The 223,495-nt window shown below is 39.3% G+C and overlaps 8 protein-coding genes across 11 annotated transcripts; 4 read left to right on the forward strand and 4 right to left on the reverse strand.

Moving 5' to 3' along the window:
* Positions 1-823: 823 nt before the first annotated feature.
* CBLIF (cobalamin binding intrinsic factor) lies at positions 824-14,907 on the reverse strand. Its single transcript, XM_001501415.3, has 9 exons — positions 14,676-14,907; positions 13,857-14,033; positions 12,784-12,897; positions 12,208-12,348; positions 10,379-10,560; positions 6,457-6,634; positions 4,839-5,040; positions 2,240-2,358; positions 824-1,050 (listed from the first exon to the last, which is right to left on the reverse strand). The coding sequence occupies exons 1-9, from the start codon at positions 14,752-14,754 to the stop codon at positions 989-991; spliced, it is 1,254 nt and encodes a 417-aa protein (XP_001501465.2). The 5' UTR covers positions 14,755-14,907; the 3' UTR covers positions 824-988.
* A 4,540-nt stretch (positions 14,908-19,447) lies between these two features.
* Positions 19,448-31,285, reverse strand: TCN1 (transcobalamin 1). Its single transcript, XM_005598191.4, has 9 exons — positions 31,123-31,285; positions 28,627-28,806; positions 27,628-27,768; positions 26,371-26,526; positions 24,962-25,143; positions 22,647-22,836; positions 21,161-21,341; positions 19,840-19,958; positions 19,448-19,675 (listed from the first exon to the last, which is right to left on the reverse strand). The coding sequence occupies exons 1-9, from the start codon at positions 31,199-31,201 to the stop codon at positions 19,614-19,616; spliced, it is 1,290 nt and encodes a 429-aa protein (XP_005598248.2). The 5' UTR covers positions 31,202-31,285; the 3' UTR covers positions 19,448-19,613.
* A 7,288-nt stretch (positions 31,286-38,573) lies between these two features.
* Positions 38,574-44,449, forward strand: OOSP3 (oocyte secreted protein family member 3). Its single transcript, XM_070228751.1, has 5 exons — positions 38,574-38,646; positions 39,910-40,088; positions 41,848-41,945; positions 43,441-43,594; positions 44,077-44,449. The coding sequence occupies exons 1-5, from the start codon at positions 38,574-38,576 to the stop codon at positions 44,155-44,157; spliced, it is 585 nt and encodes a 194-aa protein (XP_070084852.1). The 3' UTR covers positions 44,158-44,449.
* Positions 44,450-69,652: 25,203 nt separating this feature from the next.
* Positions 69,653-121,581, reverse strand: LOC138916422 (oocyte-secreted protein 3-like). Its single transcript, XM_070228752.1, has 9 exons — positions 121,479-121,581; positions 119,462-120,017; positions 85,294-85,472; positions 84,818-84,915; positions 84,154-84,295; positions 73,458-73,636; positions 71,713-71,813; positions 70,770-70,886; positions 69,653-69,944 (listed from the first exon to the last, which is right to left on the reverse strand). Exons 2-6 carry the CDS (start codon positions 119,574-119,576, stop codon positions 73,523-73,525), a joined length of 648 nt encoding a protein of 215 aa, XP_070084853.1. The 5' UTR covers positions 119,577-120,017; positions 121,479-121,581; the 3' UTR covers positions 69,653-69,944; positions 70,770-70,886; positions 71,713-71,813; positions 73,458-73,522.
* LOC138916925 (uncharacterized) lies at positions 95,459-110,520 on the forward strand. The gene is made up of 5 exons (XM_070230533.1): positions 95,459-95,587; positions 104,991-105,336; positions 105,838-106,019; positions 107,962-108,059; positions 110,199-110,520. The coding sequence occupies exons 1-5, from the start codon at positions 95,459-95,461 to the stop codon at positions 110,308-110,310; spliced, it is 867 nt and encodes a 288-aa protein (XP_070086634.1). The 3' UTR covers positions 110,311-110,520.
* Positions 121,582-139,782: 18,201 nt separating the features above from the next.
* Positions 139,783-152,488, forward strand: MS4A3 (membrane spanning 4-domains A3). Of its 2 annotated transcripts, XM_001916094.4 has the most exons (7): positions 139,783-140,022; positions 142,805-142,976; positions 143,606-143,740; positions 146,234-146,290; positions 149,662-149,820; positions 151,615-151,716; positions 152,225-152,488. In XM_001916094.4, the coding sequence occupies exons 2-7, from the start codon at positions 142,821-142,823 to the stop codon at positions 152,255-152,257; spliced, it is 642 nt and encodes a 213-aa protein (XP_001916129.1). In that variant the 5' UTR covers positions 139,783-140,022; positions 142,805-142,820; the 3' UTR covers positions 152,258-152,488. The 2 variants fall into 2 exon arrangements, with proteins under 2 accessions (XP_001916129.1, XP_023510730.1); XM_023654962.2 differs by lacking the exon at positions 151,615-151,716 and having other exon boundaries at positions 139,871-140,022.
* Positions 152,489-164,737: 12,249 nt separating this feature from the next.
* Positions 164,738-174,062, forward strand: MS4A2 (membrane spanning 4-domains A2). The gene is made up of 7 exons (XM_001501450.6): positions 164,738-164,927; positions 166,008-166,131; positions 166,673-166,807; positions 168,362-168,418; positions 168,956-169,111; positions 169,477-169,575; positions 170,461-174,062. The coding sequence occupies exons 1-7, from the start codon at positions 164,866-164,868 to the stop codon at positions 170,548-170,550; spliced, it is 723 nt and encodes a 240-aa protein (XP_001501500.1). The 5' UTR covers positions 164,738-164,865; the 3' UTR covers positions 170,551-174,062.
* Positions 174,063-201,504: 27,442 nt separating this feature from the next.
* Positions 201,505-213,250, reverse strand: LOC100061154 (membrane-spanning 4-domains subfamily A member 6A). Of its 3 annotated transcripts, none has more exons than XM_070228753.1 (8): positions 213,113-213,250; positions 212,184-212,236; positions 210,409-210,571; positions 208,435-208,569; positions 206,450-206,506; positions 203,888-204,094; positions 202,534-202,635; positions 201,505-201,745 (listed from the first exon to the last, which is right to left on the reverse strand). In XM_070228753.1, the coding sequence occupies exons 1-8, from the start codon at positions 213,203-213,205 to the stop codon at positions 201,650-201,652; spliced, it is 906 nt and encodes a 301-aa protein (XP_070084854.1). In that variant the 5' UTR covers positions 213,206-213,250; the 3' UTR covers positions 201,505-201,649. The 3 variants fall into 3 exon arrangements, with proteins under 3 accessions (XP_070084854.1, XP_070084855.1, XP_005598250.1); XM_070228754.1 differs by lacking the exon at positions 213,113-213,250 and adding an exon at positions 212,729-212,981; XM_005598193.4 differs by lacking the exons at positions 212,184-212,236; positions 213,113-213,250 and adding an exon at positions 211,863-212,063.
* Between the last annotated feature and the right edge of the window lie 10,245 nt (positions 213,251-223,495).

The following is a 223,495-nucleotide window of genomic DNA, read 5'->3' on the forward strand; positions in this document are numbered from 1 at the left end:
TTGTCTTTGAAAGCTTAAATTTTTCTTTCAAACTATATTTAATACATCATATATTATATATTATATATAGGGTGGGGTTATAGATGTATATCTACATTTAATATATAAAATATACTATATATTAAATTTTATATTACATATTAAACACAAAATGTATATTCAATATATATTTATATATATAAATTATGTAAAACTGTACATTTTAAACTTTATTTTGCCTGGAACAAATACAGTCATGCATCTCATAATGACGGGGACATGTTCTGAGAAATGCATCATTAGCCAATTTCATTGTCACGAGAACATCATAGAGTGTACTTGCAGAAACCTAGATGGCATAGCTTACTACACACCTAGGCTATATGGTATTAATCTTATGGGACCGCTGTCCTATATGTGGTCTGTAGTTGACCAAAGCATTGTTATGCGGTAAGTGACTGTATTGGAAATAGAAGGGGAGAGTTATGACGTAAAATCATTTACCTGGTTCTGCACTATCTGGGAGTCTCATATGAAATAATTTTGGCCATTTCATGTATGTATGTCTGTACGCGTGTATGTATGTATATATGTTTACACTAAGTGGTTTGAGAAGGAGTACTTGGTATAAGTAACAAAAATAAGAGTTTTTAAAAAATATATGGTTTCATTTGTAGAAATAAAAGACTGTGTTGGTTAATTAATCAAGAAGGTCAGAATAATCTCCAAAAATATCAACTGGGCTCTCCCTTCTCGCCTCACCCCAGGTTTAAACGATGACTGGCAGTCATTGCCTTAAGAAGCTGGACGTTTTTTTTTTTTTATGAGTCACAGATACTGAGACTCAGGGGAAGTTTGCCTCATTTATTCTACATCGTGGTTTCCATGTTTTTACAAGGAATATGGTAGCATCGTAGATATCCACTTTTTTGCAGAGATTTGAAATGAAGTGAAAAAAATCCCAGCCATCCTTTGGAGATGTTTCATAGAACCTGCACCCATCTCGTGGTTAGTACTGTGTGAAATTGGCTGTGATGTGCTCATGGTTGAAGGGTATGTAGTCAGCAACTCCTGGAAACAAGCAGAGAATAACATGAGGTGACCGTGGTGCGTTATACCCACCCCCAGCTCCCAAAAGATCAGCCCACTGTTAGAGGAGTGAAATGGGCAGCTCGAGTAGCACAGAAGGAGCATGAAATTGAGATTTAGTGAGTCCTTGGTTCCAGTCTCTAGGTTGCCACATGGAGCATGTCTTTGGGCAAGTCGCTTACATTGTGTAAGCCTCCTTTCCCTCATCCACAAAATTGCGCTAAACATATTTACCCTGAAGAATTCTTTTCAGGATTAGAAATGATGACTGCCAGGTGCCTAATACAGTACCTGACATTTAATAAGTGTGCGGTAAATGGCGGTTCTTATTAAGATGGCTTATTTAAGCCGGTTAGAGCATTCAAGGCAGGGGCTTATGTTCATTTCTGAGGATTTTGTAAGGAATAAGGTAGGGCAGTGGGTTGAGAATGCTTGTCTTTCAGGGCAGGAAAGATAGATGATGACAAGTAGCTTTCAAGTAGACGGGCATCAGAAAGATTGACAATTCCAGGCCCAAATCTTTTTGGATCTCAAGGCCTTTCCTCTGCAAGAAGAGGGACACTACTACCTACAGAGCCGATGTGAGTGTGGAATAAGAGAACATCACCACACAAAGAGCCGTTCCTCCTCTCCCTCATGCTTGTCTCCCACTGGCTATGAATTCACTGTGCTTTTGTTGTATGTATACACATTTAGTTTGAAATCCCAAAGTGGCCGTCTTCTTAGAGCACATACTACTTTTTCAGTCTTTTTCTTTTTTTCTTTTGTCTCTCTCACATTATCTGCTTTTTCCTTTTTCAGCTCTTATTGCTTTAAGTCGATCAATCCACTTTTCTTGTGCACTGGATATTTTCCCACTGGCTCAGAGTGGAGTTAGGATTGATTTTTTGAAAAGCTATTTTAGATAGCCACCCATCCATTCTATCTATCTAGTCTGTCTGTCTATCATCCATCCATCCATCTATCTATCTATCTATCTATCTAATCACTGTATATATATTCACAATATAGGCATATGTACGTATATGTAATCACTGTATATACAATTATTGTATATACACATGCAATCTCACAATTGTTGATTAAATGAGTGAATGAATTAAGTAAGGAAGTGAAAGAATGGAGCCTTCAAACTATGTAAGAAATGCCCAGATTCCTTTTCTTCTCTTACCTTCATTCAAAGGTGTTTTGCCACTGAGGAGCTGCCAGTATGTCTTGTGATGAACATTTTCAGCGATATTGTTGATAGAAGAGACGAGAGGGCCCCAAGATGTCATTGTGGTTTCAAATCTGTAAGAATAAAATCATGTATGATTAACATCTCCCTGGAGGTCAAGCAATAAAAGCTTAAGAGGAAGAGACAGAGACGTTCTGAATGCTTTAGAGATCAGATAAAATCATGCTCAAAAGAGAAAATGCAAATGATCAGTGAATAAAAAATTACTTCACTTGGAATGAAATGAAATGAAAATGAGTGGACTTTTTAGAAAACCTATCAATGAGTAAATTTAAAAAAATGTAAATGCTGAACAATGGGTAAATAATTATGTGAGTGATGGAATGAATATCCACGATTGAATATTTTGCAGTTATGAACACTGTATCTTTCAATAATTGTAAGTGACATGGGAAAATGATTGTGCAATCATGGTAAGTGAAAATGTGGGATACAAATTTTACATGAAATATGTCTGTCCTATGTTTATGATGGATCATAACTATATGTAATATGCACAGAAAAAGACACCAACAAAATTATAAAAAATATCAACAGTGATTAGGTTTTGGATGGACTGTAGATGCTTTTTTTTTCTTCTTTATGTTTTTTCCCTCAAAATGTCAACTATGTGCATTTATTACATTGACAACCAGAAGAAAAATCAGGCAAAATTAAAGCTAAGCTTGGTAAGCTTGGAGAAGAAGTAAAGTATGTTCAGAGGGTTGTTTGAAAATTATGTTTTTTAAATAACAGGGTGAATGACATTTTTTTTTTTTTTTTTTTTGCTAGGAAAGATTCGCTCTGAGCTAACATCTGTTGCCAGTCTTCTTCTCTTTTTTTTCCCCTCCCCAAACCCCAGTACATGGTTGTAGATTCTAGTTGTAAGTCCTTCTAGTTCTTCTATGTGAGCCACCAGCCCAGCATGGCTACTGACAGACGAGTGGTGTGACTCCACACTTGGGAACTGAAACTGGGCCACCGAAGCAGAGTGTGCTGGACTTTAACTGCTAGGCCATCAGGGCTGGCTGGAAAATTAAGTATTCTTAAAATGACTTTTATCCTGATCTGTCTATAGAGGTTAGGGAAGTTACGGAGCTGGACTGTGGGCAGCAGGCACAATGTATTTAACTGAATCCTTGGGAATAGATCCTGTGTATCACTCAATTGTCAATTCCTTGCCCTTTGTCAATCTTTCTCCTTGACATCTCTGCAGAATTTGGATCATGTCATCTTTCCTTTGAAAGGATTTCCTCTTTTCCTTTTCATGATCTGGCATTTTCCCTCTACACGTCCTGTAGTTTAGTCTTTTCCATATTTATCTACTGCTTGATCTTTTTGCAAACTAAAAACATCCCCAAAGTTTAATTTTCCCCTCTGTAATTTATTTCTGGACTTTTTCCTGTCAGGAAAGGGTAGTGAAAAGAACATGAGCTTCAGAGTGCGTCAAATCTGGGTTCAGATCTCAACTCTATTAGTTACACATTGTGTGATTTTAGGAATACTACTTAACCTCTTTGGGCCTAAGTGGTTCTGTCTATAAAATGGGAATAATTAGATCTGTCTCATGGTTTTGTTGGGAGCATTGTGTCTGCCACCTTCTGTGCATTTCCTTAACTTGGATCATCATCTCTATCAGGTGACTATCCAATCTCTTTTGCCTGTTTTGATCTTTTTTTCCTAAGATTTCCTCTGTACCTCCAAAAGCTTCCTAATGTTTCTGTTTTGAGCACCCACAATTAAACGTATCTAAAGGAATAAAGTCTTTTTCTGTGAAAGACATTCTGTCTTCCTGATACTTCTATCATTAGTTTTGAAGCTTCTTTCTCTTGACCCCCACATCCAGTACTCACAGAGCCTGTGGAGTCCTCCTTGATATGAGTCTGTTTATCCCAGATGAAGTCCTCACCACTTCACAGCTTCATTGCTATAGTCATGCCTTAGCTTTTCTCCTTGTCTCCCATTCTCAAGCCTAATTAACATTTTACAACATGATTTTTCTTACTCAAAAACTTGTAATGCTTGTCTGCAATATGAAGTCTGATCTCCTTAGCCCGGTATTTGAGACTTTTTACAATATCACCCAACCTATCCTTCCAGACATCACTCACTTAATTCAGTCCTGTATTTTCTTCTCTAGTCCAGCTGACCTACTTATTGATCATGAATCCCTTGCTCATTCCTGTCTTGAATGTTTTCTTCTATATACTCCCTCTTCCTGGAATACCATCCTCCCGTATCTTCCTATTTAGTATCTATTCTTTGAATGTGGTCCAAAGCTGTGAACCTTCCTTGACTGTTCTCACTTACAATGGACTCTCTCTCCTTTGAATTCCTGTTTTGAAAACTCTGTCATATATTGACCTGTATATTTAATTTTTCATGAGAGCCTTGCCTAGTTAGTACATTGTAGTCCCCTCAAGGGGCTATTAAATAAAGATCTGTTCAATTATAAGAAGGAAAAAAAGTAAGAAAATGAAGGAAGGAGAGAGAGAGAGGATGGGAATTCAGGTTAGGCCTGCAGAGAATGGCGGATGTTACTTGTCACACTCACTTGAACATGGGATTTTTGCGCTGTGCTTCCTCTAGGACGACAAGGAGCACTGATCCGCTTTTTACACTAACATTGATGGTCACGTTGAAGAGCAGGTCCACCCCCCTCAGCTGGTTATTTATCGTGTATATGACAGTGATGTTGGATGCTGAGGTGGGAACAGTGGTAGGCTGGTTGGGTAGAGTTGGCTGCACCTCATTATCTGTGAAGAGTAAAGAGGCCAAATTTGTTAAAAGTTGTGGGATTTGTATTACAGGTGGAAAATCTCTGTTACTGGCAACTCATCCCAGAAAACATTTCAAGAAATGGCAGTGAGTTTGGGGCTTTTGTGGATTGTTCTTAGGAACTGGTGTGATCTATGAAGCTCTCCTTTCCATTCTGGAGAATTGCTTGTAGCTGAAGAACTGACAGACAGTTTTACAATGAACATTTATTTTGTTAAAAGAATTTGTAATCTAAAGGGAGGATTGTGAGCCCTATGTCGTGGTATTTTACATGTATTCATTGTTCAGTTGTGGTTTTTGTTAATCCTAAAAATCTAGAAGCAAAAGTGGTAAGTTTCAGACCATTTAACAAAATACCTGGGCAGCTAGTGTAAAATCCTATGAAGGACTCCGTTGCCGCCTTGCTAAAGTTGCAAAATCCTTGGGAAGCAGCCCAAGGAGTTGGGTGAATGTGGCTGTGTTTGGTATGATGGGGATCAGCTTACTTGATTGTGGTCTCTATGGGTTCTGCACTGAGATAGACAAGGAGCTTATTAATCTCTGCTTGTCTTAGGAAGGCCATGCAACAGAAGATGAATAATGCTTTATATTAGCATTTAATTAGAAAGAAGAGTTGGAAGAATCTATACCAAAGATTAGCTATTTCCGGAGTGATAAAATTTTTATGTAGGACTCTCACTTTCTAAACGCATATTTCTGCAATATTTGAGTTTTAAGTATCTGTGTATTATATGTGTAATTAGATAAAATAAAGATATTTTACATAAAAAGATAGCATGCCAGGATTCCAGCCCATCCCTTTGGTGTGCTATAAGCACCAAGACTTCATATTTAGATCTCCAAGGCTTAGCTGAAATGTCAACTTTGTTCTTCTCCTAGGCTCACAAAATCAATGATTGGTCACACTTTCTTTGCTTTTGCACTGTATGTAGCTTCTATTTCTATTTAATACTTATTTTATTCTTCCAAATATTGTAGTTTTTGTCTACATATCTGTCTCCTGACTTTGTAAAGAGCAGATATGATAAGATGCTGCATAATGTTTGATACATTTGTCAAATGAGTGAATGAAGTTATGTCATTTGATGGTTAGGACCATGGGCCTTCCCTCTCCATCAGCATCCCACAAAATGCTTTACCTATGGTAGGTGCTCGATAAGTGCGTGATGAATGAAGTAGACATGGGGGCTGAATTCTGAGGGCAGGATGGCAAGGCTGTGTGTTAGCACACAATTCTTGGGGACTGGAAGTCACATGTGGTTCTGCCTACATCTGGACATAATGGAGTAATGGACGTAATAAGCTCCTACACCACTTAGAAATGATCCCCATATCATTCCTGCATAAGTTGCTACTTCATGACTTAAGGAGAGGCAGGTGTTAAGAGTTCTTACCAGGGCTGCAAGACACCTGGGGCACATCTAGGTATGTCTTGCCTTTAAGGGAAGGGAGGATTTGGGCAATGGACATGGGGTTGTGGAGTTTTCCCTGCTCAATCTCGTTAAGTATTGTATCCATGGTCTCCTTGCAGTTCCATTCCTTGTTAGGTTTCTCAGGTGTTACAGAGAGAGCCTGGGACAGAAAAAGAGAGAGATAGAGAGAAAGAGAGAGAGAATGGTTAAGCATAGCTGAGAGTTGGCTTTTATAAGCCTTATAATGGATAGACTTGTTCACTAATCTTTGTCATCACCCAGAGTCCAAAATCAAAGCTGCACGAAGTTTGGGATGACGTCTGTCTGGTTCATTGCTGCGTCTCCACCACCTAGCTCAGTGTCTGTCACATAGTAGTCACTCAACACATATCTGTGCAGCATTCAGATTCAGGGAACACTGTTAGGGCTTCTGTGTTTACTAAGAGTTCTTGGATGCAGAATGAGGGCGAGAGCTGGGCTAACTGAGCTCCAGGGAGAGGTTAGTCTAGGACAACCTGGCCATCTAAATGTGGTAGGCCTTTTGTTTTTGGTTGTCCTGCATGCCCTTTGGTGGATTCCTCACACACTTTGTGATCGTGGGAAGACTATCAGCCAGAGGCTCCACAACCCTGGCTACTGGAGTGGACTCATGGCCTGGGCTGGGCTAAACATAGAGTGCTATCCTCTTGGTGGCAGTGATTGGCAGGCACACGCACTAATCAGAGTTCTTCTCTGGTATACAGACATTGGGAGAGAGAGGTATTTTTTCTTCCTGCTGGGGTTATTCAGAGCTTACTTGTATGGTTATATGAGTAAGTAAGCTGCTAGTACTATCTTCCTCAGCCACTTTGAAGAAGCCATGAGAAAAACCAGGGCTGAGAGATGAAAAAAGAGTAGTCTCTAATATTATGATTTGAGCCCTTTATTCAGATTAATCCTGAAATCACCTACTCCAGCCCTGGACCCCCCAGTTTATGTGAAATAGTAAATCTCCATTTTTTTCTTAAGCAAAAGTTATTTGGGTTTCTGTTATTTGCAAAATCAGTCTTGATTAATACACCCCAAGCAATTCATTCTAATTTGCTGAGTTTTTTAAATCTCGTGGATAAAATAGAAATAATAATTCCTGCATACTTTTGGGGGGATCCTTTGAAGTTCAGATGGGATGATATGCGAAAGCGTTTAATAGTTTGTGATGGGTAAGCTGTCGTTACCACCTTCTTCCTTTAGGGTTGTGCTGATCACAGCCACCAGAGCACGTCAATGGGCTGGGATTGCTGATTCACCTGAAGCTTGGGATGGGAAATGGGAGAAGGGAGAGGGGAGTCAGAAATGGCTCTGTGACCTAGAGGCAGTACTTTGAGCAACTGAGCAGGTTTGACAGACATGACCATCACTGTTCAGCTTGGCAACCATGAACTGTGGCTCTTACCAGAGGCCCCTTTACAGGGCAGTTTGGTTTAAGGGGCATCAGGTAGGTACTCCCCAGCAACCATATCTTGTCCACATCCCACACTCACCTCCCGAATCCCAATATGGGAGATGTACCCCCTTGGGATAAAATATTACCACTGTCAACACTCTAGAGAGTAGTAACACATTCAGCCTTGAGAAGTCATTCATAACTTTGCGTGAAGAAGTTTATCAGATCCCTCTCCAAGTTAAGTTCCTATCAGAGGAAACTTGCAAGCATTGGCATATTGATGGAAGAAAGAGGAGAAATTCCAGAACAGAGGAAATGGCCCGCCAATGCCTTTGAGAACCTAGAAGACGGTGAGTGAAGGCAGAAAATGAAGATGAATGTCAACCCTCCTCTGCCGGGGGAGACCACAAACAATTATGGAACACCATGTTGTGCCTGTGATTTTTGTATACCTTTGCAACCTTGTTATGATGAGGAAAAGGAAATTCAGAGAAATTCAATATTTGCCTAAGATGGTAACAGATGCAGGATTCAAACCTAAGTTGTTACAGGTCCAGAGGCTTTCTTTTTCCACACCAGAACATTTTAGATTAGAAAAAGGTTATATGTTGGCCATCTGGTGTTTTCAGACTTCAAGCTGCCTGGGTAAACTCTGGATATGGGCCATAAGGAGGGCAGGGAGAGGTTATGCATCCTAACCGAAAAGAAATCCACGTGGCCTATGATATCTGGATATGGGTGAGGTCCTATCTCTTCATGGAAAAGCTTTAACTCCCAGGAACAGCTTATCAGAGTGTACCCTGCAGGTGATGAAATCCCAAACAGAATTCCCAAGTCAAATTAGCAAAAGCAAACACTCCTCTGTCTGGTGCTAAGGTGAACTGAGGTTATTTTCAAGGAGTCATAAATAAAACCCGTGACGTATTCCTTCCAGACTGCCTTTGTTCCTCCACAAAGCTGTCTAGATTTGAGCCCTGGGCATGCTCTTGTACGATTCAGCCACAGAAAAAACAGCGTTTGTTCTATGGCAGTATTTCATTGACCATGACATGACATGGAAACTTTGTTCTCATTCATTGCTCCAATGGCACATTGGAGTGGGGATTTTGTGTTTACTCTTAGGCTAAAATGAACTAATTTCTGGTCTGTTTATGCCTTTTGCCAATTTTTTTAATTTTAATTTTTTAAATTATTTTTTGTTGAGATACAATTGACATGTAACATTACATTAGTTTCAGGTGTACAACATAGTAATTCTATGTTTGTATATACTGTGAAATGATCACCACAGTAAGTCTAGTTAACATCCATCACCACACAGTTACATTTTTTCTTGTGATGAGAACTTTTAAGATTTACTCTCTTAGCAACTTTCAAATATACAGTACAGTATTATTAACGATAGTCACCATACTATACATTACATTGCTAATTTTTAAAGTGTGGAATATCACTGACAGTCTCCATATTCCCCCACCCCCAACCCAAGAAAGAATTTCTTTCTAACACTAGTCCAGAGCCATATTAGATTTAGGGCTGGCATTGCATAGGGCTGGCATTGTAACTCCATGGTTCTCCGTTTCCTGGGCTTTCTGAGTTGGAAAGGTCATGGTGTAGTTTTTCTCTTAATCTCATAGGGCATTTTGAGAATTTAGAGCACACGTTTCTTAGTTTGGACTAGAGGATTTGGCCACAGATGAATTTTTAATTTCTGATTCTAGTTGGTTATCTCTCCCCACTGTCATTGGTGCATCTTCCATGGAAAGATGCTGCCCTAATCAACCCTCATCAATGGGGAGGTTGTATTTGGAGCTATGTCAAGCAGCATCTTACAGAAGCCAAGCCTGAGAATCACTGCTAAGGAAGCACAGGACTGAGTATAGGCTTGGCGATCAGATACCCCTGGCTCTGCCGTTTATCAGGTCTCTTTGTGAAGCTGAAATGAGATTGAAATTGTAACAGAGCTTGCCCAGGATTAAATGTCCAGTCAGCTTTAGATTATTTTCACGAATCGCTTTGAATACAAGCCCACCTTCTTTGGACCAAGATGAAGGGCTGAAAAGAGGACACTTGATTGACAAGATGGAATCAGAAAATTCACTATTTTCTTGAGAACCTACTTTAATATCTTATTTTTTATACATCAAACTTTCAACAGGCTATAATTATTATGAACAAACTGATCATTATTAATAATAAACCAATCAATTTCTTGGATTTATTTATTCCTTTTTTTTTTCCCCAAAGAGGGGAAAGGAGTTCATGTATATTTGTTTTTATACTTTACCTATGAGGTAGGGAGACATTAACACTTACCTGCATTTTACCAGTAGAGAAACTGAGGCACAGGCACCACAAGGAACCCACCTCAAGTTCCACCAGCTGGTCTTTCCGAGAGATATTAGCAGAAGCCTAGGCTCTTGATCCTACAGTCTAGGCTTATTGGCATGGACCCAATGAAGAGCATCAATGATGTGTTACCTGCATGGCAAGGCCAGTGCTGTAGATGCTTCCAATGATGCCATTGTCTTGGATTCTTATGCTGATATTCTCCACAATATCCTTCAGTACCTGACCAAACAGGACTCTGTAACCTTCCTCTGAACCTACAGGGATCTTATTGTACATACAGGTCAGAGCTAGTGTCGCCATTGCTCCCGTGTCTGTGAATAAAAGTGGATGCGGGGGAGGATAAGACAACCACCACCACCACAATATGAACAACTAACATTTATTATGTGCTTACTGTGTTCCAGGTACACTAACCCCTTTTCTCTTTGGGACAATCTGTGAAATGGGACCTATAATTATCTCCATTTAAAGGATGATAAAATGGAGGCTCAGAGGGGTTAAGTAACTGCCCAAGGCCACACAGCTAGTAAGTAGCAGCACCAGGACCTGAATGCAGATCTGTATGACTCCACAGCTCATGCTTTTAATTAATGTAGACTGGCAGTATATTCAATCCCACTTCTCTTGTCCCAGTGTTTAACTTTCAAAATGTGACCAGTTCTTGAAGGCCCGGCCATTACCACCTCTCAGTGAAGCCTCCTCTGGTCATGCCAGCACAACAGCTGTAGTCTCTTTTCTGAACTCCTTTAGCATTTGTTTTTTGTACCTGTTTTGCTATCTCGATGCTTTCTTCTGTGTTTTGTGCTCTGTGAGCTCTTGGATGGTGGGAACTTTGCATCTCTCATAGCACCCAGCGCAGGAGCTTTTTCATTATTTGCATGTGAAAACATGTGAGGACTGAATGTGTAATCTCTGGCATGATAAGACCAGAACAAATAAAAGGCTTGCCAGATGGCATCTTTTCTTTCGTTGATCTTTCCCTCCCCACCTCAATCTCCATCTGAAAATAACCTCAGTAAGGCTGACAGTGTTGTTGGGACCAATGTTGGCAAAGAAGTACAAATTTCCTCAACTTGCAGAGATGCCCCAGCAATGCCTGAAGTCCCAGATGGGAAACAGAGGCCAGTATGTTGTTTACCTGCAGCGAGGGTACTTGGGTACATATCTACCTCGCTTGTTGGTCTAGTAGAGCCCGGAATGAGAGATTGCTGATAAGGCCCATATAAGTGGGGGAAAACCTGATAGAATGCTGTTATTGCTTAGAGAGTGGCAGAGGAGAAAAGACGACCATGAATGAGGGGCATAATAGTGGCTCTCACAAAGGGCATTATACAGAACAGTGACCATTATCCACAGAAGGGTAGACAGAAGAAGGACATGGTGTTGTAGAGGAAACAGTTTCCATCTACAAGCAGCCATATGCTTGCAGAATTAAGGAATAAGATGGTTCCAGTGTATCCTTGAAGGGGAGCATCGTGGGTTTAGGGTCCAGAGAGTAGCTGTTTAATAGAAACAGGATATTTGGATGTTATAAGGAGGAACATTGAGAAGAATAGAGTGTGGAAGCATCAATAGTGATGAAAGAGAAAGTTCAGAGGACGTCTGAGTCTAGACATTGATTTAATAATTTAAGAATTTGCCTGGGAATGACTCCAACTCCTGAATTGGGTGACATGTTTATTGCTGCCCATGGAGATTCTGGCACTACCAGACATTTCAAGTATCGTCCTGGTTTCCATGTTTTACTATCTTTCTTTCATTTATTCCTTACCTCACATGTCGAACAAATACTTGTTAAGTATGTCCCATCTGTAGACATTTTCGTGGTCCCCAGATCCTCCTCCATATAAAGCTCCCCCTTCTTTGTCCTCCCACTTTGTCCTCCACTTCTACCATTCGGTACCCTCGAATGCTCCCTACTCAGGACAGTGTTTGAAAGTGGTGAACTAACTACTCACCCATGTTGAAGGGAGAGGAATTGGCCAGCAGGGTCTTGGCAAAGCGGGCTGCTATTGGTAAGGTTGTCTCAGGGTTCTTCTGACACAGTGCCAAGATCGCCAGACTGGGTCCATAGAAGGTTGAAGCTTGGGTACTGGTGCCTTGGGAGGGGATAGAGGGCCCTCATAAGACTAACATTTACCATAATGAGGACATTTGTGAAAAAGGAAAAGCCCAACCTTTTTTCAATAGAAATTTCTAGAAAACTTATCCAAAAAAAGAAAGACATGATATTGGCGAAAGATATTGTCAACGTTTCTCAGAATAAGAATGGCATCTGGCATGAGAATAGAATAAAAGGGATGATGCTGTCTTCAGGTGATGGCATAAGTCTGTGTCCCCAGGATAGTTGTCTTTTCTAGTTCATTTGGATGGGAAGTGAATACCCATTTGTGGGATTATCACAGGGAACGTGAGTGGAGATGCATTGTGTCTTTTCTCTAACTGTCCACTCTCCCATCCTTTTCTTTCTAGCTTTGAAATTCTCAGGAAGGACTCTTTGCTTCACTCTCCCCTCCCTTTGGATGAGATCTTACTTGAAGGTACCCAGTTTTCCATTTGTCCCTGTAGAATTGATACTCTATTTCCAGGGTCTCGGCAGGAAGAGGTGAGGGCCATGATGGTGAGGGCAAGCTGACCAATGGTCAGGTCTGTTGAGTAAAGAAAAAAATCGTTAAACAAAGGCTTGCTCAGGGAGAGAGCACCAGGGGCCAGGGCTGAACTCTCTGCTTCTTTCCAGATCATTTTGATTTTTTTAATAATGTGATTTGATAGTTTTTTGATATTTCTTAAGGAAAGAAGTATGGAAAAATACTTAAGAAATGTTTAATCTAATGGCCTCTGTGTGACTTGATTATTCCATTAAGAGTTCCTGGGGGCTGACCTGGGGGGCGTAGCGGTTAAATTCGTATACTCAGCTTTGATGGCCCAGGGTTCACAGGTTCAGATCCCAGGTGTGGACCTACACACTGCTCATCAGGCCATGCTGTGGTGGCATTCCACATACAAAATAGAGGCAGATTGGCATAGATGTCAGCTCAGGGACAATCTCCCTCAAGCAAAAAGAGGAAGATTGGCAAGGGATATTAGCTCAGGGCCAATCTTCCTCACCAAAAAAAAAGAAAAGAAAAGAAAAGAAAAGAAAAAGAATCCCTGCTGTCTGTTTAGAAAAGCAGCAAGAATACCCATACAAATTCATATATGAAATAGTTCCAAAATAATTTTAACTTTATTGCTAACTTGAGCCTCAAGGCAACTCCTGCGAGATTTTATTATTATCATTGTGATTGTCACTATTAATGTTATTGTTATAAAATCGTCTGCATTTTGCAAATGAGGAAGTGAGGTTGAGTGGGATCAAGTGATCTGTTCAAGGTCACAGAGTTAATGAGTGGCAGAGCCAGAACTGGAAGCCCTCTCTTGTTACAGCTAGTGTAGAGAGCTCTTTCAGCTTTACTGCCCTCCTCTGTGAATGCCCTGGATAAACACATATTTCTTTCAATATGGATGATTTCGGTACAATCACAGGTAGCATTGGAGTGGGGGCATGTGGAGCTAGGGTCTGGGGGTGGAGATTCAGAGAGCATGTGGAGGGAGTCTGACTTCTTACCAGCTGCATCACTGGCCATGAGCTGGTAAGTCAGGAGCTTCTGCACCTCCAAGTTGTAGGCTCCAGCCAGGTTCATAGCAATCAGGACACTGGGGTTTGGGAAGGCTGAGCTGGTTACAGAATTCTCCATAAGCACTTGTAGACCATTAACCAAGGGCTGCTGTGCCGAGGGAACAGCTGAGAAGAGAAAAGCCATTCGCTAAACCCCTGTCCCCTCATTGCCTCTTTGCAGAAACATCTTTCCTGCATCTTCTAGGAGAAGATGGATTAGCATAAAGAGAAATGGAGAAAACATTGAGATTTTCTTTTGAGGCCAATTACTCCCTATATCTTCTCAAATAACCCTTATCTTTAAGAAAGTGATTTCTCACTTAATAACTTCAAGCAATATGCCTCACAGAGGTTTCATATTATTTCTAGCACATTCTTAGAAGTCATTGATTTCCTTGCGTCTATTTTTTTCTCACTCACGAAAAATATGAAAGTTTTGGGATAAGACCTATCCTCAGCAAGTACCCTACATTCCCACTAGTAGTGGTAACTTCAGAACAACCTCTGACTATCTCAACCGTCATTTCTGCAACAGCATGTCAATCTCTCAAGATGAAATGCATAGACTTGCCTCTCAAACAACTTATGCTGTTAAGTCAGGAATGATAAACCACACACACTCACACCCTGACTCGTCCATTTTGGAACTCCCCTGCAGTGATCGCTATTTTCAACCGCTTTCTCACCAGCAGACTTCCGTGTCTGAGGTTTTTGCCTATCTCCACGGGAGCTACTCCCTTGGCCTCCTTGGAAAAAACACATACTCACAGCATGAGCTTCGGCTCTGGGTGCTGGACCCAGCCATAGCCCAGAGAAAGTTCACGAGGTAGAGGGCAGACCAGGCCATCCCACCCTCTCCTGTCCCGTCCTCGTCTTCTGTCCACAAATCCCGGGGTGTACAAGTGGAATATTTCTCTACTTTCTCTTTACGTATGCTTCACTTTGTAAAGCAGTCTGCCCTGCTCCTCCTTCTGCCAGCCTCTCTTCACCACCTGTGCTGACCTTGCTCTCCCTGATAGAACTTACTTCCATCTGCTTATCTAAGTTTACCTACTACAGACGTTCCAAGGTGTCTGAAGGTCACTTCTAGGCAGCACAGTCATATGAGAAACCCAGCACAGGCTGGGTATGCAGTGAAGACAAGGATGACAATGAGCCCTTTATCAAAATCCTGGATTGTTACACTGGGAGGTTGGCGAACATATGAGTACAAACAAGACCTCCTCCTGGGCCTTTTTACATCCGCAGAGATGACCTCCTGGCTTTTGATCAGAGACCACTTCATTGAGGTTTGGGCGATTCCTAAGGCACCACCTCCCTTTATGGTCCAAGGCACTTGCTTTGCAATATGCTTTTAGGTTCTCAGGCGAGGGTCTGCCAGATGGAGTCAGGCTTTCTGCAGTTAATTTAATTGACGTCACTGGATTCCAGCCTAAGCTCTTTGAAGGTGTTTGGCTTTAGGCAAGCAATGGATCACAGTTTCCCAGAAATGGTTTTGTTTGATTTTTCTTTCCTGATCTGCAGGTGAAAGTGATTTCAAATGCCGGGGCTTTCAGATATTATCTTTTAAAGTATGTAATTAGAAAACGAAGGATCAATGACCTATATTAACTATTAAGCATATATATATTTTTCAGAAATGTAGCTATATTATAAAGCAAAATGTATCTCCCTATAACAGAGAACTGGAAATAATACCTTGAGATTATGAAGGAGGGGGCTAATCTAACTACTGGATGTTAAGCAGCTCCTTTTAGGGAGACATTCTTCAGTGGCTCCCATCTTTAGAATAAACTTCAAAGTCCTTTTAATGACCTACAAGGCCCTGTAAGATCTGACTTCTGGTTTCCTTTCCAACCTCACCTCCAACCAGTTTCTCCCTTGCTCACTCTGCTCCAGCCACAGAGAACTTCTTGGTCCTTGAACCCAACAGTCACCTTTGCACTTGCTGTCCCTTCTGCCCAGAACACTCTTCCTCCAAATTTTCTCAAGGTGGCTCCCTCACTTCCTTCATGTCTCTGCTCAAAGGTCAGGTGTCAGAGAGGCCTTCCCAGACCATTGTATATAAGACAGCCTCACCCTCACCGACACCCACTGTGCCCCTTACCTGCTACAACTCCTCACTGCTCTATCCCCAGCACTTGGGACACTATCTGGCTCACAGTAGCAATCAAATAAGTACTTTTTGGATGAGTGAATTAATAAACAAATATAAGACATGAGTTATAAAGCACTTTTTTCCTTTCTTGGGGAGTGTTGGTGGTCTTGTGAGGTGAGGGCACAGGGTGCGTATTGGGGTGTGCTAGACATCTTCTAACATCACCCCATGTTCCTACCTCCTGGTATTCATGCTCTTGTGTAATCTCCTTCTCTAGATTGTATGTTGACCTGGCTTCTAATGAATATAATACAGCAAGGGTGATGGGATGAGGTTACAGAAGACCAGCTTCTCTCTTGCTTGCACTTTTTCTCTGGCTCTTCTCGCTCCTTGCTCTGAGAAAGGCAGTGGCCGTGTTCTCAGCTGCCTTGTGGAGAAGCCCATGTGGGGAAGAACTGTAAGCAGCCTCCAGCCAACAGCCAGGGAGGGGGCGTCCTGCCAACAACCACGTGAAGGGGCAGCTCCATTCCCCAGTCGTGTTTTGAGATGAAGGCAGCCCCAACCAACATCTTGATTGATGCCTTGTGAGAGACGCTGAGCCAGAGGACCCAGCTAAGCCATCCCTGGATTCCTGACCCACAGAAACTGAGATAATAAAGGTTGTTGTTTTAAGCCATTAAGCTTTAGGGTGACTTGTTACACAGTATATAACTAATATATGGCGTATGGTGGCAGATGAGACCAGAAAGATAGTTTGGGTCTCCATGGTGGAGGTCCCTGCATGCTTTATAAAGGAGTAGTAGGCAGAATAATAGCTCCCCAAGATGTCCACCTAATTCTCGGACCTGTGAATATGTTAGGTTACATGGTAAAGGTAATAAAGTTGCACCATGGAATTAAGATTGCTAATAAATGGATTTTAAAATAGGAGGATTGTCCTGGATTAGCTCAGTGGGCCCAATGTAATCATAGAGGTCCTTATAAGTGGAAGAGGCGGGCGGTAGAGGTCGAGTCAGAGAAGGAGATGTGACAATGAAAGTAGAGGTCAGGATGATACAATTACTTGCTTTGAAGATGGAGGGGGCCACGAGCCTGGGAATGCAGGCATCTTCTAGAAGCTGGAAAAGATGAGGAAATGGATTCTCCCCCAGAACCTCTAGAAGGAACACAGTCCTTTCAACACCTTGATTTTAGCCCAGTGAGACCCATTTTGGACTTCTGACCTCCAGAACTGTATGATGAAAAATTTGTATTAAGCTAATAAATTTGTGATAATTTGTTACAGCAGCAATAAGGATCTAATACAGGATTAGGAACTCAGCATAGCACTGACCTTGGTCCAGAGCCTGCTCATGACCATCCTGAGATGATTCACACCTGGTGTGCCTGTTTTTTAAACATGCGCTTCCTTGTAAATTACCACTTACAGCCATGGTTGCTGCAAGACTGATTCTGACACAATTGTTTCAATTAGCAAATAACTTGCAGAACAGGAACCACATAAGCCATACATTACTTAATTCATATATTTTGACAATTCTTGGCTAACCATTGACTGGGCTTCTTTTTTTGTTTTTTTTCTTCCTGTGCCTAATTTTTCGCTTTCAAAGTGCCCAGACTCTCTCTGGACATTTGTGCTGATTATTCTTCGCTGTGGCAGCAGGTGGAAGTTTCTCCTCTCAAGTTCAGCCTTGGTTCTGGAATAGTCTCAAGCCTTAGGGGCTTCTCGTAAGGCAAGTGTGACCAGAGCTGTGTTTCACTGGCCAATGTTAGTGGAAAGCTGAGGGACTGTTCCGTTAGCCATCATGTCTATGTCTGAGATGAAAGGCGTTTCTATCAGACAGCAAGGTTGCTACATTCTACTTAAAGACCACTGGCTGGGAGAAACTCAGCTGTCTCTGTTAAAAATGGAGGCTTGTAGCGGTAGAGGGAGGTGTTAGAAAACATAGCGGCTTAAAGTGAGACCTGATATTTGATCCAATCAGAAGAATTTATTATAACTGCAAAGGAAATGACTTTTTAATTCTGTGACTGAGTGTTATTTGATGCCATGTCAGTACACCAGTTAGAATAATCTCCTAAATCACATTTGGGAAAATAGGTCTAATGCAAATTGAGTGCTTTACTGGTGTTAGCTGAATATTATTGAAGGTGAACTAGAATCATTAAGAGAGAGTCAGGGATCTCAAAGGGACCTATTCCAACTTTGTTAGATTGAGATTCCACTTCACTGCTGAATTTCAGGGTCAATGCTGTTCTGTTATTTTGATATATTTGTGTTCATGTTTTTTTGCTTGGGCTTCCTTATTTTTCCTTATGGACAAAACTGACCACGTGTACTGGTTTTCCCAGAACAGTCCTAGTTCTTAAGCTGTTTTTTTCAAATTTCATTATTAATAATGTTCACTTTCACTCTTGGTGTTGTGGTTGGACGCTAAACTTTACGGTCACACTCTTTATGATAAACAGTAGTGCCAATTCTAACAATCCATTGCGGTCTAGTTATGAGGGCATCAGTCACAGCCAGTTCATTAGGGCCAGGGGAGACTTGAACCTGAGAGTCAAGGATCGGTACCAGAAAGCAGCGTGGAGAAGGTGGTTCAAACTCTGACCATGAAGCAGGGCTGCTGGTGGAGGGGAGGAAGCTAAGATTATCATGAAGAAAACACAGGAGGAATGACGGAGACGCTTCTAAAATAACTAATTCTGCCTGAAGCCATCTTCCTTGTGGGGGTTGCTTTAAATGGCTTACTTTATGCTTTATCTGAAGCATCTTTTGCCCTTTGGCATCTTAAAGGCACTTCCGATTTCTGACTGTATGTGCATGTGGCTCAGGCACTCAGTATAAAGTGTACCCAGCTCATGCTGCTTAGACACGATTCAACTTTTTTTTTTTTTAAAACAATATGAATTCTGCCCAAATAAACATCAGATATGAATTTTTTGCATGTATTTTGATGGTATGAGTATCAGGGTTATTTTTATGGGGAAATAAAAGGAAAATAAATGTAGGAGAAGAAAAATGGGACTCAAGCAAGATGGCTGGAGGAGATGATACCACTCCTGAAACTTTATGGACTGACTTTTTATGTATAAGCCTCACATTTCTCTCTCTTTCCAGAGCAATATTTTTCTTTCTACTCACTGTCTGCGTGAGGCCAACATGTCCACTTAGTTCCTCCCTTGCCTCTGGGTCTCAGAGAGCTCAGTCTCCCTAGAAACTTTCTACGTGGTCTCATTGGTTGCTGCTGCAACGTTAGACCTAGAACCTTGTCTCCATTTTCCCCAGTTGCCCAAGGTCACCCACGTGGTTATTGGGGGAACCTTGAGTAGAACTCAGCTTAGTAGACATGAGGTTTATGTCTTTCACTTCACTTCTTCCTGAGGTGGTCTTCTCGCTAATAATAATTCCCTTTTGTAATGAAATGATTAGAACATGCTCTTTTTGTATAGTTGTTGATATTTTATTGAACATGTAAAGAGAGAAGGGGAGGTTATTGATTCTCCTATTAGGATTGAGATAAACGAAAAGGAAGGCACGAGGCCAATTTTCAGATGGAATTTCCACTGCAAAAGGATTAGATACAGCTGAGGAAGCTTCGATTTTATTAGTATGTGCTCCAACGAACTTCCAGATTTTCTCCATCATGAACAACATAACTACCAACTCCTGGAAAGGAAGAACGAGAGGTGGGTCAAAGATCACCGAATCACCAAATCCTAGATATCACTCTCCCAACTCCTTGGCACGTTCCCCACAAAAGCTCATACGCTCACATCTGAAAGCTTTGGGCATCTTCACTCTGTGGGGCTTTTTGGTGTACTCTCCCTTACCTTGGCTCAATGGTTTGCCCTCACTCAGAAGTTGCCAGTAGGTTCTGTCATTGTTGTTGGCCTTTAGGCCCTGAACAGAGGTGATGTAGGGGCCCCATGAGCTCTCCTCCACTGTGAAACTGTGGGGACAGTGAACAGGTTACAGAAACTTAGAATTTTCAAAGGCAATCCTCTATGGGCATTTCTCAAACTTCAATGTACCTAAGAATCACTTGAACATATTACCAAAAAAATGCAGATTTCCTGGTCCTATCCTAGATACTTTGATTCCATAGGTCTGGGCTGGGACCAGGAATCTGCACATTTTATTAACACTCTGGGTGGTTCTGATGAGGCAGTCCACCGTCCACGCTAAATTAGAGAAACGATGCCCATGGTTTCTGCCCCCGCCTCCCTCCATAGCAGACACTTCTCAGTCAACAACTTCTAATCTTCTATCCCAAGATGGTTGAAGACTCTAAAGCAGTAGAAGAAAATGTTCACTTCGTGTCCTAGAGGCATCATAAGTTAGTAGCTTTCTCTTAGGAAAAAGGAATAGGAAAGAATAATTAATATTTCATGTGTTTATTAAAAGGTGACGTGGTCAATGTCTCTTTCACATTCTTTAGTAACATTACCTTCCTGGGAGCACTTGAGAGCAGTCTTTATAGTACATTTATATCACACACACACATACACACACACACACATTTTCACATATATGATTTTTTCTAACATCTTACATCGTAGGATTAGACACAATAAACAATTATCAATTAGGTTTAAGGAGCTAAATAAACCATATTTTTCGGAGGCAAAGTCAATTTTAATATTTGACTGCTCTAGGCCAGAGAACCTTAATCTAGGGTTCCATGGATCTCCTGAAAGGGTGTGGGGGGGATGCATGGAGAGGCTTCCAGGTATTTTTGAAACCTCTGATTTAAATGCCAAGTTTGTGTATATGTTCATTTTTCTGGGCTGAGCATCCCACTCATCTGATTTTCAAAGGGGTCAGTGATTCAAAAATAGTTAAGAACCACTGTTCTAGACACAAACTGTCAATACAAGAGAATCTATTTATTGAAATAGCTTTACTGACAGAAGAGAGATTCCTGGGACTTATTCACCCATTGAGTGAATATTAATTTAGTACCTACTATGTGCTAGAAGATGAACAGTCTCACCTCCTTTATTTAACCCCTGCCACGAGAAGTAGATGGATAGCAAAAGTCCTGATTAAGAAGTGTTTTAAATGTCCTTCGTATTCAGGTGCAGATATAGTCTTACTGAGTCATTCAGAGTCACACCAAATACCTTAACCTTAGGTTATACCCTGACATACCGAAATATAGTTTCATTTTTTTCCCGAGCTGCTTCCATCACATTTAGGAAGACAGAACCATTTAGCACGGCGACGTTGGTGGAATATGTTCTATTGATTTTCACAGAGTAATGGACTAAGATATTTGAGGGTGAGTTAGTATATCTCTCAGATGTAGGCTTAGGAGTGGGACTGTTGAAATCTGGCAGAGACAGAAAAGCAAAGAAGAATTATTATTCAGAATAATACAAATGATGTTACAGTTTGCACACCTATACACCCCCTATCCGAGGACTCCTTTCCTTTATGCAGAGGAGGATTTGCTACAAGGAGAAAGTATCATCCATCAAAGGGCAGATCTCTTATATGACTAAAGCAGAAATTAAAACCAGAGACTTACCGGCTTGTGAATGCTCCTGTCCAGCTCAACTCCCAGCCGTTTAAGCAATTCTGTTGCCCCATTTCCCATTTCTCACAGAGGCTCCTTTTTGGCTTTGGCACAGCATACAATAATGATTCCCTTTTTTTTTTTTTGCCTTTTTATTTCTTAACATTTATTGAAAACATATTAAGTGCTAGGCACTGTACTAATCATTATCTGTGGATTATCTCATCTGGTCCTTACAAGAATCTAAGTTAGATACTGTAATCATTCACATTTCTTACATTAGGGAACTGATGTTTAGAGGCTAAACATTTTGTCCAAGGTCTGTAAACCTGTAAGTGGCTGAACCAGGAAATGAAGGAGATAGAAGGAATAGCTCCTTTCCTTATACCTTCTTGCAAAATCAGTTGTTGGAATAAATGAGTTGTGCTGCAATTTTCTTATAATACTGCCATATTCCTTCCACACTGATGTCTTATATCCCTGAGGGATCACTCATTGAGCATAATGGAAAGTCAAAGACACTATGCTTTGTTTAGGGTGGGAATTATGCTCAGAACATCTGTGTCCAGCAATCAGAAAACCTCCCATTGGAGATAGACATCATTTACTCAAGCCTACCTTGTTTATCAATGTTTGAACCAAGAACACCATCTACTACCCTGTTAAGAACAAATCCTCAGGGGGCCGGCTCCGTGGCCAAGTGGTTAAGTTCGCACGCTCAGCTGCAGTGGCCCAGGGTTCGGATCCTGGGTGCGGACATGGCACTGCTCGTCAGGCCATGTTGAGGCGGCGTCCCATATCCCACAACTAGAAGGACCTGCAACTAAGATATACAACTATGTACTGGGGGGGGGGGGGGGCGGTTGGGAAATAAAGCAGAAAAAAAAAAAAAAAAAGGTTGGCAACAATTGTTAGCCCAGGTGACAATCCTTAAAAAAAAAAAAGAACAAATCCTCAGGTAGTTATAGTCTTTGATGACCTACGGAGGGCTGAGTTCTGTCTGGGAACTGATATGCTTTAGAGGTTTATATGGTCACTTTTGGTCCCTAAGACACCTAAATCTCACACGCTTTGGGCATTATGCTGAAAGGCAGAACAGTTTGCTCTTTAGTGTTATACCTGGATCACTGACACAGGGAGAATCTTTGTTAATATCCAAGTAGGTCTTTCCCACCAGGGCAGGTAAGATCTGGGCTGCAGCAATTGGAATACTGAATGCTCCTTGAGAAATTTCTTTGAACACTGTGTCCAGAGTTTGTTGGCAATTCCATTCATTTTTGTTGTAATATTCTGATGAGACAAAGAGAGCCTAATGAGAGAGAGAGAATGAATGAGAGAAACTTCAAATAAGGGGAAAGCCTACATCTAAGTAATTCAGTAAATACTTATTGAGCATTGACTACATATAAGGCACCTTAGACCACTAAGATACCTTTCCTTTCATCAAGAAATGTATAAACTAGTTTGGGTGGGCAAATTTCTTAATAACACAAACTATAACAGCTCCAATGAGAATAGACTTTCTCTACTGTATTCACTCGTGTCTACAATACTGGAACAACACTGTCATATGGAAGGTACTCAAGAAATATCATTAACAGACAAACTATTATAAAAGGAGCCCCTAAGATGAATGCTATAAGAGAAGCATCTAGTGGCATGGACTTTCAAAAGAAGAAAAGCTCTAAACACTATGTGAGGCTGAGGAAAGGCTTGGTGGAGAAGGTGCACTTGATAATATGATGGCATTTCAGGAGGTGATATAAGGAGAGGAGCACTATACCTAGAGGGAACAGCATGACCAAAGGTGCTAAAGTAGGAATGGCCAGGGTATGGCCTGGCCATGATGAGAGTATCTGTATTTTAGCAAAATGCCCAGAGGATTTCTCCTGGCCTGGGAGGACTGGTGTCCAGGGAGCACTCAGGACAACGTGGAAGAGCAGGCTGGAAAAGAGGTTGGTTGACGGTTGAATTTCAGTGAGGTGTCTGACATTGTTTGCTTGACAATGGGGAGTCTAATGGGTTCTTGAACAGAAACTATCCAGGCAGCAGATGTAAACTGGATTGAAAGGGCAGAATTATGGGGTAGGAAAAGTTAGGAAGGTACTAGAGTGAGCCAGGCAAGGACTAAAATAGGCTGGACTTGAACATATTGCTCTGTAGTTTCCCAGGAAAGAACAATCTCCACTTTTCATCTTTTCTCAAAGATTCTTAAAGTTACCCAAGTAGTTAACAAGCATTTGCAGTATACTTAAAAAAATTAAACTTATTACATCTCTTAGAAACTGTCTTTCGGGTGAGAAGCTCCCAAGCCTGCTGTGAATTAATATCACCTGTAGGCTTTTAAACAAGACCAAGGCCTATGCTCCACCCGTAAATTTCTGTATTAACTGGCTAGTGTGGGGCCTAAACATTAGTGTTTTCTAAAATCTTCTCCGGATGATTAAATGTGCAGCCAGAATGGCAAATGACTGTTTTATAGTAGGTTCAAACTTAGCAAAGCTGACAACATGAACAGTTACAACAAGACAAACAACATTATGCTTGACCCCTGCTTGCATCACCAGCTTCATCTTGTAATTTTTCCCAAGGAGCCTATGCTGATGATGCCAAACACCTTGACTTTCCTAAAATATATAGTGTTCTTTTGTGCCTTTGCTCTGTGTCCTTGCTGTCCTTTCTCCCTTTGAAGGTCCTCTCACCCGGAGTCAGCCTGGCAAACCCCTGTTCCTACTAAAAAATCAGTAAAAATTTTTTTCTGTAGACCTTGACCTCTTCTTGTGTCTATTAGAGTTGAGTAAATCAGAGAGTAAATGCGTGAATAAAGTCCCAGGCTTCAAGGAACATACGCACGACAGTGCAGGTCCTGAGTGTGAGTTTTGAAACCACCTGTTTAGGTCTCATCTCCGTCTGCATCAATTTCTGGCTTTGTAATATTAGGCAAGTTACCAATACTCCATGACTTATGTTCTTATTCTAGGAAATGCAGGTAGCGACTCTTTCCTCATTGAGTAGTTGTGTGCATTAATGAGTTAATGTCAATACATACTAGCTGCTGTTATTGCCACTACCACTTATTACTTCCACAACAGTAATCTAATTTGGGAGGTAAGATGAAAGCACAAAACAGTGCTATATGGTAAAGTGTGAAATTGCATGTGATAGAACAACAAGGTAGGTTGAAGCAGGCTCTAGAATTTCCTGAAGAAATTGTACTCAGGAAAAACTTCATAGAAGCATTGGATATGGCAAGGTAAAGATTGAAGGTGAGGAGAATACATTTCATGCAGGGGAGGGGAATCACATGAGTAAAATCACAGTTAGTCCAGGAAACAGAATGGACAATAAGATCTTAGGAGGCCAATAAGAAAGGATAAAGATACTGCTTTCTTCCGTGACTCCCTTCTCTGTCTCCTGTTTATCCTCTGACTTACCTGCATAGCTTCTCCTGTACTAAATTTGTTTCCAATGAGACCATTTTCTTTTTTCTCAGACAGAATCTTTTTTACTAGTGACTTTTTATGCTTTTTGATATGATTTAAATACTCTCCATCTGTTTCAATCTGCCCTTTCCTCTCCACACAGGTCAGAGCCAGGACAGCCATTGCACCAATATCTGTCGAGAAAAAACATTAGTCATAGGGTGACCAATCATTCCAATTTGTCCTAGACTGAGTGGTTTCCTGGTATGTGGGAATTTCTGTGCTAAAAGAGGAACAGATCTGGGCAAGCTGGGATGGTTGGTCATCAGATATAGCAATCATCTCTCCAGCACTAACTGCTCAAATATTTCAAGATTCCTTTTTTAGGTTGAGTAGCCATGTACCTTGTACTCAATAACTCACATCGTGGTTGTAGAAACATATGGACTTGTAGGTGCACATACATGGACAATCTTCTACTTTTACTTCTTGGTTGTTTGATTTTCTCATTTTTTTCATCTTTCAGCCATGTTGTCAAAGGAATTGAGAAAACTCAGGATGATACACCAAACAAAATATGTCTTTGTTAGGTTTTAAGGTTTCTATTAGACTGATTAGAAAATAGCACTTAAGAGAATTTCCCTTAAGAACTTCCCTTGGAAGAAGGAAGGATAAGATCTATTTTTTTTCTGGCTCATTACTTGGTTCCCCTCGTGTTCCTAGGCATGGTGCTTCCCATCTCTCACAGAAAAAGGAGTATGATAAACTTCACATTTTCCTTACTATCCAGAGATACTGAATGGTGATTTTCTTTGAGCTTCTTGAAGAAAGATGAGCTTGCGTATCTGGATTAATACTAGCTGTCTAGAAGGGACTTCTTTTTTGGATGTGTAAGCTGGCACACTGGAATATTTCTACTCCTTCTCCATTGTGAATACACACTTTGTTGATCAAAATATTGGGCCTTGTCACTGCAGAGGTTGTGTCGTTCAAGTAAAACCACACATACAAATGGTCTCAATAAATTAGAGAAAGAGGAAGGGTTAAGATAAGTGAATTCCACTGAATTTCCTTTCTCTAATATTTATATTTCCTAAAATGTCTTATATGAAGATTTCCATGATCCATCCTCATTTTAAGATGGGAAAATTAAAATCAAGTGTTAATATCCATTGAATATATAACTCAAAGAAGAGGTGAGGTAGGAACCAGGTCTTTCTACCATACTACACATCTAGGAAAAGGCTTAAATGCCACCCAATATCCATTCTTTTCAAAAAGAAAATTCTCTTCTGAGGAGACTAGGGTAAAGAGGATATAAAAAAAAGAAATCTAAGTATTTGTTGGTAGAAAAACTGAAGGGGCAAGACCAACTGGTAACCGTGGCTTCTATACCAAAGGAATTGGGTTTAATGACTCACCTACTGAGAACTGACCACTAAAATAATAGTTTTTATTTTCAGGATTGAAGAGTTCAGCAACTTGGCGGATTGAGTAGTTTCCATTGAACAGACACAAGGCCAAAACATCCAGGCTCAGCTGGTAGTAGTTGGTCAGTGGAGTGCAATTGTGTGCTCCTGGCAGAGAGAAAATGAATACCTTACATATGGAAGTGGTACTGGAGTAATACATTTTCAACCTCTTCCTACTTACTTTATTCCTATTTCTTAACATTGAAAGAGAGGTAAGTAATAGAGGGAGATTACTCATAGAATCAGCAAACCTGAGAAATTTAAAGACTCTTAAGGGCCACCAAATTCAACTCAACTCCTTTCATTTTATAACTGAGGAAACCCAGCACCAAAGAGGTTAAAATACTAGACCAATATTCAGATGGTTACAGAGTTAGCACTAGAACACAGACTTCCTACCTCCAAGCCTCTTGCACTTTCAATAGTAGTATGTTGAAACTATAAGTAGAAGCCTGGGTTGGAGGCCATCTCAAAGGAAGATAGTATTGGAGAGACTTAGTGAATAATAGGGCAAATACTGGATGGGAGTTGAAATAACAACAATGTTACCTCACTAGAAGCCATCATGGTCAATCTATTTTTCTCAGTGATAAAGTACTTTGGCCATCTTAGTTCTTATACAGTCATGCATCACTTAATCACAGGGATGCTTTCGGAGAAATGTGTTGTTAGGTGATCTTGTCATTGTGAAAACATTATAGAGTGTACTTACACAAACCTAGATGGCGTAGCCTACTACACACCTAGGCTTTATGGTACTAATTTTATGGGACTGTCGTCGTATATGTGGTTCGTCATTGACTGAAACTTTGTAATGCAGTGCCTAACTGCATTATTATTGCATGCTTTAGTACTTATGACATGGTGTCTTGCATTGTTCAGCTATTTCTGGTGTTATTCATTATTTGTCTAATACACAAGCTCCTGGAAGAATAGAGAACTGTGTCCTACATGTTTTTGTGTGTTTGTGTGTGTCCATTATCATTTGTAAAATAGTGCTTGACATAGGGTCAATGCTCAGTTGAACATATTTGAAAAGAATTTAAGATGCATGTTGAAAGAAGGAAGAAGGGAAAGTGATCTGCAAAGACATAGCAGGATGAATGGAATGAAGAGGAGAAGGAAAGAGTGGAGGGAAACTTCATACAGTTTTGAATCAGTTGAGAAGACATGATTGGCCAGGGTCTCTGAACAGTTGGTTCTCACCCATATTTTCAACTTCTGCTTGGAATTTTGTTTCCAGCTGGCTGACCAGATTGTTATCATATATAAATCTTTCATCAGGGTTTTGACATTCTCCCAAAGCCAATATAATCAAGGCAACTTGTCCTGAGGTTAAATCTGAGCCTGAAAAGAAAAGTATTCGAGTTTAATAACGTACATGCTTATGACTCTTTTGGTCTCTGTCGTCTTTGTGACTTATATTGCCTGCCACTTCTTTCTTCTGTTCCACTCTATACTAATATTTTATTGTTCCCTTCTTTATCTCCAAAGCAGAGCCTTTTCTAGCAGTACTGTATAAATGCAAGCTAGATCTTAGTCTCTTTCCCATGAAATCATGGATCTTTTTGGAATCATGCAATCCTTATAAAAATGAAAAAAGAAGAAAATAAATAATAAAGCCTTGTGATTTTCTCTCTTTGTGGGTGCCATCTCGTCAGGTTAGTAATAACTGACTTGTATGTTCTATGTCATAGAATATAAAAATTCTTGGGCTTCTCACAATTCTTCCAATAGTATTGTTAGTTAGGTAGGGGTGGCTGTATTTACCCCGTATATTAATTAGAAGTTGAGAGTCGGTATTGCCATGAAAGACTCAAGGTGGAGCCTGGACTCAAACCCATATCTCTATTGCCCTGTGGTTGCCTCTTTATTGTCAGCTTTCTTAGTTGTGGTCCACATCCCTGTCAGCTAGCTTATATAATATTAACAAATTAATAAATAAGACTCTATAATTTCTTTTGATTTTCTTTGGGACCTCTTGAAGGAAAACAGTTTTTAGGACCCAAAGAAGTAAGGCCTAGCTCTAGAGTAAGGGGCAGTGGATGGATGTTTTGAGGCACCTTTCTGTCACCCCAAGTTTTATGCAGCTGGAATAGATGTAACAAGGATACTTTGAACCCACAATTTTTAGGACTCACTGGAGATAATCTTTATAGATAGGAAAGTCTTTTCCTAAATCTTTCAGAGAACATGGGCACTCACTTCTGCTTTTCACATTCTCTTCGATTTGTTGGATCAGCCGTTGTTCTGTATCTTGTTTCTGGATCCCAACAAGTCTGAGGGACAACAGGACATTGGAAGCTTGGATTCCTCTGGTATATTTTGAACTGATCATTGTGCTTATCAGAGGTTGCAGACGGAAGTAGTTTTCTTTGCTTACCTCTGTTGCAGGGGAGGGAAGAGATAAGAAACACACACTCAGAAAATGTTAAGGTGAGGAACAGGGGTAATAGTAAAATATTTAGTAACAGACATGGCACAGAGATAGACCAATCCAGGTGTCACTGGCTATGTTTCAGGAACAACACAAAGGTGAGTCTGGAGCCCCTGCTATAACAGGTATGACTCCTTTACCACCCAGCATGGAAGTATTTCAATATTTTCACGACTGGTTCAACCTTACCATTGTGTACTGGCAGAATTTCAGTCCTGCCTAGAAGATCTAGTGTCATTCCCTAATTTTGAATATGAAGCCTAGAGAGAGTGTCCTTAAAGAAATTTCAGTAATCCCAGACTTAACTGAGACTAGAATACACGTTTTCTGACTCCCAGTCCGTAGCCCTTTCTACTTCCTGGATCCAGTTCTTTCCTTCTTCATCTTCTTCTAACTCAATTGGGCTAATACTGAAGGAGAGAAGGCAAAATTCTATGTTACGTTGGTGATTGACCCCAAAGCTGAATTGTATGATTGCCCAACTGGCCAGACATCAAGATCATTATTCAGCAGTATGCACCCTATGGAAAAGCCTCCAGTTTTAGTCTATAACATGTCCAAATCCCAGGGGAAAGGATAGAGGGAGTCACATTATTCTGTGGAAGTAAAAAGAGAATCCAGAGACCCCCCAAGAACTGGAAGAGAATAAGAGTAGTTAGTTACCACTTAAAACATACTTTGTCCATAATCCCACGAAAGTCCTACCCATCTCCAGATTATCTTATGGGTTAGTGGAATAGTCAGAAGAACATGAGCCCTGGGTTCAGCTTGACCTTGGCTGGATTCTGTGCTCCGTAACATATGACTGTGGGTAAGTTATGTAACTTTCCTGATCTTTGGTTTCCTCATTTGAAAATTGTGGATATTAGTACCTATTTCATAAATATTGCACAAGAAATCACTTACTAAAGTGTAAAATGCTGTACATATGATTACTTCTAGCTCAACTGGTGTTTCTATCACTATACTTAGAGAATCTAGGAAATGTGATTTACCTTGCCCACCTTTATTCACTTTAAGAGAGAAAGTCAAGAAAATCTGAATTGAGTGATTTTAGAAAGGTCATGGTTTTTTACAGGCACAATTGGACAATTGTGAGTTGTCCCTGAGATTTTTTGGAAGCATCCAGTTCAGCAGATTTTTTTGGCACCGAAACAGACATTTTAGTTCCTGGTCAACAACTCAAATTAGCTTCCTTGACCACTAACAACAAAGTTAATTATTTTGTACAATGAACTGGACTTCAAATACTCCATAGAGACCCCCTCTTATTAGGATCCAACAGAGGAAATGACATGCAGGAATAAAAATTAGAGTTGGCAGATTCTGTGTTTTAGCTTTATGAATACAAGTCTTTCTGCTGTGGTGTTGATCTCTTCTTGTAGGCTATGGAGTTCTAGGAAGATGTAGTCACAGATGGTACCACATAGTCATCTTTAGACTGGTTTGAAGCTTCATTCCAGGATAAAGACTTACAAAAGAGAAATCATGCACATGACAGCCACATCAGACTTCGAGAAATCACCTGCTTCAATACCCTTCCCCAATTATCTTCCACTTATGGATGAAGCTAAAAATATTCAGAAACATTGGATCATTCAGCTACTAAGGAATCAGACTAGACCTGAACTCAGTTTTTCTTTTCCATATTTAGTATTTTTCATAGAATCACACAATCTCTGGAGCCTACACCCAGAAGAGAGATGATGAAGCTTGTACCCATGTCCTGTGGGGAAAGTGGAAGGGAGGGAGATGTGTAGCTTGGAACATCTAAATGCGATAGTCACAAGACAGCAGTCTTCATTATTTGAAAGAGATTATCAGTGTAATTTTTTTCTGTGTAGTTACAAGTGGTAACCCAGAATATTCTGGGTTGTTCTGGGTTGAACTTCAGAATAATGGATTGCATCTCAAAATCAAAAGATAACTTTCCATGATCTTGAAAAATTCCTGGGATCATGAATTCTCTATCACTGAAAAGGAACAAGAATAGACATTTACTTGGTAAGGTTGCTGTAGTAGAGAGGATTTGAGCATAGGAAGAACAGTTAGTCAAGTTAACATTGAATCTATGATCCCTCTTAAAACAACACATTGTGGAACTTTCCTCACCATCTCCTGCCATCCTTTACATTACTAATAGAGTCTGACCACATATGGAACTGGAATAGGGTCTTTCCTTAGTTAACTCTACACAAAGTCCTCTGTCAGTAGCCTTCAGGAGACTATCACAGTACAGTAATTTTAGCTCAAAGCATACTCACCACAGATCTCACATAGTTGGCTTGGAATAAGAGAAAACAACAGAAGCCCCACTAGGCGCAGCTGGTGTGATTGTCTCATCTCTCCAACAATGTACTGGAATGGTGAGGGCTTGGCTGGCTTATGTATTAGGTGATGGACAGAGGGTAATAAGAGCTCCTCCTTTAACTGGCCTCAGCCTCTTTCACTCAAGCAAATATTGAGCAATATCAGGAGGTGTGGTCAAGTGTATTTGTCCAAGTAATGTAATAAGCCCGGAAGAAGACTTGAAAAGTATGGTCAGGGAGAATGAGGAAATAATTTTTCTTAGCAGCGTTATTCACAATAGCCAGGATATGAATTCAACCTAAGTGTCTGTCAACTGATGAATGGATAAACAAAATGTGGTATATACAACACGCTATTATTCAGCCACGAGAAAGAAGGAAATCCTGCCATTTGCAGTTACGTGGATGGACCTTGAGGGCATTATGCTAAATGAAATAAATCAGACAGAGAAAGACAAATACGGTATGATATTACTTATATATGGCATCTAAAAAAGTCAAACTGACAGAAGGAGATGGTAGAATGTTGGTTTCTAAGGGCTAGGGGAAATGGGGAAATGTTGGTCACAGGGTATAAACTTTTAGCTATAAGATCAATAAATTCTGGGGATCTACTGTACACCATAATGCCTATAGTTAATAATAATATACTATATACTTGACATTTGCTAAGAATAGATCCTAAGTGTTCTCTTCCCTGACACACAAAACAGTAATTATGTTGGGAGATGGATGTGTTAATTAGCTTGATTGTAGTAATCATTTCATAATATATACATATATAAAATCACATTGTTCACCTCAGATATACACAATTTTTATTTGTCAATCATATCTCAATAAAGTTGAGAAAAAAGAATTTATCAGCTTAGCTATGGACTTAATCATGACTTAATGACATACTATTTGCACTGTATCTCCCTACCTAGCACATTTTCTAGTCCACAGAAGGCATTCAGGAAATAACATTTTCAAAGTCTTTACAGAAAATCTTCTCTGTATAAGGTATCACAATAGAAGCTGGGGAATAACAAGATAAATAAAACAAAGACTCTAGGCCCAGGTTTCTTAAAAGTGACGCTCTTCTATCAACATTTTGCGTCAGCTAATTCTTTGTTCTGAGGGGCTATCCTGTGCATTGTAGGGAGTAAACATGCGTCCTTGGTCAGTAGCACTTCTCTCCCCAGTGATGACAATAAAATATCTCCAGACATTCCTACATGCTCCCTTGGGGGACAAAATTGCCATCCCTCAGTTGAGAACTGTTCTTCTAGTCTTCAGATAGTTTTAAGTTTTGTGTTGGGATAATGTCATACATATCTTACTTTTTCAACATGGTTTGGTCCCTGTGAGGTGTAGGAACCATGGTACTAGCCCTTTTTGACTGATCCTTACCCCACTCGTGTCCTCACTTCCATCCACAGTTACCTGACTTTGCAGGATTCATCTTTATAATCATTTTCTTGCATGTCCCCTCAATTCCTTAGTCTCTCTCTCTCCGATGCTTTATTGGCACAATGCTGGTTAAATCTCTCTCTCTGCCTGTTCTATGTCTGAACCCAGATAGCTTAATGAGGCTGAACAAAAACAACAAATTGTGCTGATTTGGCCTATCTTTAATTCATGCTCACTAACCTCTAGTGGACCCATAATGGTGTTGGGCAATTGTTGGTTCCCCAGGTGAAACTTGAAACTGGCTGTCATACACAGAGGGCGAGGAGAGACCAAGTCAGAGGATAAATTCCCCTTAAACACTATTATTGCTATCACAGCCAACTGCAGAAGCTAACTGACCTTCAAAAATCTCGCCTTCAACTGGCACATCTTCCTAAGAAACAGTGAGTCACAAATTAAGTAGTGTGACACCACCACATGCCACAGATGACTAATATCTCATTTTCTGCTAACGATGAGGTAATACTAAAATAGCTGAGCATCCAATTCCAGAATTCTAACTTAACGCTCTATTTTCTAAGACCACTTTTACTTTGAACTGTGTCAGTCAGGGTCCCGTTAGGAAGGCGGAAAATGCACCACGTAGTTCAACATAGGGATTTAACATGGGGGCTTAGTTTCTAAGGTTTTAGAAGAGGTGGAAGAGTAAATGGGAGAAGATGAGGCAGCCCAGAGTTTAGCAACTGTGGGTAGCCACTACCCTCTGCCTGGTGGGGCGAATGGAGGTGATGGAAGCATGGAAGATAGGGATGTCTGACAGGATGTAGACACACCAGAGGTGTCTTAAAGAGATTAAGGGGAAGAAATACCTTAGATCCTCCTCTTCTCCCATCTTCCAATCTCCTGCCAGTAGCACAGCAACGTCCAGTCTGCTCCACCAGCGGCAGTTTCACAATCAAACACATGAGGCAAAATAGGCTTCACCCAGGATCAAGTTCACTTACCATGAGAAAGGATACAGGATGCGAAACTACTCAGCGTGCACAATATCAACATAGAGGAGGTGTTATGAGTCCCAGGCTCAGCTTCTGATGTTCCAGTCATTCTGCACTTGAGATGGCCACGACCATGAAAGATGAGGCCTGAATATACGTGGACATTCTTAGCTCAAGGGAACCATCAGTGCTGGGGCCTCCTCACCTTTTATAGCTGCCCAGTTACACAGACCCTCAGGTGTATGCGATTAGCCCTCATTCTCCAGGACAACAGCAACTAAGCAATACGTAGTCTTTATCTGGACTGTCATTTATGTTATCCCTGGTATATGTAATTTCAAAACAATTCCTTAAGTTAATATTGTTAGGACAGTTAACCAAGGATCAAATCCCCAGGCATCCCTGAAAGCAAGGTGATAGGCCATAGAAGCAGCTATAAATTCTTCCCACTCAGCCTCCCACTGATTACTCCTAACTGGAAGCCAGTTAGTAGAGGGGCCTGGGAAAAGAAGTTTCCAGCGTCAGCCCTCTGGTTCAAAGCTGAGCAGAGGAAGGGCAGGAAATAGCTCTTACAGTAGTGAAATGGCTGGAAGACTCTCTTAAACTTTCCAGTTTTCTTCTCCCTCCGTCATTGTATCAAACTCCTCAGCTGACGTTACCGACAAGTTGGTTACAAATATAATGGACAGCTTTCAATTTGCACCCAACCTGACCACTTTCTAAAAACCAGTTTTTTTGAGATATAATTCACATCCTATACAATTCAGCCATATAAAGTAGTTTCACTGGTTTTTGGTTCAATGGTCTTTCATATATTCACAGAGATGAACATTCACAGATATGTGCAACCATCACCACAATTGATTATAGAACATTTTCACCACTCCAAAAAAATCCTTTGCCCATTCTTTTCTTTTTGAGGAAGATTTGCCCTAAGCTAACATCTGTGCCAATCTTCTTCCTCTACTTTGCATGTGGGATGCTTCCACAGCATGGCTGTTGAGTGGAGTAGGTCCATACTTGGAATCCAAACCTGCAAACCCAGGCCACAGAAGTGGAGCATGCAGAACTTTCATCACTTGGCCATGGGGCTGGGGACACCCCTTTGCCCATTTTTAAATTGGGTCATTTGTCTTTTTTATTATTGAGTTGTAAGAGTTCTTTATATATTCTAGATATGAGTCCCTTATCACAAATATAATTTGCATATATCTTCTTCCATTCTGTGAGTTGTCTTTTCTACCTGACCTCTTAAAAGCACTGAATATGGTTGATTTTCCCCTCTACTTTGTCACATTTTTTCCTTGACTTCTGTGACAATAGCATCAACCTCCACCCCCTGATTGTCCTCCCAGTATTTTTGACTGCTCCTTCTTTGTACTCACTACCAATATTTTTTTAAACTTTATATGTTGTATGCCCTCAGAGCTTTGCATTAAACTATTATTGTTTCTCGTGCTACATACTCTAGGTGTTCTCACATCCAGGTTGAAGCCTTCAAATATACTAATATTTCCCACGTTTTCATTTCTATCTTAGAGTCCCTTCTGAGTCCCAACTTATAGCCAAATGTTTTCTCTACATTTCTACTTGGGTGTCTCATAGGGGTCTCATAATGAACATATCCAAAATTGAAATAATTTTCTTCTATTGCTAACTTACTTCTTCCTTAGTGCTGCCATCTTTGCTATTTAATAACTGTGTGACTTTAGGCAAGTCCCTTAACTTCTCTGAGTCTCAGTTTCCTTATCAGTAAAATGTAGATAATAATACTTCCTATCTCCTAAGTTTTTGTGAGAATTTTATGAGTTACCATAAGGTGCTTAGAATAGTACCTAGTACATACTAAGCAGTACCTAATTGTTAACTCTTGTATCTCACCAATAACAATCAACTTAGTTTTATGTACCTGAAGTCTAGTTGTCAAGCCTGATACTTCCGTCTCCCTCAGTCACTGATCTAATCAATCATCGGGGTCAAACATTCTACCTTTTGGTAGACGCCATTCGGCTTCTCTCTGCCTTTACTGCCACTACTCTGGTCTAAATTACCACAATTTCTACACCCCCACAATAACTTCCAAATGTTTGTTTTAGTCACTTGTACCTCCTCCAAGTCCTTCTCCATCCAACTCCAAGGGCAGCGTTTCTAAAACTTGGTTAATCCATAGACCTCATTTAAAGAAAAGGAATTCTCAAGGAACAGAGTTTGACATATACTACCCTAAGACTTTTAATCTATAAAAATGTCATTTTTGAATTTTCCTTACAGAAGAGATATTTTATCATTGTGCTGTTAATATTTTTAAAAAGGTATTAAAATCCTCATAGAATGAAAATATGTGTGTGACTCTTGGGGCTCTGAATATTCAGTTTCACACCTACATTGATCTTCAGAACCATAATTCTGATTATTTGCTTCCTGGTTAAAATCTTGAAGGCTGCCATTACACTTTGAATAAAATTCCATATTTCAAATAAATCTCTAAGAACCTGTACCTTCTGATCTTTGCTCAGCTCTCCAGCATTATGTCGCTATCTTGCACGTTATGCTCTAGCCTCACTCTTTTCAGTTCTTCTACTGTGCCAACTTCCTTTCTGTCTCACGCTCATTTGCCCGTGTGGATTTCCTCTCTTGAATGCTTGTTTTCCCTGTCCCCTCAAATGGCCTGCTCACCCTTCAGCTGGAACACTACTTCCTCACTGTACTCTCGCTGTACCTCCAGACCTGGTTGTGTCCCCCTGTTGTCTACTCCCTTGACTGTCTCTACTTCCCTTTGTAGCACTTATGAGAGTTGCAATTGGTGACTTGCAGCATTCTTTCTTAACAGTGTTTGTTTAATCTGAGTCTCCCTGCCAGACTGTGAGTTCCTCAAAGGCAAGGGTGAGTCTTTCTTGTTCACTGTTGTATCTCCTACTGCACCATGCAGAATGCAGTAAGAGGTTTGAAATATTTGCTGAAAGGAACAGCCTGAGATCCCTAAGCCGAATGATAAATTAATAACACATGTTGGTAGATAATCTCATTGGAATAAATATTAGAAGTTTATACAGAGCAAACTAGGGCCATGTGGGCAGGCAATTCTGAGGGTTTGAGCTCTTGGTGGCCTGTCCTCTTGGTCCAACACATCTCTTTCCTCCAGCGAAGGGCACAGTGGAGAAGGTCAGAGTGAGGCCCTAAAGCATGGGTCTCTGAGCACAGGTCCCTCCTTCCCAGATTTGAAGGTGATGCCACATGGCGTGGTGGCAGACTGGTTTATCCCATCTCCCTTTTCCTGTTATGAAATGTGGATGTCTAGAAGAAGCTAAAACTGGGAGAGAGGAGTGAAATGCTACATTGGGTGAAGGTCTTTTTTCCTCTTATGGAAAGGCTTTGTTCAGACTGCTGATTCTGGAACTTGGCCTGATGTCATGCTAGTCAGACTGCTCTCTCTATTTTCTCGTTGGTCATTCCAGATCCTCAAAAGACCACGACTACCAGCACAAATAACATCAATGTTTTACAGTGTTTATATTACATAGATGCTGGAAATACTGGGAGACTGTATGAAGAGAAGGAGGATTTGGATTCATTTTTTTATTCCTCATTGAGTTATCAAAGATGATATTTATTGAGTAGTCCCTAGTAACATCTGATTTCTCATTTGAAATTATGATCTTATGCTTAAAATCAAAGGATGCAGAGGATTTATAATGTTGGTGGTTAATAAAGGTTCTAGGGGCGGCCCACTGGTGCAGCAGTTAAGTTTGCATGTTCTGCTTTGGTGGCCCAGGGTTTGCTGGTTCAGATCCTGGGTGCAGACATGGCACCGCTTGTGAAGCCACGCTGTGGTAGGTGTCCCACATATAAAGTAGAGGAAGATGGGCATGGATGTTAGCTCAGGGCCAGTTTTCCTCAGCAAAAAAAAAAAAAAAAAAAAAAAAAAAAACCACAGTAAACAAGGAGGCTTGGCAGCAGATGTTAGCTCAGGGCTAATCTTCCTCAAAAAAAAAAAAAAAGATAAAAGCTTCTAATGTAAAACAGATGAAAGTGAAATAAAAATAATTGAAGGAGAGTTGGAGGTTTGCCTTCCTCCCTACCTCATCAGCAGTCCTGAGGACATCTGCCCAAAGTTTCTCAAAATGTGAACCTCCACAAACCACCTGGGGCAATTGTTTAAAATGCAGATTCCTGGGCCCTGTCTCTCTGGGTTAGACTCTGGGAATTTGCATTTTTGACAAGACCCTGCAGTGATTCATTTGTACTCTAAAGCTTCCAGCCACAAGAGACCCCATTGGAATGGAGTGGGGTTAAGACATCAGTATTTTTGAATAGCACTCCAGATAATTTTGATAATTAATCTAAAGTTTGGGAGCCATTGAACTAGGTGGTCTCTAAAGTGATAGTAGCTGAGTGAGTCATTCTCAAAGTGTGGTCCTCGACCAGCAGCATCAGTATCACCTGGAACTTTTAGAAACACAAATTCTTGGGCTGCCTGCCAGCCGTGAATCAGAATCTGGGGCACCGCCCAGCAAGCTGTGTTTTAACAAGCCCTGCAGGTGATTCTTATGCTGCTGAATTTTGAAAACCCCTGGCTTAAAATATCTTCAAAAATATCCTTCCCCACAATTCAATACACATGCATTGACACTCCCTGGACATTTTGTTCTCCCAGGAACTTTGGAGGGGCTGGAGAAGTCACAGTTCTCAATGATTTGCTCGTGGTACTTTATCTGTGCCCCTGATTTTGGTACTGAAGTGAGCAGGAGAATGTCAAGATTCAGCAGGTAGACAGAAGTCTTTCTCTGAATAGATAATTAGTTTTTTTGTTCTTTTTACTTTCCATATTTTCCAAATATTAAGCAATTTGGCTCAGCAAAAAACACCACACATATTCCTGGAAGATAAAAAGAGTCAGCAAAGAGTGATTTGTAAATACAGACAGCTGGGTGTGGTATTGACTATAAAATTAACTGGAGCAGGCCAGGCACTTCTTATTTCTTGTTTTTCAGAGGTCGTTGATTGGCAGTTGACATCATGAAGGATTTTGTGAGGTTACAATCGTCTTTACTCTTGTGTGTGATTTTGGCTTTTTTTGAGCAAGAGACAGGTATGTGTTTTATTGTTTGATGGTGTGGTTTCTTGGAGGTTGCTGGGCCTCTTGTTGTGTGCTATTTTGAGTAGAAGTGTTGCTTTCTCTCTTTCGCCCTCTGCCTCCCCTGAAAGCAAGTGATTTATCTAATTTATGTGTAGCTCTCCACTCCCTTCACTCTACCTGTGGAAAATGGTTTCTCTACTTGAAGTTTCAGCTTGTTCTTCCATGTCCCACCCTGATCTACTCATAATCCAGCCACCTGCCTCCCCCTAGGTGATCGTGTGTTTGTTCTAAATCAGGCTGTGGAAACAGCTCATCATTCTTTCTCTTCTCACTTCTTATTTTTCCTGAGTCATCAAGTTATCTTGTAATATCTATTGTTTTATTTGCAACCCACTTACTTTGTCCATGTGTCCTACCTATGGCTTATATTAAAGTAGTCTTTTCTAACCTAGACTATATATCATTTTCCTTATTAAAAAAGTCACTAGCTAGAAGTATTACCTAGAAAATAAACATTTTGTTATTTCTAGTATTTCTTTATCACGAAATTGTAGTGATGGATAGCTTTGTCTCTAGGACATGTCTTTGCCTATCTATCTAAAAACTTCCTTGGGATCTACTCCTGGTAGTAGAATTAATGAGGCACCAGAACTGTGGATAATGATTTGAGTTGACAGACGTATCAGACGTGAATATATTTACTCTAAGGCTATCTTCTTTTTGCCTTATAAAAGGATACAGGGCAGGGTACATACCAGGCACAGATCTTCATTTCATTGGCAGACTCAGCAGGTGCCCAAGTATATGGTTCCCTTTGTCCCTTCACCCACAAAAGATGTGTTTGTCTGCTATGGATGAGGGCCAGAAGCTACAGAGAAGCTGCAGCTTCAGTGTCCCACCGATCATTTACACTGGTCTAGTCATGCAGACTCAAGGCCAGCACACAGCTTGAGGCTCCTGCAGTCCAGGGGAAGTCCCACACGATAAGAGAAGGAGAGACAACATCCCACATTTAGCTTAACTCTGTAGTTTTTCAGGAAATGGTACTGGGAGGAGACGGAGGCTGTCTCCAGGGCCTGTATGAGCCTGGTCTGGTGTTAATTTTTCATTCACAACCGTGACAACGTCATCTGAATGATCACATTGCATCTCTCAAGGGTGTTCCGGGGGTACTTTTTTTTTTTTTTTTTATAAAAGTCTATGCTCAAATTTTCTCTGAGTGTCCTCTAGGACAAATTTCTATCTGAATCTTTCTTTTCTCGGTTCTTCCAGCAGTGTCTGTAGGATGTACCTCTTCTATGTTCTGGGCTGTGGTGGAACCGACTCTGCTCGGTCAAGGTCTCTTTCTGCATTCTGATGAAGTGTCTCTGGGAGTTGGCTGCCCTGTAACGAACATAACTTCTCAGGGGTATGAGTTTAATTACCTTGTCACCGAGTGTGGGATTCAGAAAGAGGTAAGAGCTGTGACTGTTTCGAAGAATAACCTAACCCCCAGATCTTACCTCGCAGTGGTGCTATGCTTAGAGTCAGTGCAAGACAGGGGCAGCCAAGGCCAAAGATGAGGAACCTGCTCATTTTTATGACACTAGAGTTTGGTACTTTTAGGGTAGAAAGACCAGTGGGACCCAGGAACTGGCCTTGCAGAGCTCATGGCCCATTGAGGGAATCTAATTTATATGTTATTTCCTGCAGGGGGTAGGCCTGAGCCTGGGTTCCAGGGGGTTGGCCTAGAGACTGAGGCAGGCTGGGAGCCATTCTGGAGGCTGAGTCCCTGGGGGCTGGCGTGGCACTGGTGAGGGCCTGGTACTGGGGTCCACTGTGAAGTCCTGTGTTTGCTCTCTTTTCTCCAATGGGAGGATGTCTCCTCCATGCTGGGTGGCCTGGACTTTGGAGAGGAGTAGTGGGGTAATGTGAAACTGTCTTTCCTACTCTCTTCAATGTGTCTTCTCATTTCTGTGCTCCACCCAAGGGCTATAATCCCTATCTGGAATCCTTAGCTCTAATGAAGGTATTTGCATGTGTGGATAGCTCAGACTGATGTTTCTGTGGGTAGACAGTGCTGGGAACTCCTACACTGCATCTGCTGATGTCACTCTCCTATTTTATTCTTTTGTGATGCTATTATAAATGGAATTGTTTTCTTAATTTTATTTCCAGATTGTTCATTGTTAGTGTAGAGAAATCAATTGGTTTTTGTCTATGTATTTTATATCCCGCAACATTTATGAAGATGTTTATTAGTTCTAATAGATTTTTTGGTGTATTTCTTGTGATTGTACCAGGCCCACCATTTTTATTGAACACATACTCCTCAGATTGTTACAAGCCTTTGGTTATTTTCCAGAGTTTTGAAAAAATTTAATTGACAGTTTTTGCCAGTTGTCTTTTTTTGAAAAGTGGGTTTTTGGTGATCTTGACTCTATCATACTGGAAGTGACTATGGAATATATTTCTATTAATAACAGAAGTAAGGTGCATATAGTATCTATTTTCCACACTTCGTATACAACTTATAGACTCTTGACTAAAACAACATATTGAATAGCAACACAGTGCACAAATAACCATGTTATAACCATGTTATTGGATGTTATATTTCTATTAACAGTCATTGGAAATAGTTTACTTACATGAGAATATTTATTGTATAAATTAACAGATTGAAAAATGGTAATCCAGTATGCTATTTTTGTAAGAATGAGTAATAGAAAAATATACACCTAAATGTGTTTACAGAAGTTATCCCTGTGTTAGGATTATGGAGATTTTTATTTTGCCACAACATAGAATTTTCATATGTCTCCACAACATGCGTGTATTCAGAAGACACAAACCTCCAATTATGGTTTTAAATTAAAAGTGCCTCTCTGTCTAATCTTTCCAGAGACCTGGGACCCAGCACTGTGGTAACGTTTGAAGGCAAAATCTTAGAATAAATTTATTAAGTAGAAGTTGTAGCCTTTGTTTCTAACCTGGCAATTCATGATTCCAATTTCATGATTTCAGTTGCCTCAAATGCCAACTGGTTGCACTGATGATCAAGACCCTGACTTGGTATTTTCTTATTGGTCTCTGTGAAAACAGTCTCTTCAGGATCCATGCGGAGAGACTTTAGTATGGTCTTACATCTTGATCTGTTTCTAGTTCAAATTTCTTTAAAACTCCTGTGTGAGATGCTATACTTCAATTCAAAAGGTCTTTTTGTCCCATTAGGTTTTCTCCTATGGAGTGATATTTTATTCAGCTCTCCATTATAACATAATAAACAAAGGAGTCACTGGAAAAATTCCTTTAATGTGTATTGTTTCCAGGTGAGTATAATGGGTCAGCTGGTTCACAGTTTACTTTCTAAGAACTACTTGTTAAAAGTAAAACATTTGGAAAGTGAAGCTCAGCTTGGTTTGAGTCTTGGAATGATGTCGCTTTGTGTGATTCCTCAGTCCAATGAAATACTTATCCATGTCATTCGGTCATTGCAGATGCTCTGCCCGGATCCTCTTGGACCACCCCTACCATTTCTGTGTGCCTCTTTCCTTGCTTCTCTGGACTTTGGCTTTTAATGACCCCAACTGGGCCTGGGAGTTTACAAAATTCCCCCAATCCTCACATCGAGTGGTGTGGGAATGTGAACACCTGGCTCTGTTGCCCGATCTAAGGATAAACTGTGAGGCAGGATTTAACTTTGGGGCTCTCTTGCAGGTTCTACTGAGGCTAGAACTTTGCTTGAAATAGCACTCTTTTGTCATCTCTGTCTTCCTCTTATGCATGCTCCATTCCCTTCCTGGTAACACTTCTATAATAAATCACCTGCCTATAACTCTCCTTGTCAGGTTCTGCCTTTGGGGAACCCTACTAAGACATACTAAAATGGATTAATAAAGCTCAGAGGTTGATGTGCTCATGATCAGGTAGTTAAGAAACGGTAAGTCAAGACTTGAACACACCTTCTCACATAGCTGCCTCTCTGAAGATCAGGAGATGCTTGGAAAAACAGGAATTGGAGAGAAAGCATTGAGTATCTACTCTTTAAGATCAAACATTTTTTGAAAATTAAATTCTGACCTAAGTTGTATAATTCTTTATTCTATACAAGACCTAATGTTTTCTAATTTTTGTGACTTACATAAATCCTGTACACTTGCATGGGCATAATTTTTTTTGAACTGTTTTGAAAAAACAGTTTAAAAAAAGAAAAAAGAAATGAGGGTGCTTGTTTAATATAGATACCATGACCCTATGGCTTTTGGGAAAACTACCTAAACTTTTTTGTATCTTAAGGATCAGTAAAATAACACTTTTGTGTTGTTAGTGACATGGAGTCAATTCTAACTCCTGGAGACCCCGTGTACAGCAAGAGGGAACCCTGCCTGGTCTTTTGTGCCATCTTCTCACCTTCCAGCGCTATATCAGATAATGCCCTGCTGCTGTTCATAAGATTTTCAAGGTCAATTTTTTTGAAAATGGTGGCCAGTTCCTTCTTCCTAGTAGTTTATGAATGGAAAATGTAAAAGATTCTAGGACTCCTACTTTATGCTTGTCTCTGGGAACTTCTTCATAAGGCCATCAGAGCTAACTCTATCTTGGGGAATAGATTCCCCAATGGTAGAATGTTGAGAGGGGAAGGGGGGAACCATTAATAGTGTTATTCCTGAAAAAAAAATTAAGTAGTGGGAAGAGTGGAAGTGGTGGTAACACTGCTCCTGTTAAAGTCAGGTGGACAGCAACGGGTGAAGCCAAAACAAGACTGAATGGGTTATTTTAAAATTTAACCTGATATGCACATTTTCTCTTCTTTAAAACTTTTAGCTCGCCATTTTTAGATGACACTCCAGGCACTACCAACAGCAATCTCACAAAGTCCCAGGATGGTCTTCCCTCTGACAATTCTTGTCCTTCCTGGACCTTAAGCAACACTTGCCTGTTTGGATTGCCTTGGATCCCATACTTCCAAGACTCCTCGGTGAGGATCCTTAGAAGAGACAGAACATGATGATGTGGATATAAGGAAGGCTAAAGCTTAAGTCTCTGCTAATAAGTTTGTTTGTTTGTTTGTTTGTTTCTGGTTTAAGTAATGTCTAGCTATGTGATGAGTCTTACACTAATTACAATTGTGTTTGGAAAAAAATGCGACTTCCGCATATCTATGTATGTTCTGGTCTTATTGACAAGTCTTCCTCACCACAATCATCATGTCAGAGTAACTAAGTCTCCAGTTGGGTTTAAACATAATCTGGGTTGATAATCAAATCATTCACTTTAATTATCGGTCACTTAGATAAAAGTTGCCAAGTGTCTAGATCTGCTCAACATCTTCCTCCAATCCCTGGCACTTAGATGCTCAAAATTCATTGGTCAAAGTGTTAATCAATGTGTTTTCTGTGCCACGTTTGTCAGTAGCTACACTGCAGCTGTTTACTAACGATCTGTCTTTTTCTTTTGCAGGCGAAGCCATCCTACCAGTCACTTCTACCTAAAATGCCTCATTCTTTAGTCCATGAGAGTGCAAACGTGGCTACATTCTAGGTGTTCTAGGTGATTCTGTGGTAATCTTGACAACTCAGTTGCTGAAGCATTCTTAAATTTAATTTTTAAACCAATCACTATAGATTTTGGAACTTTCCTGTGCCACCTCCTGAGACGCCACCTAGAAGTTAGGGTTGAGACAGTGCCTAATGTGTCTTGTTTTTAGGAAGTGTTTCTTTTAAGCGATGTGGCAATATAGCCCTTGCACATTCTCTTATGATAAGACATTTGCATATAATTTTTATGTGGAGATAATTTTACAAATAAAATCTGCTGTGTCTTTGTGGCTATACTTCTTGATGTCTGAGGAATAACCTCAGAATAGGGCCTAAGCTGAGAGGTTGGTGTGGAAGTGTCGTTGTCACCCACCCCACTGTTAGTAGCTGTTCAAGAAACCGCTTACAGAGGTACTGCTGGTTACGCCTGGTAATGCGTTGGAATTCTTTTAGTTTAACTTCTTATGGTGAGTGGAGATGAGGTTGGAAAAAAGAGTTGATAAAGGACTTTCAGAAAGGTAAGCGAGTGATTCACGCCTGCCACTTAATTAAGCACACCTTCACGCCAGGAACCTTGCTCAATATTAGCTACTGTATTAGTCTCTTTTAAAACCAATCTTGGACTTGGAATCCTTGTCTCAGAGCCTGATTCTGTTCAGATTACATGCCACTCACTAGCTTTGTGAATCGGCAGATTATTTAACTCCTCCATGTATCACTTGATCATCTGTAAGATGGGAATAAAATATCTACTTCCTAGGACTGTTTTAGTGACTAAATGAGTTAATTTATAAAAAACTTTTAGAACAACACTTTATTTATTTATTTATTTTGAGGAAGATTAGCCCTGAGCTAACTACTGCCAATCCTCCTCTCTTTTCTGAGGAAGACTGGCCCTGAGCTAACATCCATGCCCATCTTCCTCTACTTTATACTTGGGGAGCCTACTACACCACAGCTTTTGCCAAGTGGTGCCGTGTCCACACCTGGGATCTGAACCAGTGAACCCTGGGCTGCTGCGAAGCGTAACGTGTGAATTTAACTGCTGCGCCACTGGGCCAGCCCCTAGAACAACATGTTTAAATGTTAACTTTTATGTAGCAGATACAAAGAATAAGCCATAGTTCTGTCTGTCAATTTAATATTGGAGATGAGTTGCAGAATGCTATATCCAGTATGACATCATTTGTAAAGTCTTAAAAATATGCAGTGTGCCAAATTTTCAAAACTAATGCTGGCTACATGTATGTATTTAGTAAAAGCATAAAATCACACAAGGGGATGGTGGTTACTCTTTCAGGCGAAGGAAGAAGGAGAACTGAATTAAGTAAGGACACGTGGAAGAGGGGGTGGGTCTCCACTGTGATATTTTGGGTCTAAAATACATCTGAAACAAATATATACAATGTTAAAATATGTTAAAGCTGAGTGGTGGGCATATGAATGTGATACCCTATAATCTACCAGTTGTTTGAAATATTCTTTTCTTCTAAATTATGCCTTGGATATAGAGCCTGAGTAACATTGATTTGTATTAGTCTACACCTTTACAAAGTGTTCTTTACCAAGTTCATCTTCTGAATAAGAGAACAAAGCCGAAGAAGTCAAATTGCTGTGTTCTCTTTGCTAGCTGGAGGCAAGCCAGAACTGAATGGTACTTTTTATACTCTAATCTCCCACAGACGTTATTGTATTGGCAGATGCAGGCAGTACTGTTCTATTGTTTAGCAGTTTTCTGAATTGTGCACGTCATATTTTAAATTCGGTAGAAACACAGTGATCCCTTACTGTTGGTAGCTCCTGATTTAAGAAAAACTTAGTAGCCATGGTGGAAATGAACACCATTGGGTCAACAAGGAGACAGAGAGGAAAGTTGACTATATTGCAGGCCTATAGCTTTTGGGGGCGGCTGTTGTAGAACATTTCTGTACCTTTCTCCAAGATCAAGTGGATGAGGTTAGTCTTTGTTCTTGCATTCTAGGAACGAAACCTTGAGAGATCCCTTAGGACCACCCTTCTTTGTATCAGTTACTACTCCATGGTCAGTAACAGCAAAATTCTTTAACATGCTTATGGGGATCTTCTTGAGAGCTTTGTAATAGAACCTTTTAGGGGCCAAGTCTTGTCTATGTGATCCTGTCCCCTATTTAATACTAGGAAAACTTAGTGAATAGAGAGTCTGGATGTGTGTCATTTGAAAGTGACTGACAGTGCCTGCTGCTGTCAGAATCTGAAAGGGAGACTGGAAAAACCTAATTTGTGGACTCTCAGCTCCAATAATGCAGGGCAGAGAAAGGCAGGTGTGGATCTGAGGCAACATGTAGGCAAGACGTTTGAGCTTCCTGGGCCAGCAGAGCTGCTACTGTCTATTTTAGTAATGGGTTCTGGCAAGGATTTCTATATTAGGGCTAAAGTTGTTATTCTTTGCTTAATCTTTCTCCTTCCTTCCCTCCCTCTCTGCCTTCCCCACCTTCTCTCCTTTCTAGCATTCATTTCAAATGAATCCTTGTTACTTTCATAGAAAATATTTCTTCTTGCCATTTTCATCATCCTTTAAATATCAACATTATATTCAGACTCTCTCTACTCCCACCAAAACAACAACAACAAAAAAACCCCCACTAGTTCCAGAATGGAAACCAGGGGCTAAGAAATTCAGAAAATAGTGAACTAATCAGTAGTTTTTATTTCAGCAATGGAGATATGCCAGGATTTTGCATTAATTAGGGCTAAAGGTAGTTGTAATTTGTGTATGCTCTGTCTTTCATATCTAGCATTCATTTGGAGTGAATCCATTACTTTCATACAAAAAATATTTCTTCTTCCAATTCCATCATCTTTTAAAGGTCAAAAGCCCACTAACTCCAGAATGGGAACCAGTGGCAGACAGTGGTGACCCTGATTCAGTGTCCCAAAGCCAGGACGCTTTTCTTTCTTGAAAGGATCCAAACTACTAAAGAGAGCAAAAGCATTCCCTTGAAATTTTTTCCCCCAAATGATCCTATCTGTTGGGAAGTTATCTCTGACTTATACGTTTGCTTACATAGCTTTTATTTTTTGGAAGATAAGATTATAAAAGGACACAACTTTAAGAAATGAGCAGGTTAGGTAGGTAACATAAGTAAGTGAATAGGGAATGATGGAATGAGCTTGCTTGGAGAGCCTAAACCATTTTTTGAGGGTGTAGTCCATACTTAGCCAAAACCCAAATGTTGTAGATCTTCGGAGTTTCAAAACAATGCAGAAGTCCTCAAGTTTAATATGATGTTTCCTGCTTTTTTAACAATGGCTACTAGTTAAAACATTTCAAAAAGCAGTAGAATCCAGACTAAGTCAAGTTAATCTCAATGAGTCACCAAGAGTTGATCTTTGATAATGGAATGAATGGAGAAAAATGTCTGGCATATGGTGGTTGCTCAATACATGTTACTTCTCTTTTTCACAGTAGTTCTATACTTTGCTGACTGCAGCACAGCCATTTGAGTTGCTAGCCCCTGTACTTACTTTCCCCTACACTCAACTCCACACTGAGAATGTTGGCTTCATTGTCTACCAGGAAGGTTCCCTTTCTCTAAGAAGCTCTATGAGTCTATGACCTTGCTTAAAAGAACATACAACAGCATATCCTTTGCCAACCATTCATGCTGTATCTTCCCATTTTTAGGACACTTTATTCTTTTAAGAGATTGGCATGTGTGGAAACGGAATTTAGTTTGCTTACTTCCCCTGACCCATTGCTCAAGGTACACATATAAGTAGCTCCAGATACTCCAATGGGGTCCACCTTTGGAAACTTCCAGAAGATTGGGAGCCCCCCGCATCATTCTGACTTGAAGCTTGCTCATATAGGGCATAGCATCATTTTCAATGAGTAGGAAAAAAAAATCATGGGACAGGCTCCAGAGTCATTTAAGTATCAAATTCCTCCCATCACTGGGTGATAGTTTAGTCACAAGAAGCCATCAGCTTATGATATTGAGATAACGCCTGCCATAGATTTAAAAGGATGGGGCAGAATAATTTTTTGTGGTGATAGGCTTATATCTGGGAATGTCAAAAGAACTGGCTTTAGATAAAAAATAGTAAGAGAAATCAATAAATTGTCCTATTAAAAATTATAAAAATTACTAAAATTAATATACTTAATATACACACATTTTGTCTTAGTCTATTAAGGCTGCTATAACAAAATACTGTAGACTGGGGTGGCTTCTAAACAACAGAAGTTACACAGTTCTGGAGGCTGAGAAGTCCAAGATCAAGGCATAGGCAGATTTGGTGTTTGGTGAGGGCCAAATTCTTGGTTCATATATTGCCCAGACATATTTTTGCTATGTCCTTACATAGCAGAAGGGGCAAGGAAGTTTCCTTGAGCCTCTTTTATAAGGGCACTAATCCCATGTCCTTAGGGATCTGCCCTCATGACCTAATCACCTCCCGAAGACCTCACTTCCAAATGCCATCATATTGAGGATGAGGTTTCAACACAGGAATTTTAGGGGACACAAGCATTCAATCTGTGATACATACTAAAAATAAATTACACTGTATGCATGGCATTTACTGTATATAGTATGCTACATAAATAATTATAGACATAAATACATGTGGTTATGATGAGTTGGGTAAAGTTTTGGTCACAATAGCAAGCAACTATAAATTTAGAAAACAAATATAAAAAATATGCAGCACATTTTAACAGTGAATCTTAAAAATCTGTGGAATATAACAAGTCTTGACTAAAGAAGGATGACACATTGCTACTGGATAAGAAACTATGTAAATAAGCAAATTTTCCTTTAATAAATCTGAAAATTTCATGCAATTCCAAATAAAATATCAATAGAATTTTTGGAGGGACAGCTTACAAAATGATTATAAATTTGATCCAAAAAATAAACACAGTGGAAGTTCCAGGAAATTTTTAGAAAGTAAAAGAGAGAGGAGATTTTTCTAGAAGATATTAAATAACTTGTAAAACTAGAGGACTCCCACACTTTGACCACAATGTAGGAAGACACACTCAAAGAGGTAAAAAGAGAGAAGTCAGCAGTAGACCAAGTATGTAACTAAATGGTGTATAATTAATGGTCAATTATCAGTAGGATGCAGAGGGATTATTTAACAAATGATATTAATATAATTGGGTTGGCATTTAGAAAAATTTAGATCCCACTTCACTTATTTTTTTAAAAGTTTCCAAATGGATCAAAGATTAAAGTGTCAAGAATTGTCATACATATATTAGAAGAAAATATTGGTGAGTACTTTTAGAATCTTGGGTTGAATAAGCATTATAAAACACTAGAGACTATAAAGGAAAAGACTAATAAATTAGAGTGCATAAAAATTGCTGCTGTACTGGAAAAACATTATAAATTGAATTAAAATGATAATGAAAAAATATAAAGATAATTTGCAACTTACTTGGTTATGGTTAATTAGCCTGAAAATGGATTAGAAAATAATATAGACAGAAAATTGAGCAAAGGACTTGAACAGGCAATTCCAGTAGAGGTATAAATGGCTAACAGCTTATGAAAGAATATTTCCCTTGATCAATAATAACACAAATGCAAGACCAAAGCTAACAGTTTGGGCCTTTTGTATTGTGACGTCAAAAGTTTTATAATACCTGTTGTTCAGGGTCTAAGAAAACAGATAACATCACTCACCCTAAGGCAAGTAGTAAATTATACCATCTTTGACAATGTGCATTTAAAAATAGGTGTGCATATCCTTTGCTCCAAAAGCTCCTCATCTTGGATCTTGAGCTACAGAAGTGCTTGAATATGTGTGCAACAATATATATCTTAGGATATTAATTATGATTTGTGATAATTAAAATTTGGAAGTGGTTGAAATATTCATGAAAGGTCATTTGTTAATCATATAATATCTATTCATGTATTTCCATGCAACTGTTGGAAGAATGTTCTGGGTACTTGGCTACTGGCTCAGATTAATGTCAACAATATATTAACTGAAAATGGCAGATTAGTACATATCATATTTTTGTGAAGTCATCTATGTATATAAAGGACCATATATCAAGCTGATAATAGTGATTATCTCTGGAGGTAGAGGAGATTATAGAATTTCTAATTTAAAAATTTTGTTCTTTGATATTTTTATATAAGTGGTAGACATTACTTTTGTAAAGAGTTTTTTAAAGAGGAAATTATTTTCCATTTTTTATAAGCATGTAAAAGTCAACTGTCCAACAGGGGTTTTCTACTGCTGCTGATCTTAATGTCAGTTAAAAAATTCAGTTCCAAGATGTGCTACTCCAAACCTATCTCCCCAATTCAATACCAAAATCAGTGTCTTATGTTTGGATGATCCTAAGTAGAGATCCTTAAATTACTTCTAAGTGGCAAGGGGGGGTAGATGAACACCTTCATGGGATGTGTAGAAGAGGAGATAGTCAGAATTTATTTGTGGCAAGTATGACATTTATTTAGTCTTTTTATCTAAATTTTATCTAAAATTTTAAAGCTAAATTTTGTATTCTATTCCATAATAGACTTTCACTTTTAAAAATGTAGAACTTTTTTTTGTTTTTGCTTTTGCTGAGTAAGACTGGCCCTGAGCTAACATCTGTTGCCAATCCTACTCTTTTTTTTTTTTTGCTCAAGGAAGATTATCCCTGAGCTAACATCTTTACTGATCTTCCTCCACTTCATGCGTGGGTTGCCGCCACAGCATGGCTGACGAGCAGTACATGTCCATGCCCGGGATCTGAACCTGGGCTGCCAAAGCAGAGTGTGCTGAACTCAATCACTACACCACAGGGCGAGCCCCAGCAACGTTTTGTTTTAGTCCTTTCTCCTACAAATCTTCCAGCTACATTTGTTCCATTATATCTTCATGTAAACTCCCACCTTCAACCCTCTAGCATACTCTCAGAGATCTATAAATCTCAGTCTGAGAAGAAAAGCTTATTTGAAAAAAATAGATATTTATACAGTACTCCACTAAACTATAGTATTTAGATAATTGACATTTTGAAAAGAAGAAAAGTATAACATCAAAATGTGAATTCATTCTTTGTCTTGCCTTCTACCTCTTTCTCTTCCTTTATTGGGCACTTGTTTTGTATGCCATAAACTGAGTACGTAAAGATGAGTAGCCAGGAAACTTGGCCCTGAAGTGCTCACAGACTAGGGGATAGATCGCTTTAGAAAAATAATTTATTGAACCCATAATAGAGCTGCATGCAATGATAATAGCTATTGAGAAGAGAATAGTCACAGGGACAAAATTAGATTCAAAAACCAGAAAAATCCATTCATTTCATTATAAAAAATTAATAATTACTGAAAATCTATGAGTACCCAAGATAAATGAAAATATATCTACTTAATCCATGAACTCTAGGAATTGAAGATTTGGGCAAGAATAAGAGGCAAATGAGATAAATTGATAGTTTTTTTTTCTAATGAGTTTTGGGTTTCTTATTTGAAAATATCTTCTCTCAATTGATTTCTGAGGTTAATTAACTAAGAATTTATGTCGGAGGGTGGAATTCCACGAAGGTTACTTCTACATCATGCTAGTGTGGTCCTCTAGTTCTGAATTTCCTCGGACTTGCCCTTCTGGGTGGATAAAAGCCTTCAGGTCTATTGTAGATGCTTCTCTCAGTGTCCCAGCGGGAGGGAGACACATGTTAACCAAACCTTTCCAAGGACTCGCCTTAAATCTGAAATAGTGACTTCAAGTTCATAATGAAAGAACTCCATCTATTAAGACAAAGCTCTGTGGCATCCCTAAACTGATCCCATAAAGGCCCCTATAAGTCAGTTGACCTGTGTATGACATCCACTCAGGAACTTCAGAGGTCCTCGAGAAGAATCAGGTCCATGAACACTTATGGCTGTTTAATTGTTTCGGACACACATATACTTTTTAGTACCAGAGTGGTCATAAAAACATTCCTTTCAGGAGGCTAAGTGACAGTGCTTTGGAAGTTTTCTTTTGGTGTGCTGCAGTGGTGGATAAGTGCTTACACCTTAGCAGGGGTGGGAGCCTAAAATCCCCTGAGGCTTCCACAACCTTCACCCACGTCTGTTTCCTGAAGGGTTCTTGCTGTGAGCATTAGCAAGACAAAGGCCCCGGTGTGGTTAGGAGGGCTGCTTCCCCTTGAATTTTACTCTTCTGGGCTCTTGTCAAATAGGCAAGAAATCTTGGGTTGATGGTGGTTTGATTGAAGGCAAGTGGTGGGGCTTCCAGTCTGGTGGTTTTGACAGGATTATTTGCTGCTAACAACAAAGGCCAATAGGAAACTGTACTGTTTGATCCATTTCCCCCTCTCCCTAGCCCCTGGTAACCACCATTCTACTTTCTCCTGTGAGTTTAATTATTTTGGATTCTCCATGTAAGTGGGATCATGTTTGTTCTGTGTCTAGCTTATTCCACTTAACAGAATGTCCTTCAGGTTCATCCATATAGTTGCAAATGATAGGATTTCCTTATTTTTTAAGGCTGAATAGTATCCCATTGTATGTATATAACACATTTTCTTTATCAGTTCATTCATTGATAGACATTTAGGTTGCCACCATATCTTGGCTATTGTGGATAATGCTTCAATGACATGAGAATGTCTCTTTGAAAACTGATTTCAATTCCTTTGGATATGTACCCAGAAGTGGGATTGCTAGATCATACAGTAGTTCTATTTTAATCTTTTGAGGAATCTCCATATTGTTTTCCATAGTGGCTGCCAATTTACATTCCCACGAACAGTCTACAAGGGTTCCCTTTTCTCCACAGCCTCCCCAATACTTGCTATCTTTTATTTTTTTGATACTGGCCATCCTAACAGGTGTGAGGTGATAACTCATTGTGGTTTTGATTTGCATTTCCCTCATGATTAGTGATGTTGAGCACTTTTTCATATGTGTGTTGGCTATTTGTATGTTTTCTTTTAAGAAATATATATTCAAGATATTTGCCCAGGAGTTTTGTTTTTTTGCTATTGAGTTCCTTATAATTTGGATATGAGCCCTTTATCAGATGTATGGTTTGCAAATATTTTATCTGATTCTGTAGGTTGCCTTTTCACTTCGTTGATTATTTCCTTTGCTGTGCAGAAGCTTTTTAATTTGATGTAGTTCTGCTTGTTGATTTTTGCTTTTGTTGCTTTCGCTTTTGGTGTCATATCCAAGAAATCATTGCCAAGGCCAATGTCAAGAAGATCTTTTCCTATGTTTTCGTCTAAGGATTTTACAGTTTCAGGTCTTAAATTTAAGTCTTTAATCCATTTGAGTTGATTTTTGTGTATGGTGAAGTTAGGGGTCCAATTTCATTCTTTTGCGTGTAGATATCCACTTTTCCCAACACCATATAAGTCCTAGAGATCTACTGTACACCATAACGCCTATAGTTAACAATCTGTACTGTATACTTAAAATTTTGCCAAGAGGATAGATCTTATATTAAGTGTTATCATCAAAAAAATAAATAAGAGGGCGGGAGGAAAAAATATGTATAAAGCTATAAGTGAGCATAAGTGAAGCCATCTTGTAACGCTGAATGACCCCAGCCCCACCTCTGTGTGAATACTTGCTGCTCTGCATGGACTCTCAATAATTCATGTGCTGTCCTGATTTATGGCCTCTTCTTACATTTATACTCCCCCATAGCTTGATAAATTAAAACTGTTCTATGAGTTTCTCTCCAGGAACAGGCTGACCACAGGTGAGAAACACATGTACAAGATATTCATCATCATTGACAGAAGAAAAGAACGATGAAAGACCCTGAAGTCTGTCATGCCTGAAGCCTGACCTTCCTAATCCCTCTCCTTACTGCCTATTTTCCCCATATAACTGCCTCAAGATTCTGTAATCCTTGAAGACAGGTTTTTTGAGACATTAATCACCCATCTTCTGATCTGCTTGCTAATTGAATTAAAGCTTCCTTTCTCGATCCCTAACTCATTGTGATTAATTGGCTCAGATCATGGGGAGAAGAGTGAGCCCATTGCTCAACATCAAATTTCTGGTGACCTGCATGGGAGGAGCCTCTGCCTGTGGCTAGTTGACTTGGAGGAGGTTGTTTTGGGATTTTTCCCAGCAGCTACTGGGTGGCTTTTTCTTTTTGTTCTTCCACCTGGGGAATTCCCCTTATGGCTTCCTCACTTGCAGACTGCCTCTAACACTTCAGTGATGGGGAAACGAAGGACTGGATCGTGAGCTGCCCAGCTTGTGCCTGCAGCTGGGTGAGTCATCCTTGAGCGCATTCCCGGATACTACATTCCTTTCTCCTTGTGTGAGGGCTTTGGTCAAGACAAGGTCCATCTGATTTAAGTGTCTTTATTTAGGGATAAAGGAAAGTACAGACTGCCTACCATATTATCTGGAACAATAGTCTCTGGTTTTTCTGTGGTGTGCAAGCCTCTGTGTTCTGTTCTCTTGATTGTGCGTGTCATTCCACTAGTCTTCATGCCAGTTTTTCTCCGTGTCAGAACCCTACAGCATACTTCCAGTGCTTGTTACATCATCTCTGGGGACCTGAAGTCTGCAGCCTGACAAATAAAAATGGCAAGCAATAGGGTATATTGGAGTATATGAGGAAGCCATTTGGTGTAAACCTAATTCAGCCTGACTTTGTTTTTCCAAAAGGTCCTGACATGTTCGTTGAGCATCCATTGTATATCTGCTTTAAGCATTTGCTGTGTCCCAAAGACAAGAAGAAATGGCCTTAAGATAAAGATGCAACTTCCCCCACATTCGCATTTCCTTAAGGATAAGCATCTCTCCCTAGGCTAGGAACTGATTGCTGTGCTCACCTGTGACCACACAGCTCAAGACAACAGACCTACTACCTGCTGTGTCCATCAATGGTTGTGCGAACGGAGCAGTCTCATGACTATTGTAAAAGGGACATTTCAATCATATGTGAAACATGCTCTTTGAGGTTATATAACCACTCTGTACATCCCACTTTTTTGAAGCCCTTCCTTCCCTGGGGAAGGAAGGCCCCTGGCTCTGTGGTCCTCACATTTGGCTCAGAATAAACTCATCCCAGTTTTCATAGATTGGTTATGGGTTATTTTTGTCCACAAAACTTTTCTGTCAAGTTGATGTGGATTAAGGCTGCCCCAGCTAGAGAAGCCCAAGGTGACCTGGCCTACGTGCCAAACTATACGACCCAGTGGACTTTTTTTATGGTATGAATTAGGACTGCCCCAGGGAGAGAAGCCCGGGGCATCCTCACCTGCATGCCGATCTATATGGCCAGATTCGTATCTAAAGTTATATGACCGCACAATAACCAGACCCCATCTGCACTGAAATCATTTAATGACTTTTTACATCATCTTTTCTTTTTTTCCAGTAAAAATAAGTCACGTACCCATGCCTTATAAAATTAGCCCTAACCCTCAACTCGGGGCAGCAGCAGGAGCTCTGACTGCCTGTGGGTCTTGTCCCCACACATCAGCTCTGCCTGCCCACGGGTCCTGTCCCCATGCAGAGGCAGCAGCAGGAGCTCTGACTGCCCATGGGTCCTGTCCCCATGCAGAGGCAGCAGCAGGAGCTCTGACTGCCTGTGGGTCTTGTCCCCACACATCAGCTCTGCCTGCCCATGGGTCCTGTCCCCATGCAGAGGCAGCAGCAGGAGCTCTGACTGCCCGTGGGTCCTGTCCCCACGCACCAGCTCTGCCTGCCCATGGGTCCTGTCCCCATGCCAGCGGGGGCAGCAGCAGCGGCAGCAGCAGGAGCTCTGACTGCCTGTGGGTCTTGTCCCCACACATCAGCTCTGCCTGCCCATGGGTCCTGTCCCCATGCAGAGGCAGCAGCAGGAGCTCTGACTGCCCGTGGGTCTTGTCCCCACACACCAGCTCTGCCTGCCCATGGGTCCTGTCCCCATGCCAGCGGGGGCAGCAGCAGCAGCAGCAGCAGAAGCTCTGCCTGCCCATGGGTCCTGTCCCCATGCTATTCCACACTATTCTCTAAATAAAAGAGCACTACTGCCAGATCTTGAGAGTCTAAGAAATCTTTCTTTCGACTCCTCGGCTCACCGATCCCGCATCAAAGTGTCAAGCCAGAATTGTATGCCTCAATGGGGGTGCTGCTGTTCCTCATCTTAATAATCCTTGGGAGGAAGCTGTGAGAGCATGGCCTGACCATCTTTTCCCCCTCTTTGTCTTGTCCAGCACTTTTTTTGCTATCATTCTGTGGAAGTCAGGTTTGGGCTTAAAGTAAGCTGTACTTGGATTTCCTGAAAGATAGAAGATTTAAAACCTTTTTGCCAGGCACCTGGCCCCCTACACTGGCGTTGGGAAATCAGACCTTTACCCCACCTTAAGCCATTACCTCTTGCCTCTTTGGCTGATTTAGCTCTGGTGTGAGAACTGTGTGCTTGGGTGGAGTGGGATTTAGGCGAGTCCCATAGTTATCAGGATGCCCAGAGTCAAGCCCTGCACCCTTCTCTGGATCCCTTAATTCTTAGACACAAACTTTATCCCCATGGGCATGGTGCCACTCCATCTGTTCCAAGAAAAAGCCTGCTATGGTGCATGCTGGCCAGTTGGGCTGAATTTAGTTATGAGCCCATGACAAAGAAAAGTATGATCTTTTACTGTAATGCAGACTGGCCCCAGCATACACGGGGCTCAGAAGAAAAGTGGCCCCCAGACGAGTCACTCAATTATGATACCACCTTGCAGCTAGAATTGTTCTGCGAGAAGGAAGGAAAGGAAGATGAAATCCCCTATGTCCAAGCCTTTATGCTGCTATGTCTAGATCAGGGAAAGGGGGACAATGGACCAAGGAGTCCCCCAGCTACTTCTCCTCCTCCCCCTTTTCCAGGCCCACCGCTTGCCCAAGGGGAAATGACTGAGGGATTGCCAGGTCTGAGGGACTCTCTCCTTCTCAAACCCAGCAAGGGACATGATTGACAAAATTAGTCTGTAGTTTACCTTAAGGTTTACTCTTGTACATTCTATGGGTTTGGAAAAATGTATTATGACGTGTATCTACCATATTGCTTTAAAAATCCTCTGTGCTCAGCCTATGCATCCTTTCCCCTTCTCTGACTCATGGTAAAAGCTGTAGTCCTAATGATGGCCCATGAGGCCCTATGCAGGCTGGCTTTATTATCTTCTGGGGACAAGGACCAGGGAATGGCAGCTCCAGCTACAACCATGCTTCCCCACCCTCTAATTTAGCTATCTGACCTCCTTGCCCTTCGTTGAATAGACCAGGCATGCTCCTGCCTTAGGATCTTTGCACCTTGATGTTCCTTCTGCCTGAAATTCTCACTGCCCTCTATTCTTCCATGGCTGGCCCACGTGATGACTTCAGGTCTCTGCTTAAATGTCACTTTCTTAGTGAGGCCTCCCTTGATTGAGAAAATTATTTAAAATTCTATCCCATGTACTACACTAAAATTTCATAGCGTTTATCATCATCTAATATGAGGTATGCTTTTTTTGTTTATTTTTTATTGTCTGTATCCCTTCATTATAGTATTGGCTCCATGAGATTTCCCCCCTCCTCCTTCTGTATTTTCAATGCCTGGAACAGAACCTGGCATGTAACCTATTTCATCCATTCTAACATGTGCATTTTTTTCACATAATAAGGCTCATCCAAATTTTACAGGCTTTATAATTGGTGACATTACAATTGGCCAGTGGACAGGCATGCTGTAGCTGTGATCACTTATGTGTGGAGAACTCAGTCTGAAACTTTCTATTGATGCCTCCTGGTAAGATCAAAGAGGGCCAGCATGAAAACTTGAGAATCAGGGGTCACCAATTGGCAGGCGATTCTGGAGATAAAAATGGAGCACTCTTTTAAGAGCTATTGCATTATCAATACTTATGATGGCTCAAAGGATGATAGCTTTGTGGGAGAACAGGGACATTGGTGACTCTGAGCCAACAATGAATTTCAAAGTGTCATTCTCCCTATGAAAATATTTTAGGATTATTTTAACCTATTAATTTTGTTTACATTTGCTTTTGTATCCAGCATGAGTATGATATGATTAAAAATGTCCATAAGAGCTCTTTTTTAATTTGTATAAAATGATTCTAAGACTAAGAGATGAAATGTATCAGAGTAATTAGTGTCTTCTTTAATCTTAGTGGTCCATAAAATAATTGTGTATCTAAAATTGATGGTGTCTTGGGGCCAGCCCAGTGGTGTAGTGATTAAGTTCACATGCTCTGCTTTGGCAGCCTGGGGTTCATGGGTTTGGATCCCAGGCACGGACCTACACACTGCTCATCAGGCCATGCTGTAGATGTGTCCCACGTACAAAATAGAGGAACATTGGCATAGATGTTAGCTCAGGGACAATCTTCCTCACCAATAAATAAATAAATAAACAAATAAATAAAATAAAATTGACAGTATCTTAGAATCAATGAAAAACGGCAGCAGAAGCTCAAATAATGGTTAAATGAATGAATCAAAGTTCACTCCCAACTTCTTTTTCCTCCAAAGACCCTCATGGCTCCTTCTAAACCTATCAAACACTGCCACCTACAGGGAAGGAAGCTCATGACATGTGGGGGTGAGTGTGTGTGTGTGCGCGTGTGTATTTGGGGAGGGGTCAGGAGAAGGTGCTAGTCTATGCTGGGGGTAGAATGAAGAAAATGCCTTGAGGCATTTTCATTCTAGTTTGAGAGGCTGTCATCTCTTTCAGCAAAACTCTTCCTCTCCAAGAACCAACTCACTAAACCAAGAACATCTTATTTTTTCCTTTCTTGAAAGCGATATTGTATGTTTTCTCTTCTTTGAACAAGGGAAACACACTGGTGATTTTTCTCTTGTCAAACGCTTCCCTTTCCCACATTTTAATGAACAATCTTTGAGCACCTGCTGTGTGCTGGACTCAGCTTTAGGTCTCAGGATACGTGTAGTTAGCAGGAAACACAAGGCCACCTCCCTTCATGGAGCTGACTTTCTGGAGTAGAAGACAGATAAATACATAAATACAGACAATAAATATGTAAACAAATAACTGGTAATTTTGCATTTTTAAAAATTTATTTTATTGAGGTCACATTGGTTTATAATATTAATTTCAGATGTACCTCCTTATATTTTGACTTCTGTATAGACTGCATTGTGTTCTCCACCAAAAGTCTAGTTTCCAGCTGACACCACACACGTGTGCCTCTTTACCCATTTTGCCCTCCCTCTACTTGCTTCCCCTTTGGTAGCCACCAATCTGTTCTCCTTATTTGTGTTTGTTTATCTTCCACATGCGAATGAAATCATATGGTATTTATCTTTCTCTGACTTATTTTGCACAGCACAATACTCTCAAGGTCCATCCATGTTGTCGCAAACGGCACAATTTCATTTTTCTTATGGCTGAGTAGTATTCCATTATGCATGTATATATACCACATCTTTATCCATTCATCCATTGATGGGCACTTGGGTTGCAGCAAGTGCTTAAAAGTGATAGTGGTGAGTGAGAGGGGAAGCTGGGTGGAGAAGGGAAGGGCTTAGAAGTGGGATGCCTGGGATGGCCTCTCACAGCAGGTGATGTCCAAGTTGAGACCTGCAGGATGAGAGTATGCCAGCCACAGGTGCTTCAGGAAAAGAGCATTCCCAGCTAAGTGAACACAAAATACCGAAGCTCTGATGTGGAGGAGAGCTTGGCAGTATCCAAGGAACAGAAAGGAAGTAAATGTGACCAGCAAAAAGTTGACAGATGTGAGATCTATTTGAAAAGCACAATGACCAGGAGTTGTTGATGGACTAAAAATGGGAGCTGAGGGGAGTAAAGGAAATAGAGGGATCAAAGATAATGTCTAGGATTTGAGGTCTGGTAGTTGGGTGGCTTATGATACCATTTACTGAGGAATAGTTTGCAAGCCAAGATGAATTTTCCATAAGTGGTGATGTCAAGTAGGTAAATAGATACACGAGCCTGGACCTGGCAGAGGTCCAAGCTAGAGTCAAATGAGTGCTCAGGTTGGACCAAGCCAATAGTCCTGGTTTTAGTCTCCGTTTTGATGCTAGAGTATGTTATTTTGGGTATCACTTCATCATTTCAACAAACACGTATTAAGCATCCACTGTATAGGCTTTTCAGCTATGGATACAGAAAAAGGACAAGGAATCTTTTTTCCAGGGTACAGTTCTTTGGTGGAAGGGAGAGCGTTTAATGGATACAAAGGAGTAAGAATATGAAGAGTAAGAATTGTGTGCAAATGGTTAGGGGTCACTCTGCTGGATGGAGGGATATCTCTTCATTCTTGTCAACTGGCTGCTGAGTTTCTCTGAGTCCTTTGGTTTGGGGGGAGGGGGAGGAGAATTGTAATTAATATGATTCTTTCATATTTTTCTTTTTCAGCAGTGGCGGTAGAATACGACTTCTTTAACCTTCAGGTCTCAGTCGTGAAAGAGGGGACCGAAAATCAAAAATGTGTACATGCCAATGAATTTTATTTGGGTCCAGTGACCCATGAGCTGGCAGACTGATTTGAGCTTTTTGTTTTGTTTTGTTTTGTTTTGTTTTTACCTTGTTAGGGCTTGTGGGATTGAGATTCAGGTAAGAATAGGGTGCACTTCTCATCTTTTGCGTCCTTCATTGTCCCCTCAGCCTTCAAGCAGAGATCACACTCTTTTCTTGCCTCCAGTCAATGCCTGAGCAAGACTGAAGCAAGGGTCTAGTCATTGCTGTCCAATGGCGGACTCCTCCAAAGGGCAATTGTTGCTCTGGCGTCCCTTGTTGGGTGGCACAGACATTGTCACGTCTGAATATTTGACGACTCCCTCTGCTCAATCCTTTCTCTCTTTTCCTTTCATAGGAGTTACCCTTCAATAAAAAATCTACACTTCTGACTCCATCTTGCAACTGCTCCTGGGAGAACCTGACTAACCCAACAGTGATGCTTTTGACACCAGACTCTTTCTCTGGTAGAAGAGAGGCAGCGTTCACAGAAGTGACAGGCATGGGCTTTGCAACCACATTGCCAGGTTCACAGTCTGGCTCTCCTACCCACCAGCTCCATGACCTTGGGCAAAAAAGGTCTGTGTTTCAGTTTCCTAATCTGTAAAGAGATATACGAGTAGGGCTCGATCTCATGGATTTGTGATGAGGATCAAATGCATTACTACTAACAAAGTACTTAAAACAGATCCTAACATGGTAAGATCCTTGTGTTACAGTACTGTTATTATTAATATCACTCAAGGAAAGAACATCCTGTAGAGTCCTCTTCTAATGTGGTGATCAAAGTTTCTTGTTTTAAGATTTTAACCCAATAAACTATGGATAAGTCGCCCAAATGAGGCCTTCCCATGCAGATTTCTTAAACACCAATGAGAGTAGGCGTTAACCTAAAGCTTGGAGATCTTAGACCTTCTCAAGACCATTAGTGACAACAGCAGGTCTCTTTAATTGTTAGTGTGCACATGAATCGCCTAGAGACCTGGTGCCTTGCAGAGTCTAATCTATAATTCTGCGGTGGGAGGAGAGTCAGCACTTCTAATGAGCATCCAGATGATGCTAGTCAAGAAGCAGAGTACACAGAGCCAAAAAGAATCTGAAGCCAGGGATTCTAAACAGGGTAAAATACTCAGTGAGCTCTTCATCCCTCACCCATGGTTGTAAGCCGGCAAATCGCATCCTGAGAACAACTTCTGCTCTCATTTCCCATGTGATCTGAATATGTCAGTGTCTTTTTTGTTTCTTTCTTATCTCCTTTGGCAATCTGGAGCATGGGATTCAGTATAAAATTAGAGCAATCTGACTTGGCTGCTTAAATTTATCAGGTTTTAGGTGACCCTAAAGTCTAGTAGTATTAAATGTGCAGACCTCCTCCCACTTCTCTTAGTGTTGATACTATTATCATATTTTAGGCAGATAAGGATGGTAAATATTGCAGAATAGAGTCAGGAATCAAGTTCTGTTTGCATCGAGGTTTGGCTCTTCTCTGGCCATACTACCTGATGTTTCAGGTTTAGTTGACTTGTCTGGAAGTAAAAGATGAAACTGAAGGCTGTACTTACATAGAGGAAAGACAGTTCACAGGTATGTCAGTTCAGTTGTTTAAGGTGATTGAGAAATACTTGATTTTAGTTTCATGTTGCAGAATATTACCTGGGAGAATCTGAGGACAAAGGTGTTTGATTAGGAGTCAAGCTATCTGAAATGGGCACATCCACTCTAGGGTAAAAGAGATGAGACTTCTGCTTCCAGTGAGAAGATGAGAGAGATGGTTTGAAATCTGGCATGGTACCTGGAATTTATTATCTGATCTGAAATGATAGCTTTATTCTCTTTTCAATAAAATATATCATCTTTTGAAAAACTTTGAATAATGGTAGCGAGAGCATGTGAATTTAGGTTGAAATCCTGATGCTGCTCCTATTTACTGTGTAATCCTAGGAAAATTGTCTGGCCTACCTGAGCGTTGGTATCTTCAACACTGAAAAGCAGTAAGTTAATATTGTATTGCGGAAATGGATACTAACAACATTTAGAAAGTTAATGCATTGTAAACGCAATACGTAGAGCAATTATAAGAGTGAAGGTTAGAACAAAGGGATTCAGAGAAGTTTCATTAGAAGGATAGTGAATGCTTTTCTAAGAACATTTATCATAATATGGTCTTCATGAAGCTCTTGGTGCCTGAGTTCTTGAGATGATTCAATGAATGTAATCTAAGCACTTCTAACTATGAACAATGATGTTTTAAATCAAGGATGGCCAAGCTACAGCTCGTGGGCAAATCTGTTTGTAAATAAAGTTTTACAAACTGTTTTTGTAAATAAATTATTATTGGAACTCATGCTCATTTATTTGTGTGTTGTCTAGGCTGCTTTCCAGCTACAACTACAGAGGTGAGTCATTGCAACAGTGCCTAAAATATCTGCTTTCCGGCCTTTTATAGAAAAAGTTTGCCAAGTCCTATTTTTCGTTTGTTTGTTTGTTAGTTCTCTATTTATTTATTTATTTTAAATGCAGTAACATTGGATTATAACATTATATAGGTTTACCATATAATATTCATGTATACCATAATATATTCCAAATTCTGTGCAGGTTACATCATGTTCACCACCCAAAAACTAATTATAGTCCATCCCCTCACATGTGAGCCTCATCACCCCTTTTGCCCCCCCCCCCCCCATGGTAACCGCCAATCCATTCTCTGTTGCCAAGTCCTATTTTAAATGATGTTCCCTTTTATTTAGAAATACTTACAGCTTCTTTTAGAAAGTTTGGAAACTCGACAAGAAGAATATGGAACTCTCCTGATTTTATAACCCAGAGACTGTCACAGTTAATCTATGGCTGTATCGCTTTTGTCTTCTTTTTTGTTAACACAATCTTTAACATAGTTGAAACTACCCATATCTTATCTAGACACGACACAATTCCATTTCTTTTAACATTATATTCAGGATTTAGAAATATTGTTTTATTTTAGCAAAATCTGACATTTGATGCCCAGTTTTTATCTGAAAAAACAGCTGTATGAGCTTGTGTGGAAAAAACATACCAAATGCATTGATGAGGTCCTACCAGGTCCCACCAGGGTATAAGATGAAGTGATATAGGATATAGGGCTGGCAAGGAGAGAAATGTGTTTGCTCTGTAAAACTTCCAGGGGTTTGGCAGTGCACATACAGATTCTCTACTTGCATCTGGTTGAGAAGCTAACTAAATACCATAAATTATAGTAATTAAATGGACTAGGGAATAACTTGCTTGGTTTTACTATGTAGTAAAAAAGCTTTTTTTCCCTACAAACTCTCAACTCACAGACTCATCCCCCCACTAGTTTGGTTTGGTATCCCATAGGGTTGCAATATAGTAGCCACTAGTCACATGTGGCTATTTGAATTTAAATTTAATTAGAATAAAGTAAAATTTTCCTTAGTCACACAAATCACATTTCAAGCACTCAGAAGCCACGCTTGGCTAGTGCTACCATATTTGAGAGAGCAGATCTAGAACATTTCCATCACTGAGAGAAAGTTTTGTTGGACAGAGGCTGGTACACGTTAGAAATTGGAGCTATCGAGCAACAAGTGAGAAACTTCAGCGTCTCCTTGACTTTCTGTGCCCTGAATGCAACTGGTAAGGAAGTCAACTTAGCTTTCTAACAAGGAGAAACTCAATAGCCTCTGTTTTGTGGAGCTAATAAAGAACAAGAAATGGGCAGATGATTCGATAAAATAGCCATTCTTCTTACTGTTGTTTTGGTCCCACGTTGAGGAACATTGTAGAAAAGCCCATGAATCTCCTAGCTCCTTGGTGACAGGGCATTCCTCTCCCAGAAACACTTCATCAGGGTGCATATGCAGTTTGTCAAATATAATTGCTTGAATCTTGACCTGGATCCAAGAGGGGCCACATTGTGCACACACTTTTAAGAGAAGATGTCAGTACTGCTGTTTCAAGGAAGAGCTCAGAGTTTCAGCATTTCCAGTTAAGATAATGAAGACAGTTCCCTCCGCTAAAGCAAACTGAATATGAGAGACACACAAGGATACAAAACGTCTGTACACAAGGTGTTCAACTAGAGAAGACAGAGAGAGTTTGCTTAGGGGGTTCCCAAAGGTCACCACACATTCAGTAATTCATTGGAATCACTGTTGGGACTGGAGGCTGGAGCATAGTAATGGTTAGAGGTTATTCCAGCAAAAGCATATGTGACAGGGTAAGCAATGGAAAAAGAACTAGTAGGCAGATTCTGGAGAGTCTGGAGAAGCTTCCATCCAGAAGCTTCAAATGCTCTCCCCTCCCTGCTCAGGAGGGGTCATACCAAGCATGCTTCTTTCTCCAGCAGCAAGATGCAGTAACATGTATGTGATGTTTCTCCCCAGGGAAGTATGTCTGAGGTCTGGGGTTTTTACTGGAGGCTTGTAGGCACCCTATGCCCACCAAAATTCCAGACTTCTGGAAGGAAAGTGGGTGTTTACCATAAGTTGCATTGTTTGTACAAAGTGAGCAGGCTGGCACAGCAGACACAACCTTATCACCTAGGGAAGGTCGTAAAAGACTAATTCTTAGACACCAGTCAACAGGTAGCCCTGCATGCAGACTTGTGGAATAAAAACAATAAACAAACAATTACACAAGCATGACATGTAATGATAAAAGCTATTTACAAAAACCAGCTAATGGAACTGAAAATTGATGAGGGGCTATTCTCAGAGAAGAACAAGGTGATAATAAGTAGAAATCTGAATAAATAGAGAGAGGGAGCCATCACAAATATCAGTGGGATATTGTACAAATGCGATGGGATGGGAAGATGTCATAAGCAGAGTTTGAATGACTCCTAATGGCCCACTCTCTTGTGTAACTCCCCTGTTAGCGTGCCTGGAACCTGTGGATATGATGATAAGTTATTCCTGTGATTATGTTACTTTACATGGCAAAGGGGATTTTTTCAGTTGACTCTGAATTAATCAAAAGGGAGACCATCTAAGAGGGGCTAATCTTATCACACAGGCCCTTTAAAAGCAGAGAGTTTTCTCTAGCTGGTGGCAGAAGTCATCAGAGAGGTTTGGGAGTGTGAGAAGGACCAGTCCCTTTGCTGGTTTGAAGACAGAGGAGACCTTGTGAGAGGAACTGTGCATAGCCTTCAGGAGCTGAGAAGCCACTGGCTGAGAGCCAGCGAGGACACAGGGACCTCAGGCCTATAACCCCAAGGAACTGAATTTGCCCAACATCCTGAATCAGCTTGGAAGCAGATTCTTTCCTGGAGCCTGCAGATAAGAGCCCAGCCTGGCTGACATCTTGATTTTGGCTTCCTGGAACCCCGGTGCGCCTACTTGGACTTCTGACATACAGAACGGTGAGTAGTATTGCTTTAAGCTGCCCTATTCATGGTGATTTGTTATGCAGCAATTGAAAACTAATACAGAAAGTGTTTGAGCGCTTGAGGGAATTAGAAGGTCATGGTTGCTGGAACCCAGTGAGGTGGCAAAGAATAGTAGGGAATACAATGCAACAGTAAATAAGAATACATTAGATTTCATTTAGAAACATAGATTTAGCTCAAACACAGAGAGGTGAATAAAAGATGCAAGAACAAAACTAAGATTTATATCACCAAACTATAAACAGACATTAAAATATATTTTTCACTTTTGTACATCTATGTGAAAAAATACTTGGAAAGTAGTATAGAAGGATGTACCTTAAATACTTTTAAGAGTGACTATTTGGGAGCAGTGAATGGGAGTAGAAGTGTTGAATTAAGGAGGAAATAATAAGATAAGAGGGTCTTTACATAGATGAATGATGCTAGTTGGCCATGCTAAAGAGTGTGGTCAACTGAGTTCTGGCTCCTGAGATTCACAATTACAAAACATCGTAGAACAAAAAAACAGATGAGGAAAAAACCTCAATTTCAATTATAATTATAGCTAACATTTATTAAGAATTTACTATGTGCCAGATACTTTTCTAAACATATATTTGTATTAAAATATTTAGTGTTCCCAACAAGCTTTTGGGATAGGTACTATCATAGTCCCACTTTACAGATGAAGACACAGACACGCAGGCAGTTTAGGGAGCCTGCATAAGGTTACACAGGTATCGAGTCCATAGAAGTGAAAATCCAATCCGTCTGTCTCCAAAATCCATGTTCTCATCACTATGCTAAGGTAGGTCATGGAATCTCATTTCCACCCATGGAATTCATTTAGGACAGTGACCTTCACACTGTAATATTTACTACTGAGAGTACACAATGACTTTTCAGGGGGAGTTCATACATTGATCATTTTAATGCACTTAACTTGTTGAGTCTCAGCTTCCATGCATACTCATTCTAAACACTGACCTGCCAGAGAATAAATGTGAATTCCCAATGTCCTTTTATTTTACAAAACATAGGCATACCTCTTACCCACCCCAAGTGACACTTTTTGATGTCATGGGGAATAAAAATTAGACTGCCAAATAAGGTAATAAATTGAAATAATCAAGACCAGGGGTCAGCAAGCTTTTTCTGGAAAGACCCAGATAGTAAATATTTTAAGCTTGGTGGTTTCTTTTGCAGCTTCTCCACTCTGCTGTGATAGTGCAAAAACAGCCATAAGTAAATGAATGGGCATGGCTGTGTTTCGATAAAATTTTACTCATGGGCTGTAGCTTGCCAACCTCCGATTTCTGTCTTTCCTTATCTTATGCATATCTCTATTAGGGATGAAGCTTGGCTTCACAATGGAGAAATCAGGCCAAGATGGCAATCTCTGAATTCAGAAGTCAAAAAAGTATTGGTTTCCAATGCCGATTATTTTTATTTAATGTTTTGATTGCAAAACATTTAAAAAAGTGTTTTAGAGAATTAAAAAATTTTCAAGACACATTATATAAAACCCATAGATCAAAGTTGGATGCAATTATATTTTCCGATTGTTGTGCTGATAGTTAAAACCTATTTTATCAAATCATATCATGAATAATTCAAAATATAGTCAAGACTTATTTTGTCTTACAAAATATTTACTATCTTATCTCTCCTACTTTGACAGAGACTGGTCAAATGCTTATTAATCTCATTAGTTCTTGTTGGGTATACTAGAAAACTGCATTTCCCAGTCTTTCTTGCAGTTTTCTTGGGGTCATGTGACAAACCTGGGTATGTATTACAGGCTGATTTGTGCCACCCCCAAATTCATATAATCAAGTCCTAACCCCCTGTATCTCAGAACGTGATTGTATTTGAAGATAGGGTCTTTAAAGAGGTAATTAATGAATTAATGTAAAATGAGGTTGTGTGGATGGTCCCTACTCCAATATGATTGGTGTCTGTAAAGAAAAGGAGATTAGGACACAGACATCCACAGAGAAAAGATGGCCATCTGCAATCCAAAGAGAAGGGCCTAGAGAAGAAACCAAGCCTGCTGACACCTCGATGTCAGAATTCTGAGATTCTCCTAGACAGGCCAATAGAGCTGTGAACTATCCTTCAAGAAAAGCGAAGAATGACCCCAAAGTTGGTTTGGAGCTTGGCAGGTCTGACACTGCCACCAGAGGCCCAGTGTGCCCAGAGCCAATAGGCCAGAGCTGCTGTCCCAGTGGGTCCAGGGGACAGAGCATAGAGCCAAAGGGGATTATTCTCCATCCTTAAAATTGAATGTAATTTTCCCTGCTAGGTTTCAGACATGCTTGGGAACCTGTGACCCCTTTCTTCTTTCCAATTTCTCCCTTTTGGGATGAGAATATCTATCCTATGCCTGTCCCACTGTTGTATTTTGGAAGGAAATAACTTATTTTCTGATTTCACGGTTCACAGCTGGAGAGGAATTTTGCCCAAGGATGAATCATACCTCAAGTCTCACTTATACCTGATTTAGAGGAGATTTTGGATTTAGAGTTGATGTTGGAATGGGTTAATATTTTGGGGGTTGTTGGGAGGGGTCAATGAACTTTTCATGTGTGAAGGATATTCAAATTTTGGGGGGCCAGAGGGTGAAATGTTATGGCCTGAATTGAGTCCCCCAACAAATCATATATTGAAGGCTTAACCCCAGTACCTCAGAATGTGCCTGTAGTTGGAGATAGAGTCTTTAAAGAGAGATGATTAAGGTCAGATGAGGCTGTTAGGATGGGTGCTAATCCTTTATGACTGGTATGTGTTTAAGAGGAGGAGAAAAGGACACAGACACACACAGAGAGAAGAACATATGTGAAGACACAGGGAGAAGATGGCCGTCTACAAGCCAAGGAGAGAGGCCTCAGAAAACACACCTTATCTCAGACTTCCAGCCTCTAGAATTGTGAGAAAATAAGTCTCTGTTGTTTAAGCAACTCAGTCTAGGATACTTTGTTATGGAAACCCTAGCAAAATAATACTGTATGAGACTAATATTTGTTCACCTCTGGGATAGTTGACTCTGTTATTATGTTCTCTGTTCAAAAAATCTAGTTTTATTCTGGTCCATAAAATTTAGTAGTGAAAATATTTGGAGGAACCTGGAGGGTGGATATGCTTGTGCTATTTACATTTCAGCTAACAAGTCATTTCTGGAAACAGTTACAAGTATTACCCAAGAAGAGGCAGACTCCAGATTCAGGACCAGATCCGTTGAGAGAACCCTGAAAAGATTTCAGTCTAATTTTGGATTTGGTGGTGGTGTTGGACCGGTAGTCAAAGCACCCTCATTTTGACGTAGCTATTACCACCTGCGTTGATAGTCTAGGACTAAACTCTTCTCGACATTGGCCAACAGGAGCCCTGTCAGTGAAATGAGAACATTCATTTCCAGGTATCTTCCCTTCTCTCTTTGGAACTAAATATTCTGGGCTAAAGTAGGAAATTTTTCACCCACAATACTAACTTCATTTGTTTCAAGTAGTTCTTCAGTTTATTCTAACTAGTTGCAAATAGATTAGCTGGATTTCTAGGCCATGTTATTCAGCATAACTGGGATTAAATTTTGACTACAGGCACTAAACAACTAGTGAAAACACTAGCTTGCATATAGCAAGCTTTACATATGCTGAGGTACCCCAGCACAGTACATGAAGAAATAATAGATAACCCATTAAGAGAAAATGCATTTTATTGTAATTCCTTATGAATTTAAAAACAGAGGCAAACCCTTCTAAAGAAGATATCATAAAACAGCAAAGGGTCATTCCAATAAAAATCAAATCATCTAAAACCTTTAAAAATATAGGATAACAAATGGGATCCTCAGACGGTATTCCAGGTTCTCATGTGCAATCTTCCTACAGTCACAGCTGTGGGGATCTGTATCAGCTTTGGAATTCTTGGGTGGAGAAAGACGAGCCGTGTGATTTTAAGTAGCAAAATTGCACATTAAGATGGTTGCTCTGCAAAGAAGAATCAGAAACTGCTACTGTGTAGTTTTCTACTTTTTGCCTCAAAAGGGCCTAGTGTTCCTAAATCACGTGGAGGAATGAAGAGGGTAGGCAGAAAAAGAGGTAATATTTGGGCTCATGTCCTAAGAAAATTAACATAGAAGTTATATATGTATAGGAATATGAATATTTTTGCTTCTCTTAACAATGAAATATATGTAATATATATCTGATTTCATATAGCATCTGTAACACATCCCAAATTTTAAAAAGTGATTACCATTCCTCCAGTATACACCTCTTTCCCTTTAGGGAGAGCTACATCCAAAGTTTTTAATACCTATATATGTATATATTCAGAATTTTCCTTCTCGGCTATCTAGGAAAGAAAATCCATATAATTTAGGAAATGTACTCTCTGGCAGACATCATTTAATCCTTTCTGGACAGAGTCTAAGATATTTCTGAGTGCACATTCTCATGGATTATCTACCTTATCAAAGTCCATGTTCTATAGCTTTGGTATCAATTTTAAAACATTTCTATTTAATATTTTATTGATGTTGATTTTGGTAAAAGTGTTTCACCTATTGCCTCCATGGCTCCCAAGGGACAACCTGAGTCCTGTGGTTAATGCCAGTTAATATGCCAACTAATGCTGGACAGACAAGGAGCTGTCAAGAAGATAACATCTCTAGGAAGAAAGGAAAGTATTAACCAGCCTTTCCCTGAGTCAGAAGCACAGGCGTTTATAAAGTTTCTTTGTAAAAATCCTGTTGTTTGCTCTTCTAAAACATCCTTGGGCAGCATTAATCTCTGTAATTTAAGTAACCTCACCTTACTTTCTGGTTGTTTGTCTCTCCCACATATAAATTTGCAATTCCTGATCTTTTGGGGGGGCCACTTTGTTGATTTGTATCATTTCCTGTGATTATTTTTTTAGGAGCTGGATGGCTACAGAAAGGGAAAAGAAGAGAAACAGAGGAATGGGATTAAGATCTATGCAAATCCTGGTGATTGAGATTCAGAACCTGAAGTTAAACCCTTAATCCTAGTTTTCCCTGCTTTCACACCAGTATCCTTTTCCACCAATGGGAGAAACATTAGGAAGTGTTGTCATCCTGTCCTCAGTTTAGAAAATGAGTTATTCACTTAATAATCGAACTGAGTAAGCTTTATGTAAAAGAAAACCCTCCCAAATATATCACCAGATTTGCTATTAGTTGAGCAGAAGTCGTTAACTTAAAATTTGATAATCTTAGACCATCTATGAAAGGTAGAGTCTAAATGAGCCAATGAGGGTCCTATCCCATGGATCAAGAAGAAAGTTAAAATATTTAACTACTTAAAACTGGTATTCTAGTAAGCTGCTTTTCTCTCACTAGCCTATAAACTCAGTGTTCAGCCTACTCTCCTCCCCTTGTTGATTTAATCAGGACCGCCTAATATTCCCAGTTTATCTTGGCTAAGAGATAAGAAATAGAATTTGTAAACTGGACACTAAATGTAATTAAAACAAAGTGATTTCTCAGTCTAACAGCTTCTAGGTATATGGCAAAGTTAGGCCGAGTAGTCTTACACACAGCTTTATACCACGCTGAAGAGAATTAACTGATGTATTGATGGCACCAGCCGCTATGTACGGCATGCGTTTGAGGGGCCAAGCACTGTTCTAATCACTTTATGTGCATTATCTCATTTAATCTTCACCAAAAAGCTATGAAACAGGTACCATTAGCTCCACTTTAGAGATGAGGAGACTGAGGAATTCTAGACTCACCGGGGGACAGCACAGGCCACAGGTATTGAAGCTTCAAGATCTGAGAACTTTGACTTAAAGGTAATTTGAGATATAAAAAGGAGACGATCCTCTGGGAGGACCTGAGGAGACAAAGAGAATGTGTAAGTTGACTTAAAGATTTTGTTAGGAATTAGGAGTTCAGTCAACATCTCTGAAAAATGGGCATGCGCACACTAAAATTTATCACCTCAGTGGGAAAGAGGGCCATTTTCTAAGTGGTCAGAAGACTGAACATCTGGTGTAGGGTATGGTTCATAGGAGATGAGAGTACCTGCCACTTCAGTTTGAATCATGTTTCTTCAAAGCTATTATTTATTATTATCAAGAAAGCATTTATAATCTCTTCTCTTGAGAAACTTTCCTTTAGGTTCTAGGAGACTCTAAGATACTGAGCATGACCTTTGAATATTAGATGAATAAGAGATACATCTAATTATAAAGAATATGTTAAATAAATTTGTGTTCTTCAGAAATAACTTTTTTTTAGGAAATGTGAAAAAAATAATATGGGCAACGTGAAGATTTAGTCTCATTATCTAGAGACAGCCACAGTGAATATTTGAGCATTTTTCTTCGTTTATTCTCAGTATTCATTGAACATAATTGAAACTCCCCTATTAGCTTATCTGGCCCTGCTACTAATTCTCATCAACATCCTAAGATTTTTATAGGAACATGAACATAATATTACAATTTGTTTCTTAGTTTTTGAATGGAGAAAAAGTGAAAGGAAATGACACTTCCCTCAGGGTTTCTCGCAGGTGGTTAGGTGGAATGAGATTGGTTATGTGTGAAGGCAAGGCATTGAAGTGACCTGTGAGGCTGTCACACACTCTCTGTATCCCTCCTCAGACTGATGCCCTTATTCTGTGCATCCTCACCATCAAACTGGGGGTGGAGGGTGGGCGGGGGGTGCGCACCAGAATCTCTTGTGGGAGCTGAGATGTCAGCAGGTGGGTCAGGCAGTCATTTGAAGATGTCATTTGAAAATGTCAGCTGTGTCAACCACTCAAATTCTCCCTCCACTTGCCTACAGCCTGGAAGAACTGGCTGCTTCTTAAGACTATAAAAATTTGGAGGGATATGAAGTTGCTTGGTCAGCTTTTATACTGCAGAACAGTGATGAGCAAATTTCTGTAAAGGGCCAGATAATAAATCCTTTTGCCTTTGTGGGCTCTGTGGCCTCTGTGCCAGCAACTCAGCTCTGGCCTTAGAGTGTGAACATAGCGCTAGACAAAAATCAAATAAAGGAGTGACGGAGCATGGTTGTGTTCCAAATAAACTGAATTTATGGACACTGAAATTTGGGTTTTGTATGCTTTTTACCTATCACAAAACATTTTTCTTCTTTTGTTTTCTTAATCCTTTAAACATTTAAAAAATTTTCTTAGCTCATAGATGACATAAAAGTAGATGGTGGGCCAGATCAGACCAACAGGCAGTAATTTGTAGACCCCTGATATAAAGAAGAAAAAAAAGCATGTTCTCTAAAATGAAGACAAGTTGCATATCTTGTTTAGTTTTACCTTCTCTAGAGGGAGGTACAACTGGCAGGTGGAAACTCTTCATTCTTACCTTCCTTCACTGCCCATGGCCTGGATGCAACATTTGGAATAATCAGTTTAGCTTATTACTAGGAAAAAAATTAAAAAAACCATGGCATGCAATGTGTGAGCTTGAAAGTCTCTAAGAAGATTTAGTGAACTAGGCGAACACCTAATTACCTCAATCCTGATGTTGCAATCAGTGGGATGGTATTGAAACTCATAAAATCCTGGATACACTGAGGTTACAGGACACTGATCTCCCAGAAACACTTCATCGGGGGCCACAGGCAGATCATTACCAAATGCAGTTGACTTAACTCTGGCCAAGAACCAAGAAGGTCTGCACCGTACGTACACTATTGAGAGGTAGAAAAGAAAAAATATCAGCTAATTCTTCCAGTGGTACCAGGGAAGGTCAGGGACACTCAGAGCCAATTACCAATAAAAGGCGACTGCCCCTGGAAGAGGAAAACATATTTTAGAGGTGATCTTTATAGTCTTACCTTCTCCCTTAAAACACTCACATGCCCTCCCACCTCCAGGAAGAATCCAGGTGAATCCTATATTGGATGAGAATTAACCCAAACAAGATTGCAGATGCCCCATTTCACAGTTCTAAGTGGAAGACCATCTCCGCTTAGAACTGTGGCAGTTATATTTGTAACTATGGGCAATAGTCCGCCTACCCTCATTCCCAATCTTAACTCCCAGAAAGCAAAATCTTTGTTCTAATCTTGGTATCTGTTTAATTTTGGTATTTTCTGAAGCAATAAAGTTGCTTGACCAAAAGGAAACTAACAAAGCTGGGATAGAAATCTAGTGATCATAGCTTAACCCAGTACAGTTTTTCAATACTTTTTTTTCTTTTACTACTAATTGTGACCTGGTAATTATATTCTTTAAAATTTTGTCCTCTTTGCATGAGAACGTATGCTCCATGAGAATGGAGTTGTGGTTTGTTTTGTTCACTGCTGTGTTACTTAGAGCCAAAATAAGCGCACAATAAATGGTCAATATATATTTGTTGAATGAGTTCATGAACAATACTGTGTATTGCTGAGGAAGAGGGAAGCATGTACAGATTGTCCCTGATATCTGGGCTATGTGTTAGGTGAACTAAAATAGATGTAAAACTTGGACTTGTGATGAAGAGGGGGCTCCAAGGATGAAGTATCCTAGATGTTGCTGATAGAGGATTGGAAAGAACTGGTGGCTTCAAGAGCTATTATACTCCATTAGCCGAAAGATAATTGAAGCTATAATACTTTTCATTGAAGCATTAAGGTTTGCAAGAAGTCAAGAAGTAGGGTGGTAAAATGTAAGATCTGGCAGTTAAATCCCAGAGTAATTTGGGACTGCTGGTCATTTAGAAGACATTGGAAAATCTGAGAAGGAATTAGGAGGCAGGCATAGAATACTGGAAGGGTAACCTATGGTGGGATTGATTAGCTTTTAGAAGTAAACTGTTCACAGGTCTAAAGCCATCTTCAGCTGCTGGAAATTTCCATCCACTAGAGAATCTTGATACTGCAATCATGAAAGTAGCTTCAAATAAAACCATTGACCTGTCCATTCTCCCTTTTTGGCTCATGGATGGTGGGTAGACTAGGTATTCTCCCTTTACACAGAGAGGAAGAGGGTGACAGGCATTAAGTCACTTGTTGTTCAGGCAACGGGATTAAGAAGTGCAAAGACTGTGGTTGGTGACTTCCAAAAACAGAAAGAAGGCCAGTGTGGTCAGAATGTAACGAACCACAGCGAGCATAGTGTAGGGTAAATAGGATCTGATTTACAATTTCAAAAGCTCATTCTGGTGAGCAGGAGGAGAGTGGGTTGTTGGGGTGGGAGTGGAATCAGGGAGATGGGTTACAAGGATATTCAAACAGACCAGGACTAGCTGTTGCAGGCTTGGACTTGAGTTCTTGTAGAAGAGATGGAGAGAACCAGGGGAATTCTAGAAACCTTTGGATGCGTGTGGGTGTGGGCCTGGGGAAGAAAAAATGATGATTCTAAAGGAAACTGAATGGATGGTGCTATTAACTGAGATAAAGAAAACCAGTGAGAGGCAGGTTTGAGATGAAAAAAAATGCATGTATTTAATTTTCGAGATAATAATTTCAAGATACATATTGGACGTCCAAGTTAATATGTTGAATGGTGAGTTACATAGAAGAGTTCAAAGGAGATAATATATAAGATCTCAGAATTTAGAATATAGAAGATATTAAAGTGAACTCATATGTGGTATGGAAGAATTGAAGAATCTTGCCAAATCTTCTGAGAGTTCATTTTGTCCACTATGAATATGTACATAAAGTGACTTCACATTGAATCTCAATTTTGGTTAGAATCAAGAACTTATAAAATCTGGCTTTTTACTAAAATTCTGTTGTGGAGTCATCTTTAGTGCTTGTTAAAAGCAAATTTCTTGGCCAAATTCTCAGAATTCCAATTCGTTAGGTGTGGAGTGGGACCCAGATGTCTACATTTTTAATGTGTATCCCAGGTCTTCCCTATATAAGAAATCTTCAAAAAAACACTGAGGGATACGGGACTTGCATTTGCTAGAATTCTGAGTTAGTCTGTCCAGGTGTGAGAGATCATCTACATTTTCTTTATAAACAGCACTAAGAATATCCATCCAGAGGTCCTTATGTGTGTATTTCAAATAACTGGATTCTGGAGGTAGAACAGACTCTTATCTTAAAAACGTATTGGGACATAACTGTCTTTGCCTCATTGTCAGAGTATGTTACAAATAATTCCAATCACTTGGCATCTTGCTTTATCAAATTGAAAAAATAAAAGTCCCTCTGAAATAGCTGAGAATCTAGAGACACACATTTGCCATATGTATATATACGTACTGTACATATGTATATATATATATATATATATATATATATACATGTGCATATATATACTGTGAATGTGCTTCTCTTTTCAAGATTTGTTCCCAAGCATTATTCTCTACAGCTGAAACCAAAACAACCATCTCAGATATACGGAAACTTCTTCTATCCAATCAACCAACCCCACTTTCCTTACAGGGTGATAAGCCATCCTCGGAGGGGAAAGGGACGTTGTGGGCAAAGGAAGCAACCAGGGGTGAAGCCAAGTGGGGAAACAAGCATTCCAACCTCAGCCATCCAAAGCAGACTCTTTAGTATAGACCCTTAGCTATTGGCAATGCAGCGGTAGATCGAAATGTTCAGATTTGGAAAGTGAAAGCAGCAGCCTCATTATTGATCATCAATTACCCACCATCTCTCCTAGTATTCTGTAAATACCTGGCTGTTCTCCAGAGCAAGTCCAAATGAGAGTAAAAAGGAGGCGCAGCCCTCCTAACGCCAGAAAGACCTTCATCCGGCCAGAGCCCAAGGCAACATCCATTCAGGGCACAGGAAGTTGTGAGAGGACCAACTGCCTTGTGTTATAATAACTGAAGCCTGCCAGGTGTCGGCAATAACCCATTACTTTGGGCAGCTTGAGGAGAGCCTTTACTGATTATAAGATAACCTAAAATTTAGCATTTTATGTTACAGGTGCTAAAGATTAATAAGGTGAGTAGAGTGAAATGTATTATTTGAGTGTTTCCATGGAAACTGTCTTCCCCGGGGTGGAGGGGGGGGGTGTCAGGATATATTTGTGAATCCATTGCTTTCAAGTGCGTGTTCACTAAATTTCAGGGAGCGGGTCATTGGGAGGTAATTGAAAAGCACAGATAGGCTCAACAGCATTGCTGATAACTCTGAAACTAAACAGGAGTTTTTGCAGGTTTTATCTTTTCTCTTAACATTTCTATTTTTGACTATATATATTTCTAGGTGGGGGGTGGTGGTACTGAAGTGAGCAGCTTCAAGGAACGTTACATTTCCTATACATCCCCAAAGCAAAGCTCTGAGAAGAGTTGGGATCTGGACGACCAGTTTTTCCTGCTCTTAATATCGCCACTAGGCAACCTTGTCAAAGGCTAATTCTTAGTTAATGCAATATTGGGAAATACTTAGTGCTAAAGTGGAATTCCTTTATTTTGTCACTTGGAAATCTTAAGTTTTAAAAAAAATTCAGAGCTTCCTAAGAAAAAACATTTTTTTTGAGTGAATATCATCGTTTGATTCACGTGTAGCATATTTTTTCAATATCAAATCATTTGCTAGAGATCAAGGACTGTAGAGTGATTTTCAAACTTTAGCATGCATTATAGCCACCTTAAGGATGACAACTTAGGTCATCTGATTCACCTGAATCAGAAACACCAGTTTCTGATTGACGAGTCTGAAGTGGATCCTAAGAGTCTGTAACACTGTTAAACTCCCAGGTGAAGCTGATACTGTTGGCCCTGGTGCATACTTTGAAAACCAGGATTGTTTGGTTAAAATTAGGAAGTAGAGGTCTCTCTCTCTGTAGACGAACATCAATTTTGTCATCATTTTATAAGATGTATATAATTATTAATTTTCCAGTCTGTGCTGAAAATGAAGGGATGCATAAATCCTATCTGTATGTTCAGGATTTCCCCCCCTTTTTATAGCACAACTGATTGCCCTAACTAATTTGACCCTCCAGGGTAGAGGCCTGATCTATTTACCTTTGCCTTTGTGGTGTGTAAAAAAAAAAAAATACGAAAAGAAACAAGAATAAAAAAAGGAAAACTATGAATTCATACTTGTTTCTTTTTTTTTAATTTTTTTCGAGGAAGATTAGCCCTGAGCCAACATCTGCCAATCCTCCTCTTTTTGCTGAGGAAGACTGGCCCTGAGCTAACATCCGTGCCCATCTTCCTCCACTTTATATGTGGGACGCCTACCACAGCATGGCTTGCCAAGCAGTGCCATGTCCGCACCCGGGATCTGAACTGGCAAACCCCGGGCAGCCAAAGCGCAACACGTGCACCTAACTGCTGTGCCACCAGGCCAGCCCCCATACTTTTTTCTGTTTTAGACTTTTCTGTACTTTGCAGGTATATTTTGTGGTCTGTGAGATGATTATGGATTATACCCGTATGAAAATGTAAAGTTTTGTTACTTTTTATTTTAATATGTGTAGGAAACATTAATGCCACACTAAACCCTTATTTGTGTGGATAATATTGCCTAGGACAAAGCTAAAAAAGGAAGTGCCATACAATGCACTGTCTCGGACTTCATGAAAACAGGTTCTATGCTCAGACATGCACATATCATGTTTAACCATTTATAACCTAAAACAGCTGATGTTTATAAACAAATTAAGTTGTAAAAGCAATTGGTGATTTATATCTTCTATCTACCTGATCAAACCTCTCGGAGGGTGGCCTGTGTTAAAGATGAAGATGTGGATGATGAGGTTATTAGCTCACATTTATAAATCCTGTCATTTTAAATCACATAATATTTCATCCTACTTTAAAAAATAATTTGTGAACCTACCTCCTCCTCTTGATTCCTATCATTATAGTTCAGGCCCTCATCATCTCTTGTTGGACTGTTCCAATGCAGCTGATAACTTTCTCAGAGTCCTGTCAATTGATAAGAAGGCCAAATATGGAACACAGGACCGCTCCTTTAGTTCTTTTATTTTTGGGCCATATTGTATTTGGTCCGGGAGGAGTTGATACCTCCCTATTGATGACCACTGCTGAAAGGACACTGATCATCTTTCTATTCCTGAACAGGACAAACTCTTCCTTCTGTCTTGAATGTTCTACAAACGGACATTTGCACTGATGGATCCCATCTTTCATGTCTTGGTTTATGTCACCTCCCCAACATGACTTGCATTGAGCACCCTATGCAAAATGGCTACCTTTTCCATATCACGGTTTTTTTTTTTTTTGTTTGTTTGTTTTTTGCTGAATCACTTTAGCTAAATGGATAACGTAACCTGGAGTTGTGTATTTTACAATTCTGACTCTGCCACTAGGAGGGAACATCTATGAAGGTAGCGATTTGTTCACTGCTGTATTCTCATCTCTGCTGGCTGATAACTCACATTTCTGTCATGACTAGGAATGGGAAGCATCAAATGGAAACAGACTGGGTAATAGGAGAACATGGATTTTGCTTTTGGGAAGGGAGGAGGGAGCATCTTTTCCAAGAACCTAGTCCTTAAGGAGGTTTTTTTTTTCTTTCTTGAATTAGAATTAGGGTAATCTAATTAGGGTAATTAGAACCAGCAAGCTTCTATGGAAGATATTAACAAAAAAATGTCAGTTAAAAGAAAGTTAACTTTACTCATTTTGCTTTATGAGGGAGAGAGTTCCAAGACCACAAGATTCAGAATTTTGGTAAAGAAAGGATCTGGGAATGCCCTGATTTCACTTATTTTCAGCACGAGGACATTCCACAAAAGCCTTTGAGAGCAAATCAAACATTTTGCACATTGTTTCTCCTGCCACTGCAGAGTCATTTTCCAACTGAGCGTTTATATTTGCAAGGATCTTGCAAGTCCATTTTTTGCCTTAAATGTCCCATTTCTACTTATTGTTGTTTGTTTTATAATTTTTTTTTTGCTGAGGAAAATTAGCCTTGAGCTAACATCTGTTGCCAATCTTCCTCTTATTTTTGCTTGATGAAGATTAGCCCTGACCTAACATCCATGCCACTCTTCCTCCACTTTATACATGAGTCACTGCCACAGCATGGCTGATGAATGGTGTAGGTCCACACCCAGGATCTGAACCTGTGAACCTGGGCCACTGAAGCAGAGCACACCAAACGTAACTACTACGCCACGGGGCCAGCCCCTGTTTTATAATGTCTCTGGTAGGAAAAGCAAGCTCTCCAATTCCCATTTGAAGAAAAGAGAGAGAGAGAGAAAGAGAGGGGGGGACCCCTGGAGTGAGTAACAGGCCCAAGTACAAAATTTATAAGAAATCAGACCAAAATAGCAGGATTCTTGTTCACAAGGTTTACTCTCATTTAGATTTCCTCCCTTCCACAGTTTCCTTATTGAATGACAGTGGGCAAATGTCAGACAAGATTTGATAACAGACTATCTTAGCATCAAAAAAAAAATGGAGACTTCAAAAAAACTCAGTTGAGATGGGTCCTCCTCACACTGCTATCCAACTCCACATCTGCTGTCCTGGTCCCTGACAAGGTTTTGCATTGTCCTTAATACAACAAGGACTTGCACAGTTAGGCTTCTGCCTCAGAAACAAATCAGGCCCCCACACTTGGGATACTGAGCCCAAGAGTAGAGCAGGACACGGAGAGGAGGGCAGGACCAAGCCTGTTATTGGGGGAATGCTAACACTGGTGATGCCCCCTTGAAAAGCCTTCTCCATCTGCCCCACTGACCACTGACCTTCCAATTATTTATCAAATGGGCTGATATTGCATTCACACAGCTTCTTGTATTCTTTTCTTCAAAGAGACCTCATTTGGGGTGGGGGTAGTGAGATAAATGCCTGCCCCTCCATCTTTATCCCCCATCTCTTTGTCCCACTTCTCCTAAGATTTCAATTTCATCTCAAATCACTATTTCTAACCTTTCTAAATTCCAGCCACATGGCTGCCTTTCAGTATCATACCAACGTAGGATATCGCTTCTGACATCAGGGCTTTTGTCCATGCTGTTTTCTCTGCCTGGCACAGTCACTCTCTACCCGTTCCTTTACCTAAGAACATATAATCCCTAAGGCTTAAGATTACTTCTTCAGGGAAGATTTTCCTCTCCCTCTCAAACTACACCAGTTCTTATTATTCACTTCCATAGCTCCCAGTACTTTTTTTCAAAGCACTGAGCAAAGTTTATATAGCTGTGTATTAGTGTTCTCCAGAGAAACAGAACCAACAGGATGCATGTATGTATGTGTGCATGTATGCATGTATTATAAGGAACTGGCTCATGTGATTACGGAGGCTGACAAGTCCCAGGATCTGTAGTTGGTAAGCTGGAGACCCACGAGAACTGATAGTGTAGTTCTAGTACAAAGACCTGCAGGCTGAAGATCCAGGAAGAGCCAATGTTTCAGCTGGAGTCTGAAGGCAGGAAAAAAACCAGAGTCTGAACTGAAGGCAGTCGGATAGGAGGCCTTCCCTCTCTCAGCGATTTTGTTCTGTTCAGGCCTTTAGCTGATTGGAAAAAGCCCACCCACATTAGGGAGGGCTTTACTCAGTCTACAAATTCAGTCTACAGATGAGATGTTAATCTCATCCAGAAGCACCCTCACAGACATACCCAGAATAATGTTAGACCAAATATCTTGACACCCTGTGGCCCAGTCATGATAGAATTAACCATCACAAGCTGCATGATTATATCTATAACATTGATCTCTTCTCTGAGGTCAAGTAGCTTGTTTCTAGAACTTCTATGGTCTGCGTAAGGTATTGGAAACAGGATATTTAAACTATAGCAGAAAAAACAATTGTTAATGTCCTTCCTGAAGTTTTTAGATGAGCAGCCATCAGACATGTGGGCTCTGGGGTAGGTTTATATGGGAGGTAGGATATCAGTTTGAGTCTATGTTTCACCAAGATGGCTCTAGGGAAGCTCTGGAAGTTTAAAGGAAGAATTGGTCTAAGGGGTGGATTTTTTTGGTTTTTGGTGAGGAAGATTGGCCCTGAGCTAACATCTGCTGCTAATCTTCCTTTTTTTTTTTCTCCCCAAAGCCCCAGTACCTAGTTGTATCCTAGTTGTAAGTCATTCTAGTTCTTCTCTGTGGGATGCCACCACAAAGGATGGCTTGATGAGCGATGTGTAGGTCTGCACACAGAATCTGAACTGGGGAACTCTGGGCCCCTGAAATGGAGTGGCAAAACTTAACTACTTGGCCATGGGACTGGCCCCTAAGTGGTGACTAAGAAAACTTATATAATAGTGTTCTGGAGGGGAGGAGAGGCAACTAGACAAGGGAAGAGAATTGATAATGTGTAGTAATGTAATTTAGTGTGGAGTAGTGAAAGAATGAGTGAAATACCATAAGCAGGAAGGAGGAACAGATAGGACAAAGATGACTTAAAGGGAGGAAATGGGAGATAAGAGAGACGTTAAATTTGAGAAGCCTCAGACTATTTTTGAGAGAGAAGATAATGATGTGAGCTCATCTATTCCAACAATATTAACTGGACTCAAGGAGAAGATAACATCTAGGGCTAATTGGAACCACCCATTCTCAGTGTTTAGGAAAGAACAGTACAACCTAAGCAACTAGTCTGGAAGCCCCATGTCTCATGGTCATCAAGAAACTACCCTTTCAAACTACTATCAGCCAAAGTCCACTCTTATACCTGGCTCTTGCCCAGAACATGTCCAAGTCAAAGAAACAGGTAGAAGGTAACTCCACCAAGGCTGGATTGTGGGTTAAGAACACCTCAAGCAAGCGGATGTTGAGAGGAGCTGAGAAGCCTGAATGGGTTTATATTTAATTCCACACTTGGGTGTGCAGGATTACCCACCACTCTGGAGAACAAAAAGAAAGCCCTCAGCACACTTTTAATTCCACACTCCTGAGGTCTGAAGTGCAGGCTATTATGTCAAATTAAATGGAAGCATTTTGTAAATCATCTTTAGGACTTTTGAAGTGCCTGGATGGGTGTTGTCCACAGGCTAACCTTCATTGCTACAATGTAGTGATTTCCAAAATGTGCTCTCCAAGGTAGCAACATCAGCATCACCTGGGAACTCCTTAGAAATGCAAATTCTTGGTCCCACTCCTGCAAGTGGGAGACCAACAGTCTGTGTTTTAAATGGCTCCCCAGGTGATTCTGATGCATGGTAAAGTTCAAGAACCCCTTTACTTTGTAGGGGCTGCCCACAGAGGATGATTTGAGGGATGCTGAACATTCTGGTTTAGCGTAGAATGCTAAATTAGAAATGCAATAAATATATGTCAAGTTTTATTTGTGGATTTGCAGCCACAATGAAAGTTAAAAATGCAAATGGCCTCTTCTCAAAGGCATCATGAAGGGGATTACAGTAGATGAAAATAAATTAAAAACATGGAGAGTAAAATGCCACATGATATCATTAAACTGGGTTACTTCTGTGTTGCTGCAGAATATCCAAGGGCACAAAGTTCTAAAATTCGTAGATGAAAGGATGGATCAAAAACCTTTCAAGCGAGTAATTGCGTGGTCCATAAAAAGGTGTTGACTGTGGAAAAACAAAGTTCATAAGTAGCTGATATTTGGTAATTATGAAACCCAAGTTTCAGGCATATTGTTCAAAAGAGGGGGAGGATACTCTTTTAGTTCATACCCATGGGAATGGAACCAGTTAAGATACTTAAGATTAGTTTTAGGATATGATTTTTTTTTATAACTCCCAGATATGAACTATATCCCAGATGGTCTTGAGATAGTCCAGATTTTGAGAATGGGAACAACACAGATCCTGTCTCTTTATAGAAAAATGGAAAACAAAATTCAAGGGAGTCTTGTACATATTTGAAATTTTGTTGGAACTGGACCCAGTGGGAGGACCCAAATGACTTAGCTCATATATTTCCTTCAAAGGACCCCCCCACCCTTAAGACATTTCATATCTTGATGGAAGTCAAGAAAAATGTTCTAAACTGGCAACCTCTGAACTTATCAACTCTTCCTTCCATGACAGTCATTGGTTTTGGACTCAAATATTCAGTTCTGAACTTAGTAAAGTGAAATCCTTATTGTCAAGGAAAAAAATCCTAGGGTGAAGAGATAAATATAAGCCTCGTAGGTATAGGGTCTTCCTCATATTAACACCAATCATGGTGTGATACAAATACAAGAGACAGAACTCAATATAACCGTACTTATATATCTCTGCTACTGAATTGTATGCCATTCAGATCTCAGTGGGGATTTAGATCTTACCTGTTGTTAGTTTCCCCAAATACATTTTTTGCTGATAAAATACACAATTGGGCACATTGAATGTTGGCTTTTGTAGTTATCCTTACCCAAGATTCTCTGAAGTGGGCATAGCTACATATCACACAGTATCTGTACTGTATCAAGAACCAGTGGTGAGCAGATAGGGCTGTGATGACGAGATTGCTCATTTCAGTGTTGTCAGGGGACCCATCAGGTGAGACATAGAAGCTTTCAAAGGAAAAAAAACAAAAGCAATTAAAAAGTAATACAAAGCCTTAAGATATCCTTCCAGCTATTACTAGGCCTTGTTTTAGCAGCTGTAACTTTTTATGCTGTTTTAAGAATAACGCATTATCATATTGTTCTTGTTCAACACTCTCTGCCCTTCACCAAATCCTTCATTGTGGGGTAATTCATTATGCACACAGAAACTGTTCTCTGTTAAATTAAGAAAAAATATTTCAAGAAGATATTCACAGTAATTTTTGTTTGAAAATAGTAATAGATCTAAGGCAAGATTTTCCTAGAATCTTCTGAACTTTATTAATAGGTTATCAAAGAGCTAATAAGGTCCTATTCCTTTTATTCAAAAGACTACATAAGTCAGGTTGGAAGCTGAGAGACAAGAGCTTACTAACCAGAACAGCACGTCAGATCACAGTAATATAAGGTTTATGGATAAATAATGATAAATTGTAGCAAAAAGCTATTGGTATTTAAGGGAGGAGCCAACGGATATTTTGGACTGACCTGGGAACGGTACACTCCAAACGAAGTTCGGCAGAAATGAACTGATTCTTCGGTGTGTAGGTAAGCCAGGACTGAAAGACAGTTCCATCAAAGAAGACCTGGTGGGAAAAGAGACCTTCTTTAATGTACATAAATGGGATGACATCAACCTCATAGGAGTATGAGGATTAGAAAATGTATGAAAATGCTGGATAACATCATGCTACACATTTACTGGTGGTTCCGCCATAACAGACTGTACTCTTCACAAGAAAAATGTCTTTGAGTTTCTCATTCACTCTCAATGTTCTACACATAGGAGGTCTTTCGTGAATGAACAGAAACAGAGAGAAGGTTTTTCATGTTCTTTCTAGGTGTCTGCTCAGTCTATGGTGCCAATTAGCAATATCAGTAGCATATTATAGTAAGAACGAACGTGAAGTAATGCTTCTAAAGGTTTTACAGATAGTATGAGGTAGAACGATGGTTTCTCTTACCTGTGTGATGATTCCGCAACGATTAACAGGATAATCAAATTCAAGTTCATCTGGTCGCACTTGAATTGCCTGGCAGCCAGTCCCCAGAAATAATTCATCAAGGCCTACCAATTCATCTCTGGAAAATAGTGCTCGTTTAGCAATAGCGCGAAAATTAAAATGGCTACATTCCACCAACACTGTTAAAAGAGGTAAAGAAAAAAGAAGTCAGTCAGCAATTCTGCTTCAATGAACAGCTCAGAGAAGTTTAAGCCGGATTAGGTAACACAAAGGAAGACCGTGTTCAGCTAAAAGAAATGAAGCTTAGAGATTTGTGTAAAAATAATTTCCTTCACAGTAATACACTCCTCTTTCTACCTCTCTCAAACAGTCCCCATTCCTCCATGGCACTCTCAAAATGTCCAGAATCAGCTTGCACAGCACTCAGAATTTTTACCTGAGAAGGAACCACAGTGGCATCTCCTTAAGCCTCATCTTTTGGTGGAGGAACAAAGGTCCACGTCTTTATTAGGGCACTCATACCAGGTACTAAGTTCCCCAATACCTGGTGTCCTTGGAAAACTTGAAATCTTTGAAAATAGATCCCATGTTTAAGCTTTTTGCCCATGGCTGTGTGCCACACAATAGCAGATGTGCCATAAACAGGCAAGAATGAAACGATTCATTCAGGGTCACAGAACTAATAAAGAGCTGGGACTGAAAATCATGCTTGGTTCATTGCTCTTTGGACCATGTTATTCACCTTGGGACCACAGACTATTACACCTGACCTAGGCTTCCCTCCTGAGTTTGAGAGTCATCTTTCCAATTGGCTACTGGATATCTGAGTGGATATTTGAAATAGTTCTCTCAAAAGGTGTATGTGCAATACAGAACCCCTGATTTTACCCCTATTTGGTTTTTCTCCATTGCAGTCAATAGTACCACAATCCATCCAACTTCCAAGCCAAGAGATGCTAGAATTTATTCCCAATTTCTTCTTTTCCTTCCTCCCAGTGCCCAGTCTGTCACTGAATCTTCTCAATTTTACCTTCAAAATGTAACTCATGTCCATTCACTTCTCCATGATCAATACCCTGGCCCAAACTACCCCTGTGTTTCTCCTGGGCTGCCTCAGTAGCCGTGTAAAGGAGCACCCTGCTTCCGCTTTTGTTCTCCTATAGTAGCTGCAAATGTGAATAGAGAGAAAATTATTTCCCCAGCTTGTATCCAACTCTCTAATTGCTTCCCGTTGCAGTTAGCATGAAATCTGAAATCCTGCTGGCCTGTAACTCCTTCATTGCCCTGGTCCCCTGAATCTCTCTGCATCTAACCTTCCTTGATTCACTAAGCTCTAGCCTCGTGGGTCTCCACCTATGAGACCCAACGCTCTAGTTTTATAATAAGCTGTTTTAATGCCTCCTTTATTATCCTAAATAAAATTCATAGATCTATCTATACAGATTTCTTTAAAAAGTCACTATCATTTGCTAATTTTAATATAAAAGAAATAAAAGGAAAGCAATGTACGATAAAGATGTACATCAATGTGTAGCTATTCAGGCTGACCTATAGCGGTACTTCAAACTTACATCAGAGTCATCATGAGTGACACTGCTGTTAATACAAACAGATGTAGAGATTTCAAGGACCAGAATAGCCTTCCATTCTCTCAGTGGTGAGAGTTTTCCAGAATGATGAACAATTCAGTAAAGTTCGAAGCCAAACAATGCGCCATTTTCCCTTGGTTTATATGTATAATCTGCATAAAAAGACTGTTTATATTTAAATGAAGGATAAGTTCTAGGTTCAGATTATAAACAGGTTTGCACCTATATGAAAGAATGGGGAAACATTTGAAATTCGTATGGGACAATTCTTTGTTATATGGGATTGTACTTTGAATTGCAGGCTGTATAGCATATTCTATCTCCCTCAAACCTTGTTCAGAACAAAGTAGCATACATTTCCCAAATGCCCCTGGGAGCAGTTTGGTTTGAATAGCCACTCTGTAACCACACCGACCTGGAGGTTCATCCTGCATCGAGGTTGCCACCCTCTTCCCAATTCCTTACACATGGACTGCCTTTCCTCTGGACTTTTGCCTTGATGTCTCCTCTTTCATGTTCTAACTCAATGTCACCTTCTTGGAAGACCTTACATGAGTATCCTAGTCAAGCAGCTTTTCTTTTCTTTTCCCTAGTTATTTCCATTTCACGTCACCCTATTTATTACACTATCACCCTTATCAGAATCTGGAATTATGTTATCTACTTATTTTATAGTGTCTTTCTCCCCAACTACAATCAGGATCCATAAAGATAGAAGCTGTTTACTGCTGTATTTTTACTGCCAGCAACAGTCAGGTACATGATGGGTAGTAAATAATGAGGAAAGAAAATGTGAAATAGAAACTGAGCATTCTGATACCATCTGTTCTAAATACTGAGAGGAGAGAAAAAGTAGTATAAGGTGGACCTTGCTTTCAGGAAGTGCAGAAAGATCTCATATTCTAGGCCGTGTGAGGGTCCTGAAGTATGATGGTGTTACTATGGTAACAGAAGTAGCCCAAATAAAGCTTCCTGAGCATGAGTTCACTAGGGCAAGATTCAGTTTTAAGGGTGAACAGTGGGTATAGAAATTGCACTAAAGTTATTCATTGTCAGTTCTAAAGTGTAAGGGACACTTGACAAGCCCTCACAGCCTCATATGCTTCTTTTGCCACCAGGGATATCCTACTACTGGGGAAAAAAATTGTTAATTCCATTGTAAAAACTTTGAGAGTGATTTGTGTTTACAAGGCACTTGCCTACTCATTCTTTCTTTGGACCATCACATTTCTATTATTATTTTAAGTTTGAGCTTCTTAGTGTCCTTGGGAAATTGGATAAGCATCCTCTGCATTTGGTAGATGAGGAAAACAGGGACTCCAGGGCTTCGGGTGGCCACGTTTTCTTTTTCTTTTTTTCTGCCTTATCTCCCTAAACCCCCCCTGTACACAGTTGTCTATCTTAGTTGCAGGTCCTTCTAGTTGTGGGATGTGGGACACTGCCTCAGTGTGGCCTGACGAGCGGTGCGGTGTCGGCGCCCAGGATCTGAACCCTGGGCCGCCATAGCGGAGCGCGCGAACTTAACCACTCGGCCACAGAGCCGGCCCCAGGTGGCCACGTTTTCAATCTGGCCATGGGTCATCTTGGTCGTCTAGCACAGTCAGGCCAGGGCTCCACCACATCAGACGACTTATTTACAAAGGATTATTTGCTTAGAAATTAATTCTTCCTTTCACAATCCTTCACCCATCTGAAGTGGTTTTGTGAGGAGGATGGCAGTTTGGAGAAGGGCATCAGGCAAGGCTTTGTAAAGGTTATTATAGGGTGGTTGAGACCTTAAGCCAACACAAATGCAATAGACACCCAGCACACTATTCTCATCTCTGTTACCGGTACTTGGGTCTCTTGATTAGGATTTTCATTGTGAATAGGAAAGAGATCAAAGTCCTTGACATGTGCTGCAAGGCCCTGCCCAACCTGGCGCCTGCCTCAGAGGTAAGCCAGGCCCTGGTACTGGGGATATGGTGCCCAAGAGCAGGGCCAAATTGGGTTGGGGGGCAGAACCTGAGCTGCTTCTTGCGGGGTGCCAGCACAAAGCGGGGTGTCCTCTTTGATTTCCTTTTCTACCTGCCTCACTTCTGAGTCCTGCTGTTTCAATCACAAACCAAACATTCCATTTCTAGCTTTCACACAAAGTCTGAACTTTTAACCAGTCCTCTAACAACCGCTGTAACAGCACATTACCCGAAGTCTCCGAAAGGCTTGCTTTTAGACAATGCCCTGTGTAGGGGGGAATGGTCTTCTTGGTTACACCCATCCCTCACCATCTCAAAATCCTCCCCTGCCCTTTCTACCCCTTTCAAATCACTTTTTTCAACCTCTCTATCTCATTCATATTGGTCATATTTCAGCAGCCTGGACGCAGATCACCACCTCTGAAATAGAGGCATTTTGCACAACTTTTTTTTTTTTTTAACATAAAGCTAAAAACAGAGTGTTCCCTGCTCCCCACAACCCAAACCTTCCCCTAAATAAAGACAATGTCATCCCCAGGGTCCTAGGTCAAATGTGACTTCTTCAGGAAACCTCTCCTGTCCCCCTAGAACTGCGTCAGTTCCACTTGTTCCATGCATTCATGATCCATCCTTACTTTTACTCTCCCTTCTGAGCATTTAGAATGGTTTATATATCTGCAAGATTTTTTAATTAATGTCTGCCTCCTTTGAGACAACCCACTCTCTGTGGTCTACATGACCTGAATATCTTACGAAGGGTCTTGCAGCAGATTCTCTCCAGGTGCTGGAGTGAGACTGCAATGCCAGTGAGGAAACAAGCAGTCTGAAAGTCCCTCTTTGGGAGGCAAACACATGGGATCTGAGGGAAGCTTGAGGTCAGTTAGGGCATCCTGAAGGCCAGTCCAAGCTTCACCCAGGTGGCTGCAGGAAAGCTTTGGAATTTTTAAGACCAAGAGTTTGGTCAGAGTAGTATCTTAAGAAAATTTTTGCAATGATGTTTTGGAGAGGAAGAGAGGCAATTAGATGAGGGAGGCCAGTTAAGAATGTGTGATGAAGTAATTCAGGTGTGAAGTGGTAAAAGAACGGGTAAGATGCCAGCATTGGGAAGAGGAAGTTGTATGAAAGAGCAAATGGTCCAAGGATGACTTAGTGGGAAATTCCAGTAGCTGACAAGTAGGAAGAAGTGGGAGGAGACAAGGAGAGACTAAATCTGAGAACCTGCAGAGAAAATAACAACAACTCAAGTGCAATATTCCTTCACTCATTCAACAATGTTAGCTGGACCCAAGGGGAAGAGCATGGGGCTATGAGGGTTACTGAGTTCTTAACTTTTCTGAGGGGCAATCAAGTCCAAGCACCAGAAGCCCCACCCATCTTGGTCGCTGAGAAACGACCCCTTCAAAGCACAATAGTCGGGGTTCACTCTTATACCTGGCTCCTGCCCAGAACACGTCCAAATCAAGGAAACAAGTAGAAGCAGCAGTCCTCCTAACTCCACAAAGGCCTTCATTATGCTGGATCTGGGGCTAAGAACTCCTCAGGCAACAGGATGGTGAGAGACGCTGGGAAATCTTAAGTGTTTTTATACCTGATGCCACACTCAGATGTATTCAGTTAACCCAGTTTGCTGAAGAGAGAAAGCCTTTAAACACATTGTCAGCTCCACCTGAAGCCTGACCCTTTCTTGATCGCTTAGGTGGAGACAACCATGGTGTCATATAAAACAAACACAACAAAGCTTTATGTAGTGCACATAGGGGTGTCTTTTCTAAGACCTTTGAAGTGCTCAAATAGGTGTCATTCGCAGGCCAATTTTTGACATTATGTGGGATGACTTAGGGAAGCCACAAAACTTTGACCTGATGATGTACTTCAACACTCACTGTTGGAACCATTTTTTCACAGTTTATGCTTTAGTTTTTAGTAAGTTTACTTGGGGTGCTGATAGAGTCTGCAGCAGTAACTGCAGGACTTGCCCAATATTATCAACCTGGGAAAGAGAAGCCAACAGGGTCAGGAAGTCCAAGCTTGACTGCTTCTGCATTTTGTAAAACATCAATCTGACAGAGTCCCATCTCTCAAGTCCTTTTTTTTTTTTTTTTTGTGAGGAAAATTGGCAAGGGCCAATCACATCTGTTGCCAATCTTCCTCTTTTTGCTTGAGGAGGACGGTCCCTGAGCTAACATCTGTGCCAATCTTCTTCTACCTTGTATATGGGATTCTGCCACAGCATGGCTTGATGAGCAGTTTGTAGGTCTGCACCCGGGATCCAAACCTGCGAACCTCAGGCCATGAAAGCACAGTGCTCCAACTTAACCACTATGCCACTGGGCCGGCCCCTCTTAAGTCCTTTCTTAATGTCCTCCACAGAGGTCAGACAGTGTAACCCTTTGATATAACCAGGCTTTACTTATCCCCAGAGAGATACTGTGGCATACTAGCACCAATGGATGCTTCTGGGTGAAGAATGCATATCTCCTGGAGGGTCTGTTTTATGGGAAGATTTTCAAAATTCCTATGAAAATATTTATTAGTTTCTCCAGCAGCATTGTTCTTCTCATACTGGGATTTATACGGCTCAGGACTGTGCTATAATCTGCCACAACATAGTCAAAGAGACAGCATGGATATGGCAAAATTTCCTGGAGAATCTATCAGAGAAGTACTTAAGGACATATCTGGAAAACAATTTAAGATGTTATTTAAAATGCGAATAAAGAGGATGCTGTTGTAGAAAGGAAAGGAAACTTCTATGAATACTTAGAATAAAACCATATTTCAAGCATGCAGCTTCCAGCTACACCCCTATACACTATGGCATTGCTTATTTTCTCCCCTGTTTCACAGATGGTTTGAGAAGCACCAGATAGGTAAATGCAAAATGTCATTGATTTTAGAAAATGACTTAAAAGTTATTCCAGGTGCAGCAAGCATAGTAAGTGTTTTAAGCGTATTCGGTCAGCCATGGTGGGAGATTCCTATTAACTAGGTGGCTTTAAGAAAATCCATGGAATAGTATAAATGCATGAAATACAAAATGTTAAAAATATACAATTGAAGTCACATCTAACACATTCCTTGGTGATAGCCATTGTGATCATTTTCTTCCTAAAGTTTTTCAGAGTATGTATATATATATGTTGATTTTTCTCTGAGGAGCTCAGAGGCACTGCAGTGAACTCCCAGGGGGACCAGAGAATATTTTAAAATTTCCAGGCACTCTTGACAACTGTCAGGCACTGTGCAAACTACCAGCTTATGGTAACCCACAGTTCCAACATTTGATGGCACAACATTCCTTGTAATGAGGCCATACCTTTGTGCAGTGGGGGTTGCAGTGGTTGCTGTGATAAAAAGCAAAAGCAATCACCATGGGAAAATCAATGTGGAACAAAAAATGAGAGTGTTGATGTTGAATCTGATTCTAAGATTTGTGTGTTATCAAACAGGGATTCACATTCTGTAAGTAACTAATTGTGATTACTTAAACAATAAAATAGAAAAACGAGCAATGAAAAAGATATATAAATCTTCTTAAACTTATGAGATCTTTAACTTTACTGCAAAGATACAACATCATCTATGACTTATTCTTGCCAAAAGGATTTAACTTGAGTCTAATTATGAGGAAATAATCAGATAGATTCTAAATGTGAGTCTTAACTATCCACGACACTTTTAAAAAGACATCATCAAAACAAAAAAGGTCAGGAGGCACAACTTGGTAAGATGAAACGACTCAGTAAAAATGAGCAAAATGTATGAACAGACACTTCTTCAAAAGAGATATACAGATGGCAAAGAAGCACATGAAAGTTGTGCAACATCAATAATTCTTAGAAAAATGCAAATTTAAGCCACAATGAGAAACCACTACATACCTACTAGAACGGCAAAAATTAGAATGATTCGTTACACCAAGTGCTGGTGAGGGTATGGAGCAGCTAGAATTCTCCTGAATTTCTGGTGAGATTACAAAATGACACTATCATTTTGGAAAACAGATTAGCAATTTCTTAAAAAAATTAAACATACACTTGTCATACAAGCCAGCAATCCCACTCCTGAGTATTTACTCAGGAGAAATGAAAACATATGTCTATACAAGGATCTATGCGCAAATGTTTATAGCTTTATTTGTAGTAACCTGAAACTGGAAACAGCTTAAAGCCTACCAAGTCATAAATGATTAAACACCTAGTGGTACAACCATAAGATGAAATACTACTCAGCAATAATGAGGAACAAACTGCTGTTACTCTAACAACTTGAATCAATCTCAAAAACATTATGCTAGAGGGAAAGAAACCAGATACAAAAGGCTACATACTGTGTGATTCCATTTAATTGATATTTTGGAGAAGACAAAATTATAGGGACAGAAAACAGATGCCTGGCTCCTGGGGTTGGAGATGGGACAACTGTTGGGTGCACAGGGGCATTTGGAAACATTTTGGGGTGATGGAAATGTTCTGTATCTTGATTTCGGTGGTTACGCGGCTGCATACATTCAAGATTCATGGAACTATACACTTAAAGAGAGTGAATTTTATTGTTTGTAAATTTTGCCTTAATTTTTTAAAATTAAAAAACGTAATAAAAATCTAAACTGAAAAAGAAAGTCGGGGGCTTGACTTTACTACATTATCTTAAAGAGATTAAAGAGATGTAATAACCAAAAATAGTGCATCAATCTTTATTGTATTTAGAATAAAATAAATAGCCCTAAAAAGACATATTGAGGACAATTGGAAAACCTTAACTTTGGCCTGTATGTTAGGTGATCACTCTCACTAAGTCTGGAAGTTTCTAGGATCTCAAACATAGTAGATTAGGAGTAGGTCCCATCTCACCGTCCTGCTATTTCCTATACTCCAAACCATTGCGCTCCAAAAATTGAAATATATTCTAAGACATATATTATTATGTACTTAATTTTTGTAAGTACTTAAAATGTAGTTTAAAATGTTTTTTTAAGTACTTACAATAGAGAAAGGAGATTTTTTTAGGGCATAGAAAGCAAGTGGGGATTTATCGCAAAAAAGGAAAATGATCATGAAAGCCTAAAGATAGAGGCTCACAAGTAGAAGAAAAATAATACAGAGACCTAGACAACCGCCTCTTCAATGCCTCCATCCTCACCCTGAAAGTACTGCTCTCCTGGAAGATTAACCAGGTAATTTAAAGATTTAAACCACCAATTTCTTTACCAGTTTGCTAATAGTTTGCTAACAGTCACAGTTTTGCAGATTGGCAGTGTTAATCTTCAAAAACAAAAACCAGTTAAAGAGGCAAAGCCTTTATTTAGGATCAAAGAATTGCAATTCAAGGAGCACAGATTCAGGTAGAAACACAAATAGTGTCCCACCAGAGAGTAAAAGTCAGGGGCTCTTAAAGGCAAAGAAGGGAGGTTGTATTACAAAGCATTTTAATTGGAGTTGCAGGCAGAAGCTAAGCATTAATTCACTGTTGATTCTATCTTCAGAAAGTTCACAAACCTCGGTCTTTGTGATCAGGACGTCAGTTCTCCTGCTGACTTCTCAATTGCTTGTAAAACAATTACCGTTTTGGCCCAATCCAAAGGTTTGGCCCAGTCCAAGGTTCAAGACAGCCAGGAAGTTTCTCTGGAAAGAAGCTCTGAACCTATTTTAAAATGGATTCACTATAGCTAATTTTGACAGCAGCTATGGGGGTTAAGATTGTGCTACTCAAAGTTGGAGACATTGATGTGCATGAGGCTTGACCCTCATTTGGGCTGTTTTTTATTAGCATTGTCCATGTAGATGGCAAGATCTAGGAAACGATGTTTTAATATGCTCTTTATCCTAATACATATAAAACTTAAGCATAATTATTAAAATTAAAATATATTTACATCTATACTCAAGTGGAAAATAAATATTTGATGAACTCTTAAATAGAAAAAATGTTAATTAATTATCTTTCTTTCTTTTTTACTGCTTCCCTTCCCCCTATGTGTTCTCAGGTACCAGGTTTGTCAAGTCCTGCAGGTGCAAAAATACTTGGGAATGGCTCTGCCCTTGAAGATCCCAACATTTAGTGGCCTTTACTTTTAGAACAGACACGAATGTAGCTATAAAATCCACATAATACCAAGGATAGTTAAATGCGTTTATTTAATCATTTCTAATTTCTGTAAATTTCTGCTTCCCACATTCTATTAAAACAGCACAACATTGTGGAATTCTAGAAACTGGCGAGATAGAAGTGAAAAAAAGGCAGAATGCATTTGAACCAAATATTCCTTCAGGCTCCTTTTCTTAGTACGATTTGAATTTCTCGTTTTCAGTTGCACCTTCTGTTTTGAAGAGAGGAATCTAAACGCTGCAAGTCTTTGCCAAAAATTACTTACAAACTAGCATCATTGGTATTACCTGAGAATTTGATAGAAATGCAGAATTTCAGCCCCTATCGCAGAGCTTCTGCATCAGAATATGCATTGTAACAAGATCCCCAGGTGATGTGTATGCTCCTTAAAGTTTGAGAAGGACGGCTAATAGGGATCAACTCAGCAGGTCCTCTGAAGGCAAACCCTTTAGAGCAGTGGTTCTGAAAGTGTGGTCCCTGGACAGTATCAGCATCACTGGCAACTTGTCAGGAATGCAAATTCTCCAGTCCACGCCTGTCTTACTGAATCAGAAAACTGGGTGCTGCTCAGCTACAGGTGCTGAGCTTCGATACGCTCTGCAGGTGATTCTGATGTCTAAGTTTGAGAGCCACTGTTTAGAGGTTAGTAGGTAGAATAAGGTGAAAGTAAGAAAATCAGTCCTGTAATCCCCAAATTCCCAGGGCTTGGCCTTCTCAGGTGCACAGGACAATTAAATTCTTTTACAGTTATTTTTTTTAATGCTCAGACAAGGAGAGAGACATTACAGGATAATAGGGAGTTTTAATGAAATAAGCCTTACTGCATAAAAATAACTCCATGTTTGATGATTTAGACTCTAAAGAAAGTGAAGCAGAGCCTTCTGTTGACTTTGGATCATATCTAAAAGACCTGCCTCCTATACTTCAATAGTCATCACTACAATTTGTGTGTGAATTTCACGGGCACTTTTCTAGGCTCACAAAATTCATTGTTCCATGAGGACACTCAAATAGCACATTTTGCTTTACCTTTGTTCACATTCTTTGATATTTGAATAAAAGTGTTAGGTTTATATAATGAACTAATGATGTATTTATGGCATGTGTGTGCTGTCCAGGGTTGGTAGTTAATTACTCACACTTGAGTGTGGTTCAGCTATTTTGGCTTATAAGGCTGACTCTCCTTCCGGCTTCCATTTTCCTGAGTGGGATTTGGTTTCCAATCTGGGCCAATGAAGACCTTCTTGGGGTTAAGAGGTCTCTTTCTCCTTTTTTCTATGATATGGACCTGTGCTCAGGATTGGTCAGGTATAACATATGATTTGGAGAATAAGAATTTCTGAACAAGGGCTGAAGGATGGGGCTTTCAATGTGGCTTTTGGATTATTCACAATTTTGGTCTAGTTGAATCCTAGATATAGCCAAGGATGCATAAAGTGGAAGTTTCTTTTAGATGCTTGATCTTCGCATGTCATGTTTCTCTTCTTGAATTCAAGTACTGAGGCTAGAGAATGTGCTCAAATTTGAGAGTTTCTTTCTTTCCTCAACTCCTCTTCTCTTCTGACCCCTTTCAGACCATGTCACATTCTTGAGACTCAAATAGTTGAAGTGGGTTGAATATAAGGAGACTTTCATGGATGGTGGCAGGTCCTCAGGACCCTGTGGAGAGTGACATACAGGAAGGAAACCTTATCAAGGGCTCAGTTGTCCTTTACATTTTTCTTCATAAATCCATTTTGTTTGAGGGGAAGCATCTAGCCCTTCCTATGTGGGGTGACCAACTGTCAAGTCACCTATTTGACAAGACCACCCATATCTGCTGTGTGAGTACTCATAAGGATCTCAGTGCTTATAAGGATCTTTTTTTCTTTCCTTTGTTTAAGGAAAATTTGTAATATTTAAAAGGAAATATTTAAAACAGACCTCTATAAGGAGTCATAAATATTCATTGACCCGCTGTTTTGTACCATCTCAGCCCATCAATAATAATGCTATCGACTAGAAATGCCTGGGAGCACTGACCTGGGTCTCAGGCTGAGCTACCCACAGACATCTCCTCTTTCCAAACCAATGTTATGACTGGACCGGCTCTTTTGCTTCTTATTATGATTGCAAAACGCCCTTCAGCAATAACCATTAGGGAACTTTGAAGAACAAAAGTATTGCTTATAGGCCCTGGAGTGTAAAAGTCATAGCTGGGGCCACATAGAGAGGTTGCACATGGAGAGAGAGAGAGAAAGAGCATGGGCCTAGGATTCTGCTTTTATTGGGGTTGAGGGTGGGCATCTAGGGTTTTGTGAATTTAAAACATAAGAGTGGGAATTTAAAGTGCCAGAAGAGAGAACAAGAAAGGAAAAAAATTGGTCCAAATGGCTGGTTCTCTAAATCAATTGGGATTTCTAAAACAAAGGAACCTCATGGTGTAGGGTTGGGGACACATGTCCTTGCTCTTTATCTAGTTGTGTGGCCTGCAATGTGTTTATTCAAGATTTCCTTCATTGAAGTAGATGCCTCTTTGAAATGGATGCCTTGGCAATCAAAGCTTAAGTCAGGTGCCTGCATTACAGAAAGAAAAGCCAACTGTCAGGGCTTAAAATTTACACACTTTTCAGCTTTATTAGATCCATAATAATTTGCTACATTTGCTTAAATTTTGTTTTCTGATAGAAGTAAAAGTTCAGGTAGAGTTGAAGTCCTCATGGCCATCCCTGATGCCTTTCTCTTCCTTCTTTGCCCAGATGTGAGTTTAGTAATTATTCATTTCTGTGTGCATTTTATAATTTTATGTCAAATTTATGGATCCATAAATGTTTTGCAGGCATTTAAACTTTTATTTCTGCTTTATTCTACAGCTTTTTATTGTTAAAAATTAGAGATTTATATGTGTAGCTTTGATTTATTTTAATTACTTTACAGTATTCTATTGAATAAATCCTTCATAAATTGTTTCTATTTTCCTGTTGATAGATAGGATTTTCCCAGTGCTTGGCTGTTACAGGTATTGTTTGTATTTGAGCATTTTTTGCATGCCCAGGAATGAAATCATGAGGGCACAAGGTGTGCAGATCTGAAACTCGACTCTCTCTTGCTCTGTTGTTCTCATAGTGAGTCAGTTTACAGCATTCCTAGAAGAATGAAAGTACTTCTTTCTTCTCATTTTTGCCAATACTTGGTGCTTGTAGACGTCTTAGTTTTTGACAATGTGTGAAATAATAACAACTCAGGCTTCAGATTTTTTTAAGATTTTTATTTTTACATAATTGTAGATTCATATGCAGTTGTGTAATACATGACAGTTGCATAAAAAAATAGAGAGAGGTACCGTTCACTCCGTTTCATCCAGTGATTCATCTCGTAAAACTGTAATATAATATGTCAGGACGTTGACATTGATACAGACAAGTCACAGAACATTTCTGCCACAACGAAGATCCCTCATGTTGCCCTTTGAGAGCCATTTCTGCTTCCCTCCTGAACTCCTCATGCCAACCCACCCTCCTCCCATCCCAGTTTTTTTATCTTTGGCAACTATAAATCTGTTCTCCATTTCTATAATCTTGTCATTTCAAGAATGCTACATAGATGGAGTCATACAGTGTGTTAATTTTGGGGATTGGCTTTTTCCACTCAGCATAATTCCCTGGAGATTCGTCCATGTTGTTGCATGTATCAATAGTTCATTATTTTTTATTGCTGAGTAGTATTCCGTGGCATGGATGTGCCATGGTGTTCTTTAACCATTTACCCATTGAAAACCATCTGGGATGTTTCCAGCTTTGGCTATTACGAATAAAGCTGTTATAAACATTTGTGTACACTTTATGTGAACATAAATTTTTATGTCCCTGGCATAAATGCCCAAGAGTTCAATTGCTGGGTCATGTGATAGTTGTATGTTTAGTTTTTAAATAAATTAGGAAACTGTTTCCAGTGTGGTTATATTATTTTACATTGCCACCAGCAATGTATGAGTAGTCCAGTTTCTCCATGTCCTTGCCAGTATTTGATGTTATATTTTTATTTTAGCCATTCTGATAGGTGTGTAGTGACATCTCGTGATTCTAATTTGCATTTCCATAATGGCTAATGATGTTGAACATTTTTTCATGTGCTTGTTTGCAATCTATATAGCCTCTTTGGTGAAAAGATTGTAGGTTTATATAGTTTCCATTTGGCCAGTGAGTTTGCAGTATCCTCTGAGGCTCCTTCCGGTATCCTAAATGCAACAAAGAGAATTTATCTTGAGTGAGGACAAGATAAATAGTCAACCTGACTCTTCTATCTCATGTCTTACCCAATCCTGTAATTTCTAGGTTATTCTAAATCTCTCCTCCTGGAACCTAGCCCAGATAGAAGATTATATCAGAAAATTGTTTCCTTTCCCAGATTAAAAAAAATTACTGTCCAGGCTTTTCAAGTTAGAAGGGGAAGGATAAGGCACTATAGACACTCAGTTTCTATAAAAGCCTGGCTGCTCGGTTTTAGTCTTCTGGACAAGTCTTTATTGCTGCATCAACTCGCAATGCCTCCTTTTATATATCATGAAGCTGGAGACACAAACAAGGACTTGCGTAGAGGACTTCAGTTCGACACAGGAGATCAAACATGCTCTCCACTTCTTTTTTTTCTTTTTTTTACTGAGTTATTGATAGGTTACAATCTTGTGAAATTTCAATTGTACATTAATGTTTGTCAGTCATGTTGTAGGTGCACCACTTCACCCTTTGTGCCCACCCCCCACCCCACCTTTCCCCTGGTATCCACTAAACTGTTCTTAGTCCATAATTTTAAATTCCTCATATGAATGGAGTCATACACAGATTATCTTTCTCTCGCTGGCTTATTTCACTTAACATAATTCTCTCAAGGTCCATCCATGTTATTGCAAATGGAATGATTTTGTTCTGTTTTGCAACCGAGTAGTATTCCATTGTATATATGTACCACATCTTCTTTATCCATTCGTCTGTTGCTGGACACTTAGGTTGCTTCCACGTCTTGGCTATTGTAAACAGTGCTGCAATAAACATTGGGGTGCATAGGACTTTTGGGATTGCTGACTTCAAGCTCTTTGGATAAATACCCAGTAGTGGGATGGCTGGATCGTATGGTAGTTCTATTTTTAATTTTTTGAGGAATCTCCATACTGTTTTCCATAGTGGCTGCACCAGTCTGCATTCCCACCAGCAGTGTATGAGGGTTCCTTTTTCTCCACAACCTCTCCAACATTTGTTGCTATTAGTTTTAGATATTTTTGTCATTCTAACGGGTGTAAGGTGATATCTTAGTGTAGTTTTGATTTGCATTTCCATGATGATCAGCGATGATGAGCATCTTTTCATGTGCCTATTGGCCATCAGTATATCTTCTTTGGAGAAATGTCTGTTCATGTCTCCAGCCCATTTTTTGATTGGGTTGTTTGATGTTTTGTTGTTGAGTTGCGAGAGTTCTTTATATATTATGGATATTAAGCCTTTGTCAGATATATGACTTGCAAATATTTTTTCCTAGTTAGTGGGTTGTTTTTTTGTTTCAATCCTGTTTTCATTTGCCTTGAAGAAGCTCTTTAATCTGATGAAGTCCCATTTGTTTATTCTTTCTATTGTTTCCCTTCTCTGAGAAGGCATGGTGTCCGAAAAGATCCTTTTAATACTGATGTCAAAGAGTGTACTGCCTACGTTTTCTTCCAGAAGCCTTATGGTTTCAGGTCTCACCTTTAGGTCTTTAATCCATTTTGAGTTTATTTTGGTGAATGGTGAAAAAGAATGGTCAATTTTCATTCTTTTACATGTGGCTTTCCAGTTTCCCCAGCACCATTTGTTGAAAAGATTTTCTTTTCTCCATTGTATGCCCTCAGCTCCTCTGTCAAAGATAAGCTGTCCATAGATGTGTGGTTTTATTTCTGGGCTTTCAATTCTGTTCCATTGATCTGTGCACCTGTTTTTGTACCAGTGCCATGCTGTTTTGATTACTGTAGCTTTGTAGTATGTTTTGAAGTCAGGGATTGTGATGCCTCCCGATTTGTTCTTTTTTCTCAGGATTGCTTTAGAAATTCGGGGTCTTTTGTTGCCCCCTATGAATTTAGGATTCTTTGCTCTAATTCTGTAAAGAATGTCATTGGGATTCTGATTGGGATGGCCTTGAATCTGTAGATTGCTTTAGGTAGAACGGACATTTTAACTATGTTTATTCTTCCAATCCATGTACGTGGAATGTCTTTCCATCTCCTTATGTCGTCATCCAATTCTCTCAGAAAGGCCTTGTAATTTTCATTATATAGGTCTTTCACTTCCTTAGTTAAATTTACCCCAAGGTATTTTATTCTTTTTGTTGCAATTGTGAATGGTATTGTATTCTTGAGTTCTTTTTCTGTTGGTTCATTACTGGAGTATAGAAATGCTACTGATTTACACAAATTGATTTGATACCCTGCAACTTTGCTGTAGTTGTTGATCACTTCTAACAGTTTTCCAATGGATTCTTTGGGGTTTTCTATATATAAGATCATGTCGTCTGCAAACAGCGAGAGTTTCACTTCTTCCCTCCCTATTTGGATTCCTTTTATTCCTTTTTCTTGCCTGATTGCTCTGGCCAGGACCTACAGTACTATGTTAAATAAGAGTGGTGACAGAGGGCATCCTTGTCTCGTTCCTGTTTTCAGGGGGATCGGGTTCAGTTTTTGCCCATTGAGTATGATGTTGGCTATGGGTTTGTCATATATGGCCTTTATTATGTTGAAGTAGTTTCCTTCTATGCCCATTTTGTTCAGAGTTTTTATCATAAATGGCTGTTGGATCTTGTCAAATGCCTTCTCTGCATCTATTGAGATGATCATGTGGTTTTTATTCCTCAGTTTGTTGATGTGGTGTATCACGTTGATTGATTTGCAGATGTTGAACCATCCCTGTGTCCCTGGTATGAATCCCACCTGATCCTGATGTATGATTCTTTTGATGAGTTGCTGAATTCTGGCGGCCAAAATTCTGCTTAGAATTTTTGCATCTATGTTCATCAGTGATATTGGTCTGTAGTTCTCTTTTTTCGTGGTGTCCTTGTCAGGTTTTGGTATCAGCATGATGTTGGCCTCATAGAATGTGTTAGGAAGTGTTCCATCTTCCCTAATTTTTTGGAATAGCTTGAAAAGGATAGGTATTAAATCCTCTCTGAAAGTTTGGTAGAATTCCCCAGGAAAGCCATCTGGTCCTGGGGTTTTATTCTTTGGGATGTTTTTGATTGCTGTTTCAATCTCTTTCCTTGTGATTGGTCTGTTCAAATTGTCTGCCTCTTCTTGAGTGAGCTTTGGGAGATTGTAGGAGTCCAAGAATTTATCCATTTCCTCTACGTTATCCATTCTGTTGGCATATAGTTTTTTGTAGTATTCTCTTATAATCTGTTGTATTTCTGCAGAGTCTGTTGTTATTTCTCCTCGCTCATTTCTGATTTTGTTTATTTGAGCTTTCTCCCTTTTTTTCTTTGTAAGTCTGGCTAGTGGTTTGTCAATTTTATTTATCTTCTCAAAAAACCAGCTCTTTGTCTCATTGATCCTTTCTACTGCCTTTTTCGTTTCAATAGTATTTATTTCTGCTCTGATTTTTATTATTTCTCTCCTTCTGCTGACTTTGGGCTTCATTTGTTCTTTTTTCTCTAGTTCAGTTAGGTGTGCTTTAAGGTTGCTTATTTGGGATTTTTCTTGTTTGTTAAGATGTGCCTGTATTGTGATGAATTTTCCTCTTAATACAGCTTTTGCTGTATCCCATATGAGTTGGTATGGCATGTTATCATTTTCATTTGTTTCCAGGTATTTTTTTATTTCTTCTTTAATTTCTTCAATGATCCATTGCTTGTTCAGTAGTGTGCTGTTTAGTCTCCACATCTTTGTGCCTTTCTCAGCTTTTTTCTTGTAATTAATTTCTAGCCTTATAGCACTATGATCTGAGAAGATGCTTGTTATTATTTCAATTTTTTTGAATTTGTAGAGTCTTGCCTTGTTTCCCAACATATGGTCTATCCTAGAGAATGTTCCATGTGCACTTGAGAAGAATGTGTATTCAGCTCTTTCAGGGTGGAGTGATCTATATATGTCTATTAAGTCCAATTGTTTTAGTTTTTCATTTAGCTCCACTATTTCCTTGTTGATTTTCTGTCTGGATGATCTGTCCATTGATGTGAGTGGGGTGTTGAGGTCCCCTACTATTATTGTGTTGTTTTTAACATCTTCCTTTAGGTCTGTTAATAGTTCCTTTATGAATCTTGGTGCTCCTGTGTTGGGTGCATAGATATTTATAAGCGTTATATCTTCTTGATGAAGTGTCCCTTTGATCATTATATATTGTCCCTCTGTGTCTCTCTTTACCTGTCTTATTTTGAAATCCACTTGGTCTGATATGAGAATTGCAACATCTGCCTTTTTTTCCTTGCTATTTGCTTGAAGTATTGTCCTCCACCCCTTCACCCTGCGTCTGTGTTTGTCCTTGGGGCTGAGGTGTGTTTCCTGGAGGCAACAAATTGTTGGATCGTGTTCTTTAATCCATTTTGCCACTCTGTGTCTTTTTATTGGAGAGTTCAATCCGTTCACATTGAGAGTGATTATTGATGCATGTGGACTTAATGCTGTTAATCTGTCACTCATTATCTTGTTTTCCTGTGTTTCTTTTCCTGTGTGCTTTAGACTACCCATTTAATACTGCAATTTCTTATGCTGGGTTTCTTAGATTTTTCCTTATTTATGATTTGTGACTCTGTTCTGTACTTTATTTTAGTGTCTACCTTGAAGTTTGTATTTAGAATCTCGTGTATAATATAGTCTATTCTCTCGTGGTCTCTTACCTACTTGACCAATACTGATTTAGACCCTTTGCTCTTCCCCTCCTAAATAATTATTTTCATTTTTTATTCCAACTCGTCTTATTAATTTGTAGTTAGAGTGCTAAGATCGTCCTTGTTTTGGTAGTTTCCTTACCTTTACCCTAATGCTATAATTGAATATTTGCTATCCTGTTCTGGTTCTATCCATCGGTCTCCCTAGTCTGTGGATTGTGTCCCCTTTCTCCCTTTTTTCTTTTTTTAAGTATGAAAGCCTTCTTGAGGATTTCTTGTAATGGAGGGCTTTTAGTTGCAAATTCCCTTAACTTTTATTTGTCTGGAAAAGATTTAATTTCTCCCTCATATCTGAAGGAAATTCTTGCTGGATAGAGTATTCTTGGCTGAAGGTTTTTATCCTTTAAAGCTTTGAATATATCACTCCATTCTCTCCTAGCTTGTAGGGTTTCTGTAGAGAAATCCGCTGACAGTCTGATAGGGGCTCTTTTATAGGTTATTCTCTTTTTTTTCCTTACTTCCCTGAGTATTCTCTCCTTATCATTCCTATTTGCCAGCTTTACTACTATGTGCCTTGCAGTAGGTCTTTTTACATTGACAAATCTAGGAGATCTAAAACCCTCCTCTACACACATTTCTCCGTTGATCCCTAGATTTGGGAAGTTCTCTTCAATAATTTTGTTAAGCACACTTTCTGCTCCATTTTCCTTTTCCATATTCTCGGGAATTCCTATGATCCTTATGTTCTTACTCCTCATTGAATCCATTATCTCTTGGAGATTTTCCTCATTTTTTTAAATTCTTAGTTCTCTTTCTTCCTCTGTCTGGTGTCATTCAGCCTGTCTGTCCTCGATTATGCTAATTTTCTCCTCTATGTTGTCTACACGGGCATTCAGAGAATCCGTATTCTGTTTTATCTGGCCCATTGCGTTTTTCATCTCAAGTAATTCTGTTTGATTCTTCTTTAAGATTTCAATCTCTTTTGTGAAGTAACTCCAGAACTCGGCTTGTTTCTCTATCTTTCTCTCTACCTCATTGAGTTTTTTGATCATAGCTGCTCTGAATTCATTATCACTTAGTTTACCTAATTCCAAGTCCTCAGGACTTAATTCTGTGTTTTTATTGTTTTCCTTCTGGTCTGGGGCTTTTATAAATTGCTGGATGGTAGAGGAGCAGTTTTTTCTTATGGTGGTAGAATTCAGTTGCAGTTACAGCCTGTCACCACTAGATAGGGGTCGAGAGTGGTGTGTTAGCTCTCCGCCTTGGGGCAAGATGGCTGCGCCCACTGGCTTTGCTGGGGGGGAGGGGCTGTTATTCACACGCGCCGGTCTGGGTTCAGATCAGTTCTGTTCTCTGGTCTCCCAAGACCCTTGATTTATGGGGTCCCTGCGGATGGAAGCTTTCCCCCCATCAGCGGGTCTCCACTGAATCAGCAGCAGGAGTCCTGGATGATCCCCCGGTCGCGCGGCCCCTCCCCCGCTCCTTCCCGACCCACGCTGCAGCGATCACAGACTCTAGGGGAGGGAGTGATGTTCTCTCCTACTGTTCCAGTGCCTCCGAAGGGTGTAAGCAAGGTTTGTGATCTCTGCCTTCTTGGTATTGTAGGTCTCTAACGAGCTGGCATTATGTTTATTCTCTGAAATTCAGTTCTTCCAATCTTTTGTTGTATTTTGGAGGGGAGAGAATCCCGGGTCAGCTCACCCAGCCATTTTGCTCTGCCCCCTCTCCCATGCTCTCCACTTCTTAGCGTAGATGCTATAATATAGACAGATTCTTATGATGCCAGCTTTATAAAAGAAGACTGGAGAGTTGGATCTTAAGATCTTATTTTGTATTGACTTCACATATGGATTCACTTAAGAGGCTCTTTGAAGGATGTGTGCTTGTCTGGGTATTTTCAGAGGTCAAAGCAAAATATAGAGACCACTTTTTGCAAACTTGCTCATTTCTAAGACACATTTTATTTGAGTGGAGGGATGATCTCTTCGTTTGTATTAACAGGCTGTGCTAAATTTTTCTGAGCTGATCTATGGAACAGCAATACTAACAGAAAGTTTCTCTTTTCTCCTTCTTAGCTGTGCAAGTACAATGCACCAGCTTTTGGTTCTATGCCAGGATTAAACCCACCTTATTCCACAATTTGTATATGAACCCTGATGAAGCATTTTTAGGAGATGACTGCCCTGTCACTGGCATGTGGCGGGATGTTTACTATGAGTTTTTCTACCATCCTCGTGACTGTGGCATCATAATCAAAGTAAGAGAAATGGCTATTTTACCTAAAACCTGGTTCCTTCAATAGGCCCACAAACCAGAAGTCGCTAAGTTTCTATTGTAATATGGCTGGACTGATTTCCCTAATAGTCAGATTCAAGACAGAGCAAATTAAGAATGGAGATGCTAAATAGTTTTTTTCTTGTTGGGAAGGAACTACAAACTCTAATGTGCACCTCGTAGATACAAAACTCAATTAGTGATGGAACAGACCAGGGAATTGACAGGTTTGAGAGGAGAAAAGCATTTTCGATGCATCACAAGTTTACCAAGCAGTTTCCCAAGCTAGTGACATACTACAAATCATGAAGTTTGGCCAGGAGCAAACAGAAGAAGGGAGTAACACTAGTCAAGCACAGGAATGAACACTTTACTAGCCACAAACCCCATTTACCAGATATTTTAGTGTGCCTTATTGGGCACACTGAAAGATCAATTATGCAAACCACTGCTAAAAACATAATTGGGATTCTGGCTTAATTTAAAAAATTTTAATGGCCAATGAAACTTCACTATAACATTATTTTGTTCACTATCCCAAATGCAATTTTAAGAGAAGTAATAGAACTTTGTCAGGTCTAGCCGAATGTCACAGACTGGGTTCCACAGGAAGCAAAATTTGAGATTGAATTGAGCATGAAGGATGTTTATTAAGAAGTGTCCAGTACCATCCTGTTTTAATTACTGTAGCTTTGTATATAGTTTAGTTTTTTCCATATATGGCTGTAGATTCAGTGTCTCTGTGGAAGGAAGTGAGTTCAGGATCTTTCTATGATGCCATCTTGAACTGGGTGTAGTATAGTTTGAAATCAGGATGCATGATGCCTCCAGCTTTATTTTTCTCAGGATTGCTTTGGTTACCCAAGATCTTTTGTAGTTCAATAGAAATTTTAGGGCAATTTTTTCTATTTCTGTGAAAAACGCCATTGGGCTTTTTGATAGGGATTGTATTCAACATATGCATGGCTTTCGGTAGTATGGATATTTTAATAATATTAATTCTTCTTATCCCTGAACATGAGATACCTTTCCATTGTTTGTCCCTTGAATTTCTTTTATCAAAGTCTTGTAGTTTTCAAAATACAGTTCTTTTACTTCCTTAGTAAAATTTACTCCTAAGTATTTCATTATTTTTGATGCTATTGTGAACGGGATTTTCTTTTTCAGATGTTTTATTGTTAGTGTATAGACACACAACTGATTTCTGTATGTTGATTTTGAATCCTGCAACTTTACCAAATTCATTGATTAGTTACAACAGTTTTTTAATTGAGTCTCTAGGATATTCTATCGATAAGACCCAGCAACTCCACGTTTGGGTATATATCCAAAGAACATGAAAACAGAATATCGAAAAGATATCTGCACTCTCATGTTTATTGCAGCATTATTCACAATAGCCAGGAAATGGAGACAACCTAAATGTCCATCAATGGATGATTGGATAAAGTTGTGGTACATATGTGCAATGGAATATTACTCAGCCATGAGAAAGAAGGAAGTCCTGCCATTTGTGAAAACGTGGATTGACCTTGAGGGCATTATGCTAAGTGAGATAAGTCAGACAGAGAAAGACAAATATTGTATGATATCACTTATATGTGGAATCTAGAAAAGCCAAACTCATAGAAACAGAGTAGAATGGTGGTTACCGGGAGCTGGGAGGTGGGGGAATTGGGGCAATGTTGTTCAAAAGGCACAAAACTGTAGTTAGAAGATAAATAAGCTCTGGAGATCTAATGTAGGTATTGTGATTATAGTTAACAATCCTGTGTTATATACTTCAATATATACTTCTTGTTTCAGTGAGAGTGTGTCCATTTTTAGAGAGCTTGAAGGATCCATAAATTTCTATTCAAATGCCTTTAAGTTTCCTGAGACACTTGAGAAAAACATCTGTTTAACACCTTTCATTGTCCCCTTAGACTCTCCAGGAGACTCTTCTGCTTAAAACTAAAATCAAGTATATCTCAAGAAACTCCAGTGACCGAGCTGAAATGCCACTGTTGTGTGTTGTCCGAAAGTGAGTATGGCATGCCAGACTCTCGTCCTGGCCTCTGGCTTCCTCTTTACCTTCCAGATAAGAAACCAAACCTGATATATACCAATTATACCTTAATTTTTAAAAAAAGAAAAACCAACTTGAAAGGTTAAATTGCCTAACAGGGGAAGTAGGACACAAAATCCTAATGGGAAAACCAATCTGTTGGTCCCTGGCCCTGTATTCTTTCAAGTTATTACAATTGTCCCCTAGGATATAGGAATACTAGGAATAGTAAAAAATGGAGTGATGATGATTCACTTTTTGATACAAGTATCAGGGTTACTGAAAACCTCATAGATCTTAACTAGCCAAATCTGGTTATTGTAGTTTTAAGTTTGAGCCAACATTTAACATTTCTGAAGGAGATAAACAAGAAACAAGGTCTAAGGGATATATGAACTCACCAAGGAGTTAAGATCAGCAGGTATTGTGATGGGCTGAAGATCTAGGGAGAGAGATGGAACATGCCAGAACAAGATCCACAGGTTTAGATCTCTTTTTGTATCTTATTGACTGAAACTTTTGAGAAAGTCTAAGATAATCAATCTTTCGATCATAACAGCTTTGATCAGTTCTTAGCAAAATTCTAATACTTGGCAGGACTTTCTTTGGGCAATTTTTCTGTAAGGTTTTTCTGGTTAAAATCTTGAACTGAGATTTTTCTTTTTTCTCTCAATGATTACAGAAGGGCCACGTTATGTAGGGTTCTTCTCACAGATTATAGCAATAATAAATAGCTAACATTTATTAATCATTTGCCATTTTCCTGCACTGTTCTAAGCACCTTCCCTGTATGATTGTGTTTGTTCTTCATGACAACTCAAGGAGGTAGATACTATTATGCCAATTTATGGGTGAGGAAATTGAGGCACAGGGAAATTGAGTTATTTGCTGAAGATCATTTGCTAGTAGATGGTGGGACCGGGAAGTGAACCCAGAGTTTGATTTCTAAGCCCATGCTACTTAGCACTACAAACACTGCCTGTAATGTACTGGAACACCAGTAGAAATCAATACATCTACTAGGAGTAGGAATTTGTCCCCAAATTCAGCCTTGTCAATGCTAGGGTCTAAATATATCTTTAGCCTCATATGGTATTTCTCTATTTTCTTGTCTCACTTTAGTCAGTACCCTCTTTTAACTAAAGTTGAAAGGAGAGATAATAAAACCAGTAGTGCTGCCAAATGGGAAATAAAAACAAAAGCAATCATTGCAAATGAAGATGCGGAAGTTGCTTTTATAACACGGCCATGGTAAGGGCACTCAGAACTAGCATTTTACGATTTTGTCCAGGCATGTCCTAGATAAGAGCCAATACAACTGGCAAGGAAACTTCATGTATTTGTATTAAGATGCATTATGCCTAAATAACTTCCAGTTCAGGAATGGCAAATTCATGCATTTTCTGTGTTTGTTGAAGGTGTTGCTGATCATAGTGGTTTTGTTAATCTGTCACTAACTGGTAGGGATCCCATATAAATAAGAGCTGTCTTTCTTGGGCGTCATATGAAATTCTATGATCAATGCAAAGGTAAAATATCCATCAACTCCAATATCAACAAAGTTCTGAATCTTAAAAAAATAAGTGTCAAACTGTGCTTACAAAGTGGTGGTTTAGATATGTTGATAATCCCTGGGGAAGTGAACTCAGATGTGCCGTAAAGCTTGGTTGCAACTTCTTCCAGGAAGGGCCAAATGCCTATAAGGCAGCACAGTTCTTCATTCTTGAGTCACATATGAAGGGATATTACAGAAAGCCCACAGGTATGTTAATCTTTGGCTATTAACGAAGGGATGGAGCTATGTTTTACGGAGAGTACTGGGATATTCTTAGAACATTTCGGATGTACTTCATAGCTTACAGAGGCAAAAGCATCCTTATTCACTTATACATGCATTGCACTTGAATTGTTATACACTTGATATAGTCTTAAGGATAGATCATTTCCTTTCTTTTAAATTCTTCTCTTCCCTTACCTTCAATCTACACCCTCTCCCCCAGCCCCATCCCCATAGGTATAAACTGCTTTGCTTATGACTACCAGGCTCTTAGCAATAGCTGCGTAATGTTTATATTGGGACTGATTTTATTTTTTATTGTCTTTCTTCCATTTCAGGGAGAATCTGAATGTTATATTTCCTTGTGTATCAAATGATGGAACTCTACTGCGAGAGAAGACTTGGGTTGTTCACCCCTCTAACCAGAGGCAAATCAGAAGTGCCTGTTAAGGACGGAGAATTTAATGTGCTATTTTGTAGAAATCCGAGAAGCTAGTGTGGAACTGAATGATACTCTAATTCTGTTCCATTTAAAAAAAACTAATCGGCAATTTTAAATAAATGGCATGTTGCCTTTTTATATTCCCTTTTCTAAAAAGTCACTGCCCCTGCTTTTAACTTTGTGGAGACTTATTTATGAATAAAGTGTGTCCTACTACATGGCTGTCTCTAATTATTGAAGGGCTGATCACCATCATTTTAAGCTTCGATGATCACTATAAAGAGGTTTTTAAGGGTAAAATTATTAACTCTGCTCTGCTTAGAGGCTGAGTCATATCCTTAAAATTTAGTCATAGTTGGACTTGCTAATAGTATATATTCATTTATTTATTTCACAAACATGCCCTCTTGGAGTTTATATTTTAGTAGGAGACAAAAAACCAAAAAAGTATATTCTATAGTATTCCAGGAAGGGGTAAATGCTGTCAAGGAAAATAATACAGCAGAGAAGGGAGATTGGGAATATTTGGGTGAGATTGCTCTTCTAAACATGGCATCAGAGAATGCCTAGCCAGAAGATGATGATTGACAAAAGACCTGAAGGGAGTGAGGGAGTGAGCTGTGCAGATCCTGAAGGGAAGGTTGTTCAAGACCATGGAAATCCCTGCTATAAAGTCCCTGAGAGGAGAGCAAGCCCAGGGTGTTCACAGAGTGGTAATAAATGAGGTTAAAAAAATAATCCAAAACAATGGGAAGGGAGTGGGGTAGGTCATATAGTTTCCCAAAGTTGATGTGACAACCTTAGTTTTATTTGAAACAAGATGAGGAGCCACTGGAAAATTTCAAATGAGGGAGTGACATGATCTGACTTGGGTTTTTTTTACCAGGACCACCTTGGCTGCTATGTGGAGAAGAGATACAAGAGGGAGCAAAGGCTGAAGCAGAAAGACCCATTGGGTCAGTTCTCCGAGTGGGAGCTAATGATGACATATTAGACCAGTGGTTCTCATCCAGGGATGATCTTTCCCTTCAGGGGACAGATCTGGAGACAGGTTTTTCTCTTATAATGAAAGGTGGTGGTGGTGGTGGTGGTGTGCTACTGACAGCTAATGGGTAAACGCCAGGGATGCTGCTAAACATCCTACCGTGCATAAGACAGCCTCTCACAGCAAAGAATTATCTGGCCCCAAAAGTCAATAGTTCTGAGGTTGAGAACCATGGCTTAGATGTAGCAGTGGAATAAATAGGAAGTGGTCAGATTTACATATACATAAAAACTGAGAAGGATTTGCATACAGTTGGATATGGGGTATGAGAGAAAAAGAGGAATCCAGGACACTATGATTTTCAAGCTATGATAAAGTGATGCCACTAACTCAGATAAGAATGTGGGAGATCCTTGTTAGGAGCTCTATTTTGAAAATGTCAAGTTTAAATGCCTGTTAGATCTCCAAGAGGTGATAGCATGTGGGTAGTTGAATACATAGGTTTGGAGTTCAGAGGAGAAAGTCCAGACTGGATGTAGAAAATTTGGATTCATCAGCAAAAAATAATATTTAAAGCTGATAAGACTGGGTGAGTTCAAAGCAAATAGTAAGGAAAAAGAAGATAATTGGTCCAAGCCTTGAGTCTTGGGATTTCCAGTGTTACGAGGTAGCTGAGAGGAGATAGCATCTTCAAATGAGGTACAGAGAAGTTGGTAAGGTGTACTGGAAGTAAAACTAGGATAGAGTGGGGTCCTGGAAGCCAAGCAGGTGGAGCCATCAGTCACATCAATTGTTGCTGGAAGGTTAAGTAGGATGAGAACTAAGAATTGACCATAGATCTAGCAATATGAAGAGCACTCGTGACTTTGACAAAAGCAGTTTTTGTTGAGAAGTATGAGCAAGAGTCTATTGAATCAGGTTTAGGAGAGGATGAGAAGAAAAGAAACTGGGTGAGTATAAATGGCTATTCCTAGGAATATAGCTGGAAAGAGAAGAATAGAAATTGGGTGGTTGTAGGGGAAAGCGGATACAGGATCTAGAGTACAGGTGGAAGGAATAAGACAGATTCCTGAAAAGCTGAATGCAAAGAAGTTTGCGAGTGGAAGATCCAGGACCATCAGGAAGTCAGGTGGAGTCTGCTGGTGCTGCTCAAATTACTCCTACAACGACTGAGATGCTAAAATGGAAAAAAAGAAAAAAAAAAAAACATGGCATGAGATTTGCATACACTTTCTCTCCTGTCACTACCATGGACATAAAGAACAAAGAGATTTCTGGCACAACTAATCTTCATGTTTTACTTTACCTACTCTGTTGAATTTTAGAACCCATGTGATCAGTAAAGGGTGGGATTTTAGGAAATTGGGCTGAGTGTATAGCAACACCAGATGCTATGAGCGTATAGAATACCCAAGTTCATTGTGAGCTGTAAAGTCACATGAGGCAGCTCAGCTTCCTCTTATTTTCCTTATTCTGAGAGGTGATTGTTCTGGATCTGGTATCCAAAAGGCTCCCTTGAAGTTAGCTTTACTGCAAATCCTTCTTGATTTGACTTTCTTCTGGAGCACTGAGAGGTATAAAATAGAAATTCAAGAAATTTGCTTAAAGAGATAGCTTTTGTTGACATCTGGGCACACTGACATGCTCAATATGTGGACTGAATGAATGAACTGGATTCTTATTTGATTTTCTGATTCTCATTGTTCTGACTGGATACTAAATAGGGAGGAACTTAACCAGGATTTTCTGGTTCTAATTAGACTCAGGGCCAGATAAGTGTCGCTGTCTTATTTTACCTTTTCAGCTGATGTACTAAATTCAAATTGATGTTATTTTTACTTTTATGGACTACTCTATAAACAGCAGGTGTTTCTTCTCATCCCAAGTCTACATTTTCTCCTCTGCAATGTGCCTCTTCCATGTCTGAACCCTCCACCAGAACAACTTTCAAGAAATCTTGCACTGGTCTCTGCCGCCCTGATCATCTAGCTCTCGTCTAGGATGCTTTTCCTAAATTAATTTTCTTATGCTGCTTATCCTCCAGTTTCTGCAGGAACATTTTATATTGATGGACACCTGCCTTTTCATGTTTACCTCCCTTTCCTCTTGTATGTAGGAGATCAGGAAATGATTAGTCAGCCTTGGCACTGAGCAAATGAACCAGAAATAAGCAACTGTTAGAAGATATCTATTCTACATGTAACCTTTGAAGGTTGCGTGACATATAAGTAATTCTTGGGGGCCAATGAGATGTCAGGTCTCACTGTCAACCTTGTTTACAGGTTTGTCTACAATTGGGTTTGGCAGACACTACTCTTAAGGCAATTGTCCTGAGATAATTGGTAATAAATCAATGTGACTAAATTTGGAATAACTCAGTTAGACTCTGTTATTATTAGCTGTACCTACCAGAACTTCAGTGACAGGTGCTTTAGGTTTGAATTTGTTTTTGTTGCTATTTCATTGTTACCATTCATTTTCCTCTGTGTTTGTGAGCGGCAGTGGGTATGACTCATGAGCAAGATGAGGTTGGAGGGTTTTTGGAATTAAGAGATGCCTGTCCCAGGAAGGCCACAAACAGTTGAAGAACAATGTGAATATGGTTTTTCAGACCTCAGTGTTCAAAGGCCAAACTTCTAAGATCACGGATTATTGAAAACATGTGATTGTTGAAATACAGAAAACCTTAGAGCGGAAGGAAGAAGAAAGCCATAGCCTTAGTTATAGAAATAGACCTGGAGTAATTTCCTAGAAACACAGTGAATACGAGTTCTTTGTGCCTCATAATCAGAAGTAATAATGTGAAGAAGAGTTAGCAGTAAGAAATGTTTGAAACATAAAGCGAGTTCTAGAAAAGTTTGTTATTTAAATATTTTTCCTTAGGCCTGATGACTTTTAAGTACTAATTGAAGAAGGCTGGCTACTGGCTGAGAGAGTCTTGGTTTAGATCCTACGGAGGCAGATTTTTCCAGGGGAAAAAGGGAGCCAGCCAGTGGTAATCGCAGTCCTTAGTTATCTTAGGTGTAGGAATTTTAATTAGTTTAAATTTACAGGAATTTTTTCCCCCAACTCCATCCTAAGACTTGTATCTAAGAACTGACCTTTTAAAAGGTGGATATGAGTGTCTTCGAGATAACTTATTTATAATAACATATTGGGGCCCCAAACTGAGTGTTGAAGCTCCACTGGGATTAGGACACTGTCCAGAAGAGGCTATGGGGTGGAGGGGTTTGGTTTAGGGTTTTGAAGCTCAGGTGGGTTCCTAGTGGGGTGAAACAGGCATCTGCTTCAGAGAGCAACATGGCCTTGGGTTTCAGAGCATACGTGGGATGAGGTGTTTATGCACACAGAGAGAGATGGGCATAGCATGGCAGGAGGTTGAAGCCAAAGTGGGGTGAGTATGGTTTATGCCTGGTGGGGGTGATGATGACAGTAGATTGTTTCACACAGGGATGTTGATCCAAAATTTCCACCTACTAAAGATAAGAGGAACCAGAGTTCTCACTGTTAGAGAAGGGAACAAAAATATAGAAAGACAAACTGAAATGAGCTTTGTTCTTTTGCATTGGAATTGGAGATATAAATTTGAACTCATAGTGATCAAGATATGTAAATATAGAAATAACGTAAATATATGCACGCATATATGCACGCATATGTTTTTGTAGTTTTTTCCACTGACCGGGCGTGAGAATAGTGACGCCTAGTGGCAATGAATACACCCAGCATCCGTATCTCAGTTCCCAAATACCATGTTCTACTTAAAGAAACCAAGGGTCATTGGAAAGAATGGCCAATGCCAGGGCTGGGGCAGGAAAAGCACAAGATAAACCCAGAACAACTTTTGATGCCAAAAACTGTGGAAATGCTTAAAGAGTGCTAGAGAAATATCAAAGGAATGCAGGAGCTCTCTAAAGAGGCTCCCACTGGTCAAATCTGAAACAATTTGAGCTTAAATATAAATACTGATAGTAACGAGTTATAATCCATAGACTAAAATAGGTAACCATGAGGGAATACTGATATAAGCAGGTAAATTGAAAGGTTATCAAGAGAAAAGATATTTACAGTCTCAGAGCCTATCTCCCCATAAATACAAGTCACTTACAAAGTGAGAAAGAGTAACTTTATAGTGAAGAAGCCTGGAAGACATCGGCTTAATCAAGTGATCAAACTTGCATCATCCATAATGGGAAAAATTGAAATCGTGCACCACCTGATAGGGTACAGCAAGAACACAGTACCACTTCTGTGAAAATCCTGCCAGACCTAATGATGAAGAAACGTCAGACAAACACAAATTGATGCATTCTACGAAATGCAAGTGTGGAGGTCATGAAAATCAAGAAAAGATTGAGGAAATGTTGGGAGCTAAAGAGACAGCTAGATACAATATGTGATCTGAACTGGATTTTATTTATTTTTTATTATTTTTGCTATAATGGGCATTGATGGGACAATTAATAAAATTTGAAGGAAGTGTAAGGATTAGAGCCAGTACTGTATCAATATTAAGTTTTTGGTTTTGGTAACCCTCAAAGTTTTAGTGTCAGGACCTCTTTCGCACTCTTAAAAATATCGAGCATTTCAATGAACTTTCGTTTATGTAGGTTTCAGCTATGCAAATTGACTATATTAGAAATTAAAGTAGGATTTAAAATATTTATTAAATAATTAAAATAACTGTAATAAACCTATCATGTGTTAACATAAATAACATACAATTTATAAAAATAACTACTTTCCCCAAAAATGCAAGCTGACATTGTTTTATATTTTCGCATGACTCCTGTCTGGCTTGATAGAAGACAGCTGGGGTCTGATACGTCCTTCTGCCTCTAGTCTTTGTGGTATGTTGCTTTAGTTAAAGTACATGAAGAAAACTTGGCCTCACACAAATATGTAGCTGGAAAAGGAGGAGTATTTTAACAGCCTTTTCAGATAATTGTGGTTATTCTTCTTTGATGCCACACCAAATCTTCCTCAAGGTTTGTTGTACTATGGAATCAGGAAATACATCAATAAACTTGGCATACTAAGTTATGTGAAAATCCTTGGGTCTCTCTTGCATTTTGAATAAAATTTTTAACACTCATGCTTTTATCGCATCATACCTAGGTTATTTGGAAAATGTGGGTTCACTCAGTTATGCAGATCTTCGAAATGTCAACATGTTTCATACTGCAATGAGAAAAAAAATCACTGGTGTGTGATCACCACTGAGCTTCACAGCTCATTGCCCAGCTCAGTGGTAGGGAACACACGTTTTCTAAAATTCTAATTTCTGCTTGTACACTTGAATTTTATCATTGGATACAAAAATGGTCAGTTGTTTTCTTTGAAGTGACAGGCATATTTCATTCAGGTTCTAGAAAATATCTGTCAAATAACCAAGTCCAAATAGTCAATGTTTGCCTGACCATCCTTCTTTCAGGTAAATGTGGTGTTCTTTGAAAAAAGTGGCTGGTTCAGTATACAACTCAAACAATTGCAAAATCCTCATACTTTGATACACAACAGGAGTGCTTCATATATACTTTCCTGTTTTATGATGCAGGATATTAAAAAGACATGCACTCAAGGGTTGACGTTTAATAAAATGAATGCTTTTTAGTACTTCGATTCTTTTTTTTTTTTTTTTTAAAGATTTTATTTTTTTCTTTTTCTCCCCAAAGCCCCCCGGTACATAGTTGTGCATTCTTCGTTGTGGGTCCTTCTAGTTGTGGCACGTGGGACGCCGCCTCAGCGTGGTCTGATGAGCAGTGCCATGTCCGCACCCAGGATTCGAACCAACGAAACACTGGGCCACCTGCAGCGGAGCGCGCGAACTTAACCACTCGGCCACGGGGCCAGCCCCAGTACTTTGATTCTTAAACGAAACTGGCTTTACCCGTCTTTACCGAGATTATATGGGGTGAAAATACAATGACAACCCACACAGTTTGGTGGCGCTGCCCTGATTGCTCAGGAGGCGGTGGTATTAACCACTGCTGTTTTCACACATCTCTGCAAAGATCAACATGGTGAAAAAGGCTTATTATGTCTTAGTATTAACATGCAAATTGTTTTGATCCTGTGGGCCCACAGACATGCAAGAACCACATATTGAGAACCACTGCAGTAGGAGACTGTCCTTATTTGTAGGAAATGTTCTTTATTTTTGCAACATTTCTCTAAGTTAGAAGTTGTTTAAAAAATAAGATTTATATTTTATCTCTGCTTTAACTCTATCCATTTTACACTAATGTTATATTTAAATTCCATTATCCTGGGGCTGGCCCCATGGAATGGCAGTTAAGTTCACACATTCCACTTTGGCAGCCTGGGGTTCGCAGGTTCAGATCCTGGGTGCGGACTTACACACCACTTGTCAAGCCATGCTGTGGCAGGCATCCCACAAATAAAGTAGAGGAATATGGGCACAGATCTTAGCTCAGGGCCAGTCTTCCTCAGTAAAAAAGAGGAGGATTGGTGGCAGATGTTAGCTCAGGGCTAATCTTCCTCAAAAAAAAAAATAAAATAAAATAAAATAAATTCCATTATTCTTTCACAGTGAAATTCTGTATTAAAATTGGAATTTCAGGAAAAATGGCCTTTGTTTATTCCGTGGCTTTGAGTAATCCTTGGAACAGGGCATGAAACCCTGGTACTAACTGTGCTCAAGTTTGAGTAAAATAGTTATATATTACATATTTTTTGTACAATATTAATTTTGGCTACACTGCTTACATTTATCTCTTTTAATATTCACAACAAAATTCTAAGGTAGATGGTAGTATCGGCTTCTTCTTACAGAGTATGAACATGAGACTTCGCTGGTTTAACTAATTTTCCCAAATCTGCATAAATTGAGAGTGGAAAAATGGTCTATGATTCCAGACGTTAAACTCTTAAAAAGTAAACTCCAATGCCTTTTGGAACAATATTAGACGCTTATATTGGAATGATTTAAAAGATACATGTAAAGTTTATGAACTAGCTCATAGCAATGTGAACATCAGGAGAAAGTTAAAAAGAAAAGAAAAGACAGCAAACAGTATCATGTGGACTTCTCTATGTCTTTCTTCAATACTCTTTCCTCTTTGTTGTTGGTGGCTGGGTTCTCCATGATTTCCAGATGCAGGACACTGTGAATGGCAGTTTTAGGGATCTTACTGTCCATTAGAGAATGTGATGTTGGAAATGGAAGTCCTTTTCCCGACACTCAGGGAAGCCCTGTGCATTTACCTATTCGAGAGCAGATCATAACATCGAAAACATAATTCACATGTCTCTAAATATAGTAATAGGCCTTCAATTCAGACTTACTGAATTTTATTTACCATGAGCCTTGATTTCCAAGTTACTTTAAAACTACACAGTCACATTTGTGTCGCTACTGACACTTTTAGAAAATAGAATAAAAATCTTTAGCTGGAACTTTTATTGTTTTTTTTATTTTTATTTATTTATCATCCCAACAGAGCAGTAGAGTGAATATATATATATTTATTATACATATAAAATTATGTATACATATGTATGCATATATAACATGAAGACAAATATATGTATATTTTATATTTATCCTTGTGAGATATATACATGTATTTGTTTTCTTATAAATAAATAATTTTAAGTCTTAACGTTATTGAAGTAACTAAAACGTTAATTTATGGAAGAATCAACAGAGATGGATTTGTGGATTTTCTTGATGCCAAGAAAGATGGTTTTTCTTTAGGTCCCTGTCTCCTCCTAAGGATTTATGTTCCTGGTCAAGTCATTTTATTATTTCTGCTGCTGATTCTTCCAGCCAAACCCATAGAAATGAAGAAATAAGTCTTTTGATTTCAAATTTTATGATTTAGGCTGTTCAGCATATTAGATAACACCTGAAAATTACCTGGTGAAAACAGTTTCCTCCAATTTAGCATTTATTGGAAGTGTGTGACATGCCAACCTCCCAGATGATTTCACAGGCCTCATACAGACACAGATATCAGGTGGCAATTTTCACCTGATACGCCTCTTTGGGCTTCAGTGTTGGGGTAATCAGAGTTTCTTACCACAGTGTCAACCAATTAGATGGTTGACACTGTGGTAAGAACCGCCGTGGGTTATCTAAATGAGCAGGAAAATGAAGGCAGCTGAGCATGGGGTGCCATATAAAATCACTTAAGCCACTTGCCACTTACTACTTCCTATTTCCTGAGAAGTCCTGTGCTGGGAGTCAGCCCAGATGAAGGTCTCTGTGGCTTTAGAGGTCTTGATTCTCCTTGCTGCCTTTATTTGGCCTTGCGCTGAGGACATCTATGGTAAATGACCAGTTGTAGAGAAGGCTGCCTTGGAGGGGTTACTCAGAAGGGTCACTTTCCAGGCAGGCACTCTCCTGGGGCCAAATATTTTGACCACGTATTTTCGGGTCCAGTAGACTTGAGTCCATATACTGAGGACACATTTTCTCTTTCTGCCTGAATGTCTGAGATTTTCTTTCTCCTTTGTTGTGGTCTTCTCTCTCCCTGGATCCTTCTCTGCAGAGGTTCCTTGGGAACAGCCCTCGACTCTGTTTTCAGTTTGCCATTTCAAACCCACTGCAAATTACCAGTAGCACTTGCCTGTATTGTAAGTTACTTGGTTCTATCTTAACTGACCTTCCTCTTTCCAGACTCTCCATATTTCCCCTTGATGATGCTCTTTTGTTCTTTTTAAAATGCTGTCTGATCTTCACTGATGTCAAATTCACCAATGGTTCTGCAAAGCCAATAGGATAAAGCAAAGTCAATGTCTGGGTCATCTATTAGATGATTCCAGTATATCTTGTCTATTTTACCTGGAATATTCTCCATGTTTTGTGTTATCTGAATGCTTCCCAGCTTCAAGTTCTGACTAAGTGTCAATGTCAACTACTCTAAGGCAGCATTTCAATATTATTTATGTTCTTTGTGTTTTTTTTTGTTAAAGATTTTTATTTTTTCCTTTTTCTCCCCAAAGCCCCCCAGTACATAGTTGTGTATTCTTCGTTGTGGGTCCTTCTAGTTGTGGCATGTGGGACGCTGCCTCAGCGTGGTTTGATGAGCAGTGCCATGTCCGCGCCCAGGATTCGAACTAACGAAACACTGGGCCGCCTGCAGCGGAGCGCGCGAACTTAACCACTCGGCCACGGGGCCAGCCCCCTTTGTGTTTTTTTTTAAAGTCACTTAGATGTATCTATTTCCTTCTGCTTGAGGTGGAGTCTTTTTTGGAATTGATACTTGAATTTCCTATTTATCCATTTGGCCTGTAAACCCTTTGAGCAAGAACTATATATAGTTTCTGTTCTTTCCAACTTACCTAAAATGAATCTTTCAGAATGCCTAGAATAGCGCAGCTTGCGCGTTGGTTAGTTATGTTAGCTATGGACATTTGAATAATCTCAGTTCAGCACATGTGGAGAAAGGTCAGTGACCTGGGAGTCAGGGGAGGATTCTGGCTTCTGGGATGGGGTGAGTAGGGTGTTCAGGCTGGGCTATGGTACACGATGCTCGGGTGTGAGGAAGATCCTGCTTCAGTTAATGTATGCAGCAGCTATGTGTGTTCCTCAAATGATTTCTCAGCTATTTGAGATATAACCTCAGAATGTCAAACTGAAATTGACTCTAATATTAGTATGAATAAAAGTAGTGAAGGCAGAAGCGTGGACTTCTCATGTGTCTATGTCCACCTATCCTTTTAAACCTGTCTTGAATCCCAACTGTTGGAACCTTTTTGCCTTTAGGAAGGATCTTCCTGATAATCTTGTCTAGGCGCTGTAGAGTAATACTTCAAACACGTGGAGGCATGTGATTCAAGTTACAGTGACTGAGGTAGAACAGGTGTCTCCAGTCCCAAAACAATTGAAAGTGCAAGAACATGGATAGATGTCAAAAAAAAAGTACGCTAAATGAAAGAAATCAGACAAAAAAGAGATCATACTGTATGTAGTTCATTTTTGTAAAATTCTAGAAAATACAAACGAATCTATAGTGACAAAAAGCAGATCAGTAGTTCCTTAGGGAGGGGGTAGGGAGCCTTCAAGTGGCTAGGAGAGAGTGATTATAAAAAGGCGCAAGAAAACATTTTTCCCCCAAATATCTCCCTGCCTGTTCTTTCTTGATGATGATTTATCTGTCAAGACCAAAAACTTCTAGGCTCAAATGGTGTTGGAGTTTTCCTACTCATTAATCACATAAATACCTTTTCATGCTGGGAAGATTCAGCTCCTCCAAAGTGCTGAAGAATATTCTGAATGTCTTCCAAGGCCTACTGGTCCCTAGTACTGGCTTGGGGGCCTTCCTAGTTAAGGTTTCAATTGTGAGCTATTCATTTCATTGTGTGATCTGACTTATTATTACCTCGCACTGATCACGTACGTGAGCACTGGTCAAATAGGAAAGAAGATAACACACAATTAGCCACTCTGACATATGACTGGCTTGCTCAGAATCATGTTAGGCTTATTCATGAGAAGTGTGAGATACTAAAATATTGATGGCAGATGGTCACTTTTAAGGACATTTGTTTCTTCCAACAATCACTTGTTGTCTTTTCCTAAACTGATGAAAGATTCATGTACAGGGAGATAATTTAGTGAGCTCTTGCTGTGGAAAAATTCTCCTCCAGTTCTTAGCATTTCTACAGCTACCATAGAGGGACAGTTTACTAATTAGGTCTGTGAAGTGGATAGGGTCAAGGTCAATCATGTGTATGGTTGGTGCCTAATAATACAAGTAATTTAACTTTTAGGCGATTTACACACTCCAGTTATAATGTTTGGCATATACTGTGTTATCAAGATTGGCATGAATGCTGGAAAACATCAGTGACAAGTTATCTAAATTGTACTAAGAAGGAAATCTTGTCTCCTGATTTTTCTGACCATATACCTGTTCATATATTTCTTCCAGAAGCAGGCTTTAAGTAAGGCTTCAGACCTGGACTCCCTTATCAATTTACTCATCGCCTTATGTTCTTTCTGTAGGAGACAATAGCTAGTTATCATCATCCCTGAGTATTACTGAGCATACTCCTATTGTTGCTTTGCTTTTTTTTTCTTTTTTTGCCTTTAAAGATGTGCTGGAGGGGCACAGGAGGCATTGATCAGACTTCAGCAGCGCCTGAATTACTTATTTGTGGAATGAGGGGATGCCACTTTTATTTACTTTCTAGGTTTTGCTAGGCTCCAAAGAGAACTGACATGCAAGTTCTTTAGTGGTGGCTATATTTAAACACATATAGTAATATGGAGAACTATGAGAGTATAGGAAATTTGTCTTAATTGTCATCCCAACCCAGTGTAACTTAACTTTCCAGTTACTATGCAAAATTACCAGCTTGAATGCATGTTCACTTTAACTAGTTCAGCCCAGTCCACGTATTGGTCTGAGGCTCCAAGCACAGTCAGTCAAATTGCCAGACTTTATGTTTAACTGGACTATGAATTTTCACTTTGAGTATCCTTCACTGACTTATGAGTAAACTGTATTGCAGTTTTTACCAGTTTCTTTTTAACTAATAATTGAGTGTCTACAGAATCTAAACCCTGTCCAGCCAGCTGGGAGAACACTGCCTCCCTAAAGTTTGGATTGCTAGTCAGGTTTTATTCTCTCCTGCCCTCTCCTTTCTTAAGTGGTAAAGTAGAAATTCTGCAATTTCTGCTCATTTAGAAGTCCTGTGTATAGGTAGTACTATCTGCAAGGGTTACAATTGAAATTATATATGTATATGTATATAGACGTATATATACAATTATATGTATATATATGTATCTACATATATTCAAGTGTGTTCTGTGCAGCCAGTGAATATGGAGATGATTAAGAAATGAAATCCATGTTTCAAAGTATTTATTCTAGCTTGGATGACAGGTTGTGTTACGGTTACTTATATCAATGGGAAAATAGGAAGAAAAGATTTAAACCTATTGCTTTTGCTTTTGTAAAACAGGAGGAGGCTGTATCAGATGAGATCTAGAGTCATTCTTTGGGGTGTGATTCTAATGCCTTAATAAGCATAAGACAGATATCAGCTACTTACAAATAGTCTGCTTGGAAAAAGCTTTAAAAAAATGTTTCTCATTTTAACTTTGTATGAATACATACATAAAGTTTGTATTGTGACTTGCTTCTTTCTCACAATTGTTTTTAGATTTACCTGTTTATATATATAGCTATGATTTATTTTATATAGCATATAGAATTTGATTATACAAATATATTACAATTTATTTCTTCGTTCCACTGTTGGTCATTAGACCCGGAATATTTTGTTCATTTACATTGGTTGTTATTGCTGATACACTTGCAATTCTTTGATTGCAACCAACTATTTATTTTCCCTCCCTTTTTCCATCTGCTTTTAATAGATGAAAGATTTACAAAATCATAATTTGTCTCCTTTGGGAGTTAGTGTGGCCAAGACAAATCATGTCAAAAGGACTTGTCAACTCAGGTCCTGTAGACCAGAGGATAAGATATTTTTTTCTCCCTCTCTTTCTCTTTCTTTTCTTACTTTTTAAAAATAAATAAAATAAATATTCTTAAGACTTTTTAAAAATTTATTTTATTTTTTAATTTTTTTTGGAGGAAGATTGGCCCTGAGCTAACATCTGCCACTAATCCTCCTCCTTTTGCCAAGGAAGACTGGCCCTGAGCTAACATCCACGCCCATCTTCCTCTACTTTACATGTGGGATGCCTACCACAGCGTGGTTTGCCAAGCGGTGCCATGTCTGCAGTTGGGATCCGAACCAGCAAACCCTGGGCCACCGAAGTGGAACGTGGGAACTTAACCGCTCTGCCACCAGGCTGGCCCCTTATTAAGACTTTTTACAGTCAAAAGTCAGTTTTCACTTCCATTCTGTATGGAAATTCTTGCTTTGGTTTATTTATTTCACAGCTATATGATATTCTATAGTATGTCTATTCCATAATTTATTTATCCACTTTTCTCTTGGTGGACATTTGGCTTGTTCTGAATTCTTTTCATCTTTCAAATAATTCTGCAATATACTCTTCTGCACATCTGTTTATTACTTACATTTTGTTCTTTTGTTTGTTTTTGGCTTTTTGTCTCTTTTTCCCTCTTTTTTGCCTTCTAGATTGTTTGAAATCTGTTTACTTTTGTCCTTCATTCTAGTTTGTCCTTCTCCAATTTGGAAGTATTACGATGTAATTTAAGGTTGCCTTTCTTTTCTGTCACTTATATGCATCTCTAAATATGAAAGCTAATAAATCTTTGTTTTCTTTCTCAACAATAGAAGGACCTATGAAACTGAACTCTGATCACCCCTTCAGAAACTCTGGGTTAATGTTTATCCAGCACACTAAGTCAAAATCTAGCACATTTTCACTTCTTCAAAAGGAAAGATGAAGCCATTAGAAATAGTGATTATTATTGACTTACTGAAGATTTCAATGTAGCAGATAAGAATGGCTTTTGCATAAAAAAGTTTCATAGAAATTTCATCCCAGTCAGTGGATTTTCTCTCTTTAAGCTGTGTCCTCTCATGGCTGTAATTGCTTCTGGTTCTGGCTGCTCTAGATGTGGATTCTTCTATACAGCCTCACTCTCTCCTTCTCCCTCTCTGGAAAGTATTCCTGGGAGCGCATCACTCATATTCTGATGCATTGCAATTTACTTCTGCCCCTTATGTGTGGTCCTCGATATATCACCCACTTTGGAATCTAATTTCTTTAAGAGGAGGCGGGAGGCTATAAGATTATGGTTTTTCTTACTCTTATGGGTTGATTTTCTTCCCTTTGAAATAACTGAAATCTAGTTATTTGGAGATATAATTATGTAAATATTTTGGAAAAGAGTGGTAATATGAAAACTCTTTGTACATTATTCTTTAAGCTGTGATTACCTTTTATTTATTACAAAGGGTGGAGCTGAATGCTCTTCGAGCTCTTCTTTAAGACACTCATCTGATGCTTTCTCATGTGATTCTTTCTGCAGTGCAGATAAGTTGTTCTCTGGACTGGGTGATGGTCTCGGTTAGCCCATGTGCACACAGCAGCAATCGCTATATATTTGCTGATGAATTATATCTGGGATCAGGCTGCCCTGTGACTCAGATACAAACATTTGTGTATGATTTTATATATCCTGTTCATGACTGTGGCATCAGGACAAAGGTGAGCATAGTGATTATTTGTAAAAACAACATAAATAGTTTTTTATACTTTTATGCCTGGTGCCAAAATTATTCTTTTTTTTAAAGAACAAATTTTGCTTCTAGTTATAGTAATTTATGGGTAGATGACAACACAGTTCCTTGTGTATCATTCACTGAATGTTGGGCCATCTGTGTGCACTGAACCTTAGTGCACAGATTTCCAGACTGATTAACAGGAACTGATTTTAAGTTGTCTTTAGGCTGCTATTGTATTTCACTAAAGCTTAGCAGACAGTTTTAAGTTTCATTCAATGCTCCTGATGTGGAAGGTCACCAGTCCTGGGAAGGTATTTCATATTCAACATCAGATCATTGGAATCTACCCATGTTCTACGAGGATGTGTGTCAACATGGGAAGTGGATTTTCATTGGAATAAAATTTCTGTTGGTTATTTTGCTAGGCGCAAATCTTAAACTATTGTTACCCTAGAATATTGTCTTTTCATAGATTTGCAAATTGAAACAGTTTATATTCAAACTATTTTCAAATATTCAAATATTTCAAATATTCAATATTATTTTGGGCCAATGACTAATTTTAATACTCACCTATGAATAATTTGGTCTTTATTTTAGAAATGAGGGCTCTGAAGCTTTGGAAGTTGTATTAATAATTTGCCTTGGGATGCACAGCTGTTTGGTGATGGGTTAGATGCCAAACCAGGATGGTTACGCTCCAAAAGTTACACTTTAAACCACTCTGTTATTTAACCACCAAGTCATCCTTCTCAAAAGAGCTGTTGAAAGCTTTTTCATTAATGGATAATGAAGATGGCTCTAAGTGGCAGTTTAGGTTTGCTCCTATGTACTATGCAGATTTTTCCTAGGCACTTTAAATCCACCCTTATAGATAACACTCCTCTTTGGTGGGTTGTCAGAACTTCGTCTGTACCTAACAAGTGACAGTAGCAATTTCTGTGATCTTCAATGTTTTCTACTTCCTGTTCAAATGTGTGCATACTTCCTCTATTACTAAAAATACCTTATACTTAAACTTTGTGCTCTCCTAGGTTGTTTCAGAGGATACTCTCCTTTTTCAAACTGAGATGTACTTTAAACCTAGGAATATACATTGTGACTGTCAGAAAATCCCTTTGGAGTGTTATGCCTCGAGGTGAGTCCAATAGACCAGACCCCTTTTGAATGCATTAGGTTCACCTTTACTTATGAGATACTTCTGCAGGTGCATAGATTTGAGAGATTATGACTCACCCATAAGCGTTATTCTGAACAAACACGAAATTGCATTTGCAAAAACATTTTAATAAACACCCTCATTTTTTATTCTTTAAAGGTAATATTCATTTTAGAATCAAACCATATACAATCTGGTGTAATTAGGTTATTTTACAGTAAATGACCTAGAAAGCAGAGTCATTTAATACTCCAAGTTACCTTAGTAGGTGTATGAATCAAGCATGATATGATCTTACAATGCTTCCTCCTTCGTAATACTATTTTCTGATATATTTTATGGTTCAGTTCCATGTTAGGAGAGTAAATGGCTAAAAAATGAAGAGAAAACCAATCTTTCATTTTATTACTAACTCATGGAGATATATGAAAGGAAGGGCTTATTAGTCTAATCATTAAATGCACTTTGCAATTTTGTGGAACTGAGACATTGAATCCCAAAGATCCCCCACACCAAACTTTGAGACCAAGTGGAATGGCATCTTGATACACTTTTACCACGTCACTGAAATATTTACATTGAATGTTATAAATCTGAGTGATGAATCTTGGAAACCACTGAAAGCCATAGAAAAATTCTATACTTGTTTAACATGTGGAAAGAGTTGACATCAAAAAAATTTAGAGCTCAGAGTTAATGTGCAATATCTTTTAGCATGATCAGAGTACTTTTTTTGGGGGGGGATTGGTATGTTTTTATCATAGTAAATGTACATAAGATAAAATTTACCATTTTAACTATCTTTTTATTGAGATAACATTGATTTATAATATTATATAAATTTCAGGTGTACATCATTATATTTTAATTTCTGTGTAGATTACATCATGTTCACCACCCAAAGATTACTTACCATCTGTTACCATACACATGTGCCCAGTCACCTCTTTTGCCCTCCCCCCTCCCCACTTCCCCTCTGATAATCACCAGTCTAATCTCTGTATCTATGTGTTTGTTTGTTGTTTTTATCTTCTATTTGTGAGTGAGATCATATAGTATTTGACTTTCTCCTTCTGACTTATTTCACTTAGCATAATACCCTCAAGGTCCATCCCTGTTGTCACAAATAGCAAGATTTCATCTTTTTTTATGGTTGAGTAGTATTCCATTGTGTATATATACCATATCTTCTTTATCAATTTGTCCCTTGATGAGCCCTTAGGTTGTTTCCAAGTCTTGGCTATTGTAAATAATGCCACAATGAAGATAGGGGTGCATATATCTTTACGCATTCATGTTTTCATGTTCTTTGGATAAATACCCAGTAGTGGAATAGTTTGACTTTATGGTAGCTCTGTTCTTAATTTTTTGAGGAATCTCCATACTGTTTTCCCTAGTGGCTGCACCAGTTTGTATTCTCGCCGGCAGTGTATGAGAGTTCCCTTTTCTCCACATCCTGTCTAAAACTTGTTGTTTCTTGTCTTGTTAATTATAGCCATTCTGACAGGCATGAGTTTTGACTTGCATTTCCTTAATAATTAGTGATGTTAAACATCTTTGCACGTGCCTGTTGGCCATCTGTATATCTTCTTTGGAAAAATATCTGTTCAGATCTTTTGCCTATTTTTTAATTGAGTTGTTAGTTTTTTTGTTGTTGAGATGTATGAGTTCTTTATATATTTTGGATATTAACCCCTTATCCAGTATATGGTTGGCAAATATCTTCTCCCAATTGTTAGGTTGTCTTTTTGTCTTGTTGATGGTTTCCTTCGCTGTGCAGAAGCTTTTTAGTTTGATGTAGTCCCACTGGTTTATTTTTTCTATTGTTTCCCTTCCCAGTCAGACATGATATTTGAAATATGCTGCTAAGACCTATGTTGAAGAGCGTACTGCCTATGTTTTCCTCTAGAATTTTTATGGTTTCAGGTGTTACATTCAAGTCTTTAACCCATTGTGAGTTAATTTTTGTGTGCATGGTGTAAGATAATGGTCTACTTTCATTCTTTTGCATGTGGTGTCCAGTTTTCCTAACACCATTTATTGAAGAGACTGTCTCCATTGTATGCTCTTGGCTCCCTTGTTGAAAATTAGCTGTCCATATATATGTGGGTTTATTTCTGGGCTTTTGACCATTTTAACCATTTTTAAGTGTGTAGTTCAGTGGCATCAAGTACATTCACATCGCTGAATACTCTTTATCCTCCATTTACTTATTTTCATAGGGCCAAACCAAGGCTGAGGGATTTAATGATACTCTGGGAAGTAGCTGACCCTAAATAGAAACCAGCACTTGATTCTCACACACACACATTTTCATCCCTATATCTTAGCCAATGCTTAGAGTAATGTAAAAAGCTCTGACCTAATGCCCTGGAGCATTGTCTCTGCAAAGGCTACCAGACTAATAGTAATGACTAAGGCATTTCCATTTTGATAGTAGTTTTTATATTGTTTGCAGCTTATCTTCCTTAGACAAAAATGAAGACTAGGCCAACAAAGGTATATGATCAGGTTTTTGGTGCATGAATTCTACCGTGTGTACACACACACACCCCTCCCTTGCCACCACTACACTGGGTCAGATTAAGCTTTTGACAGTTTTTACTTACTGTTCTCAGGATCCACTTGTCTAAGTTTGTTTTACTGGGCACTTTGGTGCTCTGCCAATGCAGGCATTATAAATCATCTATTATGCAGAATGTACAGGCATTATACCACACTAAATCACCATACTGAAATGATCCTGGCATTAAACAGTGGTAAAAATAACTTGGCCCCAAATTTAGACTCAGAAGGACCTGGTACCTAGTATGCCAACCTTACCTGCTTTCTGTTTTCCTTTTCTTTAGGAAATCAATATGGCTTATACCAGTTTCTATAGACAATGAAATAAAATTGGATCCTAGTCCCTTTATTGCTGACTTCGAGACAACGCCAGAAGAGTTAGGATTATTAAATTGTAGTCAAACTGAGTCCCTCCTATGGAGAAATGGAAACTTGGAATTGGTATCATCAATTTTGTTGGAAAAATAATGTATTTTTATACAAAAAAATAGTTGGTATAAATCTTTCCTTAGGCATCTAATCCCTAAAAAAAAAAAAAAAACCTTAATTCAGTAAAGATCCTGATTCAGTGAAAGTATATTTTTAGGTACTTTTATTCATTAGGGGTATGGCATACTAATTTAATGTTAACTGTTAGGTAATTCATATTACTCATTTAAGTTTTATTTTCTGTTCTATATAGTATATTCAGGAATATGTCTTCAATAATAGTAGTTTGATCTCTTTACATGACCCTCCAAGAAATATGTTCTAAATCTTTTTCAGTAAGGATGAAAAAGTAGAGATAGGCATGTAAATGTGCCAGAAATTAAAATTTGTGCAGAGTCTAAAATTTAACATACTGACTCTTAAGAAAGACAAAGTCCTTTTATGTGAAGATGCTTTAACATGTGTGGGCTTGCCTATTTAATAACTAAAGTTGGGTCCTAAAAATAATTTAATATATATCACATTTGAGTAATTAATACAGAAGAAATTAGGTTCATATTCTAGAATTTAAGAAGCACTCCTTTAACTGAAATTTGATGTCAGAGTTTCCTTTCTTCCTGGTGAATTCTTCCACACTTGAAATATTTGGCTGATTGAGGCGATCAAGCGTAGAGCCATCCCACCACTAAAGAGCAGTTATTAGATGATCATTTATCACCAGTTACTTGTACCATCTTCTTTTCCCTAAAGAGGGAGTCTGTCCATGTAACACACCTAAAATCACTTCTGGTTTTGGGGAAATTTCTTATATCAATTATGAGAATTGAACTGTGCCATTGGTTACTCAATTGCTTATTGAACGTATTTGGATGCTACATCGTTCTGGAAACAGATTTTTGCCAAAATATTTTTCATTAAGGTTTTAAAAAATTTAAAGTGCTACTATCTTATAATTTTTAATAAAATGCTGCTTATGGTTGGTTACTTAAAGAATTTAAGCATCATCATAATGGACATCTACCTTTGGCAATAAACATACATCTAAGAGGTAACACTTCTCTAAGGCTTAATGAGTGTCAGGCAATACTATCACCATGTTATGACAATTTATTTAATCCTAGTAACCCAAAGAGTTATGTATTACTACTATCTCAATTTTACAGACACGAAAACAAACACAGTTTAAATCATTTGCCTGAGTTGCACAGCTGGTCTCAAAACGTATACTTGAAATTTGCTAGGAGAGTGGATCTTGAGTATTCTTACCACACACAAAAAATAGTAACTGTGAGGTGATGGATATGTTAATTAGCCTGATTGTGGTAACCATTTCATATTGAGTATGTATATCAAAACATCACATTGTACACCGTAAATATACACAATTTTTATTTGTCAATTATACCTCAAAAAAACTGGAAAAAATTTAAAACAGGAAAAACAAAAAAACCATAGAGACCAAAATTGGGTGATCTGGACCTAGATCTGTCTCTGCCATTAGCCACCACGCTCTACTGCCTCAAATTGTTTTAGGCTGCTAAACTTTAGTTCTCTAGAAAGCAATTGCTATTAAAGCAGCTACACAGCCTGCAATAAAACTTAAGAAAGTTTATCTATAGACAGAGAGTGATTTTCCTGAATCTGGGGCTAAAGTCACTTTATGCTAATGGATTTTGGAGGCTGTCAAGTAGGACGGATGATTGCTCAGGGCACAGGAAATAGTTGGGTGTGAGGCAACAAGTTTCTGTCTTCAATATCCTTGTGCTACAAGATGAAGAGTGATTGTGAGGCTGGATTCTAGAAGTGTTATGGAAGCAGCTTTGTTTTTGCCCACCGCCCAGAAAGCCAAACACTGAGAAGACGAAATTGCAGCAGAGAGAGGGTTTAATCACAAGGCAGCCATTCGAGGAAGTAAGAGCATGAGCTTCAAATTCGCTTCCCTGAAAATAGGGACTCGGGGTACGGGATAGGGGGCAAGGTGGTCTTAAATGTGGAGAGAGGTGATTGGAGGTGAGGAGAGGAGAGGTAATTGATGATGTGCACAAGCGTAGTCAGACTTCGTGCCTCTTCATAGGACCCATGTTCACAAAATGGCGGCATTAGCATGATCTGAGGGTGGACATTTTAGCTTCTTGATGTTAAAAGGTCGCCTATTGGACATCTGTGTGGGCCCAGTTGATGAGTTGGTGGTCTCAACCAGGCTGAAGTGGACAAGGAGTTCTAATTCCTAAAAAACAGCTCACACACCCAATACCATGGTGACCCAGGCTCCAGGAAGATGTTACCTATAGGAACCTAGTGGGAGTCAGATAGCATATTGCCTAAGCAGCACAGTTAATGATGGGTGGGTTAAACAGCTAAAAGCTATAATCAGTAATTGCAAAAAGGAAAAAACTTGAGTACCAAGATGCTTGATCATCAATGGCTGTTTGCCAGCTTCAGAAGGGTGGGACCCCCTTAACCTGCCACTTCATTTTATAGGCAATGTCAACTAGACTTAGAAACGGGAAGCAATTTGTCTCAAATTCATACTAACATTTAATAAGGAGCCAGGATAAATCCAGTTCCAATCTTCCTTTCACAAACTCTCCCATCTTCCTTAATTATGAATTCAGTTATCTTTATTTTATCTGTATTATCTGTATTTATTAATTTAAAACATTGGAAAGTGCTTATTTTGGCATAGACATCAACTTGATTGAACCACATGAGATTTCATTTCAGTTTCCCTCTCTTCCTGTCATATAAAACAAGGAATATAATATATTTAAGAGGAAAACAAATCAACAGTTAAACATATAAACTAATTACTGTTAATTTTTTGTTAATGTTTGTGCCAAACCTAGCTTTCCCTCCACAAAAATTAAAAGAAATTATCCATTAATTGTGAGAATTATACTGAGCTTTATGTATTATCGTTAATGAATGTATTACTCAATCATTTACCAAAAGAAGAAACAGATGCCCATGTCCACAGAAGCTTATATTATCATGGGGGACGTCTCCTGGCTACCAGCAGGAACATATAGTTTTTATCTTAGTGAAATGAGAAGCTATTGTGGGCATTGTGAGCAGAGCAGTGACATGATCTGATTTATATTTTAAAATCACTCTTATTCCCCTATGAACAATGGATGAGAGCAGTAGCTTAGAGGCATTGTAAGAATTTTATAAGTAATTAAGTCAAGAGATGATGCCATCATGGCCTGAGTTGGTGGCAGTGAAGATGGAAAAATATGTGGACTAAATTTCTATATGCTTTGGAGATGGAAGAAAGAATTTCCAAATGGATTTAAAGTAGGGTAAGAAATAAATCATAATTAAGCGTGACAACTAGATGTCTGGCTCAGGCAATTGTGTGGATGGTACTAATATTTATTAATACTGGGAAGATTGACGATAGGACATTTTGGCCATAAGCTGAGAGTCAAGCTAACAATTAATTGGATAATTAGTCAAAGACTACCTTGAATGGCATTTGAGAAAATGAAAGCAAGAGGTGGAATGTGACCGTGGGGTCTATTTTCGTGACTGAATTTCCGTTTAATGTTTTTCACTTTCTTATTCCAATGTATGCAAAATATTTAAGAATTTAAATCAAGTCTATATTTCTATAATTAATTCAAAAATATATGAAAAGGCCCTTTGTTCCACCCCCTGCCCTGCCACTGCTTTTTTTCTTAAGTTACTTGGGGGGAAATTATAAGACTATTCTTGAATAATAGTTTAGGGAACTTGACTGCTGCTGGAATAGTTGGAATCTAGGAGTGAATGATTCAGATTTTAGGTCTCATACTGCCCATTGTACAAAGCAGGCCCCGAAGAGTAAAAGTCCAATTTCCATGCCAAATGATGAGAGAGAGAGCCTTAGGAGACACAAAGTAGGGGAGCATTAGGGAGGAGATGCAGATTTAAGGACCTCCTAAGCCAGAGGGAAGAGGAATCCCTGTCCAGACAGGAGGTTAGTAGACAACCTTGTGAGCAAGAATTTCCAGTTCTTGCAACGGAAGGGATAGGCTCCTCTGGAGAGAACTCGGTGGGGAAAAGATGAAGCACTTGATACAATGACTTCATCCCAGGAACCAGGGCAAAGGTGGGAAGTCGGCTGCAAAAAGCCAAGCCACGGTCAGGCTCTGCACAGAACTCAGGCCCATTGGAAACCAGCCCTCCTTTCATGGAGGGATACTGAAATGCAGGAGGGCATGCCAACTATTGGCCTCTTCCTGGAGAAGAACCTGGGTCTTAGAGATGGATTTCTTACCTGGCAAGAAAGGAGCACAAGAAGGGATCTAGTCCTAGGTAGGACCCATGAGTGAGTGACTCCAGGGCTTTGTTCTACCTTATTATGTCAGTGGACACATGTTCAATCAATACTCAGGACTATTTAGAATATGCATAGGCATCCACTTCTTTTTTTTTTTTATTCATGGACATTTGTGATCTACCCTACCAGACTCTAACTTGTATATCCTGTTCATCTCTGTATGCCCATTGCAGGTATTTCAGTACATTGTATCTAATAGGTGCTCAACAAGTAGTTTTTTCAATTTTATTGAGCTCATATTGGTTTATAACATCGTGTACATTTCAGGTGTACATTATTTTATATCAGTTTCTGTATAGACTGCATCACGCTTTCCACCAATAGTCTAATTTTTATCCATCGCCATACATATGGGCCCCTTTACCGCTTACCCCATAGGCATCCACTTCTATTTCTAGTTGGAACATAAATTTAGGAAGATGTGGTGCTAACAAAGGAGTCACATAAAAAAAGAACCTAACCATTTTGATTACAGAGCCTATGTTCCTCCTATTCATCCAAAATAGTAGTCAGAATATCAAAAGGTCACATCAAGTGAAATAGAATTAAAATTAGGGATATTTAAAAGACTCCTCCATAAATAAGGAGTGATCCTGAATTATTTACAAGTCAAGGACTCTGTATTGTGTAAAAACATTAGAATCCCTTAGTATCTACTGCTTTTCTTCTCTGGAGAAGATTGAACAGGCATTTTAGGAATGAAAGCTCTTTCCAGAGAAATAGAATCTGTGCTATTCTAATCAGATAATTCTACTTACAACTCATAGGAAAGAGAGTCCAAAGCTTTCCAAGTCAATAACAGAGAAATAAACCCCAAAAGGGTAGTGATATATGTTCCTTGTAGCAGTTAGGGTTCAACTAGGGAAGCAGAACCAGTATGAGTGATATTGACAAGGGCCTTATGATAAATAACAATGAATTTTGGGAACTGGGAAAGAAATTTGTGGAAGGTTATTGCCTTTCCATCTGGTGGTGGACCTGATGCTGCTGTAGGTCAGGAGAGTGGCAGCCTGGAAAAAAAAGCCGGACATGAAAAATGGTTAAGATGGTAAACTTTATGTAATGTGTTTTTAACCACGATGACGATAGCAATAATAATTTAAAAAGCTGGACTTGAAGCATGGAAGCATGGGGACATATTGAAACCTGCATTTTTATCTCATTGTCTCTAATCTCGACCTTACGGATGATCTTCAGAAGAAGCCAGCATTCATCCTCATGGAGTCACACAACTACCTGGTCTAAGGCTCAGGGAGGCTGAAGGAGGAGATCTGGTGAGAGCAGGAGAAGCTGCAGGCCCAGCTATGGTCCAGTGGTAGCAAGGTGCGCCAGCAGATCAGCAAATGTGCATGCTGCACAATACCCAGCCCTCTAAATCCACCCTTGGAGCTCCTTGGCTGCTGCCTCACTTCTGCTTTCCGAATCTCATGCAAATTTCTATCATGGCTAACCTTGACCTAGAACTTTTCAGGGAAGGGAATTCTGGCAAATCTAGCTGCAGCTTAGCTAAATGGACACAGGACAACTCTTAGGCTGGTAAAAATAGCAGGCCGGATAGTGCTATGGAGGGCAGAAAGTGGGAGTATTGGAAACTGCATACACTGTAAATGTGCTCATAGGTGATGTAGGCATTCTAGCGTATTCAGTCTAGCAGTCCTCAATAAAATTAATTATGTGCATATCCTGTGGCCTAGCAATCATAGTTTTTGTTTTTGTTTTTTTTGAGGAAGATTGGTCCTGAGCTAACATCTGTTGCCAATCTTCCTCTGTTTTTTTTTTCTCCCCAAAGCCCCACTATATAGTTGTACATCCTAGTTGTAGGCCATTCTAGTTCTTCTATGTGGGATGCCACTACAGCATGGCTTGATGAGCGGTGTGTAAGTCTGTGCCTAGGACCTGAACTGGTGAACCCTGGGCTGCCAAAGTGGAGTGCAAGAACGTAACCCCTCAGCCATGGGGCCAGCCGTTACAATCATAGTTTTGATTGTATATCTCAAAGAAATTTTCACACAGATTTAGAGAAGATGGGTATGAGAAGAATCTTCAAATCATTGTGGGGGTAAGAGTTGGGATCCATTTGGCTGTTCATCTCTGAACTGGTGGTCAGGTAAGAAGTGATAAATGTGCTCTAAGGAAGATGATGTAGCTGCTGGAAGAAGCAGATTAGACACTCACGTAGAATAAGTATGATTGGGTATTAATAACAGACCTGAGTAAACAAAGGACAAAAATAAAATCTATAACACAATGGCATTTATGTATATTAAAAATGTATGTATGTAAAACAGAAATACACATTTCATAAGAATGCAAATAAAATAATATGCATTAGATATTAGAATGGTTGCCTTTGGTGGGGAGGAGAATGCAGACGAAAGGCAATAGACAAGAGAGAGAATTAGTGAACTGTAATTCTTCATTTAGTGCCCATCTTGCACCACAGAGGATATACTTATCAGTATGAAGTCCTACAAAAATGGCTCCAATGAGTGAAATCTGTTGGACTCCAAGCTAAGATTCAATTTTCTCCCCTAAAATAAAGTATGCGAGCCAGCTTGATAGAGGGGACAATCTTTCTTGAAGAGATTAATTTGTTCTTTCCTCTCTCATCTCCAATCATCTGATTTTAAAGATCTTTCCGATTTACCCAGTGGTTCCCCAATCTGGCTTCACATTAGAATCACCTTGGGACTGTTTAAAATAAATGTCCATGTGGGTGGATCCACGCCAGCAGTATTGACTTAATGCCTTATAAACTCCCCAGAAGATTCCACTAGGTAGTTGAAAGTTGAGAACAACTGTCATAAAATTTTCTATCTAGAATATTTCTCTTTCTATCAACAAATATCGTGATAAAATCTCTGGCTTCCTGAGGAACCCTAAAAATGCAATGTTTTCCTTCAAATTCTAAGACAAGATCTCTGCAAAGTGTATTTGTTCCCCTTTGTCTAAGCAACAGCATGAGGTCAAAACAGGAAAGAATCAAGGCTAATTTCTGATCCTTGGTTTCATTTCATTTCTTGGCTCACTATTGCAGGCCTCCAGTAACAGTCCTTGTCCACTGTAACCTTTTATTATCTTACAACGTCGACGTAAATAATCCATAAGCAATCTATAAATCAAAATTGGGAGGAGTTTATTATGAGCCAGATCTGAGGACTAGGCCTGGGCCTTCCTTTCCTAAGGAAGAAAGGGCACCAAAGAAGTGAGGTGTACAGAGTGGTTATACGCCGTCAAATAACATGTATCACATATGATTGGAATGTCCCTTTTACAGCAGTCACGAGATTGCCTAGGTGGCACAGGGATTCACACAGTAGGTAGCTGGTCTGTTGTCTTGAGCTGAGTGGTCACTGGGTGGGTGCAGCGATTAATTCCTAGCCTAGGGAAAGATGCTTATCCTTAAGGAAGTGCCAATGTGGAAGAAGTTCCATCTTTATTTGAAGGACGTTTGTTCTTGTCTTTGGGATATAGCAAATGCTTAAAGCAGATATACAATGCATGCTCAGTGACCACATCTGGCCCTTTAGGAAAAACAAGGTCAGGCTGAATTAATTTTACACCAATGGCTTCCTCATATACTTCAATATATCCAACTGCTTGCCATTTATTTATCTATAGTTAAACTAAATAATATCATTTCTGGCAGGGCAGGTTTCAAAGCAGTGACTTAAAAACTTGCAAAGTTATAAACTAGTAAGCAATGAATCAAAGCCATTTAACACATTCCAAAATCAGAGACCTTAAATAGTTAACTCTTTTTCTCAATAAAGTTTATACACTTATTGAGATAAATAAAGGTCCTACCTCAAGAAGAGCATAATTTTAGTAAGTATGTGCACACATCAGCGTGAGTGTGGGTGTAGGGATAAAACCAACAATGCAAGCAATGATATTTAGTAACTGGATTGAGACAAGCAAGTCTTGAGAAATATATTACTTTTCAAATAGTCTAATGGGTCCCTTGTGAATGAACAGCTAGAATATTGACTTTGTTCAAATAAAGATTCATTTTTTCCTTTTGGAAGTTAGCAACTTGAGTTTTGAATTTAATCATTCATTATGGTATTTCAGCACCAAAATCTGGTCAGCCTTCTCGAAAATGTCCTCTTGCTGGGGGATGTCGCACACCAGTGGAAGAAATCTCCATGAATCTTCTTGTGAAAGCCATTTCTTGTAATCATTCTCTCTCGCAAGAATTGAAGAGGTTTCTTGTTTTTATTCATTTATTTTGAATATATGTAAAGATCTTAGTTGCTAACACCTCTACATGCATTCTATCATTTAATCTTTATACTGTTCTCTAAGGTGGATACTATGATCTTAAATTTACAATTGAGATAACTCATATCTTAGAGTTTAGGTAATTTCCTTTCAGAGCTCTTTCTTTCTACAGCTTTGAATTTAAAACAAACGTGTTGAAAGGAGCTACCTTTTTTTTTTTTTTTTGCCACTTCCTTAATATTTCTTCCTCACCTTCCCTTAAGGCAATCTGTTGTCCTTCCTTTTTTCTTGTTCAATATTCCATTTACAATGGCTCTGGCTAGAATGAGGCAGGGAGGATCCTCTCTCTTTCTACCATCCTTTTAGCTATTTCCTCATGACTTCTGCTGGGGTCTTCTCTGTCATCAGTCCCTCCCTTCACTCTGAGGTAGTCCCTTCAGAGCTTCTGCTCCTATTTCCTTACATTCAATCTGTTGGCTCTGATCTGTCCATCACCTATTTTAGGACATTTATTTATTTAGGGTGATTCTATAATTTATCTTCTAAACTGGAATACTTTTGAAAGTGAAAGCACCCATTAGTACAATGACATTGGGGTCACAGGTGTGGGGAATTGGAATTGGTCACCCCAAGATCTGTCTCTTTGACATGAAGATTATTTGCGGCTGGTTACTTTTAAAAACTGCAGACATGAGAGAAACTCTGGAGAGCAGAATTTACTTACCCTTTGTTAGAGACATTTATATTTGTAAGGGAAATCTCCGTCTGTAAAGGCGTCTCCCTCTTTGTATCAGGAAGAAGAGAGGATCACCTTATCTCTAAAAACTCTTATCAATGCAGAATTCCAGGACTTAAATCTGGTAATCTCTCATAACTGATGCCCCCCATCCCCAACATCCTCCTTTGCCTTTAGCTAAGGATGGTATTTACGATGAAAACCTCTGCCATTTTGGTGAGTTGCTCAGTTTTCCTAAGTCTCTCCCATGTATACTTGTTACAAAGCTTTGTTTAATTTTCTCCTATTATTCTGTCTCATGTGAATTTAATTCAAAGCCCAGCCAGAAGGACCTAGAGTGGGTAGAGGAAATATCTTCCTCCCCTACACGGGCGTGACTCTGCCTTTACCCTACCCAGAACCTGAGTTTTGCACACAGCTTGACCAGTCACCATGTGATGTTGGGAAAGGTGATTAACATCTCTATGATATAGTTTTCTCTTCTATGAAATTGGGTTAATAGCTGTACCAAGGTCTTGGATAATTGTGAGGATGGCATGAGTTGATACATGGAAAGCATTTAGAATGGTGACTGGTACATAGAAATCATTCAATGCTTTTAAACTACAATTTGCATCATTTTTATATCCATGATGCTGGCAAATTAATTAACCTCTCTAAGCCTGTGAGAATTGAATAGGATAATGCATGTGACCACCTTCCCTACTCTAGACACTACTCTTACTATCTTTGTCTTTTCTTACTATGCAAATAACTATTCTAACCTCCATTCCACAACTATTTCCCACCCATCTACTTATATCTACTGCTTGTATTTCTTGTTCCAGCAATGTGTTAAGCAATATCTCAAAGCCAGGAGGCGGTTACTCCTGACACTAGTTTCCTAATTGACACAGAGCCTTCGGGAAGCACAGTGTAATCTGAGGAACCTCAGACGTGAATGTGGTTAGCACACTCTCCAGTCCACCAACAAAACATTTCACTGATTCCTCTAAAGTGTTGCATTAGGCAAAGGTATGATACTTTAAGCGTGAGTTAGAAGAGGCTGCCATTTTCTGGAAAAGACACTGGTGATCCTTACTGAGTGTCTCCTGGTCGTGACAAGGAGGGCTTGAGAAGAAAGAAGTCTGCCAAGGCCTGAAACTTCAAGGTAAACCCTATAGATTCCTTCCTCACAGAAAACCCCTTTATTGTCTGCTAAAGGTGCCACCCAGTGGGCCACTGGTGATGTCTACAGAGTTTTCTGTTTGGTTACTATGTAGAGATTTGGAACATTTAGCTACGAGGATGGCTTTCCCTTAGAATTTGATTCTTACTCTGGTGCCATGGTAAAAAATGTTAGACATCAGGGCAGGCCAGGTGGTGCAGTGGTTAAGTTTGTACACTCTGCTTCAGCGGTCCAGGGTTTGTTGCCCAGCATGGACCTGCACACCACTTATCAAGCCATGCTGTGGTGGCATCCCACATATAAAATAAAGGAAAGTGGGCACGGATGTTAGCTCAGGGCCACTCATCCTCAGCAAAAAGAGGAAGATTGGCAGTGGATGTTATCTCAGGGCTAATCTTCCTTAAAAAAAAGTTAGACATGAGTATATAGTTATTTCTTTGGAAGAACATGGGCATGGACACACAGATGCACACACTCTTTAGACATATTAAATCCAAATGGCTGCCCACAAATTTGGCTGCCAGGTCTGGTAATGAGGGATGGTCTGGACACATCTGAGATATGGGATTTGGTGAGTGAGTGTCTGCATAAGCTCAGAGGGACAGTAATGATACTCTAGAACCAGACTACCTTGTTCTGATCCCTAGCTCCTCAAATTACTGGCTGTGTGGCCTTGGGCAAGTTCCTTAACTCCTCTGATGCTCAGCTTCCTCATCTGTAAAATGGAAAGGATGATAATGGTAGTAACTATTCATATGGATGTTGTGAGAACTAAATTAGTTAACATAAGTAAAACACCACCTGACCCACATTAAAAGCTAGATAGGCGAACTTAACTGGTGGATTCATAGGAAATCACTTCTCCCATTAAACAAAAAACTAAATTGACCAAATTATAGAACATATAGTTTATTTTTCCTGAAGGTTGAAAATTCCCCCTGATATTTATGGTTATTTTAAAAAATCAAATTAAAATGTGATTGAAATAGATTTTTTTTTCTATGACACATGGGCTGAGATTCAGTCTGGAAGAAGAGCAGAAAATATCCAGGTGGAGCTTGAGGGGAAATGCCTTCAGGAAGGTGGGAACAATACTGAGAAGGATTAAGACTTTTGACAGCTTGACACTTGGGACAATTGAGAGAAATAAAACAAGGCTAGACTGAATTACAAGACAAGGAGGGTGAGGAATGAAGCTGGAGATACAAGCAAGTAACTATCTGATCATGAGGGAGCAACGCTCCCCACATCATACACATTTTAGTGTATTTGATATTTTATCTAAAATACATACATATTTCCCAATGGATAAATTTTAAGCTTGGGCTTTGCAAGGTAACGTTCGTTCAACATAGGTAAGAGAAGGATTTAAAGAACCTTATTCTACTTTTCTTCATTCTTATTATATATCTTGAAGAGAGTTACATCAGGTGTTCATTAAAATAGAGTTTGTTGTAAGCTTTTTTGACCCTCTCTCATTCTTGGATTCTGTGCACGGTAGTAGTGAGCATGGGAGGTAAGGGCTCCTTGCCATTCCACATTTATCAGTGTTTAAATAGAGAATGTACCTTAATGCTAGTGACAAATAAAAATGGCAAGCAATAGGATATATTGGAGTATATGAGGAAGCCATTTGGTATAAACCTAATTCGGCCTGACTTTGTCTTTCCAAAAGGGCCTGACCGAGGCTGTTGAGCATGCATTGTATATCTGCTTTAGAGATTCCCTATGGCAAGAGCAAAGGCCCTTGAGATAAAGGTGCAAATTCTCTCCCCCTCCCAACGTTGGCATCTCCTTAAGGATTAAGTATCTTTCCTTGGGCTGGAAACTGATTGCTGCGCTCACCTGTGACCGCCCAGCTTGAGACAATAGACTTGCCTCCTGCTGCGCCCACAGAGATAGCAGACCCACTACCTGCTGTGTCCATCAAGCGCTGTGCTGACGGGGCGATCTTGTGACTATTGTGGGAGGGACATTTCAATCATGTGTGAAACGCTCTCTTTGAGGGTATATAACCACCCTGTGTACTCCCACTTCTTTGGAGTGCTCTGTTCCTTTGTGGAAAGGCTCTCCTGGGTTATAATCCTAAGATTTAAGCTCAGAATAAACTCACCCAAATTTTCATTTATAGATTGGTTATGGATTATTTTCATCAACACTAGCATGGATATCAGAATTGGTAGGAAACTTTTAAGATGGCTAAAATAGCTATTGCCAATGTGATAAAGTTAAAGTTAGAACGTGTTCTGACTCTCACCTTCTTAGTGCCTTAGTGATTGATAAAGCGTGATACATACCCCCTGCAATAGAGAGCTAGAAAGGTAAACGTTATCCAGTGCTTGGCACATAGCAGTAAGTACTCTATAAATTATACCTGTTATTATCACTGGAACGTGACTAAAGCCATCCTTCTTGCATGAGAGATACAGCTCATGAAACCATATATCTGATTGTCCAGGATTGATTTGAAGAGAGGCAGGGTCTAGACAATACATAATTGCATGGATTAATGGGAAAGGAATTGCTCTTTTTCGTTCCAAAGTTCAGTGAAGCACCAAGCCTGCAACAATAATCTGATGATGTCCACTACTCCAAGTCAAAATGGAATTAAACAATGTAAAAACTATTCTTCTGCCCTCCTGCCCCATTTGTGGAATCATTTTGATGCATGGACAGATAGAAACCTTCTCTTGCACTCAAAAAATATTATTAGCTAGTAGTAAAAGAGTAAACATCAAACCTTTAGATTTCTTTTTTATGACAGCCATCAACAACCCCAAATGGCTTCCCAAGAAGTTGATAATGCACAGCTGGGGACAGCTTCAGCAGGTATTACCCCAGGAAGCCAGGTGAAACCAGAGATGGTGAATTATTCTGTCTACCAGCCCATTGATAGATCACAAAATTACCAGAAAGAAGAATTTCAAGTCCTTGGGGTAAGTCAGCCATTGTTAAGAAACTGGTTTAAGATGGAAGAAAATAAACAACATGTGGAAAACCTTGTTTATGCCCATAAGGAGGAATTCATCACCAAGTCAATAATGTTGCTCCTTCAAGAAAAGACTGGGGCATATTTTAGACCTGGGAAGTAGAAATGCGGAGGCATAATCATATGGCAGAAAATATCCTATCAACACTGGAGAATGGACTCCAATCTGACCATCTGCATCAGGAGGCTGACCTCTGTGAATTCAATATTTCATATTTTAAATTTAAAAATTGGGTTGAAGGAATGGCCAAGTAGAATGCTGCTGAATGTCTGTCTGCCTTCATCATAGTATGGCCCCAAAGCATGCTGGGAAGATAGTTTGACTCAATCTGTGTTATCAGCCACATCTCCTTTACTCTTCTGTCACTTTCCCAGAGGAGTTTGTGAGAGGCAAAGATGAAGGGTTGGTGGGAATAGCATGGAACAAAAACCTCCCAGGGTAAGCTCTTGCCTAGTTAATTTAGACTTGACTTTCAACCATATCTCCTTTCTGAGGAAAATTAAAACAGTCTCTTCTCAGTGTAAAGTAGTATGTGACCATTATGTTTTTTTGGTTGTTTGTTTTCCTTCTTACAGGCCGTCCAGATCCTGACTGGAGCAATACTTCTGGCTATTGGTGTTGTTCTGGGTTCCATACTGTCCACAGCCCATCCCTTCAGGAACTTTTTCTTTACCTTCTACACAGGCTATCCGCTGTGGGGTGCTCTATTTGTGAGTATTCAAATTCCCCTGACCATAGCTCATTTCTTAGCTACCACTACCAGCAATATGTTTGATTATTAAAGTGTTGCTCTTTGGTTATTTGAAAGTTTCACGCTGCTGTTGGTTTGATTGGTAATCCTTGACACAAACAGGTTTTAAAAACACAGCACCTTTCTTTCTGATGAAAAGAAATCACATTTGCTGAGTATGTGATTAACAATTAGGACAAGCTACGTCCTAAATGTTAACTTAATATCCACGTATTAAATTTATGTCTACTCAGAAAATTTAATGAAAAATGAGTATTAGTGAATTGCCTTGTAGTGTGGCCAAGAGAGTCCTGGTTTGGGAGATAAGAGATTTGACTGCTGATAACTGTCTGAAAATCAGAAGAGTCATTTTCCCTAGCTGGGTCAAAATGTAATCAGTAAAAACAGGCTTTGAGTCAAGGTGATTTTTAAAATTTATTTATTCAGTTTTGTAATACGATTGTCTTTCCTGATGGTTCACTTTTTAAAACGTGGTTGATAGGAACTATTTGTTAATCACTTGCTATTTTTTTCATGCTACTATGAAATTGAGGATGGGAAAGTTTAGTTGAAAATAGTAAGTAGAACATGTAATTGACAAATGAAGAAGAAAGAAATTTATAATAAGTCTTGGGCTCTAATTTATTCATGCCTTTAGTTTTTCAAAAGCATTAATCTTCAGATCTCCTTTAAAAAGAAATCGCTCATATTTGGCCAAAATTTCTTGGCCCAGATCAGATCTCACATTCTGACAAAAGATTATATTCTGTTTCTGGATACAGTCAAAGACATGTAATGTGGATTTAACATTTCTGAAATTTTTAGATAGTTAACATCACCAGTTTGATGGAATAGTTAGAATCTGATTTTTTTCTGGAAAACCTAGGGTACACATTTGCTCTGCATATTGAATCCTGACTACCTAAATGGAAAAGTTCCAAACTGTAGAAAAGAGAATAATACTGTGTTTCAGTTGTTCAATCAGAAAAGAGTTTTCTTTTCTCAGAAAGTAAGGTCAGGTTGTTGAAAAAAGAGCCACGGTGAGGGAGCCAGAGTTTCACTCTTTTAGCATCTTCAACGCTAAGACTCAAATCTGACCGTTGGATTCCCATTGCTGGAAGCTTCTCTCTGGGTCTGTATCACCTAAAGTACAAAGTCTAAGGTGCATGACATGACACAAAGCCCTTAGTATCTGGCCTTACCTACAACTCTACTACCTTCGTCTCCTTCCCTTTCCCTCTGTGCGTTATGACTTGCTGTATGTTGACTGCGATATCTTGTATTTACCCGATCTTTCTTTTCCTAATCCTTAGTAACTGTGTGACTTTGGAAAATATATTTGACTCTCCCCCTTTAGTTCCTCACTAGGATGGTAGAAATAATATTAGGACTTTCTTTTGGGGGTGACTGAAATTAACTAGAAAAAAATATATAAACCTTAGCTATTGTTAATAATTTGAGTGCTTTCTCTATGCTGGACACATGTCTAAGCCCTTACTATGTATTATTTCATTTTATCCCCATACAACTATAAGGTAATTAATATGAACATGGGGATATGCACATCTCTCTTTTACAGAAAAAGAAACTCAGGCAAAGAGGGGTTTGATCATTTGTCTAAGGCAACAGAATGAACAGGAGCCAAAGATGGGATCAGAACACAGAGCACATGCTCTTAACCACAAAGCAACAGTGACTCTGGCACGTTCTGTGATAACCTCTTTATTATTTGAAACAGAATTTAGAGCCTGTTCTTTCAGGTTCAGGCAAAATCCAATCAATGACATTTACATAGCAGGCCTTTGCTCTCCATAATTTTGGCAACTTTTCCCTCAAACCACAGGAGTGGCTTGGTAAATGGTTGTGAGATTTATGAGGTAAAAAAAAAACAGAATGAAGCTCTGAGAAAACCATGAACATGTAGAGAATTCAATTTATCAAAATTAGAGTCATGGAAACCATAACATATCAAAATAATAATTTAAGAATTAGTGGGTATATCAATATAGACATTTAGATATGTAAAAGATCTTTTAGAAGATCTAGTCCATTAAATCAAATCCTTATCTGAAGCCTGGCTAAGAATATGAGAACAACATTATATGTACATATGTATGTAAATAAGTATTATTTACATTTGATATAAATAGAAGCATAAAGATAATTGTATTACATTAAATATATATATATTTGTTATATGTTTTTAAAGCAGGTACACTCTCACAAACCTGTAAAAAGCCAGACATAAAACAAAATGAAAATATTACAAATGTACTTAAAATTTAAACTAACTTAAAATTGTATTCCTATAAAATGATGAGCAACATCAAGTATGATTTTGTGTTCCAGGATGTGAATTTAAAAAAGAAGTTTTGTACAACTATTGCTAGATATCTGCTAATCAAGGGAGGACCAAGAAAATATGGTTGAGACTTAAAATTCCTTTATCTGCCTCATTTCCTATTTTCAACAGTTTGTTATTTCAGGATCCTTATCTGTTGCAGCTGGGAGAAAACCCACAAGAAATTTGGTGAGTGGCAGTTCTTCTTCTTTTTCTATAATGATAGGAGTAGAAATAAGTTATCCATTAATAGTAGGAGAATAGAGATTGGTGAATCCAACTGAGACACCAAGTCTCATTTAATGCACAAGAAAACTAATCTCCTTTTCTTAAGGCATTCAGATGGTAGATCATCAGAAAATCATATAGATTGTGACTATGATTACTGGGATGGGTACTATGAATATTTGCTGCATCTGTAGCTTAGAAAGAGGCTTCTTGATTTTTGCGTGTTATTAAATTTGATCAATTCTAATTATTTTGAGTGCACACTCTCCCACCACTAGTTCTAAAACTGAGAGCCAAAATTCTATTCCTTTGGTGATTCATTAAACGGTGACTAAGTCTCCATTACCCTTTCTCACCGACTCATCTGCCCATTATTCTATTTTCCTAGTCCATTCACTCTCTTTCCTTCCTAGATGGCTATTTCACCTTTATATTCTGTCCTCAAACACCAATACTTTTTCTCTCATCCTTGCTCTCTTTTAATGACCTTGCTTCCTATTCTAACGTGTCAGAAGAAAATTTTCAGATCACTATAACATCTATTTAACGGAACAGATCTGGACCTATATATTTTTTCCTTCCAACCTCTTACCATAGGAAACTTCTCTGTGATTTTCTTCAAAGCCAGTACCTCTCCTCAAATACTAGATTTTGTTCCTTTTTTCCCACACAAGTGCATCGCTCCAATTTTCTCTTTCTACTACATTTTTAAAAATTAGCCTATAAACATTCAGTTACTGTTCTTAACTTAAAAGAAAAAAAAATCTTCACCTTATTTTCTCCTGCTAGATACAGGCACAACTTGTTTTTCCTTCTATAGCTAAACTTCTTAAAGGAATTATCTATACTCTGTCTCCAGTTCCTATCCACCTAGTTTCAACTAAACCCACTCCAGTGAGGCTTTATTTTCTTCCCTACCACCCCTCTGTAAGTGCTCCCTTTAAGATCACTGAAGACTTTCACATTGGTAACATAGTGATCAATTCTCAATCCTCATTTAACTTGACCCATGAGCAGCATTTAGCACACAGCTGGTCACTCACTCTTCCTTCCAATAATTTCTTCACATGGACACATTGATTGGCTAATTTTCCTTCTGTCTTTTCAGTTTCTCTTTCTCAATCTCCTTTACTAGTTCCTTTCCTTCTCTCTGACCTTTTAATGTTGGAGTTCCCTAGAACTCAATTCTTTATTACCTGTTCTATTCACTCCTTTGGTGATCTCATCATCCATTCTCACGGCTTACAATAACATCTATATGCAACCCTGAAATAAATATTTCCCGCCTACATCTCTCTCCTGAGCATCAGACTGGCAATTGCCTTCATTTAGAGGTCTAAGAAGTCCAATCTTCCTCCTCAACACTTCTCCATCCACTGTCTATCTCATGTCAGCTGATGGGAATTCCGTGCTTCCTGATTCCCGAGCCGAAAACTTTAGAATTATCCCTCATTCTTCTTTCTTTGACAATCTTGAATCCAAATTTGTCAGCAAATTTTGTTGGCCCTATGTTCAAGCTATATCTGAGGTGACCTTTTTTTTTCTTTCTATTGATAACACCTCATCGAATCTACCATGGTCTTTTTTAATTGGACTGCTTGCTTCCACCCTTGGCCCTCTCTAAACTAGTCTCACTTGAGACATCAGAGTGTTAAACTAGAAATAAAGAGCCAAAATGAGAGACAGAGAGGCATTTATTTGGGGATCAAAGAACTGCAATTCAGGGTACACATATTTGGGTAGCAACTCAAACACTGTCCCACTAGAGAGTCAGGGACTTTTAAAGGCAAAATAGAGAGGTCTGCATTACAAAGAATATTAATTGAGGTTGGTGGCAGAAAGCTAATCTTGGCTAAATGTAATTAATTGCTAAGGCTAGTTAGAGGGAAGCAAAAGTCCATTACTGTAAGGAATTGCAACATTCTCAGAATTTTTGTGTCTTAATTAATTTCAAAAGTTTACTATGTGCCCAATGAGGACTTGCATAAGACCAATTTCCTTAATGGCTTCCTGGCGCCATTTTAAAGCCCTTAGACATTAGTGATCCTCTTTTGTTTCACATATCACTGGAGTGTTCCCCTTAAAGTATAAATCTGATTGTGTTGCCCTTTTGCTCAAAATCCACTAATGGCTCTATATTTTCCTCAGAGTAAGAATCAAAGTCCTTTCCATGACCTGCAGGACCCTACATAATCTGGCTCTCTGGTCATTCTCCATCTTCCTTTCCTAATATTGTTTACTTTGGTCACTTCCCTCCAACTGCCTTGTCTCCTCTTGGAACATTCTGGCATCAGGGCTTTGAACTGAGTGCTTCCTCAACCACAAGGACTTTCCTCCAGATATCCTCATGGCTAACTCCCTCAGTTCTTTAAAGCTACTCCCTAAGTGTCATTCTTATTGAATATCACAAACCCCCACTCCTCTCTCTGCACTTCCAGATCCTCCTTACTCTACTCTATTATCCTATAGTATTTAATCACTTTAAAAAATACTATGTAATTTACCTATAAGTATTCTTAATTGATTTGTTGGTCTTTGCTGCTAGAATATAGGCTTCATGAAGGTCGGGATCTTTGTTCACTGATGTTTGCCCACCATCTAGAATCTTGCTGGGTGTGTTACTGAATGAGGTTCATTTTGTCCATTGCATGGAAAGCCAATCACCGAAAAGAATTTGCTGCAGAGAAAGAGTTTATTCACAAGATCACCAAGTGAGGAAACTGGAGAACAAATCTCAAGTCCACCTTCCTGAAAATGGAGACTAGGGATATTTATGGAGGAGAGGGGCGAGGTGGTCTGAAGTGTGGGAATAGATCATTGGAGGCAAGGAGGAGTGAAGTAATTGATGATCTGTGTGAGCACAGTCAAATTTCCTGCCTCTTCATAGGATGCACACTCGCAAAATGGAGCTGTTGGCATGATCTGACGGTAGGGTTTTTGGTTCCCTGATGTCAGGAGGCTACCTATTGGGCATTCACACAGGCCCAGTTGATGAGTTGGTGGTCTTGAGTGGCTTGAACCAGACAGGATCAACTCTTATTTCCTGAAAAACAACTCAAGTATCCGTTACCATGGTGACCCAGTCACCAGGGAACCTAGTGGGAGTTGGATAATATATTGTCTGAGCAGCACAACTAACAGTGGTTGGGCAAACAAATAAAAACTACGACTAATAACTGCCAAATCTTTAGCTACTAACTATCTAGTCATTAATAGCTAACTCTCCACTGGTTTCAGTTGTGTAAATAACCTTCAACAGAAATTTATTGAAATCAGTTGTAGCCAAAGGAATGTGCTGTCTGTGTTAATCGAAAATTCTTATTCTTTTTTAGATGCAAAACAGTTTTGGGATGAATATTGCCAGTGCTACAATCGCTCTAGTTGGGTTTATTTTTCTCATAATAAGTTTAGTAGTTAATAAGCTGTCAATCAAGATGTGTCCATCTTCACAGTCACCAAACTTATGTATTTACATGGGCGCCACATCAAACGTATGTTTTTAAAAATTATGTTTAATTATAAAATATTTCAAATAATTTAAAATGTACAGAAAAGATAATATTTCTGATACCATGCTGCCTTGATTTGAATGTTGGTTCTGCCGCTTATTAGCTCTGTAAGGAAGGGCAAAGTAGATAACCTCTCTGTGTTTCAATTTTCTCATGGTTGAAACAAGAATAGTGATAGCATCAATCTCACAGGGTTGGTGTAAGCATTAAATAAGTTAACATTTGATAAGCAATTAACACAGTACACATCGTGTTACATTATTTCCAATATACCGCTACTACTATTACACTCTCCAGATAGACTGAATTTTTAAAAACATTTTATTTCACATCTTGTTTAATAAAACTAACTTGGGAGATCCAATATGCTCTGTTGTTTCAGATTTTTGTTTTTAAAAGATTGGCCCTGAGCTAACATCTGTTACCAATCTTTTTTTTTCTCTTCTTCTTCTTCTTCTCCCCAAAACCTTCCAGTACATAGTTGTATATTCTAGCTGCAGGTGCTTCTAGTTGTGCTATGTGGAATGCCACCTCACCATGGCTTGATGAGTGGTGCCATGTCCGAGCCCAGGATCTGAACCAGCGAAACCCTGGGCCGCCGAGGCAGAGCACGCGAACCCAATCACTTGTCCGTGGGGCCGGTCCCCAGGGTCTGAGATTTTTGAATAATGACTCACTGAAGTTTCGAATGACTTTACTTTTGAATTTATTTGAATATGGTATTTTCAAAGGGAAGTTCTTTAATAACATTTCCAAATTGTTATGCTTTTGTTTGTTTAGATATTCTTCCTCTTCTGAGGTGAACTTGGAAATTAACATTTTCCTTCAAATTTGTCCTTTTTCCCCATGATGATTTATGAGCCATTATTTATTGACTCACTCATAATCCTCCTGTTTGCTGACACTACTCCTGGAAGTTAGTGTCTTTATTTTATTTTATTTTTTGTGTATGTGAGGAAGATTGGCCCTGAGCTAACATCTGTTGCCAGTCTTCCTCTTTTTGCTTGAGGAAGATTGTCGCTGAGCTAAGATCTGTTCCAATTTTCCTCTATTTTATGTGGGATGCCCCCACAGTATGGCTTGGTGAGCAGTGCTAGGTCCACACCCAGGATCCGAACCTGGGACCCCTGGGCGGCAGAAGCAGAGCATGTGAACTTAACCACGATGCCACCCTGACGGCCCCCTTCTTTATTTTATTTTTAATGATCTAAGTTTATATTTATGTGGGCCTTATTTTTCTGTGGATTTTGTGGTATTTTTCCTCCAGAGAAATTTTGTATTTGCTTCTTCTATGTTTCTTGGTGATAACAGAAAGATCACGATTCTAGGAATTTTGTGTTTAATATTTCAGCTTAGTGTTTTAATTTCTAGGGATAGTGTGTATGCCTAAACCTCTATGAAGTACTATTAATGAAACGATGGAGAGGCCATTTTCCTTAACTACCTGCTCATGTCCTTAGTTACCGCTATTCCAATTGGTAGATTATAGTGATAACGTCAGAATTTTGCCTCAGCTGCTTCTTTCCCCTATGACTACTTTACATGGGTTGACATAGAAATACAATGTGTCTCTCTTTCCAGGGAAAATGTGTCCCTGCTTGTAGATTGACACTGTGTCTCTTATCGAGTGTTGGTGTGTGGCTGTGTAGTAAACCTAATTTATGGTTCACTTTGCTCTGTTTTATGGGAGGGAGATGTTATAGTTTGGTTTCCTGATGACATTTTTTTCCTCTGGATATTTCTACCGGGTTTGATACAAGGCATCATATCTTCTAGGGCTTTGTGTCTCTAATGCTGATCCTTTCCTTGCTGGAATTGTGCATAACCACCTTTAGCTCAATCATGTGGTGCAAAGAAAATTGCTGTGTTTCTAGAGAGGTGGGTTTGTTTAAATGACTAATAATTCATATGATCTTCAGCCTCTCTCTAGGTTTGGGGTTGTCTCTGACTCTTGGAATTAGAAAGAAACTTTGATGCAGTAATGATTTGTGGGGTTCCTGGAGTTAGAGATGGTATGAATGTTAAGATGGAATGAAGACCAGAAAAGAATTCTGATGTAAAAATGCAAGGAGAAATAGTGTATTTCATATCAAAGAGCATACATTTTTTATACAGATAGAATTAAGTTATTATTTTCTTGTAACTTGTCACTGTCTAGCTGTATACCCAGGAAAAATCACGAATTCTTTCTAGATTTTAGGTACCTTATCTGTACAATGAAAATGTTTTCATTTATTTCTGATATTTGCTGTAAAGACTATGTATATAATACTTCAGTACAGTAATAATCAGTGAATGAATATTATTCGTGATGATCATGATGATAATAGGAAGGGATGCAGGTGACGATCCTATTCTTGGGGATTGATATTGTTTTATTTTCCAGGCAATTTCCTCACCTCCCAATTCTGTGGAATAAGGAATGCCTCCTGATGGAAGTAAATCTGAGAGCAAGGAAGTTGATCCTTAAATCTCCCAATGAGTCAGAGCTCCATCCAAGAACTAAAGAAAATATAAGCCTGTAAAACATGCCTGCTATCATGGCACCAATCAAGAGAAACTCAGACATTTGACTCAGTCTTTTCTGTCCTAACTATAAATCATATTAGTGTATCCTGGGGATGGAAGAATAAATATGCTTCTTTAGGCATTCCTTGTTTTGTAACTTCTATGATCACCACTCCAAAGTTGTTCCCAGAAATTAGTTCTCTTTCTTCTTACCCACCTACTCCACCTTTTTTTTTTTTTTTTGCTGAGGAAGACTTGCCCTGAGATAGATCAATATTTGTTCTTCAAAGGAGAATGAGAAACTGTAATATAGAGAAGTAAAGAATAAGGGCTTCAGAATCTTACAGATCTGGGTTCAAATTCTGATACTGTCACTTATTAGCTGTGTGAACTAGAGCAAGTTACTTAATCTCTCTGACATATTTTTCCTCATCTTTAAAATAGGCATAATAATATCAACAACCTCATCAGTTATTATGAGGGTTAAATAAAATAAAGCCAATGTGGAATAGCACCACAACTACTTGATAATGATGTTGCTGTTATTGTCGGCCTTGTGCTGTTAAGGCTGAGGTGGGATTGTGGCCAGATGTGCAGGAGAGATGGCAGAAACCCTCACACTTCACTGTGCCTCCTCCTATAGCCTCCAGTGACATCTGTGGCCATCTTTTCACAGTGGCAATTTGATGTTAAATCTCCTTCTGCTGTATCTGGTTCCTGATTTATAAATATACTGCTGAAGTACTTATATTTCTGATCTATAAATTAATTTCTCTCCCTTAATACTGAACTGGGTCATCCACAATGTCTAAGTTCATACTCATAAGGTACTCTTAGCTCCTTGTTTACCATAGGTGTAAAGATTTTTCCACACTCTTCTCTACTAATTCTTACTTCTGTTCTTCAGAATGTATAAAGTCTATTTCTTTGTTATATATATATGTAATTTATTTGTTTTTGTAATCCATTCAACAATCATTCAGGGAGTGCCTACCATGTGCCATGTGCTGTTCTAGGAGTTTGGCATACAATAGAGGACGACGTATAGCCTCTGCTCTCCAGGTGCCCATAGTGGGAGATATAGACTCACAGAAACACAATTCCGACATGAAGCCATAGAGCTGTGATAGGAAGAGTATAGCCATCTTGGGAAGCACATGGGAAGAGTTTGTAACTAATGTCAGTGACAATTTTTCAAAAGACTCTTCTTCTAAACTGAGAACTTAAAGTTAGAATGATGAAGGGCAGTAGAAAGAAGAGGGATGGGTGCAAAAGCTTCTAAGATAGGCGGAATTTGGGATATTCTGGGAACCAACAAGTGTTTAGTGTGTCTAACTTTGGTGTGTGAGGGGCAGGTGGCAAGATACAAGTTTGGAGAGAGAAGAAGTGGAGACATCACAGGAGATTATGAGACAGGGCAACTCTGCAAGTCTTAAGAAGCAACTGAAAATTTATGCAGTGCTGTTGAACTGGCTTATCTTGACTTCTGAGAGCTGATTTTAGGTTTTCAGGAAGGACAAATCAGCATAATTTTGGTAGCTTGAAATTGGCTGTGGTGGGAGTATTTATACTGCAGAGAATGGCAAAACCACCAATCATATTCTCACCCCAACGCTACCATCCAGTCCTGGAAAGCCAGTTTAAATATTTACCAACACACCATTAGATAAGTGTGGACAGGCCATGTACTTACCTGAAATTTAGAAATATCATTGTGGTTGCAATGTAGAGTGTATTGGAAGGAGTCAGTAAAGAGAAGTTTTGTCAGGAGTCTAATACAGTAAACCAAGCAAACAATGGATATATGTAGACTTCAATGGAAGGAAAGGTATTTATAGTAACATTTGTATCACTTTTCATTAATTCAACTTCTCTCCTATTATGTTATGAATAAATTGTTTCTTTGTATTTTCCCAAAGATATTTGCTAACAAATTATGATCAAAACATATTGACAGCCTATAGTGAACAGCGACCAGTGTGATTGCCTTTCCAGCATCTATTTGGGCTATCCCAGATTGATGGCAACCTTGAGATCTTGGTGGAGTTAACCTCATCCCGTGCTCCAGAGTTACACCACGACAGATCTAAATCCATCAGAACAATTTCATTCCTTATTGTGTTGGCCCATGAAATTTCCCTGGACCAGGGTTTGACTCAGTTGTGGATCCACCATCATGAAGTTGGAGGCTTTTTTGACAAATGTGGAATACGACTTTCCCTTTCATCATATATGTGAATTGAGATCCAACTAGAACTAGTAGCTATGATCAACCGTGACAAAAACCAGCCTCAGTATTAAGCTGAAGGCAAGCCAAGAGAATTTCAGAAAACAGAAATCAAACTCTAATCTAACCACACCTGAAATTTAACCTATATCTGGAATTGGAAGTCTCATGAACACAAATATTTTATTTTTATTATTTAAACAACATTTGTTGCAAATGTCTTCTTCCATTCCGATTTTATTTTTATTTTTATTTTTTTGGTTAACTCTTGTTATGCCTCCACCCCATACTGTTGTTGTAGTCCTATTTATTCACTTTTCATCATGACTTATGCATTTTGTATTTTGTGCAAGAAAACTTTCCTTGCCTCAAGGCCATGGAGACATTATTATAGCTTTTCTTATTAAAGTTTTTCTTTATATATTATGAGCTTTAATATATCTATATCTCTAATTTACTTTTCCTATAGAGTGACATTATCATTATCATCATCACCATCATCATCATCATCATCATCCTAGAAAGCTAATAATTCCAGAACTTTTCATTGAATATTCCATCATTTACAGTATTCAAGTTCACATAAATGCTTTCATCTATTTAGGTCCTTCCTATTCCAGGGACACTTTTTTTGTTGTTGTGAAAAGACCACATTATTTCATGTGCATAATATAATTGTTCTTATTATCACTGAGGACAAATTTCTGCATGTGATTATTTTTTGTCATTTTCTTGGCTATACTTGGATATTCATAATTCTACATGAATTTTTAAAATCATTTATTAAAGTTCTAAAAATACTTTGCAATTTTCACTTAAAATCATAGATCAATTCGGTACCAATTGACATCTTATTTTTATAATTTATAATATTAAATGGTGTCATTAATATGTTCTCATTGTAGGTCTTATTTAGTCTCTTTAATTATATAATTTTTTCCTTTCAAGATCTTGCTCATTTTTTGTTATATTTACATGTAGAGATGAAGACAATTTTCTTTCTTTTTAAAAGATTGATATGTATCCTTATATATTTTTGGTCTCATTGAAGTGCCGTGGAAAACTTATATAACTTTGAAAGAGGAAAAACATTTACTGTTTCGCCTTTATATGTTGTTTGTGCTTGAGTGTGTGTGTGTGTGTGTCTGTGTGTGTGTGTGTGAGAGAGACAGAAAGAGAGTGTATGGAGTTATTATAGATGTCAACGAAAAAGTTAAAGAACAAAGACTAATGTTGAACATAATTTTTTACTTCCCATTAATTTTTGTTTATTTTGCGATTTTTTAGATTTGCAGAAGAGTTGTAAAGACAGTACAATGTTCCCATATACTCTTTCTCCAGCTTCCCCTAATACTAACATCTTAACTTGGTACATTATCAAAACTATGGAATTGTCATTCGTGTGACACTATTAACTAAACCATTGACTTCATCAAAGGCTCACCAATTTTTCCAATAATGTCCCTTTCCTGTGCCAACATCCAATCCAGGGTACCAAACTGCAGTTGCCATATTTCCTCAGTCTCTTCTGATCTGTGACAGGTTCTCAGACTCTCCTTGTTTTCCGTGACTTTGACATTTTTGACAAGCATTGTCAGATGTTTTATAGACTGTCCCCTTAGTTTTGGTCTGTTTCTTATTACCCCACAGCTAGACTAGATTTATAGAGTTTTTGGAAGAATTCCACGTAGGTAAAGTGCTCTTCTCATCACATGGTACTGGAACACCCAGTCCGCTCCTGATATCAAGATGACATCATTGGTGATATTAATCACGATTACTTGATTAGGATGGTGTCTCCACTGTAAAGTTACTATTTTTTCTTTTCCATCCACTATTCATTAGAAGTGAGTTAATAAATCCAGTCTATATTCCATGGGAGGAGAAAGGAGCGCCACCTCCTGGACAGAAGAATATCAAAACAAATGTGGACATCGTTAAAACCACCACAGTAATAAATATTTTAGAGAAGATATTTTGTGGCTATACAGATACCCAATTTCTCCTTTAAGTTCCACCCACGAATTTTAGCATTCACGTGTGGATTCTGCCTGCAGCAATTACTACTGGGATGTTCAAAACGTGATTTTCTATTTCCCTCATTTCTTCTTTCTTTATTATTTGAATTCTTCTGTAAAGAAGATTTGTCCCTTCTCTCTCATTTATTAATTTATTAAATAATTTATTTCTATCAGTATGGACTCATGGATGTTTATATTACCTGTGTTATTTTGTTAATAATAAATAATCAATATTTATTTTGTCCCTCAAATTGTTCTAGCTTTGGCCACTGGAAGCTGGGTTGGCTCCTGTAATTTTGACATGCTCCCAACTCTCCCTCCCCTTTTTAGCACTTTCTCGTTTTCTAGAACTACAAGATACTCCAGGCTCATTAACCTGTTGCAGACCTAGAATTTCCATTCTACAGGGAGCCCTGGTTCCTTTTTTGGAGAATTATATTTTAAAAGTCTGACCTGGGAGCTAGGTGCACTTATTCTGACTGGGTGTCACTGCTTTTTGTCGATCTCAATGGACGAGGCTAAGAAACACATGCATATACATTAACCTAAGTGTACACACGGTTGTATTTATTGCTGTATCTATTATCTGTACATATATTAAAAGATACATGAGTTTATTCTGATATATTCTACTCAAATCCTGCCCCACAGAGTTCATTCCAGCCTCCCTCCCCACCCCGCTTCCACCCACCACCTTGCTAATTTGTAAACTGTTTCTTGAATGTAAGAAATCTGGCAACAATTATCCCAAATATATTTACTGGTTTGTTGAACCTTAGTGTATTTATGAAGTTGTTTCAGAATTGCTAACCAGTATTCTTGTAAGAAATAAATTTACCAACTACAGTACAGCATTTATGTATAGTTCTTTATATCTTTAGCCTTAAGGTATGCAAAAGTTGCTGTTCAGTTACTTAGGTCAGCTCCTTTTAACCCCCACCTATTGCTGTGAGTTTTCATGCATTTGTAATACAGTTTAATCTTTTTTCACAGTCTGCATTTCATCCTGGGTTCCACAGATATCCTGTTTGATTTATTCTTTTTTGAGGGAAAAAAAGACACAGGGGAATTGTTTTCTTACAGGAAGCTACATTCTCTCCTTCACTATTTTTGTGATATAAATCACACGATCTTTTGTTTAGAATCCCTGTGACATGGCATTCCTTTTTGTCACTCTTTATAGAAGCAGTGTGGCATAGTGAAAGTGGCAAGCTTTACATAAATGATAGATAAAACCTAATAATAATAAAACCTAAGTTCACAAGGAAAGGATAATAACATTTGTTGAATATATACTATGTCTCAGTTCTTTGTTAGGCACATTGTATTTATTATCCACTTTAATTTGACCCTCAGAACATCGTTATGATTTAATAAAAGAGAGAGTGGTTGGAGGGAGAAATTAAGATTGACTTCGAAGCTATTAGGTTTTACTCTGTGCTACTTTACATTTATTCTCTCATTTAATCATAACAACCCTTACAAGTAGGTGTTATTACGCCTATTTTAAAGTGAAAATTAGAGAAAGAAAGAAATTTACCCATAACCACCCAGCTAGTAATATATTGGCTCATATTCAATTCAGGTCTGGATACAATAAAACTCAAATTTTTAAAATGATCATTTTATAGGTTGCAAAGTGTCTCTACTCATCTTTTCTCCCCTGGGTCTCACAAAGACCTTCAGGTTTATTTTGGGCAGGCTGGGCCGGGGGAAGAGTGGATAGCATGGCTTAGAATAATTGGAATCCTAAGATAGATGTCTTGACATTCCTCAGGGAGGGGATATTTTAGAATATCTCAGAAAGAAAAAAGAAAAAAATACATTACTTGTGATCTGATTGTGACAGAAATGTGAGCCATAAAAAACAACAGAGGTGATGGGGCCAGCCCTGTGGCTGAGTGGTTAAAGTTCCAGCGTTCCACTTTGGTGGCCTGGGTTCACTGGTCAGATCCTAGGTGTGGACATACTCAGCTCATCAGCCATGCTGTGGAGGCATCCCACATACAAAAAAATAGAGGAATATTGCCACAGAAGTTAGCTCAGGGCTAATCTTCCTCAAGCAAAAAAGGAGGAAGATTGGCAATGGGTGTTGGCTCAGGGCAAATCTTCCTCACCAAAAAAACAAAAACAAAACCACAATAGAGGTGAAAAGAAAATTAGGGAATGTTGAAGGGAACAATTGGAATGCTTAAGGGCAGTGGGAGAGACAGAGAATGATGTCTTGGTATTTTAAAAATATGAATATTTTTATTGCCTTTTGAAAGTTCCTGGTGAAACTTTCCAAAAAAAATCCTATTGAAAAGTCTCTATGAGTATTTATTATCTCTGATGAATTAACAATAAGAGAAGACCTTGCAGCTACAACCTGTAAGCCACTGATGTTTGTGGAGTGTGTCCAGTGTTCTTTTCTCCAAGCTTACCAGCAAGTTGGGGATGCTGGAGAAGCTATTGATTGACTGATTGATCTATTCATTCATTCATTCAGTAAATACTGAGTTCCTACCATGTGCTTGTCATCATGTTAAAAATTTCAAAATTATAAGCTGTAGAATTATTTTGTCCCTATTTTCATTGAATGATAATTCATTAAGTCAAATGCTTAAAATAAAGCCCAACCAAAAAAGGGGTTATGTTAATTGTAAAAGCTTGATACTGATTAAAGAAGAATTTGAGTCATCTATAAAAACATTTGCCCCAGGATGAATCTTCTCACCCATATCTGATTTAGATGATATTTAGTTGAGATTTTTGAGTTGATGCTGGAACGAGTTAGGCTACTGGGATGGAATAAGTGTATTCTGCATATGAGAAGGACATAAAAAATAAGGACAAATTTTGCACATCTGCCATCTCCCTAATAAGAGTTCCACAAAGATAGAAGAAGCAAAATTTTTGTGAGGAAATTATCAAGAAAAGAATACATGGAAAATCTTTTAGAACTAAGTATGAGTCTCTAGTTTGAAAGTGGCTACTGACTGTCCAGTTAAAGTAATGCGTAAGATTTACATTGTTTCACAACCAGATGGACCTACAACCAGAATACACAACTATGTACTAGGGGACTTTGGGGAGAAGAAGAAGAAAAAAGGATGACTGGCAATAGATATTAGCTCAGGTACCAATCTTAAAAAAAAAAAAAGATTTACATTGTTTTAACACCATGCATTTCTTATCTCTAAGGATTAAAAGGAATCATAAAAGTTTCCAGAGGGAAAATACATGACGCATACAAATATTTAGAATTAAAAATTACATTGGAATTCCCAAAATGAACTTTGGATGCTAGAAGGAAATGGAGTGAATGATTCTGAGTGAAAAATATTCTCCAGTTCAAACTCCATACCTCTCTAGAATTCAATTAAGTATGGAGGTGTAAAAAGGAAACGTTCAGACCAGCAAATTCTCAAAAACTATATCTCCCGGGTCCCTGTCTCAGCATGTGACTGGAGAATATGTTCTACCAACATTGTTGGGGCCGAGGGCAGGTCACTCAAAATACCCCACAATGGCATACTGATTATTTTGAGTTAAATTTACTTGAGAAGCAAAAAGGGCATTCTGACCTTCCTGTCTCTGTTCTTCCTGAAAGCAGGTAATAAATCTCCCACATGAAAGGTGCTCTTCTTGCATCCTTATCACCAGAGCGAGGGGATTCAGGGCTGAGAAGCCTGCATCAACAAACCTTGCTAATTTACTACCTTAAGCCTAAACTCTGCTTAAATGCCTCACTAGTTATGTACCTCAAACCTAAGTTTCTTTGTCTTGTCATTCCTCACAAATTTACTGTTTCTTCTTGTAACAGAAATATACCACCTGCGTTGTTCACTCTTTGGGCATCATTTTTATGATTCTCCCATGTGCACGTAATTATATTGGGTTTTTCTCATGTTAATCTGGTCTTGTGTCAATTTTATTATTAGTCCAGCCATAAAAACACAGGAAGGGTAGAAGGGAGGATTTCCTCCCTCCCAGACACATGCAATAGTACCCTAAGACACAGGAAAAAGTGGGATCAGGGAAATTGGGAATCTAATATAAGACGAGGCAATGGGAAGTCCTAGGACAATAGCTTTGTGGCAGACACGAGAGGTGACACAAGTGACTCCAGGAAAAAAAATATGTGATACATCATTCTCCAGGGTTAGCAATGTGGAAAAGAGGATTGATAGGCAATTTCTACAATACCTGTAAGATATTGGAAGACAAAATTGTGTTTTCAAAAATAAGCTAATAAAGAATAAGAAATTATTAAAAGTTTTGGAATACTACTGAAGATGGTAAGAATGAATTTGACCAAACACTCAGACATAATTATATCAGAAGGATGGGGAAAAGGAAGAATGGGTTTAACAAAGCTATCATGCTCCTCATCCATAATATGAACAGAACAACTAATGTCTGCATCTTGCCTATGATTCTAGGTGTCTCATAATTTTCCCCACTGAGCAGATGTTCTTGGCCACAAGAGAACAAGTCTATTACACACACATAATTTTCTCTGTGAAAAATGTCATTTTGGAAGATAGAAGGAGTATGAGCAGATAAAGAATTAACACGTGCTGGACTTTGGCAGTTTAAGTGGCCCAGAGGCTGCAATAGTAAATAAACCCCAATTTCAGAAAGGATTCAGAGATTTTAAGCACTAAGGTAATCTGTATAATTCTTTCTCTTTGCATTTCTGAAGTCATGTAAATGAAAAGACAAAGGTTTTCTTAAGTTTGCACTCGGTTCTAGCCCTTTTAGAACTGCCCATCTTGTTCTGTAAACAATATTTTCTTGTTTTTGCAACCAAATTTCCCATGGGACACTGGAACTTCGTGCCAGTCTCAGCCTCTCTTGGCCTCTTAACCATAGTTATTGAACTCATGATGGCTCTGGGCTGTAGAAATGAGAGAGTGAGAGACTATGATTCTTTTGGGAATCTCAGAAAATATCCTCTAAGAGATGGTTTTAACACCTACAAACATAGTTTCTTACCCACCACACAAGAGGGGCCAAATAAAAACTGGAACACCAGCCTTATGGCAAGAAAAGGGTTTTTATTTTGGGTGACACCATCTGGGAGACGAGAGTGAGCCCTCAAATTTGTCTTGTTTCCTCTGTCTCCCCAAAAGAGGGGAGGCAAGGGGTTTTAAAGGTTTGTGAAGAATGTGGCTACTTGTAGATGGTGGGAGGAGTCAGTGGCCTGGCTGGTTGGAGCTTTCCCACCAGCCTGCGTTCAGCCTGGGGAGGCTGTCTGCAGGAAGGAGGAGGAGATGATAAGGAACCCAGGTGGCTGTCCTTGGCTGTGTTTGTCTCCATGGCGATAGTGGATTCCGGAGCCAGGGAGCCAAGAGTAAGCAGGGAAAGAGTGCTTTGGTTTTAACCCCATATATGCTGGGTTTAATGTAGGGGAACTGATACCAGGGCCAGCATCAATGGCAACCTTCAATGTGTAACATGGAAATTTGTGCATCTTTATATCGCTACTCAAAATTGGGGCTCTCTGCCTGATGCGCTTAAACAAGTCAATTAATTATGGCATCGGCCTTTGAGGGGGAATCAGCTTTTATTCTGTGAGATTGATCTGCAGGGAGGTGGGGGCGTGGGGTAGTGTGCTCTCAGATCTGTCTCTCCAATTCAGGATTTGGGACAAAATTTAAGAGGTTAGGGAGAACAGGTTGGCACATGGAAACACTGGTGGGACAGGTTTTAACTGGTGGGTTTCAGACATTCATGGTCAAGTTTCAAACATTTATGATGAGGTTCTAAACATTTATAGTAGGGTTCTAAACATTTTTTGCATGAGATGAGGAAAGAATTTTAACACTGGATCTTCCTGAACGAGGCTACCCCTCGCTTCTGATAAGAATCCAGCTTTAAGATCTGGTCGTGTCTTAGTCCTTGCGTTCTGTGGGAAGGAAGATCTTAGATTCCGAGATCGTCTGAGGTCACAATTTCTTCTTTTGCGCATGCATTGGCTGTGTGACTTTGCAGTTTTTCTGAAAGACAATCCTTAATCACTGTGTTGATAAGAGATGGAGGTCTGTTCGAGTTGGCTCTAAACGGGCCGATGGTTACATTTATTTTAAGTAAATTGAGCATGCAGTTTGAGAAAATAATTGTTCAGCTGGCATTTGAAAGCAAATTTCTTTTGAGTCTAGGGACATAAATCTAGGCTGTAACTGAAAGAAAACTGCTTGTCAAAGAGGAAGCCAGATGGTGAGTGGATGAAAACTGTGTGCAAATACGTTGCAAGAAGGAGGAAACACATGTGCTGGGGAAGAAATGTTAGCTCTATTATCTCTTCCTTTCAGGCAGAGGCATGATTAAAACTCATCTTGATAATTTTGCCCCCACCAGGAAAAAAAAGTCATTTGGTCGTATGTTTCAGTGTTCACTAACGTGAAAGATGAGAGAACGTGGCTGTAAGGACCCAAAGTGGGGGCACTGAAGATGACAAGCAAATCAGAAGGGGGTATGGAGAAGCTGGTGAAGATTGGAATATGAAACAATTTGGAGGTCAAAAGATATGTCTCAGTTTCTGATTTGCATTTTGCAAGGTTCTGTTGAAAATTCTCACAAAATAGCATAAGGTCCAAATAGCAAAGACCATCTTTCCTGTCTAAATTGCAAGTCTAGCTTGTAATTATTTGCTACACACGCAATAAACTAATATATACTCCCAGACAACACAATAAACAGTCATTTCTTCAGGCCCATTCCTAGCAGATGTGATGTAATTTCACTAAGGGAGAGGCAAGCAAATGAGGCTATGATTTTAAGTGCTGGCTCAAATGTTGTTTTCTCTGAAAATCTCTTTCTTCAATTCTAACATGCCCCTTATCAGGTAGAATTGTTATATGCTCCTGTGTGTTCCTACAGCTTCTGACGTATTGGTAATATTCTATCATTTATCTTTGTTCTAGTCTGCTAGACTGTGAGCTGGACAAGGGCTGGGACCATGGTGTTCATCTCTGTGTGCTCAGTGACAAGAGCAGTGCTTGACATGGAGCATTAAGTCCTTTTTGGATGAATGAAGTTTATTTCTTAATTCCAATAACATGTTGGTGAGGTCCACCAATTCCTGGAGACACAGTGGGAAGATGGCATGTAGGTTAATAAATTTTTGTTACAGAAGGTATGCTAATATATCTTTCAATGTCCTCTGTTCACACAAATGTCTTAGCTTCCCAGAGAACAAGAAGTTTTATCACATCCCAGAGAGACAATACAGGTGATTAGAGGTACGGTTTGTGGTATCTTACAGTTGACTGAAGAGTCGTTCAAGGGTATGTCTATAATTAAACTGAAATAAAAGAGATCCAAACCCATGAATCTCACCTGTATATTCATTTTGCTATGGTCTAGCTAGTTATGCTTTTTGATCATATCAGCTTAGCTCCAAAGCTAATTTAGGCATACTGCTTAGTCCAATGCTGCTTAGATCTACTCATAGGATTTGTCGTCAAGTTCATGCTCCTCCATGTTTCCATTGTCCCATCCTTGCCATTACAAAAATCAAAGCAGCAGAGAGTCAATCTAATGGTTTAGCAGACAATGGAGTGTTTAGTGTGAAAACTTCTTAGCTTTCACACTCTATCAGGAATGGTTCATAGCAGTTAGAATTCTGGCTGTCCAGTTTCTGAGACCATCTGCTACAGAGAGCCATATAAATACAGTCCAAAAGACCAGAAGACAGAGAGAGACAATAAATATTGAAGTCAGAGACAAATCCAGAGATTTAGAGACTTAGACACACTCATACTTGCAAACAGTACTTCAGCCTTAGATTATGTGTGAGGCCAAATATGCCTTAAACAGGGAAGACAGGCTTTTCAAATGTACAGCTGGAGAATTTCTGGCATATAAGTGGCTTAAGTGGGACACAAGTAGAGAAATCCCCAGAAGAGAAGAACATCTTTTTCTGTTTTGCAGTTCTTTCTCATCTTCTCAGTCTCTACTAAACTATCTCATTTTTAGTTTCTCTAAATTCTGCTGGTCTCAGGCAGAATTGTTCTCCAGGAGTCTCAAATTTCCTCATTTCTTACTAGTCCCTATTTAGTAGCTTACTGAATTTTACTCTTCACTATAACAAGAAAAACCCTGCTGATCTTAACCAGTCAGGAAACTTATCTATCTGAACCAATGTCTTAAGTATGAAGATAGCCATCAATGTCATGAGTCAACCTATTGTAACTGCCCATCTGGAGCACACTGTGAGAGGAAGCCCACCAAGGCTCATTGTAACAAGATTCTTCACCAGTGGATAGATCAGTTAATGAAAAAATGGATCCAGAAAATAGGGCCAGAGCAGAACTCATTCTCCCAAACCCACAAGGGCCCTCCAGGTAGGTACAGATCATTATTATTCTTTTCTATTCCCAGTCACTTAGTGGGACAGAGATAGTTGAAGTGCTGGTGAAATTCCAATTCATGGACTTGGGCATGGACCCATGTAGTTTAAATAACACATTGAGTATAAAGAACCAATTTGTTATACTTTTCCAGTAGTTCTCTCTAGTTGATGGGGAGGTAGGTTTTCACTCAGCTTGTGAACTGGGAATGACTTAAGTTTTCTCACAGTAGAGGCTCATCTTCTGGTATGAGGTAAGGGAGTTTGTACGGTCAATATAGATCTCTTGCCTCTGTGTCTGATGTGTGTTAAGGGACAGAAGCTTTTCAAAATAACCTTGGGCTCCTTCTTGGTTAGTCTTTGTGAATCCCAAGCTGTGGGATTCTGCTCTGTTGTTTAGAGGGGAAGTGTCCTTGGACTCAAGGCTGGTAGAGGTACATAATTTAGTTTTCCTTTGAATAGCAAAGATGAACACATGTTAAAACTTTCCTTTTAATGATTTTAGGATAGGCCAGAGACAGAGCTTTGAAGATCAATATCAGATTGAATATCATTGCAAAATATTAAGTATATTCCAAAGCCTGGGAAGGGACAGTATTTCTAGTTAGCCTCCTCTGAGCATGAAAATAGGAATAGAGATTCAACTAACCTTTCAAAGCCATTCTTTTGTGCACATGAAATTGGGTGTGTCATTGATAAAATATATTCAGATACATCTCTATGTTAAAAAGATTTAGAGATGCATAGATAAATGCGTTTATTTGATTGCTTTCAGTTTTACTTATCCACATAGATTAATGGGAAACAACTTGGTAGTAACCCAGGATTAAGAATAAAAAAGACTTGGCATGGTTTTTGTTTCATTTTGTTCCATCTAATCATTGTTTAGATAGTAATCTCGACCACTAACTTGGACCCTCTGAGTCTCAGAGTTTCTTATATGTTATAATGAAGATTTTAATTCCAGGATTGTTTTGAAAAAATAAACAATCCAAAGTCTCCTTTCTGTCAGTTGAGAACTTTGCACAGGGAATTAAAGAATTTTTTCATGACTGAATTTCTGTTTAAATTTCAGAGTGTCTGAAATTGAACTTGCAGAAGTCTCTCTCCATGATACCACTTTACTGCGGAAGGGTGCCCAAATCCAACCACACCCTACATGGCTGACATTTTTGAGGAAGGAGCTGGAATTCCTGGGGGTGAGTGAGCCTCCTGCAACCTCAACTAGAGTAAGGACTGGCTCTAGGAAAGAGTATTTGGTGGCATCAACAGTTTCCCCACTTGGATTCATGAAGAGTAGAAAAACCTGGTAGAGGAAGAGTTGACATTCACTGGGCCCTATTGGGTAGAGCGAAGCATTTCCTCATGAAGGCTAGGATAAGAATGACACATGGGAGTTGCCAACACTGGTCAGTTGGTGCTGGATTAATGTAATATCTTGTAGTGAAGGATTTATAATCTTTATCTTCACGTAGATGGAGAGAACAATTATTGATGTCCATCATGAACTATGTAAATAAAGGCACATGAGAAATATATTTGCCAATCCCGCATTAGATCATGCCTGTATCAATTCTTAGAAGAGTCAGAGGATACTGGAAAATATCACATTTGGATCCTTTCTCAGGACTGCCTAAGACATCAAAGCAATTTCTCATGCTTGGCCTCAATTATAAGGAAATGGATGCCATCTTGTGAAAATATCTTCTTATTCCACAAAACGTATACATTTTTTGACAGGTAACACAAATTCTGATTGGTTTGACATGCCTTTGGTTTGGAACATTTGTCTTCTCCATGCTCACAAAGTCAGACTTTGAGGAAAACATATTTTCATCATTTGAAGCAGGCTACCCATTCTGGGGAGCAATATTTGTGAGTATTCATCTACAATTGTCTCTGAAATAAAATTGCACATACATTTTCTCTTACCCAGATCAGATCTAACTGTTTATCTCCAGTATTTAGATTATATATACGTGTGTGTTTGTGCATATACACAAAGTACTTCAGATTAAACATGTTAGGATGCTTTTATCAGATGAGAAATTTGGGATTAACAGAAGTTAAATGAATTGTCAAAGGGATATTTAGTTAACAAAAATAGAACCTAAACTTTCAGAATTCAATTCCACAACACTGTCACTAGCACTGTTCAATGAAGTTATCTTAGTGAAAGGAGGGGAAAGAGATGACTGAAGTGAGGAGAACAAGGTCAAAGGCATTTGATGAACTTCTACTGGCCCTAGAAACTCTGTTAGGTGCATCCTCATTGTCTCTTTTAATCATTGTACAGTTTAGAAATTAGATGACTGGATGAGATCCCAAAGATATATAGCTTTATTGTGGTATAATTAACATAGAATACATTGCACTTATTTAAAGTGTACGATTTGATATGTTTTGACACATATACACACATGAAAACATTATGACATCAATATAATGAACATACCCATCACCTCCAAAGGTTTCCTTGTGTCCTTTGGTAATCCCTCCCTCCTTCCACTGCCTGTCTTCCCATCCTCAAGCAATCACTGATCTGCTTTCTGTCCTACAGATTAGTTTGCATTCTCTAGTTTTATATAAATGGAATGGTACAGCGTGTTCTCATTACTGTCCAACTTTCTCGACTTAGCATAATTATTTTTTATTAATCCATATTGCTTTTTGTATCCACACTTCATTCACAAAGATACATTTTAACTCTAAAAAATATCACTCTGTTAAATACTTAGGACTCAGATCACTTATTCAGGACTTTCTTTGAATCTCTGCCATAGTTTATCTGAAATTTCTCCCTATAGCCTTTTCGTTCCAAACACTTAGCTTACCAAGTGTCTCTCAACCCATCATAAATCTGAATCTTTGAAACCGTTTTGAATTTGTGCTATTTGTGTTTTCACTAAATCTTTCACGATGTACATTTTCACAATTACTGCATGTCTATATGATGTTTATTACCCTCTGGATATACACATGTCACAAACACGTTTTTTTTTGCCCAAAGGAACAGACACTAACACACAGGATACTCATATAAACAAATAATTACAGTAAAATGAGAGGAGTATTATAATAGAGTCATGCACCAGGTGCTGCTAGACATTGTGACTCCAAAAGAGACCCATGGACTGTCAGCATCAGCATCACCTGGGGGTCTGGTATAAATGAAGAATCTTAAGCCCCATCCAGGACCTACTGAATAAGAATCTGCGTTATAGACCCTCGCATAATTTGTATGCACATTTAATTTTGAGAAGCACTCTATAGGAAATAAGAATAAGAAAATAGCAAGCCCACAGGGAACATTAATGGGTAGCTTTATAGAGAACCCCAAACTTTACCTTATTTGCAGGATGGGGGTAAGAGGGTCATAGAGAAGGATAGAGACTCACTGTGCTTTTTCTCCCCCTCCCTTTTGGACAGTTTTTTATTTCTGGATTTTTGTCAATTATGTCTGAAGAGAAACGTGAAATATATCTGGTGAGTTGCAATTCTGTATTTGTCCATCCTTGAGAAGTTAATAAACATTGAATTTTAGGAGTCTTGAAGAAGACATGTCATTATCTCCTATATGATGAGTGAAGGTGGATATATAGTTTTTTCCAGTCTATTTTGTGTTGGATATCATCCTTAAAGATATAACCATTAAAATATCAATTGTATCATTAAAAAAAATAAAGTGTAATTACCTTGACAATTGTTTAAAAAATACCCCTCCCACTGGCCTTGTCCTTTTAAGTATAGTTGTATGATCAAATAAAATGCTTCATTTCTAATTAAGGGGACTGCTTGAGAAGAGACTGTGTGTATCCATGTGGGTCTTCCTGAATGCAGTCCTGGCAAGAAAATTGTAGATGCTTATTGAGCAATGAGTATATTTTCAAGATTTTCCTTTTTAATCTATATTTTGAACCAATCCAGGGTTTACTGGATGCATCCAGCCCTGAAATGCAGAGAGCTTTGTTGAGTGAGCTTGTAGGTGCAGGTCCAGGTCTGAGTGTTGTTCTGTACCATCAGCTACAAGGAAGCCTGGGGGCAAACACTGTCAGCAGCATGGCTGCAGGAACAGGAATCATCATCCTGCTCATCAACCTGAAGACGAGCATGGCTTTCATCTACAACTGCCAGGACACTTATGAGGAAGACTTCTGCCTTATCGTTTCTTTTTCCACTGTATGTATTTCCTGTGGGAAGGCTAAGATTCTGGGTCCTAATCTGGGTCCTTTTTCATGAACACAGTCCTTTTTGCAATCTCTATCACATAATGCAACGTTCTGTAGGTTCATGGCCAGAGATGTTGGCTGCCCCTTCTCTCCCCACCACCCCCCAACTGAATTCTGTAAGGTTGGAGTGATCTGCCTTGAGTTACTATTTCCTGGTTTTTCTTTGTGTGTGTGTGTATGTGTATGTGTGTGTGTGTGTGACTTTATAGGGACTGATCATGTCGCGGGTGATGAAAACAGAGCCTTCTGGAAGGCAACACACTTTTGGATACCTACCTTGTGACTCTACTTATCTTTTTGGTTGTTGTTCAACAGGAAATCGTGGCAGTGACCCTGTTTATCACTGTTCTGGGGTTTTGCAGTGCTGTGTCACTCACAATCTACGGAGTGGGAGAAATATTCGAAAGAAGTAAGGTAGGTAGAAGCCTGATCCTAGATCCTAAATGACAAGCTGAAGAATGTGAACTTTGTCACTTAAAATACCACCTGGCTTTCCTGGAACACTTCTTCCAGAAAATTATTTCTCCAAGTTTCAGTGTTTTGGTTTCCAAATCTCATACTTTAAATCACATTTTCCGCTCATAAGTGGCACAAGTCTCTGTATATCCCCACCACAGAGGGTTAGGAAGGTAACATCTTCATCATTTCAGAAAATACAAATGCTACAAAGTGTGTTGACCATGAGAGATGAGTGTGCAGGTAGCACGTAATGGGACCACTCAGATATCTGGGCTTATTTTCTGTTCCAGAATAGCTCCCTTGTACTTGTTTCTGCTCTCTCTCTTTTCTTGGCTTTTGCCTTCCCACTTGCTCTGAAGCCTCAATTTTCTTTCCTGCCTAACTCGTGACTACCAGCTGCATTTCCACTTGACTTACCTTACCCATCCATTACACCCTTGATGTATGAAAAAGAATCACCAATACTTGATATACATATACTTACTCAAATATTCCAGATGAAATATGCTCTCTCCACCTGTCCACTTGCCAGAAGCGTTCAAGTCTGGCTGCCTTTTTTGATCACTTTCCTCCAAAGCTATATCTGACAGCAGATATACCAAAGTTCAGACACGTAGTAGTCTCACCAACGTGCCATTGACTGACATCATTTCTCTTGGGCCCACTTGGCCAGTCAATCTGGCTTAGTTTGTTGGAAATGGAGGGAATAATTACAGCATCATGGGAAGAGTATGAGAGATTCAGAAAGACAAAAGGAGATGAGATATGCCTCTTGAACAAGACTTCTAGTGGTGGAAAATTCTTGGTGGTTGATTTTGAATGATATTTTTTCCCCATCAGATTCCAGAAGATCGTCTTTATGAAGAATTAAACATATATTCACCAATATACAGTGAGTTGGAAGAGAGGGGAGATATCTTCTCCCAGTGACTCATAAGAATGCTGTGCCCAGAACATTCTGATTCACAGCAAAGGGTTCAGAAAGCAAGCTCTTTGTTTAAGGGGCTACAGGCAAAATTTATATTCTCTCTATAATCTGCTGATTTTACATTATGATTTATTTTCCAGATGGCAATATTTTGTTTTTGTTGTTTCTATTCACCTAAACATCCCTCCCCACCATTTGTAGATATGATAGACTCTTATTTTCCTTATTTTCTCTCACTATCTCACACCCATCCCTTCTGAGAAGTCAACATGTAATAAGTAAAATTTATAGTGTACCTATAACTGTGCAAATAGGGAAAATAAGAGGAAGCCTGGTTGAGAGTTGAGTTAAACTTTAACACTTCGATAATAGTTGATTCTTAGCCCTTTCTAGAGTTCATAAGAGCTACAGATGTGCATGACATATGTCTCCCTACTAGACTGTGAGCACCTTGAGGGCAAAGTCCAATTCAGAAAACATATGCTGAGAACAGTTAAGTGTTTGAAGTTTTCCACACTTGTCTGTTTCACAGTATGTATCCAAGTATTTCACAATAGTGGATGCTCAGTGTGTATTTATGGAGTAGATGGGTGAGGGTGAGGATGGGTGAGGAGTCAGGGAGGATATACCACCAGGTCAGGCCAGAGGGAGAGGAGAAAAGGAAAAAGAAATGATTCTGAAGTGAGTTTGGAGGTGATAAGGAGACCATATTGGTGTGTATTAAGAATAGAGTAAGGAGGAGAGTTAGATGGAGACTTGAATAGAGATTTTGCAGGCTTGTATTAAACATGTTGCTGGATCCATATCAGGTTAGCAGTGGATTCTTCCTGCTTATGTTTGATTGTATTATATGGAGAAAACAACATGGTATTTTAGAAGGATCACTGATCTTATCAAATGCAGAGAGTCTGCAATGGAATCCCAGGCCTATTGCTTACTTATTGAGTGAGTTGTGGCAAATCCTTTAACCTTTTCCTCAATCTGGGTTTCCTCATCTGTAAAATTAAGATATTAGGAATGATTTATCTGCCAGCACTAAATGTCTGTGAAAATACACACACACACACACACACATGCACAGTATAAATTAAAAGTGCTCTAAAAAAGAAAGGGATTATTACATAAATTATTTAATTCAGATGTATATAAAAGTAATCTGCAAATTTTACTGATCTCTAATGATATACATTTTAGTCTATTTTATTCTAACTTTAAAGGTCTCACTCTCTAATCCCACTTCAACTTTCTCTTTAATATGCTTTGTGCTTGACCACCTTCCATCAGTTCCCTGGCTTGAACTGTTCTGCCCTCTCTTCTGTGCCTGCTTGAATTTCTTCTTTCTTTAATGCCTATCTTAAATCCGAGCTCACTCTTTAAGATTTTCCAGTCGCGATTGCTCTTCTCTAGATGATGAGCTTTTCAAACTAAATACTCACAGACACAACTTACACTGTATATAACTTTCCATTTGCAAATATTTTATGTCCCCTCAATGATAATACCTTTTTTCGAAGACACAAAGTCTCATAAAAATCTGCATGTTGCCCGAATCACCAGTGCCTTCATCAACACAATATTGTTCAATTATGTTTGCAGATTGATGAATGGACAGTACGAAGTTTTATTAAATTACTCAGTATCTGGCGAGATGGAAACTATAAATGCAAAGATCATTTAATGAGGAATTTGAAATGAAAGAAGAATCAGTTTGTGAAGATCTGAGCTAAAATGAAGTCAGTGGGAATAGAGAGAAATGGTTATATCTAAAACAGGGAGAGAAAGAGCAATTAGTCTTCTTGTTAGTTGAATTAAAGGACAAAGTTAAAAATGTAATTGGTTGATTAATACATTAAGTGTTTGAGTTTAAGGTCTAAGGAGAACAGTTTGGAAGGATCATCGATCCATGTGGGTGATGTTGAAAGAAACGATAGGAAGTCAGAAATATGGCTTGATAGATGAGGAGTACAGACAGACCTAAATTAAGCTTAATTTCAGATGGTCAGTTTTAGGAGAATGAAAAGAAATGCAGCTGGAGAGGGCCTCATAGCATCCAACACGGAGTTCTGGTAAAGATGAAATTGATGGTAGAGATTTGGTGTCATTATAAGCGAGGTCACTATTAAATGAAGCAGATTAACACTCTAAGAGAATTATTTTGAGATAAAAGTAAAGCAAAATTAACCTTCACATGCCTATAATCAGAAGGAAAAAGGAAGGAAAAAAACCCTGAGGGTAGAAGACACAAGAATTAGTCAAAAAAGTGCATGATGAAACAGTAGACAGAACACAGCCCAAAGCAGAGAGAGGTTAGAAAAAGACAGAATGATTAACCGTCTGAGACAGTATCTGCTAGCTTAGGCAAGAGAAAAGTCTACAATGATCAATCAACTCCAGGTAGGGCGTGGAGATGGGGCAGAGAATATAGCATTGGTGAACAGATGCAAAAGGTGCAGAGAAATTGAAAACAGGGTTATGGAGATGAGCAAACGAATCAAACATTTGCAGAGGTGTTTAGAGGAAGAGGATGAGGGTATATGTGATGTGAGAAATACGAGAGTAGATTGTGAATTGAAAATAGCAAAGAAAAATTACAACAAGCAAACTGATTTTGTTGCTATTGATGTTTTTAGTTTTATTAAAGGAAAAAGTATTTCATGTCTTTAGCCTAAATAGAAGAGACCTGTGAAGGGACTGAAATATCACTTTGGGGGGATTAGCCACAATTTGTTAATAAAATAATTATGTTTTATGTATTTAGAATACCAAAATGAAAAATTGGCAGGTAGATAGTAATTTCTCCAGACTATAAAGGTGATCACACAACCACACAAGAGACAATTAAGTGACAGTATGCTTATCTAACCTCAGGCCCTCAGGTTTTCTATTTTCTCTTTTCTGAAATAAAATTGTGTTTCTCAAAATTTGACAGCAGCATAAAGATGCAGCCTTTCACTGTGTAGCTTGTTAAACTGTATCTCCATTCTTGATCATCCATAGGTATTAATCCCATCACTTCCATGGCATATATATTCACAGCCAAACTCCTCAATCTGTCCTACCAGGACCTCTAGAAGTGGATCCAGTCTATCTCTACAATTGTGGAATACTTTACACCACTCTTCCTCCCACTGAATTCTTATTTTAACCACACAGTTGACTGTATATTTCCAAGGTCCATAACACAACTTTTGTCTCAAGACCATTCTAATGGTTGTCCTGTCCCTGCCTGCCTTTTATCACATACCCATTTCAGGCATACACTGAGCACACAACTGGCGTGTTCTTCACACATTTGTCACTCCAAATTAGTTGTCTAAAAATTTCAACTTAAAGGTCATCTTCTCCATGAAGACTGCCTAAGGCACACCTATTCATCCAGCCTTAATTTCTTGATTCATAACCACTTTACCCCATACTGTAGTATATTATCATTTATTATTCATGTACTTGTGATATTGTTGATGTATTCTCAATTACTAGCATTTGCGCAATAAATTGGCATCCTTTAACTTGATTTCTTGTCTGTGTTTGTGTTTGTATATGAGCGTGAGGGACTGATCAAGGATAATGGAGAATCAAAGCATCAATTCAATGATGCCAAGGACCAGGAACAGTTCCTGGAGTCCTCCTTTTTATCCATGCTATATCAAATGGGACAATCTATAAATAACCCCATAGACAGAAAACTGTTATAAGAATGATCGTCAACTATCACTTGTCAATAAATTGTGGGGTAAAGTTGAAAGGAAACTGTTATCATGAGTCACATTTTACTAGATAGTCCTGACTCTAATTTATTTGCTGTGCTACATGAACTTGGGACAGGCTTTTCCCTCTGTGGACCTCAGATTTTCCATCTGAAAACTAGCAGTTTGCAACTAAAGATTTCCAACTGATCTTTCTGTTTCTGTATTCTGCACTTTTGGTAATCACGGTCATTAAGTGTATGGTTGAGATGGCAAGAGCAATCAGAGCTAGTTGATGTTACTTGATCTATTGTCCAGCAAGGCATCTGGGACAATGATATTTGTTCTAAATTCCTCTGACAAAAGCCAATCAAAGGTTTCTTTCTGAAAATTGTCTTAGAAATAAACTTTCCCAAATAATTCCCATTCTATGAAGCATGAGTCTACCTACAAAAAACACTGATACAATAGGGTACCATCTTCATAATTTCAGCTTGATTTAGAGTATTAAGGTAAATTTAAACATGCAAGAGGGTGAGAATCCATCGGCAGTCACCATGTGTGTTTCACGACTATTTCCCTCCACTGGAAACCCTCTGCTCACTCCACAAACAGTCAAGTAGGCTCAATTTATGTCTTCCAAACAGCTTCTATCTGCAATTTCTTGCATAGGGTTTTGTTGAGTAACATTGACAAGAAGTGATTGTTTAGAATGTGGACTTTGGAATATAAAATACTCAGAAGCAAATTGCAATAGCTACATTAGATACTAGCCCTATGGTCTTGGGTAACGTTTTTTATTTTATCTTAGTTTCTTCTTCTTCTCTCTTAAATGAATATATTAAACATAATTACTTCAAATACATATGTATGTTCAAAGATCATGTAGCCAAGTGCTTAGAATGCTGTCTGGAACATATTTTTGCATTTATAAATGCTTAAGTTTAATCCTGAACCTGAAATTAGAAAAAGAGACTGCCCCAACTTCTCAGGAGCCTTTGACAAAATTCACCAATACTTTGTTATTTCTAGTTGGAGAAAGTGGGTATGGGAACCTAGAAAACACAAGGGAAGGTAATTATTAGTAGCCTCTGCATAGAATATTTCCAGGTAAATTGAAGTGCAAGAAATAGACATCACAAGGATATATTGTCTTAGTCCTATACAAGCAAAGAAGTAGATGGAAAGAGGCTATAGGGAAAAGGCTATCAGATGAGCTTTGGGAAACCTCTAAAAACATATATCTTCTCTTCAGCAGTAAGAAATAGCTAAACTCATAATATCAACCTATTGGGAATGAGCTGCTAGAGAACCACAGTGCAAGATCCTCAACTTACAACAAACGCAAGGAACAGAGAGAGAATCAAGGGTAATTCTTGGCTCTAATAAAAGCTGTGTCAAAAAGGAGCCCAGACAGAACAACTCATCTCCTGTTCTTGTTCTTTGGGGCCCCGGATAACATTTCTGGGTTGGATTCTGGCTTGTGGTTCTGTAAGGTTTTGGTATTGGGATAAATTTAGCCTGAACAGAAGGAAGATTGGCAATTACTCTATGCGAGAAAGTTAGGAATGGTTTTTTCCATGGTATAGTAGCTTTCAATGGTTTTTTTTCTTTTCATGAGACAATTGTCCTAGGCTAGACACTATGCCTCTAGCTATATCTTTTGCCATTTGTAAATAAATTGATATTGCCTCCAATTCAGCTTACAAGGGCCCCCATAGCCCAGGCACTCATACCCCTCCACCAGATCCCTTCTTAGAGACCAAGCACAGGGCTAAGATGAAAAATTGTTTCTTCCTACCTTTATAACTCCTCAGAGCAGACAAATGAGAATTACTGTCCTTTCTGGCGTGTCATCTCTAATTCACAGCCCTCAAAAAGAATGACCTCAGACCAGCTGCATGGCCAAGTGGTTAAGTTCATGGCTCCACTTTGGCGTCCCAGGGTTTCACCACTTTGGATCCTGGGTATGGACATGCCACCGCTCCTCAGGCCATGTTGAGGTGGTGTCCCACAACCAGAAGGACCTACAACTAGAATATACAACTATGTACTGGGCAGGAGGGGGGACACTTTGGGGAGAAGAGCAAGAAGAAGAAGGAGGAGGAGGAGGAGGAGGAGGAGGAGAGAAAGAACGACCTGCTCTGATGCATGATGTGTGATGAAAACATTGCCAGGAGTCCTGTTGGCCATTTGTTTCCTGTGATTTATCTCACTCAACTTGCCAGATGAGTATCTATAATGTTTTCAAGCTTTGTGATATGTCTCTAAGATGATAATCTCACTCCACTTCTCAAATACTAAAGACTGTGTCACAGCAAGAATGTCTTCTCAACACTAGCTCCTCCCCAATGCTGTGTTCCTCCCGAGTACTACATGTAAGTCTGGCTTGCAAGAACCACAATTAACTGGGCACGGTTAAATGTCTCTCTGGCTTTATGTATAAAATATATTCTTCTTTATATGTTCCTTGATAACACTCTCAGACAAAGGGCAGTGTGGTATTCAGAATAATAGTCCTACAAAGATCTCCACATCTGAGTCCCAGAACTGTTGAATGTATTAATTGGCAAATCAGAGTCAAAAGTTGTAGAAAGAATTAAGATTGCTAATCCTGGGTTGTCTCTTTGGCCCAATATAATCATAGGTTCTTAAAAGTAAAGAATTTTTCCCAGTTGTGGTCATAGAGAATTATGCGACAATGGAAGGAGAGTCAGAGAGATGAAATGTGAGAAGGACCCAACCCGCCACTGCTGGCTTTGAAGGACCTGGAGCCAAGAAATGTGGTTATACTGAGCTCCAGAGACACGCCAGGATCATCTCCCTATTTTAAGGTTATGTGTAAACAATCCCTTAAGAAGCAATCCTCACGTATCCTGTTTGAGTGTGCCACTGGTTTTCTTTCAGGTTAATAAATGACAGATGACACTGATGTAAACTGAGGAGAAAATATAATCACTTAAATAAATGATGCTGGACCAATAATCTTAAGTAACTTTAAGAAGGAAAAAAGGTGAAATTAGACTCATAACTTACCTCATAGAGAAGGCAATTCCACATGAATGATGGATTAATTTTGAAAAGAAAACCATTACAAAGTCTATAAGGCAATATTGAATCATATATTACCAAGTTGAGGAACAGAAAAATTTATTAAACAAGGTGCATAAAATTTGACTGAAAAGCATATTTTACATGGTCTGTGTAAAATTAATTTTTTAATGAAGAAGAAACATAGAGTGAAAAATCAAGAAATAACTTTCTAGAGCATAATTGCAATACACAAAATGTCAACAAGATTAATATGCAGAATCTTTACAGACTGCAACAAATCAATTTTCTAAAAAAGATATAGAAAAGGGCAAAAAATATTAACAGAGATTTCACAGAAGAGAACATGCAAATAACAAAGAGACACAAGAAAGATAATCAGCCTTACTAGTATTCAGGGAAATATAAATTAGGTCCATAGTGTGATAGGAATGGACACCAACCAGGGAATCTGATAATGCCAAGTGTTGGCTAAGACATAGAGCAATGTAAACATTTACTCTTATTTTGGGGGAGAAATTTGATTTAAAAAGTCACTTTGTAAAACATTTTAACTTTTCTCATAAATTTACATACTAAATTTCTTATGAACCAATTATTCCACTCCTAGATATATACACAAGAGTAAACTTGAACATATGTAGACTAGGACTCATGACAAAAAGGTATTTTAAAGCAAGGATGGTGATAGCAAACAACTGAAGCAATCCAAACATCCATCTATATAGTATGTTGGATAAAACACACACATGCATGCACGCACTCTTAGGAACATTATAAAGCAGTGAAAAATGAATGAACCACAGCTGCATGTGACAACCTCAATGAATCTGCAGAATGCCACTAGTGGAAAAGCATGAGACTGTCTTCATTATAATTCCATCCCCCTCCTGAAAGTTTATGTTGAGAATATACATGTGTATATACACCCACTAATATTTTATGCAAAACCAATAAACAATTAAGAACGGCAGTTATCTGACAATCAAGTTACCTCTCTAACCTTGCCTCTGTCACCTCTCACAGAGTCACCACTTCTAGCCACAGCCTTCTCACGGTGAACAAGTTATGCTCACTGCACGGTTACCTCTTCCTAGAAGACTCTTTCTCATTCCTCAACTATTTCAGAAATGAGGCCTTTTTAGGGAAACTTGCTCTGACTATTCTACTTAAAATTGCAACCCAACCATAGCACTTCCAATCCCTTTAAACTTCAAAATTTGATCCATAGCATTTATTGCACTCTAACATAACGAAAAAATGTGCTTACTTTGCTTGTTATTTATTAATATCCACTAGGACATGTGCTTCAGGAGCGATTTTTATGTTTTATTCACTGATTTTTCCCCATTTGCCTAGACCAGTGTTTGCCACATAAAGAATTCTCAAATTTTCCTTGAGTAGGAGATTAACTAACTCTATAGAGCAAATGGCCCATACGATGCCCTTCAGATCTTTTTAAAGTTCTGAGAGAGCATACGCCTGAGGGTTTAAACAAAGCGTATCTCAACGTGTTTGGATTGTCTCAGGAGGGGTGTAATCAAAACTACAGGGCCTGACGAAGGAATTCAAATTCACAACCAACTTTTGTGACTTCTGGAAGGATAACCATAGTGACTTCCTGTAATAAAATCAGCCCCTGACCACCAAGAGAAGCCTGTGGAACCCCGAGACTTCAAGCCTGTAAGGACAGCTTCAGCCAGTCCCTTATCATTTAGTAGAAAACCCCTTAGGAGCTTCAGACATGTACTAGGACTTTTGGCCAATCTATACACTGACTAGAAAACTTATGCATAAGTTCAGCACAACTATTGTTCTTGATATTTAGAGGGTCCTCAGGAAGGCCATGTGCTGGAAACAGAGTATGGCTAGGAAAGTTCTTTGGAGGGAAGGTGGACTTTCCACCCCCTGCTCAGGGGCAGTGTTCTCTGTTCCTATAACTGTGGAGCAGGTATGCTTAGCCTGCTGATGGTGTGGAAGGTTGGCGCTCAGACTGTGGAACAGGCCTGATGGGGAAGCTCTGACCTTAGAAACTCAGCATGTTTGTTCCTAGGGAAGAAGTTTTGGAGGCAGATGCCCAATTTACCTATTAAATATTCTGTTCTATGTGGGGTGTGAGAAGGATATAAACCTAGTCTAAACCCAAGGAAAGTATGTGTCCTATTTTCACAAAGCAGGCCTGGGGATAAAAACAAATTAGGTTTTACTACAGGAAACCAACCCCAGAGTTAGATAAACACTTTACATTGGGATGTGTGCATAGTTGGATCAGAATGACTGTTCCTTATTCAGGAAAATGGCACTAAGAATGTGTCATTTCCTATGTGAGCAAAGTTGGCATCTTAGATAACTCCAGAAAGAGGACCCTGTGCCCTCTTATAAGCATGTTGTCTGTTGACCTCTGCTGCAGTCCCTGTATTTACAGGGTAAACAGTGGGTCAAGACAGACTGACTCTGGGGGAAAGAGAAAGATGGATTTCACCAGAGTTTCTGGTTGATTTTCTTCTCCAGGAGAAAGGAATCTAGACGCCAATTCCTCAGTGTTCCTAAAGGGAGCATCCTTGGAAACCTCTACCTGTCCCCCACTTCTTCCACTTTGGCTGGACATCAGTAATTAAATGTGAAACAAGTCCTGATTCTGCCCTGAAATCTCATGAGACACAGTCTTCTTCTCTTCAGACAGAAGTCAATGCTAGAAGAAAAGGAAGAATCACGCTGAGAAACAGAGATGGGATTAATGTCTCTCCCCTAAGCCCTTATAGGACCTTAAAGTAAACATAAAAGTGCTGCCACATTTACCAAATCACCACAGAATTCCTTCCACACGTCTTTGTAAAAGGGTCTTAAATTATTAGTGTCACCAGTTGCTACTAGTCATCATAGAATTCTTGGAATCTTATGTTAGAAAAGCATCAGAGGGGCCAGCCCGGTGGCCTAGTTCAGCACTCTCCACCTGAGTGGCCCTGGTTCGGTTCCCGGGAGTGGACCTCCACCACTCATGGTTGGCCATGTTGTGATGGTGACCTATATACAAAATAGAGGAAGATTGGCACAGATGCCAGCTCAGGGCAAAATCTTCCTCAAGCGAAAAAGAAAACCAGGGAAGATTGGCAATGGATGTTAGCTCAGAGTGAATCTTCCCTGGGGAAAAAAAAAAAGGAATGGCATCAGAAATCAGCATGCACAAACCTGCCGGATGCAGATGTTCCATCTAGTAATATCCCTGTGACCTCAGGAGGATTTTTTAATTTTTCTTTTTATTTATTTATTTATTTATTATTTTCTCTCCTTTTTTTTTGCTGAGGAAGATTCACCCTAAGCTAACATCTATGCCAGTTTTCCTTTATTTTGTATGTGGGTCGCTACTACAGCATGGCCACTGACAAGTGGTATAGGTCCATGCCCAGGAATTAAACCCAGGCTGCTGAAGCAGAGCACATAGAACATAACCACTAGGCCACAGGGCCAGCCCCTTAGGAGGACTTTTGAATAAAGGCCAGAACCTGGGGGCAATTTCAAAGGGCTGAGATACATGATCTCAGGTAGAAAATAGGCTTGCTCCTGTCTGGGCCCTTCTCCACCATGTATTTCCTAGGAATACCTTTACCTCTCTGCTTCTGCCTCTACTTTTGGCTAGGCTGTAGGAGTGAAAGTGTTCTCCTACAGCAATAGAAGAAAATTAGTATGGTGGGTGGGAGTAGGGGATTAACACACGTCATAGTTTCCTGAGGTCGCCCAATGCTGAGAGTTTATTGAGTTGAGGAATGGGGGCCCTAAGTGGGCCAAGGAAAGACATGCCAGTCAAAGGAGGAAGAGCAATGGTGCGTGTGGTCTATTAGTGAGGGGAGATGCTCAGACCAAGCAGAAAGGGGATTTTGATTATTTCTGAAAGTGATAATTAGGCCTAAACTATGTGTAATTAACATTTAAGACTTCCTCATTCTTTTTCTTTGTTTTTTTTGTTTTGTTTCCTTCAGTTAATCCAGTTATAACAATCTTTCTCTAAACTACCAGACCATTGTCTTTATTAGAACGAAAGTGGGTACTTGCAATGCTGCCTCCTTGAATCCTTCAGCCCACATTTCATTTGCATAAAGTGTGTAAAAAGGGGTTCTCTATTTCCTCTGAAAAAGGAGTGTTATTTTGTAAAGAATAGTACATGGATAGATTTCCCCAAATAGATGGACTTGGATTTGAACTATAGTCAAACTATTTGTTAGTGGGGTCACCTACAGCAGCAGATCTTATCTTTGTTAAACTTGAATTTCCCTATCTACAAAACAGTGATAACTATTAGGTGTTGTGGGGTGGCGAGAGGGCTGCTTTTCCCCCCAGTGGTGTTTCCTTTCATGGGGAGGAAGCTCCACCAGAGCAACTCTCCCGGCCTCTTTCTTAGCCATCGCTTACTACTTCCGCAGAAAGGAGGAAGTGATCTGATACATTTGGGAGGAAGAATTAGGCGTAATGTAGAGAGTCACTGTTCCCTCTGTGAGAATGGGCTGGCTGCAAAGCTTGAAATGGAGCATGTGACAGCGTGCTAATCCTGTGTGGGTCCAGCCCTGCCATGACTTTGCACAGCTGTGTCATTCTGAGGCCCACCGTTGGGAAATCTAGAAGCCACCAGGTATAAGCCGCATCTGCCAGTATCAGACTTACCGATCTATGGGGGATGCATTTAACCTTTAGCTGTCCTGTAGATGGGCCTTGTGGGGTTTCTACTTTGATGGTCATTTAACTTCAAATAGCATGGTCCCTAGGTGAATAATTATTTCTATAAAGACAGGGCTGTGGACGTTAATTTAAACAGAAGAGTTCTCCAGAGAAACAGGACCAATAGGAGATATCTATATCTATCTCTCTATCTATCTAGAGGTTTATTTTAAAGAATTGCCTCAGACAATTATGGAGGCTCGCAAATCCAAAATCTGCAGGGTGGGCTAGCAGATTAGAGACCCACCCCAGGGAAGAGATGATGTTGCAGTTCAAGTCCAAACACAGTCTGCTGGCAGAATTCCCTTTCTTACGGGAAATGTCTTTTTTCTATTAAGGTCTTCAACTCTTTGGATAAGGCCCACCCCCATTACAGAGAATAATCTGCTTTACTCAAAATCCACTAATTTAAATGTTAATCTCACCTAAAAAACACTTTCAGAGAAACTCCTAGAATAATAGTTTGATCAACTGTTTAGGTACTGTGGCCCAGCCAAGTTGACACATAAATTAATCCTCACAGTAAACATGTGGGAACAGTTTCTCAGCAAAGGTACTGGTAAAGATGTTAACAAAGGCAGTAGGGTATCAGCTGCTGCAGGAAAAAGTATTCCCATAGTAGATTTTTACATATTAAGAAGCATAAAATTATTATTATTTTATTTTTATTTTTTGTGGGTGAGGAGGCTTGGCCCTGAGCTATCTTCCTCTTTTTGCTTGAGGAAGATTGTTGCTATGCTAACATTGTGCCGCCACAGCGTGGCTTGATGAGTGGTATGTAGGTCTGTTCCCGGGATCCGACCCCACAAACCCCAGGCCACCAAAGTTGAGCATGCAAACTTAACCACTATGCCACCGGGCTGGCCCCAGTAGGAAAGTATTTTATCCTGCAGCTCAGGAGATTCTTCTGTGTCTTTAAAGCACTAATGAGCTTGTAATTCAAACTGGCAGGTTCAGGTCTGGGAAGGCAGTCTGAGGCAGGCACCCCTGAGAGTAATCTGCAAAGTGAGAAGCAAACAGTAAAAGGCAGACCTATTGACCTTGAAACCCTGAGGCTTATACAGAGGCTCAAAAGTCATGCTCAAAGATTATGACTGTGCATTTCCAAAGAGTATACATGTTGTAGATAGGCTGGAAGGCATTTAATGTTTCCTGAATAAATATGCCAGAGAAATGTTGGCGTTAACCTCTAAGGTAAGGCATTCTGACGAACACACCCTCCTAGCCTACGTGTTAGAGAAGAGAAGGCCCAACTCTGGAACCTGTCAAACTACTACAAATTTGGTTGTGCCTTTCTAAAAAGGAGAAGAATTTAGATAGGTACAAATCACTATAGCATATGCCACTTTGGAAAGAAATATAGGAAGAAAATGCTTCTCAAAGCCTGGGACATTCACGAGTTAAGAAAGGCAATGTCTTGAAGAAGTCATGGCAGAAGCCTCAGGGACTTATTAGGCTCTTAACCTAAATGTTAAACAAGTGTTTCAATTTAGGAATCTGTTCAGTGTGATTCTCCAGCCGAAACAAATGATGCAATCAGGGAGCTATCGTCCATGTGGGTAGGTTTCGTGGACCTAAATAGTTCCTAGTTAGACAAATGAAAGCATTTATTGTGGCATAGAATTAAAAATTGCAGTTCAGAAGAGGTAGGAGAGTTCCTGCCACTGTGCAGAACCCACAGACCACATAGCATGGGGGAAACAGAAGCTAGAAGTTTATGCTAATAAGCCTAGAACACATGCAGTGAAAGAATGGGAAGCTATTATATTAACCCGAATTGTCTTTGACCCAAGGCTTTTGTTTTCATCCAGATTCTCTGCTCAAAAAAAAAAAAAAAATTTCGTATAGCCTGAGCTAACAACTTCGGTAGTAGGATGGCATGAATGGGACCATATCAGAAGCTAAGCCTTGGTCAGGGAGAAGGATGCATAAACAAGAATGGAAAGCACAAAGGATGATAGCTGAGGTAAGATAGAGAATTCAAGACAGAAAGAGAGAGAATGAAATGACAAAATCAAGAAATTCACATTGGGAGAAACTAGAGGAAGAGATTTGAGCAATGCCTTGTCTTTTTTATGCTGACTTGGAGCAGTGATATAAGAACCCTATTACTATGTGTTAATCTTTAAGTATGACTTCAAATGCTTAGACTCCCATAGTAGGAGGAAATGGCCATCTTCCAGGAAGAGGCTAGTCGCCGGTCAATGTCTCTTTTCACATCCTCCTCCCATAACAAATCCAAGAGAAATTTCAAACCAAGCTCATACTGTATTTTGTTTTTCAGTGTTTTGAGGTGAAACTCACATAAAATAAAATTAGCTATTTTAAATTGGAAAATTCACTGGCATTTAGTACATTCACAATGTTGGGCAACCATCACCTCTATCTGGTTACATCACTCCAAAATAAAACCCTGTACCCAATAAGCAGTTTCTCCCCATTACTCCCTCCCCCAGGCCCTGACAACCACCAATCTGCATGCTGTCTCCATGGATTTACCTATTCTGTAAATTTCATATGCATGGAACTGTACAACATGTGACCTTTTGTGTCTGTTTTTTTTTTTTTTTTTTTACTTAGCATGTTTTCCGCCCATGCTGTACTTTAAAAGGAATTTAAATAAAGCAGAGAACAGGGCAAAATAGGAAGCTAGTATCAGGCCTGATAGAATATTGGCTAATATTTGTTGAGCTTTTAGCATATGCCAGCCTTCATAGATGTATAACATATATTTTAGATAAAATGTACATTTGCTAATTTAGATATGAAATTAATAAAAATGGGCTGTAACTGACCAGAATCTTTGATTAATGGTGTGTTTTACTTTTAATGGAGTTGCTGTTCGATCTTTTAAATTCTACAAAAGATCAGATTTCTCGATGACCAAGGCTGCAAACAGGTCCTGGTTAGTTATTCAGGCCCTCATTCAAAGACAGAAGATATCTAAGAAGATTAGGATCTTTGTCTATAGTTCATTCCTTTTCATTGCTCAGTGATAGTATTCCATTGTATGGATATGTCAAAATTTGTTTATTAATTTATTTGTTAACAGACATTGGAAGTGTTTCCAGGTGAGGGCTATTACAAATAAAACTGCTATGAACATTTGTGTACAAATCTTTTTATTAACACATACATTTATTTCTCTTGGGTAAATACCCAAGAGTGGAATGGCTGGGTGATAAGTATATGTGTAAATTTTTAAGAAACTGCCAAAATATTTTCCAGTGTGATTGGGTCATTTCATATTCCCACCAGCTGTGTCTGGGAGTTTTTGTTCTCCACATCCTTGCCAATATGCGTTATGATCAGTCTTATTTTATTCAGTTTAATAAAAGCATAGAGGCTTCTCATTATGCTCTTAATTTGCATTTCCTAACAACTAACGATGTTGAGCATCTTGTCATGTACTTATTTGCAATCTCTGTATCTTCTCTGGTAAAGTGTCTGTTCAATTATTTTCCACATTTTTTACTTGCGTTGTTTGCTTTCTCATTATTGAGTCTTGGGAGTTTTTTTATATAATCTAGATACATGACTATTATCAAATACATGCCTTACAAATATTTTCTCCCAGTCACTGGCCTTTGTTTTCATTGTCCCAAGGGCAGAAGTTCTTTTTTTAAAAAATTATTTTATTGAGGTCGTATTGGCTTACAACATTGTGTAAATTTGAGGTGTATATCACTATATTTCAGTTTCTGTGTAGACTGCATCATATTCACCACCAATAGTCCAGTTTTTATTCGTCACCATAATATGCGCCCCTTTACCTCTTGTGCCCCCCCAATTCTCCTCTCGTAACCACAAATCTGTTCTTATCTATGAGTTTATCTTCCACATATGAGTGAAATCATATGGTATTTGTCTTTCTCTATCTGACATTTCACTTAGCATAATACCCTTGAGGTCCATTCTCATTGTTACAAATGGCACAATTTTGTCCTTTTTTATGGCCGAGTAGTATTCCACTGTATAGATATACCACCTCTTCTTTATCTATTCATCCATCGATGGGTACTTGGGTTGCTTCCACATCTTGGCTATTGTGAATAATGCTGTGATGAACATAGGGGTACATAAATCTTTTTGACTTATTGATTTCATGTTCTTTGGATAAACATCCAATAGTGGAATAGGTGGATCATGCGGTATTTCTATTTTTAATTTTTTGAGAAATTTCCATACTGTTTTCCATATTGGCTGCCCCAGTTTGTGTTCCCATGAGCAGTGTATGAAGGTTCCCTTTTCTCTAATCCTCTCCAACATTTGTTATTTCTTGTCCTGTTAAAAGTTCTTAATTTTGATGAAGCCCATGTCTCTTCTTGATAGAATTCTGGAATGACTTCTTAAATATGTATCTAAATTACCTGCATATTCTGTGGAGTTGGGGCTTTGTCCTTTAGACTACTAAATGTATCTTTGAGCCAGTGCCTATTATGTGTTGCTATAATCCTAATGGGTAGAATACGATGACTTCTCTCATGAAATATCCCAGCGACCCACTTACAGAGTTTATGTTTTTGTCCCCGGAAGTTTAATCTCTGCTGAACTTGGGGCTCTGGTTCCTGCAGGGAAGGGGTGGGGGCATTCATCCAGAGACATGGTAAGGGTTCCACCAAAACTAGTAACAGTAAGTCATTTTGGAATCTTCAAACCAGTGAATCAGAAGAAAATATAAGACAGTACTCTACTCTACAGAATTCACTTTTTCCTGAGGAAATGGTATATTCTTAAATAACAGAGTCATAAGGATTATGTCTGGAACTCATAAACTTCACTGGGTTGCCTCTTGGTGCATCCATGTCTGATAATAACTATAAATGGGTAAATGAAACAACCATAGCCTGGCAAAGGCATGAAACTAGAGGCTCAGACCTCTCAAGGAGAAACATCTGGGTTACCCCAATGGAAAAGAAACTGAGACAAGCAGAAGTACTGGGTGAGGGTTAGTAGAGTCTAACATGGAGCTTTAAAGAAGGAATTGATGGATATTATCGAAGCTGCAGAATAACTGTAGCTGTGGGTACTATAGCTTGTTCCACTACTGTAAATATTTTTTTTAAAAGAAGTTCTGATGAGAAAAAAGAATCTAGTGTGGGAAGTGAGTGGAGTTGAGCAGTACATGGTTTGGCCAACACAGTCAGTGCCCCATCCATGTCTCACAGGCCTTATTTCTACAGTGCCCTCTGGATTCTGTGTCTGAGGCCTTTCTCCAAACCCACAGAATGATGCTTTACCCATGTACATGGCAGGAAGACATTGCCAGGGAATTAACAGCCCCTTGGAACTGCCTTCAAATAGTGATTACTATGAGTTGATATATAAATACGGTTTCCAGAATTTTCCTTCCAGACAAAGATCCACTTTGCATACAGTTTAAACTAGCTCAATAATATATATTTTGTTGGTTGCATTTCCTTCTGTTATGGGCTGAATTATATTCCTCCAATTCATATATTGAAAACCTGATCCTCAGCACTTCAGAAGGTGACTGTATTTAGAGAAAGGGTCTTTAAATAGGCAATTAATGTAAATGAAGTCGTATTTCACCCAACCCAATATAACTGGTGCCCCTATAAAAAAAGATTAGAACACAGACACACACAGAGGAGAGACTGTGTGAGCACTCATGGGCAGGCTACAATCTGCAAGCCAGGAAGAGAGACTTCAGAAGAAACCAACCCTGCTGACATCTTGATTTTGGACTTTCAGCCTCCAGAACCATGAGTAAATAAATTTCTGTTGTTTAAGCCACCCGGTTGGAGGTATTTTGTTAAGACAGCCCTAGCAAACTAATACACCTCATCTGACTCTCTATCTTTTCTTCTCCCCTACTCATGTATTTATTCACTTCTCAAAAAATATATATTCAAATCTTGGTCTCAAAACTTGTCTCTAGGGAACCAAACCTTAGATAGTGCCTTATAAAAAACACTGTGATACATAATCACCAAGAATAAAGCAATATTATTTTTATAAGAACATAATTGGGTGGCAGGATGATTAAGCTGACATTTAGACAATAATGATGTTGTGGGGCTGGCCCTGTGGCCAAGTCACACACTCAGCGTCGGTGACCTGGAGTTTACTGGTTTGGATCCTGGAAGTGGACCTGCATATCGCTCATCAAGCCATGCTGTGTTGGCATCTCATATAGAAGAACAAGAATGACTCACAAATAGGACTTACAACTGTGTACTGGGGCTTTGGGGAGAAAAAAATTAAAAAGTAATGATGCTGCATTAGATTTTTACTACATGTAATACATTAGAATGTGGTAACATACATTTTGTATCCCATTATATTTTTTCAAGATCACCTTGACACAAGCAGAGAAGGGCTGGTACATTAAACAGTTGGAGGAACTTGGATTGGACCCAATGTCAGATGGTATAGCACTGCTTATTCCAAACTATTTTTATAAAGACTTCAGTGAACTGTCAACCAAGAAGGAAGAACAGTTTCTAGGAAGCAGTAAGGGGACAAGACAAATTCCTCTGTGAGAGCTAAGAACTAAAATTTTCCTAGAAATGGTAACAGATTATCCAAATTAAAAGAGATCTATTAAGCTATGGAGTGTAAATACTAGTATTTGCTGGTCAACCATAAAATAAAGCACATATATGGGCTAATTGTGCATGTGTGTGAAACTGCATAATGAAAGACATGGGGAGGAGGGTATTTACAGAAGATTCCTATCAAAAAAATCCGTCTTTTGGTTGCCATCAAGGATCCAAGATGCATCAAGATGGTAAAAAAATGTCATAATGGTGCCTCATGGATCATAGTTAACAGTATCTATACCTTGCAGCACTAAGTCTTCGTAATTTTCAGGTTGAGTCAAAGTCTTGATAAGAATATTCAGAATCTATCTGATCAAGTAACTTAGTACAGAAACCTGGAAATATGACATCATAACATCCACAATTATTTCACCTAAATCTTCAGAGATTTTTGTCCTGTCTTGTCAATTTATCTCTGCAGTGCTCTATCTAGCCCACTGTTTCTCAATGAAATAGAGTGGAATATCCAGATTTTGCGTCGGTTTGACTTTGTGTAGAGTCAGAGTCAACTGTTCTTATTTAACCATTAACTGAGCAAAAAGGAAAATGATACTCACCAGAAATTTTGTGGTTTTTTGTACCTAAGACAAAAATCCAGAAATGATGAACTGTTATAAGACAGAAAAGACATCAGTGAGGGAGAGCTCTTTCCCATCTACCTCACCCACCTCCACCCTAGATGACCCAACCTAAACCCCATATCTCTCCCAGTCAGTATGTATATTATGATGAAATATTCCTAAAGAACAAATCATTGAATTGAACTGAACTGAATATGCATCTATTTTGGCTCTTCTCAGGTTACCGGGAAGACATGGAAGCATTGTTGGAACAGAGACTTCTTGAAGTGAGAGTGAACATAGAAAGATAGATGGAAGGGTTAACTAAAACAAAAGAAATATCTTCCATTGCAGCTAAAAATCAAAGCAAAGCCATAAGAAAGACAAGCATATGGACAGAAGAATGTTGATGTGGAGAGAAGGTGAGGCAAGAACTCAAGGTAGATGCTATTGATTGTGATGAAGTTAAATGGGAAGAATGATTCGTCCTTACACACCCCTATGCTAACCTATCCAAATATATGTCAACTTGAAAATTCACTTGCTCTCTAAAATGTACCTGGATTATCTCCTTATGGATGATGTCTCCACTCAAAGGAGGAAGCATGTGATTCAAGAGCATTTTTTTGCCAAACACTTATTGGTCCCCAGGCTACTTTTGTCTTCTCTCCTACAAATTCCCTAAGTACTCGGCTCAGTGCCTCTGCTAAAAAGTCTCAGCTGTTGTCTGTGAAAAGAGTAGCTAGACTAATTAAACGTATTTTTTTCTTTAACTTATTTATAGTTTCTATATAGCTTCTTTGATTTCCAAGGTGCTTCAAACAGGAATACTTAGAGACATTGCAGAGCAGAATGAGTAGCCAACATAAAAACAGAATAAAATATTCCTGATGTTGAAGGACTAGTAAAAACAAAAATCTCAATTATTCCCAATAGGAAAGGTTTCAGGCCAATCATTATCTGAGCTACTGGAGGAAGGGAAATAGAACATAGGGATGACGTAGAAACTCTCTACATTAGAGACATCTTTCCCTCACTCTCAAGATCACATAGGAATCCCATTTTATCTTTTCAACCTTCAGTGTCTCTTAAAAATAATCTTTAGAAGAGTGAAATCCAAGAAATTTGTATTAGTTTACCAAGATCTGTGGATGGATATTGCCTCAGGGGGATATAATATTGGGGAAAACTCACATTTTGTATCTAGGAGCCCAGAACACCGTCAAACCAAAACATTTGACTTAAATTATTCTCAGACATATTTTCTTGGCCTATTTTTATCTAATTTTATAAACTGGCATAGCATAATTCATCGCAAATAAAATTACAGACAATTTAATTTTCCATACTCACCCCCAAATGTATACAGGACTAAAGATAACTTATGCCCAGGGATTGTAGATTCTTTTTAAGGAAATTATGCAGCTTGCTGTGTAGATATTGAGCGGATTCAGACATGTCTCCTTGTCCCATCTGAATGCTTTGAATCTTGTTTGTTGGAATGCCCTCAACAATCCTGCTGGTACTCAGAACATTGCTCATTCTGAAAAAGACCACATGCAGTCAAAATTTGTAGTTAAGACCTGCCACCTTCAACGTGCAAAATACTGTGAACATTTCTGAGAGGCATTTCCAAAAATGCAGCCACCATGCTTCTTAGTACTGAAAGGATTGTATTCAACAGCGTTGTATTTGCACTGGCAACATGTGTCATGTGTAAAACTTGTTAACCCATCTCTCAACAAATCCATAGGAAGGAGATGATAAGCAATCCTTACTCAAGGTCTGGAAGGGCTGGTTCTAAGGTCCTGCAAGATGGGATCCATGGAATATGGAACTCTGGAGTGCAGTACTGGGAGACAGTAAGGAACAATTAGGTGGAGTATGCTGGGGTTTGAACCAGCCTCATTACTACATCCAGAAATTAAGGATGCTCACCATTGTAAATGGACATAGCTATTTAGTTTCTCACATATCTGAAAAAGACAGTGGATTTAGTTGAAACAAGGGATACCTTAAAGTCAGGCAAACCCAGGTGTAAATCCCAACTCGCTCACTTACTTGTTCTGTGACTTCAGACAATTCACTTATATTTTCTGATTTCCCATTTCTTCAGCTGTGATTTGGCAATAGCAATGCTTATCTCACCTCATAAGGATTTTCTGATATAATATAATTGAGATAATTCATCAAAGTTATTTGATAATCTGTCGGAAACATCATGAGTATTTCTAGTTAATTTCCTTTTTCCTCAGAGCAAGAGCAATTTGAGTTTTCTTATTAATTTTCTGCATCACTGTCTAAAATTTCAATATCATCAATTTTTAGAAAAGAACAGAATGGAACTCATTTATTGGCCTTTCTAAGCCTGTTTTTTTTTCTTTTGAAAGCTATGCTATTTTTTAGATATTTAATATGCTAAATGCATGATAAGGTTACAGGAATTTAGAAAATTAGAGAAAAATTCACCTATAGTTGCATTAAAAAAACATAATTGGTAGCATTTGTCACTATTACATTCCAATATTTTCATATACATAAATGATCTTTGAGAGTTTAGTTATGGCTTATGTGCATATTTCTAGATTTTTTACACTTAGCATTATATGTTTGAAGTCTTTCTATTTCTCTCTCTCTCTCTTTTTTGCTGAGGAAGATTAGCCCTGAGCTAACATCTGTTGCCAATCTTCCTCTTTTTTTAATTTTCTTTTTTGCTTGAGGAAGATGAAGCAACATCTGTGCCCATCTTCTTCTACTTTATATGTGGATCACCACCCCAGCACGGCCGATGAGTGGTGTAGGTCCACGCCTAGGATCTGAACCTACAAATCTGGGCTGCTGAAGTGGAGCACACTGAACGTAAACATTATGCCGTGGGGCTGACTCCTCTGTGTTGCTTCTTAATTATCGTTTTTATGTCTGGAGAATATTTGTTATAAAGGATAAAAGTCTAATTTATTAACCATTCTCAAGATGTCATATATTTAAGTGGCATCTTTGTTATTGTAAATTAATATCCATTTAACATTTATAAATGTATTATATGTATTTATAAATTTCCATGTGTGGGAATACTGGATCAAAGCATAAGGATATTATTGTAATGTATTACTCATTCCAAATTGTATGCCAAAAAGGTTTTATCTTTTTACATTGTCACTAGAAATGCTTGGATTATCAGATTATGACACCCTCACTGAAAACCTTCTCTTGTGAAGATTAAATCAGATATTTAAAAATATCTCAAATTAAATATAAAAAGTGGTAGCAACATTTTTCTTTTTCTGCCTGCGACATCTTAGTAATAAAAGACTTTCTTGATCTCTATCTCTTTAGCATCTAGAACATCACTTGGCTTATAATGAGAGAACAACCTTTACTTATTAAATGAATTCATCTTAAGGAATGAAAAAAAAGGTTTGAATTTATTGCTGAAATCTTAAAACAAAAACAAGCAATACCTTTATGGGTAAATTATGAATTTTTATGCAAAGAACAGACAGAATTAATGGTGACACCTGTGGCTCTAGAAATTTCCTGAATTACTTTTGACTACATATCACACACTTGCCTCTGTGAAAAACCTTTCTATCTATGCATTTCAGAATTTAAGAAAATGGCATATTGAGCTTCTGGTTAAGAAAATAATCTTATTTTTCACAACTATTTCATTTAAAAAGGAAGCACTACTGGGGCCGAGTGGTTAAGTTCATGCACTCCACTTCGACGCCCAAGGGTTTTGCCTATTTGGATCCTGGACGCAGACATTGCACTGCTCATCAGGCCATGCTGAGGCAGTGTCCCATATAGCACAGCCAGAAGGACCTATAGCTAGAATATACAACTATGTACTGGGGGGCTTTGGGGAGAAGAAGAAAAAAGAAAAAGAATGTAAGCAACAGATGTTACCTCAGGTGCCAATGTTTAAAAAGCAAAACAAAACAAAACAAAAAAACAAAAAACCCCACTACCCTATCATGTGTATGAGCACATAATCATGTGGTAAAAATTTTATATGGACGGGAAGGAAACAAATGAAGCTCAAAAGAACGATTGTCTCTGAGTTAAGAAGGGAGGAAAGTAGGATGGAGGCTCAGGGCTGAGTCTTCAACTCTACATGCAAAGATTTATTTATTTTTATTTTGTAGCATTGAAGCAAATATGGCAGAAAAAACTAAGTCTGTTGACTCTGGGCAGTAGGAAATGTATTTGTAACAGTATTGTCTGTACATACGTCATTACTAAACAAACAACATCAAGAGAAAATCCTGACAGAACAACTGCCTTGTTGGCAGAGAAAGAAGTTTTTGCTTCACCTCCAGTCCTCACCCCTCGAGCTTGGATCTGCTCCAAATCCAGGGGTTTTGCATATACCCAGCCCAGACTCACACACAGAATCATTGCCAAGTTCCACCACAATATATAATACCGAAATGGAGCTGTGCTGACCTTGTTGTCTACATAAGGCTGCTCAGGTTGTATGTTGAAAACTATCCTAGTTTGCAACATTGTGATACCTGCCCTGATATCAGTTTCCCTACACTGAACCCAGCATATATGGGGTTGAAACCAAAGCATTCATTCCCTGCTTACTCCCTGGCTTCCTGGCTCCAGAATCCACTATCCCCCGTGGAGACAGACACAGCCAAGGTCAAGCACCTGGATGTGTTATCTCCTCCTCCTCCCTGCCAAGGAGCTACAGGCTGGTGGAAAAGCTGCTGACCAGCAGGGTCACAGGCTCCCTCCTCTCTGCAAGTAGTCTCAAGGCCAAACACAGGCTGGTGGGAAAGCTCTGACCAGCAAGGCCATATGCTCCCCCCCCTACCTAAAACCCCAAGTAAAAACCCTTGCTTTTAGCTTTTTGGGGAGTTTGGGATTTCAGCATTAGCTGCCCTCTCTCCTTGCTCAGCACTGTGCAGTAATAAAATTCCTGCTTTCTTCCACTACACCCGGTGTCAGAGATTGGCTTGCTGTGCAATGGGTGAGCGAACTCACTTCAGGTTCGATATCACTTGTATCTGCTTATCTTCCACTGAGTTGCCCTACCCTCTGCAGGAAAGGATTGTTACCATAGGATTTTTGCTCCAGGGTTCTTCATTTCCAACTTTAGGCTAGGTATAGGGGCAGTAGAGATAAGCTAACCCTGATATAACCAGAAGATAATCAACGTCTACAGTGCTCAGAAATACAGATACTTTAACAGCTTCCTGAACTCCTCTGACGGTCCATATTCCACTGTATTTTTGTTTTCATTTCATTCTTTTATTTAGACTCAAACTCTTGAATTGTATTTCTATTAAATAATTCTGGTTATGTTCTTAAGGTGTTCCTATCAAAAAAGAGACTTCAAACCCTGGCCTCTTCCTTCTGTCAAACCCTTTTTGTCCTGGCAGAGAGTACACTTCTGAAAGGTTAGAACAATGTTTCCTTTTCTGTATCTCAAACCAAACAATAGAGAGTGACATACGTGGAAATTAATAAAAGAAACTTTAACTAAATTGGAGTTGGGAAGGCCTGTAGGGAGAGGTCTCATGCCCGATCATACATATCAACTACACCAAACAGGAGGAGACCTCTGCTTGCATCTTCCACGGTAAGTAAAACTGCTTTATGACTGGAGGAAGATTTCTCTCCCTACCCAGCAACAGCCCAGCCCATGAGAAGTCATTGCTGCCCTGAACTATTTTCCCCAAATGGACATTCTTTTAGAACAGTTCCTCTCTATTCACCCTTTTTCTCTACAAAAGAAGCTCCCCTCCTTCTTTTCCAGATTTGCCTAAAGTTTGCCATAGCATGCACATCCTGAATTGCAAATCCTTTGGCTATTCCCAAATAAACTCATTTTGAGATGCAACATCAGGCAAATTTGGCTCTTAAGTTGACACATGTATATAACCAATGTCTAATAAACCAGGTGTAGTGAATGGTGCTCAGCATTTCTTCTTCTAATCCTTATAAGACACAGTGATATACTTGTTATATGTATTGTATAATTTTAAAAATATGGAAGTTGAGAAGTGATCCAAGATCACACAAGTGGTAATTAGTCAAACCATGAATATCAAAACTGTGTTGTTAGAGTTAACTTCAGCAATCCTAAAATTGGCCTGAGCTGTTTTCCTGAAGCACCTGCACAGCACTGACTCTTGGTCAAGGCATGAACCCACTGATTCACAGCATTGCTTTGTAGCCATGGGTGTGAGGAGTTTCTGGGTGGTTTGTAGCAGCTTGTCAACATTATTTATTGATAATAATGTGACTGGTGATTTGCACATGGCTTCAGTGAGACCACAGAATGATTTGCCATTGGGGCTGGTTACATAACAAGAAATATGCCCACATGACCAGCCAGCTATAAAAAGCCCCAACCACCACTAAAATTTGGGGATCCCTGGTTCTGAGGTGTCCTGTTGGGGTTCCTTATCAAAAACAGAACACGCATCACAGAGAGAGAGGGAGGACAACTGGAACTTAAGCCTGGCCTTCTGGACCCCTCGCTGTGAGGCAGTCTTCAACTGGAATGCATATCCTTAGTTTAATGCTGTTGCTGCATTCTGTGTATCCCTGCAAGTGACCCTAACGTTGTAAGCATTGTCCGATCGGATCCTGTGAGTCTTCTTTAGAAATTGGACCCTGTCTATCTGCCACCTTTAGAGCTTTTTGCATCAGAAGCGACACTGCGTTCAAGATCCAGACTCATCTCTAACTAAAAATATTGCTAAGGATTTCCCTATAAAGTAAAAGGATGGTTCTGATAAAGGGGCTATTGAGGTGGTTACTGATCCACTCTGGTTTGAAGCAGAACAGGCTTTGAAATAAGTGACTGAAAATAAAACTTCTCAGGATAATATGGAAATAATAGAAAGCTAATCACAGGATCTAGCGAAAGGGAAGAGTCAGGAACTGCAAAAGTGTGGCAGGTCAGCCAAAAATTCATGTTTAGTGTTTCTGCTTAGCAAAAGCAAAAGTGAGCTTTGCCCTTTATGGCCAGCAGGTGGAGCTCCAACCTGAGGAACCTGGGCAACCAAAACTGATAAATTGGTTACACCTGTTAAAACGGCGCTGGAGCATTCAGAATTTACCAGAACGTATGGGTACATCCTACATACTCAAAAAAGGACAAATGCCTTGCTGCTCCTCCTTTGTCATATGAACAGTCAATGCCTATTTTGCCATAGAAGCACTGCAGGTGCTGGCAGGATCAGAATGGCTATACTAAGACCAAAACAAGCTCCCAAATGGGATGCCTCTCACCTAGGGTTGTGCTTGACACTGAGATAAAAGAGGCACCACCAGAATGAGCATCTTATCTGGCTTTGACCTTCTGACCTCAGGAGGATGTAGAATGACAGTCATGAGGCATATTTTTCTGTAGCTTTCTTTTCTTCTAATGTCTTTGTCTGGCTTTGGTTTCAGAGTAATACTGGCCTCATGTTCTAGGTTGGGAGTGTCCCCTCCTCCTTTCTTTTGTGAACAAGTCTGTAATGGATTGGTATTATTTTTTCTTTAAATATTTGATAGAATTCAAAAGAGAAATTATTTGGGTCTGAGCTTTTCTTGGTAGGAAAGTGTTTGAATATTATTTCAATTTCTCTACTTATTATATATTCAAGTTCTTTAATTCTTTTGGGGTCACTTTGACTTGTTGGTCAGTCTAGCTAAAGTTTGTTAATTTTGTTATTTTCAAAGAACCAACTTTGGCTTCATTGATTTTTTTTAAATGATATTTTTGTTTTCTCATCCTTGATTGTCACTTTAATTTTATTTCCTTATTTCTGCTTACTTACGAAATAGTTTGCTCTCCTTTTTCTAGTTTCATAGGGAGAAAGCTTAGGTTATTGATTTGAGGCCTTTTTGTGTTTCTAATACAGGCATTTAAAGCCATAAATTTTCATTTGAACCCTACTTTAGCTATATCCCATAAATTTTGATATGCTGCGTTTTCTTTTTTATTCTGTTCAAAATATTTCTGTATTTCCTTTTTGATTTCTTTGATCCATAGTCAATTGAGAAGTGAGTGATTTAAATTCCAGTTATTTAGAGATTCTTACAATTTCTTTCTCCTGTTAATTTCTAATTTAATTCTGTTTTGTTCAGAGAACATACTTTTTATTATTTCAATCTTTTAAAATGTATTGAGTATTGTTTTAAGACCTAGCATATGATCCGTATTAGTTTTCTATTGCTGTATAACAAATAAATTGCCACAAACTTAGTGTCCTAACACAATCCAAATTTACCACCTCACAGTGTCCGTGGGTCAAGAGTTGGGCATTGTGCGGATGGTTCTCTGTTCGGGGTCTCACATAGGTGAACTCAAGTGTGGACAGGCTTCAATATCATCTTGGGTATAGGGTCCTCTTCCAAACTCATTCAGGGTGTTGGCAGCAGTCAGTTCTTTGCAACTCTGAGAATGAGGTCCCATTTCTTGCTGGCCGTCAACTGGGAGCCTTCTAGAGACTATTGACTGTTCATTGCCACATGACTCACCCCAAGACATGGCACCACTTCATGGCCAGCAGGAGAATGCCTCTGCTGCTTTGAAGCTCTGACTTTCTGTCTCTGACCTCCAGACCCAGATTTGAAGGACTCATGTGAATAGATCAGGCTGCCCAGGTAATCTCCCTTTGACTAACCCAAATTCAACTTAGCAACTTTATCTTCAAAAGCCCCTTTGCCATATAACATAATATAATTCTGAGAGTGAGATTTCATGATAGTTACAGTTTCATTCAAACTCTGGAAGGAGATTATACAAGAGTGAGGATCATCGATAGCCATTTTATAATTCTGTGTACAACACGGTCAATGCTGGAGAATGCTCCATGTGTGCACTTGAAAAGTATGGATGTTCTGCAGTCAATGAGTGGAGTGTTTTAATATATAAATGTATAAATGTTAATAAATATATGTAGTTATATTAATATATGTATATGCAGTATATATATAACTGATATACATTTCATTTGTTGAGTCTTATTTTAAGATCTAGCATTTGATCTGTATTAGTTTTTATTGCTGTACAGCAATATACACATACATATCAGTTATATATACATATATAAATAGACATATCTATCAGTTAGGTTACATTGGTTGATAGTATTGTTCAAGACTTTTAATTCCTTCCTGATCTTTTGCATAGTTTTTATCAATGACCAAGAGGCTCTTGAAACTCAATTATAGCTAGTGAGTTTTCTAATTCTCCTTTCAATTCTATCGGTTTTTGCTTTATATATTGTGGGGTTTTGCTGTTAGGTACACATTCATTTACACTTTTATCTTCTTGCTATAGTGACCCTTTTATCATTATAAAATACCCTTCTTTCTCTCTAATAGTATTTCTTATATTAAAATATATTTTATACTCTCTTATGGTTATGGTTTGTTTGGTATATCTTTTTGCAAATGCAAATAACAAATAATTTCTGAAAGATGAGTAGTTCCCCCTCACTGATGACACATACAGACACAGGTTGCAGGCACGAATTCCTGTTGTTAAGTTACCTGCTTCCAGTGCAGTTATCTGGGGAGACACAGTTAGTATACTGGCCTGCCTTTTCGATTTATATGGGGGAAAAATTACTCCTCATTATCACCACTGGATTATCACCACTGGATGCCAGTAGAGTCACCTGTGCGGAAGCTCTGAGAAGACCATTAATTCCAAAATCTTCCTCTGCAGCAAAGGGGAGAGAAAATACATTTACCACACAGTCTGACACTCTCTGTTTAGAGCACTCTACAGACTTTCCTTGAAGAAATGAAAGATTTTATGAGAATAATCAGGTGCAAAATCCTGAAGGTGGATTGAGATTAAAATTGATTTTAGTCATAGAGGATCAAATTGGGGGAGGAGAGGTGGAAGAAAATAGAGGATAAAACTAAAGTTCACTGAGTATCTTCTATGTGCCAGATGTAATGGTAAGTGCTTTACAAATGCAGTTTCAATAAATCTTCATATCTCAAAGTAGACATCAATCTTGTTTCACTAAGGCTAGAGGAGCATTGCTGCTTAACAGAAAAGATAGGGATGGCTGACTTGACAATTAGGTTGAACCTGTAAGTATTGGCTTCAAGTGTTGCCTAAAGGGCTGGCTGCCTTCTCGGAGAAAGAAGTCAAAGCTGAAGAGAGGCCCCGGGGAAACTGTGGCTACTGGACAGTTTTTTGGATAATCACGATGGAAGTGGTGGTGTGGTGGTGAAGATATGGTAGCAGGGATGAGGAAAGAGAGCTAGAGTGAGAGGACAGTGGGTAGAATACACTGATTGTGGGGTCTGGGTCATATTCCTCCCCTGTGGAAGGATGTGGCACCATGTAAATGACAAACCCACTGGGATAATGTCCACTGGGAAGGTGGAGTTCTCAAAGGAAGAAATCTGTGTGTATGTGTGTGTGTCTCTTTCTCATGCATGTGTGCACACACACACGTTTATCGTCTACATTCTTTTAGGGAGCAGAGCGTATTCTTTATTCTGTGCTCAAGCAGCACCATAGTGCATGTGTAACAGCACGTTAGTGCCTTGTACAATCTTTCTCTAATTTTGTCATCACAATCCCAACAGATTGTGAATTCCTTGAGGCTAAGGAGTGTATCTATCTTTTTCACCTTTGTAACCCTGGCATCAAGCATAGTAATGGGTACCCAAAAAGTGTCAATAAATGTTGAATGCCCATAATTAGGCAAATAAATAAGAGGAATGGTGTGCATATGCGTGTGTGTGTGTGTGTGTGTTTGTGTATGTGTGTAGGGGGATGCAGAAGAAAAGGAGGAGACATAATGAGGAGAGAGTTTGAAGACAGAGCTAAAACCAAAGGAAGCACCATCTCACTCTCAGATTGGAAAACAGGACAGGGAAAACGTTGCAGCATCAGATCTGATACAGTGGGATGACCTTGATACAGTGGGTCACGTCGGGAAAACATGAAAAGATCTTTCAAAGGACTGGAGCTCATATAAAATTGAGGATCTCTTTCCCCACCTGTGTGTGTGTATGCGCACAGGTGTAGTTGTGTGTGTTGAGGCTTAACCTTTACACTTGAACAATTGTTCTTTCTTATTTTGAAATCAGAAAAAAAAATGAACTGGTTGTCTCTTAATAACAGTACGCACTCAATTAACTTTTGTTTGCTTCTTTGTTTTGTTTGCCTATTTGATGAGGGGAAGGGGAGTTCAAATTTAGGTTTATATCCATCTTTGTTGACTTATTTTGTGTTTACAAGGAAAAGTAGCAAAACGAGTTTTCAAAAAAAATATGTAATTGTGGTGTTGTGATTTATGATAAGAAATATATATTTGATCTTCCTCCCAGGTCCTGGCACAAAGCTCTCAAAATTCATGGAATTTCCTAAGTGAAAGAGTGGTAAAGATATCTTTTATTATGTTAATGAGGTGACTTTGGGAAGCTCCTAGGTAACCAAAAGATGGTGGCTGGTTGCCAGGGCAACCAACCTGGATTAGAGGGTTGGAACTTTCAGTTCTATCCCTGGACCTCCTGGGAGGGGAGAGGGGCTGGAAATTGAGTTCAATCACCAGTGGCCAATCATCACTATATAATGAAGCCTCTAGAAAAACCCAAAAGGACAGGACTGGGAGAGCTTCTGGATTGGTGAAAGTGTGTAGATTTGGGGAGAGTGATGTACCCAGAGAGAAGATGGAAGCTCCACCTCTTCCCCTTCTTTACCCTACACATCTCCTCCATCTAGCTGTTTCTGTTATATCCTTTTAGAATTAACAGGTAGTCTATTAAGTAAATGTTTTCCTGAGTTCTGTGAACTGCTCCAGCAAATTAATTGAATCTGAAGAGGGGGTCTTGGGAACCTCCCAGCTCCAGCCGGTTGGTCAGAAGCACTGGTAACAACCTGGGCTTGTGATTAGTGTCTGAAGTGTGTGTGTGGGGGCAGTCTATTGGAACTGAGGCCTTAACCTGTGAGATTTGACGCTATCTCCAGGTAGTGTCAGAATTGACTCAATTGCTTGGGGGCATTGGAAAAACACATGTCATAGTAATCAAATAAAGATTTTATTTCAAAGCCAATTACTTATGTAGTTCCTGAGACTTAATTGTAGCTGGCTGGTCTGCATGGACTAATGAATGAAATACATGTGATGAAACACCAGCGTCTACTGTAAAAGAGTTTGAACACCTCAATAAATCAGTTAACTCTCATTGGCAATTAAGGGGTACAAGAAAAAGGTGTCTCCTTTACTTAAATCACCATGATCCACTGAATCACGTTCTGCCTGGTTTTCTGGGAAAGGTCTGACTATTCGGCCAGTCTAGTCAGTGGTAATTTACAGTTCTGTACTTTGACTGAGGCCAATATCAGGCAAATGAAGAGACCCCCATTGAACACATATACTCAATGACAAGAAAACAAATATTGGTTGATTTTTTTTAATGTTCATTATATAAAAGCCTACGTTTCAGGGAACTCAAACTTTGCTTTCTTAAGTTGAGTCTCTTTGGGTGGTTTCCATATATCATCATAAAACCAAATTTCCGATGGATATTTTCCTTTTTTCCCTAAAAAGTCATTAATTCTTCATATCCAGAGTCAGAAGGTGCTCTTGGGGGCATGCTGGATTTATCCTTATAACTCTGAGGCAGGAAGAGCACACTCTAGAAGAAACAAAATATGTCAGTTCTTCAGACATCACTCAGGTTCAACCATATATATCTTGATGCCATTTCCACCAAACCTCATACTTGGAACTCTTAGCTATTCCAAGATGAGTATTATATGTCATTAAGTTCTTTAAATAATTACTATTTATTAGCCTTGTATTCAGTCTGCTAACTCTAATAAAATTTTGGATAAATCAAAACTTTTTAATTTTTGAAGACATGAGTCCATGATGCTGGTAAGGTGGTGTCTCATGGACTTTTAGTCAACATTTTTGAAAGTGTTTTTTAAGAGTAAAAAAAATTTAAGATCACAAGAAGGAAAAATCAGAGAATAGGATATTTATCGAATCCAATCACATTTGCGAATGCCCTTCACCAAGTCAAGACTGTAAGGAAACTAGTGGCTGTAGTAGACAGTGTTCCTGCCTAGAAGAGAGGCAAACCAAGTTCCACTGAGCTGAGCACAGGCAAACTCATAGCATAATTCTGGACAAGTCATTTAACTTCCTAGGTTTCTGCATTTACAAAAATGGGAAGATTGAACCAGTTGATTTCTCAGATTCAACTGTCTTCCCACTCAGTGAATCTTCAGCTGGTCAGCTACTCAATTGCCATCTGTTTTTCCTCATCCAACTGTCTTCCACCACCACCAAACCACCTCCTATGTATATCTCATGACACACATTTGACTGTCCCTTCTGCCACTCTTGATGACATGGCTCAACACAGACTAGAAATGGAGACACACCAGGTAAGACTCAGGAGCCCGTTCATACACTCACCCCAGGGAAGTCAGAGTGAGCCTGCTTCCACCAAACCACAGCAGCGAGCACAGCTAGGCAGAATTCTAGCACTGTACAAATCAGCATTATAGACATGGTTCCCTGAAATGTAGGAAATATGAGGTTGGTGGTGCTTGAGTCAACTGAAGCCTTCATGCCTTGTTGAGAGGTGATGGTAGAGATGAAGACTGTCTCAACCATCAGAGAATGAAGTAAGGACACCATGAGGAAGAGAACACTGCTCTTTCCAAGACTAGCAATTGGCTCAAATGAATTCCTTTTTCTCATTTATTTCCTTGAGAGGAAGAGGAGGGATGAGCAGTAACTAAATCACTAGCCCCCTTTATACACCGTGTTCTTACCTCTCTGAGGTATAGCTAAATCTGATCACGTTGTCCACTCAGTGAGGAAGCAGAGTGGTGTAATAATACCCAGAACTGAGAAGCAACAGCTCCCATTCTAGTTTCACCTTTATTGCTTAGTGCTGTGTGAACCTGAGCAGGTCTCTACTTCTCTAGCTTCTATGTCCTCATTTATCAAACATGCATAATGATAGTTCCTTCTCAGAGATTTGTGAGAATCAATGAGATTTTAACTGTGAAAGTTCGTTATAAAATTCAAAATGAACATCCAATTCTGTATATCCAAACTCCTTTGGATGGGCTTCTATTAGCCAAACTCCACAGTTTTCCTTCCTCCAATAACAATAGTCATTATCAGTTAACATTCTCCATCTTCCTATATTTCTAATTTAATAAATCAACCTCTGTAAGTTATAATGAAAACAACACAATGTTGCTTTCGTGCCTGATCTATACTGCGCATCACTTTGGTAACTGGAAGGAGAAACCCTGACCTTCAAATCTCATATTTCCTAGTCTCCATTTCTCAGTGCTGGGCCTGATGTCTGCTCAGACCAAATTAATTCCCCACTGCACATACATACATGTTTCCTTGTTGACATTTCCTGATCACTTGGGTCTTCCTGCCATCTGCATCTTTCTTAATTCACTACTCCATGTACCAAGATTGTCAGTTTGACAAACTCATATTTTATGCCTCTAATAATAGAATCAATTTGATTAGTAAGAAACTCTATCAATGAGTTTCAGTTTTTCATCATCAACCTTGCTTGACATTTACTCTTCCATTCCACCCAATTAGTAATTATGTAATCCCATAGCCTAACCCCTTTATCTCAGTCGTGTAGCCCCCTCTCCTTTACACAGCCTTGGCCTTCTCCCAGATGCTCAAGCCAGAAAGAATAAGAGAGGTTTTCAAGAGAAGGGAATATAAGTAGTCACAGCTTTCAGAAACCTTATAAGATTGGAATGTCCTGTATAAAAATACTTACAGCCAGAATAGTTTTGGCCTTGAGGCAGTCATTATTTTCATATAAGCTATGATAGTAAGAATAATCCCGTTCAGTTGGTATATGCTGTTTGTCCAAGACACACGTCCAAAAGGCAGGACCCAAAGAAGCCAGTATGACAGAAAGGAGGATGAAACCCACCAGAGCTGATAGAGAGCTCAGAATGTTTGCAGCTAGGCTGCTCTGAACCTGAAAAAGAAATGTTGCGTAATGATCACTCTTAATGAGCAACACATGTCTCAACCTCTTTGCCAGTGCATTGCAAAAATTTATTTTCCTATCTCTATCTCTTAGGAAGTCTAGGATTGATAGACCTAAACCCAGTGCCTACCAACATCTCTGAACTTAAAAGGTAAATCTTGGCTAAGTGAAAGAATAAGTGAAATGTTCCCCCCTATGCAGGACTTCAGTAGAGTAACAGAGAATATTGCTTTTCCTAAATTCTTTATCCTGGACTGACAGCAGGGGTCCATGAAGCTATGCCTGCAAAATCCCCAAGAGAGTGTGACCAAAGGCAGGTGTGGTTTCTCTCTCCCCAGACTCATTCAGAAACCCCTCGTGGAAGTATGGGCCACACAGAGAAGTCAGGCAAAGCAAGTCACACCTCCTTGCACACAACCTCTCTTATAATCACACACACCTAAAAATAAGTATGGAGACACAGTTCTCAGTCTCAGGAGGGCCCTAGAGTCTGGACAGATGTATGGATGGCTGTAGGCAGAGTTCTAGACTCAGGCCCAAGGATGGTGTAACGTGTGAGCAGAAGTGTGAGGTAGAAGAACGAGTTTGGAGTGGATGTCAGGAGAAGTCACAGTGATAGTTTTGCCTCTGACTTTCCTAGCTTTCTTGAATATTCAGTTCCTCAGTTTCATTTCCCACTCTGGGTCTCATTTCTACATTTAAGAAGGGAGGGGAATAAATATACTGATCTCAGAAATGGCTTCCCTTCTACCCCAACTCACAGAGGGGGAATTGAGCCAGGACCATTCTGAAAGCTGTAGTTATAGATAGATGTGGTCCAGGACACACCCAATAGCCATAAATTGGAATATTAGTTAATCCCATCTAGTCCCCTCTTCTTTTAAGCACTCAGTAATTGTAGCTTTGGGGGCACAGTAGAGGATAGGTGGGGCATTTTTCTTCTTCAAACACCAGTTCTCCAAAATAATGACTAAAGCATGTTTCTGGGCCTTCTGATAGCCAGCAACATCCATGATGCCTGGAGTATATATTTCTTCAAATAATTTAGGTTTGTTCTGGGAGAGCCCTCTTCTTCAACCTCAAAAAGGGCTGGTATAACGTGTGACAACAGTAGAATTCAATACAAGATAGATGACTCTGGTGAGCCTGAGCTTGCCCTAAGATCTCATCTTGTATCCTTGTGCTTGCTGCCATATTCACTGTGATATCGTTCTTTTCTAGAGTAAGAGCCCTATATGCTTCCCCTAGAAACATTATTCTCATACTGTGCTATTCCATATGGTTTTCACTGGCCACACAGGCTACTTATATTTAAAATAAACTTAAATGAAAGTTAAAATTCAGTTCCTCAATTGCACTAGCCACCTTTCAAGTTATCAATAGCCACGTGGGACTATCATATTGGACAGGATGGCTATTGTATTTCCATCCTCACAGAAAGTTCTATTGGACAGCACTGGTCTAGTTGTTTTGAGTGTAAGGGAGGGTTCCAAATAATCACCTCTAATTGTAATGAAAGAAAGAGAGAGATTGTCATTGTTCAGAGCATTCTTCCTAACTTCTTGCTGCCTTTGAGAGAGATTTATAGCCAGAGCTTCCAAATTGAGTTTCTCTGCTACTATGTTAAATGGCATTCTCACACATGACACCCAACATCAAACTACTCCAGGGATATAAGATTGAGTGGAGACTTGGTGAACCTTTACAGATTAGAAAAGCTTCTCCCTATAATCCAGCTTTCCTCTCCCTGCCACTTCCAATTTGATTTTCCCTGGAAAGCGTTAAAGCAGGCAAAGACATTTTCTTAGCCAATACAATTGACTAATGACAACTTTCAAGATTCAAGAGTTCATACTCAAATCTAACAAAGCATTAGCTTTCAGATCAGATAGATAAAAGAAGGAGAGATAATTCCTCATACTAATGACATTTTGACTGGGTTTTCTCAAAGGTTTTGACAGACAGGTTTAAACAGTGACTCTATAACACATAAACCTCTTTATAACACTGTCAGCTTCTTCATCCTTGAAGACCTAAATTTAAAGGACAGTTACTACCAAAAGGGCATCACATGGAGGCAGAATTTTTCTAGACTGGATTCCTGAGCACTGGTCTAGGATATAATACAATACCCCAAATGTGGACTGTGATTTAAGGTACAGAGGTTGGAGAAACGTGAACTGGGCAGGAATATAGATGAACCCAACCCAACTCCTAACCCTGCCTAATATCTACTCTGAAACTTGGTTTCCGACTCTCCCAAGTGGAGAGATTGACCTTGAAGAGTTCTCCCCAAGTTTCACTTCCATCCATCAAGTTGTGGGTTATGGTTCTCATACTCACCAAAGGCTTAGTGGACTTTTTCTCTGTGATGATTGATAGAGATCCAGAGATGACAAACTGCTCAGAATAGAGAGAAAATGACCCGGTAATTTTCCATACACAGATATAGCTACAATGTTATTATCATAGTGTTTATGGAAAACTCCTATGGGAAAAGCCCTGAGACTCAATGACCAATGATGAAAGACCCAAGTAAATACTTAGATACAGCCTTTTGCCCATAGAGTATTCAGAAAAGCACAAGGAAAGGCAGATATGAGTAGGAATCTATCCCAATAAAAAAAAAAAAGGGCCTTGGAAACCAGGAAAGAAGTTTCTTTTCAAATGAGAGAAGAAAGTTTTGGAGTCAGATGTTATCTAGAAAAGAACACGAAAGCAATGGTATGGAAAAAGAGAAGAATAGGGGAAGCTGACAAATATGGGAGGACAGAGATGTACATTTTAAATTAGTGGCTCCAGTGACTAGGGTATAATGGTAATTGAGAAAAGAGAAAGTGTGAAGCTGGATGGCAGAAAACCTTTACGGCTACATCCAGAAAATCAAACATATGGTTTTCACTCTCTAGAGTATTCAAAAGCTAATAGATTTGGGGCAGCTAAGTAACAGAAAATCTTTTGACAATGGAAAAATGGCACGGAACAAAGAGAAGAGAAAATTTGTAGTTCCAGTGGTCCCAGCATTAAGGGGGACATTTAGGTCTTCCTAAACAAATCCTGGGTCTTCAAAATTGGACAAATGCTTCTCCAAATATGGACTCAGTGACTTAGTGCTTAGTGATTTGCTTCCAAAAGCAGAGTATGAAAAGAGGAGGGAGGAAAGTAACTTTACAGTGGAGAAGACTGGCAAAAACTGTCTCAGCCACATGATCAAGGTTAACTTCATCAGTGACAAATCATGTTGATAGTGCGTACCCTTGAAATGAATTGATGATAATGACACTTCACCTCTGTCGTCTTCCACCTAAAAATCCATCACCATAGTCTAAACATGAGAGAAACATCAGATGGACCAAAATTTAGGGATATTCTACAAAAATCATGTCAGTGCTACTCAAAACTATCAAAGTCATCAAGGACAAGGAAAGTCTGAGAAAGTCTAGAGGAACCTGTGGAGATATAATGACTAAATGCAGTATCTTTGACAGGATCATAGAACAGAATAAAGACCTTTGGGGAAAAGTTGTGAAATCCAAATAAAGTGTTGACTTTAGTTAATAAAAGAAGACAAAAGGACCAGTTAAAGAAAAAGGTGGACTTTGGGATGCATCAGATAGAGAAACAAGTGTAGAAAGGCAAATGATAGCTACTAAGTTGTGAGAAGCTGACAGAAAAACTGTGAAAGAAAAAGTTAATTGTGAGAAAGACTCATCCACTTTAATCTAGAAGAAATATGTTCTGTGAGAAAAGAACCACTGAGGTCCTCTTGATGCCACAGATTTGAAGCTATTTCAGAGGAATTTCCAGGCCATCACTAAAGCACAGACATTGGCTCAGTATGCCCTGGGTGCCCCTAAATGCAACAAAAAACATTTTCAAAGTGTTTGGAGATGAAAATGCTCCTTCCTCCATGATTCCCACAGATACGTGTGGGTTTCTCTGTAAGTGCGCGATGTCTTTCATTGGTGCTCAGTTTACTGTATAGAAAGTGCCTGCCCAACTTTACTTTACTTCACGGATTTTTACCTAAACCTGGAGAGAAGCCACCTGCCTCATCATAGCTCAAGATGATGGAGTGAAAAGTAAGATGATCTCCAAAAGAAATGATTATTTTGAGTCAGCTATGAACTAGATTTAAAATCAGGTGACTTCTGCCCTCCCACCACACTCAATTCTTCCCTGGACTACACACAGAAGAGAAGAAGTTCTACCATTGACCCCTTGCTCCTGGCAGACAGAAACATAGCAAGGTGACGTGAAGAGCCTAAACTACTGGCTTCGTCCTCCCACTTCCATCCCATGTTGCCCTCCTAAGGATCTCTACTCACACACAAGGCTCCTATGAATGGGTAAGCAGCCTTCAACAGAATAGAAAACGCTTGGGTAAAATGCTGAGAGAAGGAAGCCGATGCCAAAATAATTCCCAAACTCAACACCATCATCCCACACAGGATCTGGATAGTCTGTTGGAAGAAGTGAGATGGAAGATTAAAATCAGCACTTGTAAAGATCTCTTCATTTCTTCCACGGTGCTCACCTTCTGCAGGATCCCAGCGAGGATAATGTCACTGTAAAAGTTCTGGAGTGAGAACTGTGAAAAGATATTTTGGAGTAGATGCCGTTGTGCCACAGAAAACTACTGCCTTGGACCATCTGGCAGGTACTCAGCGAGCCTTCAGGCGTTTCTGCCTCTCTGCCCTTGTCTGCTCACGACCCTTCTCTCAGCTCATAATGAGTGTTAGAATCTGTTTTCCCTGGCTCTCCAATTCCATTGCTACTAACTTTCCTTCTACCTCTTACAGGAACAGGGAACTTCTGAATGCCCTCACACTCTCTTGAGCACTGGCGAGGGAGGAAGCTCCTCCTTACATCCCCCAGACCCCACTGGACACAACAACATAGAGTCTTGTCCTCTTTAGTTTGCATTCCTATAGCTGAGGATTCTGAAGTTCTATATTATGAGGTAAAGTTTTCTTCCTTGACATCCACCTCAGACATTTATAGCTCTATAAATATTTACCAAGCAATTTTCTAAACCATAAGTCATATGAGCCTCACAGTAGCCACATGATTGTATATTTTAGGCAAGGCAATCAGTCCTACTAGATTCTGAAACCTGGTCAAATGGGTTGCCTCACCTCAGATCATACACCTGCAGAGACAAGTCTAGGAAGCAGAACTCTATATTTTCTTCCCAGTCCTAGATATACCCTTTCCTTCCCTCCTCCCTTCACTCTTAAAGAATTTCTTTAATAAATCATGCATGAAATGAGGGAAACAAACAAGAAGTAAATATCATTTCTGTTCTCAAAAGGGAAGGAGAAAAGAGGAGAAGGAAGTTCATTTTTTCCTGTAAGTTGTAGTGAGGGGAAAACTCCCTTCAAAAAATCAGTCAGATTATTAAGCATGCAATAGGTGAACACACAGAAAAAAATGTATATAAAATACATAATTATTTACCACCGTTTCTTTTATAAAATATATATAGATGGGCAGCTTTTTGTATGCCAATTACACCTCAATAAAGTGTTCTTTTGGGGCCGGCCCGGTAGCACAGCAAAGTTCTAACATTCCACTTCTGCGGCCCAGGGTTCGCTGGTTTGGTTCCAGGTGTGTGTGGACCTACTCACTGCTTGTCAAGCCATGCTGCGGCAGGCATCCCACATATAAATTAGAGGAAGTTAGCTCAGGGCCAATCTTCCTCAGCAAAAAGAGGAAGATTAGCAGCAGACGTTAGCTCAGGGCTACTCTTCCTGAAAAAAAAAAAAAAGAAAGTGCTTTTTTAAAAAATTTCTTTTTCTATGCAGTGGGCTGGCCCCATGGCTGAATGGTTGGGATTCTGTGGGCTCCACTTTGGCAGCCCGGATTGGTGGGTTCAGATCCCGAGTGTGGACCTGCTCCATTCATCAGCTATGCTGTGGAGGCATCCCACATACAAAGTAGAGGAAGACTGGCACAGATTTTAGCTCAGGGAAAATCTTTCTCACAAAAATAAAAAAAGAAAGAAAATGTAGAGAAATATTTTATTACTAAAATACAGAAGCAACAACAAAAATCCTCAATTTCTCATATTCAGAATAGGGGAAAAAACATTTTTAATACTATCTTATAGGGAAAAGTTCTGGGGAAGGTTCAGATGGCTCTCTAAGTGGCTTCCTTTGGTCTTCAGATCAACCTGGAGTCCCTCTGGCATAACTTAAGGGTCTTCACACTCACAAGGGATCTCTGTTCCCAAGATATACACAGTTTCTTCCCGTTCTCACTCCTCCGTCCCACTCCAACATGTTCTGAATTGGGCTTACCCCGAGAACTTTGACCTCTGCCTTTAGATGTTTCTTCAGGCTGTCCTGCCTCTTGTTGGTAAGTTTGGGATCCTCTGTTTGGAGGAAGCTGATGCCATTTGGTGTGAGAGCTATGAAGGTCTCATTGGTCTTGGGTTGTGACATCATGATGGTGCTGCCAAGGCTGGAAGAGAAAATAAACTCTGCACTTACAAAATACAGAGCACCAAGGTTTGACTCCTAAAACTGCAAGCCAGTACTTTCCCATTAGCCCAGACTTGACTTGTCCTTTAAGGAAGGAAACTGGTAGTATGGAGTTGTAAAAACCACAAAATCTTGGTTTCATGAATATTTTTCCATAATGTTTGGCACAGTCCATTGATTTTAGGTAATAAACACATCACAGAGAGGCAGCAACATGAATATTGAGAAGCCTTAATGTTCAGAGGCAAGTGGTCACACAAAAATTGCAATATATAGAAATTTCTCTTTCCCCTAATCCTACCTACATCAATTGAATTGCCATATATCTGATGAATTTCACCCTCAAACTCCCCTACCAGTCATGAGATGTAATAAGGGTTCTATTTGCCAACCTTTTCCTAGTTCAGTTCTGTACTGCTCAGACTCTCTAATTCTGCTCATTTTCTTTGGTCTAATAATAATAATATTTATTAGCATTAATCCTAGATATTTTTATCATATTTTACTAGACGTTATCCTGCAGTGTCTTCAATCCTTACAACAACCTGTGTGTTTGTTAGTTAGTTAGTTAATTAGCAAGACCACGTAATATCTAGGGAGACCCAGAATCAAAACATTTACTAGGAACAGAAGTAATACACATTTTGCATATATGCATGGCATAGAGTTAATGTTGAAGAAATATTTGCAGTTATAGTTATGACTCAGGGCTGTTCACACAACTGGGAAGTCGTACAGCCAGTGTTGGACCCTAGCTATCCCTGAAACTGGAGCCTTTGCACAATTCACTAGATCATGCTGCCTCTTCCTCCTTTCCACTTGGCAACAACAGACTGTGTCAGGGTTTACTCAGTGTGGAGAAGCAGCTGTATGCAGTGGTTTGAGAACAGAATTGGAGTCGTAAAACCTAGTTTCAAGGCCTGGATCTTCTACTTGTCAGCCTTAATGAGCAAGATCCAAGATCAGCTTGGATCTCTCTTCACTGCACCATTCTCAGCGTCTGGACTGCAGAGTTTGCCCATGGCCTGAGAACATCTGAAGAGGCAAGAGCTGCCCTCCCATTAATTACACGACCTCAGAGTAGGGCCTCACCAAGACCGTCAGAACACAGCAGAAATGCTTACAACCTGATACGCCTTCCCTTTGCCCATTCTATTTCCAAAATACTCCAGTGTCTCTTAACTTCTCTCAAGGAGCTTCAAATCAAATATCCCCTCTACAGGAATCACAGCAGGGGACTGGTGAGTGAGAAGTCTCCCAGCATTGCCTACCTGTGCCCAAGGATCAGCCCGTTGGTTCCAGCTAAGCTCTCCAAAGCTTCCAGCAAGTTTTAACTCTGGGTTCCTATACAGACCTTTCAGAATTTCTTACTTGTCTTTATCTTTTGAAAGTCACCAGTCCTTCCTTAGTCCAGTGTTTACAGCTACACAGGATGTGATACTTAGAGACTGTCGATTTGTGAAATGTACCCACACTTCCTTTTTTTCTAAACTCCTAGCATCTTCAGAAAAATCACAAGTAGAACCAGCTAATGATTGGGAAGATATGGGAGTCATGGAGCTCTATGTGTGAATTGCTACCTCAATACTTACTAGCTCCTTGTGTTAGACAGGGTGTTTTCTTCTCTCAACTTCAGGTTTCTGATCTGTTAAATAGGGCAATAACATCAACACTGGAGATTTGTTATGAAGATTAGAGAAAGTGTTTACAAAAGGCTTACTGCTTCCAAGGAACATTCAATAATATGTAACTAATAATAGTAATGTTGATTGTAATAGGAATATTGACAAATGATAATATTGAATAATATATAGCTAACCATAGTAAGAATGACTAATGCTTTTCAGGAGCATTCAATAGTATATAGCTGATGATAATAATAGAACACAGAAATATATTTGTTATTTATATATATATTTTCTTTTTTTCCAATTCTTTAGGCTCTGGGCAGGTCAAATATGGCCTTCCAGCACCCACTGCCCCCTAAAGAGTCACCTTCTTCTCTGGTCTCTCTCTTCCTCTAGCAATAGCTCACCGCCTTCCGGAAAAGTTGGGCACCTTCAGGGAAGTGGTGAAACTGGGTAGGGACATAGATGGGGAAGATTCAGCAGGACCTTGCTAAATTCAACAAACTCACCTTGGGACAGTGTTGTGAAACAGAGGTTCCTGTGCCCCTTCAAGCCCTTAGGTGGGTGTTCTTTCGAAGCTGATTTTGATGTATGGGGCAAGAGCACCAGAGTTAGAGCCAGTCACAGCGGCTGAACCACCCCACTCCACAAGCTCCTTCCTTTCCTCGGGGGATGCCAGAAGGAACCTAGGAACAGAGCCTGAACCATCACTGTCACCTCAGGAGGCCATGCTTCTGCACTTAACTCCATACATTAACTCATCTGGTAAAGAAAGGAGTTAAGAAACACCATGAAGGTTGGCTTAATTCTCAGGACCAGAATGACACAGATTACTAAATGCAATCCGCTTGTTTTAAACTTTAGAGATGAGTCTGAAGAGGAAACAAACTTACCCAGAAAGCTGTGGAAGAGCAACAGAAGAACCTCCACCCCCTCTCTCTTGGGTTCTGGCGCCCCCTCTCATCTCCCAAGTCACTTGCTGGCATTTTCCCATCATGCCTTGGCCCTGATCACCATCCCAGCACTCAGTGAAATAGTGAGGTACAGCTCTCCTCCTGGGCTTTGACAAAGAAGGAACCAGCCCTTTAAGGGACAACCACAACCACTTTCTATAACCAATTAAATCTATCAAACCAAGCCAAGATTCCCTATCCAGTCTATTTTTCTGTCTGTACTATAATAATTTTACATGATTTCAGAGAAGTTACAAGGATTGCATGAGATAACACATGTAAGGTACTTAGTACAGAACCCTACAGAGCCGTGACCCACTAGTGGTCTGTTTAATGTCTTTCCTTTACACTTTCCTCATCCAAACTCCCAATACCAATCTCTGCCTTACAAAGCTTCATCTCCCTCCTCCTTTCTTATTTTTATTTTCTTTTCTCGTGGGTTTCAGTAATGTCTGAACAAGAGACTCCTCTCTCTATGCTCTCAGCTTAGACCCTTCCTGCCTCGACCATTTCTTGCTCCCAGAGTCTGAATTCTGCTAACCCAGCTTGGAAGGAAAAGACAAACACAACAATGACACATGCTGATTAATAATTTAGGACAGGGCTTCTCAAAAGAAGCACTAATGACATTTTGGATTGGATAATCCTTTGTAGTAGGATGGCGGGGGGAGGGAAGGGGTGCTGTCCTGTGAACTGTAGGATGTTTAACAGGATCTCTGGCCTCCACTCACTAGATTCCAGTAACAAGCCCCAACCCAGATATGACAACCAGAAATGTCACCAGATATTGCCAAATGTCCCCTGATGGAAGAGGAACAAAATCTCCTCACCCTCAAAGTGAGAACCACTGATCTAGAAGCACAAGGGTTTTCTGTGACTTTTGTGTAAAGGCATGTGTGCAAGAAACAAGGCATTGTTTTTGTTTAACTCAAGTTAATTTCTTTACTCTTAATTGTGTTTAAAAACATATAAGATAAAATTCACCATCTTAACTGTTTTTAAGCCTACAGTTCAATAGTGTTAATTATATTCACATTGTTGTACAACAGAGCTCTAGAACTTTTTACTTTCTTCTAAAACTGAAGCTCTATACCCATCGAAGGGCAACTTCCTATTTTCTCCACCCTCAGCCCCTGGCAACTATCATTCTACTTTCTGTTTCTATGAATTTGACTACTTTAGAGACCTCGCATCAGTGGAATCACACAATATTTGTCTTTTTTTGACTGGCATATTTCACTTAGTGTAATGGCCTCAAGTTTCATCCATGTGGTAGTGTTTGACAGGATTTCCTTCTTTTTTAAGGCTGACTAATATTCCATTGTATGTCTTTTGTTTATCCATTCATCTGTCACTGGGCATTTGTGTTGCCTCCACCTCTTGGCTGTTGCAAATAATGCTACAATGATTGTGAGTATCTTTGAATCTTTTTGATATCAGGTAATTCATAGATCTCTTTTTCTTTGAGGTCAACTTCTAGAGATTTTCTTTTGGTTTGGATGGGCCATGTTTTCTTGTTTCTCTGTATATCTTGTGATCTTTTGTTGAGCTTTTGGCAATTGAAAAAAAAGCTACCTCCTCCTGTCTCTACAGACTAGCTTTGTAATGGGGAAGATCATCACCAATCGGCATGGCTAGAGATTCTGGAGACCTCTCAAACTTTTTCTGGGGATGCACCTTCTCTGAGCTTGTGCATGTAAGCCTCCCAGTTAAAGAGCTTTGCCTGTTTTTTCCTCTGGAGCCTATACTCTCTTTCTTCCTCTGGTGTGTGTCTGAAGTACTACAGTCTCTGTGGTGCTGTAACAGCCATGGTGTTTGCCTTTGTTCTCAGCGACTCCCAACCTCACATCCAAACTATGCTGATTCCCATCAACACTCCGAGTCAGGCGAGACAATAAACCAATCCTTCTGGCAGGCCCTTGAAAAACCTGAAAGTTGGACACATGGTCCACTCGTCTGTCCCTCCTGAGGAAGAAGCCTAGAGTTGGGAATTTTCTCTCGAATGCACCACCCTGTGCCAGGGTGGGAGTGTGGCTAGAGTGGGTAAAATGCGACATATTTTCCTATCCACTTTGATGCATCTCTTCTTGGTTTTGTGCTTGCTTGGGGTGCTGCATCCTCTTAACTGATTTCTGGAGGTCTCACAAAGGCAATTTGGTCCACACATTGTTGTTAATTTGGTGTCTCCATGGGTTCATGAGGCCCTGGGGCTTCCTAATCCGCCATATTGCTGATGTCACTGAAGTTAATATCTTACAAAATCTTATTTTGCTGAGAGATGAAAAGTCGTCCCTTATACCTGTGGCAGAGCCCCCAGGGCAGGTGTTTATATAGTGACAAAGAGTTGTGATTGGGTATCAGTTTTGGTGTTCATCTAACAATGCAGGTCCTCGTCCCAAGGATCTGTACCTGCCCAGTAAGAAGACCCAAACTCTTTGGACCCAAAAGAACTATCCGGGCCTGTGTTTCCTCAGCCAGGTCCCATTTCCTGAGTGCCCTCTGTATGTCATCTCTTATTACTTACCCTGCATCCCTCTTTCCTTCAGGACCAGAGGAATGTTTTTCAAGTCTCCAACGGCTTCTGTTATTCTCTTAATCATGGTTGCTCCTTCCATTTCAAGTCCCCGCTTGTACCCTATACACCAGGAACTCTTCTGTCTTGATATTTCTTTCTGAAGTACTTATCATAACGTTTTCAATAGTGTCTTATTCTTTGGACTTATGGAAAGGAAAAGCTATAAACTAGTAAGAAGCATAACCTTTCCCTTCCCACATTTGTATATTCCTCTATTTACCCCCACCCATTTCTTCACCCCTAATTAATATGTTAACTTAAGGAAAAGACTAAGAAAGCCCTAAATGCTTGGAATGGAAAATAAAAAAATATGATTTTGCAAGAATGTTAGTCTCGTGCAAAGTCTGTGGATAAATGACTATTGGGCAACAGGAAGCCTGCAGTTGAAAATACCATCTAGCCATCTGCTCCAGCTTCAAGGGATCTGGAGAAGGAAGGACTGGAGTTCAGCATGACCTGTTTCATGACAGTAACTGAGACATCTCGTAAATAAATGAGAAGTCTCTTCTTATAATAGCCAACAAGAGGGAAATGTGACAGGAAACCAGGGGAACGCATTGCCCTTCAAACTGAGAACTGAGCACACTAAAGTGTGCAGGATCCTTGTGAGCTGAGAAATCAACTGCTGGAAATAGGCCTCTAGCTCTGTTCTCTGTGGACATTTGGATATTTCTGATATGATAAAACCTTGCTTGTTATATCTAAGTAATAGCCTCAGATCAATTGCTTTCTATTTGTGTCTCACATATATTACTTGGCGTTTTTGTTAAATTGTTTATATCTGAAAATGTCTTAAAATATCCCTGCTCAAATTATTAATTTGGGCCAATTGATAAAGAGAGAGCAGTTTTATGGTTTTGACAAGTTTTATGGCTCTGTGAATAAATCAATATCTGCATTTAGCATCCCAGCTACTTGGGGAAACATTGCCTTCCCTGGAATATATAAATAGGTCAAAGTGTGCTATGTCACACTAACACAAGATCTACAAGAGTTCTCATGAATAATAAACATTGGTGCATAATTAAGGTCCACTTATCGAAGAGATCTTGCTACAATTATGTCTTTCCAAGAAATGTGCAACATGTATAGCTTGATCTCAGTGTTTCTGAGGAACTGTATATTGGGTTATTATATGAATAAATTTTGGGATATAATAATAGTATTGAGGTTATATAGGAGAACGTTATTCTTAGCAGGTGTATCCTGAGTATTTAAAAACCAAGTATTACAATGTCAAGTAATTAACTTTCAAATGATTCAGCAACATAGGCATATACGTGTGAGTCTGTAAAATGGTTCTGCCCGTCAATCCCAACATGTGTGTTTTAGGGGAGCAGGGTTTCCACATCACCAAGCAATTCTCAGACACCAGCAGGCTGTCCTACAATTCAACTCAATTCTGACACTATCTACTCAGAGACAGCAGTGGATTCCACAGATTAAGGGCTCAGTTCCAAAAGACTGTCTCCCCCCACCCACTTCAGATGCCTGTCACAATTCCAGGTTGTTGCCCATGCTTCTGACCAAACAGCTATAGATTGGAGGTTCCAACAACCCCTTCCTTAGTTCAATTAATTTGATAGAGCAGCTCAGAACTCAGAGAAACAATTTATTACTAGCTTACCAGTTTATTATAAAATGATGTAACTCAGGAACAGGCAGATGGGAGAGATGCACAGGTCAAGGGGAAAGGGCTCAGAGACCCCATGTTCTCTGGGCACACCACTCTCCCTGAATCTCCATGCATTCACCAATCCGGAAGCTCTTGGAATCCTGTCCTTTTGGGTTTTATGGAGGCTTCATTAGGTAGATGTGATTGATTAAACCATTTGTTACTGGTGATCGGTTCAACCTCCAACCCTTCTCCCTTCCCTGGAGTTAAGGTTTGGGACTAAAAGTTGTGTAGGGGAGGAAGAAATATTCCTCTATCCTCTAGGTCTTCTTGCTGGTCTAAGAATTAAATTGACATGAGACAGAGTACGAGGAGAAAATCAAGCAAATTTAATATGGTGCCGGCACAGTGGCACAGAAGTTAAGTGCACACGTTCTGCTTCGGCAGCCCAGGGTTCGCCGGTTCGGATCCCAGGTGCGGACATGGCACTGCTTGGCATGCCATGCTGTGGTAGGTGTCCATGTTTAGAGTGGAGGAAGATGGGCATGGATGTTAGCTCAGGGCCAGTCTTCCTCAGTGAAAAGAGGAGGATTGGCAGCAGTTAGCGCAGGGCTAATCTTCCTCACAAAAACAAACAGCAACAACAAAGAACAAATTTAATATTACGTATACATGGGAGAAACCCAGGAAAACTGAGTAACTCACCAAAATGGCTGAAGCTATCACCTTAAATACTATCTTTAATTAAAGACAAAGGAGGATGGTAGGGGTAGTGGCTTGGGACTTCAAAGAGGAGAAAGGCAATTCACATGGAGATGGAAAAGTAAATGTTTGGTAAACAAATGTTGCTGGGCTGTCTATGGACAAGGGGACCTGAGAAAGAACTTTGATAAAATGAGCCTTGCTAGGTGCCTTCCTGTCTACCACACCCAGCATTATCTATGGTGACAGTTCCTTCCTGGGACAGGCCTTCTATCTTAAATTCTTTTAGGCAGTCAGGGAGAAGGTCAAAGTTTCTTTCTGAGTCTTTTGTTCTTGTAAATAATCAGACAAAAGAAGTACATCTTGGGGTGGCAAATCCTGATCCCCCACAGTTCCAACCCTCTAATCACATGGTTGTTTCCTCTGGTGACCAGCCCCAAACCTTAGGTGCTTTCCAAAAGTCACATCATTAGCGTAAACCCAGTTGTGGTGAGAAATGGGCTTATTCTGAATAACAAGGCACCCATTTCACCTTCATGGCTATGAAGCAATTTCAGGAACTGAGGACAAGAGACCAAATATTACAACAAAAGACGGTCCCATTGCTCTTATCACAAAAGAAATTCCAAAGGTTTTGGGAGCTGTGAGGCAAGATGTGAGCTTGGATGAAGACCAAATATATATGATAAATATATTTTGGTCATCTGAATGGCCAGATATGTACTTCTTATAAATCACAATATCACAGTGTATGTGTATGTGTATTCGGCAATATAAAATATTATCCATAGATAGGTAGATAATGCCCATCTAACAAACACCACCAGGGACAAATATATAGTCCAACAAAATATGTTTATTGATTTGTTGCTAAAAGTGACAGTGCACGCCAGAAGAACTGTGAGATGTCTAATCACACAAAAGGAGAGAGAGAATTAGTTTAGGATTTGGGGGAAGGGTGGTGTTTAGGTAAGCTTTAAATGTAGCTGTGTTTTCATTGGCTTAAAGCAAAGCAGAGCTGCGTACAAAGGGGTTACCACAAACTTGGGCTTATTTGTTTGTTTATTTTTTAGGAAGATTAGCCCTGAGCTAACATCTGCTGCTAATCCTCCTCTTTTTTCCGAGGAAGACTGGCCATGAGCTCACATCCGTGCCCATCTTCCTCCACTTTATATGCGGGACGCCTACCACAGCATGGCTTGCCAAGTGGTGCCATGTCTGCACCCGGGATCTGAACTTGTGAACCCTGGGCTGCCGAGGTAGAATGTGCGCACCTAACCGCTGAGCCACCGGGCCAGCCCCCCCAAACTTTGGCTCATTAAAAAACGAAATTCAACCAAGTAAATTTGAAAATCTAATCAGCTTTGTTAGACAATTCGTGAATCAGCAGCATCCCATGTAGCAACTAGAAGGCCACGGGGAGAGGTTGTACAAAATGGACTGTTTTTATAGGAAGAAGGGTGGGGCAAGGAAGCTATAAGCAAAAGAAAAGAAAGGATTATTTTTAGGCCAGGACATCTTTCTTGGGGGAAAGGGACCGAAATGTAGATTGCCCCCCTTCCCCCGGGGGCTAGAGAGGGCCTACATGACATATTACCTCATTGATGCTGACCAGAAAATTCCAGACTGGTTGATTAAGATTTACATTTCTGGGAGAGGTTGAAACTTCAGTTAGGTTAGGTATTAAATCTAGGTTTGGTATTGTGGGCTGTAGCATGGCTGATGCCATTTTGGGCTTGTGATTTTTCTCTTTCACAGGGTAGAAGTGGATTCAGAGACCTGTTTGCTTGGAAACTACAAAGTTAAGAAAAAGCGTGTAATGTTGAATCCCCAAACCACTTATATGAAGCTCTGCATTGGTGATTGTTCTATTTTTTTTTTTCTTTTCTTTTAAACTAGGAATAAACACTTAAATGCAGGTGTAACTTTTTGTCCCTGCATAGACAGCCTGGAGAATGATTAACGCATAGACAAATTTATGTATATCTTATATATCAATAAATCTCTTCATGTGTAATGTATCTGCACAAGGATGTGGAGGGACCGGCCAGGTGCTGCAGCGATTAAGTGCACACATTCCGCTTCTGTGGCCCGGGGTTCGCCGGTTCACATCCCGGGTGCAGACACGGCACTGCTTGGCAAGCCATGCTGTGGTAGGCGTCTCACATATAAAGTAGAGGAAGATGGGCATGGATGTTAGCTCGGGGCCAGTCTTCCTCAGTGAAAAGAGGAGGATTGGCAGCAGTTAGCTCAGGGCTAATCTTCCTCAAAAAAAAAAGGATGTGGAACGTCTCTTTTAAAATTAACTTTTTATTGTCTTAGCCCAGGTTCTCCGCAAAACAGAACCCAAGACAGGGATTTAGTACTCAAATTTTAGTTGCAAGAACATAAAATGTGCATAAATCATAAGTATACAGCTTAATGAGTGATGACAAAGTGAACACATCTGTGTTACTCCCTTCCAGATAAAAAATTAGAGGGGTCAGCCCAGTGGTGTAGTAGTTAAATTTGCGTGCTCCACTTTGGTGGGCTGGGGTTCGTGGGTTTAGACCCCAGGTGCAGACCTGGCGCCACTCATCAAGCCATGCTGTGGCAGCATCCCACACACAAAATAGAGGAAGATCGGCAACAGATGTTAGCTCAGGGACAATCTTCCTCACCAAAAAGAAATTAGAAAAGTGACAGAACTTGGAGGCACATAGCTCTTGTGTTCCCTTTATCACTGACTAATTGCCCTGAGCAACTCAAGGGAGGTTTGGGAAGTGTTTAACTGTTTCTCCAAATTGGTTTTTCTTTTTTTGTTGTGTTAAGAGATGCAATCACCAACCACCCTGAATCAGTCCAGACCACCTCAAGGCTGGCCAAAAAGTGCCCAAGAGCTGACCTTTGCTTCGTTTTAATGTTAAGATCTCTGCCCCAGGAGGACCTTGGGCCTTATTACCATAACACACGATGTGTGTGGAAGCATGTTTTCCAACTGAGCCTGCGCAAGCGAATGTCCACTGGTCCCTTTTGAATATTCATTCCCCATCCAAAATAAAAGGTCCCTGCTTTCCTGTGCTCTGGGTACGTCAGCATGGGAAATAATTCCCATGGGCTCTTTATTTGTGGCAAATAAACTTTGTATGACAACCACTTCTGGTGAAGCCTCTGATTTCAACTTACCAAGGAGCAGATCCACTTTGGTTCAGTAACACCTTCCAGACACTACACCCCCAAGGGTAACCACTCTATTGACTTCTAATACTAGTGGTTAGTTTTTCCTGGTTTGGTGTTTTACTCAACAAAATCATACAGCCTGTATTTTTTTTGAGTTAGACTTGTCTTCAGTCTTATTGTATTGTACTATTGGGTAACCTATAACCACAAAACTGAGGGGGTTCAATTAAATGTGTATTATCTGTCTCAAGTCTGTGGGTTTTAGTATGGTGAACGGAGGCTAATTATAAGGAAAAAATGAAATTTAAAGATTATGGCAGGTTTCTGTTGTCATTTTCAGCTGAGAATTCTGCATCGAATGTATTAAATTAACTGCTGAAGAGTAACTCTAGAATATGACTACAGTGTGAGCCCCATGAGGTCATAGACAGGTGGGGTAGTTCACTGCTAAGCACTTGGCATGTAGTAGATGGCCAATAAATATTTATTGAATAAAGATATTGTGCAGAATGAGTTAATGTACAGCTGTGCTGGAAAAGCTCTGTCTTTACTTCTGGTGATGGCTGAATATCTGGATTTTGACTCTTGGTTGAGATAAGAACATTGCCTCCCCCTCTTTCTCTTGCTGCCTCACATCCTTTGCCTTTAGATAAGAGCCTTATATAAGCATACTCTGTGGAGTCTGCTGAGCCCTTTCAAAGACCCAAATCGGTGAAAATAAGACTGATTTGGGCAATCCAATTAGAAATAGAGAAGATACAATATTTACAAACAGAGACTTTGAATCAATTTTCTTTGTGGAATAGATGTCTTTCAGATTGAAAAATCAAAAACATTTGAAATATGAAACCATTTACTAGATCAACTAAAGCAAATTTCTTATAAAACTTCTGATAATATTCAATTGAGTGATGAATACTTGGATTGTATACACATGATAAATTTATACACAAATTTATATCATCAAGAGCTCATTCATAGTTCCCATTTGGGGACCTTGGTGTGGACACAACTTCAGTGGCTTCAGAACTGGAGGAAAATGTGAAAATTTTCACTACTCTCCATTATATTTAATCAAATTTAGGGGAGAAGGAACACTAAGTAGAAAAAACAATTCAAGGAAAAAATAAATTTTGAAAGGTAATCAATATAGGTCAAGGCACTCTGTTGCTGGTAGCAGGAGAAAGGAACCACCTAGATGATTGCTGGGCTACAAGCCCAGTGAGGTGCCTGACCCCCCAGTCAGATTGTGACATTACTCCTTTTGATGGTCAGCCTCACTTGGCCAAGCTGAGGGAGTTCGTTCAAGAGGTAGGAGCAAGTTAAAGAGTGATTTTGGTGAAGCTGCATTTGGTATCTGAGAAAGATTAGAATAAACTGTCTTGACCTTTTCACCGGGGGCAAAAAAACCATACTTTGCTTAGACTGACAATAAAAACAGCCAGGGCATAACTGCAAGGGACTCTGAGAACTTATTCCTCTGCCTGAATGTATATACTTATTGGACATGAAAATTAAAAATGTCGAAGTGGCCGGCCCCGTGGCCGAGTGGTTAAGTTCGCGCACTCTGCTTTGGAGGCCCAGGGTTTCGGCGGTTCGGATCCTGGGCAGGGACATGGCACTGCTCATCAGGCCATGCTGAGGCAGCATGCCACATACCACAAGTAGAAGGACCCACAACTAAAAAATACACAAGTATGTACCGGGGGGCTTTGGAGAGAAAAAGGAAAAATAAAATCTTTAAAAAAAAGTCTAATATCATCTACCTTACACAATTGATCAAAATTAGTTAAGTCCTGGGGATCACATGAGTAGAAGTAACCCCAACAAATCTCAGTCATTAAAAAATAAATTGCTGACCTTAAGAGGTTCAAAAAGGAAGGCAAATGCACGTCAGCTTTGTTGAAACCATATCTCAAGTTTAGAAGTTGGTTATTTCTTTTTCCCTATCCACTCAGCAATCAAAAGCAAGTGACTTTATATATCTTTTCTGCATTTATTGTACATTAAATTAAAACATCAAATCAAAGGACATATTTTAATTAATTCTAAAATTTAAATACTTGCCTTGAAATTTGCATAGCTTTTTCTCATTGTGTTATGAGTATTTGTGTTGTGTGAAAGCAAAAACCTCGGAGCATGGATTAAAACTGTCCAGATATTACTACACAAAGACATTGGAAAATATCAGAATTTTATTTAAATATAAAATAACAACTGAAATGTGCAAGTATCTTTTATGAATTGCTTCTTAAGGAACCTAAACAAAGCA

The sequence above is a fragment of the Equus caballus genome, chromosome 12, assembly GCF_041296265.1.
Source record: "Equus caballus isolate H_3958 breed thoroughbred chromosome 12, TB-T2T, whole genome shotgun sequence".
NCBI lineage: Eukaryota > Metazoa > Chordata > Mammalia > Perissodactyla > Equidae > Equus > Equus caballus.

Bases quoted from the DNA above. Each gene is read 5' to 3' on its own strand.
- CBLIF (XM_001501415.3), bottom strand. From the start codon at position 14,754: ATGGCCTGGTCTGCCCTCTACCTCGTGAACTTTCTCTGGGCTATGGCT. The intron at 14,034-14,675 runs GTGAGTATGTGT...TTCTCTTCTCAG, and splicing joins CCAGAGCCGAAGCTCATGCT to CTGTTCCCTCGGCACAGCAG. The intron at 1,051-2,239 runs GTAAGAGAAGAA...GCTTGTTTCCAG, and splicing joins CAAAACACCTTTGAATGAAG to GAGTTGCTGACTACATACCC.
- TCN1 (XM_005598191.4), bottom strand. From the start codon at position 31,201: ATGAGACAATCACACCAGCTGCGCCTAGTGGGGCTTCTGTTGTTTTCT. The intron at 28,807-31,122 runs GTGAGTATGCTT...CCCCTGCAACAG, and splicing joins CCAACTATGTGAGATCTGTG to AGGTAAGCAAAGAAAACTAC. The intron at 21,342-22,646 runs GTATAACACTAA...TGTCTCTGCCAG, and splicing joins TCCCTGTGTCAGTGATCCAG to ATTTCAACAGTCCCACTCCT.
- OOSP3 (XM_070228751.1), top strand. From the start codon at position 38,574: ATGAAGGATTTTGTGAGGTTACAATCGTCTTTACTCTTGTGTGTGATT. The intron at 38,647-39,909 runs GTATGTGTTTTA...TTCTTCCAGCAG, and splicing joins TTTTTTTGAGCAAGAGACAG to TGTCTGTAGGATGTACCTCT. The intron at 41,946-43,440 runs GTGAGTATAATG...TAAAACTTTTAG, and splicing joins TTAATGTGTATTGTTTCCAG to CTCGCCATTTTTAGATGACA.
- LOC138916925 (XM_070230533.1), top strand. From the start codon at position 95,459: ATGCAAATTCTCCAGTCCACGCCTGTCTTACTGAATCAGAAAACTGGG. The intron at 106,020-107,961 runs GTAAGAGAAATG...TTGTCCCCTTAG, and splicing joins ACTGTGGCATCATAATCAAA to ACTCTCCAGGAGACTCTTCT. The intron at 108,060-110,198 runs GTGAGTATGGCA...CTTCCATTTCAG, and splicing joins CTGTTGTGTGTTGTCCGAAA to GGAGAATCTGAATGTTATAT.
- LOC138916422 (XM_070228752.1), bottom strand. From the start codon at position 119,576: ATGTCCTCAGCGCAAGGCCAAATAAAGGCAGCAAGGAGAATCAAGACC. The intron at 84,296-84,817 runs GTCAGTCCAAAA...TTCCTTTGAAAG, and splicing joins TTGGAGTGTACCGTTCCCAG to CTTCTATGTCTCACCTGATG. The intron at 73,637-84,153 runs GTAAGGATAACT...ACCTCTCAATAG, and splicing joins CCCACTTCAGAGAATCTTGG to TGTACGTACGGTGCAGACCT.
- MS4A3 (XM_001916094.4), top strand. From the start codon at position 142,821: ATGGCTTCCCAAGAAGTTGATAATGCACAGCTGGGGACAGCTTCAGCA. The intron at 146,291-149,661 runs GTGAGTGGCAGT...ATTCTTTTTTAG, and splicing joins GAAAACCCACAAGAAATTTG to ATGCAAAACAGTTTTGGGAT. The intron at 151,717-152,224 runs GTGGGTTTGTTT...TTTATTTTCCAG, and splicing joins ATTGCTGTGTTTCTAGAGAG to GCAATTTCCTCACCTCCCAA.
- MS4A2 (XM_001501450.6), top strand. From the start codon at position 164,866: ATGGATCCAGAAAATAGGGCCAGAGCAGAACTCATTCTCCCAAACCCA. The intron at 168,419-168,955 runs GTGAGTTGCAAT...CTGTACCATCAG, and splicing joins AGAAACGTGAAATATATCTG to CTACAAGGAAGCCTGGGGGC. The intron at 169,112-169,476 runs GTATGTATTTCC...GTTGTTCAACAG, and splicing joins TTATCGTTTCTTTTTCCACT to GAAATCGTGGCAGTGACCCT.
- LOC100061154 (XM_070228753.1), bottom strand. From the start codon at position 213,205: ATGCCAGCAAGTGACTTGGGAGATGAGAGGGGGCGCCAGAACCCAAGA. The intron at 208,570-210,408 runs GTAAGCCCAATT...TTCTTCCAACAG, and splicing joins CAGAGGTCAAAGTTCTCGGG to ACTATCCAGATCCTGTGTGG. The intron at 206,507-208,434 runs GTGAGTAGAGAT...TATTCTGAGCAG, and splicing joins CATTCATAGGAGCCTTGTGT to TTTGTCATCTCTGGATCTCT.